Source organism: Mus caroli, unplaced genomic scaffold (assembly GCF_978045245.1).
Source record: "Mus caroli unplaced genomic scaffold, Mus_caroli_1 scaffold_20, whole genome shotgun sequence".
NCBI lineage: Eukaryota > Metazoa > Chordata > Mammalia > Rodentia > Muridae > Mus > Mus caroli.
This window is the reverse complement of record NW_028227275.1, coordinates 37,325,856-37,614,213: the sequence shown is the minus strand read 5'-3', so window position 1 is coordinate 37,614,213 and position 288,358 is coordinate 37,325,856. Positions and strand designations below refer to the sequence as shown.

General features: G+C 41.6%; 2 protein-coding genes and 3 pseudogenes across 3 annotated transcripts; 4 read left to right on the top strand and 1 right to left on the bottom strand.

Moving 5' to 3' along the window:
* Positions 1-105,958: 105,958 nt before the first annotated feature.
* Cfap95 (cilia and flagella associated protein 95) lies at positions 105,959-208,233 on the bottom strand. Of its 2 annotated transcripts, XM_029472704.2 has the most exons (7): positions 208,002-208,233; positions 169,310-169,415; positions 139,726-139,844; positions 138,820-138,888; positions 118,937-118,994; positions 109,044-109,205; positions 105,959-106,640 (listed from the first exon to the last, which is right to left on the bottom strand). In XM_029472704.2, exons 1-7 carry the CDS (start codon positions 208,151-208,153, stop codon positions 106,458-106,460), a joined length of 849 nt encoding a protein of 282 aa, XP_029328564.1. In that variant the 5' UTR covers positions 208,154-208,233; the 3' UTR covers positions 105,959-106,457. The 2 variants fall into 2 exon arrangements, with proteins under 2 accessions (XP_029328564.1, XP_021007820.1); XM_021152161.2 differs by lacking the exon at positions 109,044-109,205 and having other exon boundaries at positions 106,157-106,640.
* On the top strand, positions 159,743-160,331 carry LOC110285769 (large ribosomal subunit protein eL29 pseudogene; annotated as a pseudogene).
* Positions 193,720-193,820, top strand: LOC115030008 (small nucleolar RNA SNORA17; annotated as a pseudogene).
* A 13,301-nt stretch (positions 208,234-221,534) lies between the features above and the next one.
* LOC110286010 (glyceraldehyde-3-phosphate dehydrogenase pseudogene) lies at positions 221,535-222,376 on the top strand (annotated as a pseudogene).
* Positions 222,377-241,320: 18,944 nt separating this feature from the next.
* Positions 241,321-283,334, top strand: Ptar1 (protein prenyltransferase alpha subunit repeat containing 1). Its single transcript, XM_021152152.3, has 7 exons — positions 241,321-241,463; positions 248,287-248,456; positions 257,442-257,508; positions 260,100-260,204; positions 263,116-263,329; positions 272,122-272,411; positions 274,380-283,334. Exons 1-7 carry the CDS (start codon positions 241,378-241,380, stop codon positions 274,720-274,722), a joined length of 1,275 nt encoding a protein of 424 aa, XP_021007811.1. The 5' UTR covers positions 241,321-241,377; the 3' UTR covers positions 274,723-283,334.
* The last annotated feature ends 5,024 nt before the right edge of the window (positions 283,335-288,358 follow it).

Genomic DNA, 288,358 nt, shown 5'->3' with positions numbered 1-288,358 from the left:
TTCCTCCTCCTCCTCCTCCTCCTCCTCCTCCTCCTCTTCCTCTTCCTCTTCCTCTTCCTCTTCCTCTTCTTCTTCTTCTTCTTCTTCTTCTTCTTCTTCTTCTTCTTCTTCTTCTTCTTCTTCTTCCTCTCCTTCCTCTCCTCCTTCTCATCCTCCTTCTCCCCCCCCCCTATATATATCCCACACACATTCTCTCTTCCTCTCCCTCTCTCTTCTGTTCCTATTTCTCTCAGGATCCAGTTTGATGGCCATGTTGTTTACTACTTTCTCTATGTTCTGGACTCTTCAAGATACCTCTAGCTCTTCCCTCCCTCATATATACAATAAAAACCTTTCTCTTAACCATACCACAGAGCAGTCATGTTGTCAGTTTATACACTATATACATTTAAGCAATTAACATTTTTTGCCCCAAGTGAAACCTCCACTATCAGAAATAGGTTACATAAGCCAAGCATAGTGGCACATGCCTTGAATCACAGCACTCAGGAGGCAGAGTCAGGAGGATCTCTGAGTTTGAGGCCAGCCTGCTCTACAGAGTGAGTTCCAGCCATCCTGATCTATAGAGAGAGTTCCAGGATAGCTAGGGCTACACAGAGAAATCTTACCTCAACAAAACAAAACAAACAACCCACAAAACCTTAAATGAACAAACAAAAAAGAAAGAAAGAAAGAAAGAGAGAGAGAGAGAGAAAGAAAGAGAGAAAGAAAGAAATGGGTTAAATATAATTAAGTTGTGGGCCAAAGGGACCCAATGGAAATCCTCAAACAACTTGATCTATTGCCAAGATTATCGATTGCTTTCCAGAAACTGATGGTAAGGTCCTATTTCTGAAGACAGAACTTACACATCTATTAAACACAGAGACATCAAGATAGTGCCTAACTAGAGCACTCCTACTAACTAGTGTTCATGCTCTTGGAAGGTACTTGCTATGCTACCAGAGGAGAAAGGTCATCACTAACCAGCTACAAACCCTTTGATTTACAAGGGTGACCTTAATGTATGATGTGCAGTGCAATAGTAGCACAAAAAACTGTGGTAGTAGCTAAGCATTATCTGATTGGGGTTAAGACCTACTCCATGAGATAGAACCTAGGATCAATACAGCTTGGGTGGTCAAGAACCTGAGGCTAGATAGGCAAATGGGCATACTGGAAGACCACATACTATTGTTCTGCTAACGAATGGCAATACAATGACTGCTAATGGCATCCTGCTATACTTACAGATCTGTGTCTCACCCAGCCATCATCAGAGAGGCTTCTTCCCTCAGAAGATGGAAGCTAATACAGAGACTCACAACTGGACAATGTGCAGAGAGTGGGAGACTTTGGGGTGCTCAGTCCAAATTGTGATCTCCCCATCAAATCCTCCCTTCAGGGTTCAGAGAACTCTTTAGAAGAGAAGGCAGAAAGATTGTAAGAACCAGAGGGGATAGATGACACCAAGGAGACAGTATCTTCTAGACATAACAGGACTGATACACATATGAACTCACAGAGACTGTGGCAGCATGCAGAAGATCTGCACAGGCCCAAGCCAGATGGAATCTCAGCACTGAGAGGGGACAGTGGACATGAGCTTCCATTCCACATGATGAATCTGTCTCCAATAATGCTTGCAAAAAAGAAATTCGCCAGGCAGTGGTGGAGCATGCCTATAATCCCAGCACTTGGGAGGCAGAGGCAGGTGGATTTCTAAGTTCGAGGCCAGCGTGGTCTACAGAGTGAGTTCCAGGATAACCAGGTCTACACAGAGAAACCCTGTCTTGAAAAACCAAAACACACACAGAGAGAGAGAGAGAGAGAGAGAGAGAGAGAGAGAGAGAGAGAGAGAGAGAGAGAGAGAGAGAGAGAGAAAGAGTAACAGAATCCTCACTGGGCAAACAAACCACACTTATGAGTAGGACCCATGCCCAGCAGTAGATGGCCAACCCAAAATGAACAAAATGACATTTTTGGAGATTTTTTTTCCTTAACAGTATTTTGCTTGAATATTATTGTTTCAAATTTTGTGTTTTTATGGGATTTGTTTTTTGTTCATGTGTGTCTCTGTGTGTATGTGTTTCTCACGGTTTTTTTTTCTTTCAAATTCTGATTTGTTTTTATTTGTCTGTTTGTTTTCCAAAAAGAGAGAAAGAAGGCACGAAGTTGGATGAGTTAGGGAGGTGGCGAGGAACTGGGAGGAGATGGTAGAGGGGAAAACATGATCAGAATATACTGCATAAAATTAGTTTCAATAAAATATAAAATATAATAAATGGCATCAGGAAAAAAATGTCACATTAGAATTATAGGAAATGTTTACCCTAACTGACAAGGAGCGGCGCATTCACTTTGGTCCAGTGTACATTTCCATGATTTCCAGAACTTTAAAAAAATACTTTATTATTCATCTACGTGTATGTGTGTATCTTATCTGTGTCTATGTATGTGCCCAAGGAGGTCAGGTCCTCTGAAGCTGGAGCTACAGGCAGGTGTAAGTTGCCTGATATGGGTGCTGGAAATTAAACTTGAGTCTTCTGCAAGACCAATACATGCTCTTAATTGCTGGGCTGTCTCTCCAGTCACACACAGCCCCACCAGTAACTTTAAAAGTACATCTTTATTGGACTTTTACAAGTGTCTGTAATTTTCCTCAGAAGTAAAAAAAAAAAAAAAAGCCTACATTTGTAGTGTTTAGCTCTGTCTTGGTTTGTGTGTGTGTGTGTGTGTGTGTCTGTCTGTCTGTCTGTCCATCTGTCTGTCCCTCTGCCTGTGTGTGTGTGTGTGTCTGTCTGTCTCTTGGCACATGCATCCAAGTCCCTCCACTCATTACACACTGTCAGGTTGGAAATGTGCTGAAAACAATTCCACGCTCCTGGTTTGTCCTGCCAGCGACCTCTGTTGCATTCCAGTAGGAGGTGCTGTCTGTGGGCTCTGCCCTGGGGCCAGCAATGTCTCTTGGTTACTGCCCAGTTCCAGCTGCCTCTCACCCCCGGGGCTAACATGTGCCTGCTGCAGGTCTGAATCATGAATCATTGCAGGGAAGGAGACCCAGGCCAGTCATTTCTTACAAATATCCTCTTATTACAGAACATATATAGTCCACTGTCCAAGCTGCCCCATTCACAGGACCTGGACGCACGAAGTAGAAGTTTCTACTAAGGGAACATTTAAAGGAAACTGGTCCTTAACAGATGCTCCGCTCTTGCCACTCATCTTTTCTCTATCAGCTTACTCCAGATTCCAGCTTGTCACCAGACAACATCCTTCACTATGACTGTTTTTTGTTTGTTTAATCTAAACTCCTGGCTAATAGGTCAAAGTGAAAACACTGCCTATTCTAGGGACTGGGTAGCAGGCCAGGCAATAAGATCAATTAATAGAGGTACAAACTCAGTTCCATGAAATGAATGACTTGCCTAAAAGCACAAGACTGGGACCGTGAACTTCTCATCAGCTACCACCAAAGCCCACCCCCTCCAAGCCATCCTCTAATCCCAGGCTGGCTTGAACATGAACTTTGACATGCCACCTTCTCAGACTCTCCAGTCCTTTCTCCATAGTTACACCTAGTGGAGACCTGAGTCCCAGCATCTCAATATTTCCTTATTTGGAAATGAAGTCACCGTAATTGCAATAAAGTAGGGTAGATACCTCAAACCAATATTCATGTTGTCTTTACACAAAGAGAGATTTGGCCACCAATATACACACAGGGAATGAAGGTGAAGGTGAAGGTGAAGCTGAAGGCAGAGACCACAGTGATGGTTCCACAAGCCATGTTGAAGAGTGCTGGTACCCCCAGATTTGGGAGCAACAGATCCTTCTTAATGTTCCTTGTGTCCCTTAGGGAATCAACACCACTGACCCTTCATCTCCAACTTCTAGCTTCTAGCACTGGGAAGCAATATGTGGTTAAGCCACCCAGTGTGCAATACTTTTAGCAGCTTAGCAAACATTCTTGTTCATGTCTCAAGACCCAGGCCAAATGTTTCTGCTGTCCCCCTAAGCCGTGTCTCAGGCTGTTCAGGCTGCCACAACTAAATGTCTCAGGCAGGTTTTATGTAAACAGCAGACTAAGTTTACCTCAAATGGCTCTGGAGGCTGCTGTGCAGTGAGGGCTTGTGTCTTCAGTTAGTCATGCTCTCACTTGGCCTTCACGTGTCATGAGGGATAAAGGGTCTCCCTGGGGACTTTTTATAAGGATGTTAATCCCATCTATAAGGACTCTGATCCCGCAATTCACCCATTTCCCAAAAGTACTACCTCCTAATACCTTAGGGTGAGAATCTAGCATCTGAACTTAACAGCATGTCCTGTATGTGTGGGCAGCTGGGGGAAGGTGGTGGTGACACATGATAGTGATACCACAGCTTGCTGTAGTGCAGTCACATTGTCTCTGCCTCTGGTGTTTACAATAGAAGTGTCGGTTTTAAGAGCAACCCTGCCCACTTTCTCCCTGGGCTCAGGAAATGCATGCTGAGGTAGACTGAGGAATGGCATATCCTTGTTGGTACACCTGACCCGGTTGTTTGCCAAAGCTGCAATTCCTTGATTAGTAGAAAGGGGACTGAAATTCTAGTTCCCAGAGAGACAGTTGTGGAGATGAGTCAGCTGCCCAGATGTGCCCTGGGTTCACAGAACCAATCTAAAGAGAAGCAATAATCTCAACTGGTTGTAAAGGGATCTCTCTGGGATGAGAGAAGAATATTTTATAAACCAGAGGGGAGAGGCTAGCTTTAACAAGTCCACAGTTATGAGAGGCAGAACAGGGCAAGGTGGAGGAGAACTTGACTATTAGAAGTCTAGGCTTGTGTGCTAGAGGGAAACAGATTACAATGCAGCTTGGGTCCTGCTGTCTGAGACTGACCCAGATTGGACTCCTCTATGGGTTGAGGAGAAAGGCTGAGCAATTAGAAAATCTGGACTAATTAATCTCTTCCTGGAAAGTTCCATAGAATGCTGATCTTGCAGCATCTCTATGTCTGGTGTTAATGGCCAACTGTGACAGAGGTAAGAAGAGACACAGGTAGATAGTGTTCTCTTCCCTCGCAGATCACCACCCTGTTGGCACTTCAAGTTTCACACTGTGGGAAGGTGCAGCATGGCTGTTGTCCTGCCTTCATGAGCTGCTTCATGAGCACTTCCGTCCTTGAATGGCCTCTTAAGCCCCGGGAGCTAAGGTTATATGCCACCACGTGGGATCAAGGAAAAAGTGGGAAAATGTTGGTGATGTTGATGGTGGTGGTTGTGGGGTGTGTGTGTGTGTGTGTGTGTGTGTGTGTTTGTGTGTGTTTGTGTGTTGCTCCCACAGCACCACTGAGCAGCTGGGACATAGTATTATTACTAATACCAACTCTTTCAATGTAAAGGGCCCAATACCAGGTTATCAATGCTGAATGATACTGGTTCTTCCAGATTTCCCAAGTACCCAAGGTCGCCAGTTGGAGGAAACTTAACTTCCAGAATTGTAGGATATCTCAGTGTTCAAAGTCAAAAAACGTACTACTTTGGCTGTACTCTGGAACCATCTGGGAGGTTTCCTATTTTTTAATACAAGGGTTGTGGCTGGAGGTAGAGTTCAGTGGCAGATTGCTTGCCTAGCACTTTAAAGGCTCTGTATTTTGAGTCTCGTCACTGCAAAATAATACATACATACATACATACATACATACATACATACATACATAATACATAAAAACAATTTAAAAAAATGATTGTCCTTACCAGATCAGAATTCCTAGCATGGAACCAAGTATTATATAATTCTGTTGATTTGATTGAAGAATTGTGGTTGTTTGAACAAAAATGTATCCCATGGCTTCTATATGGTGGAACTATTTGGGAAAGATTGGGAGGTACAGCCTTGTTGGAGGAGGTGTGTCTCTGGGGGTGGGCTTTGAGGTTTCAGAAAGCCAACATCATTCAAGCTTGTATAATAGATATAAGCTCTCAGCCACTGTTCCATGCCTGTCTGCTGTCTGCCATGATCCCCACCTTAAATATCATGGAGTCCTCTGAAATTGTAAGAAATCCCCCAATGAAATGCATTCTTTTTTAAGTTGCCTTAGTCAGTGTCTCTTCACAGCAACAGGAAAGTAACCAAGACAAGAACACACAGCTTCATCTTTTCACCATCAACACAATTAAGTAGTAGTAGTAGAATTCACAGGAGAGAAATAAAAGGCCATTTAACAAGCCGGACCATTTATTTAGAAGTAGGAACAGAAGGAGCCAGGTGGATGGGGTTCAACTTGTAGCTTGTCACTTACTGCCTGTGAACCTAGAACACATTCCCTGGTCCCTGGGTGCCTTGTTTTCCTCACATTTAAAAATGGAAATAGTAACACTGCCACTTTGCAGGGTAGTCACGAATACTTGTCTGAATTGCATCGTCCAGGTGCTTCAACTGCTGTTCATGTGCTTGGCATACTGTTCAGGTACTGTACAGACATTTGCTATTGCTTTCTAACAGCACAAGCTTTTCATGGGTCCAGGCTAATGCTTGAAATTTATGAGACAATCTACCCATCAAAATAGGCTTATATATGGGATCCTGCTTTGGGGATGGCGGCCATAGAAATTAAAAATGTATGTGTGCAAATTGGACAATTAATAATCTGCAGTCTTGATGCTGTGTCAGAAAAGATGAATGGTCTCAACTATCAAACGGATGCTATTTTAAAAACCAACAACTAGGACGGTAAAAACAGTCATGTGGAAAATGGCTCTAGGAGTAAAATGAAAATCTTTGCTTGATGGCATGGGGTGTTTCAAGCAAAATGGGACCCCATTTATGAATCTGTATTTTATAAAGTTATATTTCTAGGAGTCACAGGAAATTACCTTGAGCTTGCATTACAGCTCAAGGGATGGCCAATAAAATGAATTGAGAATGCAAACAGAGGAGAAGAAGAGAGGGCAATTATTAAGTGATCTATCTTGCTTTTTAAACAACTAAAAGCCCCTATAAATTCCTCCCTAGACTCCAAAAGTTGAATTTTAAATTACCCACTTAACAATTTTATACATACTTATGCTGCTGTATGGAAATTGCATTTATTTGGTCAATTGCAACAAGTTAAATTAGATATCTGAATATTTATCTTAATGATTTAGAATAATTCATATGCTTCCTAGGGACACTGGCTCCTCACCTGTAAGGTTCACTGAAGAGCAAGGCAATAGGTCTGGAATGGCTTCTAGCTGTACTGATGCCTTTTATCATGGCTGCCTTCTGCATCCGATGTTTTCCTACTGAGTATCACCAGCATCTTTCAGAAGGAGAGTCCTCCACTGGAGGTGCCACTCATTCACCAGGCTCCTGTACCTACTGATACTTTTGCTGTTACACTTCTTCCTCCAAGGATCATTTTTTCTTTACATCTTAGAAACACATCCTTTAGTAACTCTTTCAGCAAAGAGCTATGTAGGGGGTGGTTCTGATGTTAAGGTCTTGTTTTCCAATTGTTTTTGGTCAATCAATAAAGATGTCAGGGGCCAACCGATGGATGGAAGGAATGAGGCTAGAATTCTGGTCTCTGCAGACAGGCTAAGAGATGCAGGGGTGGAAAAGAAAGTCACTATGCTTCAGAGAGAGAAAAGGTGACCAGTCATGTGAGTTCTGTATACACGTGGTGTCTTGAGTATATTCATCCAAACTTTGCTTTTCCAGAAACCATTTAAAATCTACAATAAATAATTATTTGAAATGTGTAAATATGTAGAGAATAAGGAAGTCAGCAAAGACAAACAAACAAACAAACACCTTGGAAGCCCCAAAGAGCTTGACCAATAAAAACTGATGAAGTAAACTAAAAAAAAAGTCAAGCCTGAAGCTGCCTCACTTTTTGTTGAAAGATCATCAAGAATCCAGAGCTGGAGACATAAGACAGAGCTATTCATGGAAGTGAAGAACATGGCTTGAATCAGGGAGGACCAGAACCATGGAGAAACACTGCTGTCCTAGACTCCTTCTTCACTTCTTGTTCCTGGTAATGTCTACCCACCATAGCAAAATAATGCAATGTACTTTCCATAGAAAGCTAGACAAAGTACAGTGGGCTGGATGGTGCAGGCTGAGTTACACGCATGCGTCCACCACGGGATCCATGGGAAGGGAATGAGGACAGTGGAAGCTAAGACTCACTTCTGTGTCCTGTATACTCATTCAGCTTCTAGAATTCCGTGTTTCATTCAGAATCTTTATCTCCTGGTAAAATAAAAAGAACTAGAAAGAGAGGAAAGCCATCTCTAAGGGCTTTGATGGAACCAAAAGACCGTAAGGTCTCTAAAGCACATGACCCGGCCAGCCCCCTCTCCTTGGCACTCACTCAGAACCTCCCATCAACATTTTAATTCTCCCACACCTGGACATGATCAGACACCCAGGACAGAGAGGAAGAACAGGAACAAGAAGGATAGAGATCAACCAGGCAACTACAGAGGAAATAAAGAAATGAAACAATTTAGAGGGAAAATAAACTCTGTTGCAGAGAAAACTTCAAAATAAAGTTATTAATAATGTCCTTAAAGAGATGAACAGTGATATGAAATCACAGAAACAAGATTGGAATGTTACTTCAAAAGCCACATTCAGAGAACATAAAAAACTCTTAGAAATTGAAAACATGGCAGAGTTGAAACTCTCAACAGAGAGCATGGAAGGGCGTGTTGACCTACCTCCTAGGAAACAGAGAAAAAGCAATGGGAAACAGAACAAATGATTATACAGAGTACAAATATGTATTTATTTATGTCTGCTTTTACATAGAAAAATATTAAATATTACACTATATTATAGACCATTTTGTTAATCAGAAAGCAAAGGCAGGCAGATCTTTTGAGTTCAAGGACAGCTTGGTCTACATAATGAGTTGCAAGCCAGACAGGTTACATAGTGAGACCCTGTCTCAAAACAAAACAAAACAAAACAAAACAAAACAAAACAAAACAAAACAAAACAAAACAAAACAAACTGTATTAAGTAATCAAGGAAGGTCAATGTCTGCAAAGAATTGGAGAAAAAGAAAACAAAAAAAAGAACGAAAAAATAATAATTTAAGAAAAATTCTGTGACTTTATCGATTGAATAGCTCATAAAATTCCCAGAACAACACATGAAATATACACCTATCGAGGTATAGCTTTATGAACTACCAGGGAAAAGGAGTCAAGAAGATTTTAAAACCTTGAAGGCAAATTACTCACCCCCAAAACCAAACTCAAAAAACCGAACCAGACCTATAACAGTATAAATGTTGATAATGACTGAGCTAAATAAAGCTACACATGTTCACAGTTGGAGAGAACTCCACATCAGTTATACCCTGCCTGCTTCTTCCCCCACTCCCTTTCTCTCTCTCTCTCTCTCTCTTTCTCTCTCTCTCTCTCTCTCTCTCTCTCTCTCTCTTTGTTAAAATACCCAAGGGCAGCAACTTAAGGAAGAAAGGGTTTATCTGAACTCAGGGTTTAAGAAGGGAAATGGTCTATCGTGGCAGAGAAGGCATAGCTTAGTTACATTGCACCTGTTAGGAAACAGAGATGAACACTTACATTCTTTTAATTCACAGTGGGACCTTAGCCTATGGAATCATGTACCATTCAGGGTGAGTTCTCCAACTTCAGTCAAACCTTTCTGGAAATGTCCTTACAGATTCCTCCAGAGATGTGTTTCCAAATCTTTTAATATGGACATACTTACTTTAATATATTCTAGCCTCTATTAAAATTGACCAGATTTAATGACAGTCTGTTGGTCCTTGGTATGAAATCTATATTTTCTGACCCCTTTAAAGGCTTGCATTGTGACATTGGCTTTCTGTAGTTTCTCTCAGTTTCCAATAGTCATACTGAAGATCTAATGGGCCTTGATAAAGGTTTAGGGGGAAATGGAACAGTCTGTAAAGTGCTTGCCATGTAAGCCCAAGGCCCCGAATTCAATCCCCAGTGCACTATAAGATACACACACACACACACACACACACACATGGGGGGAGGAGAGAGAGAGAGAGAGAGAGAGAGAGAGAGAGAGAGAGAGAGAGAGAGAGAGAGAGAGAGAAAACAGCATGTACCTCTGATTCCAGTACAGGGTTGGACAGAGACAGGATGAGCTTTGAGTTCAGTGAGAGACCTGTTCTCAAACTGTAAGATGGCCTTATCCATGTGTGCATAGACACACAGGTTAAATTGACAGAAATAGTAGAAGAGCCTTTGGCTAGCATTCAAAGTCACACTCAGTGGCTATGAGGATGTGAAATGCTGTAGATCTGAAAGAGAACTGAAACCCATTCGGGCTTGAGACTCTTCCAGGAGCTACTGAGCAGTAGCAGGGAGGATTCAATACCACTTCCCCATCTTCTCATCTCTGCCTCACTTTCCCTCCCTCCCCCAACTTACATAAGAGGAGAATCCCGTGAGCTGGCTGTCACTGGTATTCTATGTGAGACTCAGTAGTAGTAATAGAAATGCTTGGGTTTGAACCCCTAGGAATTCATCTTCCCTGGAATCAAGAATAGTAGAATAGATGTGTGGATAGAGAAACTATCAAAAGCATGCTTCATTTGGAGAAAGGGTTTCAGGATCGTTTTCTTTAGAGAAAAAGACATTGGCAATGGAACCATGAATGAAGGAGAGAGTAAGCAAATGGCAATGAGCACAGGGCATTTTGACATGCCCCCCTCTCTGATCGCCCATTGACCTGGAACAAATCTCTTCAGCTTGTGATCGTTTGGTTTTCCTAGCTCTACAGTGAAAACATCACAGTAGCCTTACCACCAAGTGTTCGGGATGCATTAAGTCCTTTAAATTCACTGACTCTTGACTCAGTCGGCTGAATGTGGAAGTCAAGAGCAGACAACTTTTCCTTTCAAATTTCTAGAGAGTCTGTAAAACAATACAGTCAGCAAGTATCATCAAATATCCACTTTTGTGCACAAGCATTAGTCCAAATAATGAAATGAAACTTTGTGTATAACAGGTGGCAGTGTCCTTGTTATGGCTTTCAAAAACTGAAACACACTGGTTCCCAATGGTCGTGCTACTCCACCCAGTGCCTCCTGCCTCCTGTTGTCTTGGTGACCTGTTGGTATTGAATACAGAGGAGGGGAAGTAACCCTGCAAATGGGCAAGAGGGCCAGTCTTTCTTTCTTGCCAGAACTGTTGTTTTTGTTTCCTAATCTTGTTCATTCTCATGCAATTAAGCTGCCAGACTGAATTCAGGCGTGCTTTTCCAAGAATCTCTCAAATGCATGACATTCAAAGGCCACTCTGAAGTTGAAGAAGGTAGCCTAATCCTTTACATATAAGTGGCATTTGTTTTACTTTAAGAGGAAAAAATGATAAATCCATCAAGCCTTTCAGGCCTAAATTGCTTTCAAAGACCCCAGAGTTAATTAAAAGAGGACAATATACAAAAGAAGGTGACCTTTTCCATTTAAGCTATAAATATGCCATTGTTAAGGAATTTCATTACAGCAGAGAATACAATGAGCAATTGTAGCTTAGTTCAGCATTTGACTTCAGATGACGGATTGGTAGATCGGTCGTTATCATTTTAAGTAGTTAAAATATTGTCACTAAGCCATTCTTCTAAAATGGACATGAGCATTAAAAATAAATTAATATATTCTAAAGCAATAAGTTTTTGTTTAGACTTTAGGGGTTATATTAATGATTTATTGTTCTTCCTTCAGCTAAAATGTTAATCAGAGGGGAAGAATTATGGTGTTGACTGGGTCTCACTAAATCCTTCCTTGGAGTTACATGGACCTTTATTACGTTATCCTGTTGAAGGGAATTTGTTTTACATTGATGAATAGGCAAAACAAAATTTGCCATTGTAGTGTGAGGGAAAAAAAATGGTGTATTTTAAGAGGAAACATCCATTATAATGCGCTGACAAAGTCAAAGTAGCCATTCTGAGCACAAGGAAACTCCAAACCCCGGGGTAGATAACGGTAGAAAAGAAACCTCCCGATTTTATGTTTTCCTAAAATCTGATCTCAAGTTCCAAGTACTTTCCTTCAACAGTTCTAAAAATCTTTTAACAGTCAGTCCAAAATCGAATTGAAGGAAAACAAAAAGCTGTCTGAATGAATGCCCAGTCTGTTCCTATTAAAAGCTCATGGTCAATTCCATGATTAACAAGTTTTTCTTTGTTAAGCCTTACTGATCCCAGACCAGCCTGGCTTGGTGGCAGAATACTTACTCTGCATCAGGGCCTCACTCTGCACCAGTACCGTAGTGGTAGAATTACTAACTACAGTTTGAAGAACATTGTATTTGAAGTCAAATTGCATGGATTCAAATCTCAGCTACATCAATCACCAGCTTTGGGACTTGAAACAAATTCACTGACCTCTCAGAACCTCACTGTCCTCTGTAAACATGAACTGACACTGGCTACTCTGTCCTAGAGTTAAACAAGATAAGGCATGGGACGTTATTAGTATCTGCCTAATGCACACTAGATAATAAGCACTAAATAGTAGCCATAAGCTTTGATGACTGACTACTTAGAAATAAGGCAGGTTATCCCCTTAGAAGCCAAGCGAGAACAAAGTAGAATTCAGTGATTTCTCCCAAGTACCCAGGCTGTCCCCTGGCATAAAATACAAACACAGAGAACAATATGAACCTCAAATAAGCAGAAACCATGGTGTGGTTGTTATGATCTTGATCATTGGCTTCAGAAGGACCACACCAGGCAAAACCGTTCCACATGAGGTTTATTGGGAGAGAGAGGGGCAAGGTGGCAGTGGAACGAGAAGGTGGGAAAAGGGAGGGAGGGAGGGAGAGAGAGAGAGAGAGAGAGAGAGAGAGAGAGAGAGAGAGAGAGAGAGAGAGAGAGAGAGAGAGAGAGATGGGAGGGCAGCTTTCTTTATATATGGATGCTGACATAGTCACAGGTAAAAGTGGGAGGTGAGCCAAATAGATTCTCGGAATATGGTAACTGTTGCCTTGGCAACAGGTGTGTGGGTCACGCCTGTGTGATGTCACGGGTTTCAGAGGTCCTGATATACGGGTTTCAGGTTTCCTGATACTAACAGTGGTCCTTAACACTGGAAGAGCAGTGCACAAGAAGAGCACAGAGGAGTCCAAAGCACACTGGAAATGGAAAATGGAGAATGGAAAAGAGCCTGGATCCGATTCTTAGCTTGTTCACTGCAGTGGGTTAAATAGCTGTTCTCCAACATATATATATCTTAACTCCCCTAATGCCTATGAATCCAGTTTTATTTGCAAAATGTGCATGAAGTCCATACTCTCTCTCTCCACCTCCTTTAGGACAGTTGGTTTCAGATAAAAATGTTCTTGCCTGAACAAATAAGGCCATGGTCATATTAAGCACCTAGCAGGTTTTCTGGTTCCATTACTGGGGCCTCTTTAACCATGCCAATCTCTTCCATCTTGCTTTCAGAATTTTGCTGCCACCCTCTGTTGTTTATTATACTGTACCACTATAAAAACTAGACTGCCATGTATCCCAGGAATCTATAAAATAGAATATTGGCGCCAGGGGTGGGATAGAGAAAATTGTAAAAGCAGAATGGATGGAAAAGGGGGGCCACATAAAGAGCCCCAAACCCAAAGATTCATCAAATCTGGTATCAGAGAGAATTGTAGAAACAATGATGACCTTAAATGACAGACATTTAAGAGGTTCCTTGATAAAGGGTAGATATCATCATGAGGATTTATATAATCATAACATTTATCAGGGTTTTTTTTTCCCACCTGAGAATTTCTGGTGGATCTGAGAAACATCAGAGTGCAACCAACCACAAAGGAAGGATCAGAAATCTCACAGCTTCCTCAGTCAGGACTCAGGAAAATGAGGCATTTGGAATCATTGAAAGTATCTAGGTTTCCAAAAATAGAGTGCCTCACCTTTTCAATCTCCTCAGACATTTGGCTAAACACTAAAAAATTACATATTAATATGGTGCTTAAATGCCTTTTAGGGATTTAGACATCTGCCCTTAAACTCAGGAAAGCAGAATCCAACTTCACATTTACACAGATGACAGGCCAGAAAATCAGACAGAACTGAAAGTGCGGTTGCATTAACAAAACCCAGAGCACTGTTTTGTGAGGATGTGGGGCTTTTCTGTACATGGCAACAGTAATGTGTGTGTGTGTGTGTGTGTGTGTGTGTGTGTGTGTGTGTGCACTCTACAAAGATCAGTGTGACAATATCTGTCATGAACTTGAATACTCCTACAATTTAATCCTGTAATCTTATATACAGGAACTTAGAACACAAGTATGCTTAAACACGTTTAAAATGATACATGTTTATAAATGTTGGAAACATTAAAAGCTTGAACACAGGGCTGGGGAAATGGCTTAGTGTTAAGAGTAGTGACTTACTGCCGGTGTTGACATAAACTGGAGTTGTCTAGGAAAGGAAACATCAATGTAAAAAAATGCCTCTATCCAATTGGCCTGTAGACAAGTGTGTCTGGGGGTGGGTGGGTGCATTTTCCTGATGTGAGAGGGCCCAACCCATTGTAGGTGGTGCCATCCCAAGGCAGATGGTTAGTCCTGGGCTGTATAAGAAAGTAGGCCGTGCAAATCATGGAAAGCAAGCCAGTAAGAAAGTAGTGTTTCTCCATAGCCTCAGCTCCAGTTCCTGCCTCCAGGTTCCTGCCTTCAGTTCTTGTCCTGGCTTCCCTCAGTAATGGACTATGGTCAGGATGAGTAAGTCATATAAACCCTTTCCACTCCAAATTGGCTTCGGTCATTATGTTTTCCCATAGTTATAGAGAACAAACTAATAAAATACACTGTCAAAGGATATGATTTCTGCTTCCAATATCAATACTGAGAAGCCCACAACCACCTGTAACTCCAGTGTCAGAGGATCTGGTACCTTCTTCTGACTTCTGCAATCACGAGGCATGTATATGGCACACATACATATAAGCAGGCAAGATTCTCGTACATATATAATAAAATAAGTAAAACAAAACAAATGTTAAAAACGTTGGACTCTTAAAGTATAAACATTGAAAAGACTATCAGAACTTTTAAAGTTGGACTGTGTTTTCCATTAAGAAGTAAACGTGAGACCTTGGGGACAATGGTGGAAGGTAACTAACAAGAAGGGATGCGTTTGAACATCAAATTGACAAGAGAGATAGTTATGGTGGTTAGTGCTAATTGTCAACTTGGAAAATCCTAGAATCACCTGGAATAAAAGCATTGGGAATGTCTGTGGAGGTTTGTTTTGATTACATTAATTAATGTGAGAATACGTCCATTCTGGGTGGCACATTCCCTAAGCATTATTGCTTTCTATTCCTGAGTGTGCATACAATGTAGCCAGTTCTTTGAAGCTCCTGTTGGCTTGTACTATCCACAGTGATGGACTGTAATCTGGGGCTTGGAACTACAATAAATATTTCATACCTTCAGTTGCTTTTATCAGAGTACTGTTTCAAAGCAACAGGAAAGAAGCTAAGACAGGAGTGACACTTTGTAGTTGACTGTTACTCCCTTCCCATGGTGGATCTATTCATGGATGGTGGTTGTTGCTGCACTGAGAACTGGGGACAAAGCCTGGTGCCCACACCACCTGAATAACAGAGGTAAATGTCATTTAACCCTATTATGACCTAGTTCCTTCTGGACATTTCAAATACTTCTACTAAAAAGAAGAAAGGTAACTTAAAAAAATAAAATAAGGATCTAAGTCAAGAGGTTCAAAATTCCATGAAAACATACAAATAGCATGAAAAAAACAAGAGAACATGTGTCCTCCCACTCTGCCAATCTCACAACAGTGTTTCCTAAAGAAAGTGACTTAGGTAAAATCCCAAGCAAAGACCTGATGATTACTATAAACATGTTCAAAGGACTCAAAGAAGATACAGATAAACTACAGAACAGATTCCCCCAAAAAAAGCACCCAAACACTTTAATTAAATAAAAATGTCAGTACAGAATATGAAAACTCTGGGATTGCATTTGAAAATATGGTATTCAATAGGGAGATAGAAATACTGAAGAAGAACCAAATTGAAATAATACAAATGAAACTTCAATAAGTCAAATGCAAAGCTCAGTGGACACCCTGACCAATAGAAAGCAGCACAGGGGCAGGGGATGTAGTATTAGGGCTTGAAGACAAGGTGGAAGAACCAGAATAACAAAGATAATACATATAAAAGGAACGTAAGAGATCTTGGGGAGAACATGAATAAAACCTGCAAGGTATGGGCATAGACAAAGAAGAACTCAATACCAAAGTCATAGAAAACAATGTCAATACAACCATAGAAGAGATTTCTCCAAATATAGAAAAAGAGATGCTTATATACATACAATGCTAAATAGACAAGGTAAAAGAAAAGAAAATTCCTATATCAATCATAATTAAAACACTAAATATACAGGACAAAGAAAGTGTGTTGAAAATCTGGAACAAAATGTCCAATATAAAGGCCAGTTCAGGCGAATAACAGATGACTTCTTAGGAGAAACTTTAAAAAACAGGAGGATTTGGAAAGAAGTAACCCACGATTAGGAAGACCACAGGTGCCAATCCAGACCAATGCACAGCAAAACTAGTTGCAATAATGAAAGGGAAAGAATAGCTTTCCATGACAAAAGCAGGCTTACGGAACTTATGAGCACCATACTAGATTTACAGAGGATACTGGAGGGAATTCCTCACATTGGAAAGATGATAAAAACATCCAGGAGAACACAGGCAGAAAGCACTGCTAAACTGCTTGTGGAAGGCAGAGAGCACTTCATGTCAACTAAGGGAACACTCCATTGAGAAGACATAATTCTAAGCATATGTGCACTGAACACAGTCTCACCCAATTATATAAAATAAATCCCACTAGATGCAAAGTCACAGATTAATGCCACTACAATCATAGTGGGTGACTTCGTAATCCAACTGTCACAAATAGAGACTCACATGACAAAAATAAACAGAGGAACATTGTTACTGAATGACACCATAGATCAATGAACCTAACACAACTACAGAGTATCCCATCTACACCGTGCAGAGTTCACAGTCTTCTTATCGTCCCATGAAACTTTCTCTAAAATAGATCATGTATAAGGCTATACAGCAAGTCTTAACAAATACAGGAAAATGGAAATAACTTCTTATATCTTATCTGACCATAATAGAATAACAACAAAAGAAACTACGCAAACTCATGGAGATTAAACAGTAAAAACCTATAGCTAGCATCACGATAAAATAGAGAAAATCTCAAAGCAGTCCCACTAAGTTAAGGAGTACTTGACACAATACTTGAAGCCTTAGCTATGGCAACAACATTAGGAAGTCAAGTGGATACAACAACTGAAGTCACAGAATTTCCCAGGGTTCCCTTGGTCTGAATACTCTTCAGGATTTAAAGAAGTGAAAATATGACTGGCCTCAACCAAGAAGTGCTAGAATGCCTCCCTCCATCTGCTCAAAACCAGAACAATGCTGCCAATAGTCCCTAGAGAACACTGTGACCTTCATGCCACATTGCACGGAGTCATGTCAGACCACTCACCTCACATGCTCCCTCTGTTCATAATGCCTGGTAGTGTAATGAGCAGTCCTCTATCTGAAGGCATATGCCTCCATTGACAGTCTCACAGCACAACTGCTAATGGGTAATGTACTTACTCAATTTTAGCGAGATTGAACATTTTGGTCCTGGAGTTGGCTTCAGAATATGCATATGGTAGAGAAACAAGTTACTGTCTACCACAAAGGCACAGATAGATAAATTGAAGAATATAGAATAATCTGCAAGATTATTATCTGGCCTGGTCTCTTCTAAACCCGTTTGTTAAAGAGGTAACCAACACTCTTATGCTCTTAGTATAATTGTATCTGCTACTCCGAATGTATGCACATCCTTGGCTTAGAAACCAACTTGTCCACTCCACTCCTGAAGCCAGCCTAAGTAAAACTTATGAACTCATCAGGAGTTGAATAATCTAATATGAACTGTTCAAGAAACAACAAAACATGATGCTGTTTTGTCATTTAGGACAAAACAGTAACAAGTTGATTCTAAATCATTTGTTAGTACAGTATAAGTGCTTATTCTAGGTGCTGTGCCTTCAGGCCCAGTTGTAACCAAATTACAGAGAAGCAGAGGGAGGATTCAGTCATACCATCCCAGTCGTGTTGTCTTCAAACTAGAAAGGCTGTGTTTTCTTTTTAGCATATTAGTCGTCTGAGTCATGAAAGCCCCTGTAAAGGTTCAAAATTTGTTTTTGTACTTAAGGTAGCCCAAGACTAGGTTAAAGTTACATTGTTAAGCTAACTGGTTGTATGCTCAAATAAGCTAATTATAATAAAAACTACCTAAGGCTGTTAGAAGACTTACTCAGCAAAAGTGGGCCTCGAATAATGCAATCAAATTGACTACATTGCCTAGAGCCCCAGTGGTACTATTTCCAGGCCATTTCATTAGCAGAAACATTTGTAGTCAACCTATTTGGGACACCCTTGGCAAAGACATAAGTGGTGAATATCAAAAGAGCATAACTCCTTTTCAGAGAAGGGCCATGTTTACCAAAATGTTACAACAAATACCAACATTAGAGGAATCTAATGGTTTCATTATCCCCCACAGAAGACCACTAAAAGATGCCATGTAGCTTTAGAATCTGCTGAGTTTAAAGGAAACTAGCACAACGTTGTACACTGTCCTTGGCCTTGAGAAAGAGTAAACATTTAGAAGAAATTAGAAGCAAAGATGATTGCTTCTGTTTTCCTGTCTAATGGGTTCTAGTAAATTAATACAGTACCACACATACTCTGGCTTAAGGTGTTACTTCCTCTGTAAATGACATCTGATCTTCAGAAATAAAGATCTGTCCAGTCATGCTTGCTCCCAGGAGGCACCATGGTTGGGTGTCCAGCTTCACTCACAGGGGAGCCTCAGCCCTGCCCTGTGATAATGAATTCCAACCAAAACATGGCAGCAAACACAGCATTTTACCCTTCCCTGTTATATAACTCTTGATGTAGTGTTTGTTTCCCAATACCAAAACCAGTCTAGTCCTTAAAATACTCATCGTAGTGTAACCACTGGAGCTGTGGATCTCATGACCCTTTTGAGGGATTGAACAACCCTTTCTTTTTTTTTTTAATTTTTAATATTTTTATTACATATTTTCCTCAATTACATTTCCAATGCTATCCCAAAAGTCCCCCATAGCGCCCCCCACTTCCCTACCCTCCCATTCCCATTCTTTTGGCCCTGGCATTCCCCTATATTGGGGCATATAAAGTTTGCAAGTCCAATGGGCCTCTCTTTCCATTGATGGCCGACTAGGCCATCTTTCGATACATATGCAGCTAGAGACAAGAGCTCCGGGGTTCTGGTTAGTACATCATGTTGTTCCAACAATAGGGTTGCAGATCCCTTTAGCTCCTTGGTTACTTTCTCTAGCTTCTCCATTGGGAGCCCTGTGATACATCCAATAGCTGACTGTGAACATCCACTCCTGTGTTTGCTAGGCCCCGGCATCGTCTCACAAGAGACAGCTATATTTGGGTCCTTTCAGCAAAATCTTGCTAGTGTATGCAATGGTGTCAGCGTTTAGAAGCTGATTATGGGATGGATCCCTGGATACAGCAGTCTCTAAATGGTCCATCCTTTCATCACAGCTACGAACTTTGTCTCTGTAACTCCTTCCCTGTGCACCTTCTTAGAATTGGGAACAAAACACCCAGGGAACAACCCTTTCACAGGGGTCGCATATCACATCTCCGGTGTATCAGGTATGTATATTACAATTCATAACAGCAGCAAAATTTCAGTTACAAAGTTGCAACAAATATAGTTTTATGGTTGGGGGGTCATCACAGCATGAGGAGCTATATTAAAGGGCCACAGGTTTAGCAAGGTTGAGGACCAGTCCATTAGAGAATGGACTTGGAGACTCTCTACCTCTGAGTTCCACTGAAGAGGCTGGTTAGTCTTTGGACCGTTGTTTCTTTATTTGTAACATGGAGATAAAGTGACATTAACACCCAGAACTTTTGAAGGATTGTGTGAGAAAAAACATGACGGCCCTCAGAATTTGATCTTCATGTTCCCTGCCTCCCCCCTCGGTGCTCAACATCTGTCCCAGTTATGTTTATGGAAGGGTGAGGCAGCCTTTTTGAGGGATTTCATGTCCTTGTTGGTGACAGATGACAAAGGTATGTAATGTATCATCTAAGATCTGTGAGGACTTACACTGTAGGTTCCTAAATTCCTCAGTGGATCACAGGATACAGGTATGTCACCAGCCCTTTGGAGAGTAAAAGTCCTCCCTACAGCAAAATGATCTACTATCACACCATTCGGTGGCCAGCATGGCTCTGGGTACACTGCATTCTCTACTGCTGCTGTCTAAGAACAGCAGGGCCTATTCACACTGTGACAGAAAAGGGAGATTATGATTGTATTCTGTTTATATGTAAATTAACACTGCAACGCTGTTTTCATCAGGTCTAAGGGAATGGACAGGATGTCCCTAAGGTCCCTAGGCATCCATCAATTTAGGTCAAACTAATTTCTTGAGACTTATGACAATGGCGCTCCTTATAGGAGGGACAGAGTTTCCACTTGGCATGAGGGGGAAAACAATGTTAGTCTGGTTATCCATTGCCATGCTATAGTTCTGAAAATGAGTGGGAAGGGGCCTGGAAAGCATGGAGTTGGACAGATTCCTTGTACCCGCCCACTGATGTTCACTGCTGCACTAGCGACAGAACCAGCTTACAGAGTCATCCTGTGGCCATCTGTGGATGAATGCGTATGGACCCGTGGTTTAGGACCTGTAAGGTGGCTCAGCAGCTAAGAGTTCTTGCTGTGTGTAAGTCTGGTGACCTGCAGTTCATGGTGGAATCTGAGAACAAACTCCCTAAAGTTGTCCTCTGATCCTGACACTCATAGGCACAGGGGCTATTTGGGGCAGAGAGGGAGACAAAAGGGTTAAAAGAGGACTGGATACGATTTAATTAAGTCCTTGTATGGAAATGTCACAACTATGTCATGGAAATAGTATATGCTCATAGAATCGTTTTAAATCACTGGCAGTGCTAGGGAGATGGCTCAGTGGGTAAAATGCTTGTCACACAAACTCGAGACCCCGAGTTCAGATGAGCAGCATCCACATAAGAAATAAAAAGGGCAGGGGATGGCAATGTGTGGCTGTACCCAGGGGAGCAGAGGATGGAGGAGGAGACAGCTGCTGCTCTGACCTTGCTGGGCAGTCAGTGTAGTCAAATTACTGAACACCCGATTTAGGGAGAGACCCTGTCTAAAAAAAACAATATAGAAAGCAGTAGTGGAAGACATTGACATTGCTCTGTGGCCTCTGTGCACCACACACACACACACACACACACACACACACAGAGCAATAGATTTTAAAACTCAAAGCTGTGTCCCTATGGCACATGTGCTGTTCTCCCCCCTCCCCCCCCCCCGGTTTATGTTCTTACCCATGTCTGACAATTTATTGACTTTGTAATTAAGGAAAAACAAATCCAAATATTCTCAGGATTAAAGAAAAATCTTATGCTTGTAGAACTCTTGGTGTATGGCTGAATGACACAGAATGCATTCACTGTTAACAGTCTCCTCACCCCAAGGGCTGTCTTTTTAGGAAATTTTTTGTAACTATAGAGCCAGGCTGGTTGTCTCAACTGCCAAGCACCACGGAATTGGTTTTTGAACGGGGGGGGGGGGGGGGGAATCACACTGTTACAACTTTTTGTAAAAAAGCAATCGCTGAGAGGCATTTGCTCATTCCACAGCCTGTTGGGATGGAAGCAGCTGAGGACACACTGAAGGAGCGTGGCCGTTAGAGGCCAACGGAAACTCTGAGGCACAACTGGGGCCAGCTCACCACCAAGCCCAACCACAGCCATGGAAAGAACTTGGAGATTCACACACACACACACACACACACACACACACACACACACACACACACACAAGTCAGAACAAGCCCAGATATCCAAGAGTGCCCAAACAAGGCAATCTTTAGGAAAAAAAATTAAAGTGACAATTACTTTTTGGACAGAAAGTATTCTAATTTATTAATATAATTTTTATTTTCATAATTTGCACATTTACTTTTTAATTATTTTTTTGTTGACTGTAAAAGCAAGGTGTCCAAGCATTTAATGTCCCTATCAATTGAATGGCTTACCTTTATCATCATTTGTACTATAATATCACTTTCTGGTTACTATGGCTTTTACTTCTTTCTGCAAATTTGTTTAATTTATGCATAAGATATACTGGTTGTATATATCTATAGAGTTCCATGTGATATTCCAGTATGTTCATATGTTGTATCATCTGTAAATCAATTAAACCTTCTAAAATTGATAATTTCCTTGTGATGAAAACATTCAAAACATTTTGGGAACCCCATTTTTTTATCCCTGGAATTGAGGTTAAGCATGAGATAATCTTAGTGATCTATTTATCTTGGTGATTGCTATTGAGCAGTTTATAAACCTTCAGAGGCACAAAGATGCTGCACAGAGGAAAAGATGTCCTCACTCACCAATGGGCAAATAGTTGGGGATCCTACCATAAAACGAGAAAAGAATAATACTTATTAACTCAAGCTTTATGTAATATGAGAGCCTTATGAAAATGAAGACCCGAAGAGACAGGGACAGCTGTGTTTTTCCGCTGGGTAAATCTGATGAAGAGGGCAGGTGGACAGAAGTGTGCTTAAAAGGAGGAGTGTGCACACATGGCAGTAACTTGTCAGGGTCTTAGCAGAGATTGTCTACAAAGATTCTTTTGTTTTCATCTATCTTCAGACAGGAACCATGTCTTCTTCTCCTTGTGCACTGTGAATATTCAGAGTGAGAAATTTCAGGATCCACTTCAGGGGAAGAAAGAGAGGTCCGGGTAGACTTTCTGCTGATGCGGTTTTCCCTTTAACGCCAGGGTGCGCTGTTCTGGGGTGGCGACTCCTATGCTCCATGAAAACGTGCATCCATCCCTGTAGCTGCTGCACACAGCACACTCAAGTGGAGGGCACACTTGTGGGGGGGAAGAGCTGGGCTGCCATCCTTGGGGGTGAGGTGTTTTGTTCTTGTTTGTTTTGTTTTGTTTTGTTTTGTTTTGTTTTGTTTTGTTTTGTTTTTTGCAGATTATATGACTTCTACTTTACCCTAGGAGCCTGGGAAGAAGAGAGAGAAGGAAGTTGGAACAGATGCCCTGGAAGCTACTGAGGAGAGAGAAGGCTGTCTGCAAAGCACCACTGCAGTGGCCTGAGAGAGAGGCAGCTGCACCTTCTCTTCTCTGTTGCCAAAGCATGTGTGCAGTGAGGAATACTCGGTGGTTCTTTATATTTTTTTAAAATGTGTGTGCATACATATGTACATATATAGGTATACATATACATACAAATACATGTATGCACAACATGCATGGGTGGTGCCCTCAGAAGAGGCCATCTGATCCCCTAAAGTGGAATAACAAACAGTTTTGAGCCCCTATGTGGGTACATGGAACTGAACCAGAGTCCTTTGGAAGAACAGTAATTACTCTTAACTACTGAACCACTTCTCCAGTTCCCAATACTTGGATTTTGACATTAGCTTGCAAAGATGATTTCCAGCTGTTATTAAAAAGGAGTGTGTGTGTGTGTGGGGGGGTATATTTGCATCAAAGAAAATTCCAAAGTTAGTCTGTCATGAGATCTTTCTTTTTACTGTTTCTTGTTCTCTCCCTCTCCCCCTCCCTCTCCTTCCTCCTCCTCCTCTTCCTCCTCCTCCTTCTTTCTTTCTCTACTCCTCCTCTTCCTCCTCCTCCTCCTCCTCCTCCTCCTCCTCCTCCTCCTCCTCCTCCTTCTTCTTCTTCTTCTTCTTCTTCTTCTTCTTCTTCTTCTTCTTCTTCTTCTTTCTCTCTCTCTCCCCTCTCCCTCTCCCTCCCTCACCTTCTCCCTCTCCCTCTCTTTCTCCCACTCCCCTTCTCCCTCTCCCTCTCCCTCTCTTCTTCTCCCTCTCCCTCTCCCTCTCCATTACTTTGTTTATTTTTGAGAAAGGATCTCCAGTACAAAAATCTCAGGTAACCCAACCAAGTTTCATACACAACAGATATCTAAGGATGGCCTTGGATTCCTGATCCCTGATCCTCCTGCCTCCACCTCCTACATCCCAGGTATCTAGGTTATAGACAAGACACCCAGGCAGTCATCCTATTCTTAACTAGTGTAAACTACAGTTTGTATCTGAGTGAGGCCACATTGTGAGGACTAGTTAAGAATTCATCTCAAAGGACAGGAATTCAGGTACATGACCAACACTCCTGGGGTACGGGGCAACATCTGAAGGGCTGACTCTGAGAGACACAGTTAGGGCCTAAACTGGAAATTTTTTTTTGTGTGGGTGCACCTCCGGTTGAATCATAAGAGAGCTAGAAATAGAGTGGCAAGGTGAGACAACACAACCCTGTGCAAAGCAAAGCTCCGCACCTTCAATTACAACAGGGATGGTTTCATCTTCAGAGACAAGAGAGAGTGTGGAACAGGAAGTGATGCTTAAGGGGTGCTGGGCCCAATAAGCAGATGAAGGGGGAACACAAAAGAGAACGGAAGGGAGACTTGAGAGCTCAGACCCAAGGCACAAAAAGAACAAAGCAGTCTGGGATGGATGCAGGAGGGCAGAGCGTAGCCCAGAGGAACACCTTTGTTCTGGTTCTTCCAGGTAAGGAGTGGGTGTAACCAGAAGGAGTGGGTGTGGCCAGAGAGGCTGGTAAGGAGATGTGGCCAGAGAGGCCTCTGTCCAGGCTGGTAAGGAGTGGGTATGGCCATGGTATGCTTTCACTGAGAAGTAGATATTAGCCCAAAAGCTCCAAATAACCAAGATACAATTCACAGACCACATGAAGCTCAAGAAAGAAGACCAAAGTGTGGGTACTTTGGTCCTTTTTAGAAGGAGAACAAAATACTTACAGGAGCAAATATGGAGATTAAGTGTTGAGGAGAGACTGAAGGATAGGCCATCCAGAGACTGTCCCACCTGGGGACTCATCCCATATACAGTTACTAAACCCAGACACTATTGTGGATGCCAACAAGTGCATGCTGAAAGGAGCCTGATATGGCTGTCTCCTGAGAGGCTCTGTCAGGGCCTTAAAAATACAGAAATGGATGCTCGCAGCCAACCTTTGGACTGAGCGCAGGGTCACCAGTAAAGGAGTTACAGAAGGGACTGAAGGAGTTGAAGGGGATTGCGACTACACAGGAAGAACAACAATATTAACCCACCAGTCCCCCAAGAGCTCCCAGGGACTAAGCCATCAACAAACCAGATGCAAAAGTTGCAGAGGATGACCTTGTCATGCATCAATGGGAGGAGAGGTCCTTGGTCCTATGAAGGCTTGATAGATGCACCAGTGTAGGGGAACTGAGGACAGGGAGGTGGGAGTGGATGGGTGGGTGGAGGAACAACCTCATAGAAGCAGGAGGAGGGAGGATGGGATAGGGGGTGTCCAGGGGTGGGGAACCGGAATTGGGGATAACATTTGAAATGTAAATAAAGAAAATTTCCAATAAAGAAAAAGGAGTGGATGTGGCCAGAGAGGTCCCCTCCAGGTTCTGCCTCTGGGTGAAGAGCTTCATTCATTCCAGTGAGGCAGACAGACGCTTCTGCACTTGTTGCATACAGTACATGGTACTTTTGTTGGAAATCAATGGTGGCAATCAGTGTTCCTCTGAATATTACACATAAATAGGAATAAGGAGTGAATGAAAGTTAGCATATGAAAGATAAGGAAAGGCCTGTGAAGAAGCCGAGTCTATTCTCCTATAGGATAAACACCTTAAAATTGCCATCTATGACTGAGAGAGAGGCGCAGCCTTAATCCACCCCCTGCAACATTCTAAAGAGTGCCTTTTCTTTTTAGGGACCTGTCTGTACTCAGTTAAAACCAGGCTTGTGGCTTCAAGGAAGACAATAATTTCAAAGTTAGCCATTATGAAGCAGCATTAGAGAGAGATGTTTTAATCTTAAGCACGGTAAATATAAAGAGACACACGGAAGGGATAAGAAACAAACACCAATGTGCAATGGACTTCTTAAGGGAGAGTCACAGTTGGACTTCTCTACAAAGGGTATAGGTAGGAGTTTGGTGGCTCCTAAGTTACTGTCTATAAAAGTTGTGAAGAAACCTCTCTTTCATTTTAACCTTGACCCCAAGGTTTATAATAAAGTTAGTAGTTTATAATAGTAGTTTATAATAGTAGTTTATAAAAGTAGTTTATAATAAAGTTAATTTTTTTCTTTAACAAATAAGCGTCCTTAGGAAGGACATTGTTTAGGTTTAGCAAAGATGGGGGAGCCTTAAGACAATAGTTAGCATCATTCCTGGAGATGTCTGTAGACACACATGGGATCCTCAGTAGACAATGATGGCTTTATCAGTTTCCTGACACCATCAGCTGGGAGGCAGTGAGGCCCAGAGCTGTTAGGTCACTTTTCTTTTCCATGAATACCACAAGCTGTCTTCCATATTACTGTAATGTTCCCTGTCCTCTACCTCAAAGTCAGGTCCCAACAGCAGTAATGGCCACAAATGTGCAGCTGATATCCTGACAACTATGCTGAGAGCTTCACAGAAATAATTTATATTCATTCCCATTATCAACATGGAGGAGCCACAATCCTGTCTGCTTCTACAGGAGGTCGCTGGGGCTCAGGGAAGTGGATCACCATGCTCCCTACTACCAGCTCCACAGCCAGCATCCTCTCCAACTCTGAGGTGGTCAACGTCCTAGGTTGTCATCTTCAAATCACGGCTTTCCAAGTCCTTCCACACACACCATAACTTTTGGACTTTTCAGCGACTCGGAAACCAAAGTTGGCTTCAGACCAGATCTAGCCTCTGGCTAAGGCTATGATTTTATCATCCAGGAAGCACACATAATAATGGTGTCTATCCACACACAAGGCCACAGTTTCAGAAAAGTATACCAATCAATGCAGAACTATGCCCAGAATACAGAAGCTAATACCTTTAAATTCAGAGCAGTGGGTGGAGACTGTTTACAGACCAAGGGAGTGAAGCTGGAGAAGGGAGAGGTTTCCCCAAGAACATCAGCTAGGAATGCGTAGAGTGAGAATTTAGAGTCACCTGGAGCTAAGAACCCTTTACCTTGTGTCTTCTCAGTCCCAAGTGGTCAATGGCATTGCTGCATGACCCTAGGAATCCTGACTTCTCCAGGGGTCCTGACTGCTAATATGCCACCCATTTCATTTGCCTGAAGATGGATAGAGACTCTGGAAAGGAATTTTTCCTATTCTGTGGACAGAAATGGCATTTAAGAAGGATGATTTTTTTTCTGCTTCCAATTTCCCATGAGAAAGGTCACATGCAGGGATATGTTGAGTGAAACCTTGATGGTGATGTGCTGTGGAAATGAAGGGATGTAACCAAAGAGACACTAACTAGGCTGATGGCTTCCCCAAGGTATTTAAGTTTAAGAATTGACACACTGTCCAATGGTAAATTCTAGGGAAATTCTCAAAATGAAATTGATCTTTACAAAAGCAGGCCATGACACTAAATTCAAACTGAGAAATTATGGGTTTTTCACTTTACTGTCCTAGTCACTCTAGGAGTCCAGATTTCACAGCCTGGGGAAGGCAAACCTCACCCCCCTCCAGCCTTGTCCCTGGCACAGACAGTTCACAGACCATATGAAGCCCAAGAAGAAGGAAGGCCAAAGTGTGGATGCTTCAGTGCTTCTTAGAAAGGGGAACAAAATTATCACAGGAGGAAATATGGAGATCCAGTGTGGAGCAGAGACTGAAGGGAAGGGCACCCAGAGACTTCCCACCTGGGGACCCAACCCATATACAGTCACCCCAGGATTCATCAGAGGGACCCAACCCATATACAGTCACCCCAGGATTCATCAGAATGAGAATACATTCCGTTGCAATGTAAGAGTCCTGAGATTCTTAACATCTCCAACATTACACAAGAGTCCAAAGTTCTAATGCAATCTCTTCACATTGGGCCTATGTGAAATCCTTTCTAAGTCACACACCTTCAATGTCCAATGACATACAGTAAGGAAGGAAGAGAAAGACAATATGGTAATACTGCACCAAAGCAAGGTTGAAGCTCAGCAACGTGAACACCCAACCTTGTAGCTCCTCATCCAGCATCTGAAAAACAGACATCATCTGGCTCTAGAGGATTGGTGTGACTCTGCCTCTATAGGTCTGCCGTCCGTGTTACATGTGGCCTTTCCCTTGGGCCAGCTGCACTCAGGACCTGCAGCTTTCCTCAATCCATCCTCCTGGCACTCATGACATTCTGGAGTCTCTACTGAAACATGGGTTTCACCCTTGCCTCTTTACATGTCAGCCCCTTGGGTTCTTTTTTTCCCAGGGACTCCAGCTCTGCTCTTCATTGCCTGGCCATCTCCCCCCTTTCCTGGTTAGCCTCTGTGACCCTGTCACTCTTATACTAGGCTGCACCTTGTATCAGTTTGACTTTACAGAGCAAATGGGGCAGCCACAGGGGCTTAAGTTATTATTTGGTCATTCCCCTATCTATCCACCTGCTTTTTATGTATTGTAAATATTTTAATAAGGCAAGTTATCTAAGGCTTGTATTTGAATCTAACTCCAGACCCATCTTTTTGGTAAAAATGTGAAGTACAAAACTGGGTGATTTAGAGTGTTTTTAGTCTACCCAGATCAGCCTTTCTCATTCCTTGGCCAGGGTCTATCAGTTCAGCTTTCCCCCCAGGTAACAGAGGAAGTTACATCTGTCTTAGACCAATGAGTGAATCTGAACAGAGGCTCTTTGTTCTGCAAAAGGCAATCGTGTGGTACAACTTTAAAACATGAGTGATTTCATCACAACCCTGGACTTGGAGCTGGAAAAGAAAGCCTTAGCCACACTGTTGCTTCCCAACAGAGAGGAAAACCACATACCCTGCCCTGCTCTCAGCACACACCGTTTTAGAGAAGTAGGCTGCATTGCTAGACAAATTGTTCTATCTGCAGTTCAACAATTGTAAGGGGGCAGCCCGCTCCTCATGGTCTCTCAAAGTGGCACCTGCAAAAGTTACTTGCTCCAAGTTCAGTTTATTGAGCGTTTGCCAAGCAATTACCATGCAAACAATAGCCTGCTAGCCAGCTTAGCAAAGGCCAGCCCTGGCTACACATTGCAATCATCTGTGAAGCTTTAACAACTAGAATGTGCCAGCACTTCGTATCCAAATCAGTGTCACTTACCGGAGTGGATGTTGGCAAGAGTATTGTCAAGAGCTGTCCTAGTGCTGAGACTGAACAGCTAAGGTTGCAACCACTCACCTAGAGGCTGGGGGAGGCACAAATGCAGCACTTTTGCTCCCTCCTCTAGTCCATGGCCCTTGGCTCATCTGTAACCAACATCAACATTTCACTATGAACAGGCAGTAATCAGCTGGAGGTTCACTCAGATGATTGCTTCTGTAAGGGAGATGCAATCTCTGCTAGCTAAATGAATGGCCCCGGCTCTTTTTCCCGACCTCCTGCTTCTCTGATTTGTTTCTGCAGCTCTTCCTCACAGACACAATATCCTCATCCAGCTGGAGCAGTCCATTCAAAGCTAATAGCCAGTGTCTCTTTCCTAAAGCTCACCCAGTGCCTAGTTTGGTGATTGGCTTGAAGACAACACCACATCAATCTTGGTTCGGCCAAAATAACCCAGCAGAGCCGATCACAGGCAGACCATAAATTTTGTCCTGGGAGACATGCCTAGCGAGGTGCTTCTGACTAAACTGTTTATAAAACATTACTCCAAAGACTAATTTTAATCACATGGGACAGACAAAAATATCTCAATTATTTTTGTCTCCCACCCTATTGAGCAGGAGTCAACGATGTTTTCCACTAGCTCTGAGCCTGGCTCCATCCTGCCCTGTATAGGACATGTTGCAGGAGTGGCTAAAGTACCTCTGAGGAGTTGGCATAATAGTTGGTTGTGGGTGTACCCCTGAAGTCTTTGGTCAGAAAGTAGGACAGGTGATTCATATTTGTTTTTCTTCCCATCATAACCCAACTTGCTCCATCACAAACTCTGATACCCATGTAGGGATAATTGTCTGCTTTAGTGCCCCTGCTTGAGGTTAAGTCTTTCGTTATCTAGAGTCCTGTCCCAAAGCCAGGCCTATTTGCCTTCAGGCCCTGCCACAGAATGATTGGTTAATAAAAGGAAGCCCCCCTGCAGAGAGATAATTAGCAATCTAGGGGACAAGCATTTTCAAATCAGTCTCCCTACACTCCCCACCTTCTCTGCCCATTCTGAGACCAACACACAGTTACAATAGACACAGTTATATTCTGGATATAAAGTACATCTCTCAAAGCATTGTTATGTCAGTGGCTTGGTCCTTTTCTGGTAAACCCAACCATTGAGAAGTGATTTGCTCCAGAGAACTCTGATCTGAACAACGGGTCAATCCCTTGGTGGTTTCATAACATGATAGTGTAACCATCCACAGTGTTGTTGGGAGGTGGGGCTGGCGGGAGGAGGCAAACAACCAGGCATTGGGATGTGTCTAGGCAAAACATACCTTGTCTTCTCTCTTTCTTTACCCATCTCATTTCTGCCTCCTCTCCTTCCCAGCCATTACAGGGTAAGCAGCTCTACCATGTTTGGTGCTCTGCCTCAGCATGGTACTAGAAATGGCTGAGCTGACCACAGACTGATGCCTCTGAAGCTGTGAATCAAGACCAAGTCCTTCTTTTTAAATTGTCTCTGTCGGGTGCACTCACAAATCAGGGCAATTCTCCTTGACAGATACTCCTGCCTTGACAGATTTGCATCTTTATAATGACACTTTTCCTCTACAGCTCTTTAAAGCTGAGATACTGCCAGCCCTGGTGATGTAGGGCTGTAATTTCAGCTACTTGGGAAGCCATGACAGGTGAGTCAAAGGTTCAAGGCCAGCCTACTACACAGTGAGTTTAAGGGTAGGCTGAGTAACTTACTGTCTCGAAATAAACAGTAAAATGATAGCTGGAGATGCAGCTCAATAGCAGAGTGTTGAAGTTTGGTCTGTTGCTAAGTATTGTAATGATAAATTCTGCCCCCCCGGGGGGGGGGGTTGGTTGCCTCCAGGAATGAGGAGATTCTCATGTACACCAAATGATGCTATGTAACCTTGCTCCTTAATTTAAAACTATTGGTTGAATAAAGATTCCTACAGCCTGTAGCTGGGCAAAAGAGAGGTAGGCGGAGCTTCAGTTCCCAGACTTGAGGAAGAGACCAAGAGAAGAGAATAGAAGACACCCTGGGGTAGGTGAATCATGAGAGCAGAGCCATGAGGTTCAGACAGTTGGAGTAGGAGTGGCCCAGGCAGAAGTGGCAAGTGATATCATGGAGTTAGTGACAGGGAAGTAGACGAAATATCTTAGAGGGTTGATATCTGCCCAACTCTAATGCTTTAAGCCTTATAAAACCTTATATTATAAATATAAAGGTTTTGTGTCTTTTATTTGGGAACTGAATGATCAAAGGTGAGGTATAAACTCCCAATTAATATTTACCAAAACAGTAGAGTACTTGTTTAGCATGTGGAAGGCCCTGAACTCAGTGCCTAGCACCACACACACAGAGATACATGTACACAAATACATACTCCACGATACACGCACATGAAGACACACAGACTATATTCATATTTTTTTATCATGGTTTCAATCTGTTCCCATTATAAAATTATTTTAAAAATACTAAAACAACATTCAAAGTATATAGATATGGATATGTCTTATCAATGATTAAAGTTAAACAAAATATTTTTTATGTTTCCGAAATTTATTTTTCAGAGCTATTCAAATTATATATTAAAGTTAAGTCAGTATACACACAAGTTATTAATCTAAAATATTAAAGTATTGAAATGATTCTGGAATTAAAATAATTTGTCTTTATGTAAATTCACTGTCTTAATAAATATATAAGTATCTTTAACTTTAACCTATTCAGAATCCTAGGACTTATACAGATGCTCACAATCATCCGAAACTATACTTCCAGGGGATTCAACAGTTTCTTCTTAACACACATATACACACACACAAATACATACATACGTGAATGCAGACAAGAGAGATGTACACATAAATAACTAAATTAAATGCATCCAGGAAATAAAGAAAATAATTATTTGGTGCTACTGAGAAAATGATCAATAAAAGTTTATTATATTCCAGATACTTGACAGGAAGAATTTGGCCTGCTCACTAATTTGTCTTGACTTCTAATGTTCAAATACTCCCAAAATGCCATAGTGTCTGTCTCTGCAATTATCACCCCAACAGCATTCAGAGAAGGACAATTTGCAGCTCTCCGACTCAGGAACACAAGGCAAGAGATACAGAGAGGCATCTGCTGCATCCTGGATGGGGTAAGTCACAAGAGCATGTTTGGTTATGGATCTTGCTGAGTCAGTGCTGAGTGTCAGCCGGGAGGCACCACTGCCATGTGCTCCCAATCAAGTCACGTGTTTGAATGCTCTGTTGCTCTACAGTGTGAGACCCAGACGGGGCCTCACTTGCCCACACTTCTCAGCAGCTATCAGTGGCTAAAATAAGCTCTCAACCACAACTGGGGAAAGATTGCTCAATTGTAAAACATCTAATGCTGGAGAGTCTGCTGCCTGCCGCAATAAGTAATTTGGACTGTTATAATAATAAACATATACTCCGCACCATAACTTGCAACTCAACAAAATAGTCTGAATCCCAGTTAGTTTTATTTCATTTTATTAAATTTGGCCAGCGTGCAATGACACGTGTTTCACTGTCACATTCATGTGTGAATTATGATGTGTTCTTGTTACAATTTTTAGTCTTAGGAGGACCCTAGAGTGGGTAGCCTGGTTTGCATCCCTGCCGACAGGGTATAAATTTCTTTCCTCACCTTTTTGCCAGTATTTATTTTCTTTGAGATCCTCTGAATTTTGTGGGAATCTATTGCGACACCCTCTTTTATATTCAATTTCCCAAACTGACCTTTCTCTTTTTCCTTTGATTATATTGGGTAGGGACTTGTAAATCTTGTTTATTTTTTTTTCTTCAAAGAACTAGCACTTTGACCTGTGTATTGCTCTTTTAGCTTCTATTTCACTGATTTATGTGGTGACTCTTGTCTGATCTTTGTTATTTCTTGCTAGCTACTGCTTTGGGGTTTGTCTTCTTCTGTTTTCCGGGTCTCTCTCTCTCTTTTTTTTTTTTTTTTTTTTGTCTTTTTCTCCTCTTCTCTAAGACAAGGTTCACAGTAGTTCATTTATTTGATGTATAGTTAACATTTTTAATACAAGCACTCAGAGTCATAAACTTTCTTCTTAGTCTTGCCCTAGATGTACTGTGCATGAACTGCTAAGTTTTGTGTTCATTTTCATTTGGTTCATTCGTAGTTCCCTCCCCCGTTTCTTCACTGATGAGCTGCCAGCCATCCAACATCATACTATTCAGATTCTGCCACGCACTCCAGTCAAGTCTGCTTGACAGGCTGAAAAGCCTGGAAACACTCACAAGGAAAAGAGTTTCACGGAAACTCACCTCCTGGAGCTTTGGCGTTCTCATTAACCCATATATTCATACCCTATCCCTGAGTTAGTCTGGTGTATGGATCCACGTGCTCTCTTTTAGTATTATCTTATAATAAGTGTCTTTTTTTTTTTTTTTTTTTTTTGGTTTGGTTTTTTTCGATACAGGGTTTCTCTGTGTAGCCCTGGCTGTCCTGGAACTCACTCTGTAGACCAGGCTGGCCTCGAACTCAGAAATCTGCCTGCCTCTGCCTCCCGAGTGCTGGGATTAAAGGCGTGCACCACCACGCCCGGCTTATAAGTGTCTTTTAAGATTGAATTCTGACACATGTAAGCCCTCGCCAGTGTTCCAAGGTTCCAGAAGCTGACGAGCTTAGAATCCTGTAAGAATGCAGTAAGGAAGTTACCTATTCAGTAACTAATTAAGCCAAAGCAGCTCAAAGCTGGTCTGCAGAGTGTTTACCATGAAAGAGCCAGGGAATCTCACTGAGATAGAAATCTTCAGTACAGGCTACATTGCATATTAGAAGCAAGTTGGTGAATTCTTCTGACAAATGGAGATTCTCCAGATACTTAAAAGTTACACTCATATAAGAATTTAGCAAGGCCTAGGAAATAGGGGGGGGGGCGGGCATTCGTCTTAGAGCAGAACCACCTGGTGCTAGCCTTCACAAGGCTCAAAGGAGTAGCATTAGGGTGTGAAATCCTTACCTGTCATTAAGCTGACCCTAGGCTTTATCTTTACTGTAAACATTTACCTGGTTCCTGTAAGTCCCTTTGTAGTCACTCCTTTGTTTTGTGTCAGGCAACTTCAATGTACTTTGCCTGCTGTGACTTCTGACCCCTTTTATTTTCTGTACTATATAAGACTGGTGTTCACTTTGTGACATACATTCAGATTCTACACAATCTCGCATGTTGGTCTGTCTGTCATCCACCGACTCCTCACCCATCTGCACGCAGAGACCTGTTCCATGCAGACAAAGGGACCCAGAGGGTCTGCAGCAAGATTCTAAGTGTTTGTGTAGCTCTTGTGATTTCTCTCACTTTTGTGATTCCTAGTTTTATTTTACTGTGATCTGATCAGAGTTAAGTTATTTCAATTGTTTCATATTTTTAAGACTTGATTTGGGACATAGACTATGATCCGTCTTAGAGAGGGGCCCATGGGCTTCTGGGAAGGATATGCTCAGCACCTTTTTCTAAACGTGGGGCGAAAAGACTGCTGTTAGGTGAAAAGGAGACAATGGAGGTGGGTCTTGGGGCTGCCTTGGCTCTAGCTGTAGAGTTCATTAGTGGAAAGTACTGTAAGGTGCGGTAGTTGAAGGAAAATGGCCCCCAGAGACTCAGACAATGGCATTAATAGAAGGTGTGGCCTTGTTGAAGTAGGTGTGGCATTCTTGGAGGAAGGATGTCACTGGGGGTAGGCTTTGAGGCCTCAGATACTCAAGGCAGGTCCAGTGTGGCAGTCTCTTCCTGCTGCCTGCTGATCCAGAGGTAGAATGCTCAGCTATCTCTCCAGCACCATGTCTGCTTGCACTCCACCATGCTTCCTGCCATGACAGCAATGGACTAAATCTCTGAGCTGTAAGCCAGCCCCAGTTAAATGTTTTTCTTTATAAGAGTCATGATATCTCTTCACAGCAAATAAAAACCTAACAGGAAGGGATTCACGAGAAGAGTACAGAATCACTGAGCTAAAGAGACAGAGTTGAAGAATGACTGTGGTGACAAAGACAGCTGGACAGAAACAGAACTCCAGATACCTACTCGACATTCGTCTTGAGTCATGGAGAAATCTTAAGCCTGGGGTTTATAAGGAAGATGGGTGTTGAGCTCATCTTCTCCACGATGGATTTCTGCAGACCCCATCTTTCACAATAAATAGGTGTGATCTGTTTGTTTTCCTTTTTGGGAGTTTTTCAGACCAGGAGGGCCTCTGGACAGCTGCCCACTCTAGCTTGTTCATTGTGAAATTAGTCAGGAACCTCACATGGTCAAAGTAAACAACGACAAGAATAGACTGGGGAAGCAATGAGCCTCCTCCTTAAGATCTTCGGGACTGGGAGTGACTAAGTGATCAAGATTAGATGTGTAAGAACACAGATCTCTACTTATCAGCATGCAACCAGACTTCTCTTATGCAATCCTCCTCTAAATCAACTTGCCCACAAAACAGCCCCATGCTCCACCACCATCCAGCCAGCCCAGCACCTTGTTTTTTAACTAATTGCTTTCCTGAACAGCAGGCTTGCTGGACAACAAAGTGAATGTTGTCCAGTATATTACTCAAATTACACGTTTGCTTGAATTAGGTCAAGCAAAGAATGGCTGAGGGGAAAACTGGGCAATTTCTATAGCTTACGTTGTCTGGAGACATTGATGTAACCATCAGTCAAAATCGAGTACTTAGGTAATCTGTTAAAACCTCAGAAATATCACAGCTGAATGGAAAGACAAACCAGCTATAAGAAAGCTTACTTCAAATCTCTCCAAATGGACCTTTAAGCCTTAGAAGGAAGAAGGACTCAAGATGAACTAGAGTCTTACATTAAAAGAAGAAGAAGAAGAAGAAGGAGAAGGAGAAGGAGAAGGAGAAGGAGAAGGAGAAGGAGAAGGAGAAGGAGAAGGAGAAGGAGAAGGAGAAGGAGGAGAAGGAGAAGGAGAAGGAGAAGGAGAAGGAGAAGGAGAAGAAGAAGAAGAAGAAGAAGAAGAAGAAGAAGAAGAAGAAGAAGAAGAAGAAGAAGAAGAAGAAGAAGAAGAAGAAGAAGAAGCAAAGCCAGTTGTTATAGTGTACTTCTGTAACCCTGGCACTCTGCTGAGGCAGGAGGATTGTTACCTTTGAGTCCAGTTTGAGATATACTGTGAGATCCTATTCCAAGAAAAGAAAAGGACAGAAAGGAAAAAGAGGAAAAGAAGGAAAGAAAAAAGAAGAAAGAGTAGGCTGGCAAGCAAGGTGAGGATGCCTGCTGCCAGTCTGACAACTTGAGTTTGATTCCTGAAACCTACCACATGATGGAAAGAGAGAAGCTGCTCATTGTATTCTGACTTCCATACTTGTATTGTAGCACACCAGCATTTACACACACTCACACTTATACATACACACACACATACACTCATATACACACACACACTCACACACACACACACACACACACACGAATGAAAGTAATAGGTAGAGAAAACAGCAGCAAAATGCTCACTAGTAAAGAAGAAAGGTAAACACCAACCCAGCCAATGGGTAACCTGCCTGTAAGATTCATAGGTACAATAGTTAGACAAAGCTTGCGGGAGTAACCAACCAATCTCTGATTAGATTTGTAATGGCTAAAAGAAATTCCATTCTGTGCTCAGCATCCATCTTGGTACCTAATAGCTGTTTATCTCTGACTTAAGCTCCTAGAAGATAAATTCTCTACAACCCTTTACTTATACCCAGAAGTGTGCATCTACTTATTATGTGTGCATTGTTGTGATATGACTAACTGCTGTTTTAATTTGTTTCTGTGGCTTGCTTGTGAAGACATTTAAGGACAGTTTTAAAGTCATCCTGACCATCTAATCTAGGCAGAACAGAACAGCTCTTGTGGTTTCTTCTTTAAAAGTCCGTCCTGCACCTGCTTCTGTGTGGCAGTCTCTGATTTGAGCTGGAGACTGCAGCCCTGACAAAAGTTTTAATAAATTGGACTAGTTACATTTTGAATTGTGTCTGGTTGTCTTTTTCTAGTGGTCTCAAACTCCATAACAGATTTGAAACCCAATCTATGAGATGGACCCCATACCCAACACTGATTTGGTGGCTAAGAACCTGATATTAGATAGGCCAGTGACCTAGGGGAAGGTCAAATACTACTCTTCTACTAAAGGAGCATAAATGGCTCCCAACAACATTCTGCTGTGCTTATAGATCAATGCCTTGCTCAGCCACCATCAAAGAAGCTTTGCTTTGCAGCAGATAGACTCAATACTGAGATCCACAACCAGAAAGTATGTAGAGAATGAGAGAGCACTCAGTCCTAAATGGGATGCCTCCATCAAAGGTCTTCCCTTGGGGTTTAGGAAACCCCGTGGAAGAGAAGACAGAAAGCGTGTAAGAGCCAGAGGGGTGGAGGACACCAAGGAAACGAGGACCTTGAAAGCAACAGGAGCAATGCACGTATGAACTCAGAGACAGAGGCAGCATGCACAGGATGGGTACCAGATGAGGTCCTGAAGTGGACACATGTGCCCATCCCTAACTCAGAGGTTATGTCCAGCTGATAACCACTTGCAAGTGAAAACTTAGTATTCTTCAAGGGAACCTCACTGGCAAACCAAGCCACTCTTAAGGGTAAGCTGCATGCCCAGCAGGAGATGGTCAACACAGAACAAACCCACCAGCATCTTTGAAAGGTCTTCTCTGATAATGTTGAGTCATGGCATTCTTTTTGTCTGTCTTTCCTTTTAACCTGACAGGTCTTTTGTGTATCAGTGCTGAGCACATTTTTAGAGGGATTCCTGTGTGTGCAAATGTGTGTGTTTCTGCATCTGTGTTTCTTGTGCTTTTTATTTTGCTCTTTTCCTTGTTTGTTCAAACCTATTCCAATTTGATTTGTTTATTTATCATCATCATCATCATTATTATTATTATTATTATTTAGATGCCCGTTTGGTTTTTAAAGAGAGACCGAAAGGGTGTGGATCTGGTTGAGAAGGGCAGTGGGGAGGAACTGGGAGAAGTACAAGGAGGGGAAACTCTAATCATAATATATCAGATTTAAAAAATCTATTTTCAATTTTTTTAAAAAACAGAAACTGCTTTATCTTGTTAAAAAAATAAAACAGGGTTTTAAAAACATAAATGACTGCCATATCCGGGGATCCATCCCATAATCAGCCTCCAAACGATGACACCATTGCATACACTAGCAAGATTTTGCTGAAAGAACCCTGATATAGCTGTCTCTTGTGAGACTACGCAGGGGCCTAGCAAACACAGAAGTGGATGCTCACAGTCAGCTATTGAATGGATCACAGGTCCCCCAATGGAGGAGCTAGAGAAAGTACCCAAGGAGCTAAAGGGATCTGCAACCCTATAGGTGGAACAACAATATGAACTAACCAGTACCCCGGAGCTCGTGTCTCTAGCTGCATATGTATCAAAAGATGGCCTAGTCGGCCATCACTGGAAAGAGAGGCCCATTGGACTTGCAAACTTTATCTGCCTTAGTACAGGTGAATGCCAGGGCCAAGAAGTGGGAGAGGGTAGGTGGGGGAGTGGGTGGGAGAGCGTGTGGGGGACTTTTGGGATAGCATTGGAAATGTAAATGAAATAAATACCTAATTAAAAAAAAAGTTCTTTTGGGCAGAAAAAAAAAGCTGTTTAGAATCATAATAAAAGTCAATTGATCTCTGAAAATTTAAAAAAAAAAACATAAATGGCAAGAACTATAACAACACAGCTCAGTGCCGGGCTTAGGAGATAACCCACTGGTAAAGAACTTGCTATGTAACTGTGAAGACCTGAGTTCAGTGCCCACCTAAGAGTCAAGTACGTTGGTTTACCTCTGATTGGATTTATAGGCCACTCCAAAGGAGGGAATTCATTCCTGGTACTGGACACTTAGTCAAGAACCCATGTCTACAGAAGTCATAGGCCCTAGAGGAGAATCTTCTACTTATGGTTTGCTAAATGGGCATAGCATCAACCTGCTTTTTAAATTATCTACCTATTGACTAATGCAGTTCTCAGCTCTCACTAGAGACCCCCCACTCCACCTGGTAGATGGTGCTAAATACAGAGACTCATGATTGGTCAAAGGAATAGATAGGAGTGTCTCTGAAGTGCTCAGGCTGAACTGGAGGCATCCATATCATGTCACTCCTTCCCAAGATTTAAGGAGCATCAGGGAAGATGGAGCAAAAGACCCATTTAAAGCCAAAGCACAAGGGTGACTGCTTAGAAACAGTGTCTCCTGGACATGATGCACTCACTCATGGCACTCATGAATTCACAGCAGCTGTGACTTAGTAAGGGTTGAACAGGATCAAGCCAGTCAACAGCCAGGTAAGGAGGTGGGAGGGGCTTATGAGGCCCCGCCCCCAGCTGAGGAGCTGTTAGCAGTTGATATCTTCTGTGGATTCAGCACTTTTCTTTTTGACTGTGGCCCTGGTAGGTTGTCTGTTTTGATGGGTACCTTATACCTATGCACACATGGGCAGCACTGATTGGACTGGATATATAATTTTTTTTTTTCAAAAAGAGAGGGCATGAAGTTAGGATGCGGATGTGGTGGAAGGGTATGGGCAGAGTTGGTCGGAAGTCAGGGTGGAAACTATCAAATTCCATTGTATGCAAAAATGAAATTTCCAAAGAATAAATAAACATGCTTTATTTTAAAAGAAGAAATAGGTGGTGCAAGGCTGCTACTTAAAAATAAAATAATTTTCAAACTCTGATATTAAAATCCACAACTCGTGGATGGGCATGATGGAGCTTACAGAGAATAAAGAAACTGCTCGAGAGACACATTCTGTCACCCCTCTCTGTCCCTCCCCCGGAGTCCGCACCTAATGAAATGCACTCTCTGCACTCACAAATAAACGGCTCCTTTCTGGAACACTAGAAAGAAAGCAAAGTGACATGTTTTTCGAGGCACACGGCATCTTCGCTTGTGGTTTCCCGGATTCCTTGAAACTTGGCCCAGTTCCAGGTGTCACTCTTGACAAATTCTGGAAGAACGGCAGAGAAACTGAGCTGCAATGTTTCTTCTACACTCAGTTTTAAAGCTTTATTGCTTTCTGGGAGATACATTTTTTTTCCCCTCAGCATTATTTGTCTCCTTCTGTAAGATATATTACTACAGTCCCTGGCCATACCGGGGAGCCAATAACAATTACTTATTTACTTTTTCTTTGACTTTCAGAGTTTTATAATCTTTTTAGTCAAGTCTTAGGAAGCAGAAGTTAAAAAGCTGAGAGCCATGCCGGAGGTGTGCATGCCTCTCCCTACACCACACCCTGGTTGGTGCAGAAGAGCCAATGAGTGGGAGGGAGGAGCGTGGGGTCTCACCTCTAGCTGCCCAGCCAGCTCTGGGTTATGCAGAGCCATTAACCTTCAGTTAACGCTCAGGATGCTGCTTGCCCTTGAACACTTCATCTTTGTTTTTCCCATCTGGAAGATGCAGAGTTGGCTTAGGGAAAGGGCCTCTTTCAGTTAGGAACAGTCTGTGCTTCACTGCTGCCACACCCAAAACTAAAACAATTGAGTATTTTTCCTTCAGCTGCTTCATTCAGTTGTCCATCGTCTTATGAAAATTTACATAAACATAAATCTTAAATTGAAAAGAACTGATTTGGAAAACTGGAATTTGAGTTACCCAGGTGCCCTTTTGCGGGTATTTCTCTTCCTTTGAAAGACCTACTAGGCATGCTTGGGGTTTAAGAGAATCTCATTTCACACAGCATCCGAGGAATGCACTTTTGGTAGCCAATCAAGTATACTCACCGATGATCAACATCCTTGACTTTCATTGGCCCCTCACACTCTGCCCACCCATTTGTAACCATGGTAACCTTTCCTGCACCCTTCGCATTATTCCCAACTCCCTATGTGCATTCGTTCTCATACTGCCTTCTCAATCAGCCCTCAGAGCCACCGCATCCTGCACTCAACAAACTCCTCTTGCTATGGAGTCTTTCTTTCTTCCTCCTCAGCAGGCTTCCGTTGGTTCCTCCAGCTCATCCCGGTGTTCCAGAGAATTCACTTCTGACCATCTACTCTTAGCTTGTCTTAGTCATCCCTGGCTGCTATAACTAAGGAACAGAACAAGCTGGGTGTGCTTCTAAGATACAAATCAGATTTATCTCTCTTGGCTCTGGAGGATGGGAAGTCCTGAGAGAAGGAGCCTGTAGACTCGGTGGAAAGGGAGGGTCTTCCTGCTGTGCCATCACGTGGCAAGAGGGACTAGTTTGCTATGCGACTTCCTTGGTTAGTATGCTTATGTAATGCCTAAGGAAGACACCTTCATGACTTCATCACTTTCCAAGAGCCCTATCACTTCTAGGACCATCACTTTGGGGATTAGTAGTTCAGGACTTTCATTGGTAGGAAACAAGGTCACTCAGGCCACAGCAAAGCTCAGCCTCAACATGAGGCCTGCGACAGGGATGCTTTGAAACCCAAGTGGTGCTCCTTCTCTATAATCTGACACCAGATTTCCTTCATTCCTTGCAACCGTCTCAGTTTCACAAGATAACATATAAATTCTCTAGTCCACAGGCGGCACATACTTTTATATTTTTATTGAGACAAATCAAACACACAGTTTTATGATAAAGAAAATACAACTGCTCATTTGTCTGTGTTCTCTGAGGAGAGGTGCTTAGACCTCTAACGTGTAACAGATGTGCATCATTCTGAGATGGAGAAGAGGTCCATTTCCAGGAGATGTCCCAACAGGTCGGCAGTTCTAGGTTCTCAGAACTTAGAAAGGGCTGTTCCACACTATGTTGTACAGATCAACAACCCCAGGAATTCTCCCACCTAAGATCTGGAACGTATATCTACAATGAAAGGCCAGCAACCAAGCCCTTTCCAGGACAGAAATCCCATCGCAGTAGAGGAAGTTGATCCAGAAAAGAAACAGGACCCTTTGTCTTCCTATAAAATGAGAACATCTACTTCCAGAATTTATCTAATTTGCAACAAGGCAGCAAATTACATCCCTGTCAGCATATTTTCATCATTTTCTTAAAGTTTCTAGTCACCCTTTTATAAAATAATAATTCCATGCATAGCAATGATTCTCTCTGGAGAGCTTAAAGTGATTTACCTAAATTAACCTAGGCAGATGGTAACAGAAAAAAAAAATGAGTTTCTTGACTGGTAATCCAGTTTCAAGTTCACACACAGAAAGTAAACAGGATAAAAATAAATATTCTTATTTTCTACGTCACTTTCTATCATTTGGCAATGGCTACTATTTCAACTCCAGACAAATTCTCAAGTTCAAACTGCTCGTTTATTTTAAATTATTTCCTGTTTCTTCCTTCACAACTTGGGTCTTTTAAGGGCATCTTGAAGAAGTCACAAATATAAGACCTGTCAGAATGCTAGGTCTTAGAAAGTATGCATATTTAAATTTTTTACCCTGTAGTGTTTGTCTTTGATCACATCAAAGCTAAACTTGGCTATCTTTTGAAAATTCAGAATCGTCCTTCTCTTTCACTAAATTCACACATAGGTGATATAATTATTTTATTTACTTTAGTACCTTCAAAGATCATTACAAATCTGCTAAGTTTTAATTGTTCATAAAGATCAAGTTATGTGCAAACAATCTCAAATCTATTTTCACTCCCTACAATTTGCATTTTTATGTTTCAGATTTGCATGCGTAGCAATAAGATGTGAGATCTGATTGCTAATTGCTTAAATACACAAAGTAATTTCAAGAGATGCAGAACTACAAACAATTATCTGAAAGTTAAGTGTCCATTAGAAGGAGTGTGCTCTGTGACTGTGGAAGGGTGTTCAGAAGAGGAGACAGTTCCCTGGAGCTCATTGAAAGAATAAGAGCAGACAGGTTGTGGAGGGATGCCCTGTTTCCTCTGAACCATTCTTATTTAATCCTCCTCAAGTCATAGTTTTTTATTTAGACACCTGTGCATGCACAACACACACACACACACACACACACACACACGTCAATAAGTGGGTGGTATGAAATTTTGTTTGTTGTCTTCATTTAATATACAACTTCAAGTGAGCCCCTGACAGATGAAGTATCTCACAAGGTCTTAATGGGCCCCAGAGCAGTAATCACTATACAAACCTGAAGCCTTACACTGACTGATATGATTAGCACTGGAGAATTTAAAGCTGAAGTGGCTCTAAGAAATTATCCAGTGATTTTCATTCTGTGTGTAGCTGAGAAAGCCAAGGTCATGGGAGTCTAGATGACTTGTACGTACGAAAATGGCCAGTTAGTAACAAAAGGGAGACCAAACCTAGATGCCTGGATTCTTGGACCAGAGTTTGCTTCTTGCTCTCCTCTCCTTTCCAGGAATGCACTTCAATGGCTGCCGCTGATCTCCCTCTTAAGACACGAAACCCAAGGGCTGTTCTAACGGGAGAGCTTAGCAGATGGTTGTAAAAATGAAGTCACATTTCTGAAGCAGTAGCACCCTGATGTAGAATGGAGAGCCCTGAGTGAGGCCTCTGTAGCTCAGAGTTCTGCATGCATTCCTCATGCTCACTGAGCCCAAGTGCCACCCGTCATAAAGAGATGGAGTGCAGTCTTGGCTACATGCTGCTGCTCAACATTTGCCCAGCCGCGCTGATTGGATAGCCCAGGGACCCACCTTCCTGACAGCATGGATCCTTAAAAGTCACCTTAATTGTGATTCCTTTTCTTAACTAGTGTTCCCACGTACCCATTCAGTTAAGACCTATTTGTTGAGTGTTAAAGAGATGGCTCGTGGTTAAGAGTACACGTTACTCTTGCAGTGGACCCAAGTTTGGTTTGAGGCGCCCACATGAATGGCTCACAACCACCTCTAACTCCAGCTCTAAGAACTCTTACACCCTCTTCTGACCTCTGGAGGCACCTATATTCAGATGCACACACACATGCACACGCACATGCATACGCGCACGCACACAAACACACACATACACACACACACTAATAATGAGAAATATTTATTGGGTATCCACTAAGTATCATCACCAAGTTATTGTGCTAAGCTAAAATGGTAACAGACACCATCTCTCCATTTGAGCAATTTGATGGGCTAACAAGGGAAAGGACTCAGCAGGTGATGCTCTGTCAAGATGATACAACACAGAGGATCTTGTCCTAGACTAAGATTTGGCTCCTCAGAGAAAGTCTCTTGGGAGCTGAGGCCTGACAAATGGAAGTCACATAGATGAAGGGAAATAGGCAGAATTCTAAGTGTGACAGCCTAGGATGAGAGAAAATGAAGGGAATTGGTTATACCGCAGTTAGAATGGGAGGGCTGGCACTGCAGGAAAGGACAAGACAGATGGTGTGTAGGCTAGCCCTGTGCACTGGAACTTGATCCTAAATGCAACAGAAAACTTGAAGAATTTTAAGTGACCAACAAAGCGATCACTTAAGAGAGTATTTGATGAGGAATGAGTTTTATTTAAACCTCGAGGGTTCTCCCCATTGGCCTAATTTTATTTATATGTGCTTTCATTTCCATATTTAAATAACTCATTCTCATTCGTCCACAATTTTATATAAATCATTTCTCGAGTTAAATCTACTTCCACTGAACCTTCATCTTAAAAAAATTCTGTCACAGGCAAATTATTTGAGTTTTAACTGAAAATGGCAGCAGGATCCATAATTACAAGTTGCCCATTGAAGCAAAAAAGGAAAGAATTCATCAACTAAATGCATGCACTGAAGATTTTCTATTAAAATGTTCAGATTTGAAATTGAGAGGGAAGCAAACTGGGGAACAGAAGGGCAAGAAAGCCATTGAAAAAAAAGTCACATCCAAAACCCTGGGTCTGCTAAAATTGCCACACCCTGGCTTTTGACAGCAAGCGCCACTCTGGAAAATCAGCCAAGGATGCCTGGCTATGCCAGGTGAGGCAGGTCCTGCCGGCAAACTGGGACCTCAGTGGAAAAGATACATCTATGTTGCCAGAAGTGATGCCATGGCAAACAAACTTCTCCTTGAACTGCTTGCCACCTGGAACGTAGCTCTGCTAATGCACCCGGTGTCTAAGCCTCCCTGCGGTGTGCTGGTAAATCATGGCCAGAAGAATATGCACTTTATAGCCAGTGAAAGACACAACACTTATGTCTCAGCCAGCCTTGTAATGCAGATAGTCCCAGGAAGGGATCCTGAACTCTGTGGTTCTTTTGTTTCCACTATAAAACCAATGAGCTACTTTTTCTAGCTGGCTTTATTTGAACATTTTCTATACTCTTTAACAGCCTGAAAAGCAAGCAGAAATAGCGAGCATATGCAGCAACAGCACATTGTGCCTTTCTAAAAAGCTCCAAACCTCAGATTTCCAGTACAGGGTTCTTTAGGAAAAGCACTCCCCTCAAGCTAAAGACATAATTTGATCAAATAAAGGATTTATGGCCCACAAAAGAGGGAGCGATAGCAGATGGAGTGGGGATATGGAGCATCGAGGCCTTAAGTCAGACATGTGACAGCCATTTGGGAGATGAGAATAAAGAATATGGGTGGGGTACTTTGCAGTTCTACAAAGTTAGTGCTTTTAGTGCTCAGTAGCTTGACTGTATACATTGTACACAACTTTTAAATGGGTACATTAAAGCACAAGTTTATTGTCTCTCTTACAGAAAACACAAAGTAACACTCCACCGCATCCAATCACTGCTGACACTATTATATCTCCTTTTCCAAAATTCTTATGTAGCGCTTCTCGCTTTCCCTCTGTGTATAACTGTGCACATAGTCTCATTAATGTTACAGCTACATATCTACACATGTTAAAGATGGGGTCGTACTACCCACAGTATTTCAGAGTCCTTGTGCTCTCGACAATTATGAAAAGCAGCCTCTAGAGTTTGAGTTTGACAAATGTGGAGACTTGGATTAGTTCTTTGCTGTCTTCTAAACACGTAGAACATACACATGCTTGTGGTGAGCCAATAGCTGTTGTTTGAATGCACCATGAGTGGATACTGCTGCAAGTTAGTCAAGAAGAGATATGTGTTCATGCTATGTAACTATATAATTACATGAGTAAATATATAAGCGCAATAATTTCTTAGTTGTTTGGTTTGTTCCATCTAAATCTATCTTCTTGGGTCAAGTGTTCTCTGTTCAGTCTGTGGCAGAAAGCCATTGTTGGGTTGCCTTGACCACAGCCTGTACACCAGTCTAATAAATCCTCTTTCCACTCTGTATATGTAGATTTAGATAGATATAGAAGTTGTAGATAGATGGATAGATAGATAGATAGATGTGATGGAAAGAGAGATAGAGGCAGAGGTAGAGAGAGCATCTTTCATATGCCTTGGCATTTGGCAGCAGCAAATGGTAGAACCAGGCAGGTGGGAATAGCCCCATTGAAGTTCTTTAATGTAAGTCTCAAGATGCAGAGCTTAGCTTTACAAGTATTACAGCCTGCAACAAGGCCTGTGACAATGGGCAGTGTTAGAATTCCTAGGCCTGAGATATCTGAGCCTCTTGGCTCTAAAGATTTGACAATTCTCTGGAACTCTCTTCCAGGAACTTCAGTTTCTCTTCTTGGGCTCAATATGGTTTCCAATCCTTCTTTAACCTCGGCTCTCTACCCTCTCTCTACCTCACCATCTGTCTCTTGACCTGCTCGATAGACGCTTGGTAGGGCTGGTGCAATAGTTGACCCCATGGGTGGTGTGAGTCTATTGTCACTCTGCTGCTGCTGTTGACTGCCACCCTTGTGGCTCTGCCTCTTTGGCAGCTCTCAGAGCACCCAGTCACTCTGCTGCACATGTAGCATGGCCTGCCTCCACTCAGCTGTTGCTGCTACTCCTCTACCATCAGTGCTACCCACTGGCCTTCGATGTTACTGTGTTCAGGATTCCAGCTACTGTTTTATCTAGAGGCAGACAAGAAGACACCTCACCAAACGAGTCTTTTATTAGGCCTCCCAAGTGAGCCGAACTCACCAGGTGAGCAGAACAGCTCCAATAGAAAGCCTGAGAAGGTATGTTCGCCCTAATCCCAGCAAGCCTCTCCTGTAATCGAGATTTGTGGTTTCATCCAGCGCAGCACTGTCATTTTGGTGGTGGTGGTGATGGGGTAGTGTAGACCATACCCCAGGATGTTGTTAATGAGATTTTTGATGCACATCGTGGTGGTGGTGGAGTGTAAAGGTCAACCTTGTGAAGAAAAAAGTGGGATGGAGAGCAAAGTACCACAGGCTCCTGCGACTCACTAAAGAGTCCTGATCTGCACATGGCATTAGATCTAAGATGGCTCCCGGAACACCAGTAAGACAGCAGAAAGGAACTGAGGCCAGGGTGGTGGCTGCTTCCTCCCCCCCCCCCCATCTTCACAAAGTCCTCCTATCCTTGATTGGTCAAGGATTTAGGGCCTTGGAATTGGCTCAAATACTGTATGTAACATTATACAATAAACTCAGATTTGCAGCCTGATGCTAGTCTCCGGAATCTGATTCCTGGGATTCATCACGTGAATCTGTCATCTCTCACCACTCCCCCTGCACCCCCATCCTTGATCATATTTCCACAATGGTGATCTATTGAAGTCACAGAAAATATCACTACCTCCAGAATATCCACCGATGGTCCACCCATCAACCAGCCTAGGCCCCCTAGTCAGCCCCATCTTCCACCAAGAGGAAGTGCTTATCCCTGTCTATAGTCCAAGCTTCATCATAATGAGTTTCTCAAAATTCAAAGCCAGGTTAGTAGATATAATTTAATTGTAGAGCACTTACCCAAGTGCTCTTAGTTTAATCCTCAGTGTGACAACCAACCAAGCAAGCAACCAACCAAGAATAAAACCAAACCCTTACTTACTTGGGAAGCTCAGGTGAGAAGGTTTGAGTTTGAGGCCAGTCTGGGCAACATAGAGAGGTGTCTTAGTCAGGGTTTCTATTCCTACACAAACATCATGACCAAGAATCAAGTTGGGGAGGAAAGGGTTTATTCAGCTTACACTTTCCATACTGCTGCTTATCACCAAGGAAGTCAGGACTGGAACTCAAACAGGTCAGGAAGCAGGAGCTGATGCAGAGGCCGTGGAGGGATGTTCTTTACTGGCTTGCTTCCCCTGGCTTGCTCAGCCTGCTCTCTTATAGAACCCAAGACTACCAGCCCAGAGATGGCACCACCCACAAGGGGCCTTTCCCCCTTGATCACTAATTGAGAAAATGCCTTACAGTTGGATCTCATGGAGGCATTTCCTCAACTGAAGCTCCTTTCTCTGTGATAACTCCAGCTGTGTCAAGTTGACACAAAACTAGCCAGTACAATTGATCCCTTGTCAACTTGACACACAAACACATCACTAGTAAGCCTCAACCCTTACATTCTCATTCATCCCCAAGATCTAAATAACTTTAAAAGTCCCACAGTCTTTACATATTCTTAAAATTTCAATCTCTTTAAAATACCCATCTCTTTTAAGATCCAAAGTCTTTTTACAATTAAAAGTCTCTTAACTGTGGGCTCCACTAAAACAGTTTCTTCCTTCAAGAGGGAAAATATCAGGGCACAGTCACAATCAAAGCAAAAATCAATCTCCAACCGTCCAATGTCTGGGATCCAACTCACAATCTTCTGGGCTCCTCCAAGGGCTTGGATCACTTCTCCAGCCATGCCCTTTGTAGCACACGCGTCGTCTTCTAGGCTCCAGATGCCTGTATTCCACTGCTGCTGCTGCTCTTGGTGGTCATCTCATGGTACTGGCATCTCCAAAACACTGCGTGACCCCTTCAGTCCTGGGCCTTCAATTGCAACTGAGGCTGCACCTTCACCAATGGCCTTCCATGGCCTCTCACAGTGCCGAGCCTCAGCTGTTCTGCATGACCCCTTCATGCCTTCAAAACCAGTACCACCTGGGTGACCCTTACATATTACCAAGTCCCGCTGCAGCAGGAGTACAACCTTGGCTATCTCTGGAACACAGCCTCTTTGTGCTTCCAGAAAACTCTTCCCAGAAGATGTCACCTCAATGATGCTGGTTTCTTCTTAATCACCGCTAATTTCTTAGCTCCAGCTAACCAGCATCAATAGTCCCAGTAATGCAAAATTTTTGCTTTAGTAGTTTTGGTATCTTGTTTAACTACAGCTGATTCTTCAGCCCCAGCTAACCAGAACTACAGAATCTTCACAATCAAAACAGTAATGGCCCTGAAAAGAGTCTTTAATTTTCCCTCTGAAATTTCACAAACCAGACCTCCATCTTCTGCACTGTTCTCAACATTATCTTCCAAGTTCCTACACAACATCTGACGGAGCTCTTAACAACAAATGGATCTTCAAGCACAAAGTTCCAAAGTCCTTCCACAGTCCTCCCCAAAACATGGTCAGGTTGTCACAGGAATACCCCACTCTGCTGGTACCAATTTGTCTTAGTCAGGGTTTCTATTCCTGCACAAACATCATGACCAAGAAGCAAGTTGGGGAGGAAAGGGTTTATTCAGCTTACACTTTCCATACTGCTGCTTATCACCAAGGAAGTCAGGACTGGAACTCGAACAGGTCAGGAAGCAGGAGCTGATGCAGAGGCCATGGAGGGATGGATGTTCTTTACTGGCTTGCTTCCCCTGGCTTGCTCAGCCTGCTCTCTTATAGAACCCAAGACTACCAGCCCAGAGATGGCACCACCCACAAGGGGCCTTTCCCCCTTGATCACTAATTGAGAAAATGCCTTACAGTTGGATCTCATGGAGGCATTTCCTCAACTGAAGCTCCTTTCTCTGTGATAACTCCAGCTGTGTCAAGTTGACACAAAACTAGCCAGTACAATTGATCCCTTGTCAACTTGACACACAAACACATCACTAGTAAGCCTCAACCCTTACATTCTCATTCATCCCCAAGATCTAAATAACTTTAAAAGTCCCACAGTCTTTACATATTCTTAAAATTTCAATCTCTTTAAAATACCCATCTCTTTTAAGATCCAAAGTCTTTTTACAATTAAAAGTCTCTTAACTGTGGGCTCCACTAAAACAGTTTCTTCCTTCAAGAGGGAAAATATCAGGGCACAGTCACAATCAAAGCAAAAATCAATCTCCAACCGTCCAATGTCTGGGATCCAACTCACAATCTTCTGGGCTCCTCCAAGGGCTTGGATCACTTCTCCAGCCATGCCCTTTGTAGCACACGCGTCGTCTTCTAGGCTCCAGATGCCTGTATTCCACTGCTGCTGCTGCTCTTGGTGGTCATCTCATGGTACTGGCATCTCCAAAACACTGCGTGACCCCTTCAGTCCTGGGCCTTCAATTGCAACTGAGGCTGCACCTTCACCAATGGCCTTCCATGGCCTCTCACAGTGCCGAGCCTCAGCTGTTCTGCATGACCCCTTCATGCCTTCAAAACCAGTACCACCTGGGTGACCCTTACATATTACCAAGTCCCGCTGCAGCAGGAGTACAACCTTGGCTATCTCTGGAACACAGCCTCTTTGTGCTTCCAGAAAACTCTTCCCAGAAGATGTCACCTCAATGATGCTGGTTTCTTCTTAATCACCGCTAATTTCTTAGCTCCAGCTAACCAGCATCAATAGTCCCAGTAATGCAAAATTTTTGCTTTAGTAGTTTTGGTATCTTGTTTAACTACAGCTGATTCTTCAGCCCCAGCTAACCAGAACTACAGAATCTTCACAATCAAAACAGTAATGGCCCTGAAAAGAGTCTTTAATTTTCCCTCTGAAATTTCACAAACCAGACCTCCATCTTCTGCACTGTTCTCAACATTATCTTCCAAGTTCCTACACAACATCTGACGGAGCTCTTAACAACAAATGGATCTTCAAGCACAAAGTTCCAAAGTCCTTCCACAGTCCTCCCCAAAACATGGTCAGGTTGTCACAGGAATACCCCACTCTGCTGGTACCAATTTGTCTTAGTCAGGGTTTCTATTCCTGCACAAACATCATGACCAAGAAGCAAGTTGGGGAGGAAAGGGTTTATTCAGCTTACACTTTCCATACTGCTGCTTATCACCAAGGAAGTCAGGACTGGAACTCGAACAGGTCAGGAAGCAGGAGCTGATGCAGAGGCCATGGAGGGATGGATGTTCTTTACTGGCTTGCTTCCCCTGGCTTGCTCAGCCTGCTCTCTTATAGAACCCAAGACTACCAGCCCAGAGATGGCACCACCCACAAGGGGCCTTTCCCCCTTGATCACTAATTGAGAAAATGTCTTACAGTTGGATCTCATGGAGGCATTTCCTCAACTGAAGCTCCTTTCTCTGTGATAACTCCAGCTGTGTCAAGTTGACACAAAACTAGCCAGTACAAGAGGAGACCCATCTCAAAAATGAAACAAAGACAAGAGAACTCAAAGGCACAAAGAGGATTTAGACCTTTCACCCAAAATGAAGGTTAATTCTGCCATTTTTTTGGCTCTATCCCATAAATCACAATGTTATTTATGGAATTTGCTGATGGTTTTACAGTTATGCTGCCATAATCATTTGTGAGCATGCAGTGCATAGTGTGGAGTACATTCATGCTATTGTGCAGCTAATCTTGAGAACCCTTTTCTGCTCTTGTCAATACTAAAGCTTTATGCTCATTGGACAACATCCCAATTTTCCAGTGTTCCTTGCCCACTAACCACCATTGTGGTCTCTGTCTCCATGGATTTGTGTGCTCCAGATATGTCATCTAAAGACTCTCAGTGTTTGTATCTTTGTGACTGGGTTAATTTACTTAGCATGATGTCCTCAATGTTCAGAGATAGGTGAGTTGTTTGTGGACTATTCTGGAGGTAAGATTACTTCCTATCTATATGTTCAGTTGACCACCATACCCTCCCAGAATGTCATGAACAGAGGTTCCCAGTATGGTCCACACTAGAGTAGCCACTAGCAAATAAAAGTTTACTTAAATTCCTCCTGACAAAATCCGCATTGTTTTTTTTTTTAATCCATTATTTCTTTTTGGCCTGTTTTTGTCTATTTTCTGTCTGTCTGTCTGTCTGTTTTTGTTTTTCCTTTCCAGATTGTCCTGGAACTCATTATGCAGACCAGGTTGGTCTGGAACTCATTATGCAGGACCAGGTTGGTCTGGAACTCATTATGTAAACCAGGTTGGTCTGGAACTCACAGAGTTTGCCTACTGACTATCATTTTTTAAAAATGTATATGGAATTTTAAAGATATCTTTTAGAGGTGGAAGTACATCTCAGAAAATAACTTTAGGGAAAGTCTATGTTAGGGCTAGAACTCCAGAATACAGGGTCTAACTTAGTCTTTGGTTCATCTTTTAAAAGAGAGGAGATTTATACCAGGAGAACGTCTTATTCTCTGGCCTCTTACTTGCTCTCCTCTACTAATATCCAAAATGGGGCTGTTCCTTTTTAAGGCTGTGTAATATTTCGTCAAACAAGCAATCCACATTTTGTTGCCGTCAGCCACCACCTGGAATGTTCATTTCCTTTGGTTGTAAACAGTGTGTGAACTTGGGTGAACAGATATCTAATCAATACCCTATTTTTTCATTTTTTAAAAATTTGATTGGTGACTTTTCTTTAGCACATTCAAATTTTAGCATTTTCCTACATATTAGAAGGATGACGACTAATAACCTATCTTTTCTCTTTGTAAGGATTTCAAAACCATAAAACTGGCAACAGCTTAAAAATATTGTACTAATTAGCAGCGTCTGATGATTTGAGACAGAAATCGGCTTGCACTATTCTGGGCCGGAAACACTGTATTGGAAATGTCTGAGATTCCCTTTGGTACCTAGTGAAGACTCTACCGGACAGGTAGAAAGACTGCGGGTGCCTTCAGGGATTCCCTTCTGCGTTTCTCTCTCCCTCTCCTTTCTGTGTGCAGCTCCATTCCCCCCACACTGTTACCACGCAGGAGAATAACTATCATCCAATTTTCCTCACCATCATAGCTAGCTCCAGTTCCCATGAGGAGACTATAGCCTAAATCTTTCAGTCCTGAACCCCAAATCTCAGGGAATAGATTGACAGAGCCGTTACACTGTTACACTGCAGTCCAGCCATGAACTGCAGCCAGGAATGTGTATAATGATATATAAAATGTCTGCTCGCTCCACAATGATGTTGATATGGGGGTGGGAGGGTGAAACCCCCAGAACAACCATGATGCTTCTGCCACCTCAGAGGGATTGAAGAGTGGAGGGCAGCAGGATAAGAAAGCGTCTGCCTGGACCCGCAGTAAACACCAAGCTCATTATCTACAGTCGAAAACAAACGGGGGAGGGGCCACTCCCAACCGCTCCACCTGTGCTGGCCAATCTCCTGGAGTAGGAGGCGGGGGTTGTGGGAAACTCTAGAGTACAAGCCTGCATTAATCAGCAGCCCGAACCCACACATAATGAGGCAAAGAAAAGGCCTGCTGGCTCCGAGATCTTTTGCACAGTCTTGTGTTTCACGGGGCAAGTCCCGGAAGAGTTACATGGAAAGGAACTGAGAAAAGACTGCTCCCACAAACAGTGAGCAAGTCCAGAGGCCACAATTAATAGGAAGCGATAATGACACCCAACGATCCTGGGCTGCAACACTTCCAGGAGAGGAAGCCCAGGGATACTTCTGAGGCATCTTATTTGGTAATGAGGTGGGGGCAGAGGAGGCAGTTGGCCACAGGAAGCACGGAGACGTGTATTAAACCCCTGCTGAGAACAGAAGCTAAGCCCTACAGCATTTGCTGTCCGCTTCCAGGAAAAAAAAAAAAAAACCCAAACCGTTTCTTCTGCTTGTTCATCGATTCTGAATGTTAAGTAAGTCTTTCCGGCAGTGGTTCCAGGTGCCAGGCCACTGAATCTCAGACAGCAAATGAAAAATGAGGCCTGCAAAAATGGAATCCTAACCCGACTGCCGTGAATATCACCAGCAGAAGCAGAAGCAGAGCACATCTGCAAACTGCTGGCTGGAGGACCATGGATCGCTGCCCCCCACACAAGCTTTTCATGGCCACGCTAGGGTATTCTCAGGTTTGGGAGCGAAGAAGGAGTGGATGGGAGAAAGAGAGATGAAAGAAACTGGCTTGTGAATTAAAATCTCTTTTTAGTAAAACACCGTTTCTCCAGCGCAAACTACTTATACAAATTCCCGCACCTGCTAGCCACAACTCTTTCGTGGCAAATAGGTTTATCAGTTATTATATGTGAGCATGTTCAGTCTTCACAGTGAGATTATGAACTCTCAGAAGGCAAAGGCAGAAGCCTACCTCCTTTGTTTTAAGAGGAACCGATGTTCATTCCTTGTCTCCAGCATACATGGATGCATGAGACATCGCAGTAGTTTACAGGCACCTCCCAAGTATTCCTACAAGACAGGGCTGATGAGCACCCACCGCTGAGAAACCAAGGCGCTGCAGAGCAGTGATTGGTCCAGATTCACACCGCGATTGAGCTGAGATCCAACGCATGGCTAATGGAATAAAAAGCCTGGGCACCGTTCCTCCTCACCACACTATCTAATTGGCAGACACTGCTGTCCTCCAGCAAGCATCCTGATAGCAGTAAGAATTGTAACTATATTCAACACTTCCTCTAACCCATGTATTATGATAGATGCCTTGCATGTATCGTTTCAGTTAGTTCTTATCATGGAAAAAGGAGTTCTATAGTATCCATATTCTCTATCTAGCAGATGAACAAGCTAAGGGACATGGTTATTTAAATAGCCCTACACCTTATGACTTTTACAGTAGTGGTGACATCAAGAGCTGACCTAATCTGTCAGAGTATATATGTGCTTTTAATTATCATTGCATATTAATTTCAAGATATAAACACACACACACATCAGGTTGCATATTTTGATATCTACTCTACGCCAGAGTCTGAATTCACCCTAATTAGGCCCTTGTTAGAACCCTCAGAGCAAAACAGATATTCAGTAAATTGTGGAATGAATGAACACTGAGTTTCCATTAGGACCACTCATAGGAAAAGCTCAGAGACACCCTTGTATCTGCATTGCTAACACCTTGGGTTCCAAACTGCAGAGGAGCAGGAGAGCTGTATGAATGCTAACCCTGTATGAGTGCTAGAAGCGTGGGGGCAGTTCAGACATGGAAGATGTTTTAGTTTGAAGATCAGTGTTTTCTGAGGTCCATGGTGACCCACGCGTGCCACAAGGCAGGTCTTCATGGGTTTGGCAGCGTGTGGAATGAACTATGCCAGAAAAAGCAACCTTACAAGGAAGATAAACAAGGAGCCTTGAGCTAGGCTCAATTTTTACTGTTGCTCTATATTCATAACTCCATGCACATATATAATATACTTTGATCATATGCTCCACCACCATTATCCTGTCATCACCGTCTCTCCCCCATCCATAATGGAACACTGGTAGGACTGGCCTTGTGCAGGTCTTATGCTTCTAACTACCACTGATGTGAGGATGTGTGTGAAATAGCTACACCATGTTCTGGAGATACTGTTTCACAATATGCTAGAGTCTGAATCCCCCCATCTCTGGCTCTTATATGCTTCCTGATCCCTCTTCTATGATGTTCTCTCTGAGCTTGAGGGAGTGACGTAGATGTCTGTTTAGAGCTAAGCACCTGACTATCACTTACTCTCAGCACATTGACCAGTTATGAGTCATTGCATTAACCATTGCCCACTGCTAACAGAAGCTTCTCTGATAAAGGCTCAGGGCAGTGTTAATCTGTGGGTAAAACCTTAAGTATTTAGAAGGTGGTTTGAGGCTACATCCTCAGTTGGGAAGCAGTAGTGCTGGCTTCCCCCCTAAGGGGTATGAACTCCCTAGCCATGGGCTTTTAAGTAGGCGTACAGTACCAGGCATCAATCCTTCCTGCAAAATGAACTGTAAATCCAATTAGAGAGTGATTGGTTACACCCCTAGCTGTCGTGCCACTGTGCTACCAGTGGGGGCAAATGCTACCTGGCCAGTTGGGATTATCGTTTGCAAGATTCACAGCTGATAAAACTGTTGGTGAGTTTTCTCTTCCAGATGACTTGCCATTACTTTCTATGGAAATTATTAGTCTCAACTTTGTAGAGGAAATTTAGCCTTTCTAAGCAGATGTGTGTGTGTGTTACGACCAGATGAATTATAGTTTCATATGATAGCCAGGGAAGAATGAAACACATGGGATAAAACATTCAATTTCTTAGCTCTTCCTTTCCTTTTCCAATCTCTGATATCATTTGCACTAGGCATGGCCACATGATTTGCTACAGTCAGTGGAGTATGGACATAATTTAGGAGTCACTTAAAAAAAAAAAAACAGCACTAGATTTTCCAACTCTCTTTTCATGATGACAGATGCTGTCAGATAGCCTGCACTTCTGAGTAAAAGTGATACAGACTAGAGCTCTGAGCTAACTCACGGAGGAGGCCACATGCGTAGGAAAAGAAACCTTGTTACTACATAAAGAATTTTAGCCAAATCAGATTAATAAGCCAATTAATAAGCTGTGTGACCATAGGCAAGTCATTTATTTTACATGCAAAACTAAAATACTAGCTTTTAATGGAAATGAGTAACATTAATACAGGGGGCTAGGAATAGCTTTCAGGAAGACAGTGATAGAAAACAAAATGGTTATAAGTAAGATTGTGTGTGTGTATGTGTGTATATGTGTGCGCACGCGTACACGCGCAAGCGCAAGCGTGCCTAAGAAAGCAAGAGTGATACATAGTATACAATTGTAAAATTGTCCTGGGAGAAGATCTAGAGACTTTTCACATTTTAAGAGGGCCTGTGTTACCCAAAATGAGGTTAAGAGCCTGGATAATCTATGGGGCTATTCACAACTCCAGTGTGCTTTGTGGTATAGGGAAGAGAGTGAAGAAGCTAATTAGGTTTCCCTACTATATGGTATTTCACGGCTTGCCTTGAGTTAGATTTTTATTAAAGTTGTTTTCCAATAATTACATTTAAGAGCTCTGCTTAATAGGTTCTCAGATATTGAAATCTCAGAAGCTATTTCTGAATGAAGAAGGGATTTGGGGCAATTCTTTTTAACTATAACAGAAAATGTCCTTCAAAATGTGATAATGAAGACCCAGATCTTGTTTGGGTGGTAGGAAAAAGTTGCATCTTTTCTTTGCAGAACAAGAAAAGGCCACCTTTTCAAAACTATATCCTCACATATGACTTAATGCCTGAGAGGCTGGAGGGTAAACAGAAAAGGCTTCCACACCAAGATAGTGGGTAGACTAGATCCATAGAGTCCAAGCTATATAAATGGGTGTCCAGGTTAGCACTGAATTCATCATGCTGATGGGCCATACTTTCTCATCTCTAAAGAAGAACAACAATACCACACTGTCAAGGGAGACTGACCAACAAATAGATAGTGCATTCCAATGCGGTCAAACAGAGATAACTTAGGAACTATTTATCAAGTTGTGATCAGGGTTAAGGGACACCAGTGAGAGAAGTAGAAGCATACTGAGGCAGGTCAAAGCAGAGAACTTTTTTTTACCAGTCCATCATCTGAAAAAAAACAGAGGGCCTATGTAGAAAGAGAGAACTGCAGCTATCATGGAAGGAAAGACCACACAATGGGGGTAAGAGTGTTCTACGTCGATGCGGTTGCCTTCCTTCTGTGAAAGCCAAGAAGAAACCAAAGGCCCATTCATGTAGTTCATAGAAGGCAGTCTCCGGGAGTAGAAAGGAAGACAGTGAGATGGATAGAGATGAAGGGAGGCAGGGGAACACCCCATGTCTTAAAATATTTTTTTTTGCAGACATTAACCACTATTTATTCCATGTAAATGAATACCTTATAACCTTTTCTAGAAACAGGCTGTGATTGGGTTGCACAAAGATAGAGCCTTTGTCCTCATAGACAATAGAAAACGGACATATGATAGAGACTCATGATTTTCAACAGAGTTACTTTGCCTAGGGAGGTAGGTTGGGGGTTGGAGAGCTGCTTCTGAATGAATTGACTAGGATAAATTAGTGCCACAAAAGCACAGTCCCCAAAGCAGTTGCTGGTTGCTGGTCACTGTCCTAGAGTGCAGAGACCTACTGTTACCTCTGCAACTCTAGCGCCCCCTTGTCTTCTAGTTGTATAGGTAGATGCCACTCAGCAAGTTCTAGGCTTGAACTAGGTTCATATGCACATATCCAGGAGGCTAGCTTCCTTCTGGCTGTCTAAATATAGACTCTTGTTCAAAATATAGAGCTGCAGTGTCTGAATTGCATGGTGCCCCCATAGAAATTGTATAGACATCATTAGCTTAAGAGTCAGGTGTGGTAGCACACAGGTTTCAATTGATTATTGTCTTCCTGTGCTCTACCAAGGCATCTCACTCCAAAGACTGTGAGCCTCCAACACCAGAGCAAACCCTTCTACCAAGAATCCCAACTACATGACAGGCAGACACACAGCTTCAAACACCTTCCTTCGTTTGGAAGAGTAGGTAGGAACTTAGACATATGACGCTGGTAGCTTAGATCTTGAAGGGCATTAATAATCCAAGTTAGAAAGAGTGATTAAAGTGTCAGCCCCATTCATAGAACCCTCAAAAAAATTGCTCATGTATTAATGCCTCCAGCAGGAATAAACCAGTTAAAATCAGACCCCTGTCTATCAATCTGGTTATTTGGCACTTCTTCACATTCCACAAGCTACTCCTCATCTTTATAATTCAGTGACAGGTTTAAGTTAGTAAACTAGGCCAGACCACAAAGCAATGGTCCAAATTTGAGGATCAACAAGAATAAGGACTGAGATGATGTGTACACGCTTTTACTCTGGTTTACTCCCAGATCAGCTCAATTGGCAAACAAATGATAATGTTAGAAAAGGCAAGCATGAGCAAATGAATACTAGGCCTTGCCAGGGCAGAGGCTGAGACCCCAGGTCACAGCATCCTATGCAAAGTGACCATCCTCTCTTTTAAGCCTTTAGGCTATGATGAGGACCACACTGATGTCCAAAGACCTAATTGTTAGCATGGAAGAAGAGCTTGCTTCTTCATAATGGTCTATTTCCCACAGGTCTCTGTAGAACCTGGAGGGAGTTTGGTCATGCCATCTTATTGTTAGTTAAAGCTCAATTCTGTCCCTTGTGATCAAACATCCTATTAGGCACAGCTGAATTCTATTTAGTTCTCCACAATCCAAGATTGGCATTGGTTCACAATGTTTCACTCTGCCCTATTTTGTCTACCTTCTAAATTATTGTGTAGAATACATGTTTACACATATCTTTAACCAACTCAACAAGTCAATAAGGAAGTGTTATTCTGTTCTTTTACAAACGAGAACACAAAGGTTTGTGTGAGTGGTGTGTACATGTGTGAGTGGACTTGACTGGTCCATCATTACAAAGCTATTGTGCTAAGGAACAAGAACTCAAACCCAGAGCCATTTGACTTGAATGTATATATTCCATCTGTTTCCTACTTTGTCAAGCTTCTGGTCATAGCATTGATTCTATTGCACACACTTATACAGCCTCTGATCCTCTTGGGCTCCTTTCTGATTTTTAAGAAGAAAGTCTAAACTATACCTCTCCACAAGATTGTTGGGGCAGAGTGAATAAGAGAAGGAGGAGGATATTAGGGTGGATTCTAGGAACTGCCAACAATTTGTCTGCTTCTTTGACTTCTTTTCAATGACTACCTATTTTTCGTGTTTTTCTTAAACAAATAACAAATTGTCTCTGTTTTAGACCTATAAATTCTCCTACGCATCCCAAGCCAATGAAAAACCCCTGAGGGATGACTGCGTAGCTAGGATCTTACATCTGTGTGCATTCATTTGCCCATTGCTCTCTACAATTGTTCTGCAAACCTTCAGTGACAGCCCCTCTTCATGTTCCTGCCAAAACATCTCCTCCATGATAGTAAGTTGCCAGAATCACCATCATTAGCGGAAGATAGTTATTGCTGATTTTCAAGCTCTCAAGTAGCCTGAGAGACTGGCATGGGATTTCTTTTGTTATGTTTCCCGGATCCTAAGTGTGTTCTACTGGCCAGTGTGAAGCCAGAGAGAATGACAAACTTCCCCAGGTCCAGCTGCATTGATGCCCTGGATTTGGGTCATTTAGATGATCTAGAACAAAATTGTCAACAAAACAATCCTGTCATAGATGCCCCTCCTTAACCTCCAGAGCACAGGTTTCCACCTCCGACAAAGGGACTGACTAGATTCTGTGTACAGAAGTAGCTCCCTATGATCTAATGCTGCCTGCTGCATGACCACTAAACTGTTAACTCCTTATAACATGTCTTGCATCTGAAGAAGGAAGAGGTGGAAAGGAAAATCACATTGCTCCAGGTCCTGTGGAAAAGAAAAGAAATTTAAAATGATACAATGTAAACTGGGATAGCAGAGTGTTAGTCTCAACAGGTTTGAAGTCACAACTGAGATTTGAGGACAATAGCCAGAGTATTTGTAAGAGAACAGTTTGCTGCCTTCACCAGCCACCCATATATCACACAGTGGTAGCAATGAAAGAGACTGGAACTCTAGAGTGAGCTGCATCCTCCCTCCTGACTCAGCTTCTTCCTCCATCTCCAGTAACCTTGTAAGTGTGAAATGAAGCCCACTGCTCCACCTCCTCTGACTTCATCAGCTCTTCTGCCATGGGCCTATATTATGTTTGTAGCATTCTCTCATGAGCTGAATAACATGACAGAAAAGGTAGGGATGCAGAAAACACCAAGACAGATGCCAGAGACTCAGCCCCAAGACCTCACCAGTAGAACACCTTGAATTGATCATTGCAAAGTTACAGATAACTGGAAAATGCTGTCTGATAAATAGAGGCAAATTGAATGCATCCCTGTCCTGGGCAGCAAGAGCCCCTGCCAAGAACTGTAAAGATAGCTCAGTCAATGAACATCTAGTGTCACAAGCATTAGGGCCTGGATCCCCGGCAGCCATGGAAATAGCTGGGCATGGTGGCATAGCATGTGCTTGTAATCCCCGTGCTAAAGAAGGAAAGACAGTATGGATCCTTAGGGCTCGCTGGCCAGTCAGTCTAATGTAATTTGTTTGTAAGCTCTGGGCCACAAAGACCCTGTATCAAAGTGTGTGGGTGTCCATCCTAGGATCACATCTAAGGTTATCTATGTGATTATATAACACATGCACCTCTATACATAGTCATGAACACACCCCAGGCAGGAGAGAACCCTAACCACGCCCTACATTGTATTTGTTTACAGTTTTCTTTATATGTGGAAACAGCTGACCAAAATGATACTTCCTTTCTGTTTAATAGTTTAAGGTTTAGTTCAATTTTGGGCATACTATAAAACCGAGAGTCTGGCTAATTGTGGATTTGCCCCCAAATCTCTTAGAATCTCCCCAGAATTAGCTATGTAATCTATATATGATCACATAGACTCAGATGGGAATAACCCACTGTGAGTAAAAAAAAAAAATAATCAAAGGAAAGCCACATTTTAAGCAAAATGCTGTCGTTTGAGGAGTGTCTGTGCGAGTTTCCTGCTCATCCAATCTGCTTTTGTTGTATAGTCCTTCAACTTTAGAGATAGCATCTTGTCACTTCTTTTAAACATTATTTTTCCAGCCACTTTTGGCTAAGACGGTTGAGGTTAGCACCTCTGTTTGAACAGCTGTGGTACATTAGGGGAACAATGATTCTTCCCGGCTTCCAGAGGTGGAGGAACCTTGACAAAATAGCCTCCAGTCCCTTTCCTTTTCATCCAGAGGTATTTAACCTTGGCCTTGTACCCTTTCATTCAACTCTTCATTCTAACCTTCTATAAACTGTTCTTAAACCAGTTTCCCCAAGGAGCGTGGGGTTCGCCTGGCCACCCGCTTGGAATTTCCAAATTTTTATTGCATGGACAGGGCCTGTAATTAAAGAACCAGGGAACTGGACTCCAAACTACTGCTCTGTGACATTAGTGAGTACTGGCCACCAGTAGGGATGCTTCAAAAATCACTATGAAGCAAAGAGGCACAAAAGCTGACTGTCAGCCAGGAATGAAATAGGTTACGTTTGGGCAGATGGTTAATGTTAGGAGGAATGGCGTCCAGACTCATGACCTTCTTTTTCCTTAGCATCAGTGTCAACAAAACAAGGCAGCCTGACTCAGGCGCTTGAGGTGGAGGACCTATGGTATTCTGCTCTGAGCTGTCCTCCTGTCTCTTTCCTATCAGCCATCTGTCTATTGTCTGTTGACTGTTACCACATGACTGGATTGTTCCTGTGATGGGAGTTACATTTTTCTGCCTAATTGGATTTTTTTTTTCATTGTTGGCTTCTACATTCATCAGAGTCATGAAAAACATCTCTACAGTCTAGAAAAATGAAACATTGCATTCTGGTTTCCACTTTTCCCTCCAAAGGAAATTGATATTTTTAGAACATCTCTTCTGATTTATAATCATGATAATTGCACACTATGTTAGACTGATGGTCCTCTTTTTACCTCTGTCTGTAAATCCAGAGGTTGATTCAGTAGTCCACGTTGACTGAAATAATAAAGAGCATTCCCATAATGTTATTTTCCTCTCCCTGTGTGGGTACTTGGAATAGTACAGAAAGCATAGACATCATTATGGTCGAAGGGAGGATGAAGAAGTGTGTGATAGCTCACCCTGCCTTCTCCTTCTCAGCTGCCTTGGAAGCCAAACTGTAATAAAGGGCAGCTTCATGTGTTCAGAGTTGCCCAGCAATGGTTGTGTCTCCCAAAGGTTGCATCAAAAGGCATCACTATGAAAAGAAAAATAGAACTACAGAGAGCCATGAGCATTAAATGTCATACCTAAACTCGGTGCATATCTAACTAGATGCCACATAATTACACAGCAACACAAACATGAGCACTGATGAGTTTAATGTTTTCTCAGTACTCACTTTGGAAAAATACAAATGTTAAGTCCACCATCTCACATGGCCACACACACATTTTCCCTCATGGAGGAATATTCTTGTAATGTATTGAATAATGTCACCTGTGCTTGACTTAAAAGAGACTGACCAAAAGGACCAAAGAATTGGGTTCTGTCTTAGTGTTTCTGTAGCTAGCTTAAGCCAAAGTCAATTATAACTGCACTCTATCCCAAATTTGAACCCATGAACTTTTTAGTCTGAATAGCGTATCCTTTGTATTTATCTCTGCCATTACATGTGCCATCACTTTGCCCAAGACAAGCTACAAAATTTCAGGTTTAGCTTAGCTTAATTTCTATCTTCAGTTGTGTAGACTTCATTTCTAAGAATTCCACCAACTGCAAATAACTATGTGGGGAGAAAACTGGTGTCTAAACCAAACTTGAACAGTTTCCTTTTAATTGTTCCTTCAACAATACATAGCCATGACTGTTTACATAGCATTTACATTGTAATGGGTTTTGTAAGTAATCTCAAAATGATGTCAAGTTCAGAGGAGGTCATGTATGGGTTAATTGCCTATACTATACCATTCTAAAGAAGAGATTTGATTGACTGCAGTCTGACACCCACGGGGAAAGAAAGGAAAGCTCTGAAAACCGTCCTCTGCATACTGGAGAGCTGCATTCAATTTTGGATAGCACCACCTGAATGAAACCTTGCTAGGTGTTGTAGGAGATGGAAGGACGTATATAAAACAGCACCAAACTTGGTAGAGTGAGACACGTCCACACATGCGAAAAGAGTTAAGGAAATGCCATGTCAAAGCTAAAGGTTCTGAGCATCACTCTGGGTCTGTAAAGAGGAAGGCTTCAGACAATGAGGATGTTGTAGACATCACCCTGCAACCATGGCAGGAGCAAAGGTTAGATGCTTCAGAAAGACCCAGAGGAGATCATTAAAGAATCCCAGCAAAGCCCCTGGATTCTTGCCTCCCTCATGCTCTGTGTGACTGTTCCTTCATTTCTGCATTTTTATTGCCCATGCATGAGAAGTTTGAATGACAATAGCTACTTGGTAGGGTTTTTTTCCCCTTAGATCCATTGCATGCCAGCAACAATATATGTACTTTATATATTTTAACTTACTTAATTCTTCTAATAATTGTATATGTAAATCTCGTCCTTAGGTACATCTTAAAGATGATGGAAAAACACAGAGATGTATCTAATTCTGCCAATAGTTAGACATGAGATAATTGAAGGCCAGCATTCTATCTGGCCCCAGTGGTAGACCCTAGTCCATCCAGTGTGTTAGTAGGTCAGATCACGAGTGACCTAGTTGAGGGAGAGATGCCTTCCCACTATTGCCTCTCACTGAATGTGGCAGGTAGGAGAGCAGGTCTCACAGTCATGAAACCAAGAGAGCTGGCTCTGCTCGTCACCATCTACAGCACTCAGTGGGAGCAGGTCTTATACCTCTCCTGGGTAGCATAGTCCACTTGGCTGGTGGTGAATGCGGGAGAGCTGGTCCCAGGTCCTGAGAGCAAGAGAACTAGCCTTGCCCTTCACCAGTGGCTGCATTCAGGAAAATGGGGAAAGGAGATCCTTCTCCTTGCCTGAGTAACACAGCAAGGCTGGCCCTGGTGGTAAATATGAAGGACCAATCCTGCAGATCCAAAGCTGCAGGATCTCCATGACACAGGGCAGCAACGGAATATCCGAGAGGAGTCCCTGTGAGGATCTAGTACTGATAGTGTAGTAAACGCCAGAGGCCTCAAAACAGACTAGTGGACATTTGCAAACAAAGAAGTGTGGACAAAGGGTAGACTGTAGACACACTGGGATATGCTATGGTTTCTAGGACAAGATTGTTTTAAAAATTCTATCTTATTTTTCTCTCTTTTGTGGGGTATTAACAAGGGCAGAGGGTAGATACTAAGGGATAGGGATATGAGTGGAAATGGGGTGCATGATGGGAAATTCACAAAGAACTAATAGTAAGTTAAAAAAAATGTTCAAACAGAACAAATCTCTGCTGTCAAGAAGACAAGGTTCACACTTTAGGTTTAGACTTAAAAACCCAGTGACTACAGTTGTGGTTCTTCTCACATGACTGACCAGTGACTGACCACCCAAATGGCCAAGCTGTTCTCTTTAACCTAAGCATATACTCTATATTTCTTCAGATCCTCTCACATTGCATTCTGCTTGTGTTTTGAGCAAAACTTGATACTTCCTCCAGCAGCAGTGGATCTAGGCTGCAGTTTCTAATATTGCCACCCCAATGAAGTTATAATTTGACCATGTTCTTCCTGATTTATTTGATTCATCATCAAATAAAATCTCCATGTATTTTTTTTCTGAAATAAGAATCCCTGGCATTCCAGGTCTCCGTACATTGTCTGTGCTGTAGTTCACAAATTTTAAGCCTTGTGCCAGCACTGACAGTCACTCCCTCCTGTCACGCTTCTAGCATCTGCTCACTTTTTCTAATCTAGGAAGATCCTTTTTAGTATGAATTCTTTTCAGTTATGGTTTTAACAACTGTTTTATCTACAAAATGTAGCAAGGAAATTCTTTATAGAGCCTCCCATGTAATAACGCTGTTCTTTACAGAGCTGCCCATGCAGTAAGGAAGTTCTTTGCAGAGCTGGCCATGTACTAAGGATGTTCTTTGCAGAGCTGGCCATGTTCTTTGCAGAGCTGGCCATGTAGTAAGAATGTACCTTACAGCATCATGCACATTACTAATGAAGGGTAGCTGAGAAGACTGGCCTGCCTTTTGCTTTTGTTTTTCCTAAATGGCTCTGTTCCAGTAGACAACATCCTCTGGTACATCTGTTCAGTCAACCATAAATCTCCCTAAATCTTTCATGACTTGGTCTACATTTGTTTCTCTTATATGCAAATTACTATCCTTGGGGATTTTATCCAAACCTTCTTTGAGTGTTTGTTTGCTTGTTTGTTTGATACAGATGTGTCCTTGAAAAATAAATCTAATAACTTTAAAACCAGAATCACCCTATTTGAAGAGAATGCGTTCATTTATAAGCTTGCTTTTGGTATTAACATTCTTTTCTAGTATTTTCAGGCAACTTCTTTAATAAGCAAATTCAAACTTTCATCAATGACAAGTTTCATATTTGTGCGTCCTGTACCACCTGATACTACTGGGATGTGCTCACTGCCGCTCTTCTGTGCCATTCCTCTTACAGTGGTTTTCTAGCTCGGAAACACCAGGCTTGTATTAGTTTCCTGTTGCTGCTGAAATGTATTTCCATGGAGTTTCTGGCTTCAAACAGCACAGATTTGTTATAGTACAACATTGAAATAATAAAAAAACAAAAACAACAACAGTTTCACTGAGTTAAAACGAAGGTGTTGGCAGGACTGGTTCCTCCTGGAGCCTCTGATAGGACAACCCCTGCCCTTGCCTTTCCCAGCTTCTAAATGCTGTTCACATTCCCTGGCTGTTTATCAACACCATCAGAGGCATCACTCCAACCTTTGTTTCTATCCCCACATCCTCTTTTGCTTCTTTGACCCTTCAACCTTCCTCTCATAAGAACATTGGTTATTACAATGGACCCATTTAGATAGTTGGATCTTCCCATCGCAAGAGCCTTAGTTAACCACATCTGTAAAGTCCTACTCACGATGAGAGGTCACATAGTCACAGGTTTCATGGATCATGAGGTAGCTCTCTTTGAAAGAGGCCATTCACATCCCAAGACGCGAGGTAGTTGCTTAATTATCTGGGGATGCCATTTATTTGTCTTTGTTACAGAAATGAATCCGGATGGGCTAATGTTTTTCCAGGGGTATTTTTTTCTTTTGGACTAGTTTTCTCTGCAATGCTAGCCTTTCCACATTGGAAAACCTTTTTCTAAAGGGAGTGGGCAGGGGGCAAGTGAAGCAAAGTGAAGATGGATAACTCCACATTCCCCTGTCTGACTTAAAACTGCCTGTTCCAGTGACCATTTCCCACTTTGCCCATCTACACACCCACACCCACTGGTGTGAGTGCACACATGCATGTGCACACACACACACACACACCACACCACACCACACACACACATACACACACACACATACACACACAAATCTCTCTCACACACACCCACACCCACACACACACACACACACACACACACACATACACATAAACACAGACACACACACACAAAGGTAAAGAAGAAAGAGCCTCTTAGGTCTAATATTGTTCCAGTCTCAACTTACTCCCTGCTGGCTTTTCTGTATGTTTTATTGGTACAAATCTGTGCTCCTGGTCTTATGCTCAGCCTTGACTATGCACTTTTCCTTCAAAATTCTGTTTCTGTTCTTTCTATTCCTCTCTTTGGGTGGTTTTAAGGGACACTCCCTGCATCCCTGTCATTAGAATAAGCCAAGATTACAAAGTAAGCATTCTTTTATTGTAAGCTACATATTCTTCGTAAGTGATGGTCCCTTTTAGAAACACACTACAAACTCATTTTACTGATTTCAGATTAAAAAAAGAAAAGCCAAATGGGTGTGTCTAAACATGACCATTTGTTCCTCTCCCCTGCCATTATGAATTTCGAGATGATTCAGTCACTTCCTCCTACGGTCACCATACCTTCTGTGACACCAACTGCCTTTCCCTTTTGGTTAGAAATGAGTGGAGGCTCTGTGCTCTTTGTCCTCTAATCAGTCCTTCCACTTTTAGCAACAGGAGCCTCCCAACAGATGTCTGGAGAGTTGAAGTCATGACATCACCTCATCAGTATTACAGGGGAAAGGAGTCTTTACCGCTGACCACCTCTCTGTGATCGTGTGTCTCTGGCCACAAGCTTCCACACAGTTCTGCACTCTTCTACATGGTTCTTGTTTATAGATAATACTCTGACTTAAGTAGGAACGCTTAGGCTGAGAAAAGTTAGGCGACTTTTCTAGCTTATCTAGCTAGAGATAAGCCTTAGCTGTGCCTGCAAGTGGATCTGAAACAATTTGCTGCTCTTGGAAATACACCAGTAAAGGGCAGACCTCTGATGCCATTTCGGAGAGCTACATGCTTTTAGAAATGACTCCTGCCCGTAGGCATAAGGTGTGCCACCTGGCCTGTGGCTTCACCTTCACCGCTCAGCCACCTCAACTAGATAAGAGGTGAGCATGTGACCTCAGCGAGATCAGCAGAGTGACCTCAGGACTTCCATGGGGGATGCTGGGATGAAATTTTCCTATGCTGTAGAGGTGCACAGGGTGCACACAGGTCAGGGCTTGAAGCCATTTAGAGACTCCAAGAAGAGCTCATTTGAGAAGGTGCCATCTCATAGAAAGGGAATGAGAAGAACTCAGGTTTTTAGGGCATGGTTGACAGCTAGAAAGCCAAGTCTTCTGATTTTTAGTCTCTTGTCTTAAAACTTATTTTTTCTAATTTCCATTTGATATATAAAAACACATATATACAATATATTATATGTATATATAATGTATATTGTACATACACATATACATGCATATATATATGTATGTGTATATATATATATATATATATATATATATATATATATATATGACATGATTTTTTTGCTATAGGTGAGAAGGTTAGTGTGCAAGGAAAAGGACTGGAGAGGACAGAGGATGAGTTCTGAGTTTTGGCCATCAAAAGGCATTTTCGTCGTGCCCTGTCTTGCTTCTGTGCATACAATAGAAAGGAAAATGAGCAGATATTTTTCATTGTATATCAGACAGTCATGGTGGTGCATGTCTGTTATCTCAGCAGTCAAGGAGAGGCCAAAGGTATGAGGATGGAGATCTGCCTGAGCTACATAGCAAGATCTCGTCTCAAAACTACCAATGAAAATGTTGTATCTCTCAGAACAACTCCGGGTTGCTGTAACCTCAGTCTGGGTCACAAGTGTGTCATGCCAAGGAGTTAGACAGTATGGGGACATTTAGTTGGAATTGGTAGTATGCAGAGGTCCATTTCCCTGCCGTCCCAACTGCTCATAAAAACCCTGTCAGCCATACAACCCTTCTAAAGATAAGCATCTGAAACACCCCCTTTCAGGTGCCAATAATGGCTCCAGATCAGACAGAAATTTAATTTATAATCTTTCCCCAACAACTTTCCTACCTTATTTAAGTCAATCTTATCTTCTGCAACAGTAAGGAAAGCAACTTGCGAAAATCTTAAATAGCTCTAGAGATGATCCAAACGGTTGCAGTGCCCTAAGCCCTCATCCAGTATCTGCATCTCCACAACTGGGGGGGGGGGGGGGGCGGTGCTTCTTCATCTCCCCAATCCTCGGCCCATGTTTCCCTCAAGCAAACTTGGCTTCATACCATCATCTGTATAAAAACCCAGCCCTGTTTCAACTCAGTTTCTGCTTACATATAAGGTTGTGTCCATGTATCTTACAGTCTCTCCCCAGCAGAGTATGCGCCCCTTCAGCCATAAGCCACAGCTTTACCATGGGGGATAGCCTAACCGATCTGTGTCCTTGGTACCTGGCACACATAGTAAGTCTTCAACAAAAGCTCATGTGGAAGGAATGTCTTTATACAAGGTTTGGCTACAGCTTGCACTCCCTGCTGACTTCGTGCTCCCTGCCATCATGTGCCTTGGGCCGTGGAAGAAGCAGGCTTAAAGGGGGATTCCCATAAATGCGATGATCGTTTCTCACAAAGCCAAGCATGGGATGTCATGTGATCTAGAAGTTCCACTCATAGGTATACACTGTACTTACCCTTCTAGGGTGAGTGTGCTTAAGTGGTGTGTGTGTGTGTGTGTGTTTATTATTGTGTTGTGTTGTGTATAAGATTTCTGGGGCATGTTTAGTGACTCTGAGTCTAACTTTCTTTCTTTCTTTTTATTCAACAGGATCTTATTATGATGCCATTCCTGGCCTTGATTTTACAGACCCCTGCTTGCCTCTGTCTCACAAGAGTGCCAGGATTACAGGTGTGAGCCACCATACCCCACTCTATGAGTAACTTTTTTTTTTTTTTTGAGAAATGCGTAACTTTAAAAAGGACCGCCTAATTTTTCTACAGTGCCTGCAAGTGTTTTGTACTCCGGTAGTACAGACGAGGGGTCTGTGTCTCCTCTTCAGAAATACCCAATTTTTGTTTTTTTTTTTTTTAAGTGATGGCCATCCCAGTAGCAAGTCCACCCAGTTTAGGGTTTGATTTCCCCAGGGCTAATGGTGTGGACTTTTTTCTGTTTTCCTTGCTAGCTCTTTATGTATATACTGTAGGCATTGTCCTATATTTAAATTAGATTATTCTCATTAGTTCTAGTCTATTAGTAATCGCACCATAAGAATTCATTACTCTTTAGGAAACTTTATATGTGGTTTGCAAATACACTTTCTGCTCTAAAGTTGATTTTACTTTCTCAGTAATGTTCTTTGATGCACATTTTTATTTTTGATGACTTCAAATCTGTCTTCTTTTCCTCCTTCAGTGACCTGTGTGCTTTGGCCATCTGAACTAAAGGCTTCATGACCAGCTGAGTGGTTTCTTTATCACTTCCCTGTTTGGAGAACAAATGTAGCCAGCAACTGGCTAGTCAGTAACTGAGTCCTCTAAGGACAAGGGCCAGATCTGAAGAGCAGAAGTGCCTGAGAAAGAAGAGGTCAAGTGGTCAAACATGAGCCCCACCCTAGTACATGCTTTCAGCAAACCTGTGACAGAACTTTCCCTGTGCATCACTTTCTGTGCATCCCAGAAAGTGATGCACAGGGAATGCCACAAGCAGCCCCAAGAAAATTGTCCTGTGCAGCCAATCTTACACCTGGCAGCTGGTGCCACCCAGTGGTGGATATGAGAATGACATGGGGGTAGTAATTCAGTTGGTAGCTAGGCAGATTCTGGGTTGATTCTTAACAGCCCAGGATATTAGGAATAGTGAACATAGATTAGCTAATAAGTCTGTAGTGAGATAGAGAGTTCTTCGGATATATGCCCAAGAGGTGCATAGCTGAATCTTATGGTAGATAGATTTTCAGCTCTTTGAGGAACTGCCACACTGATTTGCACAGAGGCCATACCAGTTTGCACTCCCACCAGCAATAAGTGTTCCCTTCTCTGGCACTTCTACATTTAATGTATGTCTGACCTAACAACTGCAGGCTGCTATCTTGAGGTCATTTCACAGTAGTGAAAGAGTTGATAGAAGGAAACCATGACTGTGGATTGGAGCAGATTTACCACTCAGCCTTCTGTTTGATCTTACTCTAAGATCTACATGGGAAAAAATAAATAATCATAAACTGACTAGAGGAGAGGGGAAACTACACTAAACAGACTAATCATTTAAAGTTTGTGTCCAGGTACTTGTTTCTCTAGGATCATGTTTCAACCTGATTCAAATGAGCTTTTCATCTGCTATTGGCAAATATCCACTTTAAATGAGTCTGAAGTTAAAGGGGAGTAGGGAGTCAAGATTTTGAGGAATCTCAAGATCAAAAGCATGGTGTATATTAAAAGGGGGAAAAGATAATGTATGTTATGTGACCTCATGAATAGTGGGGCTTTGTTATTATGTGGCTTGTATTGTCTGCCTCATTCCTATTCATGTAGCTGTCAATGTTGACATAAGGTTGTCTGTGCAAACAAGCATTCCCAGGCAGTGAGAAATAAAACCACTGAACAGTCTCACACTTTTAGGCATGACTATTGAAAGAGAAGGTATATATACACCAGATCACATTAGCACATCATAAAAATCTCCCCTGCAAATCATATTTTACTCTGTGACTTCTAATTTTTTCTTTACTCTTAGAATCAAGCACTAGGCTGAGCTTCCAGGATCAGCTTCCAGAACCACACTTCGTAACTTCTGCTGCCATCAGAAGGTCACTCACAACTTCTGCTGATCTCTGTGAAAGCGGGTTCTCCACATTCTTGATACCCACAAAGCCACGGAGCCCAAACTGCAATTGCTATGAGAGCCCAAACATCTGCCTACCATGTTTGCTCCCAAACAGCCCCATGATGTGAACATCTGTCTTCCAAAGCTCTTAGGGGCATCTGCTTAGCATTAATTAAATCCCATGAAAAACCCAGAGATGAAAGTAAGTCACACATTTCATTGTAGACTGAAAGTTGATGCCCCCTGATTCATGCATTGAACCCTATTCCTCAATGTGATGGAATTAAGAGTTAAGCCTTTGAGAAGTAATTAGGTCATGAGGGTGGAGTCCTCCTGAATGAAGTAATAAGTATAAGGGGATACCCAGGGCAAGGAGATACAGTTTCAGGGGAGTTTCACAACTCATGCTGGAAGATGTGGACTCAGGGAGATGAGCCAGGTAAAAGCACCTCATACACAGAATTCCACACCATATGTGGCAGGCTGTGGAAGTGAAAACTGGGTCAGAGGCAAAATAAAGGGCATTCAAGTGTGGAGAGCCACACCAAAGGACAGCAGAAGTAGAGACCATGTAGGGGATGTTTTGACCTTTGGATAACAACTATTAGTGCAGACGGTAGCTGACTTTCAGAAGATAACTACAGAAAGAGCCTGGAGCCCAAAATAGCAGTTGCACAGAGGAAAATGACCTCTCTATACTACTACTGTTATTTAATTTTCTCTGAACACTGTAAACACCTTCACGGAAAGATGGAAGCTGATGTGAACAAAAAAGAAGAAAGAGAAAAAAAAACTTAACTAGCAAACTGCTTCCAAATGCATTAGTTCTAGTGTGGAAACAAAAATAACATGAAATAGCCAACAACATGTTTTCAAGAATCACTATTCCCATAATACTAGACCCGTAGTAAGAATGACCTGGGAGAACTTTCAGACAGGTACTTCAGAAGAATGATTCTGTGTTTGACAAATATATATATATATATATATATATATATATATATATATATATATATATATAAATGTACTCAAGAGAATAAAAACAAAGAGCCGAATGAAGTGAGGATGACAGTTTAAGACAGAAAAACAAAGTTCGATATAGAAATACAGTTATTGAAGAGAAGGCAAACTGAAATGGTGCTGTAAGTAAAAAGCTCAATAAACCTCAGTGGGAAGCCTCACTAATAGAATGGGGCACATTTAAAACACTATCAGGGTTTGAAAACAAGATAAAGGATAGGTCAATGATAAAATGTAAAACTATCTCTTTGTGTCTCATTGTTTTTCTGTCTCTGTCTTTCTGTCTGTCTCTGTCTTTCTGTCTGTCTCTGTCTCTCTGTCTCTCTGTCTCTCTGTCTCTCTGTCTCTCTCTGTCTCTGTCTCTCTCTGTCTCTCTGTCTCTCTCTCTCTCTCTCTCTCTCTCTCTCTCTGTGTGTGTGTGTGTGTGTGTGTGTGTGTGTGTGTGTGTGTGTGTGTGTGAAGTCCAAATCTTCTACTTTAGGGCACAGAGGAAGGAGATGAGAATCACACCAAAGGCATAAAAATAAACTCACAGAAGAACATTCACCAAACCTGAAGAAGGAGACACTCATCCAGAGACTACAAGCCTATAGAACACCAAATATACAGGACTATATAAGACACTCCCCATAGCATTCTATAGTTGAAACATTAAAATACAGAATAATGAAAGGTATGAAAAATAAACTGCATGAGAGAAGTGTCCAGTCACTTACAAATGCAGGTCCACCAGAAATCATTTAGCTTCATTTATAGCCAAAAGGACTTGGCAAGATTATTCTAAGTTCTGAGAGATAACAACTGCCAAAACAAACTATTATACCTAGCAAAACTATCTATTATAGGTAATTTAAATGTTACATGGTTAAAAGCAGACGAAAGGAGTTTGTGACACCTAAGTTACTCTAAAGATGATAATTGAATAGGACTGAAGAGAGAGACTAATGCACCAAGGAGAACACAAGGGATTAAGAAGCAATAAAAGGTAGTTGAACAAAAGAGGTACAAGAAAACATCAACAAGAAACAAAATGATAGGATAACAAGAACTTTTAAGATTATTGATCTCAACTCCACAGTCAAAGCCTGACTAGTAGATTGGATTAGAAAAAGGAACCCATCTTTTTTGCTTCCACCAAGAAATACATATCACTATCAAAGATAGAGACCACCTTAACATAGAGATCAAAAAAGTTATTTTAAACAAACTAAGAAACAAGAAAGTATAGCTAGTCTAATGTTTAACTTTATCTAGACTTTAAACCCAAACTAGTCAAAAGAGATAAGGAAGGTCACTACATACTGATTAAAATAATAATCTACCAAGAGGACATTACAGTTCAAAAACATTTCCACAAAACATGGGCATACCCAACTTCATAAAATAAATATTACAATATATGAGAACACAGATTAATCCCAATACAATGATAGTGGATGGCTTTAATACACCACTCTTAACAGTAAACAGGTCAACTGGTCAAAAACTAAGCATAGAAACATTGAAGTTAAATGTCATAATATATTAAATAGTTCTCACAGATATCTACATATTGTTACACTCAAACACTTCATATTATATATCCTTATCTGCAGCTCATGGAACTTTTTCTAAAACTGATCACATAGTAGGACACAAAGAAAGTCTTATCATATACATGAAAATTAAAATCAGATAATTCTAATTAATTATATTGAAAAAAGTCAGATATCAATGATAATAAAGAAGATTGTTTAACACTTGGACAAATTAACCAAAACAAAGAAAGAGAAGACCCAAATTAATAAAATTATAGGAGAAATGAAACATTACAAAAGGTAGCAATAAAATTCAGAAAATAATAAGGACATACCTTAAAAACATATATTTCACTAATTTAAGAAACTTAAAAGAAGTGGATGAATTTCTAAGTGCATGTGAAATGCCCAAATTAAGCCAAAGTGAAAGGATTGAGTGAATAAACAGTTCTACAACCAGCAACAATAATGAAGCATCAACAGAGACTCTCTCACCTCAAGAGGTCTGGGACAAGATGGATTCACTGCAGAACTTTAGCAGAACTTCAAGGAAATAGCACTTAAAATATCTAATTTATTCCATAAAGTAGATAAATGAGGAAAGCTTCTAAACTAGTCTTATGAAGTAAGTATTATACTTATGAATACAAAATCAGATAAAGCACATCTACTCTCTCTACTTCTAGTTAATAGAAAGCTTGGAGTCTTAGCGATAAGATAAAGGAAGAAAATAAAAAGATAAAAGTAGGAAAAGAAGTCAAAGAATCAGTGGTTGCAGATGATTTGATTCTGTGTGTAGGCAATTAAATGCTCCCCACCATAACATGCTTAGAGATGATAAATGCTTTCAGCAATATGGCGGGCTACAAAATCAACAAAAAGCAGGAGCCTTCCTATATACCAATGACAAGCATACTGAAAAAAAAAAATCAGGGAAACACAGTAGATACACACATAACCACTACAATGATACACATACACACACACACACACACTCAACAAAGAAGACTTTGGGAATAAGCCTAACTTTAGGTTGACTATCTCAAACCTACAAAGCCATGTGGGGAGGGAGATTCTACTGGAAACAAAGACTCAGGAGGGCATCTCTGTAAATCCCACAGTAAGGCAAAAGAAGCTTTCCAGGACCTCCCTGATATATGCAGGCAACCTAAAGGGAGAAGGTCCAGAGAATGCTCCTGTAAACAGCCACAAAGAAAGAACAGAGACAGAGGCAGAGGCAGAGGCAGAGGCAGAGGCAGAGGCAGAGGCAGAGGCAGAGGCAGAGGCAGAGGCAGAGGCAGAGGCAGAGGCAGAGGCAGAGGCAGAGGCAGAGGCAGAGGCAGAGGCAGAGGCAGAGGCAGAGGCAGAGGCAGAGGCAGAGGCAGAGGCAGAGAGGCAGAGGCAGAGAGGCAGAGAGGCAGGGGCAGGCAAATCTCTGTTTGAGGCCAGGTTGTTTTATACAGTGAGTTCCAGGCTATCCAAGGGTATGAGACCCTGTTAACAAAGAAAACTTCAATGTGTAAATTAGCTGTCAAAGATAGTGAGAGGCATTTTGTGTATGTTTTTAGTTTATCTAGAACATCTTTTGTCTTTTTTGAAACCTTCCAATCATATTTAAGCCCATATAGTAAGAACAAATGGGTGAGTAAATAGCCAGAGTGTTTTCCTATGAAAACTAAAACAAAACAGGAAGCCCAACTCTGAAAAAACTGATATATCATCTTCCTAGAAGGTGAGAGTAATTTTATATTTCAGGTAGTTTTTCTTCCAGTCAAACACAGTTTGCATGACCATAATCATCAGAATAGCTTCCCAAAGATGTCTGTACCTTACTCTCTAAAATCTGTAAATGTTACCTTGTATGACAAATGGAACTTTTCAGATATGATTCAAGATTCCGAGATAAAGTGTTCACCCAAGGTTGCCCAGATGGACCCCACTCTCTGATGTTAGTAAAATCTAAGAACCTTTTCCAGCTATGGTCAGAGAGAGATGTGACTACATTAAGAGAGTAATGGATGATATTACTAGCCTTGAGGACCCAAGAGAGAGGAACAAGAAATGTGGACATCCCTGGACATTCAGAAAGTGGGAAATGTGTTGAGAAAACTCTGTAGAGCAGGAGCCTCAAGAATGAAGCCCTGTCCAAACTGTGAGTTTCTGCTGGGGAGACATGTGCTGGAGTCTGACCTCCAGAACAAACATAATAAACCTATGTTGTTTTAAACCAGAGTCTACGAATGCTTGTTATAGCAGCCAATGAGTACAATAACAAGAATCAAGGGGAAATTAAAGGAATAGCACACTTGATAGTAGAAACCATGTGGGAGAAGGAGGATCCTATATACTGCCATTTCTGTAACAAGCTGTCTCCACATTGTCTAATGCCAGCATTTGCAGCTAGCTCACACATCCCTTGCACATGCCCATCATGATCTCCAGCAGTGTGAACACAAGGTCAGAAATACAAAGCAAAGATGAATGGAAAGCCTGCTCTCTCAAGGGCTCTCAAGGGAGGCCATATTTTGCAAGCTCCATTATTCTCTTGACAGTTAGCACCATCTTGGCAGAGATGTGAGATGTCTAGGTTACTGTGCGTTTTCCAGAAGAAATATTAAAATCTGAGCAGGTTGTGGCGACCCAAAAAGAATGGTCTTTGTGGTAGAAAATAATAGAATATTTTTAAAGATGAGATGACCAGAAAGACAAGGCTCAGGGTACGGAGGTCTAACCTCCGTAGCCTATTCCAAGGGCTCTTCTCCAGGTCTGGCACTGAGGACACAGATCCCACTGAGTTTCTGAAACAACCCGAAGCCCTTCCTCGGCATTCAAAGCTTCCTGCTGTTTCATTTCACCTATAAAGCAACCACATGCAACATTCTCATGTGTTTTGAAGCGAGAAAACCACTCCAGTCAAAACAGAAACATTTGAAAGCTGTCTGTGTAGCCCTAGAGTATTGATTCGTTCCTTAGGAGCTGGGCAACACTTTCATTGGAACATCAAAAGCAAGATTCCCCAACTCTAGAGTCTCAAACTTAAATATAGTCATTTTAAAAATGTAAAATATTACACGCTTTCGAACGATATACAATGAACATGCGTGGAACACTAACTTATTAGTACACAAACCAGGGAGACATTCAGATAATATGAAAAATAAAGAGATGTTGGTAAACGGGAATATGGGCACCAATCTGCTAGTATGTACCAAAACAGTTAATATCTTATCTAATTAGAATGGGTAATGTTTGGGATAACTGTTTTGCTGGGGGAAGGGTCCTCCACAGTGCATGAGTTTGAATGATCCTCATCTGACTTCTAGAGCAAGTGAAGTATAAATGCAGGTGAACAGAAGCTGGTGGTTGTTCTGAAGCTATGCCCAGGGCTGGGAAACAGACTTGCAACCTTGTGTCTGGGGATGGTAGCTGCACCTGGGATTGCTAAGGAACTGTGTACCAGAGGAGTGCATCCCTAGGTGCAGAACAAACTCCTGGCTGAGGACTCTTTGGATCTATCCAGATAGAAGTTCCTGGTGGGCAGAGCAGCTTCTTTTGTGCTGACAGCCTCAAGTTGTAGAGGCTCATAAACTGGACTTCTAAGCCACAGCATTATACTTCTCAGTCTTCAGGAATAGCTCCAGCTTCTAAAGATGGCTTACAGCCCTTGGTGCCCTGAGCTTAAGGTGCTAACATCCAGCATACAGCTCTTGAGTTTCTGTACTTTAATCCTTGACAGGTCTACAGTTCTTTTCAACAGTTTTGTTCTGTTCTCTCTCTCTCTCTCTCTCTCTCTCTCTCTCTCTCTCTCTCTCTCTCTCTCTCTCTCTCTCCTCTCTGCTTCTGTCTCTGTTTCTGTGTGTATTTGTGTGTGTGTGTGTGTGTGTGTGTGTGTGTACATGCCATATATGTGCAGATGCTCACAGATGCTTGAAGAGAGCATTGGGTCTCCCTGGAGCTGAAGTTACTGGAGTCTACTAATTGTAGGTGCCCGAAACCAAACATGAGTCCTCCAGAAGAGCAATAAATTCTGCTAACCACTGAGCCACGACTTCAGCTCTTCCAAATTATTTTAAGGACTAGGTCTTGTATGTCATGTAGGCTCAGTCCCTGTCTTCTGCCCTCTGATAGCATCAGGATGATTTTAATTGGGAACTCTGGTGTGGTGGGGATCACCTCCCCAGGTCTTTTCATCAGTGACTGTAAACTTTGACCATGTGGCACCTCCCCCTCTAAGCCAGGAAGTCTCCTCGTGTCATGAGGCATTTCCATGAGTTCCCAGGTAAAAGTGACTTAGACTCATTCCTGAAATGATATTTCTTTCATGAGAGCAGTTATTACTTCTTGGTGCTTTCCCTAAGTACTCCAAAGTTTGTATTGGAAAATGTTGACCACGTAGCCATAGAACCCTTACTGGACACTCAGAATGCCTGCTGTGAGTTCCCAGAACCCTTGTCACAGCTCCCAAGAGCTGATGAAAGAAAGTTCTGGCTCCTGTGGGTTTCTCTGCTGTCAATGAGCCATGTTACAAAGCCAGCTTTGTGAGCGAGTGAACAGTGGCTTTGGGGCTGGGGCTGTCAGGCAGACTCCCAGACCCAGAACTAAATGAGCTTTGAGCCTAACTCTAGCCAGAAAAAAAAGGGGGGAGAATGTATGAAGGGAGGAACGACAACTCCTTGTTTTAAGGACAGGGAGAAACTCTAGGTTCTCAGGTCCAGAAATAATGGTTTATAGTATGCTCACCATTACCATTGGTCTGCTTCAAAGATGGAGCCCAGTTCTCCTCTACCAAGTACCCTGCAGGGAGCATTACTAACCGAATGTCACATACCTCTGTTCAGATACGTGTTAAATCAGGGGAGGTGAGCTTATAAAGCCTCTAAAATAGTACCAGTGGGAAGAAGAGTCAGTCAATGGGCAATTTTTATGCTTTCCAGAAACACAAAATAATAACATTTTATTCTTGTAAAAGTTAGACTCATATCTGACATGTTCTTTTCTCCAACATATACTAATGTATCTATTGTTCAATGGTGTTATTATTAACATCATATTCTCCCCTGTCTTCCTTCACTCCTTGAATCCCCTCTCACTCTGAAGGGTGATTTTCACTGGAATTTCCCTTAAATCAACTCTCAGACACTCCCATACCTACAACTTTTCTCATTCCAAGAACTGTCACACACCCTGTGCCGGGCACCAAATCCAGGATCTTGTGTTTATAGGGCAAGTGTTCTTGTGCTGAGCTAAGCCCACCCCCAAGCCCTAGACTCAACTTGACAAAGCATTCTTTAATATATCTTAGTGGTTAGGGTGGTCAGGTAGCTCAGTTGGTAAAGTCACCTGTCACCAAGCCTGACAGCCTGAATTCCACCCCCAGGAACCACATGCTGGAAGAAAGAGCCAAGTCTTACAAATTGTCCTCTGACCAACAAACTATTCCAAGGCATGCACATACATACACATGCATATAAATACTGTAAATACGTGAATGGATAAATAACGTAACTTTAAAACTAAAAAAAAAAATCTTTAAAATATGAGTGGCAGGTTCTGTTCTCATAAAGGTTCTCATAAACCTCATAAAGGTTAGTGAGACAAATTCCTTGTTCTGTGCATTTATGACTCATCATAGTTTTCTTGAATATTTTGGCATGACATACTTATTAATAAGCATTTGAAACTATAACTACATCTTAGAGAGACAGTGGACACTGGGTGAGAATCACTAAACCAGTAGTTGGTGTCTATTATTCTAATATCCCTAGGGACCTAGGGCTAATCTCTCGGGATTTCTGACTGCACTGAGTCCTAATTGATTACAAATGTTGCGTTTGATCTTTGTTTATTCTCTTAAAATTCTTTCTTAGCTCTAAACCAGAACCTTAACATAGTTTGAAAAATATCATTTTATGATTTTTTAAGCATCATGATCCTTTAAAAATTATTGTCTTAGGGATTTGAGAATTTATTTTCCAATTTGCACATTTGTTGAGAAGCACAGTTACAGCAAATGGGGGAAACTGGGGCAAAATTGTGATGGAATTTCTCTTTCTGTTGATCACAGTCATTGAATAAAACAGCTGTGCAGACTTTGGAAGCCCTTGGTTGGGATTCTTGCTTGCTACCCTGCCACAGCCAAACTGCTATCTGTTGAACGCTGGTACCTGCCAGCCACTTTGCATGCACTGGTATTCCACTCTGTATCCCAGGCTAACCTGGAACTCACTTTGTAGCTCAGGCTGCCTCCTCAAACTCATAGAATTCTCCTGCTTCAGCCTTCCAAAGGCTGATTGTCTTAGTCAGGGTTTCTATTCCTGCACAAACATCATGACCAAGAAGCAAGTTGGGGAAGAAAGGGTTTATTCGGCTTACACTTCCATACTGCTGTTCATCACCAAAGGAAGTCAGGACTGGAACTCAAGCAGGTCAGAAAGCAGGAGCTGATGCAGAGGCCATGGAGGGATGTTCTTTACTGGCTTGCCTCCCTTGGCTTGCTCAGCCTACTCTCTTATAGAACCCAAGACTACCAGCCCAGGGATGGTCCCACCCACAAGGGGCCTTTCCCCCTTGATCACTAATTGAGAAATGCCTTACAGTTGGATCTCATGGAGGCATTTCCTCAACTGAAGCTCCTTTCTCTGTGATAACTCCAGCTGTGTCAAGTTGACACAAAAATAGCCAGTACAATTGACCCCTTGTCAACTTGACACACAAACACATCACTAGTAAGCCTCAACCCTTACATTCTTATTCATCCCCAAGATCTAAATAACTTTAAAAGTCCCACAGTCTTTACATATTCTTAAAATTTCAATCTCTTTAAAATATCCATCTCTTTTAAAATCCAAAGTCTTTTTACAATTAAAAGTCTCTTAACTGTGGGCTCCACTAAAACAGTTTCTTCCTTCAAGAGGGAAAATATCAGGGCACAGTCACAATCAAAGCAAAAATTAATCTCCAACCGTCCAACATCTGGGATCCAACTCACGATCTTCTGGGCTCCTCCAAGGGCTTGGGTCACTTCTCCAGCCATGCCCTTTGTAGCACACACGTCGTCCTCTGGGCTCCAGATGCCTGTACTCCACTGCTGCTGCTGCTCTTGGTGGTCATCTCCTGGTACTGGCATCTCCAAAACACTGCGTGACCCCTTCAGTCCTGGGCCTTCAATTACAACTGGGGCTGCACCTTCACCAATGGCCTTCCATGGCCTCTCACAGTGCCGAGCCAGAGCTGCTGTGTGACCCCTTCACGCCTTCAAAACCAGTACCACCTGGGTGACCCTTACACATTACCAAGTCCCACTGCAGAAGGAGTACAACCTTGCCTATCTCTGGAACACAGCCTCTTTGTGCTTTCAGAAAACACTTCCCAGAAGATGTCACCTCAATGATGCTGGTCTCTTCTTAATCACCGCTAATTTCTTAGCTCCAGCTAACCAGCATCAATAGTCCCAGTAATGCAAAGTTTTTGCTCTAGTAGTTCTGGTATCTTGTTAATCACAGCTGATTCTTCAGCCCCAGCTAACCAGAACTACAAAATCTTCACAATCAAAACAGCAATGGCCCTGAAAAAAGTCTTTAATTTTCCCTCTGAAATTTCACAAGCCAGGCCTCCATCTTCTGCACTGTTCTTAACATTATCTTCCAAGCTCCTACACAACATCTGACAGAGCTCTTAACAACGAATGGATCTTCAAGCCCAAAGTTCCAAAGTCCTTCCACAGTCCTCCCCAAAACATGGTCAGGTTGTCACAGGAATACCCCACTCCTGGTACCAATTTGTCTTAGTCAGGGTTTCTATTCCTGCACAAACATCATGACCAAGAAGCAAGTTGGGGAAGAAAGGGTTTATTCGGCTTACACTTCCATACTGCTGTTCATCACCAAAGGAAGTCAGGACTGGAACTCAAGCAGGTCAGAAAGCAGGAGCTGATGCAGAGGCCATGGAGGGATGTTCTTTACTGGCTTGCCTCCCTTGGCTTGCTCAGCCTACTCTCTTATAGAACCCAAGACTACCAGCCCAGGGATGGTCCCACCCACAAGGGGCCTTTCCCCCTTGATCACTAATTGAGAAATGCCTTACAGTTGGATCTCATGGAGGCATTTCCTCAACTGAAGCTCCTTTCTCTGTGATAACTCCAGCTGTGTCAAGTTGACACAAAAATAGCCAGTACACTGATTAAAGGCATAAGACCACACCCAGTTTGTATTGTTACTAGTTTTCAAATAATGCATGATGCATATACTGTTTATTCCATCCACAGGTAAATAATATGAAGTAAAATAGTAAATAAAATTAATGCAAGACACCCCAAATCAAAAAATGTTGCTGAAATTAACTTTTTTTTAAAAAAAAGTACAATTCTTTATACTACTAATGGCAACCATAGTAATAGGACCGAAAATATTAAAATTGAAAATTGTGTCTGGCATTTCTGTTATGCAACAGGCACTGTGTTATGTAATCTGCATTCATTATCACACTTAATCTTTTCCAGCCAACAACCATGATGGTCTGATGTTCCAGTAAAAACAGTCTTTTGAGCTCAAATGTCTGGCTGTAATTTTGTCATATATGTGTCTTTAACCCATGTCTCTCTGGCCCAGAGACCACCTTATAGCCTCTGCTCTGTTAACAAAAAGAATACTGGGGGGGGGGCAGTTGGATCTTTTCTACTTGTTTTCTGTTTTCTAATGAGAAGACATTCATTCCATATAGAGTTACATATCTGTTCCCTTGGTTCATAATCAAGGCTTTAGGAAGCTTTGGCCATTAGAACTAGCATCAAATACCATCCAAACACCTCTGAAGGTAGTGGAGATACAATGTGAAGTAGCCAAGTGGAGCTAGAGGGGCTACATAGGGAAGAACCTATGGAGGTCTGATGTCCAAAAACCCCTCCAGGGCTCCCATTAAGTCAGTGCTGACCACCAAGTATTTGGGTGTCTGAATGCAGACAATCCTCCAGATGAGGCAGCCACAGCTGACACCGTGGCGCGGAGGGAGCTAGCCCAGACACTTCACAGAATGTGAAAGATAGTAAGAGGGCTCCTCCTTTCATTGCTGAATATCGGGATTAGTTCCTAAGTACTAGGAGACACAGATCTACAGTCAAAAATAATCAGGGAACAGGTTTAGACGGATAAGGAAAAAGCATTTCCTAGCAAATAGAATTATTTATTGCCAGGCCGAGCAGAATCCACACAGGAGTGAGCACTCCTTCAAGGGGATATTAGGCCCCCTGCATCTTTGCTTCCTGGCCACTGTGAGATGAGAAGAATCCTTCAACACATGCTCCTGCCATGATGCCCAGTCTCTGCATAGTTTCCAAAACAACAGGCCAACTGACATAGATGGAAACCTTCAAAATTCACCCCAAATAAACCTCTCCTCTCTTAAGCAGATCTTATCTGTAATCGTTATTAGAGTTACAGAAAACAGACTCAAATAGCTTATAGTGGGTGTAATACACCAAGCATATTAAAACATTGTTCATCATGTCTCAAAAAGCAAATCCTATATAGGAGCTATTAGTAAAAACAACCGACTAGTCTGGAAACCAGTAAGCAGAGAAAATTCGTCAAGCATGTGTTGTAGTTTTCCCACATATATTCTGTTATTCAAGGTAATCAAACAGTCTATGAAAAAGCTCAGAAATGTATATCTTGGTCTGTGCTTCATGGGAAGTGGCCCCTCTGCCATAGCCACAGCTTTTCTTGTCTCCTGGCATCCTGGGCTCTCTCCAGTACCTTCAGACCAAAGGATACTCCGTGTTTTCTGGGGCTATTATCAGAGCATGCCAAGTGACGCAAACACCACATCTATAGTGTCCTAAGGTACTAGAGGCTGAGATGAGCTCGTCGAGGTTCATTTCAGAGAAAATGTGCTTCAGGCATGGTCCAGTTTCTGGGTATCATGGCCACCAAGAGTTCCTTGTCTTGTAGCACCACCATTCAGCTCCCTGCCTGTGAGTTCACATGGTTTTCTCCCTGTCTTGTGTGTCTGTATCTGTTTCGGATGACCCCCCCCCCCCCCCACACACACACTTTTTATTAGAATCCAGCAGCTTCAGAATACTTTAATATCCACTAACATCCAGTATGTTTTTTAAAATTTTATTAGATATTTTCCTTATTTACATTTCAAATTCTATCCCCTTTCCTCATTTCCCCTCTGAAACCCCTATCCCCTCCTCCCTCTGCTTACTAACCCACCACTCTCACTTCCCTGTCCTGGCATTTCCCTACACTGGGCCATGGAGCTTTCACAAGAGCAAGGGCCTCTCCTCTCATTGATGTCCCACAAGGCCATCCTCTGCTACATATGCAGCTAGAGCCATGGGTCCCTACATGTACTTTTTGGTTGGTGGTTTAGTCCCTGGGAGCTCTGGGGGTACTGGATAGTTCATATAGTTGTTCCTCCTATGGGGCTGCAAACCCCTTCAGCTCCTTGGGTACTTTCTCTAGCTCCTCTATTGGGGACCCTATGCTCTGTCCAATGGACGGCTTTGAGCATCCACTTCTCTATTAGTCAGACACTGGCAGAGCATCTCAGGAGACAGCTATATCAGGATCCTGTCAGCAAGCACTTGTTGTCATCCGCAATAGTGTCTGGGTTTTAGAATTGTATATGGGATGGATCCCCAGGTGGGAAAGTCACTGGATGGCATTTCCTTCAGTTTGTGCTCCAAACTTTGTCTCTGTTTCTCCTCCCATGGGTATTTTGATCTTCCTTCTAAGAAGGACAGAATTATCCACACTTTGGTTTTCCTTCTTCTTGAGTTTCATGTGGTCTGTGAATTGTATCTTGGGTATTCTGAACTTCTAGGCTAGTATCCACTTATCAGTGAGTGCATTCCATGTGTGTTCTTTTGTGATTGGGTTACCTCACTCAGGATGATGTTTTCTAGTTCCATCCATTTGCCAAAGAAGATATTCCCCTTTTTATAAAGACACCAGTCAGCCTGGACTTGGTTCTACCTTCATGATTTCATTTTAACTTCGTCAACTCTGTAAAGAGGTCGTTTCCAAACAAGGACATAGATTGTGTGTGTGTGTGTGTGTGTGTGTGTGTGTGTGTGTGAAATAATTAAACTCATTACAGATGCTATCAGTATTTATTGTTATTAGTCCCTTGGTATTCCAATGGTCACTGTAGCTTATCCTGATTTTCTCACATCTTTATTAAAGTACCTGGTAATATGCCAGGTTTGCTCTGGGACTCTGACTGTTCTCTCACCCATTTTTAGTTATTAAATACACTATGCTGATGGAAGCTAGTGAGTGGGGCTGGCATAAGGGGTGGAAAAGGGAAGGGAACTAATTGCCAGGCATAATTCTCATTTCTGCCTGTGTCGTAGATCTCTTTCACCGAGGCTAGATATATAGAGGACTGCTGGACTGGGGGGTGCATGGGAGATTGGAGTTTCCATTTAAACAAAGCATGGGTAAGTCAGGAGCCCAGAAGACAGAAGGCTGGGCAGGGTGGTGTTTCTATGCTTTGGACAAAAGTACCAGTAGGGAATCAAATCCTGGTTCTGCCCCACAGTAGGTAGGCATCTCAGGACAAAGGCATTGAGCTTTTTCCCCCTCCTGTATCCATTTTCATCTGTAAAACAGATGCAATAAAACCTGCTTCATAGTTTACCATGAGGGCCGTGACCTGAAGCACATACACTTAGCAAGGTATCTGGTGTGTCCTAAGAGACTGCAAGGTTATGATTACGCAGAATGATGATGACATACCTCACAGCTGGGGAAAGCATCATGGATACCAAAGGTTTTGAAGCCGTTCTCAATGTGGGATAGTTCCTATTTTCCACTGTAAATTTGAAAGTATTTTAAATGCTGTGCAAGATGGAAGTAAAGTTACTGGCACGCTTATACTTCTGAAATAGTTTTTTGTTTGTGTTTTTTTTTTAATTTGCTTTTTAACTTAGTAAGCCTATTTAAAAGCAGTTTCTAGCCTTGATGCTGGGTATCCATTGGGTAAAAATGGAGATGTGTATACACTTCAAAGATATGTGGATATTTGAAGATATCAGGGGGCTTTGGAAAATAATATAGTCTGACCTCTAACTTTCAGATAATGAAGTGAAGACCATGCGGGTTAAGTGATTCATTGGAAGCCACATAGCTGGAGGCACAGCTAGAGCTAAAATCCAGATCCAGTGACATGGAAGCTGCCCCTTTCATCTCCAAACAGTAGCCTCCAGCAAAACAGTCCAGCGAATGTTTAGTGTGCAGAATTTCTAATTGTGCAATGGACTTGACCTCTCTCCAAAGACTAGTACGTTAGCAGAGAAATGAGGGACCAAAGCAAGAGTTCAAATGTGGCATGCATATTTGCATTTGTGAGCGGTGTGGTGCATGCATGTGTGTGTGTGTGTGCGTGTGTGTGTGTGCATGTATATACATCAGCATGTTATTGTGTGTATGTGTGGAGGTCAAAAGACACATTGCTAGAATTTGTCCTTTCCTTTCACTGTGTAGGTTCCAGGGTGTTCCAGATTGAACTCAGATTTTTGGCTTGGCAGCAAGCACCCTTACCCGTTGAGCCATCTTACTGACCCAACGTCTGATTTTATTGTTATAGATCCACTAAAATCAATCCTCTACAGTTATAAATGATAATGATTAATTAGTATTTCAAACCTTGGAAATGTGCATTCTTAGAAAGAGCCCAACTGCTTTAACACACAGGGCTAGATTTTCCTTCTGCCCTTGAACATCTTTTGCATTTTCTTTTGAAGCCTTTGTGATTCTTTTCCCTTACCACAACCAATTAACTTCGTGCTTTGTCCCATTTTATACACCTTAAAGAGACTCTTTTAAGGAAACCTGACTTAATGAGCCAATGGAGTGCTGAAGAGGTGATACGGCTTTTTATAATTAAGTAGAGGTTTGAAGATTCTTTTTTAAAAAAGCCAATTATCACAACTGGGCCAAAGCTTTTGTGACCCTTACATAAAACTGTGTGGAATTAACTGTGTCAGTTTTCTACTTTGATAGGAGGAAAAAATGGAGCAATGCAGCAGACGTGTGTTTCCCCATTTCATCTTTTCTGATGTAAAAGCGAGGATTTAGGCAAAGTGAAGCTGCAGGGAAAAGTTGGGGAACATTTTGTAAATAATGTTTTCTAATGTGGCTTATAATTTGTTATATTAAAAAGTCTGCTGGGGTAGATAGAACATTCAAGAAAAAAAAGTCATCTAACCGAAGTGGATTTTGTTAGCTGAATGGCTTGGTATCCATAGCAACAAGAGATATTGCCACACTTTCTCTTTCTATCCACAATAAGGGAAATAAACAGCCAAAGAGCTTACTATTACCTGATAGCCTGATATCATGCCTAATAATTTCTGTCTGCGTGAGATGGCTTGAGAAAGCCTAAAGTTGGTTTGCTTTTAAAATAGGACAACAAAAGGAAGAAATAAGAGTATCTAACCAAGGCGTTAAAATAAAGTGAAGGACCAGTTTACAGAGCTGTGTGGTGATGTGTGAGAGACTGGTTGCAACATTTCTGAGGAAGAAATGAATTGCTCCCTATAACTAATGTTGTTAGCCAATGTCCAAGGTAGAGAAACATTCTCCTGCGCGCTTGTCAAGCCTACAGGTCATCTGGTCAACCTCCATAACGACACAGCTGTTCTGAAAGAATCTGGATAATGTGAGCCAATTTCTAACGATCCAAAGATATTCTAAATTGTGCATTCAATCAGTTACAATGGTTTGCTCTTTGCATACATAATTGATTAATGTTATTAGATAACAACTTTTTATTTATTCAACAAGTATGCTGCATGTATTCACATGCCAGCCACCGGAGAGGTTCTAAGGATGTTATATGCGAATGAGACAGTCTTAGCTGCCAAATGTATGAATCTTGAATAGGGCCCAGATATCAAATTTCCCATTGACAGTAGAGAAATATCACTAACATCACCTGTGATGGGCACACCATTATTTAATACCCTTAGGATCTGTCACAGTTTGCTGAAAACAACTGACACGTAATAAATCTTGACTGAATATAAAAGCACTAGGGAGCATCAGGATGATGTTAACAAACAGCATCAGAATTAGCTGTAGTAGGGAACTTTCAAAGCACAAGGCCTCAAGCTACCAACAGCACCAGAATTAGCTGTAGAAGGGAACTCCTCATAGTGCAAGACCTCAAGCTACCTTTAAAGAGGCTGGTATAATCAAAAATCATTGAAAAGAAAGATAAATATGATTCAAGTTTTCAGAAATAATAAGCAAAGCTGACCTGTGAAGACAGAATATACAAACACTGTAGAGACATTTGTGCTTAGACAAAAACATCATCTATCCTACGAGAGAGCAAGCCAAGCAGTCAGGGAGACAGGTATCAAACGTTCTCAATATCTGGGAAGAAAAGGGAAGAAAATCAGTCCAAAGTTCAAAACACGAAGCCTTAGAAGATTCAGTTTGAACCCTGTTTATGCACACGCTTACTAAATGCCCTGGGCTAGAAGCTCTTCTGGGCAGCAGGGCTGGAGCAGGTGGGAACATACTTAGTCATTGTCTCCTAGCTTGCTTTCTCCATGAAACCAGCCCCCTTCAAACATACCCCATGATTTGCTTACCTGTGCTGGCCCGCTGCCTCCTCTTAACAGTATATAAACCCCGTGAAGACATGCAGGTGTCTCCTAGTGCAGGCCTTGGCATACTATTAAGAGCCAAAAGACATTTGTTGAATAAATGGATTGTGCAGCTTGCTTTCTAGTGGGAAGCAAAGTAAGATTTAAAAAATGAAATTAGGAACATGGGTAAGGTGCAATCATGTTTCCTGTGCTTCTTTTCTCTAAATGTAAAGCAGTCATTACTTTATGCTGGCAAGCCTACAAAAGCACAATGGATTTTAAGTAGATTGTGCTCTCTTAAGAAGACCGTATGGAAAGAAAGAAAGGCTATGAAAGTGGGTGGGTGGGGAGGTGGGAGGATCTGGGAGAAATGGGAGAGGGAAAAGCATGATCAGAGAATACTGTATGGATTTTTTTTTTTCAGAAAAAAAAATGCAATGCTTTATGGCCTCTGGCTTTGGATTTCTTCTATTTCAAAATATTAAAGAGAAAAACATAGAGGTATATTTATCATTTTCTGTGTGTTTTCAGCACATCAATACTGTCACGAGCAACCCATTGACACCCTTGCCTCACTGATGCTCAGCAACGCAGGGGCCAGCATCTTTCCCAGTGCTGCTTTCTTGAATACATTTTATTTCTGTATTTCCCATTTCTCTTTCGGTGACTTTTCTTTTGTTTGAAAAGTGCAATATTGGAATGTCATAAACTCACCCTCCGAGGTCCTGAGCTAAAGGCTCGATTGCCTGCTCAGGGTATTATTGGAAGGTGGCAGAAGCTCCCAGAGGCAGGATCTAGTTGGAAGAAGTATGTCATTGCTGTGTGGCCCTGAAGGGTGTATCTTGGAACCATTCCCTCACTCTGTCCTTTGCTGCCAGGAAATGAGTATCTTTGATCCACCATACACTCACTCCTTGGAGAGAGGCATGCTTCCTGTATGAGACACAGATATCATGTTCTGTAAGTAAGCCAGGGCAAGTCTGTCATGTAAATTCATGCTGCCCCTCAGTCTTCAATATATACCCAAATGTGTGCAACTCGCCAAAGTAAATCTTATGACATTTACATAACTTAAGAAGAAAGTCTATGGATAGGGGAAGGCTCGCAAGGCCTCAACCCTGCACAAAAACTACAGCAAACTAAGAAATGCTGAAAGTGGGAGAGACAGTCTTTTCAGGGAAGAGCATACCAATTGATTTCTAGTAACCAAAGGTCAGTCTGAAAATACATAGGAAAAAGTAACATTATACAGACGAAGCATGTTATATTTACATAACAAACTATGCACACATTTATGTATGTAACACCAATGAAAGAAAAAGTGACCATGAATTTGAGAGAGAACAGGACAAAGCCAACTTTATCTGTTCTGAATTTTGTCATTCATGGTTTTGATGTCATGAATAGGAAGATTATAAAATTTGTTCCTAAGTTTTTTTCTAAAGGTTCTTCCCACTTTTTAGATCTTATACCTATGTGTTTTATCTGTTTTGAGCTGAATTTTATATATACGTTGAAATAAGGGTCCAAATTTGCATTTTGACATGAGGCTACACAGTTGGATGCCAGCACCATTTGCTAAGAAGACCATTCTATCCTCAAGGAGCACACGTGTCATAAATCAGTTGAGTAGAAACATATGCATCCATTTTTGGACTCTGAATTTTATACCCAGTATGTGTGTGTGTGTGTGTGTGTGTGTGTGTGTGTGTGAATATTGTGCCTGGTATATATATATATATATGTCTGTACAATCATGTGTGGTATATATATATATGTGTGTGTGTGTGTGTGCAAATGTGGTATGTATATAGGTATTATGTGTATGTGTGTGGTGTAAGTATATGTGTGCACGCATGTGGTGTGTGTGTGTGTGTGTGTGTGTATGTGTGTGATGTATGTGGTGTGTATGTATCAGGGTCATAGAGTTTTCATATTCATCACTATGTAGTAAATTTTAAAGCAGTAAGTGTGCATCTTCTTGCTTTATCCTTTGCCAGAATTTCTTGGGATATTTTTGGTCCCTTGAAACTCCACTTGGTTTTCTGCAGAGATGTTTTCTGTGACTCTGATGCTAATGCTGTTGAATCTGCAGATTAATTCCAAGGGCACTGCCTTTTTACAATGGTGCAGGTCATCTGCTCAATGAGCATGGGTTTCCACCTAGAGTTCTTAGAGTAGACACAAGGCAAGCAAATAAGCAAGGAAGGAAGCAAGCAAACAAGCAAAAAACCTCCTCACAGTAAAGGAGGCAACCCAGCAGGTAGCTGGCTTCAGGAGGACAGGAAGTCTTCACTAGCTGTGTAGCTGACATCAAATCTATATGAAGTATATTCATCTCTGGAACAAAAATCCCTCCTATAATCTGTGTTCATTATTTTGTCTTAGGACAAAAACAAATACAAAAACCTACAGATAATACAGTCAAAAACATCTGGTATTCAAGAAAATAAGTTACAGAAATCCATGAGATGTTGTGCGTCTGACAAATGGCTCCAAACTGTCAACTACCCTATTTGTCACCCAATCTCAAGAGATTTCCTCATACTTTTCAGAGCATCCTAGCTATTTTTAATAAAATTCTATTTTTGTAAGTAAAAAAAAAAAAAAGAAATTCTGCAATTGCTCTGCTCATTTTGTCCCTAAATATTCAATCTTTTGATGCAATCTTGAATGGAGTTCTTTTCTTGAGTTCATTTTCAGGTTGCTCCTTGTGTTTCTGTAAATGTAAAGCTGAAGGCCAGCGAGATGGCTCAGAGGATAAAGGTGTTTGCTATGCAAGGCTGGGTTTAAGCCCCTGAGTCCCATGGTGGAAGAAAAGGGCCCAATTCAGAAAGTTGTTCTCCGATCTCCACAAACCTCTAGTGGCACTCTCACACACACACCAATACAACACACAAAAACATACATAAAATCTTTAAACTCTGGTTTGTGTTGTGAAAGTTGACTTTGCTTTAGTCCTAATAGCTTTTGATAGATTCTCTAAAATTCTCTGTATATAAGCACATGCTATTTGTGAATAGTGATATTGAATTCTTCCTTTCCAATTCTTTTTCTTGCTTAATGTCCCTAGACAGAATCTCTAGCACAGTGTCAGGTTGGGAAGCAAGGGTTGGAATTCTTGACCATACTTGATTGCTTCATCAGTAATGAAACCTCATTACTAGTGGTGTGATTAGCTTTTGCACAGTGCCCCTTTTCAGGTTGAGAAAATTCCTTCCTATTCCGATTTGTAGAGATTTCTGCCTCACTGAGCTCAGAGTATGGTCTTCTTCCTTTGAATACTGTAGATTCTCACATTTCTTACTGAGTTTTTGTAGATATTCTTGACTATATATTTCACTTGCTGTTTGCGCTCAGGATCATCACGTATATATCTTTTACAGTCTCTGTAGATGTTGAGAACTCACAGTGGTCCAGGAAGCCAGCATCTTTTCATCTGATGGACTTATTCATTGCTGGTACACAGCAAAAGAGCTGTGGAACCTATGTCACCAGCTTCATTAATGCTAAATGAGGTGGCAGCAATGGTGACATGGGGTAAGATCTCCAATTAATAGTGACAAGGTGCTTATGGCGAGCACCGGTGATCTGCTCTGGTGAAATCAAAGGCACGAACAGAAAACAGCTCATCAAAGGCCTGGGTTTGTCACTAATTGGATAGACACTATTCCAGACCACACCTAATTATACATCTAAAGCTCAACCTGTTGGGCGGCCTTTGAAGAAGCTGCAAACCAATTAGCGTTTCTATCTTTCAGAAGCAGCCTAGCAAATAGATTTTAATTCAAACTCAGCTTGACTTCTGGGCTGTGTGGAAAAAAAAGCATCGATGATGTAAAAGGAGAAACTGTTGATTAAGTCTCATCTGAGTTTTAAAAGCATAATGCTTATAAAAGCTCTCATCCTTTGCAATAATTACATTTACACCCACCCTGATGAAAATGAAGTACAGCTGAACTGCAGGATGCTTGGCGGCTCCTGAAGGCATTTCACATCTCAGAGTCTTGAGGTAGGTGCTGAGCGGACAGACACAGCTGTGCTTCCATGGTGAATGGTAAGAAAGGAGTTCTTTTGTCGAAGTCATTCTTGTCTTTGATGCTTAAATCCAAATGAATTTGAAATAGAGACAACTGTGATTTCTAAAGATGTCACTGGAGGAATGTATTATGGGTGCTTGGGGGTGCCCGAATGCATCTTCTTTGACATTTGACATAGGGTGTTTTATTTTTTCCTCCCATGATGGACTTGAATTTATTTCCATAACACTTTTGTATCTCCTAAGCAGAAGATCTGGGGACAGCAAGAGCTTGACATTTAGCTCATTAGTTTAGAAGTAAGATTTCTCATCCTGGTGCCTATGGTTACCACACTACATTCTCCCTGGTGAATAACTTCCCTCTCATCTGGATCCAATGCCAGTAGGCAATGACATTTACCTAACCGGCTCTCATTTTTGTAAAGCAACTTTTAAATCCTCCCTTAGAATCCACGCATGCATTTCTTTTCTTTGCACATACAAATTAAGTGATAATATTCATGAACACACATACTTGCCAACTCTGTGCCAAGACCTGTTCACGGTCTCATGCATGCTCATTCATTATTCATCACAGGAACCTCAGTAGGACCCTGAAATCAAGCCCATCAGCAGCACAATGAAGGAACGGGGCTGACGGGCAGAAGTGCTGGATGGAGCTCAAGACTGGACAATCACTACAATGCTCTATCTCCATATGAGCAACTCTTCATCTTGTTTCTTTGAGCAACACAATAAGTCATCAGCAGAGTGGTCCAAACAACAAAGTCAGGATTGCATCTGAGCTTCATCTCACTACTTACTAGATAATTCTCCATGAAGGTCCATATATGCATACAAATGTAGAAGAATTTTGTCTTTGTGGTAGGCAGATAAAAGTAATATTCTGACTGCAAAATGCCTGACTAGATCCTTAGCATCACAAGATGGATTGAGGCTGGGAAAAGTAGACCAATAAATACAATTAGATATTCAGATATGTTTTTCTGGGGGAACAAGTGAATTTAGGAAGATTCTGATGGCTCCATTCAACAGCAACTTTTAGATCATTCACTAGGCCAGTCCAAAGGCATTTTCTGTGTTAACAAGGTAAAATTTTTGGCCCATCCCTCCACGCCAGCATGTACATTGTACTACCCCTGTTCAAAGCCATCTATTTCTAGGGGGAAAAAAGTGGTCAAAATCCAAAGCCTGTTGTACTAGAATTAAGACCCCATGGAGGAGATTATGCAAATAAGTTCTTAATCATCTGACAAGACTTAGTACGTATTAACATGAAAAATATCATGTTATTGGACATTTGAAGTTGTAGACCCGGCAGTATGTTTAACCTAAAATCACCATTTATACAATTTACTTAACAATAAGCTCTTTGAGGTGCAAAGATATCCTCTCACAAGCCTTTGCATGTCTCTGAGAGTCTGACGTAGGATAGGCAGTCAAAACATTATGATAACTTGAACGGATTCACTAATTAGTCTCTGTAAAATGTTTGAGAAGTGCGTCTTACATTTGTGGTACATGCAAGCTGAAAATCTTGAAGTTGCACAATTGGAGGAAATTGTCTCTCTCTGCATCTGTGCTTCCTTGTTAGGAAAATGGAGTTAGCTTAGAAAAATCTCTCGGGATATCTTCCTGTTCAGAAAGCCTCTGTTGCAGATCAGCAGCCTTTGTTCCACCAAAGGGAAGGTTGGCTGTCAAGGTCATACACATAGGTATTTATTCACCTTAAGGACTGAGCTAAATGTTAGCACTACTTCAAGTAGATGGCGGTGTGTAAGTGATAGTTTATGAAGTAAGCTTCCCACCATTATGAACCACAAGCAGGCCAATGAAGTGGAATCAACAAATGAATGAAGAATGGAAAATCCCATCTGTGAAGCCCTATCTGGGCTGTGCATGCTTTGGGCTCCAGTTTAGAGTTGGAAGGGAAGCTATCATATCATCCAGTAGAGGGAGCCAGACTTAAACATTAACCAGGACATAGAGTTAAAAGTTAGCATTTTATTGAATTGCTTGGTCTAAGAAAAAAAAAAAAATACATATTTTGGTACTTAATACAGTCTGGGTCTTATAAGCATAGACTTTTTATAGGATCAATACTAATTCTACAAAAATTTTCCCCTAGTGACAGATGTGCTAAAAAACAAAACAAAACAAAGCAACAAATCCCTTGGTATTGAGTTCATCAGAAGAGGAGGAGTGTTTATAGAAAAGACAGGTATGTTTTTAGCCTATGGGTATCTGAGACTGGATTCAAAGATACCCTGCAGATCTATGGCAGTGAGTATATAGTGGGCTAATTAGGAAAGATGAGTTAGGTTGAAATAGGAGATCCTCTAATCCAGTATAACTGAGATCTTAATGAACAGCAGAACTAAAACACAGACACAATACCTGTGTAAAGATGAAGACAGAGCCGAGGGTGAGGCCAGGGAGCAACTAGAAACCAGGCAGAGGTGCAGCTTAGATTCCCTCATAGCTCTCACAGACCCTCATAGCTCCCACAAACTCCCGCCCCAGCTCCCCTCAACCCCAGCCTCCAGAATAGTGGCCCGTTGCTTAAAATATCTCAGTGTGTAGTATCTCACAGCAGCCCCACAAAAGCAGGCTGTGATTTCATTGTTGGAGGCATTAAGAAAGGAAGCACCTTCTTAGGCGTCACCTTCGGCTTCTATCCATTTTAATCATTCAAGTAGAGAAAGGTGTTTTAGGATTCCACACAAATATAAACGCAGCGTTAATACTAGGAAGCATGGATAGAGAAAAATAAGAAAATAAAACAAGCATTCACACAAATTAGGCCCAATCTCTATGAAGAGTTTGTTGCTCCAGATCTCTTTATACAGTTACAAACATAGGTGAAATTTTTAACAAAAATGTTTACCTTATAAATACTGATTTGTTTGCTAAATTATCCACAACTTCCACAAAAATAATTTTTTATTTTTCTCATGCTCAGTCAATAGCCCAGGGCGTCTGAATGTTACAAAATGCTTCTGGAAATGGTTTGACCAAAACAGTCATCCAATCTAAACCCCTTCTCCTCCAATGGTGCAGAATCACCCTCCGTTTTAATCTTTTAAATGTCACCAACGTGTTAAATAAACTGGGCCAACTGTTTTACAGAATGTCCCATCTTCTATATTTATCTGGTTATTTTTATGTGGTATCATTCATGTTTGTGTTTTCTATCTCTTGTATATGCAACAAACTAAAATAGAAGTAACAGCTTATGTGTTCAAGTTAAATATTTAGCCAGAACACATCACAGGTGATGGACCATGTTTCACAGTAAACAGTTTACAATGTAGCCTGGTGAAGTCCCCAAAATAGAATGTTCTGACTCTTGGATCCGATCAACATTTTGTATTATAGCAAACTCCTCTCTAATGCATGAAGTAGTAAAAATGCCATCTAAGTATGACCATTTTTCAGGAACTAGACACTTTCTGAATGTAATTATCAACTTACTTTCCATGCAGAAACCTGTAAGACATGAACTCCTAAACACACATCAAAACTATTCAGTTTCCCTAAAGCCTTAAGACGACTTCCTTCCCCTCATCCATCTCTTTAACTCCCTAGTCTAGCTCAGTAATCTGTCTCTTACTCACTCACCATAGCTATGAAGTACACCGGCACGAGTGTTCTGGGGAATACAGATGGAAAATGCTCCTACCTGCATGCAACTTCTTCTAACTCAGAATGGATGCTATACACAATCTTCATGCAAACTTAGGCAAAGCTTCGGCATAATGGGCTCTTAAGCTCATTTTGTCATGTTTGTCATGTCATCCTGATGCTTGCCTACTTCTCAGAAGGCATCTTGTGGGACCTCCACTTTCTTGGAAACTGTACATCCCAGAGTCAACCACACCTTCCTTGGGGAGAAGTTAGACTCATTCCTTAGCCAAACACTAGAGCAACCCCTCCCCTCTTTTGTCTACACAGCAGCATCTCTAGTGAATCTCTCACTGGCGTTTTGTAAACTTAGCCCTCACTTTCTTTGGATTGAATACTGCATGTCTACCACAGAAAATTCCCACAGATTGAACACATTGGTCCAGGCTCCAATCCCATTATACCCAAGTAGAGACATCTGACAACCATTTTTCTGTTTAAACCAGGTGAAGAAAAGACATGGCTTGTAGAGACATCTGTACATAGTTCAAAGTTCAATGGAGTGGGTAAGCAGGTCTTTTGTAACACTAGAACATTAAAAAAAAAAAAAAAGAATGTTGGCATTTCTGGGTTCCACTAAGTATCAAGACAGTGGCTGTGAAATAAAGAAATAAAGGAGATGGGTACTGGGAAGGCAGAATGAGACAATAAAGAAAGCAGATGAAGTGGACAATGAAGCCTCTTACTCCAGAGAAAGCAGGCAGAGAAGATAACCATAAGACATTACCAAGCCATTGACATGGTGGACAATCTTGGATGTCCTCGACAGTGGGCTAATATCTGTTGAAGGTTAAGGGACTGGGAAGGAGTTTTTCAGAGTAGAATGTATAGGGTTGTCTATGCTCTAAAGTGTTGCTGCTGAATAGGTACAAGGGAGATTATTCATGAGAAAATAGCAATGATAAAATCATCCAACCTTTCTAGGATTTTCACATTGATTGACAAAAAAAAAAATGGACTTCCACTTGACATGATATAGATATTAAAAGTGTTTGTGGTACTATCACTCCTTGGAGAAAAGCTTGATTTTTAAGGTGTGGCAAAGAACATATAAGAGGAATCTGGGTTAGCTTGTGGATTGTCACTTTTTTGATGTCCTAATGTATGTTGGCTATACCTGGACCAGGATGCTTTTGCATGTATTCCCTCTCTTTCCCTTGGTGGTCTTTCTCTCCATAAATGTTTCCATTGACGTCATCATGGATTCCTAGCTGGTCCCCTTTCCATCTAACTAATCATTAAAACTGTTGAACTCTACATCTTATCTGCTTGCAGATTTCACTGCATACTGTCATCTCTCCCTCAATCACTTCCAGTAGCATCCTCATGGTGGTTTTTTCCCAGATCACTTCCTGTTGGACCACTTTCCTCACTACCTTTCGGTCATCTCAAAACAGGTAAAGACCGTCACCTCTTTGTCTTCTGTATCACACACATGGTCTTTCATAATCTGACTCCTGCCTACATCTACTGCCAGAGCCTCCACCTTTTCCTAACATTCTCCTAAACTATAACACTTCCCAAAGAGCATCATTCACCTGTGCTATGAAAGATCCCTTTACACACTCCATTGGATTTTAAATTACTATGAGAAAGGGGTACCTGCCAGAAACACTCTATGGTTTCACAATGTTCTTTTCTTCATCTGTCTTAAACAGAAAAATACTTTCAGATTATATATATATATATATATATATATATATATATATATATACATATATATACATATATATATATATGTGCTACTTTAGAAACATTTATTTTTATGATGAACTTCAATTTTGTAAAAGCTACTATCAAAATATGCAGTTTGTTTCTCTAAGCAGTGACTAAGGGCTTTTATGTAGGCAACTCCTAGTCATATAAATAGCCTTTCTCTAATTGTTACTATCTCATCTACTGCCATGTGAAAGGCTATTTGAATTGGACAATTTATGAGTTTACAAAAATTTTTAATAAAGAAAAGATTATCATCCATTAAAGAATACAGCACTGAAAATAACAAACTTTTACTGTATCTCTTCTTATTTTGTAATTACAACTTGAATTACACTGGTAGCTCAAGGTACAGCATTAAATTTAGTTAGATGCATTTTTTTTTCTGATAGGACCTGAGATTCTGATTGGAATGTATCCGTATTTTTCATATTTCCAACAGAGACATGTATTAGGCACCTATATGAATTTATCCCATTAAATATTATTACAAGATGTCCTATTAAATTATTATTCTATAAGCATATAGAATAGTTGTAACCCATAAATACTCAATTTTGCCTATATTAAAACAGTATGTGAATAATTTTGAGGTGCCCATGTCTATACTTGGGTATATCTTACTTTCTGAAACTCGTTCAGGAGCCCATACCCAGACTTTTTTATTTTATTCTGGGTGCCTCTCTTTCTCTCAACCGTAGATGTTAACCAAGCCAAAGTCAGTATCTAGATGAGTCCTTGGGAGTCATTTTCTGGCTGCTTTTGCAAAATCTACTTGCTCCTTTCTTTCCTGCTTCTCCCCAGTTGACCACCCAATAGAATTTAAAGGAAGCTGGACTTAACCATAGGTTCAAAGATTCCAGTCTTCTTAGGCCAGTCAAAGCAGAGACCATGAAGCAGAGATTACCCTAAGGAGGCTCCTGGGAAAGAATTCCCAGACGTAAGAAACAAACTTATGAAGAGATGACTACACTTTCTCCTCTGAACATTTTAGGTCTGGATATGAAGCCTGAAATATCCTCAATGATTATATAGACAATCTGAGCAGAAACAAGAAAACTGAAGAGCCTGGACCATACTAGGTAGACATATACCTTACTCTTGGACTCCTTGTGGCATGAGATCTTAAGTGTGCACATTGTATAACTCATAAGAATTTTATCTCTTGTAGGAAAAAGAAAGTATGCAAAGTAGCATATCCCTATAGTAGTAATTGAGACTGGCAAATCCAATATCAGCATGTGGTCTAGAGGACTGGAGATCTGGAAGAGTCAATATTGGAGTTGAAGTTCAAAGACCAGTTATAAAAGGATTACTTCTATCCTATAAAAGGATTTGCTTCTAGATCTGTTACTTGTTCTTTTCAGGGTGTCATCCAGCTGGTTGTCCTGCTTTGCTCTCTTATGTGTGATAAAACACTGAACAAAACAAACTTGTGGAGGACAGAGTTTATTTCAGCTTATAGCGCATACCAAGAGAAGTCAAGGCAGGACCTCAGGGCAGGAACCTAGGGGAAGGATTTGAAGAAAAGACTATGATGGTTCCCAATGACTTGATCAGCTTGTTTTCCTATATAATTCACGGCAACCTGCCCAAAGATAACAATACCCACAGAGGATTGAGCCCTCTTTTAATCAAGAAAATGTCACTACAGACATGCCCACAGGCCAATCTGATGAAAGCCTGAGGTTTGCTCTTTCCAGTTGACTCCAGCTTGCATCAAGTTAACAGAACTATCCAGCACACTAGCTGAGCCTTGTCCATATTTTGGAAATCAAACTGCTTCACACAAACTCCACAAGCTTAAAATGCCTCATCTTAAACACTCTCGCAGAAACATCTAGAATAATATTTGACAATATGGGCAGTGTTGCTTAGTAAATTTGACATATATGGTTGTCATTATAACCACTGTATGGTTTCATTACCAATTTCTTGAAAACTCATCTCTGGCATTTCCTAAGCTTTTGTATCATTAGCTATAAGCATTCTCTCATTGATATCATGCTAACAAAAAGAATAAGATTACAATTTTGCATACATTTTTTAAATAGCTGAAACCAAGACATTGTGTAAAGGCAGCAGAAAAAGGTCAGTCCTTGGAAACTGCTGGAAAATTAAGGGTACAGTAAAAAAAACTAGTGATATAGATGCTGGAAAAGGAAGGATATTGCATGGTAGTTGATGTTAGCCCAAGACTCAATATTTCCAGTGCTGTGAGAAATTAAAGTTGTCAACACCCCAAAGACACCCCTGAAACTGAGTCCCTACAAGATCATCTACTTCTGCATGCAGGTAGGAAATAGCATGCCTACTCAAGCTACTTGAGTAGTAACAGGGGCAAAGAAGCAGTGCAGGAAACGTGAGAAAGTAGAAAGTTGATGCTGCCCTGAGCCAACAAGGCAGGACCCAAAGAATGCGTATTAGATTTATGTCCCCTGGATCATAAGAAACACATGAAAAAAGAGGGTACTGCAACATGAAGGCAGAGGACTGATGGACAAGTGTGACCTTCAGCCAAGGGATGCAATCAGCCAGAAGGAACATAATGGAAACACTGTTCTTGATCCACTTCCTATGTCACCTGCTGGCACTCTCACCATGCCAAGGGAGCCAGAGTGAGACTGCCAGATAAAAGACAAGACTTCCAGTTGAATAGGAATTCAGGTGAGCATATGTATTTATACTATGTATATATGAGATATGCCTACATTAAAAGGCAGTTCAAATGTATCTAGGCACCCCTCATTTTTATTTGCTGAATTCCAGCAGTAGGACCCAGAAGACTTCTGGAGCTAGAGAAGTGCCTCTAAGCAGCATCAGGGCTCAGAAGGGACCACTCACGAGTGTATTTGGAGCAGTCAGAGTTCTTTTCCTCTTGACTTATGAAACTTGGATGTTTCTCTTCCAACAAAAGTGACCTACTTTTTTTTTAATTGTAGTTCTAGTTAGTGCCCTGGAAACTCTACAAAGGATTCTAGGACAATAACAATTTTAAAAAGCAAACTATGTAGAGAGATGAAACTTTTAAGCTTTCATAATTAACATTTAACTACAGTGTTCATTAGTATTAACAAACTCAGGAGAATAAAATAACTCTTATCTTCTAGAATCCTCAAAATTGAATTATCATTTTTCCTATAAATATCTTTCACCATTGCTGCACACACTAAGAGTTCAGACTTTCTTTCTCTTTCTTTCTTTCTTTCTTTCTTTCTTTCTTTCTTTCTTTCTTTCTTTCTTTCTTTCTTTCTTTCTTTCTTTCTTTCTTTCTTTCCTTCCTTCCTTCCTTCCTTCCTTCCTTCCTTCCTTCCTTCCTTCTTTCTTTCTTTCTTTCCTTCTTTCTTTCTCTCTCTCTCTCTCTCTCTCTCTTTCTTTCTTTCTTTCTTTCTTTCTTTCTTTCTTTCTTTCTTTCTTTCTTTCTTTCTTACAATGTCCCCCTCCCAAATTCATGTTGGAGTTTAATTGTTGTTGTAATATTAAGAGTTGGAATCTTTAAGATAAAATTGCCACCAGAGTAGTCAAGAATGGACTAGTGTCTATGTTAGGTTCCTCACTGTGATAGAATAACATATAAACAGGTCTAAACAGGCCTTGCTTACTTGGCCTTGGAACTTCAGGCTTTTCCATCCATTGTCATAAGGATGGCATGGAGGGCAACTCATATCATAGCAGCAAGCAACGAAACGACATATGTCTACACAAGTATCTTTGTGCTTTTCCTCAGCCTATCAGATGGCATGGCCCATGTTCACACAGCTCCCTAGAGGTCCTTATGCTCCACAGAGGCATGCTTTACTGACTTCCTAGCACTTCTCAGTCAAATTGGCAGTGACGATTACGAATCACAACTTGATATCCAAGTTCTTCTCTAAAGCAATGGTTCTGAGTCTTCTTAATGCTGTGGCCCTTTAATATAGTTTTCATGTTGTGGTGACCCCAAGTCAGAAAATTGTGTCATTGCTTCTTCATAACTATTGATTTGCTACTGTTATAAGTATAATGTAAATATACTACATGCAGGATATCTCATATGCTGCCCCAAAGGGGTTGCGACCCATAGACTGAGAAACACTACTTTAAACTCCTCTCTACCTGGTCCTCAAAGGGCTCATGCCCATCTCATAACCAGTCTATCTTTGTCCAAAAGATCCCATAGCTACAATATTGTTCAAAATGCTCTGAGACTCAGTATGCTATGGATTTAATATGAAATGACCCCTCCCCCACAGGCTCAGGTTTTTTCTCCATCAACAACTCAGAGTACTACGTGAAAACGATGGGAACTTTAGGAGCTGTGGCCTAGCTTTCAGCTATCTCGAAGAAGGTCTGTGAAGCTGTATCTAAGCCTTAGTTCATTCTTTTGTTCTCTGCCTCCTGGTATTTATTAGTTTTTTTTTCATTTACTTGATTAAAATACCCAACAAAAGGGAAAGTAAAGAAGGAAAGAGTTTATTTTAGCTTATAGTTCCAGAGGAGATAAGTTTGGGACTCAAACCTGAAACACATTGTTACGTGAGGTGTCTATTCCACCACACCAATAAGCAGTTGTGTCCTTCCTTGTTTATTTTGTTTTTTTCATTCAGGATATACTCTATCATGATGGGGAAAGTGTGGTGACAGGCAGGGGAGGTCCAGTGGAACAGGAATCTGGTTGTTCACATTGTATTCACACACAAGAAGCAGAGAGAGAATAGGAAGTGCAGGCAGGTCACAAAACCTTAAAGGTAGCCCTTAGCGGTGTATTTCCTCCAGTAAGGCTCCACCTCCTAAAATTTTTATACCTTCCTACACAGCACCAGCAATAGGGGACCGAGGGTTCAAGTACACCAATCTATGAGAGGCATTTCTCATTCAAATCACTACATGGTTTACAGCTATGTGAACAAGCTAATGCTCCACACTCTCGCTGGAAAGAAGACATGGCACTTAGCCTCCCACCATGATGGATTATAATTCTTTAAATTCATAAGCCAAAACAAATATTTTCTTTCCTTGCTTTGTCAAGGATTTTGTCACGGCAAAGATGACTAATATGAAAATTGCCACCGGGGTGGAGTCATTGCTATGATAAACATGCAATCAATCATGTGATTTTTAAGTCCATAGACTAGCCTATAGGAGGAATTTGGGAGGGTTTGGGTTGTAGGCTAGTGAAGCCATAGAGTGCTATAGAAAGAACTCATGGACTATGCTGTTATGTTAGGTCCACTAACAGCTACACCAGAATGGTGATAGAATGTGTTCTACAAAGACCTTGCTCATAAGGGCTCAAACGGAAACAAGGACTATTTTGGTCACTAGAGTAGAGGCTGCTTGTCTTGCTTTTTGGCCCAGAATCTGGCTTTGCTTCACCAGTGGCCCAAAGATTTTAGTGAGACTGAATCCCAAAGTAATAGAGTAAATTATTCGGCAAATAAATATTCAGACAGTAGAACATTCAGGCTGAGGCACGGCTGTCCTTCGTTGCTTTTAGTCAGCTTTACAGGGACTTGGGACCAAGAGATGGGACGGAAAGACGTAACCAAAATGTGCAGATTAGTGGGGGAAAGAGTTAAGCGTGGCGTGTGGCACACGAGGTGACTGCTGTTGTTAGAGAACAGCATCATCAGAGAAGCTCCACTCTTTGCACTGGGACAAGAGAAAAAGTGTGCTGATGGCAAGGCCCCATTCAAAAGAGGCTCAGACTACCAGAGAACAAACACAAAGATGTAAAGACTTTCATGCCAAAGGGGAATACCTGGAAAGACAGCTCAGCCTTTAAGAACACAGTCTGTTCTTGCAGAGGACCCAAGCTCAATTCCTAGCAACCACACAACTACCCCTAACTTCAGCTCCAGAGGGGCCTGATGGTCAGGTCCTCTACAAGAACCTGTGGATAAGCATGTATGTGCACAACACACACACACACACACACACGACTACAAATAAAATAAAATTTTAAAATGGTGAAAAAAATAAAAGTCAGGTTGACAAAGTGTACTGGCTATTTTTGTGTCAACTTGACACAGCTGGATTTATCACAGAGAAAGGAGCTTCAGTTGAGGAAATGCCTCCATGAGATCCAACTGTAAGGCATTTTCTCAATTAGTGATCAAGGGGGAAAGGCCCCTTGTGGGTGGTGCCATCCCTGGGCTGGTAGTCTTGGGTTCTATAAGAGAGTAGGCTGAGCAAGCCAGGGGAGGCAAGCCAGTAAGGAACATCCCTCCATGGCTTCTGCATCAGCTCCTGCTTTCTGACCTGCTTGAGTTCCAGTCCTGACTTCCTTTGGTGATGAACAGCAGTATGGAAGTGTAAGCCGAATAAACCCTTTCCTCCCCAACTTGCTTTTTGGTCATGATGTTTGTGCAGGAATAGAAACGCTGACTAAGACACGAAGTAAACCCATCCTCAGAAGAAATCAAGTTCAAATTTACTTCAAAAATCAGCCAGAATCCAGAATATGCTATTAGTAGAAGCCTGGTTTCCTGTGTTCTGTGTATATTGTGTGCTACTCTATGTCCTGCACAAATTCATACTCAGAAGCCTAGGCTCCAAGCATGACTATTGAGGAGATATGGTGTTTAGCAGGTAATTAAGGCTATGTGAGGTCCTAAGGGTGGGTTCCATCCCAACTGTATTGTGGTTTTATAGGAACAGAGCAACAGTATCCCTTCCCTACATCAGAAGACACAGAAAAGCACCAGAAAGAGCCCTTGCAGTAAACAAAGCCATCCTGAAACTTCATTTTAGACATTTTCAGCCTCTGAAAAAATATGGACTTCAATTGTATAAGCCACTTTGTCCTGCAGCCCCAGGTGGCTAATACCATAAAGGACCTAATTTATGGGAAGGGAAGTCAAGACAGTCCTGAGATTTCTTTCAATCTTATCCTAGATGATCCTCCAACAACCTCCTAAGATTTCACTGTCTTATCTCTTCTATTTTACAGACTCAAAAGATTTTACCTTGAATAAGTGAAGTAAAACTAGCTACCATAGAAAAATAAAAGCCTGTATATACACACACACACAGCATCACTGTAGGACCAATGCTGCCCAAAGTTTAACTCTCAGTTTTATCTAAAATCTAAGTGTAAACTTTATTTTCATTTATGTCTTTAGCATGGAGAGAACACTGGTCACTGGGCTAGGAGGATGCTGAGAGGCAGAATAGGCAGAGGACAGAAAACTGGACCAGCTAGAAAGAAGGACCAAGCGCTAGTGTTCTATGAAGCAGTGGGGGTAAATTTAGTTACAATAATTGTATACTTCAAAATACCTAAAACACAGAACTGTGAATACTTCTAACAGAGAAATTATAAAACTTTGAAAAGCAAATTATCCAACTTGAATGTTACACAGGGTGTGATTTTTTTTTTTTTGGCTCATTTTTGTTTTGGCTTTTTATACTTGCTAGATAGCCTAGCCTGACCTTCAATACTTGATCCTTGGGCCTCAATCCCCTGAATGCTAGGATCATAGCCATGCTTTGCCACACCTGGCTGTGCAGTGTATACTTGTACTGAAACATATTATATAGCTAAATATCAACAACTATTATGCTTTCACTAATTTTCTTAAGTGAGAAGATATTGGTTGGAAATGTAGCTCGTAATAGAGTGTTTGCCTACCATGTGCTAGGCCCTGCATATAATTCCCAACACCACCCCAAAATGAAATAAAATTGACTCACTTAAAAAAAAAAAAAGATCTACACGCTAAACAATCACAGGTTGGATAGTTCATTTTTGTAACAATAAAAGAAATGCGTATTCCATACAACAAAGAAACCAACCAACATTGCATCCTAGAATTATGTGCCTCCTCTTAGTTGTACATATGTAAAATTTGGGAAAATATCAGTATCAGGGTATCTCATGAGAATATGAATATAAACATTTCCTTAGATTTGGAAGACTTTGTTTTTATTATGAAAATTATTAACTACTACATTTGTCATTTTTCATTAGCTTGAGGACCGGTCTGGTTGTATACATTGCTTTTTAAAGTGGGACAATAGGATTTCTAGCCAATGCGTAGAGTTTTTGTTTTGCCTCTGAATTAGCATAAATCCCACTCTCATCATGCCATGTGTTGATGCCAAATCTTTTGGAGCCGTTGAGGTCTGTGAATTGAGAACGGCACTTCCTGTGGACTATGGAGTACTCTTCTCGGCGAGGACAGGCCTACAATGAGAAAATAATAATGATGATCAGTGACTGAAGTATATGTTTAAAGGAGCATGCACCAAAACTTGGTTTTTATGACTAAAGGTGAATTTTCCAATGACTGATTAATTTGGTTTTACCAAATGCTTCAATGAAGAACAACTAAACACTGGTTAGGGATTTTATAAGAACTTCCAGTCCTGAAAGAAGAATCAAGCTCACTGTAGTTTTGATTTATAAGACTTTAAAAATGTATAGTAGCATGTATGTAAAAAAATTTTCTAAACTATATATGATCATGGAAGACAATTTACACATCACAGTAATCTAAATAAAACCAACGCAATTAGAGTTAACTACTTTCTTCAGTGCTTTTTATTGGTGAGTCAGGATTATTCTGAAGAACAGTATCTCGTGTTAAATTTTTAATAATTAGTATTAAATCATGCTTTCCACAGTGGTGGATCTCAAGCTCCAAGACTCATTCCTATGAGAAATTTGACTCAAGACAACGCAATATAGTTTAAGATGCTTATCCTTAGGCCACTTCAAGCTTCATAGTAATAACTATGACGCTATTGTTGACCATTTCTTAAGAAAGCAATGATTCTTTCTGACTATACCAGGAGTGATGGCAGAGCTACAACATAAGGCCTGAAAAACTCATCACCTCATTTCTGCTTTAAATCAGTTCTAAGTTTAAAACACTAGAACAAGATTGAAATGAAACTGCTCACGCTTTAAAACTGTTAAAGAACACCAAAGATGCTCTCATCTCAGATTTCTTTTTTATTGACATTTTAACCATGCTTTCAACCATAGGATCCACTTATCTGTGCTGTGACCATCATGGGTTGAGCACGTTGGCCATTCATGCCACTTAAGGGGTAGGCAGTAGACCTTCATAAACTTTGTATACTTAGTAAACTTTGTAAACCCTCAAGACAGGAAAGTGGCCAGGCCCTGCCTGAGGAGTTCCAGCAGCAATCCCGCCCCCACCACCTCCCTATGGATGGATATCCCTGATGGATAGATAAACAGATGTTACACTGTACCAAGGAACTGAAGGACTGATGAATACCATGACCTGAGTGAAGAATTGACTTGAAAGAAGCCGAGTGCTTAGAAGCGATGGATTCTGTAGTATGTGAATTTTATCTCAGTAAAAGTATTTAAAATCAACATGTGCACTGACAGGAGTGATTTTGAAGTTAGAGAAACCAGACAAAAGATTGCTGCCTGTTAACTCACATTACAGCACACCTGCCAGCCAGACAAATAAGCCAGTGGGTAATAGTCGCCAGTCTCTGTGACATAAATACCCCTGCTGATGCCAATTTCAAGTGACCAGAGTGGTCAGAGATCCAAGGAGGATGTGAGCTTAATTTTTCATACAAAATGTTGAGCGTTCATCCCAGCTCACCCTGGGTTCCCTCTTGCAGTGTGTAACTGCCAGTGTGTAGCAGGGTGACCTCCGCCCAGAAGTAGGAGTAGACTCCTAACAGGCCTAAGAAAAGTGAGGTGTTTTCACCCCATTCTCAAGTCACAGGTCTTCAAAGATTAGAACAAGTCATTAGAGACTTTGCCGACTTAAATGAGAAAGCCTCTAGACCAGATTGCTACTGGAAGCACCCCCTGCAGCCAGTCTATTGTGAAATCAAGTTTTCTTTTCTTTTAATTTAGTTTTCAGGGCTAGGTATTAAACCCAGGGTCTCTCTAGCCCCTGAAGCCAACACTTGTAAAAGGCAGATTGGAGAGTCAGTAAGAAACAGGATACACTGTAGTATTGATCCTTTCCGGAGGTCTAACGTCTCCAAAATGCGAGCCAATCGATTGTTTTTACTGCCTGATTCAGTTTAAGCTGGAGTGTGGGCATCTTGCTAAAAGCATCTTGACATAATTTCTCATGCAACATGAGAATACTGAGGCCCTTGGAACAAGGAAAAGCGTCAAAGCCATGGCAGTAGAGCAGACACTAGACAGCAAGAGACTGATAAAGTGCATGACTGGGAATCAGAAAGGTCAAAACAAAGCAGGCATTCAGAAGCAACAACAAAATCATTAGGAACTGGGACGATGAACTTTCTCATTATGAAATAAAACAAGGAACCTTTTGAAGGAAACAAAAGCCCTGAGATGGACCATGCAAGAAGCAGGTACCCCACAGTGACTGCAGCCCAGGCCCAAAGGCAAAGCCAGGGTAGTGGGGAATCCCAAACAAACAAGCAATTTGGAGGACCATGCAAACTAATAAATACAGGAAATTAATTTAAAAATTTATGTGTTTTCCCATCAGTGTATGCAACTACTCATTTGCTCAAATGGAGTTTAAAATATGTTTCAGAGCAATACTAGTCAAAGACCAAAGTAATGCTGGCTTGCAGCGTGAAAAACATTTTTTTTCCCCAGCAAGATATTCACCTCCCTGTAAATGCACAGGGCCGAGGAGTCAGGACACCAGCGATCAAACAGGAGAACACAGGATTGCCTTGGTTGTATACAGAAAAGATCCTCTACTCCGATGGCTTCCAGACTTGGGGAGGGAAGAAAATAGGGTCTATCTGGGAACCTTGGGAAGAAAAGCTGAAAGAGAAGGAAATTGGGACAGCAGGTTTTAATCAGTGTTTGCCTCATCCCTGCTCTTTAACCACGAAGGGTCCCTTTCTTCTGGACAGAAAGAAGTCTGGTAGATAATTTATAAGAAAAATATGTCTCCTGGCCCTAATCCAGTTGAGAACTTTTAAACTGGTGACCTGTCACTCTGCCTTTTACTTGCTTTGGATGGGCAGGCAGAAGGGATCTCTAAGAGTCATCTCTTCTGAGCTACCTTGGATATCGTGGCATGGCCAAGATCTGGAAGGAGCTGCAGTTCTGAAAAGGGGTATTGATGAAGAGAGCACTGGAGTGGAGACAAAATGTGAGTCCAAGAGGCTTCTGTGGCATCTCCAGTACCAATGAGAGTGGAAAGGGGGCCAAGCCATCTCCAGCTAAGCTCAGAAAGGAAAAGGACTGTGGATTACATCATTGGTCTATGTTAGCCACTAGTGACAAGCAAAGAGCACCAGTGCCTTGCTCCAGATGGGAGAGACAGAAAGCCATGTGCAAACTCGATTCTTTGGATCAGGAATTCAGACAAGATACATCAAAGGCAGCACCTCATAACACACTCCTAGGGCATCAGCTGGGACGACCTGAAAACTGAGGGTTCCTTGAGACCCAGGACCTGGGAGCATCTTCGCATTGCAGGTGATAGTTAATGGTACATTTCCACTGGGATCTGCTCTGGGCCACTGGCTAGAATAACTGCACAGGCCCTTCCTGTATGTGTGCCTGGGTTTCCTCAGTGGGGGCCAAGTTCCGAGAATGAACGTGACACCAAGTGAATTGAGAGGAATGTGCCCTGGTTTTTAATCAGTCACACAGCACTATTTCCAGCAGAGACACAGCTCATCCGGATTCCACGGTAGGAAACAGACTCAGCTTCTCAGAAAAGGGCATCCATCCATGTGGGGTGGGGCACCAGTTATGGTCATTTTTAACAAGCTTCTTTCTCCCCTCTTTTGGGAGAGAAGAATAAGTTGGGCCAAGAACCTGAAATCCCCCTTGGATCTGATAATTTTGTAGGAAAACTCACAGTTATGTTTTTCGAGTTCTACGTGTAGTTCTGATCGTTTATCTCACAAGGATATAAAACAAAATCATCCCTGAGAACAGGTGCATGGGCTGAAGTCCAGAGGATGCCAGGTGCAGACCCCTGGACTACTATCCCAGTGAGCAAATGAGGAGAAAGCCTCTACACAGGGAAAGCTTGTTAGAAATGCATGGCCAGATTTCTTGTCGGGCACCGGTCACATCCAACTTCGATCTTCATGCACCAACATTTCATACTTAAAGAAGAAAAGCAGGTGTTTGGCACCAACCATGCTGGCTGCATGATTAGCTTTGGCACAAGGGGCCACCCTGATAAGGGAATTGTGATCCTGATCCTGAAAGTCAAGATTCCAGATGCAATCCAGACCAACCAACCTTAGAGCAAGAACTTTGAAAAGATAGTAGTCTTGGTTTTGATTCATTAGTTCTTGGCTGCACACAGGGCACAGGAGATCTTTGAGAAACTGAGAGTGTTTTCAAGAGATATTGAGCTGGACACAGTGAACCACTTCTATAATAACCCCCCCCCCACACACACACACTTAGTAGGCTAAGGTTCAAGGATTGTCTTGAAGCCAGACTAGGCTACAGTGTGGGATCCCATTTTTACAAAACTTACCAATAGTTAGAGAGTAGGGAGGAGAGGAGAGGACGGGAGGAGAGGGGAAGGGAAGGGGAGGGGAGGGGAGGGGGAGGGGGAGGGGGAGGGGAGGGGAGGGGAGGGGAGGGGAGGGGAGGGGAGGGGAGAGACTTAGATATACTTTGTATAGTAACTAAGTTGTGGCATCAAAAGGCTCTGTCCAGAGACAGTTGTCTCCAGTGATAGAGTTGGCAAGAAGAAGCCTAGCTACCAGTTAGACTCACTTCCCCCTCAAACACAGACAGGTACCATATGCTCAGCACTCCAATAGAATACCTAAAATCCCTATCTAGCCTTTCCTTAGTGGTTGTAGGAAGAGTTCAAGAGAGTTCTATGTAGAAACAGACAATTGAATTGCTACACTTAGTTAGCGGAGGGGGGGGGGCGGTATTCAGTGCTACCAAGACCACGGTTTCTGCCTGTTTCTCTGAGGCTGAGCTAGGATTTGATAGATTTTTCTGAGCCCTTCAGGCAGACAAGGCTAACTAGGAAGTGTATGCTTTGTGTGTGTGTGGTAATAAGCATGATTTCACTGACATTCCTGCAGGATCTAGAGAAGGGACATTTCACAGAAAGAGCTTAGCGCATTTTCATGGCTAACTGGGTACAAAGAAGCCAAGATGATTCATAGCATCAAATCTGTATGGTGGGGAGAGTTGTAACACCACTCAAAAGAATAAGACACACAGGCATGGGGGAGGACATCTTTAACGGGGAAATTATGAGTCACATTTTATGCATTTCTAATTTGAGATGGCATGGGTACAAAATGTTTATTTGGAAGATGGTGCGATGGGACAGATGGCCTGGAGAGAAGTCAGTGCCCTACACGCAGCAGTGATCATCAGCAGGGAAAAAAAATAGCTATAGAGAACATCACAAGTACCATGGCTCGTATCTGTTGTAGACTGTGGATTACATAATTGTACTCCATGAATTTCCCTGAGGTTGAAAACTGTACCATACCTATATGTCCTTGCTCTGGCATGAGTGTTGTTTTATTTAGGATAAAGAAGCGTAGTTCAGTCACCCACTGCTGACTCTAATAGATGTTATGTATATTTTTTGAAATGTTCTTATAAGATTTAAACTGTATAAGAATCAAAATCATAACCCCAGAATGTTAGGTGCAGAGATAGTGGGGCAGATGAATTCTCCGAGGTTGTGTCAAATTGGAAGAGCGGTGTTCTGGGAGACAATGGTGCCCATGACTGGATCTAAAAAGAAGTGAAGGCAGAAAGGAGCGGTGGCCAGGAGAATAGTGTAGATCTAGGATGACCAGGGAGGTTAAAGTATTCAGTGGAAGTCACTAACACTAACTTTGAAAGATGCGACAGAACAAAATGCAATGGGATGAATCAATTTCTAGTCACCTGAGCATATGCTGCTCTGAAAAGGGTTAAGGGAATTGAATAAAACACGCTGGTGAAAGGCACAGAACACAGGAATGCTGGGTGTAAACGGCCCTACAGACACCGGAAGCCACTGAAGCTGCAGGGAGAGCATAAAGAAGGCTAGCCTGGGGAAAACCAGCTAAGGAGGTTTCTTCCTCTCATCCGTTTGTTGTGCTTCCTTGTTTCTCTTCTATGAATTATGGCAAGACCCCCTAGGATGTTACCGTAGGCTTCCGGGTGAGTGGGTTTCTCAACTGACTTTCACATAGTTCAGACAAGTGACATGTTTTATCATATAGACTGATAACACCATTCATAGCATCTTTACATAACAGGCTTGCCCAAGCCCACGCCACCCCACACCCCGTGCTTACTGGTCGCTATATTCTTATTCTTTAAGGTACAGAAGCATGGTTTAGTCACCCATATTCCGTGAATAAATGAGTCCTGACTCTACCAGAGGTTATGTGGGTACCCTTGTGTACCATTGTCTCTGACAGTGCTGTTCCTTCGCCAACTTGCGTACCAAACCCTCAGTCAACTATTCTAGTCCTTCCAAAAAGCCATTCTGAGGTTATATTCTTTCTGATCTCATTCTATGTCCTTGGTTCCTTTCCAATTGGATAGTTTTGTTTTTCAAGGTCATTTTCAGTTGGCGACTAGCCTTCTGGAACATTGTTAACTGCCTAATTTTGTCTCATAATTTGAAAGCAGTTTCAGTCCCTCCATCCGGTTCATCCATAAACGTGTATAATGGGTTGTTTCCCGGCCAAATCAGTCACTATGAACTAACCTTGTGTGTATTGTAAAGACAGCCATTACCCGCCCGGCATTAGTACAGCAAAGACCATCCTTCCCAAGTATGCCCATAAGTACATGCATTTTGGGTACCTCATTTACTCATAAAAGCCATTTGAAGCAGCTAGCATCTGATGTGACTGATGTAAATGTCCCATGGACAAAACCAAAGTATATGTATTTTATAGATTGCCTGTGAGGTCTTCTTTTATAAATATTAGCATACACCATGTATAAACATTCTATGACTCTTATGCACATGAATAAAGACCCTGCCTTCCCTTAGTAAAGTCTTCTAAGTATACACACAGAGCAGCATGAGAGGAAATGAGCAAGAATCTTCCTTGCCTACCCTGGGTGACGCTGGGGAACAGACCTTACTCATTTCTCCACTAAATGTCAAGCGAGTTTGTTCCTACTAATTGTTATGTCTTCTCAATGGTTATACTATAAAATAAAAATAACAGTCATCAACCAATCTAGCAATAATAAATGTTTAACTAGTGAGGATAATAAGTATATAACTAGTGGGGAGTGTTTTGTTATACATTTAAGAAGGATTTGCTATTTCTTTTTACTTAATACATTTTTAAAGAAAAAAAAAACATTTGTGTTGTTCCAAACATTGATCCACAAGGAAATTGTCACAAATGGTATAAAGACGCTTAGACCATGAGCACAAATACAAATCGCTGCACAATTAACAAATGTAGTTCATATAACAAGGTTTTATGTGAACACTCACTTCAAGACTGTTAAAAGTAGCATTGCACCACTTAAGTCCCAGGTAGGAACACTCCCAGCAGCTATGAGACACTAGCTACCAACACCTACTTCTTTCTAAGGTACATGTTCTAATTAGCCCTATCCCTTCAGCCGTAGGATGCACATGTATCACTTTTCTTATTCTTTATTCAGTATTATCTGAGGACATTTTTCTTTGACAATGCTTTATTTGTATTTATAATCACATGATATGATATATTGCATGAAAGTTTGAAGCCTAAGGCTCTTGATTTTTAAAATAATTTTTCCTTTATAGAAGGCATATGTGCTCTCTGTAGAAGTCAAACAGTTGAAAGGAAGAAAGTCAAATCTCTCATAGTCCCAAATTATTTGATTCAGAGCTGTGTTCTGTGACCTTGCCTAGAGGCAAAGGCGCATGGTGGCTAACCACTGTTAGGAGGAGCATGATAATCAGGACAACAGTGACATCCTTTACATTTTATGGAAAGGATATGACACTAAATATCACTTCAGAGCCCAACTTTCTTGTAATACAGTCCTGAAATATTAATGACTCACAAAATGAACAGAAAATTAAAATATTTATTATCCAGTTTTCAAATTGACAGAATAAAATATCTGCCAAGGTTTTCAATAAAAAAAAATACTTAGTCATAAAACAAATACTTTTGTAATGGAACAGAGCCAAAGAGACAGAGTCAAATCATATCAAAGAGTTGAACTAACAGAGAACTTGGAGGGAGGCTAACTCACCTCCTCCAAATCCCACTCCCAATCCCACCCTCAAATCTGTAGCAACTCACCTGCTGTGGCCTCCCCTTGCTATCTGACCTCATCTCCAGCATCACTTAGATCTCATCCAACCTTCCTCCCTACTCATCCTGTATCCCAAACCTCAAGTCCAGCAGGCATTCTCTAGAACCCCACCAGCCAAGCATTCTAGGAACAAGGAGACCAGGTGAGCACATAGGCAAACTTCAGATCTTTACTCTCCCTCCTGTCCTCCATATCCAATTCCCAGTCTCATCTCCAGCTATGTAGCAGACTAACTGTTGTGGCCTCTCCTTACTCTCTGCCTCAATTTCCAGGAACCTAAGCCAATCCTTGTAGAACGTCCTGCTTTCTTCCCTCCTGTGAACTCTCTCACCACTCCCTCCCACCCCTGCCCATCCCTATTTCTAAATGTTGACTTCCAATACGTAGAAACACATTTTACCCAGAATCCCTAGTAACTACACATGGCAGGATCCCAGAAAAATTCCCTACCAGGCAACATACAGCCACTAAAGCTTTTATGGCAACAAAAACCAAGTAACAAAACACTTGCCCAACAAAGACAAAACCAGATGTCAGCACTCAGAATTACAATCATCACAAATCCAGATGCCTAGACTCTAGTGTGAAAACATATCAGGATAATATGTCTCCACTAGAGCTCAGCAATCCTTAAATCAGTAGGCTCTAAGAATTGCAACGTTCTCTTGTTACACAAATGTAAGACAGAACTTAAAATACTCTTTATTTGGGATTGCTACCCAGGGGCCCACCAGCCATGTGTCCAACCTGCAGTGGGAGCCACCACAATATCTGAGTATGTGAAAGATGGGAGATGAGAGTCTCTGAAATGGGAGAGAAAGAGAAGTGGAGCAGCTTGAACATTGTGAAGAGAGATGGAACTGGAGACTTGGGGTGGAAAGAAGTAGCCTGTTTCAAGTGGCTAGCCCACTGCCTGGGGTCATGGTGAGGTCCCATCCAGAGCTACCACTAAGGGCCATCTCTGAGTCCAAGACTATGCAGTGTCAAGGGACAATGTTGATGCCCATGGCTCATACTACAACTAGAAAATATGAGGACTTCCTAGTTAGGGCAGCTACTGGGAATTCCTCAATGACTGCAGCATTCTGGAGAGCTGGCCCCTTCTCTCACCAATGGCAGCACTTGAGAAAATTGGCCCTGAACCTCACTCAAGCAGTACAGTGGAGCTGGCTCTGGTGGCAACGGTGTGGGTGAGCTGGTCCTGAGGCAGAGGCTCAGAGGTGATGCTGCCCACCCACTCCCCTCGCCACCTCTGGCAGTCTGGGAGTCTTCCCACAGGGTCATGGGCTCATTTGAGTTAGCTCTGTCCCTCATCTGCTGCAGCACCCAGGAGAGTAGCCCCTGAACCTCACCTGGACAGCACAGAGCTGACCTGGTGGTGGGGGCACAGGTGAGCCAGGTCCGAGGATGAGAGCTGGCCCCAACACTTATCTGCCATGAAGCGCTGTGGGGGTGGGGTGATGCCTTCCCTGCCTTACCCCTTGTAAGAAGGAACCAAACTGAAGCCATTTTTAATAAAAATTCCATTTTGAATAGGGATCAAATAAAGGTTAAGTTCCCAAGACCTCCCTGGGTAACCCACATCCTGCTTGGCAGAAAGAGACACGTACATGGGTACCTGACATCCTGGTTGGCAAGTTCAGATATGAATGCTAGGCAAGTCGCCCCACCACAGTTCAATAACCCAACCAATGGAACAGGATAAGTGTACCACAAAGACACATTCCTAAGAAAGTCCCCTATCCATAAATCCTGATTGGTGGGAGAATGCATTCATAACTTGGCACAGATGTTTACGGATTCCAGTCTTAGAAGCTCTGTGACAGTCTGGCTCAGGGGTCACAGTTCAGTTCCTGTGTCTGTTCTATGCCCCTGATGGATCAGAAGCATTTGTTCCTGTCTGCCTTTATTGTATATCTGTGTGGTGGTTTGAATGGGAATGGCCCCCATATACTCATATTCAAGGTTAGAATACTTGGTATCCAGTCAGTATAACTGTTTTGAAAGGATTAGGAGGTGTGGGCTTGTGGAGGAGGTATGCCACTGGGAGCAGGTTTTGAGGTTTCAGAAGATAATTACCATTCCTAGTCCCTCCCATCCTCCCTCTCCTCTCCTCCTCTTCCTCCTCTCTCTTACCTCTCCTCTCTCTTTCCAACCCCCTTTTCTAGGGGACCTAGAATATAAAGTACTGACACTATCCCTAATACTATATATTGACACACTCTTCAGGATTTGCTACTATAAATAATACACTGACTAGCATATTTGGCTGTAGTTTTGTCCTTATTTTGAATTATTTTTACTTGAAGAAATTTCCTTAAAAGAGACCTATTGGGTTAAGTGGTAACCTAATATAAACTGACAAATTTCTTTCCAGGAAGGCTGAAAGCATCCATACTCCGCCTAACAAAAAATAAAACTAACCATCTCCTCCTATCTTTATCCCCACTCATGATCTGTAAAAGTATTGCCAACTTTATTAGCAAATCATCTTAACTCGTATTTCCTACTTTTTGATTAATTGTATTCCCTACCGTATAAATTGCCATTCCGTGTTCTTTGCTCATTTCTGTAGGATCTTCAACATTTTTCTTGCAATAATTGTTCCTACATGTGTTAAATGTATCTACCCATAAGCTATCTTACTTTCTGTTTTTACATAGTAAGAGTTATTTTTAACAGAAAAAGTTAGCAAGAATTGTAACATTTGTGGCATCATAAATTCTTTTCTTATCTAAACTGACAAAAGCTGAATCAGTTTTACAACTTTTTCCAAACATTCCTATTTGCTCATTCTATTTGTTCTTTCAAATAATTCCTATTATCTTAAATTCTGATAGAAGGCAAAACCCATGGAGATTTTAGTCATATTAAACATATGCATTTCATTTATAATTACTTTTCTAGTCTTGTCTCTTTCGTACAGCTCTTGGGACCTTTTGTTTTTGTTGTTATTAAGCAAATGAAAGAACTCAACAGCTCCATCCTCTTCTTGAGTTCCTTGGGAGCTGGAACCAACCAGAAGCTGCAGTTAGACTCCAGCCTTAGCCAAGAGCCATGCCCTTCAGTGTTCCTCCCCTGCCTCTCCCTTTAATGGTAGTCTGGTTACTTAGGACTGCAAAAGATGGAGTAGCTAGCACAAGGTCTTTTCTATCATGCTCTGCTGACCAAATGAGTCACCTGACAACCCAGATTCTAGTGACATACTCACCACTTGGTGAGGGAGGAGCCTCTGAAAGGTAGAAAGTCTGTTTCTTTGGGTCTAAATTGCCATATTTCTTGATTGACCTTGGAAAAATTCTCTTCAAAAATGTATTTCATATCATGTTGCTATAATTATCTGTATGTTTTTCTCCTTTACAATGTACTGACTAGTTAGTGTTGGATGGATGAAAACATTTATTCATCCTGTTTACTTATCCCTATTCTTCTAAGTAGATAACCATACTATTTGAGAGAATAATAGCATTTTCCTTATTTGTCAATAGTTAAGTATTTTAATTCTATCTCAGAGATATTTTACTGGCTAAGATGCATAAGATAAATCTAGTAGGAATGCACTTCTATTTTGTTTCTGTTATATATTTTCTTCCCTCCCCTTTCTCCTCCTCCTCCTCCTCCTCCCCCTCCTCCTCCTCCTCCTTCTCTTCTTCTTCTTCTTCTTCTTCTTCTTCTTCTTCTTCTTCTTCTTCTTCTTCTTCTTCTTCTTCTTCTTCTTCTTCTTCTTCTTCTTCCTTTTCTTCTTTCTCTCTCTCTCTCTTCTTTCTTTCCCTAACTCTTCATTCTTGAGGTCAACCCAACACTTTTCACTGACTACTGAGACTTTCCCTCCAGTCCTGTTGCCTAATTGTTAGAATGTAAATACATTCAAAGCTATAATAAACTGGACCTCAAAAAAAATCAATGCTCAATTGCTCAGAGCTAAATTAAGTTCCATACTTGTATATGCTCATAAGATAAAAGTAAATAGGAAGGTGGTTTTCATTCTGGGTAAGTCCCATTCAGGGCAGAGGCAATAAACAAACAAGAAACAAAGTGATAAATATGTCTTAGATACTGTAATACTTTCTTCCCTAAAATGCCCATTAATTTCCAAAATCAACCATAGCTATTATACATCCCATTGATTCTTAAAGCAGGCAGACAGTGTCTCTTAATAAATATAAGACATCATAAATCTCAGCAACCCCTTCTCACCAACAGTAACATGCACTAGATGTGATGAGTCCCATACACGGGTAGGATTAGAATATGATTCTTGTACTTACAGGTGGTGGATATTCATACTGTGGAACAAAATCTTCAGAGTACGTTGTCGAAAAACACCTGGGAAGGAGAAGCCAAGATGTCAGAAAAAGAATGTCTCCCAAAAGAAAGATAGTGACATGAAACAAATATGTTTCAGGAAAGATTAACACTGATAAATTTTTTAAGTCCAGTCTTCCCAGGCCCCCCACAGTTTTACCTGTCTTCAGCAAGCATTCCTTCAGTTACTTCTAATTCTTCACAAGGCAATATGCTCCTGTCCTAGCATTTATAGCTACCAAGTCCCATGTTTGAATCTTAGGTGCTCTATGGTCTCCAGATTCTATCATCCACTTTCTCCCTCAAAAATCCTTTGACCTCATGCCCCACATTCTGTGCTAGATAATGACTAAAGAGATTGTGATAAATACCCAGCCTCTACCTCCTAACCATACAGAAATGCTAGATGAATCATTTGTCTTCCACCAGGAATGTAAGCTAGCCCAGTTCAAAAGGAAGTCCCTAGAGTAATGGAGATGAAGGCACATGCTATGAAAACCAAGAAAGCTGACATCCTAAGCCTCCAGGGCAGAGTTTTAACTATAGGTAACGAGTAAGCAAAGTGATCTTAGGCTCACTGTACTTGCACATTAAGGAGATTAGGCAAACCCCAGTTGCAAGCTAAAAGGAGCCTAGTTCCTATATTTAGAATTCTGGGTAAATAATAATTTGTTCTTCTATAAAAATGAAACTGTACTTGTGTTACCAGCAATATTTTAGAAATGGATAGTCAAAGAAAATATCTAGATTTTCTTGGGTTTTGTTGTTTTCTTTTTGTTGCTGTTGTTTTCGTTTGTTTGTTTTTGTTGTTGTTTTGTTCAAAACAACAAAATCCAATTTAGGCAGGCTAATGGATCTGGGTGGAAGATTTAGCCTGGTGGTAACCAGCAACTACTGCCAGCTTTCTCAGTGTTGCTTCCTGGCAGCAGCAGTGCCCGAGAGCTTGAGAGTTATGAGAATTCAGTCTTTCCTGTGTTTGGAGGAAGACACAGTGGATAGCAAACTCTAGATGCTCAAGTGCCTTCTGTACATTTGTATGTGTGTATAGCACAAGTACATCCTTCTATACATTGTAAGTTACCTCTAGATTGCCTATACTACTTAACATACTGTAAATGTTAAGTAGCGTAGACGCTAAGTAACTGAAAAATAATTATTTCAGAAATAATTATTTTTTTAAAGTCTGTACATGTTTAGCAAAGAGTTGTTTTCCTTTCAATTATTTTCATTCCAAGATTGGTTGAACCTGCTGATGTGAAACCCAGGGTATGATTGCAATTAAGTCTTATCCCAATTTACTGAATTAGAATCTCTATGGGCAGGGCCCATTATTCTGAAGTTTAACAATCCCTCTAGATAATTCTGATACACACTTGAGTTTGAGTACTGCTGAGTGAAAGAACAAAAATAGAAATTCACATGAGAAGAGAGAAGTCCTAAAAGGAGTGGGGAGAGATAGTAGAACATATGTGATATGAAAGTCACGGTGTGTGGTCAGGGGCATGCTAGGCTTAAAGGTTTAAGTAAAGATGGGGATAAAGAGATGAGGAGGAGGGGCTAGGGTTGGTCAACTAAAATTAGGACTGTATGAAAGAAGTCTTATGAAAATCTACTCCTTTGTAAACTAATTAAAAATACAGTTTAAAAAGAAGTCTGAACATAGGTAGCCCATAAGAGGGGAAAAGTGCTTCCTCCAGAAGACATATATTAAATTAGAGCCTCCACAAACAACTCACACTTCTGCCGTTTCTCTTGGTTGTCCACTAGAGCTATATGGTAAGATAACTTGCTGAAGACACAATGAGCAGTGGTTGAAGGACACAAAGGAAATCAAACAGGAACTAACCTGGATACTTTCTCCCTGCCAGATAGCATTTATAGTGCTAGAAGATGCTATGTAGATCACTGGGAGAGAAAAGCAATCAGTGGACTCTGCCTGCTATAATGCCATCTTCTCTACCATAGCAACAGTGGCATGACTGTTATGGAAGTAACCAATAGCCTTCCAGTTGGACTTGAGGATTGCTCCACAGAGGGGAATTCATGCCTGGTACTGTAACCCTGATAAAACTCCATGGTTGGGGAGGTCAAAGGCCCTAGGAGGGAACTTAGTACTGTTCTGATAATTGGGCATGTCGTCAAACTATCTTCTCAAAATTTATGTTTAAATAGCACAGTTTTTCAACCTCGGTCAGAGAAGCTTCATTTTCAGTAAGAAGCAATCAGTATAGAGTCTCATAACTGATCATAAATGCTGAGAATAAGTGACTGTTGACTGCTCAGATCTAAATTGGTTACTTATCAATATCCATCCACATACCTCAAAGTTCAGAAAATATCACAAAAAAAGGGGGACAGAAAGAATTGAAGATTTTGAAGATGGGGAGGACTTCTGTGTAGAGTGATGTCTTCCAGACATGACATAGTCATTGCTTTTATGAACTCAAGGTAGCTGTGGTTATTGGCATAAGACCTTCATAGTCAGTCAACATTCCAGCATGAAGAGGAAAAGAGCTACTGGCAAGTGGTAGCTGTTAGGGGAGGGATGTCATTTTTCTTCTTTGGGGCTTTGGCCATGCTCCGGTGGATAGACCTATATTAGTGAGTATGCAGGCAGTACTAACTGGACCCAGTGGTCAGTGGGTTGCTAGAAAAAAATAGAAAAATTAGGAAGAAGGAAGAGTAAGAGCAGAAGAAAAGGTGGAAGGTAGACATATGGCATGGGAACCAGGGGAATGAGGAGCATGGAAGTATAGATAAATTCTATAACACATGAAATTATCAAGGGATAAACAAAAATTACAAAATGAATCAGGCTGGGCAGTGGTGGTGAACGCCTTTAATCCCAGCACTTGGGAGGCAGAGGCAGGTGGATTTCAGAGTTCAAGGCCAGCCTGGTCTACAGAATGAGTTCCAGGACATCCCGGGCTACACAGAGAAACCCTGTCTCAAAAACAAAAGAAAACAAAACAAAACAAAACAATAAAATGAATCAGATGTCCAACAATTTAATCTTCAAATCAGTAAATAAAATTTAAATGATCAATTTAATAGAAAGAAAGAAAGAAAGAAAGAAAGAAAGAAAGAAAGAAAGAAAGAAAGGAGATGGAAAAATTAAAGAAGTAGGAAAAATTTAGCAACTCAAAATAGTGAAGGATTTAATTTTTTGGCCTTAAATTGAATATCACACTATTTCTTAAAAGTCCATCTATATGTCTTAATACTTAACGTAAAATTATTTTCAAAGAAAGCTTAAAAGCAAAAAAAATATACAAACATACAATTAAGTCTTAGCCAAGAGATATATTCTTCCAATAATAGGATATGGAAAAGGAAAAAAATGTAAAAATCACTGGCTATAGAGACCATTGCCCATGATTAAAAGAACAACTTACCAAGAATATGCATAGGAATCCTACATCAATACACGTACAATATGTAAGATATGTAAGGCAGAAAAAGGCGGGATTCCAAAGATAAAAAACACAGTCACAGAGGGGAGACTGTAAAACATCCTTCCTGCCATTGGTTTCTTAGTCCCAAATCTACCCATAGCCTCCAAAAACCACAAACAAGGGTAGGTCAACAACAAAGAGAAGGAATTTGCACACTTGTCCCTAAGGAGAACATAGTGGAGCATGGGAAACACTATTTTAAATAAGTTCCTAGCCACTCCTGCTCTAGACCCAACAGACCAAATCAAAGTGGAACCATTTGTGTCAAATTCTATGCCAGCCATCCCCAACTAAATTATTTCATATGTTCTTTCAAGGATATGGGGACCCAGACTATTTTAACCTTTACAAAGAACAAAAGCAATTCAAGTCTTTTGTTTCTGCTTTCTTCAGTACTCTTATCAAAAGAGCCTTGTCTGCTTAGCTCACGGGAGCACTCCATTTTCTTTTGTAAGATGAGGTATTTTCTGATTCTAGAATTGTGAATAAAAACCAGAGGGGACCTTTACACTTGCTATCATCTTGACTTTGACTCTACAAGCTTCAAATTGTGTGTGGATAGGTTTTTTTTTTTTTTAAATCCTGCCTCTACAACTAAATCAAAGCCCACTCGGGACCAGATTCTGGCAGGAATTTCAGGGGAAGAGAAGGTAACAAGGGATTGTGGGTAGACAGAACACCATGGACATCTCCAGAAACAGCATCCTACACTGATGGAGAGAGGTACTTCGATGGGAGGATTTGAACCACTGTTTTCAAGCAGGAATGAACAGAATGACAGTTCTGGGAATGCACTGTTTTGGAAACAGAGAGAGGCAACTAAGAAATTAAGGATCTTGGAGCTGTACAGCAGCCCCACAATGGCAGCTGGTCTCCACTTCCTACCCCGCCCCAAGTGTCAATTAAACGTTGCTTCAGTGGACTAACAGAAGATGGCACTCTTGAACTAAGATAATGAGCAAACTTCCCGCTCTTCCCATTTCCCTCAGCAGTATTACCTGGATGGGATGACCTGGGATTGTGGGAAAACCCAACACCATTAAAATAAGCAGAAATAGGTAACTCTACTATGGGGGCAGCAAAATTAAGCCCATGAGTATTCTTTCCTCCAGAAATGCTCTCCATCACTGATGGAGCCCTCTATCAGCCTGTGTCTTTAAAGGTGTACTGCAGAGCCCAGAAAATGAAACAAGAATGAGTGCACAATACTTTGAGGAATGCAAAATGCTGCTCTCTTAAGAGGAAAAAAAAATTTTTTTAATCCCAGAGAACATGCCAAGCAAGTTCTAAACAAGGTTATCAGATACAAGATTGCTGTACAAAGGAGTTTAGCCATGTATCAGCCGACAAAGAATGGAAATGTGGAGGGGGAAAGCGTTCACAACTGTACCATATTCTCCAAGTTTCCTAGAAGAACAGATATAACTAAAGCTGTAGGATACATCTACAAAGGAGAACTTATAAAGTTTTGTTGGTTCTAGAATAATTCTTTACTTATGAATGAGACAACTCATTGATGATGATCATTTTGTCACCTGACTGATTAAATGTCGTGACTCAGAATACAAGGTATACCTTGGAACTTGATAAAGAAATCCTAATAGACATAGAGTTCCATAAAATGGAAGTGGGAGGATGATAATTTAGAAAAGAAGAACAGACTGGTTCAACTCATCCCACAAGCTACAAAGGAGTGTTATAATGTCACAGTAATTAGACGGTGCCGCTGCTGAAGGTGTATACAAACGGACCAGCTGGATAGACTACAGAGCTCAGAAATCCAGCTGCTTAAATATGGCGCAGCTCTGATGGAAAGGGCTCAGTGACCAAGTGTGAGCAAAATAATGTTGCAATGACTGGCTAGTCTCACGTTACAAGCAGGCACGGGCATTATACATGAGATATGCAGCTTCTAAGAGGTTAAAATTTGATATTTCATATAGTATGTCTTTTTTTCCAATGATCAAAACAATGCCATACATAAAGTTACCAAGAGAATTCAAAGGAGATATTTGAGTACATTTTACCAAGACAGAATTAGTCCCCAGAATAAAAATGTTAAAGCTTTTGTAAATGAGTTTTTACATTTTCCAATAAGAAAATCAACAGAAGGTACACACAGGCGATTTGCAAAAGAAACCAGGAAGGGTCATTGCTGTGGAACAATAAACTAAACTATAAGTCCAGTATTTAGTGGAATGTAAAGTAAAAAAAATATATAGTGCAGTACCATTTTATCTCCATTAGATTATTAATAAAGAACCTTTATATACATTTCTGAAGGTGTGAAAGGATGAGTACTCATATGCCCCTGGTGTGTCAGAAATCCTGTGAATGTGGGGTTAAAGGTAGATCTGTCAGGTCTAGAGTACAGCCGGAAGACCTCCGTGTCGCTACACAGACTCAATGGCAGCCTACATTGAGTTAAGCCATGACTGAGGACCTCTGGGTGCCAGAAGCCTTGTGTCTCTGCTTTACCTCTGTCTTTCCTGTCTCGAGCCGATAGGCCCAAAGCCAGACTCAGGCATCTCTTTTGGGATTTCCCTTAGTAGAAACCGAAAGAAAAGGGCCAGTCACTCTTCCGAGATGGGAGCTACTTATGCAATGTCTCTACTTTAGCGAAGAAGCTAATGAAGAAAATGCCACAGGACCGGAATCCTAATGGCAGGCTCCCTCACTGATTTTGCATGCCGTCTTTTGACAAACTTACCCTTTGACTACGATGACCTTGTGTCTCTGTCACCTACAAGAGTCCCATTCCAGAGCTTGGGGCCATTAATCACCGCCATCATTTAATTCCCCTTGTCCAGAGTCCAAACATTCAGATCATAAGCTGGCTCTCCATATGGCTTCCACAGAGAGAGAATGCTTCATTAGGCTGACACAACTATCTGCTGTGCTTCAAATTTAACTAATTAGAATTCTGGACTCTGTGTGTGTGTGTGTGTGTGTGTGTGTGTGTGTGTGTGTGTGTGTGTGACACAGAGAGAGGGACAGAGAGAGAGGGACAGAGAGAGAGGGAGAGAGAGAGAGGGACAGAGAGAGAGGGAGAGAGAGAGAGAGAGAGAGAGAGAGAGAGAGAGAGAGAGAGCTTATTGAGCCCAAGTCAGTCTCCGTGAGTCAGATAAATGCTGAAGCACAGATTAAAAACAGCCTTTCTGGAAATATAAAACTGAAGACCAGATGCTGGTAGATTCATGAGGACAATGCTACTCTGTCAGCATGTCTGGAAGCTGGACAGCTGGCTCTCATCCACCACCACCCACAGTTTGCCACACATACCCTCATTGACCTTTAACAGGTGCAGAGAATAACCAAAGGTGTTCTGTAAGATGAGCAAGTCTGATAGTTATCGTTAACACTGTGGCATTAGTTAAAATATCTACAGGAGAATGAATACAGGCAAAACATCGGTGGGCGACAAGGTGATGCACCCCAACCCACAGAGATCCCCTAGCTTGCAAAAACCTTAATGTTTAATTGCTTATTTCCTATTTTGTCCTCCGAGCTAGAACATGTAGACAACATGCTTACCATATCACGTGGTTTTATCTAAATATGAGTGATTCAAAGAAACAAATAATTTCAAATTAATCTCTCCCCTGGCAACAGCAGAAGAATCTATTTCTAAGACAAGTCTAGCCACTGATAGCCAAGGGGTCTGAACATTCAGACAGTCACTTAAACACTCTGCATCTTAACACCTCCCATTCCTATTTATTCCATAAATATTTATAAAACGGATGAGTGGATTAATTAACGGGTGATCAGACTCCTAATTTCTGTGCTTTAATTTCTTCCTCCATACAGTTAATCTCACCATATTACAAGTGAGAGGAGAAAGTTTATGCGCTCTGGGAAATTACATCCCATTCTTAACCATCATTTTCCTTTAAATTGCATGTCGATCTAGATGCAGTAGTTACAAGTCTGTAATCGCAGCACTTGGGAAGTAGAGGCAGGAGGATCAGGAGACCAAAGCCGTGCTTGGCAGCATGGCAAGTTGGAGACTAGCCTGAATTACAGGAGATGCCATCTTCCCCTGACAATCTTACAGTGAACTGATTCGAATGCTCTTGTCATCTCTTCCCGCATTTACCTCCTGATTAAGTCAGATGAAATTCATTAGCTTTTCAGCAGCTTCTAAATACAGGGAGCTTTTTAGAAACTGCCTCCTAAGAAGCTAATAAGTACGTGATGGGGAGCAAAGATGAACGGCAGGACAATTTGAATCTGCAGTTATCCTCATCCAAGGTCAGTAGTTGCTAAGAAGCCCTAGCAACTTTGTGTGAGTTCTCCCCTCCTATCAGGAACGCAATGATGTGAGCCAAATTTTCTCCTTTCTGCTTGGCCCTTAAGTCATTCTGGAACATTCAGACAGTCACTTAAACACTCTGCATCTTAACACCTCCCATTCCTATTTATTCCATAAATATTTATAAAGCGGATGAGTGGATTAATTAACGGGTGATCAGACTCCTAATTTCTGTGCTTTAATTTCTTCCTCCATACAGTTAAGGTCAAACCCCACCCAGATGACCTTGGATGACCTTTAGGAAGGACAGAATGCAGACAAAACGTGTGGGGTGTGTTGTACACATTTAAAGTGTGAAACACAGTATAATGATTGATGAAACATTCTACCATCAAGTGGACCAGACAAAATAAAAATGAACTTCTACTGATTTCTAGGTCCCTTCCTGATTTTTGGAAAGTTACCATATCCACTGAGCCCTATTTGGTGAAATGTATCGAAGCATCTAGAGCATCCTGCAAATGTTATCATCTCATTACTCTTACAAGACAGTACTCAGCTGTAAGGTGGAGAATGGATGAAAGGGACAAAGCTGGGGGAAAGGAAGCAGCTTTGATACTGATATTAGCAACTGAGCCTGAGTCTGTCTGTTCTCCAGTCTCAGTCACCTGACTGAGATGCTGCCACAGCAAATGGCCTCATCCTCCTCTGGCTACCTAAGCTGGGAGGCAAGGAATCAACTTGAAGTTATCTCATTCCCATAATCAACCAGTAATCCAGCAAATGTCAGTTCTTTCTCAATGGATCAAGAACCTGCATCCTTCTCTCCTGCCATGCTACCATTGCTGGAGACCAGGCTCTTGTCTTGCCTTGATATATCCAAGAGCCTCCTGATGATGGTCTCTGTGGTCTACTAGCTGGTGCTTTCTTAAACACAAATATCTGGCTTTCCCCAGTGTTTGAAAACTTTTCTCATCACTGATATGAGCAACGCCAAATTCCTCAGACCCTGCTCCCTCAGCTGTCATGACTGAAGACTCAACCCAGAATAGACCATGCTCCTTGTACCTCAGGATGCCCTATGTCTTCTGCTGAAGGGTGTCCTTTACTCCCGCTGAGCTCCAAGTTCAAGTGTCACATCTACATGGAAGCCCTTCCCAGTCTGAGTTACATTGCTGCCACTCCTAGCATACAGCAACTTGCAGGTTGGTCCATTCATTAGTCCAGCCTCCCTTCTCGCTTCCTTTTCTCTACCTAGAACCAGAGTCTTCCAGAGTCTGCTCACAAGGTGTGAGATGAAGATCCTGGAGAGGGCTTCCTTTCAGCTCTTGGGTTTGTGCCTTATAGAATAGCTTTGTGCTTGCAACAAAGGAACCACCCTGAGACTCTAAAGATGAAAAGTAGCTAACTTAGGTCCCTTAAGAGATTGTTTAGCACCATACCAGTCTTTGCCCTTAGAGTTCATGCCAGGTGGCCAAATGGATCCCTTACTCAGTAACTACTAACTAAGTTTTCTGTTATATTAGCTAAGCCTCTTTCTCATCAATATACCAGTATTGATTACCTTTCCAGCCTCAACTATCAGACAAATGAGCCTGTCTTTTGCATCTGTACTACCACTGTCAAACTTCCTGGTGCAAAGTAGGCAGTCATCCAATGGGTTTGTTGGAAGAATTTTCCTCAAGCCTAATAATTTTTGGAAGCAATTTAAAAGAAGAAAGCATCCATGCTTAAGTATTACTTTATGTAAACAAAAGCACGGACTCAACTATAGACAGCAACAAAGTTCTCTGTGATTCTCCAAGGCTCCTAATTTTCCTAAAACCATAGCTGTAACCTCTATGTCTGTGGCTAGAGACCAGCTGAAGACTTGAAGTGATAAGTACTTTCCAAATGACAACTATGTAACTTACAATATTATAACTACAGGTTCACCCAAACATAGGCTCCTCTCCCCGACTCTATGTACCCTCTATGCTCTATGTCCTTTGTTCCATTGATCTGGCAGCTCAGGTGTTACCTCTGCCTGGAACTCTGGCATGGGACATAAGGAAATTACAGATGCGTGTGAAGCCCCCCCCATTGTGACAATTTAAAAGTCTTCAACATTCATCTTGGGCTCTGTTGTGGCTGCTTTTTAAAGGAAAATTGCGTATGTTTTTGGTGTGCTGTGTGATGTTTTGCTATCCTTGAATACAGCGTTAGTATTAATTGTTTAATACTAATAATTTAATACTGATACAGCTAAACTCACAAGAGTAACTTCCTACTGCTTTTATTTTGAAGGTTTGAATACTCATGACCTACTCTCTTAGCAAATGTCCCATGTGCAAGCCTAAAGTATTAACTACAACCCCTAACAGGATAATGGGTCTCTAAAATTTATTCATTCTTCAGGATAGACATTTTATACCCTTGGATCAACATTGCTCCATATACTCCACCTTGTAGGTCCTGGTAACTAGGAATTCAAACTATTTTAGACTTCACGTATAAATGAGAGGGTGCAGTACATTTTTGTGTGTGTATAGCTCACTTAACATGATGCTCTCTGATTTCACCTGTTTTCAAAATACGATTTCCATGTGAAAGGCTAAATAATATTCCACTGTATATGCATACCACAATGTTTTTCTCATTTATCCATCAAAGGAGTCATGAGTTGATCTTATATCTTTGCTTATTGTGGATTATGCTACAATAAAATCCAGTGTATAGATCCCTCTGTGAGATGCCAATTCATTTTCTTTGGGTATATACACAAAACATGTCCCCAGGACGCCACACCATAGAACAGTTGCATTTGAAAAATCTTGAGTAATTTCTGCTGCACTGTTTTTCACAAAAGCCTCTGGACTTTACATGCCCAGCAACATAGACAAGTTCTAGTTTCTCCATATGCACAACCAAACTTGTCATTTTTGTCTCTTTCATCATAATGTCCATCTTAACAGGAATGAGGTGGTACTTCATCATGGCTTTGGTTGTGTGTGCATGTGTGTGCATGTGCACATAAAGGCCAGACATCAACCATAGGCTTTGTTCCTCAGGAGCTAGCCATCTTGTTTGTTGAGGCATAGTCTCATCTATTAGACTAGCTGGCTAGCCTAGGTTCCAGGCATCCTCCTTTACTGACAAGGAGCTCTAGGTGTCCTCCTGTAACTGACCAATGAGCTCTAGGGATCCTTCTGTATGACCAATGAGCTCCGGGGATCATCCTATCACAGACCAATGAGCTTCAGGTGTCCTCCTGTAACTGACCAATGAGCTCTAGGGATCCTTCTGTATGACCAATGAGCTCCGGGGATCATCCTATCACAGACCAATGAGCTTCAGGTGTCCTCCTGCAACTGACCAATGAGCTCCAGGGATTCCTCCTATCACTGGGTTCCAGGGTCTTTCTGTCTCTGCCTCCTCAGCCCTGAGATTATAAGCACATGGCACCATACCCAACTTTTCACAAGTGTGCAAGAGAACAAACTCAGGTAACTCATACAACCACTTTACTGACTGAGTCCTCAGGTCCTGGATTTATTTTTTGTTTTCCTGATTAGGTGGATTGAGCACCTTTTCATATACCTATTGTCCATCTATATGCCTTTTAAAAATGACTTTTGAGAGCTGGGCGTGGTGGTGCACGCCTTTAATCCCAGCACTGGGGAGGCAGAGGCAGGCGGATTTCTGAGTTCGAGGCCAGCCTGGTCTACAGAGTGAGTTCCAGGACAGCCAGGGCTACACAGAGAAACCCTGTCTCGAAAAACAAAAAAAAACAAACAAACAAAAAAAAAAGGCTTTTGAAATTCATTGCCCATTTTAAGTGATAAAAGAATTTATTGATTATATTGGGTATTAACTCCATGTCAGATAAGACTTATAAACCCTTTCTAATTTTGCTGGTTATTTATTTTGCTGTGCATTAGCTCTTTGGTTTGATGAAATATCATTTACTTAGTTTTGTTTCCATTGCCTATGTTTTTATGTCCTTTTCACTAAGTTATTGTCAAGGCCAGTTAAGGGATTTTTTTTTGTCCTGTGTTTTCTTCTGGGATTTTCATAGTTTCCAGAATTATATAAGTCTTTACCCCATTTTGAGTTCTTCTCTCACCCACCTGATTTACTAGTTTATGAGCCCCTGACATTTGACCAGCGTGCATCTCTACTTAGCAATGGCAAAAATATTCCTATAGGTCTAATATTGGAAGAAATAACTACATAAGCATGGTGCTTAGAGACATGAAGATTCTCTTTTATCTATCTCTGTAGATTCAAAGCTAGTAGCACAAAACAGCCACTTTATTATCTCTGATTATTTGGTGGGGTGATTGGGCTCAGCTGGGTTTTCTGTTCCATGTAATGTCAGAACCACTGTGCTAACCAAGACAGCTCACTTTGACTCTTGGTCGTTTTTCTTATTATTATGTAAGAACTCAGCAGGAGATGGCTTGTTGTCTTACCTCTATGTGACTGCTGTATGCATTTTAAGCTTCAGTCTATCAGCTGGAGTCCAAGAACCAGAAAGTAGAAACTGTTTTTTGTTTTTTTAAAGTCTGTACTGAGAAGTTTAGAATCTCATTTCTGCAACACTCTATCACAACCTTCACAAAGCCAGCCCAGCAGCAGAGGGAGGCAGATAACCAATGACTCTTTCTGTCACGTGGAGAGGAGGAACAACTGCAGCCACCTGAAAAGCTGACAACCACAATAGGCAATCAAGGATGCCTACGTCGATCATCTTGATTACCTCCTTGAGCCTATCTGAAAACCCAAGAGGTCCAACTTTGTTGATGGAACTTAAAAAGCTACTGTAATGGATTTGGGTGTAGAAGCTAAGTAGGGAACAAAGGGCAGCCTGAATCCGCCATTTGTCAGCTGTTACATCAAACCTCTAGATCAAAGAGATGCCACATCACGTGCCTCAACATAAATTCTGTTACCAAATCGTTTGAGTCACCATGCAACGATAGCAAATGGGACAAGTTATTACTAAGTGCAAAAGCATTCCTTGCCAAGATACAGAACCCAGATCTCATATCAAATCAGGACTTGTACCACTATCCCAAATATGGCTATAAGGAAAAGCATGCCACTGATGGACAGCATCCACATCAGCCGAGAAGGGGTGCATCACGAACAGGAGGAATGTGAAAAGAAATGGTCATTGGTTGGCTCTGAAGTCATTTCAACAAATTCAGTCAACTAGAAAGGCACCATCACTCAGTATAGCAGACAACCAACTCCAGGCCCAGAAGGATAATCACATGACCCTGCTTTATAGGAGAAAATATCTAGCTAGAGTCTATGCAGGCCCTTGTAACCAACAGCTCCACTTGCTTAAAAACTGGACATTTTTTATTTGAACTTTAGAAGCTTACTGTTCATAATAGTAATATAATTTTATGTTAACTTGAATGGGTCAATAGATACCTAGAGAGTTAGTACAACACTATTTCTATGTATGCCTGTGGGGCTATCTATGAGAGAGATTAGCATTTGAATGAGACTGGGAAAGGATGCTCCCCACCTAGCTTAGTGCACATCCATCAGCCCAGGAACAGTCCTAACAGAACAAAAAGCAGACGGACCATACCTATTCTCCTTGTGCTGGGATATCATAGTCTTCCACCCTCAGACACCCAGAGCTCCTTGTCCTCAGGACTTAGGATTCTGAATTTACACTCCATCCCCATTTCAAGTTCACATGCCTGGAGAATTGGACTCAGGGGTTATTGCTCTCCTGTACGTAAACTATACCAATGGCTTTTCTGGTTCAGAAAGCAGAATTCTTATTGTTCTACCATTCTGCTGAACAGCACACATCTCAGACCCTACGTTTTGGTGTAAATAAATTATTACATTTATTATTGTGTGTGGGTGGTGGTTGTATATGCTCACAATGCCATGGTATGTTTGTGGACATGTAAAGGCAATGTCCAAGAGTCAGTTCTCTTTTTCCATTATGTATATCCTGGGAATTGAACTCAGGTCATCAGATTTGGTGGCAAGTGCCTTTACCTGCTGAATCATCTCACCAGCATCTAAATTTCTTAACTCGGGTCCTGGCTTGCTATTAATTACCACCTGTGAGAGTTTGGATATATTAGTTTGGTCTCTGTGCATATGTTTTACTCTATACAGAATGTAAATGAGGAGATCAATTTAGAGAACTCTTAGGAGTAATGAATTAACATATACAAAGCCATTGGAGTAGTGTTGATACATAGTTAGCGATTTGGGAATATTTGCTTTCATTAGTTTTATTCTCATATTTACAAGTTATTGGAGCCCAACTCAAACTTGAGTAATAAAGGGAAATACTAACATATCCAACAGGTTGTCTTCAAAATGCCTGTTTTCTAGGTCTGCTTAACTTGACTTACAGATAGCTGTTCCCCCACGAGCAGGACATCCTCTGAACTTGAAACTAGAGCAGGAAGAGGCAATGCCCCCACCAAACTCCATTTACTATCCTAGCATGTTCCCTAAATGTCCCAGTCTGGATCATGTGACCAACACCTGGGCTTGTGGGAGGGTAAAGGGAGCAGACTCAACCCAGACATGCCCTAGCTGAATTACAATGGGTGAAAGCAAGGGCTGCCCAAGAGGACAAGCCTAGACACACAGAGAGGAGAGGTCCTAGAAGAGCTGGAGACAACAATGAGGTTCAGATCTGTTTCTTTTCCGTTCTGCCATCTTTCCTCTGCCCCCACACTCCCTGTCATGGTTTCTTTATTATTATCTACTCCACATCTTTACAGGGACTTTTTTTTTACAGTGTTTTCTTTCTCAAAATATGTTCAGCAACAAGAGACAAACCATCACCCATAAGCGGGAAAGAAAACAAACGTCTTTCTTCATACTTTCAGAGGGGAAAAGGCAAAAGAGAGCAAAAAACATTCTTGTGATTCATATGCAACTCCCTTTCCTCCTGAGAGTGCAGCAGATTTTAGAGATGCTGGCTGCCTCCTGAGAGGAATGGACTACAAGAGCTACAGCTGTGATCTGAGCTTGCTTGCTACTGTTACTGTAAAGAGCCCACTTCACACACATGGAGGGGAGCCCCTTGCCAATAATGGACACTTAACTGCCTCAACTACCTTTTGGTCTCATTTAATCTGCCTATTTAGATACCTTTCCCCTTGCAGCCATTAAATTAGCACAGGAAAAGGATTTTACAGATCATTTGGTTCAAACCCTTCATATTCCAGATGGAAGCAAGAGAGGCTTATTAGCCAAGAGCAAGGTCACCTAGCAGGTTCTGGGCAGGCCCAGAAGTAGGTCCCACGTTCCCTATATATACTGTTCTTGTTCTGAGAAGTCATTTGTATCAAAAACTACCCAGTGACCAATATACTGTTAATTTTTCCTCTATATTATGGAGACAGGACATTACAAAGTTTCAATAAATATGCACCAATTGCTGTCACAGGAGGCATAACAATGACAACACATAGGACTCAGAGCTGACCTTGGGCAAAGTCTTCCTTGGGTATTTCTCTACTCAGCAATGGGTGCTCAGTACTGGATTTCTCAGCTCCTATGGACATACGTCTTACTCTGCAAATACCTTGTGCTAGAATTGAATTTTCTTTATTCAAAAAGGAAAAAAAAAAGAAAGAAAGGAAAGAAGGAAGGCAAGCAGGCAGTAGGTAGGCAGCCCTGATTTCTCCCAAGAACTCTTAATTCAGGACCACACATAGTGTGTGTTTGTGTGTAGATGTGTGTGTGTGTGTGTGTGTGTGTGTGTGTGTGTATGTTCTGATAGCTAAGACCTTCATATAAAATGAGTTTGTATTAGATAATCAGATAGTCAAGGACCCACTTACAAGTGAATTACTTTCCCATTCCTTATATATAGTATGCCCAAATTAAGTTAAATTTACCTTAAAGGCAAAGAAAAAAACTTAAGTTAGCATATTTGGTAATGCATGTTCACTGAATCTCAAGGGAAGCACTAGATGATTGAGCCTCCAAGTCTACACATGTCATTTCGAGTTTATGTCTTTGGTATCAATTGTAGTCTCCAACTAACTGCTTTCTTGTGTTACTCTGGGTCCTCAAAGGGAATAAAAGTGACAGAAAAACCATGTTTGTTAAAGGGGAGTTATTAGACATCCTGTTTTACAGGATGTGATGGTAGGTCAACAATGGCTGCCTCACACTGGAGAGGGGAATAATCAGTTGCTCAGTACATGAAGCTGGATGTCCCAGTGGTCCCAAGATGGAGCTGAAGGCCTGGAGGCTTCCTAGAGAGATGCTGGGGTTTGGTCTGTATTAGAACCCCAAAGAAACTGGTTCTCACATCAATGAAGGACAGCCTCTGGCAGGTACTACTCACATTTTAGGATTCGTCTTCCTGCTTCAAATAGCCTGACCAAGAAAATCTCTCAAGGAGTGCCCAACAGTTTGATTTAGTTGATTACAGATACTATCAAATTAACACATCAAGACTAGCCATCACATTTCTCTATGACAATTTTTCCTCAGCCATGGCATGTGAAGAACACATTACTCAGAGAGTCTCCTTCCCTCGCTAAAATCAGTAGTGTTAAGGCAGTGGTAGGAAATACTATAGTTGTTCTTATATCTAGTGTTTTATTGAGGTATCTGCTACCAATTTATGAATAAATAGTGTTTTCTTGATATTATTTTCTTGATATAATTGCAAAGTGATGTAGTCGCCATAGGTTTAGTTATAAGAGAATGAAAAAGACAAACAAACGCCATTATAACATAAATGGCATTATCTAGAAATTAAGGTAACAACAGGTCTTAAAGAGTAAGGCTATACCCACATTCTAATTTTTTTCCTTAAGAGGTAGCATGAAGTTTAAATCTACATTATGAATACAGCTTTTCTTTTATAAGCTGAAGTACATTATTTTGGTCCATTGAGCAAACTCATTCTTATTCATTGCCTTTTAAAGTTGACATTTAACTTCCTCAGCTGTACTGCTAGCAAACAGCAAAAGGATTTTTAATATTCAAGAGAGTAGATTTCGAACCAGCACCGGATTCTGCTGTACGTGACATCCTGTAATTAATGCACATTCACTGAAAGGAAGAATTACCTACGGAATGAGTCGAAGAGGGCTGGAAGTTGCTGACCTATTTGTTTACTTGCTCATACACACAAATCAAATTACATAAAGAAGTAATTCTTGCAGTTCTAACTAGTGCTGATTTCTAGAAGACTTGGGTTCTAAAGCATTTACGAAAATAGATTTGAAAATATTTGAATCTATAAGGCATTGAATCCCTATATCAAAAAAAAAAAAAGACAGGAATTTGGCATTCCCCTTCCCTTTATAATGTTTGGTGCAACCATAGAAAGAAACAATTTGTTGAGGATGTAACTATGACACAGCTATAGCGTATCAGTTCCCCTACAGCCCAGAACCCACAGGGGATGGAGGTCTGGCAGCCTTGCCCTTTGGAGCATGGAACTTAGCAAGAAAGACAGGAATCGAAATCATTATGCAAAAAGATGGCCAGTGCTTAGACAAAAGGGGAACACAGTGCTATGGTCACCCACAAGGAAAAATCTAACCAGGTCATAGGAATTGGGGGAGACAGTGTAAGAAGGTGGTCAGGAGAGACTACATGCTTTCAGAATTAAACTTGAAGATGTACACCAATCCTGCTTCCTCAAAATGCCATTAAAACTTCAGATTTTATTTATTTATTTAGGAATATACATACGCACGTGCACACACACAAGTAAACAGCAATTAATGGGGGGGGGAAGGCCATGAATTTGAAAGAGAGTACAGAGTATATGGGACTGTTTGGGGGGAGGAAAGAAAAGGAGAAAGCAATGTAATTATGTTATAATTTCAAAAATAAATGAATTTTTTAAAACGTTATTTTTAGCATCTTTTGGAAATTAGAGCCCACAAGAGCATAGAGAACAGAAGAGACAGGAGAAACCACCTTTTAGAGCTCAAGAGAAGAGGAATAGTTGATCCCTGGCTTAGCAATGTTAATCCTAGATCAGCAAAGAAGTTGTGAGAAAATATTTGCTTTGTAATAAAGCTCCAACCCCTCCCTCCTTCCTAGCCCCACCCCTTCTCAGCAGGAGATGTTCTCACTGGAAAAGGTAAAGGAGAAAGTCCTGGTCAACCACAAAATCTGGTGACTCTACAGTGTAGATTTAGTACTGATATCCTAGCAAAATTACCCTTGTCTTCCAGGACAAAGGCCTGTCACCCACCAGCTGAAGGACTGTGAGCCTCCCCTTGGAACCTGCCCTATGAGGCTGCTTTGAAAGAATGGCCTACTGTAGATCCCTCCGGGGAAACTGCAAGTCAGAAAGCCTCGGGGCTTCCTGTCCCACCACTAATCACAACCATAAATGACCAAAGAATGATTGCCAGCTTAGAAAAACACCTCCAGGATAGACAACTCACAGATGGAAAACTGGAATACACACACACACACACACACATATATGTGTGTGTAAAGCAGAACACATTCAGAAGAAAGAAAATCAAGAAAAATAGTTATTAATATCCCAAATGCAGAGAAAAAAATTCCTTTGGATGTGAACTTGGGTAACAAAAGAATTCAAAAGAAAGAGAAATAGATGTTACAAAATAAAGCAAAGAAAGAGAGAAAGAGAGAAGCCAAGAAAATCAGAGGGTGAAGACAAACAACGCCATCTCTAAATAAAAGACTTGCGGGACAGAGAATAGAGAATGTGGAAAAACTCCCCAGTTGCTCCTACTTTATAGAGTTTATAGAGTAGAGCATCCAGCAGAGTGGTCGGTCACAAGGCCAGCATCAGTTGCCACTGTGAACCCTGCAATACACTACTGGATACTTCTCATCATGCTCCTGAGTATATTGTGTATTTAAACATTATGAGCGATGCGGCTTCTTTAGAAAGATGAGTGGGTCAGAATGACAATTCTTGCTAACCTCAAATAAATGCATTTCTTTACCCACAAAAAAATGTCCATGTTTTGCTGTACAGTCAATTTTCTGTTCACTGCCATGCTCCTTCCTAAGACACTGTCACAAATGCCTAATTAGCAAATACTGAACCATGTACCATGAGAGGAAATGCAGGTTAGATTCCTGCAAGCCCCTGGTAGGTTTGGGTTTGGGTTTGGCTTGTTCCTATTTTGTTTAGTTAGAGACTGTGTAGCCTGCATGGCCTCAAACATGCAATCTTCCTGCCTCTGCCTTACAGCTTGCTGTGATTAGAGGTGTGAAAGAAACATCTGTAAGCCTCTGACCACACTTGATTTATTATTTCATGTGTTTGCTTAAAGACACCTCATTTAGAATATATTTGTGGTCCAGGGACAAATTGTTTTGGGAATGGCAATTCTTGCTAACTTCGAATAAATAAATTTCTTTAACCATAAAAAACCACCCATGCCTTGCTGTACAGTCAAACTCAGGTGAATTTAACTACCAACTACTCTGTAATTTTTGCCTGAATGAAACTTTTCTTAACGCCTGAATTTTCTTCCCTCCAAAAGGCATGCCACACTTAAAACATGCTCTTGTACTTAAAAACAAGACACCACACTGCCTCTACATTTAGGCAGCTTTTGGAAAATGGGACTGACAAAGGCATGAAAGTTAGCAAAGCACAACACTTAGCTACCTATGAAAAGGACACGTGCTCGTGTGTGAGAGCCTCAATAGCAACAGACTCTATTTTCTCTTTTAACCTCAGCTAGAAGTGTGTGCACAGGTGACTTGGATTATCTGCACGTGTGCAGATGGTCTCATCAGCTTCACAAAGTACTGATTTGTTTTCCCTGTTTGGGAGAAAGGTTTTACTATGTAACCCAAGCTGACCTGGAACAACACCTTCCCCAGAGCATCCCAAGTGCTAGGGATACAAGCATGTGCCATCCTGCTATCATTTCAAGATTGCAAGTAAATGCTAGAGAGTGGAAGGATTCACAAATAAGCACTGTTTTTATTTATTGCAGTCATTACTGTTACTATTGTCATTGTTGTTAGCTGGTGCTATGCCTCTTTACAGACAAAATTCTGTTGCTAAAGGTCCCAGACATCATGTAAAGGACATTGTGTTGACCTCGGGACATTCCTCACTCCAGTAAACTACGCTGTTGAATCGACACTTCATATAATCAGCAGCAGTTAAGGAACAACTTACGGCTTTCTTGGATCTGGTGGGGATTCCATCGGAACATCCCGAAAGCCCGTGGGAGGCAATTCAGGGTCCCTGTAAGCAAGACAGTAGCTTTTAAGAAATGAAGCAGGCGGTCACATTTGCCATTTCAAAGCCATTCAGAACTAATTTGGGGACGATGACTTTTATGTTTGCAATGTGTATATAATTTGAAAAACGATAATAAACCAATGAGAGATTGTATCATCTTCTGTAATTACTTTGACTGCATTTTTCAATAATTACAATATAAAGCAAAGTCTATCCAATGTACTTCTCTAGAGGGGCACTCTGCCCAGTGTAGGGCAGCAGGCATGTCTGCACATAGCTCCTTCCCTCAAGGACTCTCTGTCTGTCTCTGGAGGAATGCTCACAGAGAAATAAATACCTGTGAAAGACACTTAAAATACTCCGACTTCAAGAACAGCGGAGCAAACAATCCTGGTTAGTGACAGCTTACCTAACTCTGACTATCAGGCAATATTTCTAGGCACATTTCATACTTTACTGCTTCTAAACTTCAGAACAAGCCTCTGAAGTCAGCATTTCCATAATGCCCATTTTATACATGTGCAAACAGGATCATAGATGCCAAATAACTTTCATGAGCGAATTGTAGAAGCAATCTTCAAATGGCTGAGGTAGTAAGAAGGCTGAACCAGAAAACTATCTAAATCAAATGTGAGTTTTAGTTGAACTTTGAATAAGTCAAACCTTGACTGGTTAGGAGTTAAGGGCGAAGACTCCTTTTGCAAACAGGGTAGAGCATAAGCAGAAGTAGATGCTTGCGACCAAGCATTTGGCACGTGACTGGGATCACTTGCCTCTTTCTTATGAATCTAAAAACTAGGGTGTGGGGGTGCTACAAGCAACAGAAGAGACAATGAATACCTTTCCAAAATCCCAGGGCATAGTGTTTCCTCATCTAGCAAGCCCGTTTTCTTCTTCTCCACAAAGTCTTTGTTTACAAGAACTTGGGCCATCTGTTCACGTGCTTCTGACATCCACCTCTGGAGAAATAAAAGCCACATAAAAGAAAAATTAATCATCAACAAGGTCAGCCACTAAAATATTTCCCTACTAGGGGCATATTCGGATTTTAATTACTGACTCCACATGACATTTAAAATATGAAAAATAGCTCAGAGCCACGGACCATTTCATCATAAGCCTCTGAAAATAGCAATTCCTGTGTGGTGTTGGAAAATAAAAACCAATTAATTTCTCCCATAAAATAGGAAGTACTCATTCAACCAGGTACTGACTCTTCCTCATTTCTTTTCTTTATCCTTTTTTTTTTTTTAAATCCTTTTCAGGAGTGGTAGGTTTTTTAACTTCCTTAAGAAATCCAAAAGGGACAGAGCCGCTGAGGCAGCACCCTTTTGGGGCCTCAGACATCCGGCACCCTCCCAGCTGGAGGACAGTGGTCTGCCCTGCACGGGAGCCCTCTGCCTCAGGAGCAGGGAGCGCCATCTTGATTCCGGGACTCCACCGAACTTAGGAACTTTAGTCTGCACAGGTGAGAGTGTGCACCACAGAAGCTGACAGCTTCTGTGACCTGCCAAAGCAACACAGCATCTGGGAAAGGTCCTGTTTTGGGCCTTCTTCTTCGGCCAGGAGGAGGTCCAAACACCAGATATCTGTGCACCTTCCCTGTAAGAGGAGAGCTTGCCAGCAGAGAGTGCTCTAACCACTGAAACTCAGAGGAGAGAGCCTGTCTCCCAGGTCTGCTGATAGACTTTAATCAGAACCACCAGAAGAACAATCTCTAAACAGAGACAACTATAACAACTAACTCCAGAGATTACCAGATGGCAAAAGGTAAAAGTAAGAATCTTACTAACAAAAACCAAGACCACTCACCATCATCAGAACCCAGCACTCCCACGTTGCCCAGTCCAGGGCACCCCAACACACCGGAAAAGCTAGACCTGGATTTAAAAGCATATCTCATGATGATGGTAGAGGGCATCAAGAAGGACTTTAATAACTCACTTAAAGAATTACAGGAGAACATTGCTAAAGAGTTACAAGTCCTTAAAGAAAAACAGGATAACACAATCAAACAGGTAGAAGTCCTTAAAGAAAAACAGGAAAACACATGCAAACAGGTGATGGAAATGAACAAAACCATACTAGACCTAAAAAGGGAAGTAGACACAATAAAGAAAACCCAAAATGAGGCAACACTGGAGATAGAAACCCTAGGAAAGAAATCTGGAACCATAGATGCGAGCATCAGCAACAGAATACAAGAGATGGAAGAGAGAATCTCAGGTGCAGAAGATTCCATAGAGAACATCAGCACAACAATCAAAGAAAATGGAAAATGCAAAAAGATCCTAACTCAAAACATCCAGGAAATCCAGGACACAATGAGAAGACCAAACCTACGGATAATAGGAGTGGATGAGAATGAAGATTTTCAACTCAAAGGACCAGCAAACATCTTCAACAAAATTATAGAAGAAAACTTCCCAAATCTAAAGAAAGAGATGCCCATGAACATAAAAGAAGCCTACAGAACTCCAAATAGACTGGACCAGAAAAGAAATACCTCCTGACACATAATAATCAGAACAACAAATGCACTAAATAAAGATAGAATACTAAAAGCAGTAAGAGAAAAAGGCCAAGTAACATATAAAGGTAAGCCTATCAGAATTACACCAGATTTTTCACCAGAGACTATGAAAGCCAGAAGATCCTGGACAGATGTTATACAGACACTAAAATAACACAAATTCCAGCCCAGGCTACTATACCCAGCCAAAATCTCAATCAACGTAGATGGAGAAACCAAATTATTCCAAGACAAAACCAAATTCACACATTATCTTTCCACGAATCCAGCCCTTCAAAGGATAATAACAGAAAAAAACCAATGCAAGGACTGGAACCACGCCCTAGAAACAACAAGAAGGTAATCCCTCAACAAACCTAAAAGAAGACAGCCACAAGAACAGAATGCCAACTTTAACAACAAAAATAACAGGAAGCAACAATTACTTTTCCTTAATATCAATGGACTCAACTTCCCAATAAAAAGACATAGACTAACAAACTGGCTACACAAACAAGACCCAACATTTTGCTGCTTACAGGAAACTCATCTCAGAGAAAAAGATAGACACTACCTCAGAATGAAAGGCTGGAAAACAATTTTCCAAGCAAATGGTATGAAGAAACAAGCTGGAGTAGCCATTCTAATATCTGATAAGATTGACTTCCAACCCAAAGTCATCAAAAAAGACAGGGAGGGGCACTTCATACTCATCAAAGGTAAAATCCTCCAAGAGGAACTATCAATTCTGAATATCTATGCTCCAAATACAAAGGAAGCCACATTCATTAAAGAAACTTTAGTAAATCTCAAAGCACACATTGCACCTCACACAATAATAGTGGGAGACTTCAACACACCACTTTCACCAATGGACAGATCAGCAAACCAGTAGCCAACATCAAAGTAAATGGTGAGAAGCTTGAAGCAATCCCTCTAAAATCAGGGACTAGACAAGGCTGTCCACTTTCTCCATACCTAATCAACATTGTACTTGAAGTCCTAGCCAGAGCAATTCGACAACAAAAGGAGATCAAAGGGATACAAATTGGAAAAGATGAAGTCAAAATATCACTTTTTGCAGATGATATGATAGTATATATAAGTGACCCTAAAAATTCCACCAGAGAACTCCTAAACCTGATAAACAGCTTCGGTGAAGTATATAAAATTAACTCAAACAAATCAATGGCCTTTCTCTACACAAAGAATAAACAGGCTGAGAAAAAAATTAGGCAAACAACACCCTTCTCAATAGTCACAAATAATATAAAATATCTTGGCGTGACTCTAACTAAGGAAGTGAAAGATCTGTATAATAAAAAGAAATTATATGGAGAAAGAAAGAAATTATAGAAGATCTCAGAAGATGGAAAGATCTCCCATGCTCATGGATTGGCAGGATCAACATTGTAAAAATGGCTATCTTGCCAAAAGCAATCTACAGATTCAATGCAATCCCCATTAAAATTCCAACTCAATTCTTCAACGAATTAGAAAGTGCAATCTGCAAATTCATCTGGAATAACAAAAAACCTAGGATAGCAAAAACTCTTCTCAAGGATAAAAGAACCTCTGGTGGAATCACCATGCTGGACCTAAAGCTTTACTACAGAGCAATTGTGATAAAAACTGTGTGGTACTAGTATAGTGACGGACAAGTAGACCAATGGAATAGAATTGAAGACCCAGAAATGAACCCACACACCTATGGTCACTTGATCTTCGACAAGGGAGCTAAAACCATCCAGTGGAAGAAAGACAGCATTTTCAACAAATGGTGCTGGCACAACTGGTTGTTATCATATAGAAGAATGCAAATCGATCCATTCCTATCTCCTTGTACTAAGGTCAAGTCTAAGTGGATGAAGGAACTTCGCATAAAACCAGAGACACTGAAACTTATAGAGGAGAAAGTGGGGAAAAGCCTTGAAGATATGGGCACAGGGGAAAAATTCTTGAATAGAACAGCAATTGCTTGTGCTGTAAGATCGAGAATTGACAAGTGGGACCTCATGAAACTGCAAAGCTTCTGCAAGGCAAAAGACACCATCAATAAGACAAAAAAAACACCAACAGATTGGGAAAGGATCTTTACCTATCCTAAATCAGATAAGGGACTAATATCCAATATATATAAAGAACTCAAGTAGGTGGACTCCAGAAAATCAAATAACCCCATTAAAAAATGGGGCTCAGAACTGAACAAAGAATTCCCACCTGAGGAATACCAAATGGCAGAGAAGCACCTGAAAAAATGTTCAACATCCTTAATCATCAGGGAAATGCAAATCAAAACAACCCTGAGATTCCACCTCACACCAGTCAGAATGGCTAAGATCAAAAATTCAGGTGACAGCAGATGCTGGCGAGGATGTGGAGAAAGAGGAACACTCCTCCATTGTTGGTGGGATTGCAAGCTTGTACAACCACTCTGGAAATCAATCTGGCGGTTCCTCAGAAAATTGGACATAGTACTACCGGAGGATCCAGCAATACCTCTCCTGGGCATATATCCAGAAGATGTCCCAACTGGTAAGAAGGACACATGCTCCACTATGTTCATAGCAGCCTTACTTATAATAGCCAGAAGCTGGAAAGAACCCAGATGCCCCTCAACAGAGGAATGGATACAGAAATTATGGTACATTTACACAATGGAGTACTACTCAGCTATTAAAAAGAATGAATTTATGAAATTCCTAGCCAAATGGATGGACCTGGAGGGCATCATCTTGAGTGAGGTAACACAATCACAAAGGAACTCACACAATATGTATTCACTGATAAGTGGATATTAGCCCAAAACTTAGGATACCCAAGATATAAGATACAATTTGATAAACGCATGAAACTCAAGAAGAATGAAGACCCAAGTGTGGACACTATGCCCCTTCTTAGAATTGGAAACAATCACCCATGGAAGGAGTTACAGAGACAAAGTTTGGAGCTGTGATGAAAGGATGGGCCATCTAGAGACTGCCATATCCAGGGATCCATCCCATAATCAGCTTCCAAATGCTGACACCATTGCATACACTAGCAAGATTTTGCTGAAAGGACCCAGATATAGCTGTCTCTTGTGAGACTATGCCGGGGCCTAGCAAACACAGAAGTGGATGCTCACAGTCAGCTAGTGGATGGATCACAGGGCTCCCAATGGAGAAGCTAGAGAAAGTACCCAAGGAGTTAAAGGGATCTGCAACCTTATAGGGGGAACAACATGATGAACTAACCAGTACCCCAGAGCTCTTGTCTCTAGCTGCATATGTATCGAAAGATGGCCTAGTTGGCCATCACTGGAAAGAGAGGCCCATTGGACTTGCAAACTTTATATGCCCCAATATAGGGGAATGCCAGGGCCAAAAGAATGGGAATGGGTGGGTAGGGAAGTGGGGGGCGGTATGGGGGACTTTTGGGATAGCATTGGAAATGTAATTGAGGAAAATACGTAATAAAAAAATATTAAAAATTTTAAAAAAATGAAAAAAAAAAGAAATGTTATTTGTAACCAGTTTGTTAGGAAAATCTGCGTAAATAAACAATTAAACTTGAAAAAAAAAAAAAAAGAAATCCAAAAGGTTTTCAGGGTCTTCCAATTTATCATGATCAGGGTTGTTCCTTCTCTTCCAAGGGGCAATTCAAGGGATTATCAAGCAAGTACTACTGTGAGGGATCATCTGCAAATTACAAGGTACACTGACTTAGACCCTGCGAGGAAGCATTGTGGGGAGCATCCAGGGGATCTTAGAAACGGAAGTTCTTGTTTCTAAGAGTAGGAGACTGTCTTAAGGTAAGGACTCAGTATTTTTCCCATACAACTGCAGACAACCAGAACTCTAGAGGCTCAGCACAGAGGAGCAGAATTTATCACTAAGAAAATGCATTGTCTTCCTAGCCCAGAAGACTATATTTCTTTCCCAAGACAGCCAGCGAGACTCCAAAATACATTATACGCCAAAGGATACGTTATTTAAAAATAAAATAGAGTAGAGGAAGCCAATCTTTGAAAACCTGAAATCTTTCATTGCAGAATTATCACAGTTATAGTCAAAGGCATAGTTATGGTACAGTTTGGTGAACACAAGCTCTGCTGCAGCCACTCAAGGTAATTGTAACCAGTGTCTTTGGCCATGGTTCCCTGATCTAGGCCACGGCCTTCTGGACTCTTGGCTTCTCTGACCACGGATCTCAGAAGACCACAACCTCCAGAATCGCATGACTTCCCTGGAACACTTTGCCAGCTCTGACCCACATGCTCAGATCTGTTTATTCTTGGATTCTCCTACTCACAAATTAGGAGCAAGGAAAACTGTATTAAACCTTATATATCTTAACAAAAATAATATATATATATATATATATATTTCAATGTATCTTAGGAGGAAGGTGAGAAGACATTATGTTCGAAGGTATAAGATTTTGAAAATTAATTTCCTATGGCTGAAGAGAAGGCTCAGCGGTTAAAAGGACTAGTTTCTCTTCCAGAAGGACCTGGATTCAATTCCCAGCACCCACATGGCATCTCACAATTGTCTATAACTCCAGTTCCCAGGGATCTAGCACCCTCAACACAGACATACATGTAAGTTATATACCGATGCACATAAAAACAAATTAATTTTAAAAATTTATCTTCCTAACCTTCTGAAGGTTATAGGAAGCAAAGGCGTTTCCAGATGCGGAAAGTTTTAAGGGTCTACATCAGTGTTAGATTATAGCAAGTGGTGGACAAAGAGGTAAAGAAGCTGTCTGTCCACAGAGCCTACTCAACACCCCTGTATACGAGAGGCAAATGTTACCCACTGCCACTCGGTGTTGCTTCCTCCTCTTCTTCAGTAATAGAGCCTCATATTTCAGCTGGACTCGTGGAGTCATGGACTACATTTTCCAGCCTTCCCTGATACTTTGACAAGGTATACACTGTACTACAGAGCACTAGTGGAAGTCATTTATACCGCTTCCTGGGGGCAGTCTCTTATATTTCTGTTCCTGCTACACAGAAGGTGACCACTGCGATTGGTATCCAGCAGCCATTCTGGATCTTTCTCAAGGAATAGCAGAGCAGAAAGCTACAAGGAATAGGATTCTTGTGACCATCTGTGAAACTTCCATACTAGTTTTGGTCTGCTCTCTCCCAGACTTTTTACATGAGAGTATAGAACCTTATGTGAACAGCCTCTGTTGATTTCTGGGTCTGGGTGCTCGTAGCCAAATCTAATTCTACACCATCTTAGTGTGAAAATCACTTTAGAAACTAACATAAGCATAATTCATAAAAGCGCTTCCATATGTTCAAAAGTTTTTTGGGGATATATACATCACAAACTTGAGATTGGCAATTTGGTACATGAGCTAGCTAAATCAACACAGCAAAAACGCAGGGATAATCACTAAAATTTCCATGTGATTTACATAATAAAGTCTAGCTTGAGTCAAGTGATACTATTTTTTAAAAATCAAATGTTTCCAAGAAGCTCATTTCAGAATATCATTAATATTTCCTGTTTGCTTGAGTCAACTTTTTTAAGATCCTAATTTCTTAATTCCCACGATAAACTCCTCCATCTGTGCTGCACTTAAGAAAACCCAGTATAAAGTCTGTCTAACAGGTTATAGAGAATGGGAAGGTCTGTAATAACTCCCTCACACGTTACACAGGATAGGGGAAATGAGAAGGTCCCATTATGACTTCCTCATACATTCCACATGGGAGGGAAGCTAGCACCCTGCTTAGTGTGGTCTATATCCCAGTGGCTAGGCTCATGTCAGAAGTTCCTCCACTGAGTTCTTCTTGATTCCTATAAGGCTTAAGAATGCATCGTCCTCTGACTCCTCTGACTTCCCACAGGCTGCTTCTGGAACCTTCTATGCTGTAGTCCTTTGACAAATATGAGCAAAAGCCCAACCTGCAAGGGACACTTAAGTTCACTGTGTGATATTCTCAAGGCCTTAACTCCTACAGTTTACCCTTCCAGGTGTACTGACTACCTTTGTTCCTCCACTCTCCAAATACTTTTGGCCAGTTCTTCTCAATTTCAACTTGTTTGTTTATTTTCAAATGCTCTGGTGAGTAAGAGGTCAAAACAGTGAAATCTAATTATTGCCCAAATACTACTCACGGTCTGTATGAGTAGCATGTCACCTCAAATTGGAATAAAGATGTGATCTTAGTTCTTTGGTTGCTAACAAAGAAGGTCTTTTTAAAAATTTTTTATTGGATAGTTTATTTACACTTTAAATGTTATTCCCTATCCTGGTTTCCCCTCCAAAAACTCCTTATCCCATCACCCTCCCCTGCTCACCAACACACCCACTCCCAATTCCCTGTCCTGGCATTCTCCTACACTGGGGCATAGAACCTTCACAAGACCAAAGGCCTCTCCTCCCATTAAAGTCCCACAAGGCCATCCTCTGATAGATATGCAGCTGGAGCCATTGGTCCCTCCACATGTACTCTTTGGTTGGTGGTTTAGTCCCTGGGAGCTCTGGGGTTACTGGTTGGTTCATATTGTTGTTCCTCCTATGGGGCTGCAAACCCCTTCAGCTCCTTTGGTCCTTTCTGTAGCTCCTCCATTGGGGACCCTATGCTCAGTCCAATGAATGACTGTGAGAATCCACCTCTGTAATTGTCAAGGCACTGGTCAAGCCTCTCAGGAGACAGCTATACCAGGTTCCTGTCAGCAAGCACTTCTTGGCATCTGCAATAGTTTCTGAGTTTGGTAACTGTATATGGGACATATCCCCAGGTGGGGCAGTCTCTGGATGGCCTTTCCTTCAGCCTCTGCTCCACACTTTGTCTCTGTATCTCCTCACATGGGTATTTTGATCCCCCTTCTAAGAAGGACTGAAGTATCCACACTTTGTTCTTCGTTCTTGTTGAGCTTCATGTGGTTTGTGAATTGTATTTTGGGTATACAAAGAAGGTCTTATTTAAGCCTGTCAAGTAGTACTTTTAATCAAGGATGAAGTTTTTGGCATCATTTCCAAAAACCATCATCATCATCACCACCATCAAATAGTAATAATAACAAGAAGAAGATATTGCAAAAAAAATCTTTTATTTAATAATCACCAGCTCTTTCATTCCAGTATTCCCAGACTTCCTTTTAATCTTGCTGTAGTCTCCAGAAGGCTCCTCCTCCCATTCCACCTCCATTCCCTGGGGACTCTGCCTCTTGGTGTGGACCCAGGGTCTCATGAGCTCTTTCCTGATGCTCTTTCTGACTCCTACCCCATTTCCATTCCTTTGTGTCACCTAGATACCTGAAGATACTCTCTACTAGGTACTGACCTGCCATTACATTTTCCCAGGATCTAGAGTAGGCAACAGCAACCAAAGAGCTGAGCACCCAACAAAGACAAGAGCAGATAGGCACACCATCAAACATCCCAAACATCACAGCTACAGATGCCTAAATCTCAGCACAAAAAGTACAGACATGAGCAACCACAACAAGAAGACACCAACCTTATTGCAATAGGCTAAATGAAAAACAATTTAGCTGAAGTACAAGACAAGTACTTTGAAATAACAATTCAAATGTGTTCAAAGAGTTTAAAGACAATAAGAAGAAGTGTCTTCAGGAAAATACAAACTATTGAATGAAATAATGAAGATATTTCAAGACATGAAAGTATACTTAAGAAAGAAATAGAATCACAAAAGAAAATCCAAACAAATAAAAGTGGAAATGAAAAACTTAAGAGTGTCAAACAAAAACCCAAGAGATAAGCTTCATCAACAAATTACAAGGCACAGAAGAGAGAATTTCAAGTCTGGAGACAGAAGAAATAAATATCCCAGTCCAAATATATATGTATATACACACACACACATACACACACACACACACATATATATATATATATATATATATATATATATATATATATATCCAGGCACTAAACCTTCAGGAAACCTGGGACACTAGATGTATTAGTCAGGGTTTTTATTGTTGTGAAGAACATGGTAAGTTATAAAGAAAACATTTCATTAGGGTTGCCTTACAGTTTCAGAGGTTTAGTCCATTATCATCATATCATGATAACATGCAAGCAGACGTGGTGCTGGAGGAGCCTAAAGTTCTACATCTTGATCCAAAAATAGTAGAAAGAGGCTATGTGCCATACTGGGAAGGCCTTGAGCATCTTCGAGACCTCAAAGCCTGCCTCTTCAATGGCGCATTTCCTCCAACAAAGCCACACCTACTCCAACAAGGCCACATCTCCTAATAGTGCTACTCCCCAAGGGCCAAGCATACTGGGGTCATACCTATTCAAACTACCATATTCCACTCTTTGCCCCCACCCATAGACTTATAGCCATAACATAATGCAAAATATATTTAGTCTATATTCCAAAGTCCCCATAGTCTATTACAGTCTCAACAATGTTTAAAAGTCCAAAGTTCAAAGTATCTTCTGAGACCAATCCCCTATAAAAATCAAAATCAAAAGTCAAATCACATACTTCCAACATATCATGGCACAGAATATATATTACTGTCCCAAGATGTATGGAAAGGAACATAGTGAGAAAATACTGAACCAAAGCAAGACCAAAAAATCAGCTGGGCAAACTCCAAACTCAGCATCTCCATGTCTGAGGTCAAAATGCTCTTCAGATCTCCAACTGCTTTCAGCATTGTTGACTGCTTTTTCATGGGCTAGTTCCACTCCCTGTTCGCAGCTTTCTTTGGCAGGTATCCCATGGCTCTGGCATCTCTAACCTCCTGCCTGAGGTCTCCAAGGCAATCCAGACTTCACCATCACAACTTCACACAATGGTCTTTCTGTGCCTCCATGCAGGGACACCCCTGCAACATGCCTGGCCTTAGCAACTTTCCTCAGTCATGGAGGGAGATTCCATATCCCCTGTCTTTCTAGGCCTTCATGGAGGGAAACCCCTGCTACACACATGCCATAACCCTTTTATTCTAATCTTTACTCTAAACCCAGAATTACGTGTATACTGGCTAGTTTTGTGTGTCAACATGACACAATTAGAGAGGAAGAAGCCTCTGATGAGAAAATGCCTCTGTGATATCCAGATGTAAGGCATTTTCTAAATTAGTAATCAGGGGGAGAGTGCCCAGCCTATGGTGGGTGGTACTGCCTGGGTTCTAGAAGAAAGTAGGCTAAGTAATTCATGGGAAGCAAGCCAGTAAGCAGCACCCTCCCTGGCCTCTGCATCAGTTTTTGCCTCCAGGTTCCAGTGGTGCTTGAGTTTCTGTCCTGGGAGAGAGAAATCCGGCCTACACAGGGCCACAACCCTCTTCCGGTCAGAAAAGCACCAGGGCAGCTGGGGCGCAGGGTCTGCTGACACTCGCCAGCTACCCACAACACCCGCCACAGGATCTTAAGACTTCTGGTGAGTGGAGCACAGCTTCTGCTCCAATCCAATTGCGCGGGACCTGAGACTGCATTAGTTAGGGAAGCAGAAACCAGCCTGAGTAGGGCCACAGGCCTCATCCGGCCGGATCAGCGCCGGGGTAGCGGGAGTGCAGGGTTGCCTGACACCCGCCAGCTACCCACGACCCCCGCCGCAGGATTTTGGGACTGCTGGTGAGTGGAACACAGCTTCTGCTCCAATCTTTAAACAGTGACAACGATAACAACTAACCCCAGAGATTACCAGATGGTGAAAGGTAAACGTAATAATCTTACTAACAGAAACCAAGACCACTCACCATCATCAGAACCCAGCACCCCCACTTCGCCCAGTCCAGGGCACCCCAACACACCGGAAAAGCTAGACACAGATTTAAAAGCATATCTCCTGATGATGATAGAGGACTTCAAGAAGGACTTTAATAACACACTTAAAGAAATGCAGGAGAACACTGCTAAACAGGCAGAAGACAATAAAGAGGAAGCACAAAAATCCCTTAAAGAATTGCAGGAGAACACAGCTAAAGAGTTACAAATCCTTAAAGAAAAACAGGATAACATAATCAAACAGGTAGAAGTCCTTACAGAAAAACAGGAAAACACATCCAAACAGATGATGGAAATGAACAAAACCATACTAGACCTAAAAAGGGAAGTAGACACAATAAAGAAAACCCAAAATGAGGCAACGCTGGAGATAGAAACCCTAGGAAAGAAATCTGGAACCATAGATACGAGCATCAGCAACAGAATACAAGAGATGGAAGAGAGAATCTCAGGTGCAGAAGATTCCATAGAGAACATCGGCACAACAATCAAGGAAAATGTAAAATGCAAAAAGATCCTAACTCAAAACATCCAAGAAATACAGGACGCAATGAGAAGACCAAACCTACGGATAATAGGAGTGGATGAGAATGAAGATTTTCAACTCAAAGGACCAGCAAACATCTTCAACAAAATTATAGAAGAAAACTTCCCAAATCTAAAGAAAGAGATGCCCATGAACATACAAGAAGCCTACAGAACTCCAAATAGACTGGACCAGAAAAGAAATACCTCCCGACACATTATAATCAGAACAACAAATGCTCTAAATAAAGATAGAATACTAAAAGCAGTAAGAGAAAAAGGCCAAGTAACATATAAAGGCAAGCCTATCAGAATTACACCAGATTTTTCACCAGAGACTATGAAAGCCAGAAGATCCTGGACAGATGTTATACAGACACTAAAAGAACACAAATTCCAGCCCAGGCTACTATACCCAGCCAAACTCTCAATTAACATAGATGGAGAAACCAAAGTATTCCACGAGTTTCTGTCCTGACTTCCTCCAGTGATGGACTATGATCTGGACGTGTAAGTCAAATAAACCCTTTCCTCTCCAACTTGCTTTTTTGGTCATAGAGTTTTACCACAGCAATAGAGATCCTAATTAAGACAATGAGGGTAAAGCTGCCAATTCTGTTGCTTGTTGGAGATGGAGCACACACACACACACACACACACACACACACACACACACACACCGTTCAATTACATCTTCACCAATTTTTCAGTTTTTGATGGTTTTCTTCATCACCAAGCTTGGCTGTTCGTTCGGGAATGTGTGCTATAGACTAGGTTGGCCTTGAACTCAGAGATCTGCATGCCTCTGTTTGGAAATCCTTGAATTAAAGGTGTGTACCATCACACCTAGACCTAAGATTTTCTTTAATTCCTTTTCATAAGATGCAAGCTTACCTGGGTAGGGTCTTGGCCTGAGGTCACTGTTGTTAGTTATATTGAATCTCAATCTGAAGCTTCTACCCTGCCTTTGATTATTAAGTTTCCAGATAAAACACACAATCTTTATATTATAATAAGCCTTTATTAGCACTAATGTTGGGCCGATATCTATGCTCTACGCTATTAAAATCTATCTCCTAAAAAAAAAATCTATCTCCTATTGATAGCCCCTAGGTATTACTTACTTTGTTTTATCTGGGCTGCTCTTAACTCCAATTGGCCATCCCTCATGGCCATGCTTTCTTGACTCCTAACTCCCCTCTCCTCTCTCCTGTCTTTCTCTCTGTCTCTGTCTCTGTCTCTCTCTGTCTGTCTCTGTCTCTGTCTCTGTCTCTGTCTCTCTCTCTCTCTCTCTCTCTCTCTCTCTCTCATGGTTCTCCTCTGACATCAAGCCCAGGAACCCCAAACCACCTCTATGTCTCTTCTGCCCAGCTATTGGCTGTTGGCATCTTTATTCACCAATCAGGGATAACTTAGGGGACAAGATCACATAGCATCACTTGGGTTTACATGTGGTTTCTGGAAGCAACCAGTATTTAGCACAGCAAAAGACCAAACCTCAACATTTCACCGCTCCCTTAATTTCATTGACTAACTTTAATCTGTCTATCTCCTTGAACACAGGATTTAGCTCCATGCCACTCACTTCCTGGTGTTCTTTTAATCATGAACCTTGCATTTTGTATTTTTCCTTGAACCCCTTGATATGTTTCATGAAATACTCTTCATAAGAGTGAAACACAGGATAGAGTCTATACTACACTCTTGAGATTTCTTTCTTTCTTTTTCTTTTTCTTTTTCCTTTTCTTATTTTTTTTTTTCTTTTTTTGACAGGGTTTCTCTGTGTAGCCTTGGCTGTCCTGGAACTCACTCTGGAGACCAGGCTGGCCTTGAACTCAGAAATTCACCTGCCTCTGCCTCCCAAGTGTTGGGATTAAAGGCGTGCACCATTGCCAATGGAATTCATCTAAATTTCTTCAGACTAATTTAAATATCAGGCAGACTCTTCAGACAAGGGCAAAAAGCAGGCACATTCTTCAGCAAAATATCAAAAGAATGGTATCTAGGCAGCATACTAAAATTCTTCTCTGAAGTCTTTTGAGCCGGACCCCCACAGTTTAAATCATGTTCAGCACCACTGTCTGCCATGTTTCTAACAATTCAGCTGATTAAGTCCCACTTAAAACTTACTTTTCTTTTCTCTTCTTTCTCTTCTTCTTCTTTCTTCTTCTCCTTCTCCTCCTCCTCCTTCTCCTCCTCCTCCTCTTCCTCCTCCTCCTCCTTCTTCTCCTCCTCCTTCTCCTCCTCCTCCTTCTCCTTTTCTCCTTCTCCTCCTTTTCCTCCTTTCTCTTTTTCTCCTTTCTCCTTTTCCTCCTTTCTCCTTTTTCTCCTTTCTCCTTTTTTCCTTTCTCCTTTTTCTCCTTTCTCCTTTTTCTCCTTTCTCCTTTTCTCCTTTCTTCTCTCTCCTTTCTCTCTCCTTTCTCTCTCCTTTCTCTCTCCTTTCTCCTCCTCCTCCTCCTCCTCCTCCTCCTTCTTCTTCTTCTTCTTCTTCTTCTTCTTCTTCTTCTTCTTCTTCTTCTTCTTCTTCTTCTTCTTCTTCTTCTTCTTCTTCTTCTTCTCCTCCTCCTTCTTCTCCTCCTTCTCCTCCTCCTTCTCCTCCTCCTTCTTCCTCTTCTTCTTCTTCCTCCTCTTCTCCTCTTCCTCCTCCTCCTTCCTTCTTCCTTCTTCTTCCTTCTTCCTCCTTCTTCCTTCTTCTTCCTTCTTCTTCCTTCTTCTTCCTTCTTCTTCCTTCTTCCTCCTTCCTCCTTCCTCCTTCCTCCTTTCTTCTTCTTCTTCTTCTTCTTCTTCTTCTTCTTCTTCTTCTTCTTCTTCTTCTTCTTCTTCTTCTTCTTCTTCTTCTTCTTCTCCTCCTCCTTCTTCTCCTCCTTCTCCTCCTCCTTCTCCTCCTCCTTCTTCCTCTTCTTCTTCTTCTTCCTCCTCTTCTCCTCTTCCTCCTCCTCCTTCCTTCTTCCTTCTTCTTCCTTCTTCTTCCTTCTTCCTTCTTCTTCCTTCTTCTTCCTTCTTCCTCCTTCCTCCTTCCTCCTTCCTCCTTCCTCCTTCCTCCTTTCTTCTTCTTCTTCTTCTTCTTCTTCTTCTTCTTCTTCTTCTTCTTCTTCTTCTTCTGGTTTTTCAAGACAGGGTTTCTCTGTGAAGCCCTTGTCCTGACATCCACTTTGTAGAACAACTTGGCCCCAAACTCAGATATGTGCCTATCTTTGGCTCATAAGTTCTAGGATTAAAGGCATGAGCCACCACTACCTGGCTCCAGTGTTTTTTATATGCAAAGTCCCCAAATCCACAATCCTCCAAACAAAAGCATGTTCAGGACTATCACAGAAATACCCTACTCCTGGCACCAACTTCTATATTGGTTAGGAGTTCCACATCTGTGAAGAAACAACAAGACCATGACAACTCTTATAAAGAAAAGATTTAATTAGGGCTGGATTACAGTTGCAGAGGTTTAATCCATTATTGTCAAGGCAGTAAGCATGGCAGTGTTCATACAGACATAGTGCTGGAGGAACAGAGAGTTTTTAAATCTTGATCTGAATGCAGAAGAAGGATACTGTGTTTTACACTGGACAGATCTTGAGCATATATGAGACCTTAAAGACCATCACACAGTAGCATACTTCTTCTAATGAGGCCATACATACTCCAACAAAGCCATACTTCCTAATAGTGCCACTCCCTATAGGCCAAGCATTCACACACATGAGTATATGGGGGCCAAACCTATTCAAACTACCACACTAGAAAAAGACCAAAAGTATGAACAATGGGAATAGAGGAAAGAAAAAAAACACAGGTCAAAGGTACAAAAAAAATAGTTTTGAAAAGTCTTAGAAGAAAATTTCTCCAATCTAAAGGAAGAAATGCCTATTAAGATACAAGAAGCTGAGTAAATACCAAGTAGATAGGATTAGAAAAAAAATATTCCCTACAACACATAATAGCCAAAACTCTGAATGTTCAAAACAAAGAAAGTGAAAAAGACCACATTATGTATAAAGTCAACACATTAGAATAACACCTGACTCTTCAGTAGAAATTCTAAATGCCAGAAGGGCCTGGATAAATGCTTTAAAAACTCAAGAAACTGCAGATGCCAGCTCAGACTACTATCCAGCAAAAGTATCAATCACAATAGATGAAGAATGAAAAACAAATTTAAGCAGGATCAAGCTACAAATCTGTCTCTACAGAAAGCACTAAAAGAAAAACTTTAGTCTGAAAAAGTTAACTATGCCCAAGAGGACACAAGGAATAAATAATACCAGAATAATAAATCAAAAAAGAAGAGGGAATCCCATACCATAAAAACAAAACAACAGGAATCAATAACTACAGATCATTGATAACTCAATATTAATGGCCTCAATTCTCCCAATAAAAAGGCATATATTGACAGATTGTGTTAAAAAAATTAGGACCCAGCCGGGCGTGGTGGCGCACGCCTTTAATCCCAGCACTCGGGAGGCAGAGGCAGGCGGATTTCTGAGTTCGAGGCCAGCCTGGTCTACAGAGTGAGTTCCAGGACAGCCAGGACTACACAGAGAAACCCTGTCTCGAATAAAAAAAAAAAAAAACAAAAAAAAAAACCAACCAAACAAACAAAAAAAATAGGACCCATTTTTTGCTTATCAAAGAAAGACACTTCACTATCAAGGGTATACATCATTTTAATAAAAAAAATATGGAAAAAGGTATTCCAAGCAAATGGACCCAAGAAAGCAGATGCCACTATCCTGTATCTAGCAAAATAGACCTCAACCCAAAACTAATCAGGGGAGACAGGGAAGGACACTACATACTCACTTAAAGAATTCACCAAGGAATATTATAATTCCAAATTTTTATGTTTATAACATAAAAACAACCAAGTTCATAAAAGAGACATTTCTATAGCTAAAATAGGATATTTCTATTCACATATGATGTGGGTGACTTCAATATACCACTATATTCCAAGGATATAGTTTCTTTTCAGTAACTCATGAAGCTTTCTCCAAAATTGAACACATACCTAGACACAAAGTGTCAACATATAAGAAAATTGAAATAAACTCTTGAATCCTCTCAGAGTACTGTGAATTAAAGCTGGATAACAACAACAAAAGAAACAGCAGAAAGTACACAAACTCCTAGAATCTAAACAACTCATCACTGAATGAAAATTGGGGGAAGAGAGAAATCAAGAAAAAAATAAATTTTTTGAACTGAATGAAAATAAAACCCAACATACCCAACCCTGTAGAACATGATGAAGGCAGCTCTAAGAGGTGAATTCACAACACTAAAGTCTACATAAAAACTGGAGAAATCTTATACTAGCCACTTAATGACACATTTGAAAGCTCTACAATAACAAGAAGAAATAATATCTAAAAATAGTAGTTGGGAAAAAATAATCAAACTCTGGGCTGAAATCAATGAAATAGAAACAAATAAGCAAAAAACAACAACCAAACAATCAAAAATCAATAAAATTAAGAGTTGGTTCTTTCTTTGTTGTTGTTGTTGTTTTGTTTGGTTTGTTTGTTTGTTTTTTCTGAGACAGGGTTTCTCTGTGTAGCCCTGGCTGTCCTGGAACTCACTCTGTAGACCAGGTTGGCCTCGAACTCAGAAATTCGCCTGCCTCTGCCTCCCAAGTGCTGGGATTAAAGGAGTGCACCACCACCACCCGGCAAGAGTTGGTTCTCTGAGAAACTCAATAAGATTGATAATTAGCAAAATTATCCAAAAGACAAAGAGATAATATCCAAATTAATATAATTAGAAATGAAAAGTGAATATTACAACAGAGACCAAGGAAATCCAGAGACTCATAAGAACATTCTCTTTCATAATAACCAGAAATTGGATCATGAAAAATGCAGTACATGTATGCAAATGGAATATTATTCAGCTATTAAGAAAAAAAAGAAAAGTAAAATTATTAAATTTTCAGGTGAATGGGTAGAGCTAAAAACAATCATCTTAAATGAGGTAACCCAGACTCCAAAAGAGAGTTACTGTTGTTTTTCTCTTATATGTGGATGTTGATTTATAAGCCTTTGATGTGTGTGCTACAATCCTAATAACCACTGAAGTCAGGGACTGAGAAAGGGACCAAGTGGGAGGAGAGGATCTCTCAAGGAAGGAGAGTTAGAATATGATGCGGTGAGCTAGTAACGGTGACACTAGAAAAGCAGAATTAAATAAGGAGAGGAGTTAGGAGAGAAGAGTAAAGTAAGGAGTATAGCATGGGACAACTAACAATAAAGATCATATGGAAATCTACTATTGTGGGTGCTTCATAAACCATATATATATATATATATATGAAAGGACTGTAAATGGAGTCACCAAATAACAGGGAGTACAATGTACCAACTAGACATCTTATGCCACCAGGTAAAACTTCCTGTTCTAGGAATAGGTTAAGAGTCTCCGTGGAAGCTCCAAACTTCACAGGCTATTGCCAAGGCTATTGGTTGCTCTCCACAACTTGATAATAAGGTCCTGTTGCTGAAGGCAACATTGATGTCATTGAACACAGAGACATCAAGCTGGTGTTTAGCTAGAAGCTGTACCCCTACTGAATAGTATTCCTGGTACTAGTTACTCTGCACACTATTAGAGGGAAAAGGTAATCACGAACCCAGCTACAAACCCAAAACCTACAACTGACTCACTGGAAAGACATGCTGGTGAAAGAGAGGAACAGATGTCATGGTAGTAACCAACCTCTCTTGATGAATTTAGGGCCCACTCCATGAGATCAAACCTCTATTTCCAAAGGAACCAAAACCTGAGATTAGATAGGTCATGGCCCTAAAGGAAAATCTTCTACTATTATCCTGCTAAAGGAATATAGCAATAAAAGGACTCCTACTGATATAGTGCCTTTCTCAACCCACACCAGAGAAACTTTTTGCAATCAATTAGAACTAACAAAAAGACCCACAACTGGAGAGTGTGCAGATGTGAGAGACTTTGGAGCACTCAGACATAAATAAAATTTCTTCACCAAACCCCTCCTCTCATCCACAATATGATATACATATTTATAAACTCAGACTATGGTAGCATGCTCAATACCTGAACAGGTTCAAGCCACACAGCTTCCCATTGCTAAGAAGGTGAAGTGAACAGAGGGTCCTACCACTAATCAAAAAACTGTAGGCAGCCGATGCCTAAAAGATGGCGCTGGTCTCTGGTACACCACAACACCACTGAGCAGGCACTAGCCCGAATCTGGCGCCAACCCCTCCCGAGCAGGTGCATGCAAATTAAGGTGCTGGCAGACTGACCAATCCCAGGAGGACACATAGCCCTCCCCCGTGCTGGGGTGTATATAAGCAGTCCTCCCTGGGTTCCCGGGGTTCCCGTAGCATCGAGGTGTTCCTGCAATAAAGCTGTTGAGAAGAATCCGACCGTGTTGCATTTTCCTTGCCGGACGAGGTGGGCGCAACAAAAAACTATCTGTAACTGATTCCTGCTGGCAAAGGGAAAACTGGTCTTCTCCAGTGGAGTCTCACTGGGTATATTAACCACACTTCAGAGCAACTCTCTCACCCCAGAGTAGTGAACCACATCAAAATAAAGACAGTGGTATTCTTAGGAACTTTTTCATTTTTCTGTGTTTTGGTGTTCTTTTGACTTATTGGTCTATTGCCTGTGTGTATTGATGTTGTTGTTGTTGTTATTGGTAGGGTTTCTTTGCTTCATTTTCGGTTTTTATTATTTTCCTTTTGTTCCTTGTGGTTTCTATTCATTTGCTTGTTTGTTTTCGAGAGAGGAGAGAGCAGACACGTGAAATTGGATGGGGAGGGGGTGGGAGGAGATGGCAGGAGTTAGGGAAGGTGACACATGATCAAAATACATTGAATGAAATATTTTTAATTAAAAATAAGAAGTTAAAAATGAAAAAAAATACAACCTGCTCCATCTGTTAAAAAAAAAATGTTAAAAATCACCAGAAAGGCCGTTCTTGTTTCTGAAGAGTTGTACTGTCCTTGGAGACTTTAGCCCATCTCCACATCTAGGCTAACTCAGAATGGAAAGAACTTCAGAGAGGTTCCCACGAGTAAAAGCACCCTTGTTGCTCTTTCTCTTCCAGTCCCAGGCGCTGCAGGAGCCGCGGGTTACCGAGCAGACATGGCCAAGTCCAAGAACCACACCACACACAACCAGTCCCGCAAATGGCACAGAAACGGCATCAAGAAACCCTGGTCACAAAGATACGAATCTCTTAAGGGGGTTGACCCCAAGTTCCTGAGGAACATGCGCTTGGCCAAGAAGCACAACAAGAAAGGCCTGAAGAAGATGCAGGCCAACAATGCAAAGGCAGTGAGTGCGCGTGCAGAGGCCATCAAGGCCCTGGTGAAGCCTCATCAAGCCCATGATGCCAAAAGGCCCCAAACTCAAGGGGCTGGCTATCATTGCTCACCCTAAGCTTGGGAAGCAGATTCGAAGCTACATGGCCAAGGGTCAGAGGCTCTGCCAACCGAAGCCTAAGGTTCAAACCAAGGCAGGGGCCAAAGCTCCAGCTAAGGCCCAGGCTTCAGCTCCAGCTCAGGCCACCAAAGGTGCCGAGGTCCCTGTGAAGGCCTCATAGAAAAGGCTCCTGCCAGTGTGAAGACAGACGGACTGCTGTGACACACCTCCCCACACACTATTTGCTGATGACCAGTGTCCTATGCTGTTCTTACAAATAAACTCAGGCAAGATCTGTTAAAAACAAAACAAAACAAAACAAAACAAAAACCACCCTTGTTTTGAACAAATATGACTCATAGAACACATCAGAAAAAAATAAGTTCATTTCCCCCGTTACCTGTTCAAGCAAGTTTTTAAAAGATTTTTTTTGTTGTTGTTGGGTTTTTTTGTCCTTAGAAGAAATAAATTCTAGGAAATCTTTTTCCCCCTCTGATCATTCTGACATATAACAAAACCATTTCTTGTCACAAAATAGTTGTTAGGTAATTAATAGTAGAGAAATAATCACAAAAGTACCTTCTAGCTATTGTTCAGTTGTGTGGGGCAGCAGGGGTGGGGGTGGAGGGATGGAGCAGATAGGAAAATAGAAAATCAGTCAATCTCACCTCCTACCTCACCTTCTTATCCCCCTGCAGTCTTTTCTAGACCTAGAGGGAGCTGTGTATATTGATAGAAGAGAAAAGCTTTGGCTTTAGATGAAATTCATCATTTTGATGTGATATTCTAATTATTGGAATGCAACCGATAGGCTTTTTATGGCCCAAAACTGACCATAAAATTGATGGTACTTGCACAGGATTATTTTACATATATACAGTGGAATAGAATTTGGCCATAAAGGAAAATGAAGCTAGCAAGAAACTGGATGGAAAAAACATTGTATTAAGCAATGCAAGCCAGGCTCAGAAGGACAAATGCCATATGCTCTCTCTCGTATGCAGACTCTAGCCTGTAACTGTTAAATATTTATATATATGTGGGAGTAAATATGTAAAGGCCAGGAAACTAGAAACTCCTTTGAAACTCCCATGAAATTATAAAGAAAAAAGGAAGGTGCTTTAAGGAAAGGGAAAGGGGTGGGGGGAGACAATAGACTTTGTGGGAAGGGGAAAATGAGGCAAAAGGGAAGAAGGGAGAAAGGAGGTGGCATGGTGGGCAGGGACTGAATCAACCAAAAGGAAGTGTGTGTGAAGATGTCGTATATAACCCTGTTACTTTGCTTTTTTCTTTGTTTAAATATTTGTGTTTTGCCTGCATACATGCCTGTGTAGCACATGTGTGCCTGGTGCCTGTGGAGGACAGAGAGGGCTCTGGATCCTCTGGAACTGGAGTTTCAGGTAGCTGTGAGCTGTCATGTGGATACTTAGAACTGAACCTGGGTCCAGGAAGTGCTCTTAATCACTGAGCCATCTTTTCAGCTGTGGCTTCATAAGCTGATTTTAAACAAAATGTTTAAGTGAAAAAAATAATATTAGAGATAAGTTATGACCTCCTTTGGGTAGCCACTGCCTCAGTGAAAGGAACTAAATGGAGGGCAGAGAAATGGTGAATTGAAAATTTTTAATTTTAACTTTTGAGAATTCCATATGTGAGTTCTATATTTGTGTCATTCCTTGCCCCCCCGCAAGCTCCTTCCAGGTCACCCCAACCTCTCAAAACTCATGATTTTATCTGAGCATAAAGAAAAGATTACTTCCACAAAGCAGTGTAAACAGAAGGTGGATGCAAAAGACTACAGATGTGTGCACATCCCACCACACCATTTAAGTTCCAATAATCAATATTCATGTGTGTCCATCCATGACCATACCATTTAAGTCCCATTAATCAAACAGGATCACTATACCTGCTTAAACAAACTGATATACATGGAGGGAAAAACTAGTTTATGCCAGTGCTAAATTAAGGCGTGGTGACTGGTGCAGAAACGGAGCAGGAAAAAAAAAAAGTGGTGTGATCTAAATGGTGTGTGCCCTGCTTTTATTCCTGTCCCAGTTTTTTTAGAAATTGCAGAGAAGATATTTGGTAGAAAAATTAAAACTCACAGATGCAGAAGAAATCAGGCAAGGAGCACTCAATGGGCCAAAATGCATACAGAGCTCCTGAAAAGGAAAGGCAGATGCAGTCCTGCTGATGTCAGGAAAGATGATCCACAGGAGTCCCAGTGTCAAAGGCACAGAGGCCACCATCAGCATGATGGGATGTGGTGTCCTGACTCAGCAGCCCACTGCCCTCAAATACCTATTTTTTTTTTTTTTTTTTGTAATGGCACTTCAAGTGATTTTATCTGTAAGATTTTGGGGTTTTTGTGTCCTTCAGATATTTAGGCAGGAATATAAACAGCATCTAAGATTGTGCCATCAAATTATCATTTACGAAGTCAAAGTGATCAAGTAAGTTGTACTCCAATTTCCAAGATGATATAATTATTTCCTCTTTAGGGTCATTAACTTTTAATGCCGTGTTTTCCACCAGCACAGTTCACATTTAGGCATATCAGTTATCCTTTTTAAAGTCTTTTATATTTTATTAGATAAATACAAATATTATGAATGTATAGGCTATGATGTTTCAACACATTGCATTGTACAATGACCAAACCTGCATAATTATCATACCTATTACCTCAAATGTTTATCTTATCTTTAAAGACATATAAAATCTTCACTTTTATCTATTTTAAAATCCCATTGTTAGGAACTACAGCCCTGGTGCTGTGCAATAGAACACCAGCACCCAACCCCACCTTGTAGGTCCATTGTGCTGGTTATGACTCTCTTCTACTCTCTTCCTACCCTCCCTCCCTAAACCTCTGGTACCAAGTGTCTTACACTCTCTTTCAAATTTACCTAATTCCATATACAAACAAGATCTTTACTTCAAGGGGAGCCCCAAACCACTTCTTGAAAAGTAGTCTTTATTTCTCCAGGGACTCCCAGCTTGGGGTCAGAGATGGCTCAGCAGGTAAAAGTATGTATGCACATGCTTGTGTGCACGCATATGCTAGTAATTATAATAACAATAGTGATGATACCAAGATACATAGTTACTTAATCTAGTCCTTCTTTCCTTCTTCCTGTCCTTCCTTCCTCCTTTGCTTCCTCCTTTCCCCCCTTCCTCCTTTCCTTCCTTCCTCCTGTCCTTTCTTCCCCCTTTCCTTCCTTCCTCCTTTCCTTCCATCCACAAACACACATTGAGTATCCACTATGTGCTGGACACTGTTCTAGGATTTCAGGCTCTAACAGGAACCCAAACAGCCCAATGTTCCTACACTTTTAGAGCGGGTACGCTAGTTGAAGGAGATAGGCAACAGTCTGAAAAGTGTCTGGTGATTTGCTAAGAAACCTAAAATGAGGACAGAGGGTAGAGATTGAGCTGCCCTTTTACATGCAAATCTGTAACTGGTCACCGAGGAGGTAGGACTTCTTCCTGGGAACAATGAGAAAACAATCATGCTTCCTCCTCCAACCATGGGCTTGTCCTTTTTATGCTTGGTGAAATAAAAAACTAGCCTCAAGACTTGTCTGGTTACCCTCATATTATTATGTAATTTCTCTGGCTGTTTCTTTTCCAAGAAGAGTCACGCTGGGTAAGTAATATGTTTAAAGTTGAAGAATCTTTGCCTTGGGGCTTGTTTTGGCCTGATCTGCGTCAGTGGGGAGAGAGGGTGCAGCAGTCTCTCTGCACTCTTGGAATTGGTCCCTACTCTCCAGATCCCTCTTGTCTGGGTGGGAGTGAGAGGGTGCTGGTGGAAGGGTAGGAGATGGGAGGCAGGAGAAAGGCACATTCAACAAGAGCAGGATGCCATCCGGTTCTTCTTCCTCTGGGGATGTCTGTGTTTTATCACCCATTGCAGACATATATTTATGAATATTCAAATATGACCTTCTTAGAATGTTCTGGTAGCTTCGAGATCCTCCCGGGGAAGAATAAAGGGTAGTTCTCATGATGAAGGACGACTATCTGGGTTTTAAAATACTGTTCCAAAGGTCATGAATTTGAGGTAAAGATGAAACGGGAGAAGATGGAGAGGAAAGAAGGGATGGAAATTATGTCAGTGCATAAGTATACCTGTGTGAAAGTTTGAAAAAAAAAAGTCTAAATGAAATAACAGCCTGCTTCAGCCTCTGGAAATCCAGGTGGTCTTTCTCCCCTTCTACATGAGAACAGGCTCTGAAATGATCACATGTCATGTTTTTCTTTCTTCATGGCACACAATTGATTCGCAAAGGTCACTTCTTAACTCAAGGACATCCTTGTTCCACACATGGCAGATACACAGCTGGCTTCCTTCTGTACTGCTTCTTCAGGTAGATCACCAGAGTCTTATGCCTATAATTCCCCATCATCCAAGGAGCTTCACGGGTGCTATTTAGAACACAGCTTTATCCATACTCTCAAACTCTTCTTTGAGCATCCTGGATCCCAAGATTCTTGTACCGCCCATGTGCATAGGAGCCTAATAGCGCTATAGTATACGAGAACTTTGCCCAGCTAGGTTCATGGTTCACTTCAGTTTGTGAAACTCCTATTTTGTTGTTAGCCTTTTAGAGCCTTAACCAAATATAGACAGCATACAATTTGTTACAAATAAATGATGCCCACAGTAATCCATGCAGCCAGGGAATTCAGGCATACAGACTTTAACCAGCTAAACAGAAATATTGTTGGACATAAGAGGCAGCCACTCAGCAGCAATCTTGAAAAAAAAAGGAAAATGCTAAGAAAGCATTCTGGAGTAGAAACAGATGGCAAAAGAACTAGCCATCATGTTTGTACACAGGACACAAGAGAAGAGAACAAAAGCTGAAGTTAAGATGCAGGACATCAAAGTCCAAACATATATAGTGATATATAATGTACATTACATGCATTGTTTAAAATAATACATATTATTCTATACATTTACATTCACATATGTAATATCCATGTGTTATATATAAGTATATATTTAGATAACTATATATAATATACATATATATTATTTCAAGCAAGACTACAGAATAGCCAGTATATAGTTGTATAGGGATCTACAAGCTGTTGAACTCACTGTGAAACTGTGGCAAATCCAAGTGTCAGCTTGGAAGAGTATTTAAGATCTCAGAATTTAGTGCCCGCTTGTATATACTATCTAGCTATTTTGACCAAGTGATGTCACATGGTCTCAGTTTCCTTCTCTGTACAATACAGGTCACAGATGGTACCTGCTTGAGTCATGTAGAGGGTAAAACAATGATGAAACCAGGCACTTTCATACTGAACTGAGCTAACACATGGATAGGAGAGATCACAAAACTACCCCGACAGTGTATTCACATCTTTAACTCGACCAAAGAATTAGGACACTTATGTAGCTTTTCTGAGCTCTTTATGTTTCCAGGAGGATATAATTCCATTTATGAAAGTCTCCAGTCCAGTGAGACTGGTACTTCTATTACACCAAGTGCCTGTTTTCTCAGGTCGGGGCTGCAGGCCTGGGAGCCGTCAGCTGCAAGGACTGAGCTTTGGACTGATGCTGCTTCCCTTTGCTGACCCCATGTTCTCCTCTTGGATGCCTGCCAGGTTGGGCTGAGGGGGAGAGGTCAGGTGGAAATAATATTAAGTGGCCCTTACTCCCTTCACGTGAGCCAGAGAGCATGGGTTTGGCTGACAATCAAAATCAACTCCTCTCCTAGAATATTTCTGAGATTGCTTTCTGGTATTCTTTTTTACTGAGAATTGCAGCTTGCTGGAGGCAGGCAGAGCTTCACACCTTTCAACACACACACACATCCCCTATCCACCCCTTCCAAGGCTCAAGCAAGGTAGTAGGAGTTCCTTCTTTGGTGTTCTTTACTTCAAACATGCTCTTTATGCTAAGGCCACTGATCCAAACCACCAATGGCCAAATTAATTACAGCAAGCAGTTAATTAAAGCAAGCCTTTTTATTCCTGTACACAGGCTGCCTTCCACCTAAGGCAAGGTTCAAGTGATCAGCATTGGATGTGGGGGAGATAAGGATAGCTCGGGTGTGGGGGAATCTCCCAATGGGGGTTTGGGCAGGAAAATAAACAGGGTTGTAGAAGCAGAATGTAAGCATAACAAGGTAGTCATAACAACAGACGGTTATAATAATCTTTTACACAAAGGTAGGGTTGCAAGTTGGTCATAACAACTTTTGGAAACAAAGATATGGTTGTCTTTTCCTCAAACAGGCAGTACAGAACAATTTGTGCTTAAGGTTACCGGATGAACATAGCCCAATCCTTGAGAAACAGAGGTTTACTCATAAGCGGGGATGCACCTAGACTGTCTTTATCATAAGACTGCTTTCAAGCTTAAAATGGAAGCAGGCTGGTTCATCACATATTTCCCTGAAGGGGCAACTCAGTCATTGTCTTGACTGTATTTTACTGCCCTCGCTCATGATCTGATTCCTTTCTGGTTCATTGCAGATCCCTGAGGTAGTAACCCTGTTGCCTGAATGCTGCACCTAACCAGGCTGGTCCCCACCTCCAGGCAGAAGCAGGCACTTCATAGCTGGAAGTGAACTGTCGCCGTCCTTCAATAATGATTTCCCCAGTGACATCAGGACGTCATGGAACAAACCTGAGATCATGATCAGCAAGACCGTAGTTTCACCAAGACTGACTATGTATATTTCTTGACCCCTCCTTTTATTTTTCTACATAATCTATAAGTTCCCATTTGTACACTGATGAAGGCTCAGAGTGACTCTGTTTCTTCGGCAACATCAGATAAATTCTTCCTGTCATTTACCATGTGTCCATGTTGGACTTTGGAGGCAGTGTGGTCTACTAGAAAGATCTCCCCACACCACACAGAGTCCAGTCCTCTGGCCTAGCACTTTAGTTACAGCAATTCCTGTTCTGACCTTTGGTATTATGTGTGCTGGGTTGCTTACTCTCTGCCCCAGACCTACTGTCTTCCTCAGAAGACTGCAGCAGATCTTATCTCATGACTCATCTAGGTGAACACATATTTCTCTCTCTCCTTTCTATCTTCTACCGCATTAGGCATGGCATCTAACACTAAGCTTTTCAGGCTCATGTCACACACTAGGCCTCTACATCTTTGAAACTTCAGGACACATGTCTCTCTGAATAGTTTCCATGAAATCCTTCTAAACTGAGGGAAAAGGAAGAAGCAATCACAGGTAAACAAATCTGCTTTCTTTGGGCAGCACTCTCCAAAAACATAGCAGTCAATGCTGTCCTACCCTGGTTTGGAGGTTTCAGATGCTTCGGCATAGGCGGCCCAGATTGTTTGGTTCTGTGCTCCCTGACAACTATCAAGAGTGTTCACAGCTAGGTATATGACAGCACTTGGGAGGTGGGGGAAGAGAGGTTAGAAGTTAAGGGTTATTCTCAGTTACTTTGTAAGTTTAAGGCCAGCCTGGCCTATATGAAACACTAACTCAATAGATAGATCGACAAACAGACAGGCAGACAGACAGATATGGATGGATGGATGGATGGATGGGTGGGTGGATGGATGGATGGACAGATAGAAATTTAAAGAGTGTTCCAGACTTTAGGCCTCTGTCAAAACTTTGGGGGAAGAAAACGAGATTAATTGATTTATCACATGGTGACCAGGAAGCCCTGAACTGGTGTCTACCTCTCCCTGAACACTGGGGACATTGAGTGATGGGATTAATAATGGTAGGTCTAGAATGAGAATAGTATCTTTCTTGACAACTTTGTAGCTTGTTGTAAAAAGAAAAAAAAAATGGTGATTTCATTGTCAGAAAAACTACAACTTCCTAAGATGTGAAATTGTGGTTTTATCAGAAATAATTTCTTGGTCGATCTCCTTTGGATCTAAAACAGGTGAAAAACTGGGAGAGAAATGGCAGGGTTTCCATGATCATCATCAAAAGCATAGGAAAAGCAAACTCTCCTGCTAAGTATAAGCCTTGACCACTTATAGACGCTAAAGAAATGTCCGAGATTCACACTCCTCAGTTTCACTTCATGTCGCACAACCCAGACATCAGTGTGCACCCTGCTCAGCTTCCTCTTATTCTAGTCATGCGCCTGCTCAGGAAAGCCAGGCTTGGGGAAGAGTGTGGCAGAGGTGAGCTCAGAATCAGACAGACAAGCTCCACCTACTGCCAAGGAGACATTTCAGGACAAAGTGCAAGAAGCTTGCATGAAAACCGAAATCTCACATTGCCTATGAGATTTGGGCTGATGCAGATAAGAAAAGTATGAGAACAAGGAAATAGAGATGCCAAGAAACCCTAGTGTGTGGAATGAAACACTGCAGAGGGAAGTGTCTTATCTGTCATCTCATTGGCTCCTGAAAACTACCTCAGTCTACATCCAGCCAGCTGTGAGTTTACACTGAATCTCGTGTCCCAGGTCACCCTGCCTGGCCTCTGCTTACTGCAACTAAAAGGGACAGAGGAAAGCAAACTGCTGTGCTCAGTTAATTCGTTCTTGCTACCCTAGAAAATAGAGAATGTTCTGGAATAATTTCAAATATATAATTATGTCTTCTGTGAGGCCTGTGCCAATTTCAAAAAGTGATCTGAGAGTATCAGTTTTGGGGGGCAAAACTATGAGAAACACCCAGTGCTCTCAGCATGCCTCTATAAAAGGGAGACGAATGCCTGTTTCACAGGGTTATTCTGGAAGTCAGAGAAGTTATCCGGCAAGCTGCTGCTGCTACAGCATAACATCACAGTCCTCCCAAGGTAGAACTGGAAAGTACCAGGGATCCTTAAGAAGAGATAAGAGACTCCCTTTAAGGGAGTCATTAGGCCATGAGGGTGTGCTCTCAAAAGAAATTGGGTGGCCCAGTTTCAGTTTCCCACTTATTCCTGACTCAAAATGTGGCTAATCAGCCTGACATGCATTCCTCTAATGACATGACATCCAGGTGGCCCCATTTTGGACTTAAACCTCCAGAACTCTTGCTCCATATGTAACATGTGTTGGGTATTTTGTTATAGCAACAGAGAGCTAACTGATACAGGCAGGCAGCATGCTAAGCACTCCATTGTGTATCTAATTTACCCAATAAGCTTAAGAAGTAGGTGGACTGTATAAGTTTGGTAAGGGCATTGCAACTAAGTTACCTAGTTAATCCCACAAATGAGTAACAAGGATAGTAAAAGAATACTCCTAATTTGACCTTTTACTCTTTCAGTATGAGAAAGATTTCAGACAAAACAATTAACAGCAACTACTTACTGGACTGTCACTTCCAAATCGCTTGTATGTTGATATACATAGGTTTTTCACCGTCTCGGGACTCTCTATATCATAATCTTTGGGGAAGGCTTCTCTGTTACGGTGCCTTCACAGGGAAAAAGAAAAAATTAAAGTTCCTTACTGAGCATGCATTGCATTTAAAGACTTTAAATTTGCTATATTCAGTGAGATTATTCCAATTACAAATGTGTCAAAGTCACAATGAATGATGTATTTCTCTCCTCTTTTCAAGGAATGCTGAAACTACTCCCTGAAAACAACCTTACCTACTCAATAAAGCTAAGACTGTCACAGAAACACCAAGTTAACTAACACAGTAATTACTTTGTAGCTCCAGCGAACTGAATCTTATTTAATAATGTAGATGACTTACTGACAGTAAATTCTAAAATAAGATATGGGAATAGCTTTAAAAGGCAACTTGTCACTTTAGAAGCTCTCTCTACCAAGAATTTTAATTACATTGTTTTTCAAACGAGGCAGAATGTATTGATTGGTAACCTGTGAGGTCCCTGTTTCCAAAAAGCACCCTAGGAGGCTGGTAGCCACAAGCTAAAGACTAACAAAGCCTCTTCCTTAAAGTGAAAGTGGAAATTAAACATTCAAACTATCTTGGGTAAAAGGTGGTTGGGGGTAATTTTAAAAGGAGACAGGAAGAGAGAAATTTGGTGTGACAAGACAGGGAAAGGAAGGGTTTTGGTTGACTAAGTGGTCCTAGGGCTTGTTGTTGTTGTTGTTGTTAGATAAAGGAAGTTGAGACCAAACATCCTGCAGAAGGGACCCAAAGGGATGCTGGGCAGGAACTGTGCATGGGATACTCAAAATTTCATCCAACCATCTGTTTGTTCAGCTACAGCTCGTAAGGTCCAGCCTGGTAAGATTTGAACACAGTGGTGTGTCTCCTCTGAAACTCAGGTATACATTTAATTTCCTCAGTGGTGGTGCTGAGAGATGGGACATGGCAGAGGTGTGGGGGGTGGGTAAGAGGTAGTTAGATCACTAAGATTCACTCTAGCCTTTCCTTAGTTTTGGCAATACTAGATGACTTCTCCCTCTTGAGAGAGTTTATTAGTTACCACAAGAGCAGACTTATGTGTAACTATCACTCGCACTACTTGACCTACTTTGTACTTATCAGATCCTCCTGTTTGGCCATGATATAGTGAAGCCTAGAGTCCTTTCTGAGCCGTGAACTTTCTTTATGAATTACCCAGAATCATGGCCTGGATATGAAATCCTCCAAGTGTTTTAACACTTGATCCCCAGCTGTTTTGGAGAGATAAAGAACATTTTAGGACGTGAATTCTTGCTGGAGAAAGTGAGTCCTTGCAGGTTGTATTAGCCCCAGCCTGTCTTCAGCCACTCAGCACCAGCAGCTACATCATGAGAGACAGGTGACACTGTCATCGACTTTAAAAGATCCCACCAACACAGACTGCTCTCTCTCTCTCCTCTCTCTAGCTGGATCTTGGAATTGTTATTCCTAAGGCCCATCTCTGGCCTCATATTTTATAAGCATGCATCCTTTGTTTAATAAAGATCTTACAGACAATAGCTAAGCAGGAAGTATAGAGCAGAACTGCCAGCAAAGCAAGGGTCTCTGGGAGAAGAAATCAGATGCAGGAGGTTCCCCAGCAGACAGGGAGGGACAGACAGACCTACAGCGGAGCACAGGGGTACAGAAGTAGCCATGTGGTGGATCATAGGCAAGTTAGTTGGGTTAACTTTTTTTTTTTTTTGATTTTTTTTTATTAGGTACTTTCTTCATTCACACCTCCAGTGCTATCCCAAAAGTCCCCCACACCCTCCCCCCCACTCCCCCACCCATCCACTCCCACTTCCTGGCCCTGGCGTTCCCCTGCACTGAGGCATATAAAGTCTGCATGACCAATGGGCCTCTCTTTCCACTGATGGCCGACCAGGCCATCCTCTGATACATATGCAGCTAGAGACATGAGTACTGTTTAGTTCATATTGTTGTTCCTGGGTTAACTTTAGATGGGTGACAGAGACTGCCCTAGGTAAAATGCCTAAGCATTAAAATATTAAAAAGATGTTCTGTCATTATATATAGCTGTCAGGTCTGTGAAAGCCCCACTTTATTTGATGCCTAATGTGAGGTACCAGTTAGATTGAGACTTCCTCGTAATCTCCAGCAGTTAAATAATGACACAGTGACTTCTTAATATTTACTAAAGTTTAGGCATATAGTTGGGCAGGTCCTCAGCTAACTCATCTAAGTTATCCTGACTGGTGGAGCCCACATCCTACCATGTGGCTCATTCTTTACCTCTCTCTCAGCCCTGGGACATCTGTTTCTCTCTGTGTCCTGCTGGTGAACTCACTGCATCTCCTTCTCCTCCCTCTCTCGGCACAGAAGTTCCACTTTCCACTTCCTGCTCAGCTATTGGCCATCAGATCTTTATTAAAGCCAATCACCCAATAAGGAAGGATGGATGCTTACAAAATATGAAGCCGGTGATGGGCCATAAAAATTACAGTACCAAGATGCAACCAGTACTCAGCTCTCTTTGGGCTTGGCAGTCAACAACTGAATCTACAAAGCCAATCTTCATGAAGTGTAAACAGACTACCCCAACCATTTCTGTCTCCTAGAGCCAGCTTCTGTGCCACTGTGGCTCCTGCCACATGGACAATTTTCTAGGTTCTAGCTTTCTACCCCACCCTCCATGGGTCTTTCTACTAAAGACACTTACTGGTTCCCTTCCCCCAACCCCCTGCATTCTTCTGGTTATCTCTGGCTTTAGCCAGCAATCCCACAGATTCAGCCCTTAGCTCACTCTTTATCTTGGGTTTTAGGTTGCAGTCCCACAAATTCAGCCCTCAGCTCCCTCTTGGAGCTTATAGGAAGACACCTGCATAGTGTCCAGTGTTTTATTTCGGATTCTCTCTCTGCCACCACACACTCAGATTTTATTACAACAGCTTGGCCTCAATACAGATTAATGGCCAAAAAGTTTGTGGATTTGATTTCTAAATTTTCACTAGTCATAACAACTGCTACAACAGAGACCAATGATCCCCAAGTATCCTATATGTAAACTTGCTATGCTCCACACTTCCAAAAGTCTTTTAACGATAACATTCTAGTTCCCACTCTTAAAAGTCTTTTTATCTGTGATTTCTTTCCACTCTGCTTTCAAAAATACAAACAAAAATCTTAAGATTATGCTATAAACTTATCTCAGGATTTATAAATTTATTGGGTATGGTTTAAAAAATTCTGTGACAAAATTTGGTTTTAAACTTATAACCAAAGGCTTATAAATACTTGAATCATAAATATATGATTCAATTCTGTTTGTATGTGTATGTACTTAGTATTCAACTCTATGTAACTTGGATTCAACTTTTGGTGCATGTATGTGATATATATATATATATATATATATATATATATATATATCCTTTAAAATAGTACTCACATGGCTCCCCTCCATCTTAGCCAATTATCTAATCATATATAAGCAGCCACATGGCTAGCAATCATATCTATTAAGGTTAAAGAGTAAAAACCATGTGACTTTACCATCTTAAGGTGATCCACATGCCATAAAGTAACAATTATAAAGCTGCTTAGTCCTAATGAGCTCTCTGTTTTACCATGGTATCTCCTTTTAAGACTAAGGATGCAGCAAGTCTCAAATATTTTGGGTTTGTTTGGTGTGGTGGTTTGAATATGTTTGATCCATTGGAAGTGACACTATTAGGAGGTGTGGCCATGTTGGAATAGGTGTGGCCTTATTGGAGAAAAGTCACTGTGTTGTTGGGCTTTTTGTCTCCTCCTGTGAGGTCTCCTTTTTTTTTTTTAATTATTGTTTATTTTATTTATTTACACTTCAAATGTTATCCCTCTTCCAGATTTCCTCTCCCCTCTGCTTCTATGAGAGTGCTCCCCCACTCACCTACCCACCCACACCTGGTAATGGGAGGAGAGGCCCTTACACCTGTGAAGGCATGATGCCCCATTGTAGGAGAATGCCAGGGCAGTGAAAGAGGAGCATCTTCTGGGTATATGCCCAGGAGTGGTATAGTTGGATCCTCAGGTGGTACTATGTCCAATTTTCTGATGAATCACCAGATTGATTTTCAGAGTGGTTGTACCAGCTTACAATCCCACCAACAATGAAGGGGTGTTCCTCTTTCTCCATATCCTCACCAGCATCTGCTGTCACCTGAGTTTTGGGTCTTAGCCATTCTGAATGATGTGAGGTAGAATCTCAGGGTCGTTTTGATTTACATTTCCCTGATGACTAAGGATGCTGAACATTTCTTTAGGTGCTTCTCTGCTATTCGCTATTCCTTGGTTGAGAATTCTTTGTTTAGCTCTGTACCCCATTTTTAATAGGGTTATTCCTTCTATTGACAAGCTTCATCCACTGTGGAATACCAGTCTCTTCCTGGCTGCCTTTGGTTCAAGATTTAGACCTCTCGGCTCCTCCAGCACCACGTCTGCCTGTACACTGTCATGCTTCTTGCTATGATGATAATGGACCGGATCTCTGAAACTGCAAGCCAGCCCCAACTAAATGCTGTCCTCTATAAGAATTTCCTTGGTCATGGCATCTGTTCACAGCAATAAAATTCAAAAACATACGGACTTTTGTTTTATGATAAAAATTTAAGGTTATGTTTGCTATAGCACACTTGATATGTGATTCAACTCTAGTTTACAATATACTTTATATGATAATACAAATTTAATGTTATAAAGGTCTCCTCAGATTATCAAAAACTGATTTAGGATGTACGCCTAACTACTTATGTCTTTGCTAACTATTTAACATCAAGTTGTTAGAAAAATCTAGATAAGTATCCGCTTATGCTTGATAAATAATGCATGTTTAATAATCAAGATTTATAAATTTCTGAGGTTTGCTCTGGTTCACAGTAATATGTATCTTTGCCTTTGCTTACTTTAAGCTTTAGTCATCTGGATAAACTAATCCAAGCCAAAAAAAAAAAAAAACCCAGCAATATTCTATAATGGTACACTATGAAAGGAACAATAAAGTTGCCAGTCTCTCTGTGGAATTTATCTATGATTTAAAGTTTTATTTTGATACTAGAATAGCTTCAATTCAAAAAATGTTATCGTTTTTTAAAGCCAAACCTAACACGGATGGAATGCAAAATCCTTGTTTCATAAAAGCTACTAACCTATTATAAATTGTTAAGGATAATTGAGAATTACAAGTTAACAGCTGCCTTATAAATGATCAAATTCTTTAGTGTGTCCAGAACTATACTTGTAGTCATGATACGTAGTAATGTATACAGAAATAAGCTGTATTTAGCCTCCTATTTTCAAAGTTAAACCTAAAATAAGGAATATTAAATAGATTGTCCTCTGGCTCTTCTGAGATCTGCTGCATATGACATTTAAAATATTCAAGCTTCTTGTAGTAGACAGAGCGGCCCCCTCCTAGCCGAAACCCTTAAGGTCTCCAAAGAAGATAAACAGGGTACAACAATGCCTCGAGGTAACACTGACCAGTGAGAAAAACTGCCCTGTGCCTCACCTGATGGCCGGGCTCTGCTCAAACTGTGGACACTTTTGGGTTGATTGACCTACTCAGCCTAGTCAAAGAAAGATCAGTTTTCCCAAGTTCTTCTAGAGGAGAAAGATCCCAGACCTGGGTCTGACTGTCAAAGGCGCTATGCTCTGTGTAGCAACTGAAGGTTAAATGCTGCACTATGTGATGGCTAAAGACCTAGGACTACTGCCCCATCAAAACTATGGAGACCACCAAAGCCTAAGGTACCCATTTAGGTAACCGGTCTCTGTTTTAATAGATATGCAGGATATTTGGACTATACTTCCAGCTCTACTTTATCCTTCTCAGCTCTCTGATGATATTGACTTATTGTAGCTTTAACAGTAGCAAGCGTCCAGCTCCTCCCCACAAGGCTTCAGCTGGTTTCTCAGTTATTCTGCCTTCTCAGTCCTCTTAATAGGTAAAAACAAGGCCACCGGCTCAATTTTCTATCGATACTAAGTCTAGACACAGTTTGCCTTGTTAGAAAACTCAGAAATGAGATAAACTCACAAAAGATTTCAACGTATTTTTTACTTTAACAAAAAAAAAAAAAAAACGCTCTTTACAATGACTGCTCCCAGTAATCAACCGCCTGTGTCTCAGGGTAAATGACTGGATAGAAACATGATGTGAAGTTTATGAAAGGTCTGAGGATACAACAGCTTAAGTTGTAAAGGTCTAAGAAGGTGTTTTAAAGTGGAAATGCAATTCGTAAAGGTATAATAAGAAAGTGAATTAAAATATGAGATATGAAAAAATGTTTCAGATCTCTTCCAGGTCTGTGGCATTAAGACTTCAAAAGTTTAGAGTTTTAACATTAGCCAGTGGAATTCTGATAAGCTATTAATTTAGCTTCCGTGAGCACTGGCTACTGTTATCATGGTCACAAGCTCAAGATTTTAAATTTCCTTTGGTTGTCTTCTAAGTGGAGTCTTAAAAGTGAGTCTTTATTGTGCTAAAAACATCTGTCTAATCTCTATACTCTGAGTCATCTGGTTAGAGAAGAGAAGAGTTCATATTTTTAACTCAAAATCATTTGGGGGTCCCCAAGCTTCTGCTATGACTCAAAGGCATGAGTCTACTGCTGTTTCTGCTGTACTGTGGATTTTGGTACAGATTCCCAAACAATGGTAATAACATATCTAAAACGGATCTCTTTTGTAAGCTTAAAATTCTGTAAGCTTCAGAGGACTAACGAGCCCACCTCTCATGGGTCATGGACAGTCTTTATCTATAGTCCATATAGATACATACAGAAACCATCAGCCTGGTTCCCCACCTGCCTATTCTGTTATTCCTGAGAGTGGGATTTCTTTCCTCTTTTTCCTCTTCCCCCTTTCCCCAATCTTGGGACTCCCCTACCTGAGTTACCAGGACCATGGACCTAAAAGCTCAAATGTGCACCTAAGAAAATAATTTCCCCCTAAATTCCTTAACTTTATGTTCTGCCCCTAATATGTATGTGTTCCAGAATCCTGCCAGGTCCAGTTGTTCCCTCCAAATCTGCATCTTGGACAGCTTCAAAATGGCTAGCCCCAGGTGGCCCAGCCTCACAGCTGCTGCCTGTACATCCCTAGCCCCAGATGGTCCCACAGAGCCTGGACGGTGAATTCAACAGCCTCCTCTTCCAGGACTTGGCCAGCATCCCAGCTCTCTTGAGTCCCTAAAGATATTGATGCTCTCAGACAGCAGGAAGCAGTCTAAAGAACCCAGCACCTACATTCCTGCCTTGCCATTGCCCCTTCCCGTTTCCTCAACTTTTATAATAAACAAAAGGGAGAAATGTTAATTTCATCCAGCTTTCAGAGACTCAGTGCCAGCAGCTATATCATCACTAGTCTTCCGATGTGATGTGTGTCCCTCTTTCAAAAGCCCCGCCATCACACACCTCTCTTGCTCTCTCTGTCTGTCTGCCTCTGTCTCTCTTTGATGCCTCCAATCCAAGACAGCCTTTAACTCCTTGCCCTGCAAGAAAGCTCTTGAGTGAGCTCTGTTGTGTGGTGTGATCTCTGCAGCATACCTTGGCCCTCACCTGATGAGTAACTTTACCTCTGAAACCCTAACAGGTTGGCCTTGAGCTTTGACATCTAGTCCCTGATTCCTGTCTGCTTCCTGGCTGAGGATGTGTTAAGACCAGTCAGCTCAGGTTCTTACCCCCAAGTCTCCTCCCTCAGGTGTAGTCCACAGCATGTCTTTGAACTGTGGGCCATAATAACCCCTGCCTCTTGTCAGGCCTTTGATCACAGTAACAAAGGAAACAGCGAATCCACCCAGCCACCAGCATTTTGTCTGAGCAAAGACTGAGGGTGTGCGGCATTTTGTTGGGCTACATTTGCAACAGGCCCAAGAATGCATTGGAGGAATAAACCTCATGGTGAAGTATCTTCAGCTACTCCCAGCCTCTGTAGATACTCACATAACTAAGTAATCAGGAGTGAAAAACCTTAAATTGAACAATTTCTTCCACCTCTGAGGAGAGTTTTACAATTTTATGACACCCAATGTGTGACGCAGATGTGTCATGTCAACTGCAAAAGTTCCCTATGGTCTCCCACTATTGATCCACCCCTGATATCTGTTGGCCATCTATATGACTGAGAAATATCCGTTAAGGTCCGTTGCTATTTAATTTGCCTTGATTAGTTTGTTAGTTCTTTGTATATTTTGGACACGGACCTTCTCCCAGATGAATAGTTGGTTACTATTTCCCCTCACCGTGCTGTTTCCAATGCTGTGATGAAGCATTTCAAATGATGAGATCTAGTTTGCCTGTTTTTGCTTTTGGTCCTATCAGTTTTTGAGGGAGGGGAATCTTAAAATATTGGAAAGTATCCCAAACTTAGAAGATGTCCTGGTTCTAAAACCAGCAGCTTTACAATTCTTGGACAGGTTGTTTTTAAGCTCAAATTTAACAAATAATAATTCTTTGGCTTAAGCTCACTAGGTTGTTATGAAGATTTTAATATAAATATATTACAAACAGAGCAGAAACGCAACAGAGAAAAATTTTAACATTGAACTATTTTAGAATCCGAAAATAATGCAATATATGTCATTAAAAGTCATAGGTGAACACAAAAGCCCCTGGGAGGTCAAAGCAATTCTCAGCAAAGGGAGTAATGCAAGCAGCACTTCTCTGTGTGCTTTCAAGTTGTACTGTAGAGTCATAGCTGCATAGGTAGCATAGTGCTGGCACCAAAGCAGGCATGCAGGATGACACAGATGCAAGCCCACTCAGCTCCAAGCATGTAATTTCTGACAAAGATGGTGAAAAAACATATAGAGAAAGGAACAATGATTCTGGGTAAACTGGGTGTCTTAGTTAGGGTTTTACTGCTGTGAACAGACACCATGACCAAGGCAAGTCTTATAAAAAAACATTTAATTGGGGCTGGCTTACAGGTTCAGAGGTTCAGTCCATTATCATTAAGGTGGGAGCATGACAGCATCCAGGCAGGCATGGCGCAGGAGGAGCTGAGAGTTCTATGTCTTCATCCAAAGGCTGCTAGTGGAAGACTAACTTCCAAGCAACTAGGGTGAGGACCTTATACCCACACCCACAGTGACACACCCATTCCAACCAGGTCACACCTATTCCAACAAGGCCACACCTTCAGATGGTGCCATTCCCTGGTCCAAGGATATACAAACCATCACACTGGGTATCTACTATTAAAGAAGTAATCTGATCCCTATCTCTCACCATGCACAAAAATCAATTCCAGCTGGGCAGTGGTGGCAAATGCCTTTAATCCCAGCTCTTGGGAGGCAGAGGCAGGCGGATTTCTGAGTTCGAGGCCAGCCTGGTCTACAAAGTGAGTTCTAGGACAGCCAGGGCTATGCAGAGAAACCCTGTCTTGAAAAACAAAACAAAACAAAACAAAAATCAATTCCAAATGGAAAAAAGACCTCAATATAACACACGGGACTCTGAAACTTTTAGAGGAAATCTTTCATGGGATAGGGATAGGCAAGGGCTTTATCATTGATAAAGCCACTGAGCAAATAGGACCAAAGCTTTTTAATTTCATGAGGTTCCATTTCCATTGGTCAATTGGAAATAGTTTATCAGATGAAAAATACCACCTACAAAGTATGGAAATGTCTTTAGCATCTATACATCTGACAAAGGAGTAATATTATGAAACAAATATAAAGAACTCAGAAACCTAAAGGACAGGAACTCAAAACCAACAAAGGACAAATGAAATAGGCAGGTCTGAAAAGATGCAAAATAAATGATCAATAAGCACATGAAAAAGCAAGCATCCAATTTGACCATCTACCATAGAAATGCAAATTAGAACCACGCTGGTATTTCATTCGTCTCACTAGAATTCATCATAATGACAAATGGTAGCAAAGATGTGGACAAAGGGGAGCCCTTATACACTGCTGAAGAGAGTGCACTAGTTCAGCCACGATGGAGATCAGATGGGAGATGGTCAGAAACTTAGGAAAAGAGCTACCATATGATCCAGTTCTATTGCTCCTGGTGGCCTATAAGTGAGTCCACTGTGGCAACATTCCCAATAGTCAAGTCATAGGTGCCCACAGCATAAGGTTCCCCTTGTACGCAAGGGGATAGGTTATAATCTAGAGTTTCTGTGGTTTCTTGTCTATAAGGAGTGGGGAGGGAATGGAAGTTTGCAAAGAAACTTTTGATTTTCTTTTTTTTTTTCCCTCACTATAGCACATTTCATACTCTTCTAGAACCATCCATTAATGTATCCACCTCTCCTGAGACTGAAGGCTTCTTAGACGCGGAGATTATTTTTGATTCATCTTGGTGATCTGGTGACTCGCATAGTCTGACACATTATAAATGATTAGATCTTTCGTGATTGATGGACAGGTTGAATCTTCCTACATTCTGTTACTGTCGCCCTAATAGAAATGCTGAAAGCAGAGGCTTTCAAACGTGTCCATAAAGATAAAAGAGTATCCCGACTCAGTTTTCCAAAGCACCAGTCAGGAGGGGCTGATCATGCATACAGACAAGCTCACTCTCTGCAACACCGGGCTTGTCTCCAGAGGCATTGTAAATCTACCTGCTAAACTGGAACACTCTTGCTATACATATGCATCGCACCGATTGCAAAGGGTTTGAAATATGAGAAGCATTTGACAGGAGAACAATGAAAGTCTGAGCCCAGTTCCAGCTTCTGGTTACTTGACAAGAGACACATTTTTCTTTGCAGATTTCAAAGATGCTAAAAAATGTTTAGTTAAGACTCCAGATGGCAGAATATATTAACTTTAGGCTTTAGAATTATTAATGGAGTTCACAGCTCTGCTGTCAGCTATTGTATTTTCTGATGTAAATGTAGGGCAAATAAGAAGAGAGATAGCTTTTTCTATTAAGTTTCACAATCCTCAGCGATCTAAAAGAAAATTACCCTGGAGAGTCAGCTATATTCCCTGACACATTAGAAACTTAAAACCAATACAGGAAAATACTGCAGAGAGAGAGATTTGATGATCCTTTTAAAGATTTCATAGGCAAAAAGATTATCATGCCAAGCTAGTGTTATTTAGTGGTTCATACATTAAACCAACAAGGACGTTTAGACATACTTGTGTCAGTGTAGAGGAAATGTTATGTTCTTAGGAGGAATCATGACTTCCTAGAGTAGTGAGCAGGGACTTTATCCGTATATCCCATGCGGTGTGTGATTTGCACATCTGTATCACGATACTAAACTCTGCAGCCTAGGCTGTGCTCTCGAGAAAACTACCCGACGAAGGTGGGTGTCACATGTTTTCTTCATTCAACATATATTGAGTGGCACACAAATCAAGAATTTTCACTCTGATAAATTTTCTACGTAGATATCTCCAAAACCAAGAAATCCCACAGAGAATATCGTGGGGGGGGGGGAGAGAATGAACACAGCAGTTGGAGGCATAAACAGTTAAGGAAATGTCAGTCTGATTGACTGCCAAACATATGACTCACAGACAGCTGAAGAAACACACATCAGGCAAGGTGACAGTGCAAGTGATTGCACCACCTGCGACACTCTTCATGATACGACATCCTGTGGAAGCAATGACAACCATCCTGCTCACACGGAGAAAACTGGACCTCAATTACCTTCACATCCTAGTACACTTCTCAGGGGTTCTGTAACCTCCAAAAAAATAGCTTGTCTCAGTTGACCGAAGAGACTCTGAGCCTGTTATGGTAGGTAGTTCAGGCCTGTAATCCCAGCATTTGAGAGACAGGAACAGAAGGGTCATGAATTCAAGGCCAGCTGCGGCTATGTGGTAAGAGACTATGACTTAAAAAAAGAAGGGAAGGGGTATTCTGGGAACTGTTGGAAGAAAGAGACTCCGGAGAAAGAGAAAGTCTTTAAACATAAATTACACACCCACTATGGTTCACGATAGTACAAAAGACACCTAGATCAGCAATTCTCAACCTATGGGTTTCGTCCACTATGGACGCTGACTGGCCCTTTCGCAGGGGTCGCATATCAGATATCCTGCAGTCAGATATTTACATTACAATTCATAGCCGTAGCAAAATTACAGCTAGGAAATAGCAACAAGAATAAGTTTATGGCTGGGGGTCAGCACAACACGAGGAACTGTAACTAAAGGGTCGCAGCATTGGGAAGGTGGAGAACCGCTGGTCTGGAGTGTGTTAGCTGGTGTGGCCATTAGTTTTCCTTCCTGGTGGAAACGATCAAAGAGCGCCTGTTTCCCGATGCTTTCTCTCTCTACTCACAGTAGCATTCTAGAAAATATCAGAAGGCCATTTTAAGAGAGTCGGATGTCTGTCTTAGTGTGTATTTCTGTGATTCCATGTGCTGTGAACATCGAATAGATAATACAAGGTTATTTGGTTTCAGAGCAATTCATTTTCTTTCTAATCCTCCACTGTCTAGGACTTTAACAAAGAAAATTGCCCTGGAGAGTCAGTTAGATTCCCCAACACATTAGAAACTTAAAACCAAAACAAATGAGATTTTCTTTGTAAATAGGACCTAGAGTTAACACAGTTTCATCATAAACGTAGCTGAAGAATGCACCTTTTCCCCTTTTCTTATGAGAAATCACTCAAAAACAAAAAAAAAGGGGGGAGGAGAGCTAGAAGTGAAGCTAACGTCTGGGCAGAAGCAGGAACTCTCAGTCCCAGATTATACCAAGTGCTGGGGCCACTGACAAGGAGCCAGGACCCAGTGAAGACTGAGATCAAGTAGGAGACGGGCAGAGAAGGCTCTGCACAGACTGCCTGTGTGTCCATCTGACACACGTTTAGTCAGCTGAGAGGAGGGACCCTCAACTGAAAAGCTGTCTCCAGAAGATCGGACTGCAGACAAAGCTGTAGGGCATTTTCTTAATTAGTGAGTGATGTGGGAGAAAAGGGTTTGTGGGGGTGTTTCCTATATGGAAGGGGCTGTCCCTGAGCTGGTGGTTCTGGGTTCTCTATATGAAAGTGAGCCGAGCAAGCTATGGGGAACAAGACAGCAACAGAAACCCCTATGGCATCTGCATCAGCTCCTGCCTCCAGGTTCCTGCCCCGGTTGAGTTCCTGTCTTCCTTCAATAAATGGTAATAATGTGGAAGTCTAAGACAAATAAACCCTTTCCTCCCCAACCTTTTTCATCCGTCATGGTGTCTCCCCATAGTATAGTAACCCTGACTTAGGCAAGGTCTCATTGATGGTGAGGGCTCACAGGTGGGAACCTGCTGAGTACTGACTGGATCAAGTAACACTTTCTATGTGTATCAGAAACGGCGGGGTCACCTCTATGTAAACACCGGGGGCTGCACAGCTGCAAAAGCATCTCCTGCAGGAAGACCTAATTGAGAACTGCCTGAGAGACCAAGGATTGTCTGTGCAGACAATGCCAGCCAATGGGAAACTGCTGTTTAGAAGAGATGCTTTCTTCAGACCAATGTTGTGCGGGCAGAGGGTATTAAAGGAGCTTGCAGCTGTGCTCAGATGAGTTTGCTGCAGTGTTTCTCACCTGCTCCTAAAGTCTGTGTCATGGACTCTGTACCACCTCACCTCCAACCCCCAAGGGCAGGTAGGGTCAGGCAGCGAGTAGTCCAGGACATGGGCAGCAACCATGGTCATGCCCACGGACTCTTTTGCTGTAAACACTTGAAAAATGCTAGGTAGAAGACACTTAAATTTTGTCTTGCATACTAGTTGCCGAATACCCAGGTCAATTTTTTTGTTTTGTTTTGTTTTTTGTTTTTTTCCTCCCGAGTGCTGGGATTAAAGGCGTGTGCCACCACGCCTGGCACAATATTTTTTTTTTTTTAATGAAAGCATATGGAAACATAAGAACAACCTTTGACTCAAGCCTGCCCTAAGTACTTTCCAACACAGCTCTTCAGCATGGGTGATAGGTGTAAAGGGATTCTAGCCTATCCCGGAGTCCACCTATGCTGGTTTTACAAGGCAGTCTCCTATATGGGATAGACATTGTACTCACTGGTACAATTTTTTATTCTTTCCTGGGAATACAAGAGATCAGAATCCCATGGGCTTTGGTGGTATCTGCAGAGACTTCTAATTGGTTAAAATGGGTGAATCACAGACAGCTGGATGTGCAGCCATGAAAGGGGTTTCTGTATCATCCACTCCAAGGTTCAGAGAATATCATAGATGATGGGGTGGAAAGAATGTAAGAGCCGGAAGAAGGAGTGGAGTGAGCCGGGACACTTGGGAATGTAACATCACTGTTGACTCTTGATTGCACAACATCTTTGATACAAGCATGAGATCTGTGTAAGACTGGATCTGCCAACATAGCAGAGAGAAAAGCCCTTGATCTCCCCACTCCCAGAGCCTATACCAATCATGATAATTGGGGCTGGGAGGGGGCTCAAGAGGCTCCACCCATTCCTGAGTATCACTGGGCACTTGATGTTCCTATAATAATCTTTCAACCAGGACCCTGTAAGCAACCCTAATGAAACTCATTGGGTGGTGAAAGTGGAAGAGGGTCTGGGTGGTCAGGGGGCGGGGGGGGGGGGGGAGAAGAGGATCAATAAAAGGAGGAAGGAATAGGAGAAGGTGATGGGGGAGGATATGCTAGAAATCTTTGACATGTATCTAGGAAAATTCCACAATGAAACACACTATTATGTATAAACAACATATATAATAAAAATAGATGAACTAAAATGCTGCCCAAGCCCCTGCACTTAATAGTGGTATTTGTGTAGATCTGACCAATAAAAAAAAAATATGAGCCAAAATTACATGGTTGAGGGCCTAAAGTGAAGGTGAAGGATTTCTTGTTATGTCATACATGAAGATGGTGTGATGGTTTGTATATTCTTGCACCAGGGAGTGGCACCATTTGGAGGTGTGGTCTTGTTGGTATAGGTGTGACCTGGTTGGAGTAGGTGTGTCACTGTGGGTGTGGGCTTAATACTCTCACCCTAGGTGCCTGTAAGTCGGTCTTCCACTAGCAGCCTTTGGATGAAGAAGTAGAATTCTCAGCTCTGCTTGTGCCATGCCTGCCTGCCTGGATGCTGCCATGTTCCCACCTTGATGATAATGCACTGAACCTCTGAACCTGTAAGCCAGCCCCAATTAAATGTTGTTTTTATAAGACTTGCCTTGGTCATGGTGTCTATTCACAGCAGTAAAACCCTGACTAAGACAGATGGCATCATATGGGGAGGGCACTGTGTAGTGGGTTGGTCTGATGCTGTTTGTACTGTAATGCTAAATATTGAATCCTAAGGCCTGATTGCCCCTAGAGACAAGGGAGTCTGCATGTAGACCCAAATAACACTATGTGACCTTTCCCTCAAGTTATTGCTGATTGGTGAATAAAGATGCCTACAGCCTATAGCTGAACAGAATTGAGATAGGTGGGGCTTGGGGCTCCTGGGCATGGGGTCTGAGGAAACCATGAGAAGAGAGAAGGTGGGGAGAGGAGATGATGACATGGGATAAGAATCTTGGGGTTAAGGATAAGAAAGCAGATTCTAATAGCATAAAGGATAGATATCTGCCCACCATTTTGTTTGTTTTGTTTTAATTTGTTTACAATCTAGCCATTGCCCTCCTCCAGTTGCCACCACCACCACAGTTCCTCATCCCATTCCTCCTCCCCCAGTCTCCCAGAGGATGATTCCCCCATAACCAGGCGTCCCCGATCCCTGAGGGCTCAAGTATCTCAAGGATTAGGCTCATCTTCTCTCACTGAGGTCAGACCAGGCAGTCCTCTGCTATACATGTGTCAGGGCTTCTGAACCTGCATGCTGTCTGGTTGGTGGCTCAGTGTCTGGGAGCTCCCTAGGGTCTGGGTTAGTTGAGACTACTGGTCTTCCTATGGTGTTGCCCTCCTCTTCTGCTTCTTCCATCCTTCCCCTAAGTCAACCATAGGGCTTGACTTCGGTACAATGGGTAGGTGTAAGCATCTGCCTCTGTCTCAGTCAGCTGCTGGTTGGGCCTCTCAGAGGAGAACTATGCTAGACTCCTGTCTGTAAGCACACCACAGCATCAGTAATAGTGTTAGGCCTTGGTGTCTCCCCATGAGGTGGATGCCCAGTTTGGCCAGTCACTGGACTGCCTTTCCTTCAGAATCTTCTCCATTTTTGTCCCTGCTGTTCTTTTAGACAGGAACACTTCTGGGTCAGAAATTTTGACTATGGGTTGGTAACACCATCCCTCCCCTTGAGGCCCTGTCTATCACTGGCACTCTTTGAGTTCCCTCTCCTCACTGTTTGGTACTTCATCTAAGGTCACTTCCATTGAGTCCTGAGAGTCTCTCACCTCCAGGGTCTCTGGTACTTTCTAGAGAGTACCCTCACCTCCCATTGCCAAGGCTGCATATTTCCATTCATTTTGCTGGTCCTTTGGGTTTCTCTCCTGTTGTTCCCACCCACTACCTGATTCTGTCCCCCTTTCCCCTCCCCCTCTTCCCTCCTGTCCAAATCCCTCCCACTGCCTCCTGTGATTATTTTCTTCCCCCTACTAAGTGGGATTGAAGCATCCTCTCTTGGCCCTTTTGCTTGTTAAAGTTCTTAAGTTCTGTGGGTTGTAGCCTAGGTATTCTGTACTTCTAGATTCTGGCTATTACAAATAAGGATGCTATGAACATTGTGGAGCACATGTCCCTATGGTATGGTGGGGCATCTTTTGAGTATATACCCAAGAGTGGTATAGCTGGGTCTTCAGGTGGATCTATTTCCAATTTTCTGAGGAACCACCAGATTGATTTCCAGAGTGGTTGTACCAGTTTGTAATCCCACCAGCAATGGAGGAGTGTTCTTCTTTCTCCATAGCCTTGCCAGCATGTATGGACTCCTGAATTTTTGATCTTAGCCATTCTGATTACTGTAAGGTAGAATCTCAGGGTGATTTTGATTTGCATATCCCTGATCACTAAGGACTTTGAACTTTTCTTTAGGTGCTTCTTAGCCATTTGATATTCTTCAGTTGTGAATTCTCAGTTTAGTTCTACACCCCATTTTTTTGATTGGGCTGTTTTGTTTTTTAATGGTTAACTTCTTGAGTTCTTTATATATTTTGGAAATTAGCCCTCTATTGGATGTGGGGTTAGTGAAGTTTTTTTCCCAGTCTGTAGGTTGCCAAGTTGTCTTATTGGCTATGTCTTTTGCCTTACAGAAGCTTTCCAGTTTCATGAGATCCCATTTATCAATTTTTGATCTTAGTACATGAGCCACTGGAGTTCTGTTGAGGAAATTTCCCCCTGTGCCAATGAGTTCAAGGCTCTTTCCTACTTTCTCTTCTATTAGATTCAGTGTATCTGGTTTTATGTTGAGGTCCTTGATCCAATTGGACTTAAGTTTTGTGCGAGGTGATAAATATGGATTTATTTTCATTTGTCTACATACAGACTGCCAGTTAGACCAGCACCATTTATTGAAGATGCTTTCTTTTTTCCATTGTATGGTTTTGGCTTCTTGGTCAAAGATCAAGTGACTATAGGTATGTGGGTTTATTTCTGGGTCTTCAGCTCTATTCCATTGATCAATCTGTCTTTCTCTGTACCAATACTATATTGTTTTTTTATCACTATTGCTATGTAGTACAGCTTGAGGTCAGGGATGGTGATTCCCCAGAAGTTCTTTAATTGATAAGAATATCTGCCCAGCTTTAAAGGCTGATAAAGACTTATTGTATATTAAAGAAAGGTCATATGTATTTTTTTATGTGGGAATTGAATAATCAAAGATGGGTTAAAAGCCCCTGACTGAGATATTTTTGACAACAGTGATACAAAGGAGAGGGAATAGGAGAACACCTTCTTTGTAAAAAGACTCTGTCAAGATAATAACATCAATCCATTCAAGCTGGGGCCTCCTGACCTCATAAATGGCCTACTTTCCATTACCATCTCATTAGCACTTACATTTCGACATGCATGTTAGAGGAGACAGTCAAATCCCAGTAAGGAACTGACCTCAGAGGGGGCCAGTTGTTCAGCTCCACTGCCAGCAAACACAAAGGCTATTATGATAGCCACCAATGTTGATGTGATAAGCCACCAACATTAGGGGAAGGGACACAGTGTGTTATCAAATATCAATCCCAACTTAAATGAACAAAGGAATCTGAAGCAGAAATAGGAGTGACAAAAATCTAAAACACAAAACATTGACCATAAACTGGACAAAAAAGAGGAGAAACTAGGATGGTCAATTATTTGATAGTCATAGGAAGAAGAAAGTCAAATCATGTGCCCTATGAAACCAGAAAGAGGAGCAGAAAGGTTGCTTCTGTTTATGAATTACAATAAAATATATAGAAACATGAGTATAGGAAATCATTGAGCTGCCTTACACAGAGGAGGAAAGAGAAATGACAGATTACAACAGTCAAGGCCTTGAATGTTTGTTCTCCGGGTTTAGAACTAACCACCCACCACAGCTAGAATCAGAAGAGAAACTAGTGTTGAACAGATCTGAGGCCTGTGGCCTATGATTAGAATTAGGGTCCCTTCCTTGGCCAAGTGTGTAAACTTGCATTGCACACAGGCAGAAAACAAAAACTACTCTCAGATTACTTTTCAAAGAGCTTTAATTGAGGTACATATTCCTAACAATAGGAAGCAATATTTTCCTATTTTTGAAACTATGTTATATTCTCTAGGTACTGGATAATAAGAGATAAAATTAGAATTAACTAATATTTTGAAAGATATAAACAGTTTATCAAACTACTTGGGTCAAAGATCAATACAAGCTATAAATTACCAAACTCCTTGGAAATGTAGGCAGTAAAAAACCAACACTTGTTATCTAAAAGCAGCGGTACACATCTCTAACCCTAGCACTTGGGAAGTAGAGAGAGGAGGGTCAGAGCATCCTGGTCTACATAGTGAGTTCAAGGATAGTTTGAGCGACAGGAGATCCTATTAAACAAACAAAGCAACAAAAACCACTCACAAGAATGCATATGGTCTACCAGGACTGCCAACCACTAAATAAGAACAGTGGGAAATTTTGAAATAAAACATAAAATTAAAAAAAAAAAAAACAGAACCAAGAAATAACTTAGTAAGTAAAACACTAAAGTCGGTGTAAAACAGGGGGATTGGAACCTGCACAATACAATATCCACACTATAGAATACTATCAGGAAAAAAAAAAAAAGAAGGAAACCTTGGAAACATTATACTAAGTCACACACAAAAAAATCCAATTTTGTTGAAAAAAATCAGTTCTGCAGTTCCATTTCTATGATGTGAAAGACAAGTGAATAAGGACAGAAAATAGCTTAGGGCTTGCTGGGGCTTGAGGCTAAGAGCTGTGGAGTGTCTGAAAGGAAAGGCTGAGGGGGAAGACATTAGACAGGGACAGTATTGATTACTTTCCTGTTCCTGCGATTTAAGCACCAAGACCAAGACAATATACAGAGAAAAGTGTTGTTTTGTAGCTTATGGTTCTGGAAGGATCTGAGTATATTCATATCCGAGGGAGGAAATTTTCCACAGTGGTAGAAATGCAACTCTGTGAATTTTGTATTTGAAAGGCTAGGACTTATAACTTAATATATCATTTTAGGGGGTGGGATATAGTTCAGATGGTAAAGTGCTTGCCTGATGTGCACAGGGCTCTGAGTTCAATCCTCAGCGCTGCATAAAACTGTGTGGCTTGTGCATCTATAATTCCACAACTCTGGAGATGGAGGCAAGAACATTAGGAATACAAGAGCATCCTCACTACGTAAGGAGTTCAAGGACAGTTCATATACATGCAGGAGTATATGTGTGTGTGTGTGTATGTGAGTGTGTGTGTGTGTGTACATGTGTGTGTACATATGTGTGTGTACATGTGTGTGTACATGTGTGTGTGTAAAATATTCTCTAAAATAAAAGTCTTAAAGCCAACATTTCCATAATTATGTGCATATACATTTAGAAAACTCAACGACATACAGACATTACAAAGAAAAAAAAATTGCCAAATTTCCCGTAGTAGAGACACAAAGCCAAAATAGATCATTACTAAGGAAGAGACAGGAACAGTTTTCAGGTAGCAAATATTTATCCTTCAGGACATTATCAACCCCAAATAATTGTATAGGTAGGACACTTCAGCTTTGTGTCTGATACAGACACATATGCCATGCCTTGTGCAACCTCTTTGTGGAGAAACATTGGCAAGAACTGGCGCGGTGAGGAGGGGCATCCTATAGGTAGTTTCTACACTTGATCTTAGCCAAAAGGCCGAGAAGCTATGCTAAAGGTACTTTCTATGACTCTGATGAAACCATACCTAAAAGTAAGTCGCAAAAGAAAGAGTTTATGTGGTCTACACTTCCACATCATGGCAGTCCATCATTGAAGGAAGTCAGGACAGGAACTCAAGCAGGACAGAACCTAGAAGCAGGAGCTGGTGCAGAGGCCATGGAGGGGTGCTGCTTACTGGCTTGCTCCTCATGTGTGTTCAGCCTGCTTTCTAACTGAACCACCAGCTCACAGGTGGCATCACCCACAATGGGCTGGACTCTTCCCCATTATCACTAAGACAGTGCCCTATAGCTGGATCTTATGGAGCCATTTTCTTAATTGAGGTTCCTTCCTTTCAGATGACTAGCACAAAAGGCCAGTAAATGATGCTGGAGTTACCACCCTGAGTTTGAGATAAATACATACCAACCAGAGGTAGCTCCCCAGAACACTTCTACTTCTGATAGGAGCTTTTAACATACAAAAAGAAAAAGCCCACCAACAATAAGTACATGAAGCCATCTCTGTAGATTAATGTGGTGTTGTTGTTGTTGTTGTCGTCATCGTCTTTGGAATGGGCCCATTGGCTGTTTTATGTCATGAGTCTGTACAAGAAAATCAGGGGCCATGGAGGTCTAAAAGTGAAAGATTCTTACACAAGAAGGGAACTGCTGGGTTCTGGCTGGATGAATTACTGCATTGATTAACAAATGCCATTCCTGCCAGGCAGTGGTGGTGCACACCTTTAATCCTAGCACTTGGGAGGCAGAGGCAGGCAGGTTTCTGAGTTTGAGGCCAGCCTGGTCTACAGAGTGAGTTCCAGGACAGCCAGGGCTACACAGAGAAACCCTGTCTCGAAAAACAACAACAAAACCAACGCCACTCTTCTTACTCTGTGAATGGCCATATGAAACCTCATGAACCTCAATGTGTTAGATCTAGATGCACATTAGCTGTACTGTCTCCACCCATCAGGCTGTAGGTTCAGAGATACAAGGCATCACATAGATGGATAAATATTAAGATGCCATAGCCATCCCTAGGACTAAGTAAGAGTCCTAAGTCTTACAAAATTATGTATAGCACATGATACCAGTCATAACTTGTACTTATTCCCAAATGTTGAAAAACAAGTAATACACTGGTCTAGGCTGAGAACTAACATACTACACATTCGTTCTTCTATGGATGGTAGGGGCAAAATGGTCTCCTCTGAGAAACTTTATCTCATCTACCATGGCTAAGATACAAACGTCTAGATGCTCTCAATGTTGCAACAGAGTAGGCATATGGAAAGAGATAGTGAGACTCGCATATGAAACAAGTCAACTGGCATATATAGAAACCCTTCCAGCCCTTCCCTACCTTGGCTACATAACAACAGAGTATGAAGTAGAAAAGCCTCCAGTATACAAATAGAGGGCAGGTGCCATAGAAATGACCTATAAAGCACAAGAACTCATGTGGCCCTGGGCTCTTGAGTATCCGTCTTCCCAGCTTCCACCCTCAAGAGAACCATTTCCCCTTCTTAATGAACCGTTGCTATCACTGTCTGTGTGTATGTTCTAATCCATTGTTCTGAGTCACAGAACTACATCAGTGGATGAGATCTGGACTCGAATCGATGTCTGATAACCAGGACAGCCTTCTTATTTTAGCCTTCACTGTAGCACGGGCCATCAGCATTGCAGTTCTTTCCTTAGCCCCTCCCACAGCTGCCTCATAGTAATAACAACTGGCACCCTAAGGACACGGACCTTGAGCCTGGTCCCTAAACCAGCAGTGTGCCTTTGACATTCATAGCAATTAATATATTTTGGCCTTTGACTTTTTTTTTCAGCGCTACAAATATAACACAGGGCTTTGTACATGTTGAGAAAATACAAGTTATAGTACCAACCTCAGTAAATATATTTTTAATAAATGACACAAAAAGGTTCTTCATCTAAGGAGGACATATTTGTGAAAAAGTTTGATTTTTTTTTAAATTCATTTAACACTCCTAACTCCTGGATGAGCAATGTGAAGTTTTCCTAAATATTGTAAAGTTGTTTTTACATGCTTGCTTTTGGCTTTGGACTTTCTGCTTTTTTGGGGGGATTGCTGGTGGAGGTGAGAGGATGTTCTATTTTGGGGTAGAGGGGTTATATGTTTGCTTGCTTGCTTGCTGCAGGCAAGGTCTTGTTATGTAGCCCAGGCTGGCCCAGACCTTTCAGGCTTCCTGGCTCAGAATGCTGGGATCCCTGGCTTGCATCACTACACCAAGTTTGGCTTGAGAAAATTGGGACAAGTTATTCACTCTTACATTTTAATTTCAAAAATAATCCTCCCAATACTTTCTGAGTGAGGAGACTAAATTATTTGTACTAAGATTTATTTAGAGAGAAATAGTGGTATATTAATTCTTCCATTTTACTGAAGACTTAATAATCTGATTAAAGATCTAATATTTTACCAAAGAAGCATATTGCATTCCTGCCTGTCAATTATCTTTGTCAATGCACCAATGATTAAATCAAAAGAGAAAGTATAAAGTGTGGCTAAAAACAATTAAAACATAATTGCATTTCAAAATGAGACGAAAGAAACAGAGCAAAGGAAAATTAATGTCTACCAAAACAGTATCACAATATTCAACTTTAATCATACTAACTTTTTCAAAGCACTGGAAAAATGTTTTTACCTAATCTATGTACAAGATTTCTTCTGCTGCTCATTACATCTATGGTAATTTCTTGTTTTGTTTCAACCAATACTTACAAGGGGTAGCTTAGCAGGAGAGGAAATTTTTAAAATAAAGAAACTCCAAATGTGGAACAATTCTCAGAGTATCAATGTGTTTTGTTCTAAACATTTCCAATAAAACTAAATGCATGGACTATGGGATCCTTGTCCAGAACAGTAGCTGTCTGTAGGATCTCAAATCCAACATGTCTTCTCTCTCCTGTGTACACATCTCCATGGCAACTGGAGAGGCACCACGTTTAGATTTGATCTTGCTTAAAAAGATGATCAGGTGTGGGGAGATGAGGGATGGGAGGGGGCTAGGAGTGAGAATGGAAGTCAGTAGGAGGCCTCTCTGGGACTAGCTGGTGACCTGGGACAGGAGAGGCTCTGGGGAAACTTTGCCTATGAGGCTGACCTTAGCTGAGATTCCCACCAGTGGGGAGATATAAAGACTGCAGTGGCCACCTCCTGGAGTTAGGCAGGACTTTCAGTGAAGGGAGGGGGACATCAATCCACCCACAAAATCTTCAACCCAAAATTTGCCCTACCTACAAGATACACAGGGATAAAGACAGAGGAGAGATTTCGGGAACAGCCAACCAATGACTGCCCCAACTTGCGACTTATCCCATTTGAGAGAGCCATGTACTCTGCTATGCTTGCAGACGGGAACCTAGCATAGCTGTCTCCTGAGAGGCTTCATCCAGCAGCTGAAGGAAACAGACGCAGAGACCACAGCTAAACATCAGGCGGAGCTCAGAGATTGAGCAAGCGGAAGGGGTCAAGGACACCACAAAAACCTACACAGTCGACTAACCTGGGCCAATGGGGGTTCACAGAGACTGAGCCACCAGCCAAAGAGCATGCAGGAGCTGGACCTAGGCCCCCTACACATTTGTAGCAGATGTGCAGGTTAGTCTTCATGTGGGTCCCTTAACAGTTAGAGCAGGGGGCTATCTCTGACTCTGTTGCCTGCCATTTGGATCCCCTTTCCCAAACAGTACTACCTGGTTGGACCTCAGTGTGAAAGGAGGTACTTAGGCCTACTGTGATTGGATGTTCCATGGTGCAGTGGTACCCAAGTGGGGGGCAGGGCTTCTCCTTCTCTAATGGGTAGGACTAATGGGGGAGAGATTTGTAAAAGTGGGACTTGGAAGAGAGGAGGGAGGGGGGCTGTCTGTGATCAAGATGTAAAGTAATTAATTGATTAATGAAAAAATAAACAGAGAAACAAGATGATCCCAAACAGACATTTGGCCCAGGGACATACAACTGACATAGGAGCTTTACATTTGGAGCTGAAAATATCTGAAAGCCAGACTTTTTTTTTTTTTAGATAGAGGTAACTTATCAATTTCTACTGCAGCAGAATGTGTCCCCAGTGTTCTATGAGAAGATACGTAACAGTCATCAAGAGTAACGACCTACCCTTAGAGGCATCGGAGGTGGGCTGATATGGCACATGTGTCAGTAGGTGGCAGAGAGGAGGGACAGACCACGCCCAGGATGACCCTGCCCAGCACCATAATACACTCCGGAAACCACGTCTGAGATGACCCCAGACTCTCAGAGACCAGGGCACCCTAAGAGGAGCAAGTGGATGAGAAATGGAAGAGAAAGAGAAACTGAAGGATGTGGTCACAAAGAAGACAGGGAGAGCTACAGTTTTGAGGGCAGTGAGGAACATCCTGGTGTGAGCAGCTGTTGATACCACCTGGGACCAGGGTGGGGCTCTGGCTTGCACTGCCACAGGGGACCACATCTGGGTGTGTGGCCCTGCAGCAGCAGGGGTCTGTTACCACCAAAGGCCAGGCCTAGGAAATGTTGATGTGTGAGGACAGTGCAGAACTGGCCCAACCCCTCTCCTGGGCATCATGGAAGAGCTGGTCCTAGGGGCATGAAAGCAGGAGAGATGACCCAGGCCCTAGCCAGCTGCAGTACTCAGGAGAGCAACTCCCTCACCTCACACCCATACATAGCGTGAGTTTCAGGTGAGCTAGGCAGAGGATAGGAATATGGGGTGCTGGTCCTCCTACTCCCATGGTCCCCCATGCAGTGGTGTGGACTAGGGAGAGATATCCTCCCTCCTGCCTCACCTCGCCCCTCACTAACTATGGCTGGCAGGAGACCTGGCTCTGGGATCACAAGAGCAGGAGAGCTATTCCTGCCCCTCACCAGTGGCAGCCCTCGGGTCCTACATCTTGCCCAGGGGCAGTACAGTAGGGCTGGTCCTGGATGTGGGGGTTGTAGGTGAGCTGCCCCAAGGGCCTGAGCACAGGAGAGCAGGTCCTGCCCCTTGTCTGTTGGGCAGTGGTGTGGATGAAGGAAGAGATGCCCTCCTCCTCTCCTTCCTCCCTCACCAATTATGGGAGAGGTGGTACCAGGCTCATGAGAGTGGGAGAAGTGGCCCTGTTCCCCACTAGCTACATCACTTGGGACTGTGTGCCCTACACCTTGCCTAGGCAGCAGATTGTGCTAGCCCTGGTTGCAGAAGCTGCATGTGAGCCAGCCCTGAGGGCATGAGAGTAGGAGAACCTGTAGGCTGACCAGCTCAAATCTCAGACCCAGGTCCAGGGCTTCAAGTTGACCCACCCCATCATTCACCCCATGCTAGAATGCGTGAAAGGGAGGGTCCTACAGATCCCAAACCATAGGATTTCCATGGCACAGGGTAACAACTGGATATCAGACAAGAGTCCCAGTGAGGTTCCAGTACTGATTGAGTAGCAGAAGCCAGAGGTCTCATACCAGACCAAGGAGTCACTGTAATGAACATTTATAAACATCGAAGAGTGGACAAAAGGGTCCATTGTGGAACATACTGTGACAACACACTATGGCTTCCACAACAAGATTTTTTTTTCTGTTGGGGGTTGTTCCCAGGGTGAAGGGTGGATATGAGGGGAGGGGAAAATGAGTGAGATTGGGGTACATGATGTGAAATTCACAAAGAACCAATAAAAAGTTAAAAAATAAAAAGTAGAGAAATGAGTTAGGAACTAGTGTTCCTTGTCACCACTGTCCCTAAACTCCAGTAGCCAACCATACTTGATGTCATGGGTTATTCCATCCACCTTGCCTAAGTTAGTGCAAGCTATCTGCCATTTGTAACCAACAGGGATCAGCTGAGGAACCCGTGAGATGGTACGAAGGATGCGGGACTTGCAGAGATAATTCTTTAATAGTAGCTCTAGTGCTGAAGAAAGAATGAAAGAAAGAAAGAAAGAAAGAGAGAGAGAGAGAGAGAGAGAGAGAGAGAGAGAGAGAGAGAAAGAAAGAAAGAAAGAAAGAAAGAAAGAAAGAAAGAAAGAAAGAAAGAGGGGGGAGGGAGGGAGGGAGGGAGGGAGGGAGGGAGGGAGGGAGGGAGGGAGGAAGTCTGACCCTGAAGGGATGGCACATGCCTTCAATGTGAAGGCAGAGGCAAGCAGATCTCTGTGTTTAAGTCTAGCCTGGTCTGCAGAGTGAGTTTAGGGAGAGCCAGAGCTCTATAGTGAGACTATTTCTCAAAAGTCTGAGCCTGGATTTCGATGTGTGTGTGTGTGTGTGTGTGTGTGTGTGTGTGTGTGTGTGTGTGTCCATAGCCTAAAACTCTCAATATCAAACTATCACTAAGCTCCACATTCTTTTCACCCCTTCCTCTGCCCCAATATCTTCGTCTAGAATAGTGGTTCTCAACCTTCCTTATGCTGCAACCCTTTAATACAGTTCCTCATGCTGTGATGATTCCCCCCAATCATAAAATTATTCCCTTGCTACTTCATAACTGTAATTTTGTTACTGCTATGAATTGTAATGTAAATAGCTGCTATGCAGGATAGCTGATGCGTGACCCCTGTGGAAGGGTGATTTGACCCCAGAAGGGCTGAGACCCACAGGTTGAGAACCTCAGATCTAAATGCTCATCAGATTCTGAAAGATTATATCAGCACAATGATGAGGGGCCCCTGGTGGGTCTTCCAGTCATCTCAGCTAGGAATGTGATGAGGATAGGGAGTTGGCTGGAGGCAGTGGTCTCTTTAACAGCAATAATCTTTATAGTTTCAAGGGTATGTACATGGCACAAGGCTTTGCCATTGGTTTTGTGCCCTTATACCAGAATCTTTGACATAAACAACTCAAAGGAGAAGGGATTATACTTCTGCTCACAGTTCCACAGGCTCCAATCTGTTGCTTTAACCACATGCTCAGGCCAGACACTACGGCAGAAAGAGCTCATGTGTGAAGGGGCTTCCTCACCTAATTGCCAATAGGAAGCAAAGGGAGACAGGAGGGGACAGGGACAAGATATTCCCCAAGGATCAGCCACCAGGGACCCACTTCCTCCCAAGTCTCACCTGGAATGTCAGAAACCTCCCCCAAACTGAGATGCTGCAGGCTGGGCAGACAATTTCACACTGAAACCATAGTGATCTTTCCTACAAAACTGCTGTTTCACAAATGCCAGCAAAACAAAACAGACTTTCATGCAGGTGGTACCTTCAAAGCTCCATAGTCATTAGGTTTTTAAGGAAGGATCTGATTGGAATTCCATCACAGAGAGGATGGGAGATAGGAGCCAGGATGAAGAAGACAAAGCCGCCTGAATTTTATTAAAATAAAAAAAAGAAAGAAAGAAAGAAAGAGAGGGGGGAGGAAGGAAGGAAGGAAGGAAGGAAGGAAGGAAGGAAGGAAGGAAGGAAGGAAGGAAGGAAGGGAGGGAGGGAGGGAGGGAGGGAGGGAGGGAGGGAGGGAGGGAGGGAGGGAGGGAAAGAACTTCACTCCCCAAACTATTTCATTCAAAAAGCAATTGGAGGCAGCATGCGTCTATTGAGGAATGAAAGCCTAGACTAGATTTAAAATAGCTGTGGCGTAGGAGCTACTGTGGCGGCACAGACGAGAATGGAAGGCGAGCTGAGCGGAATGAATGTGCATCATGATTCTTACCCAGCAAAAACTAGCAATTAAAGAGATATTTTTAAAGCTTCGTAATAAGCCAGTTGGAGTGAGTCGGATTCGGAAAAAGATAAAGTATCATGCCTACATTCTGATCGCTTAGGGAATGTGTGCTTTATAAGGAAAGCTCTAGAAAAAAAAAAGACTTTGACTCTGTTCTTACTACAATAACAATACATGTCCTTTATGGAAAATGTAGAAGTAGCAAGGAGAAAGAAAGAAGAGGCCAAACTATCTGGAATATGTATTTTGTTGCTGTAGGTACCAAATATCCTTCTAACAAAGTCTCATGCATATTTTAAATAAACAGTTCTAAAGCATGAATGTTTCATTTGTTTAATTGGCAGACATGTGTTGTACAATGTAATGGGTTTTGATCATGACATTTTCATCCCTGTATGCCATGCTCTTTGGTCACATTGCACCCCCATCTCTTTCTCTGGACATTCTTTCCCTTCCCACAGATCTCCTTCCTGTTTCCAACTCTCTCTCCCTTCTGCTTTCAATTCTTTACTATTAAGGACATTCCACAAATGTGAGATTGTGCAAAATTGATTTTTTTTGAGTCTGACTTATTTCATATGGCACTGCAACATCTCCAGCTCCACCCAAACATCATAATGTTAAAACTTTCTTTTAAAGACCTTGCTTTGCCAGGCACAAGTCTTCATACATTGCTGGCTTCCCTTTAAAATAGCATCTACTTGGAGCCGGACGTGGTGGTGCACGCCTTTAGTCGGGAGGCAGAGGCAGGCGGATTTCTGAGTTCGAGGCCAGCCTGGTCTACAAAGTGAGTTCCAGGACAGCCTATAGGGCTATACAGAGAAACCCTGTCTCGAGGGAAAAAAAAAAGCGTCTACTCTGATGAGGCCTCCAAGAAATGCAACAAGTGATAAAGCATTGCTGATTAATTTCTGAGAAAATAAATTAGGAATTTTAGTCCTGAGTGAGATACTTAAAAGCCACCGTTGTTGAGAAATAAAGAATTTCTTTAAGATGGCAGTTCTCAGGTAGAGTGATCTATTTTGCCTTCCAAAGAACAACATTACAGAACTGAATATGAGGCTGTGTTATATGTTGACCAACAGGAGGGAGCTACCCTGTGCAAATGTTGTAGCTTGAATGTGTAAGGTCTTCCACAGACTTGTGGTTTTCGAGCAAGTGGTCTCCAGCTGCTGGAGAACTTGTAGGGAGTTGTGGGAATTTTAGGTGTGGCAAAACTGGAGGAAGTAGATCATTGTATGTAGTGGGGGTGAGCTTCATCAAATGTATACAAGCTGTGCCTCAAGCCCAGGTCTGCAGACATCACGCCTTCCCCATCCTGGCAAACACTCTGAACCATTCTGACCCAAATAAGTCTTTCTTTCCTTACTTGTCATCTGTCACATGTCTGGTGACCAGGATGAGAAAAGCTGACACAACAGATCATCTGCAGTGCACTTAGATAGAATCTGAGCTGTCAGTGAGCTTCAGACCACCACACTGAGGGACAGAGTATCCCACCAGCAACTATGGAATGATAAGTCTAATCCAGAGGCTGGAAAGGATGAGCCGTCAGGTATCTGAAGAGCCAGCAAAAGCCGAGTTGGGAGTAAATCTGCAAGCAGACACACCAAGTGTTCAAAAAAGAATAAATTCACCACCAGCAGCAGGCAGGATACCCTTGGACAAGAATAAGAATCGGGACAAGGATGTCTACACAGTTCTGGAAGGCAAACTCACCCTCACTACTGACCGACATGTAACTCTACTCCCATGATACACACACATAGACCCAGAGGAAGGAGAATGTGGAGGAAGGAGGAAGGACCTAGAAAGAATACAATTCTTCTGAAGCCAACTATTTTAATCTAAAACAAGCCATTTCAAGTTAGGAGTGTAGAACTGGTATGCTCGAATTCTTCTGAGGTAGCCGACAGTTTAAAAGTTATGGGGATCGGTTGTAGAAAATAAATCCTATTATATGCATTTGGACCATATGCAAATTTTTCACTTTCTTTTTTGAAACACATTCATCTCTATATGTAGCCCAGAGAGACCATGAACTCATGGCAATCTTCCTGCCTCAGAGAACCAGGTGCCAGGAGTGCAGGCGTGCGCCACCATACCCACCAGTATGCAAATGCTGAATCTTGCTACCCACTAGATAGTGAATATATTTCCATGTCCTCAATCGACTTTACATCATAACGAATGCACATGTGATGTTATAATTTGAACATTTAAAAGAAATAAAAATAGCTCTTTACAATATAAGTACTTGCCCCTACCTTAACATCAAATCCCCTTGGGACCCACCAGTCACTGGTGCTGTGTCATGTATGTAAAGATTTGTACAAGTGCAGCCCTGTTTTTGAATTCTTCTCTAATGCATCACTATGTGCCCAAAGACCTAACACAAGGCAGCTTACAGCAGGAAGCATTTATTTTGGCATCCACAATGAAAAGGCAGAGTTCATCATGGTGGGGAAGGCATGGCCTCAAGCGCTGGAACACCAAGCCACAGTGCAGCAGTGAAAAGACAAAGAAGGGGAGGCCAGCATGTCACTCAGCTCATTTGTAGTCAGTGCCCTGCCCGGCCTGTGGAATGGTGTGGCTCGGAGTCAGGGTATGCCTTCCCCACTTAGTTAAACCTCTCTGGAAAAGCCCTCACAGACAAACCTAGTCTGTGCCATTCTTCATGGCTCATTCTAGACTAAATCATAATTAGATGATTAACTACACATTGTGTTCTTCTAAAGTCACCTTCACAGAAAGCAACCAACGTGTTTCAATCTTATCCCGCTGAACTAGATTAGCAATGAAAATCAACACTAGTTTTATTAAGGATTTGTGCTGTAGTATAACTCTTATCTTAGGATCTTAGGAAAATATCTGATTCAGGAGTCTAAAGTTCCAACAATAATCAGGGCATATTTATTGAAAATTTGACTGTTATTCTTTACTTCAGGAAGAATGTTATTCTGGAGATTTTTTAAATCGGAGTTTTGGAACAGGTATGCATGAAAAGCAGCAGCAATGAGATCTGGCTTGTGTTAGCTAATCTTCTATTGCTGGGCAGAGACACCATGACCAAGGCAACTGTCTTAGTCAGGGTTTCTATTCCTTCACAAACATCATGACCAAGAAGCAAGTTGGGGAGGAAAGGGTTTATTCAGCTTACAATTCCATACTGCTGTTCATCACCAAAGGAAGTCAGGACTGGAATTCAAACAGGTCAGGGAGCAGGAGCTGATGCAGAGGCCATGGAGGGATGTTCCTTACTAGCTTGCCTCCCCTGGCTTGCTCAGCCTGCTCTCTTATAGAACCAAGACTACCAGCCCAGAGATGGTCCCACCCACAAGGTGGGACCCCTTGATCACTAATTGAGAAAATGCCTTACAGCTGGATATCATGGAGGCATTTCCTCAACTGAAGCTCCTTTCTCTGTGGTAACTCCAGCTGTGTCAAGTTGATACAAAACTAGCCAGTACAATTGACCCCTTGTCAACTTGACACACAAACACATCACTAGTAAGCCTCAACCCTTACATTCGTATTCATTCCCAAGCTCTAAACAACTTTAAACACCCCACAGTCTTTACATATTCTTAACATTTCAATCTCTTTAAAATATCCATCTCTTTTAAAATCCAAAGTCTTTTTACAATTAAAAGTCTCTTAACTGTGGGCTCCACTAAAATAGTTTCTTCCTTCAAGAGGGAAAATATCAGGGCACAGTCACAATCAATCTCCAACCGTCCAATGTCTGGGATCCAACTCACGATCTTCTGGGCTCCTCCAAGGGCTTGGGTCACTTCTCCAGCCATGCCCTTTGTAGCACACACATCGTCCTCTAGGCTCCAGATGCCTGTACTCCACTGCTGCTGCTACTCTTGGTGGTCATCTCATGGTACTGGCATCTCCAAAACACTGCCTGACCCCTTCAGTCCTGGGCCTTCAATTACAACTGAGGCTGCACCTTCACCAATGGCCTTCCATGGCCTCTCACAGTGTCGAGCCTCAGCTGCTCTTCATGACCCCTTCATGTCTTCAAAACCAGTACTACCTGGGTGACCCTTACATATTACCAAGTCCCGCTGCAGTAGGAGTACAACCTTGGCTATCTCTGGAGCACAGCCTCTTTGTGCTTTCAGAAAGCACTTTCCAGAAGATGTCACCTCAATAATGCTGGTCTCTTCTTAATCACTGCTAATTTCTTAGCTCCAGCTAACCAGCATCAATAGTCCCAGTAATGCCAAGTTTTTGTTTTAGAATTTCTGGTATCTTGTTAATCACAGCTGATTCTTCAGCCCCAGCTAACCAGAACCACAGAATCTTCACAATCAAAACAGCAATGGCCCTGAAAAGAGTCTTGAATTTTCCCTCTGAAATTTCACAAACCAGACCTCCATCTTCTGCACTGTTCTCAACATTATCTTCCAAGCTCCTACACAACATCTGACAGAGCTCTTAACAACAAATGGATCTTCAAGCCCAAAGTTCCAAAGTTCTTCCACAGTCCTCCCCACAACATGGTCAGGTTGTCACAGTAATACCCCACTCTGCTGGTACCAATTTGTCTTAGTCAGGGTTTCTATTCCTGCACAAACATCATGATCAAGAAGCAAGTTAGGGAGGAAAGGGTTTATTCAGCTTACAATTCCATACTGCTGTTCATCACCAAAGGAAGTCAGAACTGGAACTCAAACAGGTCAGGGAGCAGGAGCTGATGCAGAGGCCATGGAGGGATGTTCTTTACTGGCCTGCTTCCCCTGGCTTGCTCAGCCTGCTCTCTTATAGAACCAAGACTACCAGCCCAGAGATGGTCCCACCCACAAGGTGGGGGTGGGACCCCTTGATCACTAATAGAGAAAATGCCTTACAGCTGGATATCATGGAGGCATTTCCTCAACTGAAGCTCCTTTCTCTGTGGTAACTCCAGCTGTGTCAAGTTGACACAAAACTAGCCAGTACAAGAAGAAAAAGCAAGCATTTCATTAAGGGTGAGTCCATGACCATCATGGCAGGAAACATGGCAGTAGACAGGCAGGCCTGGCACTGAAGCAGTATAGCTAAGAACTTACATCTTATCCATAAGCATGCAGCAAAGAGAGTATACTGGGCCTGGTGTGGGCTTTTGAAACCTTAAAACCCAGTGACACCCCCTTTTTCAACAAACCCATACTTCCTAGTCCTTTCCAAACAGTTCTTAGACCTAAATACTCAAATATATATGTGTATAGGGACCATTCATAGTCAAACCACCAGAGAGCTCTAGCACTCTGTGTCTTTTGGGTTTCCAGCTATCTCATCTCTACTTGCTCCTTCTGGAACAGGTCTCCAGACCTTAGCACAACTGAAGCCATGATGGAAGTTCAAGTCAGGTCTTGGTAGCGCATAGGAAGCAACCCCTGCCAAAATGGAACTAAGACCTGATCCATTCAAGTCCACGGTTCTGGGAAAGCTTCAAATGTACTAAGCTTGCTTTTAGACTTCTGTGCTTTCGCTTCTGGCTAGCTGTTCTTGTCGACTGAGATGTGCCAACCTAGGATGTGGTTTTTGTACTTAAAAGCTCACCATACAAAAGGGTTCAGACTGCACTTTGGGTTCCGAACTCCCAGTGTAGTAACTGGCTGGCTAATGAAGACTTTGTATTGGCTTAAACCCACATCCAATTAGTCTTCTCCAGTGAATGCCTCAAACGGTGTTAACCTTTTCACTTATGTGATAACCATGTATTCACCTCTCTCACTGAGTTCTTATCCCATATCCCAGGGCCTGGTCTTCTCACTCTGTTGCAGTGACCCCCCCAAAAAAGCCCCTTTTAATGCTTCCTGTCTTGAATTCAAACTATATGCTTCATGTGTGGAGATCAAATAACTGAGTCTTTTCCAAAGGTGCAGTAAAAGGTTAATACGATTTCTCTTAAGTTGCTATGTTAAAGTTGAAGGCATGAAAAATAAAAGAAGAGGAAGCTCTCATGAATTTCAGCGGCATACAAGCTGGAACACATGGTTAGGCAGGGCTTTTCTCTCTCTTTTTAATCCTAGGCTGTAATGGAGATGCAGTTGGGGGTGGAGGTGGGGAGGGGGCAGGGAAGACTGCTGGCCAGTAGAGCTTTACATAACTGTAGTTTGGACCTCAGAGAAGTGAGGACTCTGAATACTTTAGTCAGCACCCACAAGGACACAATAAGAGTAACATATCAGATTATCTGTTTTCTACTTAAGGACACAAAGATAGGCCTGTGCCTTGGAATGGCCCTCATCTCCAAAGGAAGGCCCTAAAGCACATGCACCCCCTGCCTGGGTAGCACAGCTGTACAAAGATCTGAGAGTCTCACAGAAATATCAATTTCCCCTTTACCTCTGGTTTACTATCCATGTCCAAATTAGCTTTCGTAAAAAAATCATTAAAACAATGAAGTTCCCTGCCCCCACAATGATCACATTTAACTCCCCCTGCTTCTTTTTCTCTCTTTCTCTCTCTCTCTCTCTCTCTCTCTCTCTCTCTCTCTCTCTCTGGGAAAGTGTAACTCTCAAGGTCTTTACTCTGTGGCTGAGGCAAGAAAGAAAAACAATTAAAATTACAAATTTGTAAAATTAATCTGAGTCCTTAAAACTAGATATTGCCATGGAGACGAGAACAGGATCTGTCTCCATGGAGATCTGGATAAATTTTTTTCTTTAAATTATTATAATTTGTTACCAGGTGTCAGTCTGGCCAAGGAACAGAAGAAAATGAATGAACGAATGAACAAATGAACAGACGAATGAATGAGTAAACTCTTCTCACATGAGAGAATTTATTAAAGTATAATTTGTTCTGTTTCTGATTATTCCAATGAGTGGATGGGTATCCCAGGAAATAATTTTCTCTCACTCAACTCAGAATTTCTAATGGAAATGGCTTATGATGCAGTTCCATAAATGCTATAGAAAGGAATGGGCGAAGATGAATTCTGGGAAAGGTATTTCTTGCTGGAAAGCAGCAGGCTGTGCAAGGGTGATAGGCTCTATATCTCCTTAGCATCCTAGCTGTAAGGAGGGCATGGGTCTCAGGTGATGTCATAGATTAAAAATAGTCCAAAGGTATCCCTTAACCTCCATCCCTTGTCACATCTACCTTACAAAGCTGGTTTGGATATGTGCAGTGAGGTCAAACAGACTTCTATTACATGCCAGATAGAGAGAAGCAGGGAAAATCCACGTTTAAACAACTATGAAGAGTAAATCAGAATTTCTCCTAGTTACACACTGCAAATATATAAAGTCCCCGGTGAAGTACTCAGTTGAAACAGACACCACAACAGTAAGCCTAGACCTTAACAGTTGAATTTAAAAATCACTAATAAATATAATTCAAGAAACATTTAAATGAATCACAAAATAAGGCAATCAAAAAACTAACAATCCTGGGTTTGCTGGCTGCGCTTTCCTAAGTGCACACACTCAACTTTACACTGTCTTGTCAGCATAGACATTAACGACTGGTTGGTTTGGTGAAGGGCGAGCAGGGTGTCACCAGCTTCAGAAGATGTCACTGCTTCCAAAGCTTTTCAGTAGATTCCCACTAGTGCCTTTCTATAGAGGCACTGCAAACACTCAAGAGCACTGAAACAATCTCTCCCAGAGGAAACAGGTTTAGGTCCCTGTGACCTCCTGGCCATGTTTTCATGAATCAATCAGTGTCTTAGGTGTTCCTGGTTTTTCTTGTGTAGTTAAGAGATGGAAGCTGGGGCTTCCCATTTACCAGACAAGCACTCTTCTACTAGATTGCCCACCCCCCCCACACACACACACCCAGGCCCATGTGTACACCTGCTTAAAGACATCTTATTTGATATATGTGTGTGCTTCATTAATACTGAACTTATCACTGACAGACAACACTAGACCTCACACCTGAACAAAATTTGTCTAATGCATGTTTTTTTTTTCATAAGTTACACCCACATGACTTTCTCATGCTTAGAGTCATCAGAAAATACTACATCATGGTGCCTGTGGGCATGCTAACAGTCTCACCATCAACAAAACCACAGAAATGCAAGAGAGCAAGGAGCATAAAACAGACCACAGAAATGACATCTATAAGAGGAAAAGAGAAGAAGGCAGATTTTTGCCTCATTTGGCCTTAATATTGAACATGCACATGGGGTGGAGGGAAGGCATTGAACCTTTTTGCCTCTCTACACATATGTATGTGATGGGGAAAATTTATCTCAAGCACTAATTGTGATTCACAAGTAATCATCACCCAATAGGTGAATTTACACAAGAAATCCATAAAAAGTGTCAACTGTATTTCCTGCATGAAGAGACTCTTTCTAATCCTTGTTACCATTGTTGTTACTATACAGTTCCCTTGCCTATCTTTGGAGTTCTTATTCTTTTTTAAGACCTACTCAAACACACATGCACACACACACTCAGACACTTCATAGGATCAGGCTGCATGCAAGCATGTAAGGACATTTTCTTAATTAGTGGTTGATGTATGAGGGCTCAGTTTTTGTGGGTGGTGCCATCCCTGGTCTGGTGGTCCTGGGTTCTATAGGAAAGCAAGCTGAGCAAGCCATGGAGAGCAAGCCAGTAAGCAGCACCCCTCCATGGCCTCTGCATCAGCTCCTGCATCCAGGATCCTGCCCTGTTTGTGTTCCTATCCCAACTTCCAAAAATGATAGCTTTATGAAATGTAAGCCAAATAAACCCTTTTCATCCCAACTTGGTTTGATCATGATTTCTCATCACAGCAATAGAAACTCTAACTAGAACAAAATGCTTTATAAAAACATCAATGAATTCTCTCTATGTCTGTGTCCCTAATATAGTCCAAAGTGCATGACATATAAATATTTGCTGGGTTGAACTTGTAAGCAGAAGAAAAAACCCTATACATGTTTGGGAATGGCTGAAGTGGCTTACAGTCCTCCCTACTGTTCGAATTTCTGCTCTGTTACTGATATCCATGCTGCTTATAAGTTAACTTCAAAGTGACGGTAATGCAGAAGGGAACAGAAATACTGTCCCTTTGAAAGCCCTTTCTCATTAATAACCTACAGAGGTGATTTCTATTATGATCCAAATCCTTACAGCACATCACGTCCACAGAAGAGCTAAGTGTTTTTGCATAAGAGCTATTAAATAAGATCTTTATGAACAAAGCCAAAACAGGTTGCTTAGGACTCCACCCCTGCCCAAGCAAGTAAACCATCAATGTGAGGTCTGTTTCCAGAATAAATTTTATTGTTGAAAAAGAGTCTGTCCCCGTGTGGCTTTGGATTTTGTGACTATACAAGCTCTCGAGCTGAGTTTAGCATGGGCAGAGAGTACAGTCTGCGATGAGAAATGAAGGCAGAAGGAGTGGGCTTTGGGGATGTATCTAGCAGACAGGCTTTTAAAAGTCTGCAGAACACCAATGGCAGGCATCACAAACAGTCCAGGAATGGTTGTGTGCATGCAGGCCTAAGGTCAAAAGCATTCATTGCTCTTCAAAGGCAACGGCGGCATAAAGTAGACAAGGCTTGTGGCTTCATTTCTGTCTTCCCACTCCCCCCTCCAAGTTACAAATATTTTGTAAGTAATTATTGTAATATATTTGGCACACACACACCCTTAAAAGTGTCTAGTTTTCTCTAGTGTTGACATCACAACTATTGACTAGTTGAACACAAGAGAGAGATAGGGACAGAGAGACAAGACAGAAACAAAGAGAGAGAGGGAGAGGGAGAGGGAGAGGGAGAGGGAGAGGGAGAGGGAGAGGGAGAGGGAGAGGGAGAGGTAGAGGGAGAGGGAGAGGGAGAGGGAGAGGGAGAGGGAGAGGGAGAGGGAGAGGGAGAGGGAGGAGAGGGAGAGGGAGAGGGAGAGGGAGGAGAGGGAGAGGGAGAGGGAGAGGGAGAGAGACACAGAGACAGAGACAGAGACAGAGACAGAGACAGAGACAGAGACAGAGACAGAGACAGAGACAGAGACAGAGACACAGAGACAGAAAAGTGAATTCTAAGCACAATTCCCAAAACACAAAAGTAGGTCAAACGCTTCCTGGAGTCTTGAGAGCCCCATCATCAGAAGAGGACGGACTTAGAACAAAGTCCTCTAGGTCTTTCAATGTTCCAAGAGAACACACAACCCTGGATCTTTGTGTGAATTTTAAGTAGTTAAAAAGATTAAATAGAACAGAGTACATGTCAAGCAAGTGTCCTGGCCTTACCGGAAAAGAGGCTAAACGTTGCTGCCTCTAGCTAGGAGGGTCTTCACGAATGATAGCCTGCAGGATGCTGAGGGACTACTTACAAGTGTGTTCACCCCCCCCCCCCATCTCCAAACATTGGCAACCCTTGTCCTCTGTGTGGACAGACCTTTGCCTCCTGCCACTGAGCTGAACGTTCTAATAGGACTTTCTTTTACAAGTATGTGTTGCCTCAGGGAGGTGATTTTCAATCTATTAAGTGACCCCCGGTCCTTTCCCCTGTGTAGAGGAGCTTAAGTTTCCCTGATCAAAGCCCTGGCTGGTCCAGGTCTTGGTGTGTGCTGGGGAACAGTTCTGGAAAGCTCTCCTAGTTCACTTTGATATGGCCACTGCTCTGTGAAAGATCGGTTCCCCCTTTCTTCTCTCTTGTTCTTTTTATCTCTTTGCCCTCCTTTTCTTTGATTTTCTTCTCCTCTTTCCAGTTCTTTCTTTCCCACTATTGTTTATTCTGTTATTCTGTTACTCTTTTCCCGTCTTCTACAGAATCCTTCTCCCACTCCTCCTTCCCTAGGACCCAAGAACTGCAAGTATTTGGCTCACCAGGAATACACCAGCACTGGTTCCGAGTATTTCTTGTGATGAGAGCGGAGAGTTAGAGAGCCTTTGCGCGCCAGCAAATCCGTGGGTCCAATCTCATACCACCGCTCTTTGCTCTCGAAGCACTCGTGACATGAGCTATCAAAGGTCCCCATGCCTGCACTGCAGTTGAGAACAGACCAGACTGGACTTCCCTCAGCTCCAGTCCAGCTCTACGTTATACGGACGGACGAAGGTTCGGCGTCTCTTGTCTCCTTAGTAACCGAGGAGGGGTCAATAGAGGGGGCGGGGTCAGTGGAGTTGGGGTTTCTCCAGCCTTACTATCCTGATTTCCTGCCTTTTGAGTACTGGTTAAACTACATTTCCCAGAATACAGTGAGAGAGACAGGGTTCGCAGATATTTGAAAGAGGACCACATGCTAGGATTTGTAGTTACCTGGGCTCACCAGCCTAACCTGAGCAAGGGAAAATAAAGGGTGGTGGTGCAGAGAAGCTGTTAACGGAGAAATGGTACGGCCCCAAGCCTGTAGATTGGAACTGAACCTGTAGCAGTTGTTTTGACAGCCAATCTTCTATTACCACCACACCTCCCCTCACAGTTAAATTTGACTAAAAGAAAACCCCAGCCCTAGAATATGACCGCTCTGTGCAGTTCTATTGCCTATCAAACAGTAGAGCCATTAAGCAAATTAGCTAAACAGCCATCAAAGGTTCTGTTGCAGTCCCAGATGCTGCTCTCGACCTTGTTTAAGCACTGCGTTCCTCCTCTGACAAACAGGCCAGGGTAGGAACTGTGCAGGGTAGGGGAGGATGCCCACATAGGGGTAGTCTTAGTTTCTTTGGATTATAGAGGCCAAACTACCTCTCCTCAATTTCCGAATGGTGATCAACTCTCAGAGAACCTCCAAAGTCTTCATTTTAACATCTGACGCTTTGTAACATTAATTTTTGTCATTATTGTGGTGCTTGTACCCAGTACATGGTGTCCCCAGTGTCAAATGCACAAATGAATATGATATTGACTACCGTTTATTCAGACTTCCACTGATGCCAGAAGGTACTGATGTCTGTCTGATGAGGCATGAGAGACATCCCTAGCACTCAGCAGGCTACGGTGGGAAGACTGAGATAGATACACGGGCTTCATCTAATGACTATTTTAAAAGAAGACTTAAAGTTCATATCAACCAATTAGAATATAAGAATTTATTTGGTTCCAGATTCAAATATACAATCTGGGAAAAAAATTAAAATGAGTATTTTTTTTTTTTGAACCACAGGAAATTTCATACTGAAGAAAATGTAAAGAAACCGTTCACACTACAAATTGATTCACTTATCAAAGATTATTGTATTGATGTTCTATATTGAGGAGTACTTCTGGATCTTATTTCACAAATTTGATTGCACACTTCTTCCGAGTGCATTTCCGTGGCCTTTGGTCATGGTGTGGAGCCCTGGGGTAAGCTAAGATGGCAATCCTTACTATCCAAAATCAAATAGATTGTCTACACTTATCAGCTAAGTGTCAGCAGAGTGCCAACAGCTACTATTTCAGCCTTTCCCTTTTGATAAAAGGAGAAACAGAAGTGAACTGTAAAAGGGTTCATGAAAGCCACATATTCAAGTCTATCCAATCAAGGCAGAGAATAATACTGCTGCAGAAAAAAAAAAAAATACAAAACCAAAAAAACCATAACCACATTCCCTTTCTGTGTTTGTCAGTGCTCTACTGCTGTGAAGAGACACCAATATCAAAGCAACTCTTATAAAAGAAAACCTTTGTGATGGTTTGTATATGCTAGGCCCAGGGAATGGCAGGATTACAAGGTGTAGCCCTGTTGGAGTAGGTGTGGCTGTTACTGTGGGTGTGGGCTATAAGACTCTCATCCTAGCTGCCTGGAAAGCAGTATTCGGCTAGCAGCCTTCAGATGAAGATGTAGAACTCTCATCTCCTCCTGTACCATGCCTGCCTGGATGCTGCCATGTTCCCACCTTGTAGATAGTAGACTGAACCTCTGAACCTGTAAGCTAGCTCCAATTAAATGTTGTCCTTATTACAGTTCCTTGGCTATGGTGTCTGTTCACAGCAGTAAAACCGTAACTAAAACAGCATTTAATTAGAGGCTTGCTTACAGTTTCAGAGCGTAGTCCATTAATGATAATGGTGGGAGGGGGACAGGGGGACATGCAGGCAGAGATAGTGTTGGAGGAGGAGCTGAGAGTTCTGCATCCTGATCCTTAAGCAGAAAGAGAAAGAGTGAACTGGGGCCTAGCACAGGTTCTTAAAACCTCCTATCCCCTGTGATACACTTCTTCCAGCAAGGCCACAACTTCTCCAAGGCTGTACCACTCCTTGCAAATAAGCATTCATATATATGAGCCCATGGGGGCCCTTCTTATGAAAACCACCATGGCTCCCATAGACTCATGGTCAACTCATAATTTAAAATGAATGTATAACAGTCTTAACACTGTTTAAAATTTCAAAGTCTCTTCGGAAACTCATGGCAATCTTTTTAACTGTGTAAAATCAAATTAAAAAGTTGTTCGCATACTTCCAACATGCAATGCCACAAAAATGGATTACCATTCTAAAAGGGAGAAAGGGATGCACAGTGAGGAGAAATGGGACCAAAGCAAGACTTAAACCCAGCTGGGCAAACTACAAATACTGCATCTCCATGTGTGATGTCAAGGAGCTCTTCAGATCTCCAGGTTCCTTTCAGCTTTGCTGACTGCAACATGCTTCTGTTTCTTGAGCTGGTTCCACATCTGACTTATAGCTCTCCTCAGCAGGTGGCCAAAACTCTGGTCTCTCCAGCATCTTGAAGTCTCAACCTTGAGGGGGGGGGGGAGAGGAGGGGGAGGGGAGGGGGGGGAGAATGACCCCACCCACAATTAAGACTGGTCTTTCCACATCAGTTAATGATTTGCCTGGGAAAAAGGTCCACCTTCTCATTCCCTCTTTTCCCAAACTAATAGCTGGGTGCTTGTGCTCAGTTCTAGTAGAGCCCTATCTTAGAACCTTCCAAATCAACAGCAGCATGCACTCAAGCCAGTTATTAAAATTACTTTTCTTTACCAGGTCTTTTTTTTCTCTGTTCCTTCCTCCTTCCTTCCTCCCTCCCTCCCTTCCTATATATATTTGAATTGCCTACATTTCTTTTAATTTTTCACTGGTTTATTTTTATTTTATGTGCATTGGTGTTTTTGCCTACATGCATGTATATGTGAGGGTACTGGATCCCCTGGAACTGGAGGTATAGACGTTGAGAGATGCCATGTGGGTACGCCGAGAGGCTGATGACCTCAAATCCTCTGGAAGAACAATCAGTGCTCTTAACTGCTCTGCCATCTCTCCAGCACCTACCAAAGCCCTGTCTATCAAGTAAAGAGACAAACATTTAGAATGGCTGAAAATTCATTGGCATTATCTTTATGCCAATTTAATTTAAGTAGATTTAAAACTGTACTTAAATTGTATCATACTTATAATTGAAGAACTAAGCATTAATCAAGGATGGCATAGCTATTGTTCTCCACAAACAGGGCCCCCCCACCAATCACAGACATAAAAATGTTGGAGCCCACATGTTATATATTCTTATTCATTCTGAGCCTTTCCATCACCAACCTCCCTCTTCTTTCCCCTCTCCCTCATCCTTTTGTGACTTTTTCTCCTTTTGTTTCTTGCTTTTCAATGCCCTGATGCTTGTTTTCATCATCCCTTATTTTATAAAATTCATTTATTTCCCTCTCTGCTGTCTCCCTGCTTTCCTACCCTCATCTTCTTATGGTTAGAGGTAGTATGAATTTGAGAGTCCAAATCATTCCTCAGCATGAAGAGGAGAAGAGGAGAGGAAGAGGAAGAAGAAGAGGAGGAAGAGAGGGAGGAAGAGAAGAAAGAGGGAAAGGAAACTGGCACAGTTCAAAGTTATATAAAAGTGTGAAAGAAAAAGAGCTGGACCTATCAACAGAGTCCTATAAACTGGAACCTAATTTTATGATCCAGGAACTACTGAAGAAATCAACTCTAACAGCGGCATCAATCTTAGTTCTTTTCCTCTAACTTCTAGAAAATTACCAACAGTTCAACTCCAACTGCCTGCTTTAGAACAATTTTTTAACTCTGAGTGTGATGCTTCTGTATTTCTATGCTTTGGTCTGTGAACCAGTTCAGCCTCTACTTGCCCTCAGGCCGGTGTCATTAGCTAGTATTGATTAGGTGTTAGAAAGCAACAGGCATTTTTTTTCCCTAGAAACTTTCACGAGCAACATGGGATTGGTTTATTAAATATTCAACATCTAGTATTCTATAATTTATCATTTCTCTTATTTTAATATCTAATCTAGTCAATAAGTAAAATTCCTTGGCAGAAATGTTCCTAACGATCACGATAAAAATTTAATTTTTTTAGAATAGTAATGACATGCTCTAATGTAAGTGTAGATTAGAGCCTTCCTTAATATGGTACAAATGGTATAACCTTAATTATTTAAGGTCTAAATATCCGCTGTCACCAGCAGACTAAGGAGCCTTTGGTTTCTCCTTTTCTTAGCCCAGTGTGGCTTTGATTTCTGGGAGCTTCTGTACTTGCCAGTAGGAAGGAAGAGACGATTTAACTACCGAGAAGTTCAGGTCAACATTGCTGAAGCTCTTTTGTTCTTCATGCTCGTCAATCTGTATGAAGGGCTCTCATCTCTCATCAGAGAAGCAGCTCAAAAGGAGTGGGAAGAATTGGGTGCCTATTTGCTACTGATGAAGGTGGACATTTTATCTGTTCCCAGTAAGCCCTACCCATAGATGCTCAGGGAAATGGTGGGTAAGGAACTGACTGAGGATCTGAGGGGTCCAACCAGTTCTTGGCTATTTAGCAAGACAAAGGGCTGCCTCCATATTGCCCATGGGGTTGAAGGGCTCAGGTATGAAGCTAGAAAGCTCTCTGATCCTGGTTGAGAAAGAAAAACCCAAGGGGCGGGGGGAATCTTTCCGCAATTGCTTTAATGTTAGGTCTAGGAATTCTCCAAGAAACGCCAGTGATTTCTAGATAAAGTTCATTTACGGCAGTGACTGAGCAAGTACATTTTTGATAACGAAGGGCAGAGAGCTGAGTCATTCAAACTCCTTAGGCCAATCAGGTATCTTTGGACTCTTGTAACTTGGTATGCAGCTCCAAATTACAGGGATACCACTGGTGTAAACATCTGAGACTCCCGGGGCCTGATATCTTCAGGACATTTCCCCATTTCAGCCTCTGACTGTTGAAGCGGAGAGGATCCTAAAAATCTACAGAGCCATTTCTAGATTTCCTGCCCCAAGCCAAGGGAATCAGAAGCAGGTGCGATGTTGACCCTGTGGTTAGATCGCCTCATACGCACACACAAAAAGGAGGTTTTTCTGATTAAAAGAACCAGCTACTTGACTTTGGGTTAAACAGAAGAGATTATACAGGTTCTTATCAAGAGGACAGTTTCGCTGGCTGAGGGGAGGAAAACATTGGAGGAGTTTGAGGTGCAGCTGCCAGCACGGAAGATAAAAGGGTTATTCAAAGTCTGAAGGAAGGATCCAGAAGTCTAAGAGTAGAGTACACTAGAGTACCACCACTAACAGAAGAATGTAGATGTCAGGCCTTCAAATAACTGAATTCTACTACTATATGTGAATTCCCTCACCAAAGCATCCAGATTAGAAGGTGACTGAACCGATACCTTGATTTGAGATTCATAAGACCGTGATAATTCATCCACTTCCAGCCAGACTTCTATCTTACAAAAGTTTAAATTAATACATGCTCATGTGAAGCTCATTGCATCTGTAGTAAGGTGTTTTGCAGCAATTGCATCAAAATAAATGACATTTTAGAAAGTATCATTTAAGAAAAGCAATCCCTGAAGATGTGTAGGAGCCATGCCTAGTGAGAAGAAAACACACTGGGAAGAAATGAGGATGGAGAAGGTTACTAGGCAACCTTCTTGTGATTGACATAGTAGAGGGGAGCCAGAAGAACCTACTAGTATATTCTCTCTGACTGTGTGAATGAGTTTCTTCATCTTCTTTGCCAGGAGATATTTTTTTATTTTAAATGATATCTTTTGTTCCATTTTAATTCTTTTGATCCTGAGTTCCCTTGCTTTACATTGTGATATCTACTCTGAATTAGGGAGCATCCTTTGCTCTTGGCTTGTTTGCTTTTTGAGACAAGATCTTGTCCTGCAAGCCCAGGATGGTCTCTAATTCTCAGTCCCCCTGCCTCAGTCTCCCTTGTGCTAGGATTGCAGGCACACATTGTCAGCCCATGCTTTGGCTTACCTTTTTACACTTAGCTTTCTACATTCATTTAGCATGAGATAAACTCACAACAAGAATGTGGTGAATACTTTCTTTTTATAAAATCACTTAAACTGTTCATTTTGATTATTACAATTCATATTTTATGTAATGAAATAATTTTTCTCCTCCTATAATGTTTTCCTGATGTGTTCTCATTTCAGCCTCATCTATGGGATATGCCCATTTCTCCATCAACAGAGGTATACTTCGTTTCCTCAGTAGCCCTTGTGAAGTTCTTTGAGCATTCTCTTTAGCCTGCAGCTCTTTATTTATCCAGATTAAGAGTGAAATGTTATCCTTGACATTATGGAAAATGACAGGACTGAGATGAAGCCATGCCACCAATAGACACTTATCTGATTAGACTGAACTAAAACTAGTTTTTCTTCAATCCCATTTGAAATTACTTGAGACTTGGAATTCATCTAATATATCAGGCGTCTCTGAGAGAAAAGAAATGACCTCAGATAATGCAAGCAGACGTGTTTCTACCTGAATGGAAAGACAAGGCTGCTAAAGTTTTCTTCCTTATTTATTATTCAAGAAAAAGTTGCTGAGAGCCATCAAAGTGGGATGATTTCAATCTATGGGTAAAAATCAATCCCGTATTGACAGCCATCTCTCTTCCTGTTCTAACAAACACCAAAGGAGAATGGCTGGTTTATTTTTCTTCAAGGAACTTCAGCATCTTTCAAATCCCAGAAATACCCCTGGGGCCCTAAACATGGTGTCTTGACCAACAGCAGACTGGCTGTAGGAAAACATCGTCAAGCCCTTCAGCAAGTTGCCCAACTTATCACTGCAGCAGCATCAATTGGATGATGCTTTCTTTGGATCATACAATCCTAAACCTAAGCGCAGTGAGAGCAGCCTTGGAGATTAGTGCGTAGGGATAAAATTGATGCTCATGAAGGTGGTTTGGGAGAAATAACAGTAGCCAATTGTTCGCTTTGAGTTTCTGGTTCATTCTATTTCTCCAGTTGCAGAAATCTTTACAGCAGACCTAAAGTTTTGGTCGTGGGACTCTCAGAGGCTTTGAAGAAACACTTATTCTGGTTCTACAGGGCTAAGTTTAAAAACAGATTTGGGCTAGGATGCAGCAGTCTGGAAGATTAAAGGCAACAAATGGGACTGCCCGTGCCTGGGTTTACAGTACCCTTGCACCCGTATTGCTATATTGAGACACTGGAAATGCAAATGAACAATGACCAAACCACGTATAACAGTAGAACTCTGGCCCACAATCTGTAACAATATGCTCACAGAATCCATCAGCCTGGAGAAAGCAACCTGTTATAAGTCGGCCTTGTAGGAAGCTGCATACTACCTCTAGTGGCAATCCCCCTGTCGTAGGAAGGACAGGACTGATGCAGTCTCTTCAGGATACACAGATGACTTACACAGGAATCCTCATAGAAAAAACTCTGGTGACAATGGAGAAAATAAGCATGATCTCTTAAATGTTCTTTTGATAAAAATCCTCAATGTAGAGTGACAGATGCCCTGTGGAAGAGGTGATCCAGTGCTCTGCAGCCTCTTTGGGGTACCATGATTCTACCTAGACCTTGTAATACTGACAATATGGATTAAGAATTCCCCCAAAGCCCATGTACCACCAGTGTAGTAATGTTGACAGATAGTAGAATCTTTAAGAGATAGAACCAAATCCAAGATAAATGAGAGGTTTATGACTGTCAGAAGCACTAAGGCTGGTCTCACAGACTAAATTAATTTCTCTAAAAGTGAGGTATATAATGGAACAAGCCTGTTCCCAAATTCATTCTGGATTCCTACCTTACCATGTGACTTTCCTTTTCATACACATCTACAATTTTGTCATTTAACCTGAAGATCTATCTTTCACCAGAACTGAGAAGGGATGTAGGCACTATATAGAGCCTCCTAAATTGTGAGCTAAGCAAATATATTTATAAAGTACACAGTTTCTGGTATTTTGTTATAGCAACAAAAAACAGAATAATAAAGTTCCTAAACCCCATATTATATATGTGTTATCTTCAAAGGTGAAACCAACAGAGACAGGTGAAGCATGGTCACCAGGAGTATACAGTCTGAGTAGGAAGTTGGAAAAAATGTTACTCGAATGATATAACATTTCAGGTAAGAGGAATAAACCAGCACGCTTACAACTCACTAGCTATAATTAATACTAGCTGATCAGCCAATCACTGAGCAGGGGATAATTGTGGAGCAATGTTTACATAACATTGAGACAGGAGATTATCAGAATAAGGATTACAACCAGATATGGGGGCACGGAAATCAGCATTTGAATAATACAAGAATAATACAAAGAATAGTCTTTGTGCAGTACACAATAACATTATGCCTGGCGGGTGCTATGTAACCTTTTTAAAGGGAAATTCACAGAACATTAATTATTTGTCAGACTCAAATCTTCATTATCAAGAGAAGCAAAAATCAGCAAGAAATTTCTTATGTTCTATGAAAACTCAAGACCTTTCTTTTTTGGTGTGGTGTTGTAGTCTATGTCCCATACCATTTGCCAAGTCACCACCATATTCTTTTGAGGGGAAAAAAAATGTGTGACTCTAGCTTGTTGATGTCTGGTCTGCCCGACAGTTTAATTAAAGTCATTTATTTGAGATACGATTGATACCACTGATAATGTATGTCAAAGTTTTAACCCAGATGGACTATATTTTGCAATTTCTCCTTGATCTGTTTCCCAATGATATTTTCCTTCTTATTGTCAATGAATCATTTTCATTGTAATAACTAAGAAGTTCATTTCTCTCTTTAAAAATATCTCCCTTCAAACAATAGTATTCATTGGCTTTTTAAATGGATGGTTGACCATTTGTTTAGTAATATAGGAACTGTTCGTTCCTATATTAAAATTCTGATTATATGCCTTGTGTATATTCCCAAGTCTTTCCCTTATTTTATTTGTTAGTGCTTTGGACTTTATTAACATGAAAGGAAGATAACTAGATCTTCTATCAATAGTTTTATATTTTAGATTTTGATGACAGGTTTAGAAAGATTCTCCCACTGAGATCAATTATAAATATCCACTAATTTCCCCCCAAAGAATCCCAAACCTAATTTTATGGGAATGTAGGATTTCTGTATGTGTACATTTTAACATTTAGCTAGTGAAAACTTTACAAATGCTACATAGAAATTTACTCGATTCACATTAAAATCAGCATGAGCAATGATGGCTTCCTATAGTGCTTTGCTGTGTCAGTAAGGTCTCCTTCATACTGGTTCACTCCAGCTAAATATTGCCCTCATCATTCACAGCTAACACAGTCACAGAAGTAGCCACCAAATACAGATGTCCATCCCAACATGTGCTAGAATTCTCAAGCCCATGAGATGTCCAAGAGGACCAATAAGTCAGAGGGAGCAAACATGAGGGGGAACATTGCATGGAGAGGTGCCAAGGATAGGCTGGCTTCATTTCATTGACTTTCTGATGCCCTGGACCAGGTCAGACTGATCCTAGCATTAAACAGCAGCAGGTTCACGAAACACAGATACCACCAGAACATTTAACAGTATTCATTGTTCTTTCTCAAAATGCACCAGTGGGGAAGTCGGCTTTCGGGGCTCTCATAACAATTAAAATAGAAATACCTACTTAATTGTCATAATTTTAATTTATGAACTGGATGGGAGGGAAATAGTATTCAAAGTGATTTATATCTAAGCTCATCTGAAATATCTGTTTCCCCTTCTCCCCCAAAGACTGGTACTCTTTTACTAAATGTGGCAGTTTGAATGAGAACCCACTATGTTTGAATACTTGGTCCCCACCTGATGGAACTGTTTGTGAAGGACCAGGAGGTGTGGCCTTGCTGGAGGAGGTGTGTCACTTGGGGTGGGCTTTGAAGTTTCACTTATGCTGGCCATTCCCAGTGTCCTTTTCTGTCTCAAGCTCATGGGTCAAGATGTAAGCTCTCAGCTATGGCTCCAGAAGTATGCCTGCCTATCTGCTGCCGTGTTCCGCACCATAATGGCCATGAACTCTACTATCTTCTAGAACTATGGGCCCCAATTTAAGTGCTTTCTTTTATAAATTGCCTTGCTCATAGTGTTTTGGCACAACAATAGAAAACACAATATATAGATATAGATATAGATGATATAGATATAGATGATATAGATATAGATGATATAGATATAGATATAGATATAGATATAGATATAGATATAGATATAGATATATTCTTTGGGGCTGGAGAGGTGGCTCAGTGGTTAAGTGACTGACTGCTCTTCAAGATGACCCAAGTTCAATTTCCAGCCCTCACAAGGTAAGCTCACAACTGTCTGTAACTCCCAGATCTGACACCCTCACATGGACATACATCCAGGAAAAACACCAGTGCACATAAAATAAAAATAAATAAACTATATAAAAGAGAAAAGATTATCTTTGGTTAAAATCTAAACTCTGTAACTATAAAACATAAATAAAAAAGAATCAGCTGGTCTCAATTTTCCAAAAAAATTTTAATATTCTTCCATAGTTTTTTTAAGAAATTGATTTAGAAATTGATTTAGAAATTGATTTAGAATTAAGGATGCATATGTCTGAGGTTGCTTTGTTTTGAACAAACAATGCAATAAAATCCGAGCGGTTTCAGATTTTCTGGGTGTTCTGTGAGAAAAGGCAATGAGGAAGCTTTCTGGGGATTTAAAGGTAAGAAAATAAAAAGGGAAACCTTAGAAAATCGATACCAGCTTGACCAAGGACACACAGCTGGAAAAGGGCACAACTGGGACCAGAGATTTGGGGTCCTAATTTTGGTTTGTCTTCTGTTTATTTTGTGTTCTGTCACGTTATCAGCTCCTAGGGGTTTGATACTGAGGATAAGTAGTCAGCTGGTCGCAACTGTCTGCAACAGTTTGGTAACAGTGGAGCATGCAGAATGTAAGACTGGGACAAGGAAAACCACAGGTGTGTCATAATCCTAGTCCATCTGGCTTTCAGACAAAAAAGAGAAGACAGGCTGTGAAACAAAACTGATGTGTGACAGCCAGGTCCTAGAAGAAGCTATCCTAGTTGAGAAAAAAAGTCAAAAACCGGACATCTGCTCTATATCCTTCCGTTCTAGAGACTGGGCGTCTCTTCCTTATGTGTCCTTGCTCTTGGATCAGAGAGTAAATCCTGATGTTTATTTCTGATAATCACAGAACCTAGAGACAAAGGAAGACAGACTTTAATTTGCTGTATAGTTTCCAATCAGTACTTTAATTTTTGTAGACCCCATTCCTTATGCCTGAATTGAACATATATACATATACAGAGAGAGAGAGAGAGAGAGAGAGAGAGAGAGAGAGAGAGAGAGAGAGAGAGAGAGAGAGAGAGAGATGGGCGGGTTAGAAAACTAAGACATGAAAATAAATAAAAGACTTGAAAAAATTGTGAAAGGAGGGGTGAAGGACAGAACTAGATCTGCGAGAAAGAGCTTTCATGGGGGTTTGCACTAGAAACTTTTCATGGTACTGGGATAAAAAATGCCCTGACAAAAGTCACTTAAAGGGGGAAAATGTACTTTAATTCACAATTAAAGAGTATACTTAGCCATGGAGGGTGTTGCAGGACTGGTGTTGATCACACTGTGAACCCCAAGATTGTGTTATGTACTGGAAAAATCTGTTTTTAGTTGTGGTGTGGCTCAGCCCTAGCACACACCTTTAACCCAAGAGCCCTCCTTTGGTTGGAAACAGGATTAAATAGAGTCAACCATAAATAGAGTCAAAAGGCAGAACAAGCAACTAGTTGACAGGGAATGACATAAGGAAAATCCATAGTGAGTAAGAGGAGGTCAGGAGGGCAGATAGAGAGACACACAGGAAATAGAATGGAGAGACATTCAGTTTGTAGGGTTTTGAAACTGTGTGAAACAGGAAAACTTCCTTTTCCTTTTGAGACATTTACTGGCTATGGAGGAAGGTCAGCTGGGTGCTTTCTCTGCCTCTCTGAGCTAGCAGGCTTTCACCCCAGTATCTGGTTCTCAAGTCTTCATTGACAAAATCAAATGCTTAAGATTTTCTTTAAAAGCAATAGGGGAGGAAATTCCGGTAGCAGAATCTTGAAATAGCTAGTCTTACTGCATCCTATGCTAGGAAGCAAAGAACAAAGAAAGCTGACACTTGCGTTCCCCTTTTTATACAGTCCAAGACCAGAGAAGAGCACTACCCTCCTGTAAGGTGGGGCTTTCCATCTCAGGAAATCCAATCAACAAAATCCATCATGGTCTAAAGAATCTAAATAATATACCACAGATGTGTTGTTCTAGCAGGTAATCCCAGATTCCATTGAATACTAACCATCACCGGATTTAAAACTACAGTCCAAAGTTGGTAAGTAAAACCCTTCAGAAGAACCAAAGGGTAGCTATAAGGAGTGGCCTAGGGCTGGGAACAGAGTATGACATAGTAGACTTTGCAATATATATGTGTGTGTGTGTGTGTGTGTGTGTGTGTGTGTGTGTGTGTGTGTAGAGAGAGAGAGTGAGAGAGAGAGAGAGAGAGAGAGAGAGAGAGAGAGAGAGAGAGAGAGAAGCTGAAGAGAAGTCTTACTGGCCAAGAGCATTTGCTACTCTTTAGAGGACTGGAATGTGGTTCCCAGCACTGGCATCTAGTCGTGTCCTCCCAAGGTGCCATACCTGCATGGCCTCTAAAGGCGCCTACACACACTTGTAAAAACAAACAATAAAGTTTTTAAAAATAGCTTGAGCTACATGTCACATATTAAATGGCAGATGCTTTTCAAAATAGACAAATCAACTCTTCAGCTACAGCTGCCCATCATAGTGAATTTAGAACATTTACTTCACTAAAACAAGTCCCCCCTCTTCCCTTAGCCTTTGCCCTCCAACCTCCTTCATTCCCCAACTCTAAGTAACTGCTGTTCAACTTTTTGTTTAAATGTATTTATATAGTCTGGCCTCTTGACACAGAAAGAATCACCACATATGAATCTTTATAACTATCCTTTTTACTTAGTAAAATATTTTCAATGTTTATCCATGCAATAGCATAATACCTTGCTTATAATTTAAATTTTTCTATGATAATATGCTTGATTTCGTATTGACATTGCCATGTATTGCTTCTGAAATATAAAAACGTCTCTCTGCCCCTCCCCACTCCAGAGACAGCCACACCTCCTCATGAAGTGCCAGCATCAGCCCTGAGACAGGATGCTGAAGGTTGGAGTGAATGGATTCAGCCATAATGTGGACCAGGTTACCCAAACTGCCTTCAACTCTGGCAAAAATCGAAATTTTTGCCATCAGTGGCCTCTTCATTGACCTCAATGACATGGTCTATATGTTCCAGTATAATTCTACCCATGTCAAGTTCCATGGCAGTCAAGGATGAGAATGGGGGAATTTGTCATCAAAGGGAGCAAGATCCCACCAACCTCAAATGGGGTAATGCTGGTGTCGCATATACTGTGGATCTACTAGTATTTTTGCCACCATGGAGAAAGCGGGGGCCAACTTGAAAGGTGGGGTCAAAGGATCATCATCTCTGCTCCTTCTGCTGATGCCCCTATGCTTGTGATGGGTGTGAACCATGAGAAGTATGGCAACTCACTCAAGATTATCAGCAATGCTTCCTGCACCAACAACTGCTTAGCTCCCTGGCCAAGGTCATCCATGACAACTTTGACATTATGGAAGGACTCATGACCACTGTCCATACCATCACTGATAGTCAGAAGACTGTGGACGGCCCCTCTGGAAAGCTACGGTCTGATAGCCAAGGAGCTGCCAAGGACTTCATCCCTGCATTCCCTGCTTCTACGAAAGCTGTAGACAAGGTTATTGCAGAACTGAATGGGAAGCTCACTGTGGCCTTCTATGTGCCTACCCCCAATGTGTCCATAGTAGATCCGACATGCTGGCTGGAGAAAGCTGCCAAGTATGAGGATATGAAGGAGGTGGTGGAACAGTCATCAGAGAGCTCAGTAAAGGGGGTTCTGGGCTACAACGAGGACCAGGTTGTCTCCTGTGACTCGTCCAGGTTCTGCTGCTGAGGTTCGCATTACTTTCAATGACAACTTTGTAAATAACATTTTCTAGCATGACAACAGATGCAGCTCAGCTACGGCAACCTGGTGGTAGACCTCATGGACTACATGGCCTCCAAGGAGTACGGATTCCTGCTCCACACACTCCAGCAACCATGTGAGAGGAAGCGAGAGACCCTCAGCGGCTGAGGAGTTTCTGTCCCAATTCAGCCCCCAACACGAAGCATCTCTCCTCAGAGCCTCCATCCCAGATTCCCAGAAGAAAGAAAGTGGCTTAGGGAACCCTACTTTCTTGAATGCCATCAATAAAGTTCTGTGTACTCTTCCAAAATATATAAAAAATAAAGTCAAATCAATTTTATTTATATTAATAAATATCAACAGGATAATGTTTTTTTATTTTTACTTTGAATTGTGTAACAATTAGCCTGTATTAAGACAGGCATTATTGGACACATATCTAGTATTATCTTAGCTAATAAGTACAATAAATTCTTGAAATATTATACTCTTTTTATACAAGAAGGAACTGGAGGGATTTTTAGAAGAGATCACAGAATTCTTATTTTTCTTTTCTCTCTCTTTCTCTCTCTTTTTTTTTTTTTTTTGGTTGGGGCGGGGGCGGGAGTGTTCAAGACAAAAGACAAGGTTTCCCTGTACAGGCCTGGCTGTCCTGGAACTCACTCTCTAGACCAGGCTGGCCTCGAACTCAGAAATCTACTTGCCTCTGCCTCCCAAATGCTGGGATTAAAGGCGTGTGCCACCACTGCCTGGCCCTGCAGAGTTCACAGCATTGCAGAGCCTTTATTTGAAACCAAACCATCTGCTTCTAAAGCCTTAATTCTTTAGGACAGCAAACACAGACTCCTTCACCCTCCGGATACAAACCTCAGTCAGCAACGCAGCAACACAGAGCACCTCATCTTTGCATAGTGTGAATAATTTAAAAAATAAAGACTGCCACAGAGAGAGAAAGAGAGAGAGAGTGCGCGATTACTAGTGATTCCAGACTACAAAAGAATTCGTTGCAAGTTGTCTCAGCTTTCCTCTGAGACTCACTTCAGTATGATGGCTGAGTGACATGCCACCTGGCTTTGCCTAAGGCTGTGACCTAACGCAAGATACCCTCACATAAGTACAACTGCTCCTTTGCAAACTGCAACACATTAGAAAATTAGGTCACCTTTCCTGGTTACAAAGAGTCATCCATGGGCACTCTATCTAACTCTTCAGTGGACACAGATATGGAAAGCTCTCCCATTTTACACAATTTGGAGCCAATAAGTAAAAATATTTGGCTGTTCTGTGTTTGTATTTGTTATTAATACATGCTGTTTCTGTTAAGACTTCCTTTTCTGAAGGACTAGTTCAGACTGAGGAGTGGGCCATGTTCATGTGTGACTCCATATGGCAAAAAGAATCATGTTCGGGGTACAGTGAAGCCATCTGTGGTGGTTCCTGCCTCCTTCTTGTAAGTTGTGATGTTTTCTTTTCTCTTTCTTCCTTTTCATTTTTCTGGATTGAACCTAGGGCCTTGTGTATTACAGGAAAGCACTGAGCTGTGTTTTTAGCCCTAAGCTTGCCCTTTTAATGGTAAAGAATTAAAACATGTAAACATATTTCCTCTTTTTCTGCATGTGCTCATCATAACAAATTATGTGTAACCTACAAAAGCTGTTCATTTATAGGTACTTTTTTACTGTTCAGTGGATTTTCATGACCACACAGCCTATTTTCCTTCAAAAGCAATATGAAGTAACAGTAAATAATAATTGCAGCAATTATGTATCTATTTCTTTCTATGGAAAAGCTGAGAATCTCCTCCCAGGCTTCAACGTTATTTTTCTTCCAATTGATTTCTATTAAGACCTGGAAATGAACAGTGAAAGGCTGAATTATTAATTCCTGGTTCATTACCAGTGTGGTGAAATTGTCACTGCTGAGAAATGCTCAAAGGACGTAATTTATATATAAACTGCCATTTGGAGAACCAAGGCAAAGTAGGCAATCCCTCAGATTGCACATTAAGGAAGCGGGAGATGGCTCAGCCAGGAACGTGCCTGTCGTACAAGCATGAGGACCCGACTTTGAACCCACAACACCCATGGGAAAGGGCAGCAGTGTCAGCGCGTGTCCCCAATCTCAGTGCTGGAGAGGCAGGACTCAGTGAGAGACCCACTCACAAAGTCAGGATTGGAGAGATGGCTCACTGGTTAAGAATGTGTACTGCTCTTTCAGGGGACTCAGGTTTGGTTCCTAGCATCCATACAGTCGCTCACAGTCATCGGTAACTCCAATTTCAGGAGATTCAACACCCTTTTCTGGCCTCTGTTGGCACCTGCGTGTATGTGCTACACATATAGACAAGGAGCGGTCAAGGAAGATACTTAGTATCAACGTCTTGACTCTACATGCACACATAGATTGTATGCATGCCTGCACACACATGTGCACATAGAAACACACATAGACATGCATACACACAAATTCACACAGACAGAAATCTTTTAAACTGCATAATAAGTGAATGAATGGCTGGGTGAATCAATGAAGTGGAACTAAGTTTTCTGGATCTACCTCCTGACTTTTCTTTGTTCTTCAGAAAATGTGTTTCCTTGTCATTTTAACAGCTGATAGAATGGGAAAATTTTTTCCAACTCCATATCAGATAGAGGACTAATATCCAAAATATATAAAGAACTCAGAGGAAAAAAAAACCCTAGATAGCAAGAAGCCAAATAACTTGATTTAAAATGGGCATACAGATTAAGCAGAGAATTCTCAAAAGAGAAAATTCAAGTGGCTGAGAAAAACTTAAAAGAAATGTTCATCGCCCTAGGCCATTAGGGAATTACAAAGCAGAAGTTGTTTGAGATTTCATCTTATACCTGTCAGAATGGCTACAATCAATAAGACAACTGACAGCTCATGCTGGATAGAATGTCAAGTGAGGAGAATAAACATTCAACCACAGATACGGGGACTGCACACTTGTAGAGCTACTATGGAAATCAGTGCAGTGGTTTGGAAGGAAAATAGGAATCAATGTACCCCATGATCTAGCCATACCACCCTTGGGCATTGTACTGGCTGGTTTTGTGTGTCAACTTGACACAGCTGGAGTTAACACAGAGAAAGGAGCTTCAGTTGAGGAAATGCCTCCATGAGATCCAGCTGTAAGGCATCTTCTCAATTAGTGATCAAGGGGGAAAGGCCCCTTGTGGGTGGTGCCATCTCTGGGCTGGTAGTCTTGGGTTCTATAAGAAAGCAGGCTGAGCAAGCCAGGAGAAGCAAGCCAGTAAAGAACATCCCTCCATGGCCTCTGCATCAGCTCCTGCTTCCTGACCTGCTTGAGTTCCAGTCCTGGCTTCCCTCGGTGATGAACAGCAGCATGGAAGTGTAAGCCGAATAAACCCTTTCCTCCCCAGCTTGCTTCTTGGTCATGATATTTGTGCAGGAATAGAAACCCTAACTAAGACAGGCATATACTCAAAAGGCATCTTGTTCTACCACAGAGACATTTGTTCAATCACATTCATCACTGCTCTATTCATAATAGCCAGAAATGGTGGGGGTGGGGTGTTCTGGAAAGATGGGTCAGTAGTTATGAGCACTGGTTGCTCTTCCTGAGGAGCTGAGTTCAATTCCCACCACCCACATGGCAGTTCATAACTGTCTGTGGCTCTAGTTCCTGTGTGAGGGATCCCCCACACCCTCACACAGCTATTCATGTAGGCAAAACATCAATGCACATAAAATAAAAATAATTAATAGCCAGAAATTGGAAACAACCTAGATATCCCCCCACAGAAGAACGGATAAATAAAATGTGGTTTGTCTATACAGTGGAATATTACTCAGCCATTAAAAAATAATTTTTTAGGTTAATGGATGGGATGAGAAAAAAAAAATCCTGAATGAGTAACCCAGTCCCAGAAAGACATGCATGGTATGTATTCACTTTTATGTGGATATTAGCTATTAAGTCAGTGATAACCAAGCTACAGTCCATTTAGCCACAGGGGTTAGATATAGAGTAAGGGATTGATAGGACAGATGGATCTTCCTTGGAAAGGGAAATAGAATGGTTATGGATAGATGGAGGGGGGGTGGACACTGGTGTAGGAGGATCCAGTGAGAATGGGGAGGGGCAAGAAGGATGAGGAACAGAATATAGGAAGATAAGGGCCATTCGAGGGGAAGAATGTAAACTTAACAGAGTCGAGAATTCACAAAATATATTCATATATGAAGGCAATTTAACTGAAGTTGCCAACTAATGGGGGAGCCCCAAGTGGACAATTCTTGTCATCAAATTGTTAGTTGGTCAAAGGGGTCCTATGGAAACCCCCACATAACCAAGGCTGTTGCTGAGACTGTGAGTTTCTCTGCACAGATGGCAAGGCCCCGTTGCTGAAGTCGGCACCTCCATAACTCGTTGAACTTGGAGGAGTTGAGCTGGTGCCGACATAGAGCCCTCACCCTGACATTCTAGCATCTTTGGTATAGGAAGGTACTCTGCATGCTACCAAAAGAGAAACATAAACACCCAGCCACAAATCCTTTATCTAAAACAGTGTACTGCCTGCAAGATGTTCTAGGACGATGGAGGTCCTAATGTTGTATAACTAACCAATATCGAATTTGACTTAAGGCCCATTCCAGGCAATGGAACCCATACCCAATGTTGCTTGGGTGACCAAGAACCAGAAACTAGATATGCCAGAGGCATAGGATAAAACCAAACACTACTGTTTTTAAGAAGTAGCAATAAAATGACTCTGAGTGACATTCCAATATATTCACAGATCAGTGCCATATTCAGCCATCATCAGAGAAGCTTCCTCCTGTAGCAGATGGAAATGAACATAGAGACCTACAGTCAGACATTGTGCAGAGAGTGAGAGATGTTGGAGCACTCCGCCTTAAATGGGACGTCTCTATCACATCCCTCACCTCAAGGTTCAGGGAATCCATGAAAGAGGAAGCAGAAAGAGTATAAGAGCCAGAGGAGATGGGAGATGGGGGACACCAAGAAAACAAGGTCACCTAAATCAACATTATCAAAGTGCATATGAACTCACAGAGACTGGGGCTGCATGCACAGTTCGCATCAGTTCTCTGCATATATTTTATGGCTTCTATAGTTTTAGTGTTCTTATAGGATTCCTGAATATGTAAACGTGGGTCTCTGATTCTAGGCCTTCTCTTGGGCTTTTTTCCTTCTGATCTTTGTCTTGTCCAACTCCAATGCATTTGTTTTTGTTTTATATTAGCTTGTTTTATTATTTCCCCTTAGGAGCCTATTTGTTTTCTAATGAAAGACATAAAGGGGGTGGATCTGGATAGGAGGAGAGGAAGGGAGGAACTGGAAGGAATAGAGGGAGGGGAAAGAGAGAAAATGAGAGAGGGAAAAGAGGAAGAGAAAGATGGAGGGAGGAATAGAGAGAGAGAGAGAGAGAGAGAGAGAGAGAACATGGTTGATATATGGGTAATTAAGATTGTCTCAAAATTGAGGACAGACAAAAGACCATAAAGCCAAGAAGTTCAGCAAAGCCAAAGAGGACACACACACACATTCTCTCTCTCTCTCTCTCTCTCTCTCTCTCTCTCTCTCTCTCTCTCTCTCTCTCTCACACACACACACACACACACACTGTATTTCCTATTCAAACTATAGAAAATGAACAACAGGACATCTTGAAAGTGAGTGGAATGCCTTCCTTGTAGGAGGTGGGAGGATAAGAAGTAGGTCACACTGCAGAAGTAGGTCACACTGCTATTCAGAAGTGATGCTACAAGAAAACAAGATAGTTAATGATGATACAATTAAAAACTCGCCCTCGTGGAACTCAGTACCAGTGAAGTAATCCTTTAGAAGTAAAAACTTCCTCAGACAATGAAAATTGGGGCAATTTGTCATTATGAATGCTGTTCAGGGGACAATAAAGTTACACAGACTGAGAACTTGGGTTTGTACAAACAAAGGAGAGGTCTTAGAGAAAGAAAATACAAAATTAAAATGAATCACATTCTTATACTTATCTGAAAGAAAAGTTTATTCAAGACAATAATGTCAGTATTGTACTTGATAACCATCATTCATAGATAAGGGAAATGAATATAACAATGTCCTGAGACACCATGAGGGAGAACTAGGATGCACTGCATTGAAGAACTTAGATCCAACACCCTCAAAGCTGGAGAATGTCATTTGGGAATGAGCTTTGGTTAGCTGAGCCTGGATATCTTTACACTCTGGGGTGATGATAACTAACACAGTTTAAAGAGGACAGTTGCTACGAAGTGAGTTTTGGGCTATACTCATCCAGACAGGCAACTCTCAGTAAACCAGAATTTCACTGGGTTGTAGATAGGACCTTTAAAGAGGTCGTTTAAGTTCAAATCATGGTACCACATGAACTCTAAGCCAGCACGACTGATGCTCTCCCGTGAAGAAGACATGTGGACACATGGATACTGGGGATGTATGTGTACAGAGAGAAGAATCCACCTGAGGGTACAGTAAGTAGGCAGCTGCCTGCAATAAGAAGCCTTTACTTCTTTGGCTTCCAGAAATGTGAGAAAGAAATTTATGCTATCCTACCAGATACCATACTCAGCTTTCCATTAAAAAAAATTATAAAGCATGATAGAAAAAAAAAAAGAAAGCAAAACCAAACACCAAAAATAAAATAAAATAAGATAAAATAAAATAAAATAAATCTGAAGCAACATAGCAAACACCAGAGCCACATGTCACGTGGTTGGGGAAGGCATCCCACTATTCTGGATTAGATGGTGACTGTTATATAGCCCATCCCATAAACACACAAGAAAACACTAAGTTATATACTTATGTTAAAGGGGCAAAACATTTGGTTATGGTTCTCTCAGTTATTTTAAAAGATACATAATTATTGACAGTTCTTTCCAGTATAGTTCTTACACTTTGTATGGTCTTCCAACTGATAAAAATATCAACAAATACTGAATTGCAGCCAACTTACATATTTATAACAAATGAATGATTGATCTTTACAATTACAGTTCTTTTCGTATTATCTTTGCCATCCATAACACTAGCAATAAAAGAACAATCATGTTTCTTTTTTCTCGATAAATATACACTTAATATTCTTCTCATATAAGAAAGCACACTACTTTCTGTGATGAAAAAAAATGAATTCGACAACTGCCCTAATTTTGTAAAAAATGATAGGGTAACTGTAAAATGTGACATTGTGTGAACAGTGCCAAAGCTTACTGAGTGCACTGAAGTTCAGGGTTGCAGAAGAACACGTCCAGCTGGGGTGAGCCAAGAAGGCTTCAAGCTAAAGGTGACATGGTTTTGTAAGTGGCATTTTAAGGTGGAGTTTTTAAGTTGGCATTTTAGTTGAGTCTTTATTTGTTTATTTGTCAAATATTGAAAGTGCTTGCTACATTCAAGTCTGTGCCAGATGTTAAGAGAGAAAAAAAACTCAGATCAAATGTTCATTCATCTCACTCTCTAATAAAGCTTGAGAGTGTGGATATAAGAATAAGCATATACGTGCATTTATTAATATACACATATATGTGTGCGTGGCCAATGTAAAGTATAAAGTGATGGGGACAACCCTGAAGGGCAAGCAAATTTCAACAAAATGCATAAACCTGTTCAATATCTACTGGCAACATTTTGAAAAAAATATCAACTGACAACATGTGGACTTTGAACTCCTTGTGATCAGGCTTCTGGCTAAGTTCCTAGGGGACTTCCTGTCTGTTTGCTTATTACATTTACGCTTCGTGTCGGCTGTCTCATGCTCACCAGTTATTCCTCATCGATTCTTCCATCAGGTCATGCATCCTCTTAAGCACTGATTGAAGAAGTTCTCTACATGCAGGGCAAGGAATGGAGAACATAGCATCGCAGAGCCTAATGGGATTCTGACTTTTGTGTTTACATTCTCTAGGGCAAAGATATAGAACAGCAATGGACAGCTACATAGTTCTATTCATCAGATATGCAAATGCTTATGTGTGTGTAATGAGGGCATTTGGTCCTTCATTCCTATGAAGGGTTGTATTTTGTGTGCAGAAAATACATGTGCCTTATCACATGTGTCACTGAGGGTGGGAGGTGGGGCATCCAGGGCCTTGCCAGCTTAGTGATGTTCCAAGGCACACCTCTGTAGTTCCACTGAAAGGAAGGGTGAGTTGCTTCGTTTTATAGATGCTATCACTCTAGGCGAGCCTGTTTGGATCCTGGATGTAGTATTCTCTCATTGAATCCTTTGAGTTGCTGATTGAATACCCATCCTTCTGGATGGCTTCCAGAGCAGTTGGAGACTCTGAAACAAATGTAAACCTCCATGCAAGCTGATCTGGACCATGTGACTCAGCATGCCAAATGGTACTTGAAACAGCAGATCAGAATGCTCAGACAGTAGCAAATAAAAATGTTACAATACCCTCAGGAGTTTGGAGATGTCAATCTTCTGTTGCTAAGTGTTACTTTTTGGGGGAGAGTTCTGACCTTGCTCTTGAGTCCTTGGGACTGAAGATATGAGACATCAAGTGACCATGTGACCTAAGATGCTTCTTTGGCTCACATTGCTACAGTGTTGTAAGCAGGGTACACAAGATCAGTTTCATTCATCTCCAAAGACAGAAATGGCATGTGTAAGTGACTCAGACATCCTTACCACTTACCTGTGCTGCAGTGACATGCCTTTCCCTGAGCTATGCCCTAGAGCGGCATGGAGAATTCCCCCAAGACACTTGATTGAACATGTCTAGTTTCCAAATAGTTTCTCATACTCTGATGGCATTGCGTTTTAGCATTTTAGCCTACTTGTGGTCTTAAAGAACCAAGTCAAAAGGGGATTCTCCATGTGAACATCAGATTGGGTGTCTAGTTGTCCACTCAGATTGGAAGAAAGCATGACCAGAAGAGTGATCTAAATGGTTCTGTGGACAGTAGCAAATACTTTGGTAGCTGTATGAAAAATTATATAGGAATTAGTAAAATTTAGGAATTGATAATCTGAGGAGAAGAAGAATGTCATGTTTTGAATGAGAATGGTCCCCACGGGCTCATATTTTTGAACACTTGGCTCCCAGTTGGTGGAACTGTTTGGGAAGGATTAGCAGGGGTGGCCTTGTGGGAGGAGTTATGTCACTAAGATGGGCTTTGAAGTTTCAGAAAATGCTTGCCACAGTCCCTCCTTCTCTCTTTCTCTCTCTCCCTCTCTGTCTTGTGCTTATGGATCCAAATGTAAGCTTTCAGCTGCTCTTTCAGCACCACAATGACTGCCCACTTCCATGCTCCCTGCAAGGATAGTCAAGGACTCTAAACCTCTGAGACTATAGGAGAAACTCTTTCTTCTACAAGTTGTCTGGGTCATGGTGTCTTATCACAGCAACAGAAAAGTATCTAATTCAAGAGATAATGAAAAATATCTTTTCGTAGGCACAGATTCTGGTGACTAGCTTATATGAATGATGACCAAAGGTCATCGACTTCAGAAAAAAAAAAGTTATTAATAATCAGCAAAACAGAATGTCGCCCTTATAACCACAGCCAGAGTGGACAATAATTATCCAATGGACTCATGAAGAAAGTGAACAAAAATATGATATCTATCTTCAAAAACATGGGTTGTACCCTCCCCAGGGTGCTCTAGTTAGTTATGCCAGCATGCTTCTTGCTATGGACTATAAACCTCTGAACTGTAAAGCAGCCTCGATTCAGTGTTTTTCTTTATAAGAGTTGTCATGGTCATGATGTCTTTTCACAGCAGTGGAAACTCTAAGGCAGTGTGAGTGTGTCTGTGTGTGTGTGTGTGTGTGAGAGAGAGAGAGAGAGAGAGAGAGACAGACAGACAGACAGACAGACAGACAGAGACAGACAGAGACAGACAGACAGACAGACAGAGGTGTATGATATGTATCTGAGAGTGACAATATGGTCTATAGGATTCTTTTTATTAAAGCTCTCATTTTACAACAAAGCAATCAGGAGACTAAGCTTCACAGCAGTAGGAGTCACTGACGGGAATATATGCCTGCCCTTTGAGGCAGCTTGCTTAATAAAACAGTGAACCTACTGAAGACTCAAAGCACCCTGTGGTTTGTGGTGCTACACTCCATAATAGATGATCCTAAGCACCATCCAATGCACAATGCCACCTTTCTATTACCAAATGTCAGATATCTAAGGACCAACTGGGGATGAGTTGGGATTTTGTTTTGTTTTGTTTGTTTTCCACTACTTGCAATGGATAACTCACTTTCTTCTCACCAAAGTAAGAAAGATGATCTACTTTGGATTACCTATTGCCAACCAGGGACTATTATCGAGTAGTCAGCAGCACTGGCCATTTTAAAACTCTCCTTTGCAAAACAGTTGGGCCTGCTAGCAAGAACATGCAATTCTGTAAGCCAGGAAAAAAAGATCAATATTCTCCAGGAGGTCACTGCAAGGAGAAGCCTGAGTTTCACAGGGTGCACCTGATCGGTGCTTCAGAGAGGGTTGTTGGGAGCCTCCTCAAGTTTCTTGAGCTTTGCAGTATCTTTTGAATAAATTATAGTCGCTGACTTTATTGCTGAATGCTGAGAGTTGTGGATAGGTTTCCTGATTTTTGAGACTTTTAGTTTCCTAAGAGTGTGTAAACTTCAAGGGATGAGTCTTAGAATATTCTTACTTAAAATACAAAGTGAACTCTGTTTCCTTCAGAGGACCTTAACCAATAGATTTAGGACTCATGAGTGTGTGTGTGTGTGTGTGTGTGTGTGATGGAGGGGGTTGCATGTGTGTTGTGTATGTGTATGCACATGTGCATGTATGTGAAGAGGCCAGAGGTCGATGTTGGGAGTCTTCCTCCATTGCTTTCCAGCTTATTTTTGAGGCAGGGTCTCTTGCCGAACCAGCCTGGAAGCTTCAGCTCTCATTTCTGTCTCTACCATATGCAACCCTTTCCACTGCCAGGCTTACAAATGAGAGCCACAGTGCCCAGATCTTATGAGGGTGCTGGAGATCTGACTCGGGTCTTTGTACTTGTGTAGAAGATGGTTTCCTTCTAAGCCATCTCCATGGGTCCCCTCCCCTGCTATTAATTTTTTTTTAAATTCTTCAAATACATCTAATTAATAAGTACTCCAAAGAACTGTTCGTGGTAACATAATAAAGAACACAAAGGGCACAGAGAGGGAGAAAGGATGGGAGCTAGGCAACTATGCTCTTTTTTGGCAGCCAGGTGTCAACCACCCTGAACCTGAAATCGCTTCATGAACGCTCTATGAGTGGATAGACTTAGTTTGCCTTCTTTCAATTCTCGAGACACGCTCAGTAAGTCCCTTTTCTCCAGCTTCTCAGGGTCGGTCTTCACATCAGTCATGAAGTCCCTGCATTTCACAGGCCAGGTCTTCTCTCCTCCTTCAGGTTTCAGCTTAAATAATAGTATCATCAAGCAGGTTTTTCTGACAATACTGCCTAAAATTATATCTGCACTTACTCACATTGCTGTTGTATATTACTTGGGTTCTGCCTTTGTGTCATATATTAGAATTTTTATTTACAAATCTGTCTGTTTCTTGACTGTCTCTATCTCTTCATGAGCATGGAAGATCCACAAGAGGGCCTGACCACCTGTTTCTCTCACCATCTGATACCCAGCATCTGCCACAATGCTTTAGATTCAAGAACACTCTCATTAAAACGTGTGGAATAACTAAGTAAAACGGCTTCAAGCTATGTCGTCTCAGGGCTGATTTTTTAGTCCTTTCTACCCATAGTCTTATATGTCATCTTTGCCACTGTTGTTGTTGTTGCTATTGTTGTTGTTTTTGTTGTTGTTTCATTCTGATGACTTGGAAGCTGGGGCCACGGAAAGCATAGTGCTTACCATCAGTAGAAGTCAAGTAGGGACTTAGTCTTTGGTATACCTTCCTAAATCTCAGACTATACATCTCTATAAAGGTTATACTGCAAGTTAAGAGAATAATTCAACATTTCACAGGGAAAATTCATCATTCATATAGCTACCTTTGGCCTAATATTAATGTTGATGGGTCTCAGAGGTGGTTTAAAACATGGAAATGGGAGGAAACTGAGAAATAAGGTATTTTTTTTCCATTTTTTTATTAGGTATTTTCTTCATTTACATTTCAAATGCTATTTTGAAAGTCCCCCATACCCTCCCCCACCCCTGATCCCCTACCCACCCACTCCCACTTCTTGGCCCTGGTGTTCCCCTGTCCTGGGGCATATAAAGTTTGCAAGATCAAGGGGCTTCTCTTTCCAATGATGACCGACTAGGCCATCTTCTGCTACATATGCAGCTAGAGACACAAGCTCTGGGGGTACTGGTTAGTTCATATTGTTGTTCCACCTATAGGGTTGCAGACCCCTTTAGCTCCTTGGGTACTTTCCCTTACAATAGTTCCTGATTGGTTTTTGAAAGAGAAACTATACAAAGACTGTAGTGGTTTGAATGGGAAATGTCCCCCATAGTCTTGGATAATTGGTTTCCGGTGTGTGGTGTTTGGGGAGGTTTAGTTGGTGCAGCCTTGGGGGCTGGCTTTGAGATGAAAAGCCTCACACCACTTCTAGGTTACACCTCAGCTTCCTACTCCCATTTCCCACATCCTCGCTCAAGAGGTGAGCCCTCACCTCCTGGTCCTGCTGCTGTGCCCACCCCTTGTTATCACGTCCCCCCAACTCTAAACCAGAATATATTCTCTCTTCCCTAAGTGCCCTTTGGTCATGGTATTTTATCACAGCTACAGAAAAAGTAACTGTCTTAGTTAGGGTTTTACTGCTGTGTACAGACACCATGACCAAGGCAAGTCTTATCAAGGACAACATTTAATTGGGGCTGGCTTACAGGTTCAGAGTCCATTATCATCAAGGTGAGAACCTGGCAGCATCTAGGCAGGCACAGTGAAGGAGGAGCTGAGATCAGCTTCATCTGAAGGCTGCTAGCAGAATATTGACTTGTGGGCAGCTCTTAAAGCCCACACCCACAGTGACACACCTACTCCAACAGGGCCATACTTTCTAATAGCGCCACTCCCTAGGCTGAGCATATACAACCATCACAGTAACTTAGAAAGATACCGAACCTCTTCTACAATAAAATTAAACTTGTCTTTACAATTTCCATTATGACTTACAATTTTCATCTGTCAGTTTTGTTTAAAAATTTATTTAGACATCCATTTAAAAGGCATAATACTAAGAAACATCCTGTGACAATTTGGGATATTTCACACATAGGACATATGTATTGTATTGCACTAGGAGGGGGAAATTTTCTCTCACTGTTTCCATGTGCAAGTCCTGGGTTGGCTTTTTCTCTCTAGCCATTTCCCCCCTGTTCTTTCCTAATGATTACATCAGGGGTCCTCTGGGCCTCAGTAGTAAAAAGAACAAGGCAAAGGAAAGGGATCATGTGGAACTATAAAATGCTGAGGAAAAGAGTTATCTCTTAGCAGCAAAACCATTCACGTGACTAGTATCTTCATGAAGTCTAACATCAGCATAAATCGGTCTTCTAAACCAGCATTACTTTCCCCTTGGTAGCATTTGCCTACTTGTTCAGGTTAAAAGCAGTTTGTGCTCTATGAGTCTGCTTACACTGTAGTTTAAAGCCATGGTCAGCCAATTTCATTTTGATACTATTTCACCCCGCTTTCCATTGACTATTGCTCTTTTTCATGCTGATTTCATACTGCTTTGCGTATTCACAGACATCGGGCCAGTGCCCCTCAGCTTAAAGATGCTAACCCGTCTCTTTTAACTTCAATCCAACAATTGCTCTAATGAAATGCTAGATTTGTCAACTAAAGATAACAATAGATGGCATGAGCATTCTCGGGCAACTATGTGGCTTTTTAAAAGTAGTCCTGATACATGAAGTCTCGTGTTTGCAGAAATAAACCAATATACCCAAACAAAGGTATCTACCAAGCATCCCCACATTCAGTGTACATCTTTCTAAAAACATAGCTATTGTTCTTCCTTTTCGCCAAAGCATAGTAAAGTCTATGAAGATGCATTGCCCCCCTTTGCCTATCTTGTGTATTAATAAAGCAGATAATTGATATTGCTTACTGATATTTTGTCTTCCTTCTGTTTCCTTGCTGGTAAGCTCTTAGATTTTAGAACCTGCGATAGTGGAGAGGAGTGAGGTTTGACTTATATGATACAATCATAATGACAATATTGTATATCATAACCAAGTATTTAAAATTGGACATTTGTTCTTAGGTGTAGGGCCAATGCTAAGGTCTCACACATGCTAGGCAGGCTCTGTCTCAGTGAGTAATCTTTCAAGCCAACACTTTAGTGTATTTTTAGACAAGGTCTCACTGTGTAGGCTAAGGTAGATCAGAACTTGCTATGTGGTCGATCCAGGGCCTGAGCTCACAGTTCTCCCGTCCTTCTCCTTTATGGTGTGGAGATGTGTACCATCACGCCTGGGTCAACTGGCTAAGGTGATGAAATCAGCTTCCTACGTCAGTAGACATTATCTAGCAAATATTATAAGAGCATATGAGCCTTGTTTAATGTTATCACAAGGTAGACTTGAAATAAAAATAGGTTTAGTACATGTACAAAGTAACAGAATAATGTAAGTAGATTAATACAGAGAGTAAAGACATGACCAGAATCCAAAGTTATCTTCTCTTCACAGGTCATTAAAGCTAGTCCACTATCTAGCCTTGTTCCTTCTAGGGCCTAACATATATATAATTAGGATTTTTGTTTTGCTGTGTTTGGAGTACCCAGTAAGGCTTAGAACACATATATATGCATATGTATTTTTCCTTTTTATGTGCCCTAGGTACATATATGTTGTGCTATGTGTTCATATATGTTCACATGTGCTTGTTTAAGCATGAGTTTGGAGGTCACCAATTGATACTGGGAATCATCTTAAATTGCTTTTCCATTGTAGTCTTTGAAGCAGGGCCTCTCACTGAAACCCAGAGCTTGCCAATTTGGATAGTCTAATTGGCCAGCTTACTTTAAGAATCTTCTGCCTTACCATCCAGAGCTGGAATTACAGGCAGACTAACATGCCCACATGGCACTCAAATAGATTAAAGTGTTCCAGCTCCTAGGATGTTTATGTCCAATTGTCTCCATTAGTTCTATCAGACATTGATAACCATTAGCAGCCTTTTTAGTTTATAGTCTTCTACTCAGTTTTAAGAAAATAAATCTGAACAAGTTTGTTGCAGATGTACTGTTATTTCCAAATCAGTTGACTTATTTTGGATACATCCAACCAGGGGTGGGACTTGCAGATACAGAGGTCCAACTGTATAGTTCTTGCGTAATGATGTGAGTATCCAATGACGCAGGAATATTTTCTTACAAAGCTTAACCACGATTTAGGAAGATTATTCTCCTCCTCCTCCCCCTCCTCCTCATCACCGTTATTTATGTGATTGTGATACATCTGTGAGTTCAAGCCAGAAGACAACTTACTGGAATATCCCCCCTTCTACTGTCAGATTCAGGGACAGAACTTGGGTCTCTGGTTTGCATCAGTAGCGATTTTACTTGCTGAACCATCTCCCTGGCTCCTTGCCATAATTCAATCAATCTTACATCACTGGGCATTTGAACTATTTGCTTTATATCTCATTACGACATGTATGTAGGACCCTCAATATAGGTCTTCTAGTCTTTAAACAAAATCCTCTTAAATTTAACTCCACACTATTCAGATATCATTAGTTAGGGGTCATGAATTTCAATTCTAACCTTCTTAGGATTTTAGCTCTTATTTATAAAATTGAGTTGGATCAGCATTCTAGAACATGTCAGCTCTATACCTTTGAGTTCTACGCTTATTAGATCTGTAACTACTGGGCGAGGCCGTTCCTAACACTTAGAACCGTGAGGCATATAATCCTCTGCTTTCCCATCAGTGCAGAGACTGGAGAGAGGACAAACATAGAGCCACACAGAGATATTGTCTTTCAGAATCAGTTGTTATTTTGAGATTTGAGAATCAAGTTTGGATTTTTCTTGTTAAACTGTAGCATATTAGAAAAATTACAAAAAAATTCTAATTTTTAAGATTAAAAAGAAAGACTTTGAAAAAACTTCTATTTCTCAGTGTGGTCCTTCAGTTCTGCTCTCAGAAGTCAGGGCTGTTCCCTAGTGCCACAAAGGGAAGGAGAGATGGTTCTGACTAGACTTACCAGTTATCTGAAGCCATCAGAAGATTGTAGCATATTTTTTTTTATTTTGCACAAAAAACTTTATTTCAGTATATTAATTTATTATTATTATTATTATTATTATTATTATTATTATTAAAAAATCTTTTTTTACAGTCCAGTCATTATCCCCCTCCTGGTCTGTCCTCTATCTGTTTCTTATCCCATGCCCCTCCCCCTGCCTCCATCTCCAAGAGGAAGTTCCTATCTCCCACCCCCATCCCACCAGACCTCACCACTCCCTGGAGCCTCAAGTTTCCTGAGGGTTAAGTGCATCTTCTCTCAGAGGCCAGACCAGGCAGTTCTTTGCTGTATATGTGTCCAGGGCCTTGGCCCGGCTGGTGAATGCTGCCTGGTTGATGGCTCAGTGTCAGAGAGATCTCAGGGATCCAGATTAGTTGAGACTGCTGGTCTTCCTATGGGGTTGCCCTCCTCCTCAGCTTCTTCCAGCTTTTTTCTAATTCATCTACAGGGGTCCCTGGCTTCTGTCCATTGCTTGAGTATAAGTATCTACATCTGACTCTTTCAGATGCTTGGGTGGCCTCTCAGAAGGCCATGGTAGACTCCTCTCTGTAAGCACACCATAGCATCATTACTAGTGTCAGGCCTTGGAGCCTCCCCTTGAGCTGACTCCCAATTTGGGCCTGTCACTGGACCTCCTGTCCCTCAGGCTCTTGTCCATTTTTGTCCCTGCAGTTCTTTTAGACAGGAACAATTCTGGGTTCTGGGTCGGAGATTTTGACTGTGGGATGGCAACCCCATCCCTCACATGATGCCCTTTCTTTCTGCTGGAGGTAGAAGTTCCCTCTATAAGTTCCCTCTCCCCACTGTAGGGCATTTCATCTAAGGTCCCTCCCTTTGAGTCCTGAGAGTCTCTAACCTCCCAGGTCTCTGGTACATTCTAGAGGGTCCCCCCACCTCTTACTTCCCAAGGTTGTCTGTTTCCATTCTTTTGGCTGGGCCTCAGGGCTTCAGTCCTGTCCCCACCTCCAATACCTGATCTTATTCCCCTTTTCCCTCCCTGTCCCTTCTCCCACCCAGGTTCCTCCCTCCCTCTGCCGCTCCCCCCAAGCCCCCATGATTGCTTTCTTCTCCCTCCCAAGTGGGATTAAGGCATCCTCACTTGGGCCCTTTGGCTTGTTAACCTTCTTGAGTTCTGTAGATTGTATCCTGGGTATTCTATATGTTTTTTGGCTAATAACCACTTATTAGTGAGTATATACCATGCATATCCTTTTGGGCCTGAGTTACCTTACTTAGAATGATATTTTGTAGTTCTATCCATTTGCCTGCAAACCTCATAATGTCCTTGTTCTTAATAGTTGAGTAGTACTCCATTGTGTAAATGAACATTTTCTGTATCCATTCTTCCGTTTTGGGACATCTGGGTTGTTTCCAGCTTCTGGCTATCACAAATAAGGCTGCTGTGAACATAGTGGAGCATGTGCCCCTGTGGCATGGTGGGGCATCTTTTGGGTATATGCCCAAGAGTGGTATAGCTGGGTCTTCAGGTAGATCTATTTCCAATTTTCTGAGGAACCTCCAGTAGCATATTACTTGTTTTTTAAAAAATGTAAAAGATGTGGTGTGTGTGTCCCCACAGAAGCCAGAAGAGGATGTCGGATCATCTGGAGCTGGGGTTACAGGTGGCTGTGGTTGCTAAAAACAAGTGTACTTCATTGCTAAGCCATCTCTCCAGCCCCTGGCATCACTCTTCGACAGGACTCTTGAACTTGCTCTTGGTCTAGGGATGCAACACACCCCATTTGTTTCACTGCTTCTCCCAGAGCTTGTCAGAGTCTTTTACAGTGTCTTAATCAGGTCTGTTTTGCTTTCCACAAGTTTGTAGACTGTCTCTTGTTTCTTCACTAGGACCAGGACCAACCACAGTTTGCTTATCAGAGATCCAAGTTTCAAATAGCCCAGCCAAAGATAACCTTGAATGTCACCTCCTGTTTTTCCCTCCCAAGATCACAGCCATGCACTACCTTACCAGGGCCAAAAAACAAAAATTAAAAAGATACAGGCTTCAAGCATCAGAGAAGGAGGAAGAGGAGGAGGAGACACCATCACCAATTAGAGGTAGTCAGAACTTTGTACTTAGAAGGGACAAATAAACCTGATATATAAAAATAAAAATTTTAATTACACTTCTAAAATCCAAATGGAATAGAGCAATCTTATAATTTGTGGAGCCACAGAGGTCAGGAACAAATTGTCAAAGCCTTTATTTTATACTCCAAATTAACGCAGTGATCACGAAATGTATCAAAAATGCTAAAAGTACAGGAGTACTGTGGGTTACTTTTTTTTTTAACCTTTTCCCCGAGATCTGAAGGGTTCTTTCTCCTGTAATCTCTTTCCTTTGCTTACTACATTACAAGATCTAACTAAAAGCGCTACTTTACACTTCATGCACAAAGTAGCACAGGCTTGCAAAAGGAGGTCAGCAACCCGCCTCCTCCCGGGGTAGGCGGGTGAAGCGGGCCTGGTGCAGCCATCCGGAGGTCCCTGGGTAAAGGCCACCCTGGGACGCGGCTGCTCGGAGAAGTGCGGGGGAACCCTCCTTCCTCCACGCCTAGTGAACCAAAACTCCACGGAAAGCCACGGAGCTCGAAGAGCCGGCCCAACCCAGCGGTGCTCCGGCCCTCCCTGACCCGGAAGTGCTCGGCGGCCTCGGCGAGCACGCGCCTGAGCCAGCGCGCGCGCGCGCGCGCCCCCGCGGAACTCCCGCCGGCGGCTGGGCTCTGCCGGAGGCGCGCCCGATCGCGGCGGCCGCCAACATGGCCGAGTCGAACGAGGAGGTGGCGGTGCTGGTGCAGAGGGTGGTGAAGGACATCACCAACGCCTTCCGAAGGAACCCGCACATGTGAGTGGCGCGCCCTGCGCCGCCGGGGTCGTCGGGGGCGGCTCGGGGCCCACGCGCACTTCCGACAGGCGGAGCGCGGCTGGGACTGTCGCGCCGAGCCGGCTGGCCGTTACCAAGACGCGTGGCGGGGCAGTGCTGGGGAGCGACCTCCGAGAGCCACGTCCGAGCGTGGAGTTTTCTGCCCTGCCCGGCGCGTCCCGGGAGTTGTGGCAACTCTTCTCCCGGCCACCCTCCGCCGGGATGCGCTTGCCCCGCGGGCCACTACTGTGGGTCTCTGTGTCTTGGAGGCGACTCTCGGTTGCATCCAGTGCGTGGCTGTAAAGGGTTATCCACCCCATCAGACTCCCTACAGCCCCTTTTCGGGTTAACTAAAGGTGATTGGAAGCTGCCTTTGACTTTTCGACTCGCTTGTCACAAAATTGCAAAGCGAGTCGGATGTAACAATTTTTGAAGGTGACCTGAGTGGATCTCATAAAGCTGTTGCAAACTGGATACTTTTTTTTTTTTTTTTATCAGTAGCGAGTCCGAAGTTACAGACGAGCATCTTAATGCATTCTTACCTAGCATTGTTGCCTTCTAAAAGTTCACTCCTGAACTGACACATATATTATCTCTTTCTCCTCCCTTTCCATTTTATTTGTTACTCTCTAGGAAGATACTCTTAAGATTGTATTTTTCTTTTCCTGATACTCTCTTTAACGAATGAAAAGGAAGCTACTAAAGAGTTACCTACATCAGTATACAAAAGAATAAGAAGCCAGAATGTAGCCCATTTCTTCTCCCCCTTCCCTGGGGAAACAACATGAAGTCCGGTTTTGTATTATTTTCTCATTGGTTATACAATTTATTTTTAATATTTTAATTTTTTAAACTAAAACACATGAATTATTTTTAAGCATTCTAGCCTCCTTAGCTTTTCCGACTAAATGAAAGGCCAAACACTTTAATCAAGTGTTCTTTTCCTCCAAGGTGATCTCAGAAAAGAATTTAGAAGTCCTCAGATGGCCTGCTCTCTTGTGTCAATTAAGGACTTAAAACTGTAATTAATTCCTTCAAGACAAAAGACTACTGGCCTCTAAACATACCTGCCAGCTCCGACAGCCCCTAAGTCGTCCTCCTTTCCTCCTTTGACTGCTGACTTTTTGAAAGAGTGTTTGGAGTGATTTCCTGGCAGTAGCCCTAGTGGCTGCTGGGCCTTTTAAGGAATGCTTTGATGTCTTGTGTGTCTGTCTTTGAGGCCCTTTTTGAGAATTCCAGCTGCAGAGCAAGTAAGAGACACATCCTTTAGAGGGGGGAAAAAATAAGCTGGGCAAATGAAAAGGTTCATTTTTTAATCATTGGTGTGGTTTTCTAAAACATTGTAACAAAGGTTAGACACTTAATATTGTGGTCACTCCAGTTTCTCATCTTTGAGGTAGACTAAAAATACTGTATTTGGCGAAATTATGATTAGTTAGTTCTGCAGGTTGACCCAGTGGAATGTGGATCAGGTCTCTGTTTTTTCTGGATCACCAAAAACTCTTAAAGGGCTTCAATGCCTCTCTGTTCATCATAATTTTATTCTGCAGTCTCACTAATAATATACTCTGTCAACATAGAATTTATGGCTATTTGTAAATATTTGGGTCACTTGAATTTATAAAGGTTTGAAAGAAGTGAAGGTTTGAGAGAAGTTGGGCACTTGAACCAAGTTTCGTAAGCCAGCCCCAATTAAATTGAAATCGCCCAATTCGTTGTTTAGTATTTGTCAGCAGCTGTATTTTAGTACACATTCCATACAGTAGGAGTATCTTCTATCCATCTTTTAAAATGTCTTGTATGTCGAACTTTTCAGAAGTGCCAATATGTCTTTGCTTAATCTAGCCTTTTTAGACTCAAGAAGGCTGTATTTCTAGTTTAAAAAAAAAACAGATATTTACCTTTAAAGTTATTATCTAATAACAGTATTATAAAAGTTTTTCATTATTTACCTTTGTTTCCTGTCTTCTCCAAGTTAAGATAGGTTGCCAATTTATTTGTTACCATCTACTCTCTTGAATATATTCACTTTGTTTCTGTAGAAATGTCTGCCTGAAGCAGCCAAAGGCTCGGTGCTATAGGAATGAAGCCTCTGTCAGCTATGACTGAGTTCCCCCAGGCTCAAGGCTGTCTTGATCGTGAAAGGCCAATGAGTATTCAGAGCGCCAGTTAACCTAGGTCCCTCCACTCCTTGCCAGAACACTTTGCAAAGTGGAAAACATAACATAAATATTGTTCACATGGGTGACTGAGAATCCTTTTGGGTTCTCTGCAACTAAGTGGCTTGACCCAGGAATATTTATTACCAGGAGTTATAGACTGTGCCGTAATGTGGAATATTTATTACCAGGAGGTATAGACTGTGCCGTAATGTGGAATATTTATTACCAGGAGGTATAGACTGTGCCGTAATGTGGAAGGCAGCTGTCTACTGTACAACCTAATTAGGTCATCATGTTAATATTCTCTTATCCACAAAATTGTTCTTTTTCAATTGAATATTGTTTTAGTTAGGGCTTTACTGCTATGAACAGACACTGTGACCAAGGCAACTCTTATTATAAAGACCAACATTTAATTGGGGCTGGCTTACAGGTTCAGAGGTTCAGTCCATTATCATCAAAGTGGGAGCATGGCAGCATCCAGCAGACATGATCGGGAGAAGCTGAGAGTTCTACATCTTCATCTGAAGGCTGCTAGAAGACTGGCTTCCAGGCAGCTAGGATGAGGGTCTTAAGCCCACGCCTACAGTGACACATCTACTCCAAAGCCACACCTCCTAATAGTGCCACTCCCTGGACCAAGCATATACAAACCATCACAAATATCTACATTGATTTGAGGTGCATATTCACTATGTGAGACAAAAAGTACAAAATATAGTTTGTACTGAAGCCGGATTTCTGGTGTGGTTAAATTGTACATCTGCTGTACTAGCCATATGTAGCTATTGGACACTTGGCATGTTCTTAATGTGAATGAGAACCGAACTTTTGATTTTTAAGCATAATTATATGAGAAGTAAGTACTATGTTGCCTGGTGTGGCTTTAGTGAAGACCTAAGACTTAACCTGCATGAACAGTAAATTAACTGTACAGTTGCATGAACAGTAAATTAACTGTACAGTGTAGTTCCCAGTGAAGATCCGTTAGCTGTCTATTGGAAGAGAGGGGAGGCTGGGTGTATCCCATGGGAGGCAGCATTCAACATGAACACGGGAGCAGGTTATAGAAGTTCTTGACTTTCTGGCCTAATTGTTGCATTCATGTGTATAGCAAAAACCCACATTTGACACACCCTAGGCCAAATGCTCGTCTAGGGTTAGTCCTACCAGGAGCTGAGCATGTCGAGTAGTGCATAGTTGAGCAAAGGGCTCTATCCTTAATGCGATTTCAAACTGATCCACATATAACTTGTGAAAGTAGGCAGAAAGGTAAGGAAGACATCATGAGTAGTGATACTCAGGAGACTTTACTTGACTTACAAGGTCAAGATAGTTCTTTCAGGGAAGCTAGCATTTGAATTGAGACACTTTTAATCCATAGGAGGGCTACTAAGTAAGGGCGTAATAATGAAACACAGTTTAAAGTTGTCTGCCGATTGATGAATATGAAACTAAGAATATAATGGTCTTACACGTGTCGTTTACTCATTTAAATGATAGTAGAGTTTTTAAAGTTTTTGTTTAGAATTTGAGTCCTAGATTTGAACTTTCTTGTTTTATTTTTAGTCCAATATACTTAAGTAAGACTCTCTTAGCTGTAAAATGGGGGTGAAGATTTTACTATAGATTATTATTGCTCAGAGTAAACACAGACAGTAATATAGTTTCAGCGGTATACAAAGTTATTTATCTTTAAAATTAAAAATTATTTCAGAGACCTACTAGGTCTCTGAAATATCTTCACTACCAGTTAGGGGTTTAATGATTAATATGCAAGCGTCAGTTCCTATAGATATTTTACTGTGTCCTTTTCGACCATTCTAAAAAGAATTAGCACTTATAAGACAGAAATAGCTATTCAATAAAGATATTTATACAATTTCCTGAACCTGGGCTGTCTTTTGTTCTGTTGTGACACTTTACAGAGTTCATGTTGAGTAAAGCTTATGCCCAATGTGATCTCACGTTCTGTAAAAATACTTAAGGATGGCAAAAAGATGTATATCAAATGTTAGTGACGGTAGAAACGGGCTTTTAGTTTGTATTTTCCCTTAAGTTCAATGGACTTCATCCGCTAAAAGCAGACTCAAGATGAATGAGCTCTTGTCATTTTTAAATGATTTTGGAATCTAAAATTGCCTGAACAAATTAGACAGTGATCTAAAGGAATAGATACAGAAATCTAAATTGAAACATTCTGTTATTTGGGAGCTTAAAGACAACATATCTTCCTAAAGAAGATGCTGTTAACTTCTTTTGGAAGTAACAAACTACCATTTTCTTTTCTTTTTTTTATTATTTAAACAATTTTTTATTAGATATTTTCTTTATTTACAATTCAAATGCTATCCCAAAAGTCCCTTATACCCTCCTCCCCCCACCCACCCTGCTTCACCGCCCACCCACTCCCACTTCCTGGCCCTGGCATTCCCCTGTATTGGGGCATATAATCTTTTCAAGACCAAGGGCCTCTCCTCCCAATGATGGCCAAGTAGGCCATCTTCTGCTACATATGCAGCTAGAGCTACAGGGAGCTCAGGGGGTACTGATTAGTTCATATTGCTGTTTCTCCTATAGGGTTACAAACCCCTTCAGCTCCTTGGGTACTTTCTCTAGCTCCTCCATTGGGGTCCCTGTGTTCTATCCCACTGTGAGCATCCACTTCTATATTTGCCAGGCACTGGCATAACCTCACAAGAGACAGCTATATCAGGGTCCTGTCAGCAAAATCTTGCTGGCATCTGCAATAGTGTCTGCGTTTGATGGTTGATTATGGTATGGATCCCTGGATGGGGCAGTCTCTGCATGGTTCTTCCTTCTGTCTGAGCTCCAGACTTTGTCCCTGTAACTCCTTACATGGGTATTTTGTTCCCCATTCAAAGTACCATTTTCTTAGGGCAAAATAACTTGACAAAGGGTTGACATTCTTTTCTTCAACTCTCTGTTGTCTCCTGACCAAGAAACTTGACCCTGACCTCATGCTGTTAAGTGAACTGAGAACACTTACCCTTGCCGAGCACTTCATAGTTTGCCACATTCTTCACCTTTGGTTTTCCTAACAGGGAAGATACCATTTCTGTATTTCTGATGAGCAATCCATCCAGTAGCATAGGACTTAACATAGCACACTGGCCATTAGTGGTAAAGGGAAATTAATTAGTCCAGGGGCTTTTATCAAGAGCTTCTGTCTCTATACAACCCTGCATCTCTTTTCATTTGTGATAAGTTTACATTCTTATGACTCCTTCTTTTTACGCGGAAAACCGCATGCACTCTAACCCATTTCCTTTACTGGAGATGGAGTACAGTTGGACTCTCTTACAGAAGGGAAAAGTCTGTCAAAGCTAAAGGTGCATTCTAGATGGCCCATGCAGTACAGTGCATTACAAAGAGCAGAGGTAATATTCTCTTAGAGGAGCCTTTGGAAGCTGGGTGAATGTCACTGAGGAGCAAGGATGACCATCATTCAGATGCACTTAGTAAACACAGGCTGTCCAACTTTCTTGGAAGGATAGCCAGTCACAGGAATGTTTTTTTTTTGTTTGTTTGTTTGTTTTTGTTTTGTTTTGTTTGTTTTTGTTTTTTTAATTCTGCAGCTTGTCCTATAATTTAGGTACCAAATTAGCACTTAAATATTTTATATCTAGTACAACTATAGTGAGTGAATTAGTCAGGGTTACTAGAGTCACAGAACGTATGTAATATCTTTCTATATTGAGGAAATTTATTATGATGGTTTACAGTCTGTAGTCTGACTCCCTAACAATGATCAGCTGTGAATTGGAAGTCCAAGACTCTCGTAGTTGCTCAGTCCCACAAGGCTAGTTGTTTCAGCTGGTCTTCTGTAGAATGCTTGTATATGCAAGCATCGAAGAAGAACAAATCTTTCTTCTGCCAATGTCCTTATGTAGGTCTCCAGCAGAAAGTGTAGCTCAAATTAAAGGTGTGCACCACCATGCCTGCATCTGTGACTTGTTTTGTCCCAGGCTGACCTTGAACTCAGAGGTCTCCTTGCCTTAGTCTCCTGGGATTAAAGGCATGTACTACCTTGCCTGGGCATAAGCTTTTCCTGGCCATTATGCCTCAAGATCTCTTTGCCAAGATCCAGGTCAAAAACTTGTGTCTTCCAGCCTCAAGATCTTGATCACAGGTGAGCCCTCCAATTCTGGATTGTAGTTCATGCCAGATATAGTCAAGTTGACAACCAGGAATAGCCATTACAGTGAGCAAAACTTGTTTTTAACATTGTGAATTTAAATTTAAAAAAATCTACCACCAAACAGTGTGTCTGGGAGCTGGGATTCTTTTATTCTTGCTAATGTAGCATTTATGTTTTTAGCTCCCGGAGTTCCTTAAAGTGTTACAAGTAGTTATTAGATCTCAAAGAGCAGTCTCCTGAGTGAGTAAACCTGGGGGTTGTTCTTTTCAGTTGGTTGTGCTAATTTTAGGTTATTCATGTTTGTGTGAGACAGGGTCTCACTGTGTAATCCTGGCTGGCCTGTAATACAGTATGCAGATGAGCTTAGTTCCGTTCTTAAGAGAATTAAATATGTGAGGTTTTTAAAATGCTTAGTGGAATTAGAAAAAAGAATTAAAAGGCAGTAATATCTTCAATTCCTTTTTATATCTTCCATATTTAGAGATGAAATTGGCCTGATCCCATGCCCTGAAGCAAGATATAACCGGAGTCCCATTGTCCTGGTTGAGAACAAACTTGGTGTGGAGAGCTGGTGTGTCAAGTTCTTATTACCATATGTCCACAACAAGCTCCTTTTGTACAGAACGAGAAAGCAATGGCTAAACAAAGATGGTGAGTATGCACCGCCCGTCTTCTTCCTCTGGGAGGAGCCCTGGCTTGGGGTTGGCATTCCTGGACTCTAGTTTTGGCTCTCTGTACTGCCTGAGCAGGTGTTTGTCCTCTCTGTCAAGTGAGGAGCTTAGACTTGATCATTAGTGTTCCTGTTTGTAACCACAGTGATTAAAATGGAAGTGTCTCAGGTAGGAGCCAGGCCACCTGCTGTCGCCACAGTGATGTTATATGTGTTAATATACTGAGGTCATTTGTAAGATTTTATATAAGGGTGGAGTCCATTAGTTTAAAAACAAACAAACAAACAAATAAATGGAAGTTTGAGCATCATCAAAGAGTTCTGTAGATCCTGTAACCTGATTTATGACTCCTTAGCCAGCAGAACTTTTTTCAGTAACAATTCAGAGATCGGCCCAGTACTCCCTTGCTGTAATGACCCCCTCTGTGGGCTTTGAGTCCCAGTTGAGATGAGGCCTTCTGAGTCTTATGTGCCAAAAAGAAAGAATGAAAATTAAGAAAGAGAAAATGTTGGCTTTTACTTCTTCCATTGTTCTGTGACAACTCTTTATGTCACCGATCAGTACCACACGTGACCTCTTTTTCCAGAGTTCCCTCAGACCAAGCCTCTGAGTGCACAAATTCTATATGACCACAGGTGTCACTTCCGGGCCGAGTTCATATACAACCGCATCCTCTCTCCTTTTGTAAAGCCCTTCCTCTTCTCTTATACAGCAGCATCTACAGAAGTGCCCAGTGTGCCTGGAGGATGATTGTGAATAAGAACTTGTTTTTTAAACAAGTTTAATTATCAGTTCAGTAGTCATTACAAGGGGACTCCTCTTACCAGCAGCTGCTCTGAGGACTGAGGGTATACAAGATGTGTAGTGCATGTTTCTTTTCTCTAAGAAGTTTTGAGTTGAGAGCCAGACAGCCTCTTTTGGGGGAAAGGTATGTTGCAGATATATCCCGTCTGATTTACTGAATTTTTCTCAGGACTATCCTTAAAAGACTGTCAAAATAGATTTATAGCTCTTTTTCCTTTGTGGACCATGAAGTAGCATTTTTCAATGAGAAGTGGTTTCGACTTTCTCTGTGACGAGTTTCATTTGCTTGATCCTCTGACTCATGTTTCTAAGCCACAAGTGCTGTCTAAACCTGGTGTGGTGGTATCAGAATGACCTGAGTTTAGGCACACACTTCAGACAACCGTAAGGCATCCAGCTTTTGTTAGACCTTCTTTACTCTGTCACCATAGCATGGAGTTCAAAGAGCCATGGGACTCGATAAAGTTATGTTTTGCCAAATGAAGCTGTAGTGTTTTAACCTGGGGTAACTGAGCCAATGCACTAGTGGAGCAGAGTAACTGTCTCATACAGAAGAAACAGTTTTTGAAGATCAAATCTAAGTTGTCTGCTGATAGCGTTAGACTTTGCCCATTCATATGCCTAGGCTTCACCCACCTGTGTCCTGTGGCCATCGAAATCCTCCTTTGCATTTCAGGTTCTTATCTTATAAGCACTGTACTGCAGACTTTGCTATCTTAGTCACAAGATTTCCATCTTGATAGCCCCACAGGACACTATCTGGAGGACATCGGAGGCGGGTTTTGATTTATCTTGGGTCATCTGGAGCAGAGCGAATCATACGGTAACCTAAGGCTTGTGTAGGAAGGGAGCGTTCAGTGCAGTGCCACGGCCCACTTAGGCCATGCTTATGTTGCATTGTTAGTAAAAGAAGTGAACCTCTGCCTTAATGTCTGAAATGCTAACACCAAAGAATTGTGCCACGTTATGAATGAAAATACTTAGAACACAGCTGAATCTTGCTAAAGAAAGATACATTCAAAAGTTTTAAAAAGCATGCCTTTTCTTTGAATCTCCTGCCCTGTTTTGATAAGAAGTACTTTGTATATTAAAAAAGCCAGAGGTAGAGAGCTGATACTTTAATAAGTGTTTCAGTACCTACTTGGTTGGGCCAGAATCCTGCAATAGAGTTATAACTTGGTGACTTTTATCAAGAATAGATTTTTTTTCACTCAAGTTTTTATTTCATTCTCATGAATGATCAAATATCAAAGATATTTGAAAGATCTCTTGTTTAGTTAGGGAGTGGTATTTAAAAGGCCGATATAGTAATAGCTGTGTTTGGTTTGGTGGAAGAATGATATTATAGTTCCGATTGGCCTACCAAAACCAACCACCCAACCAACCAATCAAACAAAAAGAAGACAAGAAAGAATGGACCAGCTATCTAGGGTCTCTGTCACTGGGATGAACATATAACCAAGAGCAGCTGCGGGAGACTAGGTTAGTTCTGCTTCCACTTGACATCACAGTCTATCTTCAAAGGAACTCCCAGCAGGAAGCTGGAGGTGGGAGCTGAAGAAGAGGCCATGGAGGAGTGCTACCTACAGGCTTGCTCCTCACGGCTTGCTCAGCCTACTTTCTTACATACCCAGGACCACCTGCCCAGGGATGGCAGGCACTGCCTACAGTGAACCGGGTCTCCCTACATCAGGTACTAGTTAGCAAAGTTCACTACAGACTTTCCCAAAGGTAAATTATGGAAACATTTTTTTCCAAATGAGATTCCGTCTTCCCAAATGACTCTAGCTTGTGTTAAATTGACATATAATTAGCCAGCACAACAGCATGAATAGCCTCATAAGGGCAGAGCTCTGTCCAAAGCACTCAATCTACTTAAGTGTACCTTCTGTGTTTTCCTTTTCTCCGTCATTTCCTTTTTGGACTAGACCTATATCTCTCAGCTGGGAAAATGCCTCATAGCTGCTTGATCCCATTGCAGACTCTTCTGTAATTTACAGCCTTCATGGCACTGACCAACTCCTTCAAATAACACTTTCTATTTCCCCAGCTCAATTTTTATTTTAAATTTAAAATATAATTCTATCACTTCCTGTTTCCTTTTCCTTCCGTCATCCCCTCCCATGTCCTTCTTTTGAGTTTCTCCATGCCCGCCCTCATCTTTCTCAAACTTAATTGCCTCTTTCTCTGATTTGTATTGTGACATGTACATGTGTGAGTATACTATATCTTTTTACATTATTATGCTCATACCTTATTTTATTATTCTCTCAGAGCCAATGAACAGAGCTAATGAAGTATTGAAATTCTTTAGATGGATTTCTAGGCCTTTAACTAATCTATTCAAAGCCTAATTGCTAATGTTGTCTCCGTTGCATTATTTGGCATTAGAGATTGCAGGTTCTCGGCCCCTAGTCTGATACTTATCTTCAGACCCATTTCATTTTGGCTTATGTTTCAAAAGCTGTCCTTAACTAGTTGTATAAGTATTTAAAATCAGGATAGACATTTGAATTTCGTTCCTTACTTGAAAACACTGGCTGGCCTGAGTGTTTCAGCGTCTACATAGCAATGGTAACCTACTATTTTCTTAACTGAGCAGCGCTTCTGGTGTACTATAATCTCTTCATGCCAGTTAGATTCTGGGAATAGTGCCACTTGCTGCTAACCATTGTTTTGCTGCTGTTTTGACTCCTATTTGACCCACAGTCAGCACTACTGCATCCTGACGTCACCGTGTGCCTCTCGCTTGTGTTGCCATCACCAGCCTGGTTGCTGCATTAGCAGCTGGATTCCCCCTCATCCCTGAGAGCTTTTCTGCCTCCTGCAGGACACAGCCATCTCCGACCTCTAGGGGGTCCTTCACACGGGTGATCTCATAGCTGTCACTCACCATTGTGCATCATCGTGTGCTGTTGAAATACTTTCCCTGCTGGATTGAGGGTCACCAAGAACAAGGATCATTCTCTTACTCGGCACTGTTACGTGCCGGAGTGACCCTTGTTAGATGAGTAGCAAGAAGTCTTAGCCTAGTCCACTGTTGAGGGTCTGTGTACCGTCATAAATAGCTTTCCTTAAGCTGCCCTTTATATGGTCCTTGAATGTATTTTGGAAAGAGATTAACCAGTGTATGATCTTGAATTTACTTAGCTTTAGATGCATAGAAACCATTCTCTGTCAGAGATAGTAGTAAAACCAGGACTAGTACCAGAACAGAGTGCAGCAGACGATGGGTGTGGTCTAACCTCTGACCTCTGGAGCATCCGCTTGTGCTTTTCTTGTCCCAGCTGTAAGTCAGCTGCTTCCCGGGAATGATGTGCCCAGGTTCACTTTCTGCCTGCGCGGCAATGCTAGGTTAGTCACAATGGGATGTGTATAGGAAGCATGTAGTTATTGGCTTTGTTTTGTATTTGTTTGATTTCAAGAGTCTGTAGGACTTTCAGTAGCTCTTGTCTTCTGTGTAAGGCTGTAGAAGAAATGGTCTGTAGCTGGTGAAATTTAAAGCGTAAAATCATTACTGTCAACTGTTGCTTACACACATTTATATTTCGAACCTGGTTCATCCATCCTGTACAGGACAGAGCTTTTGCCAAAAGTATGCTCAAATCTGCTTTGCTGGAAGATAGACTTGCAGTCTGAGGTCAAATCACTTAATCTCCTTCATCCTTTGTCATGGTTGACCCGTTCCTATTTCTTACCTTATATGCCACCCCCACTTGCCTCGGAACTGACCTGAGAATTAGGAAAGATGAGAAGTTCTCGAGGAGAGGTAAACCCTGGTTGTACTTAATTACTAGACACTACTGATGGTTGTCAAGGCTTCTGGTGTTTTTAATCCCAAGATTCTTGGATGTTGTTAGGTATCCCTCTGCACAGCAACCACTGCTAAGCTTGACTCTTTCACTTCCTCCTAGGTGGCCATTCTTAGTAGCTTTTGTGGAACAAAGAGTTTGCAAACTTTGTAATGAAAAGTAACATCCAGAACTCAGTGTTCACTGTATGTCAGGCATTGTCCTTGTTGGCATTTAGTCTAGGCTCCGCCCCACAGTTACCTGGCAACAGCCGGGTGTGCCTGACTCACTATAAAAGGGGCTGCTGGCCCCTCCTCTCTCTCTTGTTCTTGTTCTGTCTTCTTGCTCCTGCTTCCTCCTCTCCCCATTCCGCTTTCACACTCTATCCATGTGTTCATGGCTGGCCCCTTCCCTTCTTCCCTTCCCTTCCCTTCCCTTCCCTTCCCTTCCCTTCCCTTCCCTTCCCTTCCCCCTTCCCTTCCCCCTTCCCTTCCCCCTTCCCTTCCCCCTTCCCTTCCCCCTTCCCTTCCCCCTTCCCTTCCCCCTTCCCTTCCCCCTTCCCTTCCCCCTTCCCTTCCCCCTTCCCTTCCCCCTTCCCTTCCCCCTTCCCTTCCCCCTTCCCTTCCCCCTTCCCTTCCCCCTTCCCTTCCCCCTTCCCTTCCCCCTTCCCTTCCCCCTTCCCTTCCCCCTTCCCTTCCCCCTTCCCTTCCCCCTTCCCTTCCCCCTTCCCTTCCCCCTTCCCTTCCCCCTTCCCTTCCCCCTTCCCTTCCCCCTTCCCTTCCCCCTTCCCTTCCCCCTTCCCTTCCCCCTTCCCTTCCCTCTCTCTGCCTTTCTCTGTCTTACTATCCTCCCCATGCCCTGAATAAACTCTATTCTATACTATACCATCATCCTATGGCTGATCCCTCAGGAGAAAGGGATGCCTCAGCATGGGCCCACAGAGGCCCCCTTTCCCCCACACCTTACCGTAGCAGCACCTGCACCAAACATATGACTTCTCTCTTTATTTGGGTAAAACACAACAGTCCTATCCGTCATGGTTTTAGTCATTTAACACTTCTATGAGGTAGTTCTGTCATGAGCTTCATTTATGAGAAGATAAAGCACAGCGAGGTTAAGTGATTTCTTATGTGTTTGTTTTGCTCATAACCCGCCCTGAGGGGTGCAGCAAGGCTGTGGTCGTAGCAGCGGCAGTCACTAGCAGAGGAAGCACTGCATTTAGGAGCCTGCTTCCAAACCTCTCGCTGAAGCATGGGGACTTTGGTGTTCACTTTATGGTTTCTGGTGACAGCACAGACCATGAACATGGGCCCAGATGAGGCCTTTGGAGGCAGACCACGGACATTGCCAAGGTCTCAGGTGGCAGCACAGGCCACTCAGATCGGTATGGCCCACGGCTGCAGCATGGCTCCCACTGAGTGTGAAGAGCAAGGCTGATACTGAAAGCTCCATGTTCATTATGCTCACTGGCTCTGCCTGTGCTGCAGTGCGGGAGTAGGGAGTAGGAGTTGCATGAAACACACACACACAGAGGTAACTCTTGTGCCTTCGCTGTAATGTAGAAAGAATCCCAGGAACCAAGAGCCAGTGTACTCAGAGTGGAACAGCTTTGGAACAATTTCAGACATCAGAGAAACTCCACAGCTTCCCTATCACATAGATATCTTTCCATGTGCCATAGTGCATGCTGGGACCGGGTACTGATAACTGTTTTTTCAGGCTAAGGTTTTAGCCAGTTTAGGTGTAACATGATTTGCCTCTTTCTGCTGTAGCTGTCTGTAGTCCTTTGGCTTTCCCATATTTTCTGCGGTCCCCAGTGCTTTTACCGTTGCATTCATTCATAGTCCCCATGGGACTAGGAAGAGCTAGTCAGAGCAGAAGCCAGCCCCTCACCCACCTCTACCACTGTGACAAACAAATATGTGATGGAGAGATGGGAAAGATGGAAAACTGAGCAGTGCGTGTGCTCCATCTCCTAATGTTAGCCCCAAAGTAGCAGCCTAAACAGGAAGCAATCAAAGAACTCTTAAACAGTGTGATAGGGGTGCTGACGAGCAGCCCTTCCCAACTGATGGCTTCTGGTAGATGTGGGAGGAAGGACCCAGATCTATTTAAGGGGCTGGCCACTCAGAATGGCCGTGCTCCAGTGGTTAAGTATAGAGATGACACAAAGTAGACTTGTGTTCACTTGCTTGTTCTCTCTCTCTCTCTCTCTTTCTCTCTCTTTCTTCCTTTCTTCCTTCTTTCTTTTCTTTCTTTTTTACTTTTTTACTTTTTATTTTCTTTTATGGGGGAGGTCACAAGGGTAGGGGACAGACATGGAAAGACTAGAAAATGCGTGTGATAAGGGTACATGATATGAAATTTCCAAAGAATCAACAAAAATATTATGTTAAAAAATAGAATTAGACATAGCTTTTTTTGGAAGTCCCCATATGCAGTATATGTCCTTTGTTTGTCCTTCCCAGCAAGAAGATAACCTTATGAAGGATAAAATCAGGTCTTATTAGAATTACACCCATTCCTCAAGTGGTTCTGTTTAATCTTTACTCATTGTTGATACTTAGAATGCTTGTGGACTGAGTTAATAGTGATATAGAACATCATATTAGTTTCCTTGACACTAAACTATTGTCAAAAACTATTAAAAATGAAGAACATGGAGATGATTAGGTTGTATTTATTTGTCCAGCGCGCTTGCATGTAGGAACTTGCAATGAGGCAATGTGGGTCACAAGTCACAGTTCCTGCTTCTCAAGGGTTGAGTGTCCAGAGTGATCAGTAGCCGTAGAATCATAGGTGCCGAACAATTGTAATCATTGACATTATGTGGGACTAATCAGTAGTTAATTGGACCATTTTTAAGTGGTTGCATGAGATGCTTAAGTGTTTGCTCTTATGTGTGAAGTTTATCCTGTACTAAGCACTGAGAACATTTTATTTATCTGTTATAGACAGGCATTTTAATTGCAGTATAAGTGACATGCCAAAAGTGTCAGGGTTATTAACCTTGTCACAAATTGGTCGATGAAAACTCTAAATCTCAGGGCTGGGGGGACGCCTCAGTGCATTAAGAGCACTGGTTGCTCTAACACAGGACCTGGGTTCAATTCCCCGCACCTAAATGGTGGCTCACAACTGTCTGTAACTCCAGTTCCAGGGCTCCCAATAACCTCTACTGGCAGTAGGCACACATGCATACATACATTCATAGGTGAAACATAATATAGACAAAGCATCATATACATAGAATAATCTTTAAGAACTCTGTAAGTTTCATGTTTCTCCCGTAAAGTTAGCAGAAGTAGCTTGGCTCACGGCTGTAGGCTGCAGTGAACTAATGTGACTGATTATAGCTTTAGACTGTGCTGCTCCCAGCAGGGCCACAGAAAGTGTATCAGCGACTTCTAGACTGTATACACTTGGCGTTTAATTGCCCTTACCTACTCTAGCGTTATGTCTCTAGGTTAACAATAGCAATTCTAAAGTGATCTTCAATTTTAGAAACAACAAAATGTCTAGAATTGGCCAATTTCGTTCTTTTACCAGCAGGCTTATGGAGTTTGCTTGTGTCCATGAACATCTTGTTAAGACCATGAAAAATATGAATAGCATGTCCTCGACGAACTGCAAATAGTAAACAAAAAGAGATGTGCAGCTGGAGGTTAACCGTGTAAGAGTAAAACCCAGTAGAGTGTCGTGTTTCTTTAAAGCCATCACATTGATATTTGAAAGTATAATAAATAGGTTAGAATAGGGACAAAAGTCACCTGACTCTCTAGCAGTATAAAATTGTCGCAGTCCATTTAGAGGACAATCTGACACAGCAGGAGACACGTTGATTTGTGTATTGTTTTGCCATTGTGATTCTCTTTCAGGAAATATAATCAAAGAAAATAGACCATTAAAATTTTTTTAAAAAATGATTACTATACTTTTATCATTGCTATGACTATGTAAAACGTGTAGAAGGAAATTTTTGCAGTAGAATGTAAATTAGATTATAGGTGTTTTGTTTTTTTTTCTTTCTCACCTCTCTTTGAAAATTAGTGTTTGAGACATTGGTAGAATTAAAGGCATGGTGGTTTCAAAATCGTTATTTAGTGTAAATTAGATTATTGCCAGCTCTACTAAAAGAGCGAAAGATGAACTAGTCCTTATGGGCATATTGTGAACTTGTTAACTTTTAAAAGAATTATACACATCACAAATAAAAGAAAATCTTGAGGCTAACAGTCTTATAAAGGTCTGTCTGCTTAAAGTTCGTATGGTCAGAGATACAGGTTGTCATGAAAGAGTGATGAGGACCATCAAAGGCGCCGGGCTCCGCCGGGCAGGGCTGTGTGCTTATGCGCATCTCTTTATTTTAGAACTGGCTGATGTCACCTGCACCCTGCTGCTTCTCAACCCAGACTTCACCACTGCATGGAATGTGAGGTAGGTTGTTTTCTTCAGTGGTAAAATGAAGTTTGTCCAGATTTCTGAAGACATAGAACCCTATGAGTTTTAGCTGCTTGAAAAATGAAATATAAACCAATTGCCCATAGCATCCTGTGTTTACTTCTTAGGCAAATTCTTTGTAATATCTCCACGACAGTTCTAATACATGTACTATGCCCCTTGTAACTGTCTATTTTCTATAAGTATATTTTACCTAAAATATAGATTGGTCTGCTGAATTACAATATACTGTTTGATGCCTTCTTGTTTTCTCCCCGTGTTTGGGGATAACAGGCACTTTGTATGAGCGATTGGATCACCAGGCGTGGCCTGATAGTTTAGCTGCACTCAAGTGCCAGGAGAATGCATGGGAAGAACATTTAAGGCCACAGGCCTTCAGCATTCATTTAGCCATCACAATTGTGATACTGTGAGCACTTGAAATATCTGACAGGGCTGGAGAGGTGGCTCAGCAGTTAAGAGCACTGACTGCTCTTCCAGAGGTCCTGAGTTCAAATCCCAGCAACCACATGGTGGCTCACAACCATCTGTAATGGGTTCTGATGCCTTCTTCTGGAGTGACTGAAGACAGTGGCAGTGTACTCACATACATGAAATAAATAAATAAATCTTTGGGGGCTGGAGAGATGGTACAGTGGTTAAGAGCACTGACTTCTCTTCCAGAGGTCTTGAGTTCAACTCCCAGCAACCACATGATGACTCACAACCATCTGTAATGATATTTGATGCCCTCTTCTGGTGTGTCTGAGACAGCTACAGTGTACTTATATAAAATAAGTAAATCTTTAAAAAGAAAAAAAAAATCTGACATTTGGGGATTGGAAGAGAGATGACATTCAATTAATTCAGACAAAAACCATTTTTATTGAAGTTTTGTTTTTCAGCTAAATGACAAAAATATGTACATGGGTTTAAATCAACTGGTATTTCATTAGACTAAAAGAAATTTTCTTAAAAGAAAGCAGAATATGAATGATGAGTAAAAATGAAGTCTGTTGAATGTTGTTCTGAATTTTTATGGACAGAGCCATAAAAATAATAATTCTTTATGATTAGAGATTACTTAAATTGTATTTTACTTAACTTTCTGTTTATTTTAAACAAAAATCACATAATACTGGGTTTTGTATTTATGACTGATTTTTAAGAGTTTAATAACGTCTATTATTGACATTTCTGAGGTGTCTGAATAGGAACAGTGGTTCTGCCACTTTGAGCAAGTTTCTGAGTCTCTCCACACCTCAGGTTTTACATCTGTAAAATAGGATATTTGGTTGGTCCATATGAAACTGTTTTTTAGCCTATCAGAACTAGTTGGATTTCAGTAAAAGAAAATGGGCCTACTGGAGAAATGACTGACTGAAAGACCAAGGCAGGAAGTGTACAGGATGGGCCTGGAGCATCTTAGAGCCAGAATGTACAACAAAATGAACTAGGAAAAATAAAATAAAATACAGTAGGGACTGCTAAAGGGTGGAGGAAGCAGCTGAGAGAACTTCTGGGAGCAAAAGCTAGAAGGATTTGAAGAGAAAAATACATACAGTGGTTCCCTCCTTATCCTAGGAAGATACGTTCCGAGGCCCCTGTACCTTCCAACCTACCACATAACTGCTGACTGTATACAGCATGAACATACTGGGCAATGAATTTGCATCCTGAATCGTGCAGTATGAGATTTCATCAGGTGCTCAGGACCACCTACCATTTAAAATTTAAGGATTATTTCTAAAATTTATCATTTAAAATGATAAATTTTAAACCAAACCGTAGTTGACGCCTGTCTTAGTCAAGTTTTTATTGCTGTAGTAAAACATCATGACCCAAATCAACTCAGAGAGAAAAGGGTTTATCTCAGCTTAGAAGTCTCAGGTCTCACACACACACACACACACACACACACACACACACACACGAGTGAGGGCAGTCAGAGCAGGAGCTCACGGAAGGAACCTGGAGGCAGGAACTGAAGCAGAAGTAGTGGAAGAGCACAGCTTCCTGGCTGCTTCCCATGCTTTCTCAGCCCATTTTCATATATAACTCAGAACCAGGGGTAGGGTACCACAGCCCACAGGAGGCTGGGCCTCCCATATCAATCACTAATCAAGAAAATGCCCCACAGACTTGCCCATAGACCAGTTTAATGCTGACGGCTTTTTCTCACTTGAGATACCTCTTCCCAGATGATCCTAGCTTTTGCCATGTTGACAAAATGAAGCAATAATTTTTAACTTTAATATAGTTCACTCATACCATTCCTGGTTTAGTTTCTCTAGGATGAGACCTAGGGATTTGCAGACAGATGACGCCTATGTGGTGACTTGAGACAGCCCCAAATCCCCCTGCCTCCTGCACTTGAGATCACAGGCTCCTGCCTGCTGCGGCCTGATCTCTATGTAGGTTCTGGGGATCACACTCACACAGGAAGCACTTTGCTCACTGAGCCGTTCCCTCGGCCTCTCTGGTTGGTTGTCTGTTCTTTAATAATTCTTGGTGATTCACCATGAATTTTACTGAAAGCAATAAGGAATGCTTGAATAGAAAAGTGACGGTTTTCTTCTTTGTTACAGGAAAGAGCTCATCCTCTCTGGCACTTTAAGTCCAATTAAGGATCTGCATCTGGGAAAACTGGCCTTAACTAAGTTTCCTAAGAGTCCAGAGACATGGATTCACAGGTGTGGTTGATAGTGTTGTGTTCCTGTTCAGTATTTAAGATCAGAGCTTACGACTATGTGTTTGTTCAGAATTTGAATTCTAAAGTCACATTATATACATTTGATTCTAAGAATTATCACTTGCTACCTGAGTGCCATGGTCCTTCGAGTCTGAGTCTTCATATTCACAAAACATGACCAATACTTATACTTGTCTCATAGAATTCATAGTTCAGTGCTCTTAAAATCCTGCATACAATCTCTGCTACAGTGTCTGGCACATAATAAGTGCTCACTAATGCTGGTTGCTTTCAGCCATCTGTAACTGTTTTGGAGATTGCATTTAGATACTTAACTATAATACATGGGCTTGTGTAAATGAATTATATATTCTAGTTAGTTCGTAAGACACAAAATCCTGGTGTTTTATTTATAAGCTGCAAGCCTAGATTTGGTAGATTCTATGCTGTTCTCACCTGTAGTCAAACCACAGGCCTCTTGCTACTTGCTGTTTGAGTCTAGTCCAGGCTGGTTTGCTCCATCAGCCTGTCCTAAGGGGGCATTTCTCTCAGCCACGTGCTCCTGGTCCATCCCGTCTAATGGAGACCTCCTGCTCTGTCCATCTTCTCTCCCCTTCTCCCCGTGGTCTCTCCCAGGACCCCTCATTTGGTTTCTCAGGCCCTGCCTCTCTCTGCTGCCCAGTCACAGGCTCCAGCCTTCTGTTCACAGCGGCTTTACATTGCAGAGCAAGGTCTACATAACAAAGGCCACTGGATGTGAGGACATGCCCGTCTGGATGCAACCAGATGTTTAGATTTTAGAATTTAGAATTTATATACCCAGCAACAGACCAACTCCCTATAAGCTGTGGTCCTGGTACGCATGGTGGTCTAGTGGTTGAGATGATTATAGGTAAATTTTAAAGAAGCTAAAGGTAACTGATTGATGCTTGGAGTAAGTGAAAAGCTATTAAAAACATACATGCAAAGAGTGTCTTTAGGGTGGGAATCTAAGACAGCCAGTGTACAACTAAAGACTGAAAATTCTGTTATTGGGGAAACATGCTTTTCTGAGGTCTCATGTAACTCCTTTCCCTTCGCTAAACTACACCAGTGTGGCCTGCTGGTCTGGAGGAGTTATTCTCAGTCACCTTGTCCTCCTTACATCTCAAGCATTTCTGTCATGAACACTGTTGGGTTTTTGAGCAGGTTTGAGGCATCGGGGCTAAAACCTTGGGCTAGCATTGTCAGTGGGCTCTTATCAAACCAGTTAGTTGTATTTTCTTCCTTACCAAAATTGGCATGGTATGCCTCAGAGAGTCATATGCTAGTGTTGGGGGAGGGAGGTGAAGGCTTGGCCGGTGCCAGAAGGAAACGATCGAACACACATCTCAGTTATTGGGGAGGAGATCTGTAATTTAAAAGCAAAACTGTTTTGTTGTGAAACTTCATTGTTTAACAATGAAATGAATTTTCTTACTCGTTTTTCTGTACCTACGGGTTTGAAATTTTTCAGTCTGAAAGTATGCTTCCATAAAATTATAAACTGGTTTGAAACCTTTTCTGTTGCTTTTGACTGAAATGTATGCTGATGCAAAATATTCATAGACAAGAGGAAAATCTGTGGCTAAGGACATTGCCAACCTTGATGCTTCAATATATTTTATGTTTTCCACATTTTATGCTGATTTATAGAAATTTTGCTTAATGACAGCTATCAAAACAGAGCCCTTTGTTTGCAAACAAATGCAGGAGAGGCGTGCACACATAGCTGACACATGAGTTAGCTGCCTCCTCCCAGTGCCCTCAGCCTTGTGCCCAGCCTGCCACGCACGTGTGCACGCGCACACAGGCACATATTTCTTGGTCAAGTAGAGTTTGGAAGTTGGCATTTTGGAGCTGATGACTTCTTTTTGACAGATTTTAAGTTTTAGACAAGCTTCCCTTTCCTGTCTGTCATTCTCATGTCTCCCTTCTGACCCACACTGTTTTTGTTTTTGTTTTTTTTTAAGTTTAGAAACAATGTATTTTTATAGAAAAACAAGAGGCTATTGTTCTTACAAAATCAAAACATGAGCATGAAACTTACTTTCTTTTAAATTTATTTTTAATTTATTTTTCACACTCCATATTCCATTCCCTGCCCCTCCCCCATCCACCCTCCAACTGCTCCACATCCCACACCTCCTCCCTACCCCACCCCATCTCCACATGGATGCCTCCACCCCACACCCCACCTGACCTCGAAACTCCCTGGGGCCTCCAGTCTCTTGAGGGTTAGGTACTTCATCTCTGAATGAACACAAACCCGGAAGTCCTCTACTGTATGTGTGTTGGGGGCTTCATATCAGCTGGTGTATGCTGTCTGTTTCGGGATCCAGATTAATTAAGACTGCTGGTCCTCCTGCAGGATCACCCTTCTCCTCAGCTTCTTTCAGCCTTTCCCTAATTCAACAACAAGGGTCAGCTGCTTCTTTCTATTGGTTGGTTGCAAATATCTGCATCTGACTCTTTCAGCTGCTTGTTGGGTTATTCAGAGGACAGTCATGATAGATCCCTTTTTGTGGAGGCATACCCCATAGCCTCAGTAATGGTGTCAGGCCTTGGGACCTCCCCTTGAGCTGGATTCCACTTTGGGCCTGTCGCTAGACCTTCTCTTCCTCAGGCTCCTCTCCATTTCCATCCCTGTAATTCTTTCAGACAGGAATAATTATGGGTCAGAGATGTGACTGTGAATGGCAGCCCCATCCCTCACACACTGTTAAGTTGACTTACACTCCATAGCACAGTAGCAGCAGCCCCTTGATAGCCCCATAGCTGAGCTTATAGATTGTTTGTCTTACCTGCACATTGAAACTAGAATCAAGGGAAATGATTGTTTTCCTCTCTCACCCATGTTCTTCCCTCTTCTTTCCCCTGTGCTATATTAATAGGCGCTGGGTGCTGCAGCAGTTAAGTCAGGAAACGTCCCTGCCCTCCTCTGTGGCCAAAGGAAGCTTAGGTGCAGTTCCTGCAGAGAGGACACAGCGGATAATACAGGAAGAGATGGAAGTCTGCAGTGAAGCAGCAGGGAGATACCCCAGCAACTACAATGCCTGGTCCCATCGCATCTGGGTTTTACAGAGCGTGGCCAAGCTGGATCTGAAGGTAGAACTGTTATTCATTCTCCATAGGCAATGCTGCCCATCCACCCTTTAAGTCTCGGTAGTAATTTACCCCTCAAAGTAATGTTCCAGCAGCCCCAGAGGGTCAAGGCGGTTGTGGTTTCCAGAGAAATCCTCATAATTACAGAAGGGTTGGCATCTCCCACTGGTACAGCTTGAGACACTGGTGAAGGAAATATGTTGGTAGACTAAAGGCATAAAGAACCCAACGTAAGGGGTCAATACAACTCACTAAGATTATTAAATTACTGAGAATTGAAATTATATCATGGTGTTCTCTGGACACCTGTCAAGGAGCTGAAATAGTAGAGTCATATTCATATCCTTTGCTCTCAGAAAGGAAAGGAGAGAGCAGGGACAGACTTGGAAAGAAGCCTATCGGTCACGTGGGTGGCCAAGGCCTCTGCAGTCCTGTGGTGTCAGGATCAGGGGGCATCTCCGCATATAGGTGCTCTCCAGAGGACCAGTGTAGCTCTCACCTCTCACAGCATTGTTTCTTCCCTTTAGAGATGGGGAGATGGAAGTCTCTGGAGTATTTTGAGGCTTAGACTTAGCTATACTTGGGTCATCTAGAACATTTAGTACTCATCAGTCAGAATGAGAGCCCCTTTGTTCCCTTTTCTGTTACAGAGGCATCTCCATTTTTCGTTTGTTGTTTATGGTATTAGGATTCCATAACAATATACGGTTCTTTTCTAACAGCCTCCCGGGGTTGGGGCAGTTGAAAGAGGTGCAGTTGAAGGTCGGTGCGCTCCAAGAGAGCTGCCTGTAGTTGTGGTTCACTAGCTCTGGTCTCTCTTCCAAGTTCCCTTTTCCTCATCTCCTAGTCTTTCAGGGTAAATATAGTTTTTACTTCCAAGAGAATTTAAGCCAACAGAGGGGAGTAGACCTCTCCATCTCTGTTCATGGCTGTGAGTTTCAGGAGGGAGCTACCCAAAGGAGCAGACAGAGCAGACACTCTTAGCATTGCATCAGCCTGGCTCATATTGTAGGGACAAGGAAAGTAATCCTTTGAGATTTAATTTTAAAATGAAGACTACTGTCTATCTTGATGTTAGTGTGAGGATTGCTTGAGCTAGTATGCCGAATATTCTGGGTTTCTTTCACACAGGTTTCTTTCTCACACAGGTCCTCCTACCAATAAAAAGATTAGGTGAGATGAGCTGCAGCGGGCTTCCCCGGCTTAGTGCAGGTTATCATTCCCAGCTGCTGGCACTAGACTGGTACTGTCTACCAGATGAACTCTACTGGAGAGAGCCACCCGACAGTTAGAAAGTAGCATAACTCTTGGAGAGTCTGGGGAGCTCTGAGTCCAGTTGGAAACAGCAGAAATGGTTCACTAGAAACAGCAGCTTCGTGGGAGTAGAGATGCACAGGTCACGTGGTTAATGTCAGGGATACTGATTACTGCAGTTCTTTATTTCTGCTCTATAGCATGATAGTGGGGTTGGGCCTGGGGGGGTGAATTGGGACTGAAAGGTCAGTGTGATAAAATGTGACAGGAGACTTGCCTGCTAGTCCTGGACCCTTTCAGGGCCCATTCTCATAACATCAGAAGCAATGCACCAAGGAGAAATTCTTGCTCATTTGAGACCATCTTATGGTAAATACATAGCTCACTGATGAGATTTTGTCCCAGCTCCCTGGATCTACTTCTGTGCTGTGCTCACATCTTGTCCACTTCCTTGGCTTCAGGAGGACTTGCTGTGCTTCCTGTCACTGACTCCGCACCACTAGCCTTGTGTGCTCTTTGCTTGTTTCAGTAAAATGTACTGAATTTTTTTTAAAGACTGTTTCTGTTGTTCTAAGGTTCTGGGTTTTGTGCTTTATCTCTGAGAAGTAGTAGTTAACAAAAGTACCCGTTGTCTAGAGCAACTGAGAAGTGCATTTCAGTCTGAGTGTGGTGGCACACACTTGGGATCACAGCTACTCAAATGGGAGGCAGGAGGAGCACAAGCAGAATGGAATCAGGGCTACATAGTGAGCTCAGTCACTGGGGATGGGCAACTTAGTGAAGTGTCATCTCAGAATAGACGTGAGTAGATTCGAGAAGATGTAGCTGGGTAGTACAGCACCAGATTCAAACTCTCGGACTGCAAAACAAGGGTAAAAACATTTACAAACAAAGGACATATACACGAGCTAGCAGTACTGCAAGAGTAGAAAGTAATAGTATCTTGCCGTGCTAGATATCCAGTACTCGTGAGATGATGAGTCAGAGCATTTCTGTTCATGGACTTCGTCTCTCTTAATAAAACAATGACAGAGACAGTGTACGGCATAGTTAAAGGTGCCTCTTTGTGGCATACAGACCTAATTTGTATTCTAGCTGTTCTACCAATTTGCTCCGTAGCCTCAAGAAAGCTCCCCAGCTTCTCACTTTCCTGCCCCTGAAAAGAGTGTAATGTTAATTCCTCAACAACTGTCCCACGGACTACTGATTGTCATAGTGTTGTTACTTAGTACTCAGTGCTGGCTATTAAATACAAGGTTTGATATATAAAAGTAGCATTTACAATTGTAAAACATTAGAAAGGCATGCCCTCTGAAGTGAGGAATCCGTTAACATTACAGTCCATCACAAACTGGAGTGTTTTAGTCTACTAAGGATCATTCTTTATTAAAGACTTAAAGAAAAATGTTTATAGTAGGTTATTGGAATAAAACTAAATATAGTGTAGACTTTACATAGTTTTAGTACATTAGTGTTTTAATAAAACAACAAATTCTTTTGAGTGGTTGGACAGTGGCTGGGATGTTGTAAATGGTCGTAAATGGTCACCACGTGTTTATATAGACAGATAGTGCTGTTATGGTTTGGTTTGTGTGTTTGTTTTAGTCATGAAGAAAGACTAGAGAGTAATGGTGACTAATGGTGCTGTGGAGTAGACACATGGCATTTTATTTTATGTTTTATGTTTCTATGTTTTTGTTTGTTTGGTTTCTGTTTTATTTTTTGTTTGTTTGGTTTTTTTTGTTGTTTTTTGTTTGTTTTTTTTTTTGAGACAGGATTTCTCTGTGTAGCCCTGACTGTCCTGAAACTCACTCTGTAGACCAGGCTGGCCCTGAACTCAGAAATCTGCCTGCCTCTGCCTCCCAAAAGCTAGAATTAAAGGCGTGCACCACCACTGCCCGGCATGTTTCAATGTTTCAATAAACACATTTTTATAAATGTTACAGATTATTTTTGAGGTTGAGGAGTATGATATAGATAAGCAAAATCTATTGTGACTAGCCAACTAAAGATTGACTATCATTCCATTTGAAAAAAATAGAAATGTACAAATGTCTAATAAAGACACAAAAGACATTGTCATCATTAACAGGAGAGACATTCAAATCATAACCATAGCGAGTGAAACACTGTCTCAAACCATCTAGAATGGCAATAGTAATGGCAGACAGCAGCAACTGTCAGTAAGGATTCAGAAAGGGGGTCCTTATTATGGCTGGTAGGAATAGAATCTGGGGCCATCAACTATGGAAAACAGCTTACCATTAAAAAGAGAGAAAACTGTAGAATTGCTGTATATGGGAGGGATCAGGTATAGCTAAAACCAGTAGAAAACTTGGTAGAAAAAGATGGTTCTTTATGCCTCTGGAAAACCATAGGTGTGTTCATACTAAACCACATATGAGTAAGGGTGTCCATAGCCCCAGACTATGACAACTCAATGCATATCCCGTGAGAAAAGGAAAGCTCGAGGTGACATATCTTAGTAAAATGGACTGTTGCCCATACTAAAGGAATGAATTACTGGAACACTGTGTGATGTAAGTGAATCTGAAAATGTGATTAAAAGTAACCAGATTCAAAATCAGACCATGTGCCAGGCGGTGGTGGCGCACGCCTTTAATCCCAGCACTTGGGAGGCAGAAGCAGGCGGATTTCTGAGTTGGAGGCCAGCCTGGTCTACAAAATGAGTTCCAGGACAGCCAGGGCTATACAGAGAAACCCTGTCTCGAAAAACAAACAAAAAAACCAAACCAAAAAAAAAAAAAAAAAAAAAATCAGACCTTGTGTGTGATCATTTCCCCGATGAATTCAGATAGTCAAAGACTGAGTGCCTGAGACTAGTTGAGGGATGAGAATTTATTCCCCTCGTATTGGGGGGGTGGGGGGGGGAAGGATTTTTCTGCAGGTGTGTGTATGTAAAAATATTTGAAATCAGCAAATAATGTTAACACTGTTCTGAATATGCCAAAATAGATGTTTATAACTTTGATTAGAAAAGAAAAGCTTAAAAACAGCTAAAAAATTAAACAGACACTATGGCATTAGGTATTTAATTATGTTAAGTAATTAAAAGACAGGACTTTTTAAAAAAAATAGACTAGGTAATGATAAAAATATGTAAACTCCAGAAATAATTATGTGAAGATTCCATTAATGTTAAGTATGACATGCTACATAGAAAAAAGAATTTTTACTCAGTTTGTGACAACTGGTAATATTTGGATTGACTTTTTAGAAAATAATTAAGTTAGGTTTTTTTTTTTTTTTAGGTATAAACTGAACTAAAATAGATTTTTAAAATCTGAGAAGAAAATAGAGACCTGGAGGATGTATGCTAGGTAAAAATAAACCATGTAAAAGTATAATCTCACTTTTATGTGGAATCTAAAAAAGTTTGAATTCATTGGAAACCAAGTAAAACAATAGTTAGAAAAGTAGAGGAAGTGATAAAGAAAGAAAGGAGAGTTTACTTACATGGAATGAATAGGCCCTAAAGACCTCATACCACTTAGTGTCCAGAATTATATTATATGTAGGGCATGAAGCGGTTGCTTAGTGATCGCTCAGGGGTTAAGAGCACTCACTGTTCTAACAGAGGACTGGAGTTTGTTTCTCAGTACCCATATGGTGGCTTTTAACACTAATTCCTAGGGATTTGACACCCTCTTCTGACCTCCACAGGCATAAGATACATACATACAAACAAAACACTCAGACACAAAAATCAATACATTTTAAAAGAATAATATCTCCTGTATATAGCTAAAGCTTGCGGCAGGAATATCTTAAATAGTCTCATGATAAGAGCAATGATAACTGAAGTAATTAGCTTGGTTTTTATAATCCCTCAATGTATACACACTTATGATTATACTGTATATCACAAGTGTATGCATTTTTAATCAATTACTTGTAGACTTAGATTTTTCAAAACCTACTTTAATTATGCTTCTTTAACATCCCATCCTCCCTTCTAGCCTACCACCTACCAGAAGTAGGGGGAAAGAAAGATCCATAAGAAATGGATGTTGTGGACCATTTAGAAATAATTCTTTGGGGTGATTCCAATCTTCTTTGTCAGGAGTCCAGCCCACTAGCAAAACACCAAACACCAATCAGCAGTGCAGTCCAGTCTAGTCACCAAACACAAATCATAGCAGCAGCTCATCCAGAAGACACGGGGAGGCTCTGCTGATCAGCACCGGAGTCCTGGGTAGCCACACGAAGCAGCTGGAATACCACCAGATGTTCTTTGGTGTCTTTCTCTATACAAAGTCACAACAAACAAAGATCAGTGAAGAAAGCAAGGCAAACCAATGCAAGAGTGTAGTCAGCAAAGACAAAACCCAATGAAGACCAGCAGAGTTGCAAGGAGAACCAATGCAAAAGCATCGTCTACTGGTCTTAGAAAAACAGAATTGTAGACAGAAGAATTGCCAAAGAACATCGCTGCTTTCATCAAGGTATTGGTGCCAGGCTGAACTCCAGCAACAAAGATAACTTTTTAAGACTGATGACACAGTATTACATGCCCTCTTGAAAGGCTCTACAATTTATCTTCCTGAATAGGAGATTAGATATGCACATGGTTACTCACATGTGAGTAGAAATAAGGAAATAGTCAAATGCTCATCTTGAGGGTGAACTGCTGGGTGATAGTGAAAGGTGCTGCTGCAGAATGTTCATTGCGGTAGCACTGTCCTCTTGATCACTCTTGTTACTGTGACTAAACAGCTACAAGAAGAAACATGTGGGAGGGGGGTTTTGACTTACAGTTTTGAGGGGGCATGTCCATCATGGCAGAAGGAACATGAGGCAGCTGGCCACACTGAGTTCTCAGTCAGCAATAGAACCAGGTGAATGCCACTTCTCAGCATTGAGTATGGGTCTGCCCTTTGCTAATCATTGTAGCAGTACCCACGCAGTCGTACCCAGAAGTCTATTCCACACTGATTGTAGAGCCAACTAAGTTGACAGTGAAGATTAGCCATCACTAATGCACTTAAAATTTAAGCAGAATAGAATCAGTTCAAAAGTTATCTCCCAGTGGATTAATGTGCGATGTGTTTTTTAAATTGTTCCTTGTCATTACTGTTTCTATAATGATCATTTTTTAACCACTGTCTTAGTTTAAGTTTAGTTTATTTCATCGTAAAACTCTCAGGTCATACTCTATCACCAAATGAAGTCAGGGCAGGAACTCAGGCAGACGCCGAGGAGGCGCTGCTACTCAGCCTGTTTTCTTAAACCACCCAGGACCACTTGCCCAAAGTGGTACTGCTTCCTATGGGATGGAACCTCCAACGTCAGTCATTAATCAAGACAAGTGCTATGGAGGAATTTCCTTAATTAAGATTCATTCTTCTTAAATGCTCTAGTTTGTATCACATTGACAAAAACCTAACCAGTATAATCACTTCTGTAATCAGAGGAAAACTTTCTAGAAAAGCGAACAAGCGCTGGCATGGGTGTTGTCATACTTTGTTCTAGGCCAATCAATTCCTCTGTTCTATAGCCTGCTGCTATGTTTATATATTCTTTTTACATGGAAGTTGGAAAAGAGTAGGGACACTTAAGATATAGTCTACAAAGGCACTCATCTTGTCAGCACCTGACATTGAAGCCATTCTTCAGTGTTTTTAAAGTCATCTAAAAGTAATTGCTGTCTTTGCTTTTAAATAATTACCTATATAGCATTTTATTCTAGGGGAAAAAAGGGACCCTAAAATAAGAAAATGCTCTGAAATTTCTGGTTTGTTTTATGATTTGATATGCATTCTTAAACATAGAGAGAAGAATAGCATAGGGTTTGTTTTCCTTAAGAAGTCTCCAGCTGGGAAATATTTGTGCACATGTGTATATGTAGAGGCCAGAGGTTGATTTGGGGGGCTTTCCCCCACCCCATCAATTCCCCCCCTCATTTTATTTGCACGCATGCCTGTGTGCACCAGAGCAAACAGGCAAGCAGCTTTGTCTATTGCTCTTTTTCTTAATTACCTTCCTACAGGATCTCTCACTGGACCAGAAACTTACCCTTCTGGCTAGCTGGCCAGCCAGTGAGTTCTTGGCATCTACCTATTACAGGCATATGCAGGCATGCCTGGCTTTCTTACAGACACTGGGAGTTTGAACTCAGGTCATCATGCTCATGGAACAAATGCTTTTCCATTGAGACATCTACCCAGCCCCCACCTTTCTGAGATAAGTCTCACACTGGGCCTGAAGTGTCCAGTCTTAACTGGTCAGCAAGCCTCTGTGCTCCTCCTGCCTTTACCCTCCTAACAGGGAGTCTGTCCTCAGGTCCTCATGCATGTGTGGCAAGTGCTTCACCAACTGAGCCATCTCCCCAGCCCACTGAAGAATGTTTTAAAATAACTAAATTGGTTTTATTGAAAAACTTTCATCTATGTACTGTACTTGCCTCAAAATTAAACAGTAAATTAAATCTTTTTTAAAATAGAAAAATATCTAGTCATAAATAATCTTAAAGTTTTTCATGTTATATACATTCAGTTTAGATAGCCATGGGACTATCATTCTATATTGAGAAGCCACACTAAAAGAAAAAAAAGCTTTTAAAGACGACTCACTGTCCTGTAGACACTGGGCTGAATCTTACAAATAATAATAGCCTTAATGATATTTTTCAGATAGAGGCTCAAGTAGAAATGGCTGTAGGTTTGCCAAATGTTTTTCTTGGAGACTTGTCAGCTATAGCTTTGTAAATGAATGTAGTGGCTATGATGGAACCCATCAGAACTTAAGGATCCAGCCCTCAAAAGCCTAAGGCAGAAAGATTGTGTTTTAGGCCAGCCTGGACTCTGACACCAGACTGGTCCTGTGTTATCAAAAGTACAATTAAAAAAAAAAAAAACACCTTAAAGAAGATATGAAAAACATTTAACTGTATACTTTGCCCATATAGGTCAGTAATCATAGTCCTTTATACTTGCCCCTGGCTTTATTAAATTTCTCGTTCATTCATCAAGTCTTTGTAATCTACTCTGATGCTAATGAACAGAAGAGAATGGAAACATCAATTGGACTGATAAATACCCTCTACCAATTTGTTGTTATATTAAAAATGAAACATCCTTACAATTCAGTGATAATAAAGACACCTGCAACTGTTGTTTATGTGAAAATGTACAAGTACTGTGAAGGTTCCGAGGGAAAGATTACTTCTGCCAAGGAAAAGATAAGTGAGATGTGGGGAAAGACCAGTCAGTACCGGAAAACCGTCGCCTGGAACCAGGAATGAAGCAGGTCAAGTTTTTGGTTTTCGGTGGTGGTGATGGTTATCCACAGTGTGGTAATGAAGGCAAAGAATAATGAGTCTGTAAACTCTGTGCTCAAAAATAAAAACAAACAAACAAACAAAGAATCCTTTTTTGCTTTATAAAGTAAGAGGGAAGTTAGCTGGTTAACTTAGCTGCATTCTGCTTCCCAGAGAGCATCATGCAGGCTTTGTCCATTGTTGAGGAGAAAGGAAAAGCCTTTGTGAATGTCCTTCTCACGTCCCTTTTTCTTCCTACAAGATCCTTCTTGATGAACTGTCTTCTACTAAACACTGGGCGTCCATGCATGTCTCAGACCACAGTGGATTTCACTATCGCCAGTTCTTGCTAAAGTCATTGATTAGCCAGACTACGATAGACAGTGCTGTACCGCAGCACAACTCTTTGAAAAGTGAGCCAAAAGATGAAGCAGCGGCAGCCTCAACAGAGGAGCCAAGTGTGAATCTTGCCCAGCTTCTAGAAGAAGAGGTGGAATTCTGCACAGATCTCATTGATTCCTATCCAGGACATGAAACCCTTTGGTGTCACAGGTAAGAGAGAGAAAACCCGTTTCTTGTGATTAACTAGGTGTGTCCGTATGAAACTGCAGAACCTAATGTATCTGACTTCTGTCTGTGTATGTAAATGTGGTCGTCCGTAAATGTGGTCATCCATAGTTTTCCTGGTTGAATGAGGAAGGGCTTTTGGTCATCATCTCATCACCATTGTCCTTGTTAATTCGAGGTTTCTCACATCTCTGCCTGTGGTTTAGGTTCACCCCTAACTACAGAGCAGAGTGCCCTACATTACTTCCAACATAGCATAGAAAACATAAAAATGTTTCATAACTCTTTGAAGATCCTGACATTAGCATGTCCTGGATAGAATGCTACCTACCATGTGTTTTTAAGAAAAGTAAAATCTTCCAGATCATTTTGATGTAGGTAGGATTGAGAGTAATGATTAGATCGTGGGATAGAAGGTAAGCTTTATCTTTGCCCTACTCTAATGATCTTCCAATTAATTAAGTATAATAACAAATAGAACAGCCAGCCATTTTATTAACCTGGATTTTGAGTATATTTGATATTATAAAGTTCATGTTGGAATGAGGTCCAGGGGAGCTAACACATTGCTCCAGTTACTTGGATCTTTATTTGGAAGTATCTCAATCTTTACAAATCCAAAGTCTGCTTCAGGTCATAGGAGTCAGCTTAGAACAAAAGACTTGTCTTTGCTAGTCAAGGAAAAGGATTGTAAAAACTGTAGTTCCTAAGTCAGCTGAGACCCCACACCTTTCTCCAGTCTACTCTTGCTCATGGCTGCTTAGTCTGTTAGCTGCTAATCCATACCAAGTACATTTAGAAGGCAGAAGTTATCTTTCATTTTTTAGAATGTTCAAGAGTAGACAATGGTCTTTTCACAGCAAAGCACTCTGGTTGTAGGGTTTTAAGGAAGACAGGACATGAGGCTCTTGTTTAGAGACTTTGCTGTTCTGCTGTATTTCCTCATCCCAATAGCAAGACCTCAACTTAAAATGCTGATATTTAAGGCCTTAGCCCTTGAATGAATGACGAGGTGTGACAGCTTAGAACCTGTCATATGTCACGTCGTAGTTTGTGTAGCAGGTGTGCACCCTGGGAAAGCTGTTTGGGTATTATGCAGAGCAGGTTTTCATTTTAATAAGCAATTCCAGACTGTCCCTTGATTGAAAATAGGAATAGTATCTTTTATGTGCTTTGCTCAGAACCCAGCACACCTCTGCTGAACACTGATAAGTAAGACTAAAGTGGAAGTTTAGGAGAAATCTTCAATAAGACACCGTGGGTGTAGTCTAGTTTTAAAAAAAGACTAGGGACTGGTGGGCCAGTTCAGCAAGTAAGGGTGCTTGCCAACTAGCCTGATGCCGTAAGTTCTCTCCCTTAACTGAAAACACGGGACATGGTGGAGAGAGAAAACTGACTCCTGTATCCACACCTCTCTCTCTCTCTCTCTCTCTCTCACACACACACACACACACACACACACACACACACACACATCTCTCTTTCACACACACACACTTGTGCATAAACAAACAAAGGAACAAGTGCAGCAGAGATATCCTCAGAAAGGACTAGGTAGAGGTCATGAACCCATCTGTATCCGGAGGAACTGTCTGCTCTACCTTGTTTTTAATTACTTGTAAGATTCTAAATCACGTTGGTATTTTGTTTTATATAATAATGTATGGTGAATATTGAGCCTGGACTGTTTCTACTTCATGTTAGAGTTAGAACTAAAACTCAGTGATCCAAGTGAATGCTTATTGAAACGCCCTTAGAGCAGTGCAGTTTCCTCACGCACCAGCCTGGGCAAGGGGGGAGATCCTGAGATCTCCGTCAGTTTCTTTTCCTGCAGACAGTTGTGGATTGTGAAATGGGTGTGAGCTAATACTGTTTATTAGTAATCACCTTCTTTCACCTGAGAATTTTGAGTTTTGTCATGATTTTCTTTCTCCCACCCCACCCCCATTGCAGGCGGCACATTTTCTACCTTCAGCATCACTTAAATGGCAGGCTCCCTCCCAACGTGACTCACCTGTCACCTGCAGACTGCTCTGGGGGCGCTTTGAATGACTCGCTCCAGATTCCAACAAGCCCTCAACTATCTCAGGCAATGGAAGTGGATGGACTGAGTGACTCTAGCAAGCAAGGCTATTCCCAGGAAACCAAGCGCCTGAAGCGGACCCCAGCTCCAGACTCCCTAGGCCTGGAGATGGAGCACAGGTTTATTGATCAAGTATTGTCCACTTGTCGGAACGTAGAGCAAGTCAGGTATGCCAATGCATACAGGAAATGGCTGGTGACTCTGAGTCAGTGAAAGGGGTGATTCATCCTAAGAAATTCCCTTTAGTGCAATATTGCTTTTTTTCTCAGTGCCATAGTTGCATGGACTGACTGGCTAGCTGTATTCTTCATCTGTAGCTTAAAAGTCTATAAGAAACCTTTGGTTTTATTTATTTTGTTAAGAGCCGGCATTCCTTTGGGTATGAGATAATCGTATAGTTCCTTCCTACTAAATAGAGTCTTAATTCTTTTTTTTTTTCCTCTTTGACCCATGGCTCTCTAGGTCCATCCTTGGGCTTCTCATTTGTCTCTTGAGATTGGCTTACATACTTTGCCCACCTCTGTTCAGTTGCTACATAGATAGTTTCTTTAAACATTGAACATTTATTTTGCAGTTCAGCTAAAGAATATTAATACATTCGCAGAAGCACTTGCGCTGACTGCAGTTCTGAGAACACAATGGCTACACGGGTGGATGTGAGGACGTCAGCCACTTCCCTCTCAAGCGTGTTCTCCCGTTATCCACTCAGAACCAAAGCCAGGAGGGTTGGAATTTATATATAAAAAAAAAAAAATTGCTTCCAATGTAATCTATTTTTTAAATGATTATTTAAAAGAAACTAAACTAATTTAAGAGTTTATGTAATTGTAGTACTGAAAAATTATTTTTATTACTAGTTTTGATAGATTGTTTTTACCTCACATTTGGTATATGCCAAAACAGCAAGTCAGCCCTTATAAAATAAATTCTTTTTTAAAAAAAACCCACAAATGCCATTTTTAGTTATTACTAATTTTTTTCCTTCTAAAGTCACTCATGAAAGTGGGACATAGAAATGTAGTCCTGTAAAGCTTTTTTTTTTTTTTTTTTAAAGAAGTAAATAAAGAATTACTGAGGTTATACTGGATAAACTGCAAGGTTTTTTGTCAAGTGGCTAGTCAGAGTTGACTGGCAAAAATCTAGGGAGGAAGACGGGTTTTGAGCATTTAGTTCAGTTTTTACTTTTCAAATGAAACACCGCTCTTTGATACTGAATTCATCAGGGATAAGTACCAAAGTCCACACTGTAGCTCTGTCTCAGCAACAAGGGCTGTGCTCTCAAGGCTGGAGAAGTTGGGTGGGAATGGGTCCAGTCTCCTTTCTTCTGACATCCACCCCTTCAGATGAGCCGTGATTCCTCTGTGTGTACGCCTTCTCTTACCTTGCCAGTCCATTCCCTACTTTCCATCACTCACTGGCCCATATTTTTTTCTCATGTTCTTTTTTTTCAGGGATGCCAACAGAAGCTATTATTACTGTTATAATAGCTTAATACCTATCTATAAACACAGGGAGTATGAGTAAAAGGTGTCCCTCTCAAATTCCCTTTTCATGGCTGTCTTGGTTAGGGTTCCTATTGCTGTAATGAAATGCCGTGACCAGGAGCTGGGGCAGTGGCCATAGAGGAGTGCTGCTTACTGTCTTGCTCTATGGCTTGCTTGTACAGTTTTCTTGTTAGGAGCCCAAGGGGTGACACCACTTACAGCAATCTGGGCCCTCTCTCGTCAATGCCTAATTAATCCACTATAGGCTTGTTTACAGCAGGATCTTCTGGAGCACTGTCTCAATTGAGGTTCTCACGTCTCAGATGACTCTAGCTAGGATCAGATTGACATAACACTAGCTAGCTCGGATCCTGTGTATGTGCAAAATGCAAGCTGTGATTGCAGAAATAAGCCAAGCCATCATGTTTGGCGTGCTCTCCTTTCTCAAGCTTGGTTATGTGCATTGCAGGTGGAGGGACAGAAGGAAAGGCAAACCCCTCCTTCCTTGCTCTGGTGGACTCTTGTACTTGAGTTAGACATACTGCATTAAGAGAAAAGAACAGACTTTTACTTGGGCATCATGGTCTTATTGGGTGGCAGACTGCTTGGCTGGGTGACACTTAGGAAACCATGAAGAAAATTTTCTACTGGCCCCAGGAGATAGATCTTTCTTACTCTTTGGGGGCAAAGTTGTTTTTACTACCTTTATTATTTAGATGATAATATATTTGCCATTCTGAACATAATTCCACAACCTACTATATACAAAGCATATTTTGAATCATTAAATACCTCAGGTTCTACATGAACCTCTATAGGAAAAACCATTACATGATGTTTAGGTCCTCTGAGATTGAGAGGTGACAGGAATGACATGCAGCTCCTGTGGCCACACCCTATCTCGACTCAGTCTTACCTTCTCTTCTCAGCATCCGTCTTATGTCCCAAGTAATAGGGCTTATCTTTGATATAGTATGTGTCAGAACATGAACATAGGCTATGCCTTATGAACATCAGCTAAATTTTTATAGTGCTTCATGCCTTTTTATATCTCCTATTCAGCATCTTGATCATCTAGGTGTCAGATGCCTTCTTCTAAGGCTCAGCCCACACCTTCCTAAAGCCGTAGAGTCCTCTAATATACCGTGATTGCATCTTCCTAGTAAAGTTGGAAGTAGGTAGTAAAAATGCAAATAGCGAAAAGATCCTGTTTCTGTGTGGGTTTTCTATGCTACATTATTTCTGAAATTAGCATTTTTGAGTGTTCATTCACAGGACTTAGGATTTCCCTGTAACTTTCCCCTAAGTGTTTGGCATTCACCTTTACTAGCAAGCTACTGTGTCTTTGACCAAATGAATTCATGCAGTAGAAAAAGAAAATATGTCTATTAGGGGCTTGTTTAGTCATATTCTTCAACACATATCTTACTGTTAGAAGGAAAAGATAGTTTGATTGGCACATTGCATCTGATTTTACTCCTCTGGATTAAGAAAACCACTGACACACAACAAGCAGTAAGATCCATGATCTTCACCATAACCCTGCCCTACATGTCTTTGTTTTTAAAGTCTATTTTGGTAAGTGTATTGCCCAATTATATTCATATGCCTTGCATATCAAAAGGACTTAGTAACTATCTATTAATGATTAATTAGCTCTTTGAAGAAGGGAAAGATTGTTCTTGTTCATAAATGATGGAATAATGATCAGGAAATTAATGAGTTATAAGTGAGTGATGTGGGCTAGCTCTGCAGTTCTTAAGGAGAGCTCCCATGTGTAAAAATCATTGAGATTTAGATTTGCTGTCTTCATTACCTTGTTTAGATTTGTTACCGCTCAGCTGTGAGGTGGAGCGCTAGAATTCTCCTAGCTGTTCTTTATATACACTAAAAATCCTCAGTCAATAAGATCCACTTGATAGGATTATTATTGTTTTCTTTCACTAGACAGTGTTGGAGAGCAGATCTTGCATACAGCACCAGAGGCACATCTGATCAGCTGAGATAATTCTTGGCCTTTAGAGACTTGTTGATGTGCATTTGTGCAGGAATCATCCTGATCCCCAACTTGAACTGTGGACCTTGTAGGGACTCCTTGAACCTGCCTGTGTGAGTCGTTTTGTAAGCCTAAGGGTTTTATGCCTTCCTATAGAAGCTTTGGGCCAGACTTTCATCACCCTTTCTTACTCGTATGGCACAGCTCTAACTTAAGCTATACATGTCATTAGTACTTTTCTCTTTGTTTTTGCTGGTGCTGAGGCTCAAGCTCAGATTTATTATCAGTCATAGAAGTAAATGTGTACAGATTATCACCAGAAGCCACTTATAGTTTCAAATAAGGGCTATGTAACATACAATGCAGAAGCGAGCTTTTGAGTTTATGTGCAGTGGTCTGTAGAATGCATCTGTGGTAGACAATGTTAGTTCAGTAATGTTCAGCTCCTCCCAGTTTACACTCTGTGTGTGTGTGTGTGTGTGTGTGTGTGTGTGTGTGTACAGATAGTCAGTCCTGCAGTTTTATTCAGCACAAGATGGTGTGTGACATGAGCCAAATGCAACTTGAGAGTAGAACCACCAGGGAGGGAGCCTCTCAGTTGGCTCCCTAATGGGGTTAGGGATGATTCAGCTGTAAAATGAAGAGTGAATAATCTGTCCCCTTTTTCTTCCTCCGAAAAGCTTTTTGGGTTTACTGTTATTTTCCTACTCAAAAATTTTACCTTAAAAATTTTAAATGTTTTATTCTAAATTTTAAATGTTTTATTCTAAATTTTTTAACACTGTAAAAATTTTGTCTAAAATGAAACTGCAAACGCAAGCAATGTCTTTGTTCCCCCACCCCTGTCACACATAGTCTGTAATGAGCTCATGCTTATTAGAGAAGCATGGTGGGGTACCGGAAATTTTCAGCAAACTCAGTTTCATTGAAGCAGTAAGCAAGAAAAAACTACCCCAAGAACTCCACATACTGTCATCTAATGTCTTCTTTAAAATAACTGTACATTGTGTTAACTTGAGTGCCTTTCTAACTTTAATGTGTGATACAAGGTTATCTTATACTGAACTCTTGTGTTTAGGGAGTAAAAGTGTAGAAATTTTATCAGTGTATTGTGTCACAGTGAAATATACTGACTGGTGAAGGTAGGATCTTTTGATTTATATTTCATTAATTGGCAATTTTTTGTACCCTACCAAGAACACCAAGAGTTAGAATTAATTCTCTGTCTCTCAGACAGCTAACATTGTGAGTTTTAGAGGCATCATAATTACAGGGCAGTGTGTGCACAATTGAAGACACAAAAGCTGTGTAGCCTATGCTTGAAGAGAAGCAGGCACACGATAAACTGCCAAGAGAGAGAGAGAGACAGAGAGAGAGAGAGACAGAGGTGTTGTCCCAAGTGACCCTTTGCCTTATTCTAAGAACATGCCTTTCTCCCAAATTCAGACATGGGGGTAGGATAGTTAAAAGGGGGAAAATGGGACTGGCTAATACCAAAAGAAAAGGTAAATACTCAAATGAAATTTCAAGTTTTGTGAATTTGTGTGTGGAAGGGGAGGAGAGGCCTGTCATAGTTCATGATAGCATATAGTTTTCTTTATGGTTTCTTAAAAATATATAGTAAATATTCCAAAGTGCTTTGCAGAGAGTTCTTGAATAATACATCTCTATTTTGTGTTCATAATTGATGTATAAACCAGTGTCTCCTGTGTGGCTTTAGGGTGGGAGGGGAATTCTCAGGCTCCCTACATCTTGACCCTCTCAGGCCATCCCTGTCACCACGAAACAACTAGAGGCTGGTGGTTTAAAAAGAAAAGGCAGTTAAGTTGCTTGGCTGAAGAAACAGTGACCTTCAAAGGATGTTAGCTGTATATAGGTCATGCTTTCTGAACAAGAGCATGAGCCACAAAGCTGACCCTGATGTTTATTAGTCTGTTGTTAATCTCAGGGTGCAGAAGATTTAACCAATTTAGAACAACATTTTATATTCTGTGGCCAAAAAGAAAAGGCAAAATATGCTAATTAGATTGCTATTAGTGTGCAAAATCTAATACGGACCATCTTGCCACTTGTCCTGTAGTTGTAGTGAGACTGTTATCAAAACTGTTGCTAAGAAGAGAATATCTGTGTTGGTTCTACGTGGGGAAGTGGAGGAGATTATGTTTTGTTTCAGTTGATGTTCTCAGCCTTTAAAAATCGTATTGAGAAGAGTCACTGTTGTTTTGCAAACTGACAGCTGTTTTGCTTCCTAAGACTTCTTTTTCTCTGCAAGTGTAAGATGCAAGACAGACAGGTTCAGTATATCACATAGTGCTGTGCATATTGTGAGAAATTAACAAATCAGAACTGATAAATGCTGGAGAAGGAATATGATTAGCATATCTCTATCTTAGCATTGCCCACATATGGGTGAACTATACAATTTTATATGAAATATACATTATGTTTAAATATATAAGGCAAGATACACAATTGTATAACATTGCAACCAAAGTTGAGGTTCTTTTTAAGTATCTAAATGTGTGTGTGCGCATGCATGTGCGTATGCACATACATACATCTACCAAGATCTAGAGCTCAGGCTTACATGATTTTTTTACACAAAAGATTTTATGCAATGAATTTTTATTTTCATATTTGCTCAAAGTATTTTAATTTAAGACAATTTTCTTGACAGACAGCCTCCTCCAGTAAAGTTGGAAACTGACATGTGGCCATTTACCCATTTAAATATTTGTGAAAACTGATTATGTGTTTGGTGGTTTGTATGTTTATATGTTATTCTGTTTTTCTCCAATATTAAGGATTTAGCCTTTATTTCATGCCTAGCAATCACTTTCCTAAAAGCACTGAGCAGGCAACACATGCTCTGCTGATGGCAGTGAAGTGATGCATAATACATGTGAGGTTGGTGCAATGTGCCGACTACTCCCAGGACACTCCAGCATCCCCTAGAAGCAGTCGTCTGTCCTCACATCCAATGCCATGCATTTAAGGCAGGTGGCTTTGTGTTGGTTACAGAAGTGATATAGATGGGGTGCAGATAGCAACAGCTCAGTCAATAAGTACTTAGCTATTGCTCTAGCATCAGACTAACTTAGCTCTCACCACGGAGACGGTTGCCATCTCTTCACTGAGGAATATATTTGTAGTGTGATACGTTACACAGTGAAAAATGCTATTCCATGACATGAATTATTACACTTGTTTGTTTAGGCTGGATTTAGAAACATAATAAAGATATTATTTAACAGAACCATGGCATGAAAACAAGAGTTAGAAGAAGTCTGAGCAGTATCGCCCTGTAAGAGGCACATTTAATAAATGCCTCAAGGTGTCAGCAGATGCAGAACCATGCTGCTCTTTATATATTGGCATATCCAGGACTTTATACTTTATTTCATTTCTCTCTAATTCTAGTTGCTTTGCATTGTCTTAAAGGTGATAATGATCATCATGGGAACTTAGGCTGAGTAACTTCATATAATTTTCTCAGAATATATTTGACATGAGGAAGAATTTTTTTTATCAATGGCATTGTAGTTTAGTTTGAGTACCTATTCTGAGTTGACCTAATGTAAAAGATTAGACGGTTTTGAAACAGACATTCCTACCTAACCTGTGAGGATCCAAGTGTAGTGCAAGTGTGATTCTGCTTTGGCCTCTGGTGAGCTCCCTGGTGCATGGTCGTGTATTGGCTGTAGTCACTTTGTACTTTTGCTGTATTTTGTTCTAGAAGAGTAATGGGGTGTACACTAGACTAGATCACATTACTGTTTCTGAGCTGGAAACAATACAAAATAAGGTGTCTAAGTATGCCAAATATTTATATACTGCTATAAAAACTAAGAGGAGGACTTTTCAAAAGTACAGAAATTACTTTTTCTAAACTCCAGGCTTTGTATGCTAGTTAATTGCTTATTTCAACATTATAAAACTATGGGACTTCCACTGAAGAGAAAGATCTCAGATACTGTATATTCTACTATCAGAATTCACCATCGGTGTTAGTTTACATTGCTTGTAGATTTTCCAAAAAGAGCAGTCAGTGGGCTATAGTTAACACTGGACACATTAGTGTAATCACGGTACACTGTAGATCCCAGACATTAAGTATTAGTGTGACTGCTTGTTTTGCTGGAAACAGCTGTCTTCACTGGTAGATACCACTCTGCCTGGTATGGCAGTCTGTATCGAAGTTCCTTTAGCTCTTAGTATAGCAACCCACAGTTTTAAAAGGATTAAAACTCATGCGTTCTTTACAGCTAAAGTATATATTCTGGATGGGAATAAGAAAAACTTTTGTACAAAGGTGTGTGCAAAGTACACTTGTGGTATTTTGGGGTTTAGTACCCCAGGATGATTAAATTATGCTAAATTCTAAGATTATCACTTGGACTTTTGGCTAAGATTAAATGTAAATTCTAAGATTAACATATCATGTATTGTCGATAGCTGGGTGTTCAATGGAAATGTAATGTGAGCCCCAAAGGTATTACAATTTCCTAGTAGCAATGTTTAAGACATATAATTAACTTTTAATAACATATCTTATTTAACTTAATCTAGTAAAACACTCTTTCAACATTCATCAATGTAACAAAATTAAGGAGCCATCTAGCGCCTTTTCTCCCTTTATATTAGTCTTCACAATTCAATGTGTGGTTTGCACTCACGCTGCCCCTCCACTGCAGCCATGTTTCATGCCCTCAGGCTCCACGTGTGGCCAGGGGCTGCTGCTGCAGACGCAATGCAGATTTATAGGCTACAAAGTATGAATCTGTTTAAATTTGGAGGTGACAAATGGACATGAAATTTTGATCCTTTAAGGATTGTTTAGAAAGAAATCTAATGAAGTTTTCCTTCATTTTAAGTTAACTTTGCTCTAGAAATTGGATCAATCTGATCTAATTTGCCAAGCATTATTTGAAGAAGAAATCCTGTGCCATGCAAAATCCCTCTAGGATTGCTGTAAAGTACCGACGGCAGAATAGTGAGTCTTCAGTCTTCACTAAAGTCTGTCCTGTTTCTTCAACATAGCTTGAGTTGCATGCTTACTGCATATCCGTACTTGTTTGCTTCCCATTATTCTTGTTATATAATGATGTATATTAACCAGCAGCCCTAGGATTCTAATCTATGCAGCTGTCTGCCAGAACATAATGATGTACCGATTGAATCGTGGTAAATGGCAGAGAAATAAGTTGAACCACTTCTTTTCCCATTAGAATTGTTTTTTTAACATGTGGCCATGTACCAAACCAGCTGTAAATTACTGTATTTCTGTAGAATATGGAAACAGTGTTGTCTTTGATGATGTCTAAGTAAACATTACCTCTCCTAAAGCAAGCGCTATGTGTGTTTCATCTCCATGATTGTTAAACTTGGCTGCGGTTATCTGTCAAGATGCCCGGCTGACTGCTTTGATTGTGTTAAATGGATGAACTATTGTCTGAAAAAAAAAAAAAAAAAAAAAACCTGACAACTGACTATCATATATATACAAAGCATAGAACATTAAAAATCAAACTCAGAGAAACTACATTGTTGTTTTTAAAGTATATTAACAGTGACAGATTGACTTAGGAAAGATATTCTGTCCAGATATACTTTATTTTTATGTATTCAAGCGAAGGTATAACGTGCGAGGTTACTAGTCTTACACAGTGTCTGTGCTGTAAGCAAGAAGTGGCAGCTACTTACACTTCATGAAGAAGCCTCTAGATGGACCCAGAAAAGTAGCCAGGGAAGTGAATATTTATTTCACTCAGATTTTAGTACTTCAGAAGGTTGTTTGTGGAGAAGGCTTTGTTAACAACACTGACTGCGTTAGCAATGATATGCTATTATCAATGCATGTTTGTATAGGAAGCAGGCTGTGCAGTTTATGTTTGCATCATTCCAAAGAGCAGGGTGTTTGTTTGTTGTAACTAATGTGGTAGAGAAAGTAGTTTATTAAAGACAGTCTTAATTTAGATTAGTAGTCAGACAGTATAAATATGACAGAATTGGTATTAGAAAAATGCATCTCTGGGAAACCATCGTGTTTCACAGCATGCTTCTCCAAATGCATGGTTCGTGCCAGTCGTGGCTGGCACGCCAGCCGGCTGAGTCAGTATGAGGGTCGTTTGCTGCTGCTCTGCACTCAGCACATGCAGCGCTTTCTTTGTGCTGTCATTTCAAAAAGAGTTTTACTTTTAGCATTGCATTATGTTCAAAAGAAAAGCAAGTCCATGTTCGACATGAACAAACAACGTAGCTCCTGTCTCCCAGGCACTCTTTCCCAGTGGCCAGGCTGGGTATCAGCTTTAAGCCACAGTGTTCTTACATGCGAGTCACCCTATTGCGTGTGTCATGTGAAAGGATAGCAGGAAATGAAGGGCTGCTTGCTCCCTCTTCAGAGCCTCAGAGAAATCAATGGTCAGCAGATGTTCCTCCACAGAGAGAGTCTTGAGTAATATTAGCCTCCAGGATAGACAGAATTTAATGCTTTAAAGTCTACGTGTTCAGTATCAAAGTACTCGGAGTCACAAAAGGCTTCATATTCCTCTGGGAATCACAGTGAAAGGGCTGCCTCCTGTCTCAGGAGCTAGCGAGCTGTCATGTTTTGATGGTTTGGTTTGTTTGTTTTTTTTTTAAGTTGCTAGTGATCTAAGCAGACACAATTTTGAAAGAAAATTAGATCATTTAATAAATGGGGTTGGTAAACCTGTTAATCACCCATTTGTTTTATTTCCAAATAAATTTTGTAATATTACCCTCTACTTTGGTCCCTCGACGGGAAATCTCCAGTTCTCTGAAGACATCTGATCTGTGTCCATTATATGATATGCTTCCGTTAATTCAGTGATGCCATGGGGGTAAACATGAAGGCATTCTATATAGCACTTACAGCAATAGGAAATCACAAAAACCGACACTGGGTTGGGCAAACCGCTAAGAGTGCCAGATTGTGTGGGAAATAGCCTACAATTCATTTCACTTTTGGAGGAAGTTAGAAAACTGTATATAAAGTAAGGTCCTAGCTTTTTTAAAACAAGTTTTAAAATTTTTCTTTTCAGTTATTAAAGAACTAACTTACTGAACAGGAGTAAAATTATTGGTGAAAAAAATAGTTGTTTTTCTAGTGTAAATAGGAAAGCCTACTTAAACCAGAACACTAATGGAAAAGGTCTTCAAAGTAGCTAAGGAAAAGGATTAAGAAAAACAAAAAACACTTTCGAAGAGGAACATTGAAATTATCCTTGTGATTGATAAGAATTTTAAGTAAAGCATGGTGAGGACTGTAGGTAAATACACACATGTACACATACACACCCTGTGCACACACACACACACACACACACACACACACAGTTCTACTCAGGTAAAGCCTTAAAATCAGAATCCGACATCTAAGAAGAGGGCAAAGAAGGAAGGGGCTGGAGAGGCGGCTCAGCAGCTGACAGCTCACTGACCTTGATTCCCAGTTCCATCTGTAGCGCCCGCCTCACGGGATCCAAAACCCCCTTGTAGCCTCTTTGCCCAGAGACTCTCATGTGCACATATCCTACAGACTTACACATGTGCATATAATTAGAAATAAAATGCGAAAATCCTGAAGACAGTGGCGTCCTGACTGAGGCCAGAATAAGATGAGGGATGCAGACGTCACTGTTTGGGTTCTTTGTTTATTTTATCTGTGCAGTGAAAACGTCTTCACATACACACATGAACTTGGATAGCACTTCTGATTATTAAGTGAGAGAAACTTTGAAGAAATCAAGGGTACCCTATTCATAATTAGAAAATACAGAAACTATTTTTCCATTGTTGATCTATAGATTCAATACCATGTCAACTCCAATGGACTTTCTTTCACAGACATGGGCAGGTTATATGGAAATACGGATATGTTCGTTATCTTGTGGTATTAGTTTCACAAATATATTTGTAAAGGCTTATTAATTGTTGTATATATGTTTTGTTTCATTTATTATATGTCAATTGTACTGTAAAGCTGGTAAAAACATAAATATTCTATTGATAATAGTTTGTGTAAAGTGGGTACTAAATAAACAATGATGTTTACAAAAATATATAGCAATAAAAAGAATTTAGTATAGTTGTAACAATCTTTTAAGATTTATTCATTTTTATTTTATATGTGTGAGTGTTTTGCCTGCATATATGTAAGTGTACTACATATATGCAGTGCCCCATAGTCAACAGATTTGGGGAACTGGAATTACAGATGGTTACGAACCACCACGTGGATGCTAGGAAGTAAAACAAGGTCCTCTGGGAGAACAGCAAGTATTCTTGGTTACTGACCCATCTCTCCATCACCTAGCTAAAGCATTCTTGTCAAAGGGATAGCGCACTGTAAAGCCACAATAATTAAACTATAGCAGCATAAGACTACATAAACAGACCAATGGAACCAAACAAGAGTCCAGAAACAGGCCTTTAGATGTTCTGTTAGTTTTTGTCCTGACCACGGCACCATGCCATTTCACTAGGCAAGTTAAATGATAACTACTGCTGTGTCCACATGGAGAGAGGATCTACTGTGGCTACCTCACACAAAGGTAACTTTGAATGAACCAGGATGTGGACCAAACGGCCTAGTCCGTAAATCTAGAAAGAAATAAGGGAACTTTAAATGAACCAGGATGTGGACCAAACGGCCTAGTCCGTAAATCTAGAAAGAAATAAGGGAACAGATTTACAATGAGGAAGGCAAACATTTTTGTGAGGAAAGAAACAAAAGGGTACCAATAAGTGTGCATTTCAAAAATAAAGTGGAGAAGCCGAGGTCTCATGCACTGTATGGTTACACACACATTCAAAGAAGACCTGAGAGGAAGGCTGCTCTGTCCTCAGGTTCTTCACAAGAAAGACAGAAAGGCTAAGACAGAGCTGGGACCCTCCTGACAGAATGCAGGAAATCTATCATGGAATACAAAATGGAAGCCTGTCAGTTCAAAGATCTGCCCCGCCTGGCCTCTGCGCCATTGAAAGACTTCACTGGATACAAAGAAAATGAGACCTTAATGCTTCCAGAAGGGTGACAAACAACAATTTCACAGCAAGCTTGGGAATATAGTGGAGAAACAGAGCTGGCTCATTTTACAAAATACCCACCTTTCAACCAAAATATTACCAAGCACAGATAGAAACAGTATAGTCTATGCCTGGGCTTAAAAGAAAAATAGGTCCCAGACATGGTCTCAGAGAACAGCCAAACAATAGACATACTCAGCAAGACTTTAAAGCAGCTGTTGTAAATTGGTTCTGAAGTGACCAGACTTAATTGAAGAAAACAGGAGAACTATGAACAAAAAGAGGGTTTAAAGTTCTGCAGTTTAGACTGAAAATTTTCATTATGATAATCCACCAAAAAAAAAGGTCTGAATTAAAAAAAAAAAAAAGCTTTTTATTTCATTTTTAATTACATGTATTTGGAGGGAGAGGAGGTGCAGGTATCCACAGAGGCCAGAGGAGGGCATCAGATTCACTGGAACTGGAGTTAACCTGTGGTTGTGAGCCTCCTGGTGTGCTCGGAATGTAACTCTGAGGTCATCTGAGGGAGCAGTAGGTACTGCTAACTGCTGAGCCATCTCTTCAGCACCTCATCCCTGCAAATAGTAGACTAAGTAGGGAGAATGGTAAACTTGGAAAAAGCTCAGTTCCCAGTAACCAAGTGGATGAGCAGGAGAAGGAAAAGGACAGCAAGTCAGCAGAGCACTGGGGCCTCACCAGGTTCGCTGGAGTCAGCAGAGCACTGGGGCCTCACTGAGCTTTCTGGAGTCAGCAGAGCAGCTCGAAGAAGGAAAGCAAGTCAGGAGAGCACTGGGGCCTCACCGGGCTCTCTGGAGTCAGCAGAGCACTGGGGCCTCACTGAGCTTTCTGGAGTCAGCAGAGCAGCAGAAGAAGGAAAGCAAGTCAGCAGAGAACTGGGGCCTCACCGGGCTCACTGGAGTCAGCAGAGCACTGGGGGCCTCACTGGGCTTGCTGGAGTCAGCAGAGCAGCAGAAGAAGGAAAGCAAGTCAGCAGAGCACTGGGGCCTCACCAGGCTCACTGGAGTCAGCAGAGCAGCTAGAAGAAGGAAAGCAAGTCAGCAGAGCACTGGGGCCTTACCAGGCTTGCTGTAATGGAAGACACAGTTGAAGAAAAGAGTGCAAAGACAAATGGAATGTTGGGGTCACAGTGGTTGCAAATGTCCCCAAATTTGAAGAAAGATGAAATGCCTATGATAGGGAGATGAAGGATTTACTTTGGCTCACAGTTTTAGAAATTTCAGACAATTGTTGACTAGACCGTTGCTTTTAGGCCTGATGGGGTTCCAAGTGACAGTGCTGTGAAAATGGAGAAATAATGGAGAAA

Bases quoted from the DNA above. Each gene is read 5' to 3' on its own strand.
- Cfap95 (XM_029472704.2), bottom strand. From the start codon at position 208,153: ATGGGGACCTTTGATAGCTCATGTCACGAGTGCTTCGAGAGCAAAGAG. The intron at 169,416-208,001 runs GTGAGCCAAATA...TTCCCTGTGAAG, and splicing joins CCAGTGCTGGTGTATTCCTG to GCACCGTAACAGAGAAGCCT. The intron at 118,995-138,819 runs GTAAGTTGTTCC...TCTCCTTCCCAG, and splicing joins CCACCAGATCCAAGAAAGCC to GTGTTTTTCGACAACGTACT.
- Ptar1 (XM_021152152.3), top strand. From the start codon at position 241,378: ATGGCCGAGTCGAACGAGGAGGTGGCGGTGCTGGTGCAGAGGGTGGTG. The intron at 260,205-263,115 runs GTGTGGTTGATA...CTATATTAATAG, and splicing joins CCAGAGACATGGATTCACAG to GCGCTGGGTGCTGCAGCAGT. The intron at 263,330-272,121 runs GTAGAACTGTTA...TCTTCCTACAAG, and splicing joins TGGCCAAGCTGGATCTGAAG to ATCCTTCTTGATGAACTGTC.